This window comes from Xenopus laevis, chromosome 1L, assembly GCF_017654675.1.
Source record: "Xenopus laevis strain J_2021 chromosome 1L, Xenopus_laevis_v10.1, whole genome shotgun sequence".
Classification (NCBI taxonomy): Eukaryota; Metazoa; Chordata; class Amphibia; order Anura; family Pipidae; genus Xenopus; species Xenopus laevis.
Window position 1 is genome coordinate 118,222,539 of NC_054371.1, and position 288,358 is coordinate 118,510,896.

At 37.8% G+C, this 288,358-nt stretch overlaps 6 protein-coding genes across 18 annotated transcripts in view; 2 read left to right on the top strand and 4 right to left on the bottom strand.

Moving 5' to 3' along the window:
* The first annotated feature begins 3,782 nt into the window (after window positions 1-3,782).
* On the top strand, window positions 3,783-36,546 carry snx30.L (sorting nexin family member 30 L homeolog). The gene is made up of 9 exons (XM_018256438.2): window positions 3,783-4,739; window positions 15,608-15,796; window positions 24,583-24,693; window positions 26,096-26,254; window positions 26,480-26,675; window positions 28,716-28,915; window positions 31,975-32,061; window positions 33,118-33,270; window positions 35,703-36,546. The coding sequence occupies exons 1-9, from the start codon at window positions 4,539-4,541 to the stop codon at window positions 35,760-35,762; spliced, it is 1,356 nt and encodes a 451-aa protein (XP_018111927.1). The 5' UTR covers window positions 3,783-4,538; the 3' UTR covers window positions 35,763-36,546.
* A 1,258-nt stretch (window positions 36,547-37,804) lies between these two features.
* LOC108713383 (thymic stromal cotransporter protein) lies at window positions 37,805-44,311 on the bottom strand. Of its 2 annotated transcripts, none has more exons than XM_018256444.2 (5): window positions 43,987-44,307; window positions 42,442-43,823; window positions 41,128-41,211; window positions 38,727-38,883; window positions 37,805-38,075 (listed from the first exon to the last, which is right to left on the bottom strand). In XM_018256444.2, exons 2-5 carry the CDS (start codon window positions 43,505-43,507, stop codon window positions 38,030-38,032), a joined length of 1,353 nt encoding a protein of 450 aa, XP_018111933.1. In that variant the 5' UTR covers window positions 43,508-43,823; window positions 43,987-44,307; the 3' UTR covers window positions 37,805-38,029. The 2 variants fall into 2 exon arrangements, 1 of the variants encoding a protein (XP_018111933.1); XR_005961189.1 differs by lacking the exon at window positions 37,805-38,075 and adding an exon at window positions 38,976-39,074 and having other exon boundaries at window positions 38,792-38,883; window positions 43,987-44,311.
* A 4,021-nt stretch (window positions 44,312-48,332) lies between these two features.
* On the bottom strand, window positions 48,333-57,270 carry LOC108713384 (thymic stromal cotransporter homolog). The gene is made up of 5 exons (XM_018256450.2): window positions 56,974-57,270; window positions 54,222-55,480; window positions 52,565-52,648; window positions 50,751-50,907; window positions 48,333-48,618 (listed from the first exon to the last, which is right to left on the bottom strand). The coding sequence occupies exons 2-5, from the start codon at window positions 55,282-55,284 to the stop codon at window positions 48,531-48,533; spliced, it is 1,392 nt and encodes a 463-aa protein (XP_018111939.1). The 5' UTR covers window positions 55,285-55,480; window positions 56,974-57,270; the 3' UTR covers window positions 48,333-48,530.
* An 836-nt stretch (window positions 57,271-58,106) lies between these two features.
* slc46a2.L (solute carrier family 46 member 2 L homeolog) lies at window positions 58,107-66,531 on the bottom strand. Its single transcript, XM_018256453.2, has 5 exons — window positions 65,535-66,531; window positions 62,611-63,763; window positions 61,678-61,761; window positions 60,300-60,456; window positions 58,107-58,220 (listed from the first exon to the last, which is right to left on the bottom strand). The coding sequence occupies exons 2-5, from the start codon at window positions 63,680-63,682 to the stop codon at window positions 58,181-58,183; spliced, it is 1,353 nt and encodes a 450-aa protein (XP_018111942.1). The 5' UTR covers window positions 63,683-63,763; window positions 65,535-66,531; the 3' UTR covers window positions 58,107-58,180.
* An 871-nt stretch (window positions 66,532-67,402) lies between these two features.
* On the bottom strand, window positions 67,403-222,908 carry palm2akap2.L (PALM2 and AKAP2 fusion L homeolog). 12 transcript variants are annotated; one of them, XM_041585272.1, is made up of 12 exons: window positions 222,309-222,908; window positions 184,387-184,467; window positions 175,248-175,378; window positions 154,286-154,400; window positions 153,228-153,249; window positions 151,701-151,802; window positions 149,002-149,124; window positions 135,962-136,035; window positions 81,872-84,242; window positions 74,508-74,686; window positions 73,216-73,254; window positions 67,403-70,932 (listed from the first exon to the last, which is right to left on the bottom strand). In XM_041585272.1, the coding sequence occupies exons 1-12, from the start codon at window positions 222,351-222,353 to the stop codon at window positions 70,837-70,839; spliced, it is 3,378 nt and encodes a 1,125-aa protein (XP_041441206.1). In that variant the 5' UTR covers window positions 222,354-222,908; the 3' UTR covers window positions 67,403-70,836.
* A 62,549-nt stretch (window positions 222,909-285,457) lies between these two features.
* Window positions 285,458-288,358, top strand: part of XB22169562.L (uncharacterized CMD superfamily member L homeolog) — a 5,791-nt gene continuing 2,890 nt past the window's right edge. The window contains exons 1-3 of the mRNA XM_018256467.2: window positions 285,458-285,615; window positions 286,921-287,082; window positions 287,920-288,019. Coding sequence (XP_018111956.1) covers window positions 285,559-285,615; window positions 286,921-287,082; window positions 287,920-288,019 — 319 coding nt within the window. The 5' untranslated portion in view covers window positions 285,458-285,558. The remainder of the gene's footprint in view (window positions 285,616-286,920; window positions 287,083-287,919; window positions 288,020-288,358) is intronic.

Genomic DNA, 288,358 nt, shown 5'->3' on the forward strand with positions numbered 1-288,358 from the left:
CTAATTATTCGAATATACTTCCAGCATTTTCATCTCCGTTAGCATTAAATATTAAACCTGCCATAGTTAAAACACACTCACATACCCCTCCACTTCCTCCTACTGAAATCATCTTTCTTACAGTCCTCAACTACTGTATATAAATATAATATCTACAGCGGAGCATCCTCAGCAAATGGTCTTCCTCTATACAAACCAATCCATCTTTCTTCTTATTTTCCACTCCAACAATATTTCTTCGTAACTTTACATTGCTTCGCCAGTGGTGCTTTTTTACTTCATTTATTTAACTCCAACTCACATTTTCAAATCCCTGTATGCACTCTTATTGTTTTCTATTTTTCATATCATCATACACACACACCCATCCACATACTGCATCCTCTCTAGATCATCTTTTAATTCATAGACCCCATCTGCACCTCAAGTGGTGTGGCTTCATTATATTTTCTTCTACTCCAACAATATCTTCAAACTGACATTTTGTTTTCAAGCAGCCTCACATCACCATAGCAGATCCTCTTCAGATCCCCCTCCACAATCCCTTAGGGCAGAGACACACGTTGAGATTCGGGGAGAATAGTCACCCGGCAACAAATCGCTTCTTCTTCAGACGACTAATCTTCCTGAATTTCCCTTCCACCAGCTAGAATCTAAATCACCGGAGGGATGGCAGTAGGAGCGCTTCATTTTTCGAAGTCGCCGGAAGTTTCTTGTGAGGCAAATTCGGGGGACTTTGGAAAATAAAGCACTCTGAGTGCCATCCCAACGGAGATTTAGATTCTAGCCAGCGGGAAGGCAGTTTGGGAAGATTATTCGCCCGAAGCAGAGCCGATTTGTCGCCGAGTGACTAAATCTCCCAGAACCTCCGCGTTTGACTCTGCCCTTAAAATGCTGCACATACAACAATTTAGAGAGGGTTGCATGCCAATTTAGCAAGGGAAAAAACACATTCTGACATGAGCTTTTAGTTGAAGTTGACCCAAGGACTTGTCCGACTGCCCGTTTGGGAGTCAGGAAGGAATTCTTTCCCCCTCTGAGGCAAATTTGCTCTGGCTTCAGATGGGGTTTTTCGCCTTCCTCTGGATCAACTATTAAATAGGCAGGTTCCTTTTAAACTAAAACATGAACTCAGTGGATGTGAGTCCTTTCCAACCTCAATGAATATGAATAAATCTACAATTAAAAAACTTAGCATCTATTATACAAATAAAGCTTTTAATACATATTTTATTTGTGTTTTTGCTTTTTTATAGTACTACAGTCCTGTCAGGGAACTTTTGAGATGATGGACACCTGTTGTGCAAGGGAAAGCAGTAACTGAAAAGAGAAAGAATTAAGTGGCAGGGGTGGGAGAAACAGGTAAAAAGAGGTGTTAAAAATTAAGAGGTAAAAGGAAGGAAGGAGCCATGTCTGGGCCCGATCTTGTCGATTTTTACAGAGGCCAGAATTTTGGTCAGTGTCCAAAGCCTCGAAGGACACTTTTTCTTAATTAAAACTCACATAAACACTAAATATTGTGTATATAAACATATAACTGGGATTAGTACATAGTAAGACTGGGTTTTAGTGTTACAGACATATTAACGTATCAATATTCTTAGTACATTTTGGGCCTAGTAGGGACTATCCCATAAAGATACCAGTAGGATGTTTTGGGCCTAAGTGGGATTGACCCATAAACATATGTACACTTTGGGTTTATAAAGAACTGACCAATAAACATGTCACTGTCATTAGAAGGCTTCATTTCTGGATGGACCAGCTTATTAACATGCTATTAATTTTATTTAGGGTCTCTATGTATAGAAAGGTATTTGCCTAGTGGAAAAGCTCTGGGCCAAAGGGAGGTGTGCATAATTTTAATTTACATGAATTGATACCCCTTTGCTTGTCATTTATATATTACCCTAGTACCCTGCTCCCCATGGGTGCACAGCACATCTGCCTCTATCTGGAACAATAGATAGAGGAGGATCCCACCACACCAGGGTATCCAGGAAGGATCCTTCTGCTAAATGAGGGATGTAAACTTACCAATGATACCGCTATTGGACTTGTGAAGCTATTCAGCAGCCCTGGGTCCAAATATTAATCCATATCATTCCAGGTTTTGCTTGCCCTTTAAGGAGAGGCATGGTGAGAGAGGCAGAGCATGGGTCAAGCTTATTTATGTGCAAGGTACAGCTGTATTAGCTTCTTGGTTCTGTTTGGCCCAAACTGAAAGTTTATGTTTTTTATTCCTCCTGGCACTGAGATTTCTCTGTAGAATTAAATAGATGTTTAATAGGCGGGTCCTGGCATTTTAAATACTCAGAGGCCCACACAGAGCCACCCACGATCGCCCCAATATTAAGTCATGGTCTATGGCACGGCTCCCCAACCTTTTTTTTACCCATGAGCCACATTCAAATCTAAAACTAAGTTGGGGAGCAACACAAGCTTGCAAAATTTCCTGGGGGTGCCAAATATGGGCTGTGATTGGCTATTGGTAGCCCTTATGAGGACTTGCAGTCTACAGGAGGCTCTGTTTGGCAATACAGAAGGTTTTTATGTTACTAAAACTTGCCTTCAAGCCAGGGATACAAAAAACAAGCACGTGTTTTGAGGCCACTGGGAGCAACATCCAAGGGGTTGGAGAGCAACATATTGCTCACGAGCCACTGGTTGGGGATCACTTGTCTATGATATCCCTTCTGGGTTAGGGCAGTACTGTCACTCTGGGGTTGTGGCTCCCAAATGGTAGCTATTCTCTACTCCCTCCTGAAAGCTCAAGCTTGATTGCTTCCATAGAATCTTTATTTTGCATTCCTTGCTGCAGTCACAGTGATACTATCAATAAACTATGAGACATACACCCTAATCCAAGCCCAAGTGCAATATGCAAAGTGCAATTTTGGACACAAGTTGCCATGTACCCAGGGCCACCATCAGGGGGGGGACAGGGGGGACAAGTGTCCCTGGCCCAGGCATGAAGGGGGTCCCGGCAAGGTGGAAAGTGGTTCAAACCTCTAATTTTTGATAATCTCTGCTATATGATTAACAGACTCATGGAATGCACTTTCCATTCTATTAATAAGGAAAATAGCCGATAGTAAATTTTCAAATAGGAAATGACCAGGTATAGAAAAGTGAGTAAAGGGACTTGCGTCAGCAAATTAGGGTGTGTTTCATGTATCAGCTGGGCAACTTGTAATAAGACTGAGTGGCTGTCAGAAATGGTTGAGGTGTCACTGTTTGTAACAAAATGTTGCTACTTTGTGATGGGTGAGGGTGTTACAGTGATAGTGGGTATGTGTGTGACATGGTGGTATATATGGCTTACAAGGGGGAGGCCCAGACTTGCTGCAGGGAGGCCAGGTGCACTTTATGACTGAGATAATTCCTATTAGGTCAATTCATATTTCTTCTAATCCCCTGGCCACCAATATATTATTTTAATATTTTAGAGGCCCCTGCCACCAATGTTTTTTTTTAAAATATTTTTTGGGGCCCCAATTTTTTTAATGGGACCCTGGTGCCAATGCTTTTTTTAAAAAAAAAAACTTTTTGGGGGCCCTGGCGCCAATGTTTTTTTTTTAAAACTTATAATGGGGCCCTGACCATCAATAGCTTTTTATAACTTGTGTGTGTGGGGGGGTACTTTTTTAGCACTGATGTCTGTGTGGTCTATTAACTGTGATGTGGAATGGGCGGGATCTGGGGTGGGGTTTGGGTGCTAGGGAGGGTGGGGTTGTTGTACGGCCTGTGATTTCTAATGGCAGCCCTGGGTCTCAATCTAGTGAAGAGATGAATACTTTCAGTCAGACACTCTGGGCTCTGGCGGCGGAAGGTATTGTTAACAACAAGGAAAAAGTGTGTATTTTATTGTTCTATAGCACAAGCCACAGGCAAGTCTCAGGATATAGACTGCAGTTGGCATCCAGTTTCCATAATGCTCTGATTCACATAGACTCTTAAAATGATGCCATGTTGTCCTTTAGCTAAGAAACATCTAGCCCTCAGCCGCGTCCTACCCAAACTACCAGCAGCTCTCACGCTGCTTGAATGACCGCCGCCGATCCACTCTCTCCCCGCTCGTCACTCCCCGAAGGCGGCCGCGTGCACGTCACGACGCTTATAAACGCGTAGTCTTGACGTCACAGATGAGACTTGGAACGTCTGGATTAGTGTTCCGGCAGGAGCTGGACCTTAACGGGGTTGCGGGATGTTTAAATACTGATCCGGGACTGCGAGCTGTGTTAAGGAAATCGGGACTGTCCTGCCATAAGCGGGGCGGTATGATGTTGTAGGAGTTAATTAGTCAATAAAGGGCGCTATAGGCGACATTGTGGGGTTATTATAGCGGCTGATTTCTGGGGGTAGTGCCTGTTTACATCTCTCCGACAGAGACGTATTTCTGATATTTATCTCCTGCGTCCTGATAAACCCCGCACAGCATTTGAGAACCCTGGCTTTATGTCTTTGGCTTGTTAACAACAGGCTTGTTAACAACAGGCTCTTCTCGCCTACTGTTCTTGTTCCTCCCCACACTCAGAATGTCAGGCTCCAGTTCTCCCAAATGTACTCCCAAATCTTTACCCACTTCTGGGCAGAAGTCTCTACATGACATCAAGCACCCTCTGAGCTGTTCCCCTGGGGCGGAGGATGATGCAGCAACAGGTGAAAATGGAGCAGTTATTATTGATTCACCAAGCCCAGACCTGGCCCATACTGAACCCAGCAGCATAGCAGATAAGGTAAGGAAGGGCTTATTTGGGCAATGGGTTTAAATGGCTATGGTATGCTTTAGTGCTCATGCTATTGATGCCCCGTATTCTACCTGTTGTTAAACCAAAGTTCTTGGCACCTGGCACATCCTACACTTTACATAGATATGGGAGCTGTAGTTTGACAATGAATACCCCTGGATAACACAGTGAGAAAATGAAGCTATTTAAATTGTACAAGTGGTCACTTTTACCCCAGTTCAGTTTTATGTGTTAGATGAGCAACAACAGTATTGTCTTAAGATGGCCATAGATGAGATTTTTAAAAGATCCGATCATCATCGTGAGACCACGATTATCTCGGAATGTCTTTTATCTTTCTCAGCTACTAATCTTTCACGACTTTCACTTGTTGTGAATCCTGTTGGCTACATATATATGTGTGTTGTGTATGTGTTCAACTATAATTCGCAGAAACTCAACTGACTTGCAGAAACCATCAGGGATGCTGTGAGTTGCATCTCATAGAAGTTTTACTGGGTGCCGTCTCTTAAGGTCAGGGCAAACGCTCAGATTCAGGGAGATTGTTCGCCCGACGACAAATCTCCTCTTCTCCAGGGCGATTAATCGCCCCAACTATCTCCCACCATCTAGAATGTAAATCGCCGGCGGGATGGACACTCGGAGCGCTCCGTTTTCCGAAGCTTCCTTGTGAGACAACTGTGGGTCGACTTTAGAAAACAAAGTGTTCCCAGTGCCATCCCAGTGCGATTTTCATTCTAGCCGGCGGGAGGCAGTTTGGGGAGATTTAGTCGGCCTGAAGAAGAGCAGATTTGTCGCTGGGTGACTAATCTCCCCGAATTGCAGCAGATGTCCCTGCCTTTAGTGTGATTTTAAGCAAATTGTGGCTCACTGTTAATATTTTTAATAAATCTGGTTTTGGGTGCTAATCTATCTAACCCTTATAAAACAATTAAGTAAAACCAGCAAAGTAAGGCAAAGATCACATATGCAAAATAATTTGTCCCTTTGGTACCTAAAAAATTGTATAGATGAAATACCCATCAAGTCTAATTAAATATAGGAATTGGTCTTCTTTATACGGCCCAATGGATTCTATGCATTCAGATCAGTCACCACAATCCTCTTGCTTATGCCCCTGCATCATCTTCTGTATAACAGAGTAGCACCTCCTGGTGAAAATGCCCAGCATGCGTGTCTTACTTCATTAGACATGCATGACTTATATTGTAATTACTTTTGGGTGTAGCTTGGGAGTTCTTTCCACCCCATGTGTCTTAATATTTTAATATATGACAAGTAAAAGGAAAATCCTCCCAAAGCATGGGGGGGGGAGATGATTTACTTTTTGCATAATGAAAGAAAGTTTGATTCCAAGCCACTTTCTAATATACATTAATTTAACATTTTCTGTGTCTTATTTAAATGTAATTACCATGGCAAGCAATGTTTTAAGTAGTCCGCTCTCGTCCAGCTTAGTTTCTGTCTGTCCTTTGCTGTTCACTTAAGACTTGCCAGATGCCAGAAACAATGTAGCAGAAATCAGTTGTCCTCTAGCCAAGACTCAAATTCTTGGATGTTCTGTGATTTAAAGGAAGATGGAACACAACAGAAGCCTACAAGACATTTTTGGAACTGAAGTTGTCTTGGCTTAAGGACTGGTTACGGAACTCTGCCTGATTGTGAAGGGAACAACTAAGAACAGACAGGAACGTTTTAATTCCTAGTGATATAATGTATGTAATTGTAAGAATGAAAATGGATTTCCTGATTATACTCTACCAGCCAGGTTAGGAGGAAGCTTTTGCATGGTGAATGAAAGTGACATAAAACAATGTTTAATTTTGTAATACGGAGCTCTTCTGAATTAATTGGATTTGTAAAGACAAGTTAAAAAAACATAGTTATGCTAAGCTAAATAATATATATTTTACTTACTTAGGGGTTTACAGAACTAGGTAAAGACCAAACAGATGTGGCGCCTTTATCCTCCTAAAACTCTGCGGTGACTGATAATATAAACTTCGCCAGCACTAATAAGTCTGTGTTTCCAGTTCAGTAAACAGTTTGTTTTTGACCTTGGGCTTAATATAGGTTACATGTTTTCAATGCTACTTGTTTGTCTCTTGACCATGGTGTGTGTGAATGTAATAGGGACCTTAGAGTGCAAGCTCCACCGGGCAAGGACTGATGAGAGTGGTTTTATTATCTGTAAAGCACGTTACAAATGTGTTGTAAATATTAATACAGCTTTTATCTGCTATATTCTGTAATCGTATATCCTACATCACAAATTCAAGTTGAATGGCTGCCCTTTGGTGACACCGCAGCATATTTATTTAAACCATATTATTAGTATTTGTGAAGCAAATGTGATTTTTACCAGTGCAGTAGGGTATTATATTAAAATGCATTGAAATCACTTTCATTTTTTTGGTATAACTAGTCCTTTAAATTACCTATTCAAGTTTCCTCCATTTTTAGACTTTTACTTCTCTGGAAGAATTTCCCTTGTCTTATTAGCCACTAGTCAAGTTATTATTTTAAGTAAACAACTAGATGTTGATAAATTGTGTTTAAATCTGAAAACCAAATACAACTAGAATGGAAATGATTTTTTTTTTCCAGGTAGCAATAACGACGAGCATTGCCTCTTCCTGGGTTTCATTTGTATTTTCATATTTCGTATTTGTTTCACAAGACAAGGAGGAAGTTTACCTGTTGTGCTTAGACTCCAAGGTTTAAAGGTGTTTCACATGATGTAGGAAAAACAGAGTGTGACTGTCACACACTCTAGCAGTGTGGCATCATTATACTGTTATTCACTTGAGCTGCTACAAAATTGCACATAGCTTCAATAATGACCGAGAAATCCTAATGAAAAGTATTTCTTGCACATTAAAGCCCACCCTAAATTGAATTATCTGTATTGTATTAAATGCAGGCTTTACCAGCATACCTGTATGTGTGTGTATATATATATAATATATATATACACATACAGGTATGGGATCCATTATCCGGAAACCCATTATTCCGAAAGATCAGAATTACACAATGGCTGCATCCCATAGACTTGATTTTATCCAAATAATCCAGATTTTGAAAAATAATTTCCCTTTTCGCTGTATATTATAATAAAACCGTACTGGACTTGATCAAAACTAAGATATAATTAATCCTTATTGGAAGCAAAACCAGCCCATTTATTTAATATTTACATGATTTTCTAGTCTAACAGACTTAAGGTATGAAGATCCAATTTACGGAAAGATCCCTTATCCGGATAACCCCAGGTCCCGAACGTTCTGGGTAAAAGGACCCATACCTATATCACAAGTGGGTTTCTCAAATAATATATGTTCTATGCTGATTGTGAGAAAAGCTAGTTTGAAATGCTGCTGTCTTGGACTATGAGTATGCTTTGTGTCATTATCTGCTGAAATTCATATTTATGTGTAAATAGGCAGTCCAATTAGGTAATTTGTATAACCGTCCGTTATTTGACATGCATGTTAAAGCACCTAATGGGTATTTAATTCTCTAGAATTTGAGGAGGTGACATTTTTATAAGTAAAATCCACTACATTTGGGTGGCAAGTTTTCGAAACCAGAATCCCAGGAGGTATGTTAAGTTTGTTCTGCCTGAAAATCACTGCAAGTGGTGAATAATAAGCAGTTTTATTCAGGTGGCGTGACTGGGAGAATGTAGACTACCTAATAGCTGAGCCTCTGATTAGCATTACTTCTGCATAAAGTGCAAGTGTCTAAATACTATGAGTAGATGCTAACCGGCTGCATTGTGACTGGTCGTATTTTATGGCATTTCATTTGGGTCATTGAACTTTCGCAATGGCAGCTGACTATTTGCTGGTGCAACAAAATTGAATAGCCACTTGTGCAGCAGATAAGGGGACTTTTTTTTTTTTTTAGCCCTCTGGTAGTTGACATTTTTAAGTTATTTTCCATTCTATCTGCTGCACCTGGAATGAAAGTCTGGACTATATTCCAGAGTTTCAAGGAAAGCACTTGATTTTGGAATTCTAAATGTTTCAAAGCAGAGTAGAAGAGTAGTCTACTACTGTAAATGTTTTTGTTAGAAGTTTAACAATTTGAGGATTTTTTAACTGAAGGATTTAGATTGGATCACATGCAGTTTTAGATTAGGGCATTACCATGAAGAAGAGATGTTGGTACAGTCTCAAATTCTACACTGGAATCTGTATGGAATAGGGATGCACTTAATCCACTATTTTAGTTTTTGGCCAATTCCCGAATCCTCTGTGAAAGATTCAGCAGAATCCTGAACCAAGTCCGCTCCCTAAGTGGCATATGTAAATTTGGGAAAGAAGGAGGAGAGAGAACCTTGTACACAGTTAAAAAAAAGTTTGACTAAAGGGGGCCCATACAGTAAGATCTGCTCTTTTGATGAGAGTAGATCGGGCCTAGGACCAAACGATCAGATTATAATGATGGCAATGATGGGTTGGTTGTAGGCCCACATCAACTAGCCGATGCGGTCCTCAATAGCAGGAAAATTCAAACCTGCCCGATCGATATCTGGCTGATTTTTGGCCAGATATTGATCGGGGAGACCTGTCTGAAGCATGCATGGGCAGATAAGTCCAAAGGACTGATATTGACAGCTTTAATCTGCCCATGTATGGCCACCTTTACTTATTTGTGTGAAGAAAAGTCTTGTGAGTTTCTTAATTTTTTTTATTTGGATTTGATTCAGCCGAATCCTGCTGAAAAAGGCCAAATCCTGAAATGAATCCTGGATTCGGCCCATCCGTAGTTTGGAGCGCCAGTCATTGAACGCCGTCTGTCTCACTGGTAGTGATGCCTGGTATCTCTTCTCTACCACACTTCTTCTAAATATCTATCCTTGACTATTGCAGTGAATGAACATCTGCAAATTCTTTGTCACTCTTTAGCACCAGAAAGCATCATTCTTATAATATGTGTAGAATCTTTGGCACCATCATAAAAGTATTATTATTCTGATGCTACAATTTCAGGTTCCCTTGTTGATCAATTCTAGGCCATTTGTGTGCTAGCATTCACGTACGGAATATAACACTCCCATACAGAATACAAACATAAATGCTCTCTCAGGTTTAATAACTAATTTTTTTGAATATGGAAATCAACAAGTACATTTTATTTCTTTACACCTGCTTCATGTCAGTTCAAGCTATCATTTTTGACCAGGGTGCTTAATTAAAACTGTACCTTTTTGCTTTTTTTAGAGCCATCTGTCTTCTGCTAGCTAGAACATACATGGTGAAAGTGTTCTTTGTCAATATGTCACAAGCTTGTGCTTGGAGCAGGGATTCTTTAAATAGCCTAAACATGCTAACTGATCAAATATGGGAAGTTAAAGGCTGGACCACATCTGTAATAAACTGTATAGTCTTGTGACCTGAAAAATGTGGCCCAGTCAAATTAACTTGCCAAGATGATGATAGCAATTTGTATATTGTCATAATCGTGCTACATACTGTACGTGAGCACTAGGAATGGGTGCAAATTTTCACTGCAAAAAGCCCCCATAGACTCCCCCATACTGTGTAGTAAAAAAAAAGTCACACAGTTCTGTGAAAAAACTCCCATTGACTTCAGTACGTTTGGTGAATTTCTTTCCTTTTTGAAAAATTCTTTGAATCAAAACAGTTCAGATTTGCCCATTACTAATGTTCCCCAGCTACCCCTGCACAGGTGCCCGAAGTCCACAAGCAATAGCACCTGTCCTTGAATATTGGTGGCAGCAGGGTCAGTTTGGGAACTTCATACTGGCTAAAATATGCCAGCAGATAAATTGCCTCTTTTTTTTTTTTTTTTTGATAAAATATACACTATTGGCTAGATATTTATGAAACAAAATGTGTTCCTCTTTTCTTGCTCTACTCCAATACATTAATATGAAAGTGTTTCTTTACAAAGAGTTAATTTTCAATTTAATTATAATCACCAACATGCCTTTATCTTCAGACTGCCCTTGCTGGTATTTTGGTTTGGTGCTGTTCAGTTTTGCAGCAAAAGCAGGACAAATTTGATAATCTTTTACAAAGTTTGGCTCAACATTGCTGTTAGGATAAATATATTGAGACTTTTTTATTAACTTATCCCTAATAGGAAAATGCAACTTAAACGTATTGTGTTAACAATTAACAGTTATTTGACAGTGCATTTATTAAGCCTGGAAAAGTAACTCTCCAGCAAGTTGCACAAAGGTACTCTTGTAAATGCTTACAGGACATTCAAAAAAAGTCGCGTCCTCCTTTTCCACTTTGTGTAAATTGTTACTGTTGCCCTGAATGTCCTACTGATTCCCAAAGAGAGAGAGACCCTCCTTTTTTCCCATTTGTTAATTAGGGAACTTTGCCAACACCTTCTTCTTGACAAGAGAGTTTATTCTTGCACAGTGATGGTTCTTACTTACTGACAGTGAGATATTGTTTGGGGAAATGCAAAAATACAGACGTTTTTCCTTTAGGATGTTTTATGACATACACTGCATATTGGTGCAAAAGCTATATTAAGTTTGCACAAAGGAAAACATTTTGCAATATGTATATTTTCTTTAAGGACTTTTATTGTGGTCCCCACCCTTTGATCTAAGGTTAATGACGCACATTGCATTTGCGATTGGATGAACAGTTGCTATTTGCTTCAGTAGCAAGGGTACTTGGAATAAGTGCACCATTAGCTAAATAAATCTCTTTATTGACTTATTACATAATAGTTTAAATAGTTCAGTAGAAATTGGTATTTCAGATTGCACCAAATCAACATTGCTCAGTGGAATGTTAGGACTCTTCATCATTTCTTCATGATAAGGAATAGTGTTGAACAAAACATTCTTTATCTTGTTTGCAGTTCTGCTTTTCCCTATAATAATTAGAGTTGAGCACATGACTGCTCTGCTGAACATGAATGTGACTTATTTAGATGTCTTAACATATGAAAGTCACATTTTACTATACAAGTAGGATCATTGCTGGTTTCACACAAGGTGCATTATATATGTTACCATTAAGATAGGTGGGGTGTGTATTCTTAATTTAGAACCTAAGTTGGATATGGCAAGGTTCTATGCATCTTGTGCTGATTTTTACTTTTAAATCCTTTTTACTAGAACCTCTTTAGATACTTCAGCAAATGTTCTACTTTTAAGCATGTTTCAGCAACCTTGTGGGTTTCCGATATTGCTGAACTGTGGTTGATCTGCTGGTGGAATGTTGAGATGCACTAGAGTCTGCTTTATCTTGTCAGTTATTGTTCTATTTCTTGTTCCCATATACCTCCTTCCAGAGTGTTCTTATCGATCTAATGTTTGGAAACCTGTCAGAACTCAGAATAGAATTATTGGGTGTAGGGGGTACAGATATTTGATGTGTTGATTTTGGGGCATTGTCTGCCATCACTGGTGACACTGGTTGGGGAAAGCAGTGGGCAATATCATTGTTGGTATTCATGTGGAAAGTAGCACACATAAACACTGAAAATCACATGATATTCTTCTAGCCTTAAACAGGAGGTTCTACCTTTCCTTGTCAAGTGAGGCTACAATTTAAGGTAGCCTGCATTGTTGTGGCTTACACAGTAAGCTGAAATTCTTTACATTCATTCATTCATTCTTCCCTTTAATCTGCTTTTTTTCACCTTCACAAACATAATATTCTGCATATACCTTATAGCAGGGATCCCCAACCATGAGCAACATTCAGAAGTAAAAGGAGTTGGGGAGCAACACTAACATGAAAAATGTTCCAAATAAGTTCTGTGATTGGCCATTTTGCAGCCCCTATGTGGTGTCCACCTACATTAAGGCTCTGTTTGGCATTATACCTGTATTTTATGCAACCAGAACTTGCCTCCAAGCTTGGAATTTAAAAATAAGCACTTGCTTTGAGGCCACTGAGAGCAACCTCCAAGGGGTTGGAGAGCAACATGTTGCTCATGAGCTACTGGTTGGGGATCACTGCCTTATAGTATAAACTCCCTCAAGGTTGTCTTTTTTTTTTTTTTTTTTGTCCTTGTCTATTTTCAATTCACAACCTACGCTACACTTCTTGGCTATATATATATAAAGCGACATGTAAAATAATCATTGCAGCATGAAGATAACTGTCATGGTAACTTGTACAGAGCAACAATAAAGCAGCCGTTGTGCAGCTTTTTCTTTCCTTCCTATGCAATACAGAACCCAGCCGTGGCTGTATGAAAGCCAGAGTTCAATTGATGTTTGAAAGAATCGAGGGAACACCAGTGTTCTTATTATTATTATTTTGAAACTACAGATAAAACACAAATGCTTTATCGGGCCTTCCTTCCTGCAGCCACTTCCTATTCAAATGAATTGAAACACCCTGCTAGAGTCCTGCAGCAGGTTGGGTACCCATGGACTACCTGCAAATTGTACAGGGGGCCTAGGGTTCCTCATGTTAGTTTGCAGGCAGCTTTAAAACCTTAAAAAACTAGTTCCCCAGGGTTTGTGTCACTTTGTGATGTAACTTCTGGTCCCAAGGCTGTCCTGTCCGAAATTACTAACATCATCTCTGTGCCCCCCCCCTCAAGTCAATGATTGGTTACTGCTTGGTCACCAGGGTAACCAGTCAGTGGAAACCAAGAGAGCTTAAAAGCAGGAAGTAGTTCTATTATGTTACACATGCAGTCACTCCAGCCTTTATACATTACATTTTTGCTTACTATATTTGTAACATTTTTTATTTTGCACAGCCTATCCATTTACCAAATCTTTTTATTTTTATACTGAACAATTCCTTTAAGTGATCAATACACTTTGTGCCATAGACTGCACCAGAGTAATACCTAAATCTGCTCTATACATCCCCTCTTGGCTGCCCCATCTCTTGGCACATACACAATGCCATTTATACGCATGCACAGATTGGATATTATCACATTTTCTCCACCAGCAGAGAAAGCTACATACATGTGTGCACTGATTGAACAGCATATTAGTGGACACACGTGGATCTGAGTGGGACAATGTGTTCCCCCCTCAACATGTGACAGTAGCCTAAGGGTTAATGTAAAGATGCTACTGGCCAAGTAACCCATCACAACTATAAATCCTGATTGGTTGCCATGGGTGATGATACTTATAAATGTATTATTATTAGAAAGAGTTTCTGTTATATCCAGCTGTCTCTTTTTAAATTTATTTTGCTGAGATACTTCTGCCTTTTCCACTCATTAATGTTGCTAATACTTGTGCTGCCATACAGCTGGATCCTGTTTTAATCCCTTTGTATGGCAAATGACCCGGCTGTTAGTTTTAAGTGTAGTTTGTAGCTAAAAATGAGGTCAGTTCCTGGATACATTAGCAGCCCTACATTAGTTTTGCTGTGCAATATCCTGTATGTGTCTGTGGTAAGCCGCTTCAGCAAAAAAAGTGACTGTGTATCTGCATGGGTTTCCTCTGGGTACTCAAGTTTCCCTACACTTCATAAACATACCGGCAGGTTAATTGGCTCCTGAAAGATATTGTCCATATTGTTTGTGAAAGTAATAAGGACCTTAGACTGGGGCAGGGACTGATGTGCCAATGCTATAGTAAAGGGATACTTTTTTCAAAGCATATCCATTAATAGTGCTGCTCCAGCAGAATTCTGCACTACAGCAAACAGATTTTTTTTTTATATATATATTTAAGCTTGAAATTTGGCATGGGGCTAAACATATTGTCCGTTTCCCAGGAGCCTTCAGGCCATGTGACTTGTGCTCTGAGAAACATCAGTCACTCTTTAGGGTGGTGGCAGACTGGGAGATTAGTCGCCCAGCAACAAATCTTCTCTACTGCAGGTGACTAACCTCCCTGAAATGCCTTCCCACCAACAAGAATATGCATCGCCAGCGGAATGGCATACGAATTGTTTCAGATTTCTGATGTTGCTTCACAAGGAAACTTCGGGCGACTTTGGAAATCAGAAGCGATTCGTATATCATCCCACTGGCGATTCATATTCTTGACGGTGGGAAGGCATTTCATGGAGATTAGTTGCCCACAGTAGAGAAGATTTGTCGCTCTGAAACTAATCTCCCCGTCTACCACCACCCTTACTGCTACACTACAAGTTGAAGTCATATCACCCCCCTACCTTCCCTTCCCATGTCTACCACTATAGTAATGCAAACACGACCTAGGGTCGTGGTATGATACAATGGTAAGGGGAGAAACAACAGCTGTCTCAAAGCAGTTCCATCCTGATCTGGTTTGTACTCAAAGCTCGGAATCAGGCACAAAGTACTGAGATGGCTGCCTCCACACCAATATTACAGCTAAAAAAGATACATTTGTTGGTTCAAGAATAAAATTTTAAATGGTGGAGTGAATTATTTGCAATGTAAACAGTATAAAGATTAATTTGGTATAATGCTGTTTATAAAACTTTCACTATAATAACCTCCATATTGCATATGACATCAGTAGATCTTCTACATGATTTTTGTATGTAGACAGCACCATCCAAAGTAATTTTTCTTAAAAAGCTTTTATTTGAAGGGCTTCATCTCAGACAAGAATACAGTTCAGCAACGTTTCAGGCTTACACCAGCCTTTCCTTTCCCGCTTGAGGAAAGGCTGGTGTAAGCCTGAAACGTGGCTGAACTGTATTCTTGTCTGAGATGAAGCCCTTCAAACAAAGGCTTTTTAAGAAAAATTACTTTGGATGGTGCTGTCTATATACAAAAGTTGCAAAATTTCGGCTGGAAGTGGCTGTCTGAGACGTGCACCTGGTTGACACACTAACTCGTTGGTGAGTGCTGACTTTTTATCTACTGTGATCTTCTACATGAATCATATCACTTCTTGTTGTTTAGCTCTGCTTTTTTTTTTTTTTCCATAGGACCTGAGTTTGCCCAATGGTACTCCAGCAGACACATCCAGCCCAGCATCCTCATCGTCACTTCTCAACAGACTGCAGTTAGATGATGACTTGGATGGTGAGACAAGGGATCTTTTTGTTACAGTTGATGACCCAAAGAAACACGTGTGCACTATGGAAACCTACATAACCTACAGGGTGTCAACAAAGGTAGGCAAACATCTATTATTTATATATTTAATCTTTTCATGTTTGTTTAGAAATATAGAAAAATTAAATTTTCATTTGCATTCACTTTATTTTTAGTAATGACTCTCATCAAACATATGGCCATGCTTATTTTTTGTGCAAAGCATTTTAATCATTGTCCTCTATTATTACTCATAACTTTTTTTAATAAAAAGAAATTGCACTGAGTATTCTGCATAGGAAATAGTATTATATACTTTTGCTGAAGTAGAGAAAAGTAATCCAAAGGCTAGTCAAATGTAATTCCCATGATCTCCCCTCTGGAGCGCTATTGCTAGTGGCTTTGGCATTGCAGAGAATATTCTATGGTACACATTTATTGCATTGAGCATATGCATAATGTTTTCTTGATACATTTACTGTTGGTATGCCGCAAATCTTTTAAACATTTTGAGAACATTCAGGGAAAAATGTAAATGCAGCTTCTCTTTTTGACTCCGCCAGAAGTCGAGGACCAGTAACACAAAAACATGATGTACTGTTACCCTTCCAAAGGCTCAAATATAGTTTAAATTAAGATGATGTGCAGCCGTAGGGCAGTGATTAAAGTCGTCTGTGTCTGAGTTGACATTTATGCAATGATACTGATCATTGAATGTGGTTTACGAACTTGACATGATTATTTCATTCACTTCTAATATCTTATAGTTTAAAGCAGGCACTGTATAGGGATAGCATGGTTGAGCAGTGGTTAAAGGGCACCTGTCGGTCTACTAGAGCGCACACTCCATTGGGGGGAAACAATACTATTTGGCCATAAACCACTCCTAGTGAACATGGGTAAGCTTCCGTATGGGCAGCTGTGTTTGCTCAGACACATATTTAGCAAGCTGAGACACTTTTTATTTGCATTTATTTCTGGTAAAATGATAAATGGTACCGGTAGTTTATAATGTGCCTAGATATTCTCTTTCTGCAGCCTTCCATAAGTATGAGATGCCACATTGATTATTTCAGTAGATACATGCTACTGTGCTTCACAAGTGGTCATATGTGGGTATGCACAGATGGAATTCTATGATTAACCAATAAACGTCTAATGGACACTCTTTTTACAGTCAAACACTCTATAAGAACTTCAAATTATCTGGGAACCTAACTCTGGGTTAACAATAGGATTCAAACCATTAATTGTGGATTCAGTTAGATAATATATTGTGATAATGTAATACATCATGTCTTATTGGATGCAAACAGTAAGTAGAGATTGCATTAAATATGCATCTAGAAAGCTCTGACATAATCATATAGATGTAGAATAAATTCAGTGCTTGAAGTCTAAAAGTCTGTCTTCATGTTGGGTGATGTTGCTGGCTACTGTAAATAAGCCAAAGCATTTAAACCTAAGTTTTTGCTTATGTGGGGCCATTGCCATCCTTGAATTGCATTGTCCTTTCAACTGATATTGGCCATCAGACATTGGCTGTGCTTTGGCCATCTGCCGATCAATTAAGTATCCCTAGAATTGTTTTATACACGGCTGTATTTAATATATAGGCACTCAAGCGCCTGAGCCTAGGGAGGCAGCTTTTGGTGTTGCCCAAGGGTGCTTTTATAGTACAATGTAAATGTGCGAGTTAAAATGTGCTGGATAATTACAGACTACATAGCTCGGGTGTACCTGTATGTCTGTGATCAGCACATAGGCAGTACCCAGGCCCTTATGCACATGCATCAATAGAAGAATAAGGGGATGGCTGAGGCACAGCAGGATGGTGCAACAATGGGACTTTACTGCCTGCGGCAACAAAACACCTAATATTATGTGTCTGCAAAGTCTATGTCAAGCATTTTGTAATGTTTTAGGACTGATGTTGCGGGTGAGGCAAAAGGGTGGTCATATTTTCTGCAATTACAGAATATGTTGACTCAATTGCTAGTCCTATAATATGAGTCAATGATCATTTGATGTAAATGCTACTGAAAGTTAGAAAACCCTAAGAATTTCAGTTTGTAATTTTGTAATGACCTAGACAAGCTATGTAACAAGAGTTGTCCCTCTAAAGAACCAGTAACCCCAAAGAAAGTAAGGTTATTTGATTTCATACAGTGTTGGAGTATATAATTAATCATACAACAATAATTGTCACTTGTGGAAAGGCAACAAAATGCTGCAAAATATCCTTCCATGGAATATAATGGTAATCGCGCTGACAGGTTCTGTTTCAATAGGCAGTAAGCATTTTGATGTGATACTGGCAGTATCAGCACATTTCACTTTATAGTTTATGGTAGGGAATTTTCCAGTCTGTGTGTGCACAATAAAATGTCTCATTGCCATTAGCCTGGCCTTTAGCCACTGTCTCACTGCAGGCTGGCTTTAGCACAACCCACTGGGCTCATACTATGTTTACAATGTCATTTCCGAAGCCAGAAGGGAGCAAATACTTGGGTTTTCTTATAGCTGGTGCTGTAGGATACTATAAGACGTCAATGCTAACGTAGAAAAACTGTACTAGAATTCTGTTCTGCTGTGTGAGGGCATAGTATCCCTTTAAATGAAAATGGCATGCTTTCTAGAACTGGTGCAGATTTTTGGAAATGCAGACTATTTATGCATTATGTATAAATGCACATACAGCTTCTTTACTTCTGCTGCTGCTGTTCTTTGATTGTACAAACATCTGTTCTTTTTGTTGACGCATGCATAATTTAGCGGGAAGGCTTAAAAATCCCACACATGATTTATATTGTGTAATGATTTGGGTAAAACTTTGCATAATTAACTGCATTTCCAACCTTCAGTTGTCTCTCATCTGTTTTTAGCCAATGTCATGCCACCAGGCTGCCAGTTCAAGAGACGACCTGTAACGGCAAAGTAACAATAAATAGCTATTTCTTTTTAAAGGTTTTTTAAAGGTTACTGATTTTAACAGCAACACAAAACAGAGAAAACAATATTCTGTTGCTTGATGCGAGACAAGAAATAGCTATTAAGAGATGGAGCTAGTGCTGTTATTTTAAAGGATCGCTCATGTTGAAATACATTGACTAGTACATAATGTATATTGCACACTGCTTGCATTGTAGAAATATTTGTAATGAACCATATCCAGCAGTGGGGAACTGCCTGACCTTCCCTATTTTGAGTTTCCTGTGCTATGTTCAACAGAAACAGAACACATCCCTCTCCAGTTCTTTTTCCCAAAACAGCTGGATGGGGGTGGTGAGGTTGAAACATTTTTTTAAAAAAAATATATATATTCTGTATGTTACATTATTAAAATAAACACTTTGTTGGAGGCAAATGCTCTGCCAGTTTTTCTTTTTAAATAATTTGCTATCCATTGGCTAGTGACACTCATGATGTCCTAAAAAGGGTCAGTGTAATGGGTTAAAATAAACTGTATGCAAGGCTGCTCTATCATTACTCTACTAGTGTTCAGCTTTTGACTATGGCCAGCAATGAAAACTGATGTCTCAATTTTTCTTTAGTAGGACTCCTTTATGAACACTGGGCACCTTTACTTTACTGTAATTACCCATATCAACCTATAGGCCATTGGCATTGATACTTCTGCTGCAAGTTCTATACTGAAATCCGGTCTCTGGTTTCTATGGGTTACTGTAATGAGTGCTGTACTGTAATTACCAAGTGTTAATAAATGAACCTATCTATCTAGTGTAATGCTGTATGCATTGTTTATGAATTGAAACCTCAACCAACCCACCCAAGCTTGTTCTCAAAGTTTGCTTCTTGATGGTCACCCAACCATCCCAGCCCTTTAGACATCTACTTGACTTCAATATGAAAAAACCTTGTCCAGGTGGTTTATTTGATCACTGAGGAACCACTGGCCAGCAGCCATTCCTTAGCTTGTGCAAAACGGTGTTGCTCTTTCTATCCCTAGTCTATTTGATAGGTGTGTTACTGAATGACTCACGGTGCTTGTTTGAAACCACTTTATCTACTTCTGCAATGTAACACCACCTACATGTTATTTGTATTGTCATTCTTTGTTTAAAAGGCAAGCCTTTGAGCTTTGAAAGCTGTTTTGGTGGCTATTTTGGTGGCTAATAACTTGGTCATTCTATAAATGTGTGAGTTGTGTTAAATAGATACCGGTATATGATGAAACATTCTTTCGCTGTGTCCTGATTTTTATAATTTAGACATGGATATTGGGGAAAGTGTTGACTTTTTTTTCAGTCCAGATAAATCAAGTCTTTCAGTAAAGCAGCATTGTATTATTCAATTATGAATTGTTTTAAATTGTTTTTTTTTTTTTTGGTTGGGTTAACCCTTTCACTGCCAGCCGATAAAAAGAGAACATCTACTGCCAAGCAATATTACATTTACTTATGTTTTTTGACATGAAAACCGACATAAAAATATGGCAAATTATGTATTTGGGGTTTTTTTGCGGAATGAATTGGGCTTGAGCACTTTAACAAAATTCTGTACTTTTTCTGGAGATGTAATAAAAATTTTGAGTGAAATAGTATTTTTATTTTGTCTTTTTTTTCTATGAAACATTGCATTTACTGATTTTACTGTTTGTAAAAGCCCTGATTCTGCTGAATGCAACGATACCAAATGTGTATTGGTATCCCACCTTTCTAGTCCACAAAACACCCCCATAATAAAACAACGTTTTGTACAATTTTACATTGAAACTGATTAGTGCATCTCTGAGTTTATGTTTATGTGGTATATCTTATGATAGAAGTGAAACACCCCCCCCCCCCAAGTTAGGTATTTTTAGAAACCCTATACTTCTAGGTTTTTAGTTGTTGTATAGTTTTTGCTCCAAATGCAGTTGCCATCATACAGACCACCATAAAACTCAACAATATTTTTAAAGTTTTTTTTAAAAAAAAAAAAAAAACTGAAACACCATCAGTCACAAAGGCAAAAGTTAACTTGAGAAAAAATCTCCAATAAAAAATCTTCAATTAAGCCAAATAAGAAAGGAAAAAAGTTCTCCCTGAAAAACAATACCCCACATTGTATGGGTTCACCTAAAGACATGGCCTCCAAACACCCCAAAACAGGGGCAATATATAAGGGCAATTTCAGCTCGAAAAATTGAGGCTGAGCTTTAAGTGCACACCTTGCAGTTCTTCAGAATAAACCCCATCTTACCATTAAAAATACCCCCCGCAAACTATATATTCCTTGAAAGTGCACACCTGCAACTAATCAGTGATGCAATCCTTGAAAAAAAAAAAAAAATCAAAGTTGGATTTCTCCCCAAAATTGCCATAACTTAAAAAACCTGCTAAATATCAGTCTGGAATATGTAATTGCCGTGAACAAAATGATACTCCTCATGTATGGTTGCACCCAAACAAAACACCCCAAACCAGGGGCAATCACTAGATTTGTGGCTGTAAGTGCACGACCTTACATTTTTTTAGTCTAAACACTCCCATTACCTGTAAAATATCCATATAAACTTTATATTCATTGAAAGTGCACACCTTCAGCTAGACTTTGCAGTTTGGCCTGAAAAGGGAGGGAAAGAATCCAGTTAGATTTCTTCACAGAATTGCCATGACAACTAAAAAAAAACTTGCTAAATATCAATTTATACCAAAAAAAACCCCACATTTATGGGTGCACCTAAAGACAGGGCCATCAAACACCCTAAAACAGGGGCAATGGCTAAATTCGGGGCTGTGCACACTTTGCAGTTTTTCAGTCTAAACACCCCCCTTACCTGTAAAATACCCCCACAAACTATATATTCATTGAAAGTGCACACATGCAGAGGCATCATACTTGCTTTCCTACATGCAGAATTGTAGACGCAGGTCTTCATAAAAGTTTATGGCTTAGAATTTGGCGGCTTACCAGCTCTCTGTTTTGCAATTATTGACTCATCGTGGATTGTTGTCAGCATAAACACATTTTTTCTATATCCTCATATAAGTGGAAACCTTGGCCCAGTAGTGGAGAGATGATCTCACGTACAATTTTGCCACTGACATGGGGACAACCAGGTTGGTCTAATTGTCCTTTCCTTCGTAAATCAAAAAATAGCGGGTGTACTCCATGCTGCTTTCACACACTTTATAAAATTTGATCCCATGTTGCACGTTTGCTTGGGATGTACCGACGAAAGTGAATGCACCCTTTGAAGAGGATAAGGGTCTCGTCAATACAGATGTTTTGGTTGGGGATGTAAACTGCAGCGAAGTGCTCAGACAGGCTATATATAAGGGGCCTCAATTTATGCTGACTGTCATGGGATGGATCATTAGGGGATACAGCTGTAGCATTATTGTTGAAATGCAGAAACCAGAGCAGTGGATTCCAACGATATTCGTCTTACTGTAGCAAAAGATGAAACCACCTTCCTTCCTGTGGATCTTTTAGAAGACCAAATTTAATGAAATCTGCATTGCCTGAGCTGGAGCTAGAGGGGCGACTTTACTAACAGAAGTTAAATGCTGCAAGACAATTTTCAGAAGGGCTTAGCAGGCTTGCACTATATCTGCAGCCTCCCTAGAATTACACAAGCATGATACAAATGTTTATTCAGTTTTTGCTGCAGTCCCAGTTCCCATCGCTTGACTTTGAGCAACTCTGTAGGTTGACTGTGTACTGGGTGCAATTTATTGAACAGTGACTGGCTGTGGAAACAAGGTATCCTTGGAAATAACCAACCAGTATGCCCCTAGCATGTTGAGCATTGGTGTAGGCCGTTTTACCTAGGACTGTTAGATAGGGCTTAGGTAAGTATTCATTTTATTAATTTTTAATAAAATAATATACGATACTAGTAAATAAATTGTATTTTGTGTCAGACATTACCGATATTGCCTGACTCTTTCATCTACTTCTTTCTCCAATTGACTAAAATGCAAATAGTAAGTTCGTAGAACATGAGAATCTGCAAATGCCTACCCCCAAGCAAATAGGAAAGTGCTAGGACACTCATAAAGTTTCATTTAACAAACCAACTTCAAAAATAACCTCAGCTGCTACCATGGCAGCAGAAAAAGGCCTTAAGCTATAGGAAATAGTTTTCCAGCCTATTTCTTCAATGTGTTTTTTTTTTTTTTCATTCATTTATTCCTAGATGTGCAAGTAAATTACTCCTGCCTGTTTTCTGTTGGTTCCGTCTCATAGGCTAGCTAATCTTTTTTCCTCTCTGCATGCCAAAAAAAATCAGACTTGAGAGACGTTTATATACTTCCAGCTACGTTTTCTTCCACATGTACCATCGACCGCGAGCCAAAGTATTCCTAATGGAGATCAGATAAAAATGTTCGGTTTTCTTTTCAACTAAAGAATAAAACAAGCCACTTTGTAATATAACATGAATATCTGTTTCTGTAGGGTTTTTAAAATAAAACCAGTTTTTATCTTACCCTCACCATCCTACCTGTGAAGTAGGCAGGCATGAATGCTGGGTTCTTTTTGGCTGCCACTCTACTCACTAGAACAAGTTGCCCCCAACACTCACTAACAAGAAGACTGAATACTGTGATATTTTTAATGTGACACACAAAGTATAATTGGTGCTTGTTTTGCTGTAAACACAAGCAGCACCCTTTTCCCTTGATCACTTTTTAAACAAATGTTTTCTAAAGAAAAAAAAAAGTACTTTGTCTATTTTGAAGCTTCCAGTTTGGAATTTAAAATTTTTTGTCTGGTTGTTCCAGTACAGGTATACCAGTACCAGTACAGTTATGGGACCTGGCATCCACGATGCTTGGGACCTGGGGTTGTCCAGAAAAGGGATCCTGCCATAATTTGGCTCTTCATACCTTAAATCTGATAATAATTTAGACATTAATTAAACTCAATATTATTGTTTCCCAAATCAATAAGGATTAATTGTATGTTAGTTTGGATCAAGTTCAAGGTACTATTTTATTATTACAGAGAAAAACAAAATCATTTTTAAAAGTGAGATATGGGAACGTCTATGGGAGATGGCTTTTCTGTAATTTGGAACTTTCTGGATAACACGTTTCCAACAGACCCTGCACCAAGCTTGATCCCCTCAAGTTCTTGAAGAAAAGTAATTGCTGTGAGATGGCCCAGTGAACCTGAGCAGCTGTAAAAAGAGGAATGGTCAATTATTGACAGACCTAAGTGTGCTTATTTGCTAGAGACCTTTTTGCATCAAGTTTCCATCAAGAATGAATGTGTTAGGCCCTCCGAGCCGCTGTCGTGTACAGTATTATGTATAAAATGAGACCAAAAACCCAGGGAACTATTGCCTTGGCCAAAACACTTATTGAAGGGGATTTATACTTGTGGATTGTATTTAATCAGTTCTCATTTGCATTTAATAACTTAAAATTACAGTTATGGTATAATGTGATTTGTAGTAGAGATTAAAACAGCAGGAAATATCAGTTTGGTTGTGCCACAATCAGTCCACTGCCTCCAATAATTGTGGTGCTGAATTGTGATTTTTGTGTTCATCAGTTCTGTTCTCTCCATATGCAACCACAGAGTTTCATTAGGAGAATCACCTCCTGCAGTGTTCTCCAGGGAATGTCTCAGATTTAGCTGACACACTCCAACCTGGTTTCAGCAATAGCCAAGCACTTCAGGGTGCTTTCAGGTGATTTTCTCTGCCAGACATTTCTGCTGGTGGGGGAGAGGAATGATAGTCAACGTTAACTAATTCAGAAGCTGTTCAATGTATCTGCCTTCCATGTTTTTCTGTTACAAGGGCATGCTTTATTCAACCTAAAGGTATTCTCGTTTATTCATTGTTGTATGGATTTGATTAATAGATGCATATGTTTTCTCTCTCTCTCTTTCTCTCACTCTTGTTTAGACAACACGGACAGAATTTGATCTGCCAGAGTATTCGGTACGCCGAAGGTACCAAGATTTTGATTGGCTGAGGAATAAACTTGAAGAAACCCAACCCACCCACTTAATTCCCGTAGGTAGTATGAAAAAATGCTTGTGCTCCCCCCCGTTGGTTGCATTTCTGCTGCAGTTAAAATTTGTTTTATTTGTATCTTTCTGCACATACTCCTTATTATCAGGAAAATTCAGGTTTATCCTGATGGAACCTTGAACCTATGGATACCACTTAAATTGGTTAAAAAGATCCCTGATAGTTTCCATAAGAACACAACTGTCTATAATGAACATCAGTCTTAAAAATCTGATATTAGTTTTACTAAAAGCCACTCTATCCCTCTTTTGTAATAAAAGGAACTTTTGCCCAGGTGTGGTAGGTAACCAATAGCAACTAGTAAGATATTTGATCTTAAACATATTACCAGTACAGTTACATGGAAAAGTAGCAACTTCCTTCTAATATATAACATGTCTTATGGAAACAGTAGTATTTCAGCAGTGACATAAAGTTTATTGGATTAACAGAAAATATGCAATATGCATCATAATAAAATTAGACAGGTGCATACATTTGGGCACCCCAACAGAGTTATTACATCAATACTTGGTTTAGCCTCCTTTTGCAAATGTAACAGCCTCTAGATGCCTCCTATAGCCTTTGATTAGAGTCTGGATTCTGGATGGTGGTATTTTTACCATTTGTCCCTACAAAATCTCTCCAGTTCAGTTAAATTTGAAGGCTGTGAGCATGGACAGCCTGCTTTAAATCATCCCATAGATTTTCCATGATATTCAAATCGGGGGACTGTGACGGCCATTCCAGAATATTGTACTTCTGCCTTTGTAGATTTCGAAGTGTGTTTAGGGTCATTGTCTTGTTGGAATATCCAACCCCTGCGTAACTTCAACTTTGTGACTGATGCTTGAACATTATCCTGAAGAATTTTGTTGATATTGGGTTGAATTCATCCGACCCTCGACTTTAACAAGGGCCCCAGTTCCAGGCAACCAAAAGAGCTGCAAAGCAGGAAGTAGTGTTCTGGCTGTTATGTTAGACATCCAGTCACTCCAGCCTTAATACATTACATTTTTACCCAACTATCTATATTAGAAACATTTTTTTATTTTGCACAGCCTATCTATTTACCCAGTTTTTTATTTTTATACTGAACAATTCCTTTAAAAACAGTGCTAATTACAGGCTACACAAGAAAATAGCTTAGAAAGAATACTTGAAGATGAATAATACAACTTGCTTTCCTAGTGCAGATCTGTCGGACTCCATTCTCAAGGGCCGATTTCATCTTTCAATGCTTTTTCATAGCCTTCACCCTTCCCAAAGCCATTTTATAATAAGTATACATGGTTCTCTTGTTATAGTTTCAATTTTTGAATTTCATATTGGTCAGCGTGTTGCATCTTCTTTCTGCTGTTTTAATAATGACTTTTTCTTTTTTTCTCCCCTTTTTTGCTATCAGCCACTTCCTGAGAAATTTGTGGTGAAAGGAGTTGTTGACCGCTTTTCTGAAGAGTTTGTGGAGACCAGGAGAAAAGCTTTGGACAAATTTCTTAAGAGGATTGCGGATCATCCAGTCCTGTCTTTTAATGAACATTTTAGTGTCTTTCTCACATCCAAGGTTAGCACATGCAGAAGCAGCATCCCTGAGCAGGGAGGGGTTTAAACTGAAGAATAAGATTACCCCTCGCTACTTGACCCTGTTGTGATGATGCTTTTGATGTAACTACAAATCATATACCTAATAATATGCAGTTGCTGTTGGTCAGATTTGTTTGCAAGGTAATCAAGTACCATTTTTTTTTTTTAGAAGACCTTATGTATTGCGCTTTCTGCCCATTAACAGGACCTGAACAGCCACAAAAAACAGGGTATTACTCTGCTTTCTAAAATGGGAGAGTCTGTGCGGTATGTGACAAGTGGTTACAAACTCCGGAACCGTCCTGTGGAATTTGCCACCATAACCGATTACTTGGACACATTTGCACTGAAGCTTGGCACAATTGACAGAATAGCACAACGCATTATCAAAGAGGAAGTGGGTATGTTGAGAGGTCACCATTTGTAGATCATTTTATGGACAAACTGACACCAGTTGATCAATAACTAAATTAATGTTCCCCTTGTTTTCATGACCGTAACATAAAAATATTTACAGCTTTTTCGCCTTGAATGAGTGCCAGCGACGACAGCATCTTAGTGTATTGTAGTATTTGTATTTTTTTTTTCTTAAATTTTAATCAAAGAAAAAAATAGGAAAGAGGAGAAGACTGTATAGTTCTACTTGAAAGCAGATTAATCAAGGGTCAAATTTTTGATTTCATGGGATTTTTTTTTTAAGACTCCCATGAACTCAATCGCAATTTATTTAAAAAAAAACTCAGGTGAATGGTATCGACCCAAAAACTCGAATCGAATGTAAATCGAAGTCAATTCGAGTTTTTACAAAAAAAACAGCGTTTTGGCAGGTTTTAGGTGGCGAATAGTTGAATTCGAGTTCTTAAAGGACCAGTGTATGATAAATCTCGAAAATCAATATTGAAGTTTTTTTTAAAAAAAACTTTTTTAATAATTCCCTAGTCGAACTTGACAGTTTTGGCCATAAAAAAAAAACTCGAATTCTAAATTCGAATTTTCACTTCGACCCTTGATAAATCTGCCCATTAGTGGCTGATTATCAAAGGTCGAATGTTAGTTTTGTTTTTTTTTACCCTTGAATGACCATGAAACTCAAATAGTATCTTCCTTAATAAAAAAAACTCGAATGGCAAAAATCCAAATGTGCGTGTGCAGGTTTCAGTCCCGCAACTCGAAAACTCAAATTGATAGAGTTTTCGGCACAACAAACCTCAAATCGATCAAAATCAAAGTTCTCCATTCGAGTTTTCAGGCAAAACGTTAGAAAGAAACTCGAACATCGAGCAGGCTGTTAACCTCTTCAGATGTTTCCAGGGACCACTGCCATTGACTTCTACATAGCGTGACTTTTAGGTGGTGTGTTTTCAGATTCAGGGTATTTCCAGGGTTGGGGTGTAATAAATCTCGAAAATTATTATTTTTTTTTAAAAAACTTGAATCATTCGTTTTTTGGTTTTTTTTAACCCAAAAAACCCTCGAAAATTAATAAATCTACCCCTTAGTAATCCTCATTTCCTTTTGAAATAAAATATAAAGCATTACATAAACAATGTAACAACTGACCATTTTGAAATGTAGGTACTAAGCTCTCATGGAGGAGAACCTCCCATTCCTTGTAAGTGTGCTGGAGGGGGGTTGGCGTAATATTCAGAAGATGGCATTATAGCCGTGGGTGGAAATGGTGTTTGTAGGGTTCCCAAATGTCCAGATTTGCTCATATTTTATCTTGGATCAATGCTATCATAGCTTCTGAATGCTCAGTCCTTAAAGGGGAAGGAAACCTAGTCGACGCAAACCCCCCACCCCCCCCTCCCGTTTGTTGCCCACCCTCCTTCCTCCCCCCTGGCCTACCCGTCCCGCTGGGCAAATGCCCCTAACTTGTTACTTACCCTTCTGCGCAGGTCCAGTCCAGGGAGTTCAGACGACATCTTCTTCCACGCGATCTTCTTCCTGCTGTGAACGGCGCATGCGTAGTAGGATCATTTCGCCGGTATGATCTACTGCGCATGCGTGTGACTTTTGGCGCATGCGCAGTAGATCCGTACCGGCGAAATGCTCCTACTGCGCCTGCGCCAAAACGCCGTTCACAGCAGGAAGAAGATCGCGTGGAAGAAGACGTCGTCTGTGAACTCCCTGGACTGGACCTGCGCAGAAGGGTAAGTAACAAGTTAGGGGCATTTGCCCAGCGGGAAGGGTAGGCCAGGGGGAGGAGGGAGGGTGGGCAACAAACGGTTGGGGGGGTGGGGGGTTTGCGCCGACTAGGTTTCCTTCCCCTTTAACACTATCACAGTGTTACAACAACCCTGATTAAAAACTTTGTCAAGTATGATTAAGAAATTATAAACATGCAAACCTTAAAAAGTTAGTACAGGAAAGCAATAGCTGCAACTTTCTCAAGATTTCCTGTTTTACCTGCTAAACAACGTTGCCTTTTTTCATTGCAGAATACCTAATGGAGCTTCGAGAGTATGGACCTGTGTACTCCACATGGAGCGACCTGGAAAGGGAGTTAAATGAGCCTCTGGATGGAGTGTCAGCCTGTGTTGGTAACTGCTGTACAGCACTGGAGGAGTTCACTGAAGACATGTCAGAGGACTTTCTGCCCGTGATCAGAGAATATATGCTATACTCTGAATCTATGAAGGTGACAGAATGTTTTGTTTTTTAATTTACCAACTACTTTCTAATCTCCCCGGACTGCCTTCCCGCCGGCTAGAATGTAAATCGCCGGCAGGGTGGCACTCGGATCGCTACGGCTTTCTGATGTCGCCCGAAGTTTCCTCGTGAGGCAGCTTCGAGCGACTTTCGAAAATGAAGCGTTCCGAGTGCCATCCCGTTGGCGATTTACATTCTAGCAGACGGGAAGGCAGTTCGTGGGAGATTAGTCGCCCCAAGAATAAGTGATTTGTCGCTGGGCGATTAATCTCCCAAAATAGCAGCGTGTGTGTCTGCCCTTAGTCGGTTTACAAATTTACTAAATATGACTGTGTCTTTGCAGGTTGTTATTAGTTGTTTGAAAGGTGGCCCAGCTATGTCTAGGCTTTGCAAGCTCCATTTCCTTTAGTACATAAGCCTAGCTGTCACCCATATGTCACATCTCATGTGGAACAGCACACTCTGTAATTTAACAGTGAATCTATCTGGGAGGTTGTTTGCCAAAACAGAAAAGTAATTTTTTTGTAATTCATTTTTTTAGTCTTTTCCCCTGAACTAAATATCTTTTTTACAGGTTTACTATAATCTTCTATTTTCCGTAAGCCGCTATACTCCTGTCATGAGTCAATGTGAAAACCTTGCCTCAGGTGACATGGAGCAGCCAGTTAAAAGGGGAGACAAAAAGCCACCTCAGATGACTTTCAGTGGAATTTCCAATTTTTAAAAGGGAAATTAGACTTCTAGTGCAGACAACACAATAGTGCTAGTTATGCAGCCCCCTTGATCCGCCCCAACACTAATATTCTAAACATGAAGGTGTGGGGGCAACCAAGGCAGCGCTGCTGCCTTAGGTCCTGATAAGCGATTATTGGTATCATTTCAAGAAAGTATAGGATGAGGAATAAATTTCTGCATGTTATCGATGCGAATATTTTTCCTCCAGAATATTCGCAGAGACTACGTTTACTAAAAAGCCATGCGCTCAGAAGTCATTGTGATCACTTGCGGTAACTACGTTGACGAACCAGCTTACGTTAGCGGTAATTTTAGCCGCTAAGTTGCAAATTTTCTGGCGACAAATTACGTTTTTGCAAATATTTATGCTATAAAATAGTCTTGTTTTATGGCGTTTATTATGACATGATTCATGGCCAGATATGTATCTTCAAAACTGCTAAACTTTATAGATATTACCAACACAGTATTAACACAGTAAACAGATTTCACCCAATCAAACATGTATGCATCATATGAATCCACATTTCAATACATCCAGTCACAAGACTTACCCCCTGCCAATAGAATCATATAAATAAAATTTATTATTTAGTAAACCAGGCATTAATATGTATGTAGCGTTATTTTCAGCAAATGCGATAACTGGCAAAAACATATTGTTGCGCAAGAAAATTTGCAAATTTATATTTACCGCAGGTTAGTAAACTGGCGAAAACATATTCGCCGACAAATTTGTCTATTTTGTGCGTATATTTTTACCACGCTTTAGTAAACGGACCCCTTAGTGTTGGAATGGAGATGTATTTGCTTTGTGTACTTGCTGATAAAAATAATATTTCAGTAATAATTTAGTTATGAATGTTCTCAAAAAAGAGGCCTATCATACTTTCATTTTACTTCCATATGCAATATACAGGGTTCTATGATATTTAGCAAAGTTCTAATAAAATGCATTGACCTCAGACTTGTAGGTCTTGTATGGTTGTTTTTTCAGTCAAAAACTGCTGTGGTTTGTAGTTAGCTGTATCTCTTCAACTAAACTCCATAGTACACTAAGCCTGTAAGCTTTGGCACATGTATTTTTCCTTGCCCAAAATACATGAGTTCCAGTTAATGTGAATGGAAATATTCAAAAAAATATTTTTCCAGCAGGTGCAGCTTGACATAAAGGATAGCAAGCAAATATTGCTAGATAGTTAACAACTTAAATGTTCTAGCTAGAAAACATACCTTACAACGTGCTTAGTAGGAAGAAAGTTTGTTCTGTTTACTTTGCTAATGTTTTTTGAATTAATTTTTAATATGTTATAGAATGGCCTATCCTAGGCAGCTTTTCAATTTGTCTTCATTATTTTTTTTTTAATGTTTTTTTAAAATTATTTGCCATTTTTTTCTTCTTTCCAGCTTTCAAATGGGGGTCACTGTCCCCATCTAAACACAGATGCTCTGTAAGGCTGGACATTTATTGTAATTGCTACTTTTTTTTATTCCTCTTTCTATTCAGGCCTATCCTATTCATATTCCAGTCTCTTATTGAAATCAGTGCATGGTTGCTAGGGTCATTTGCACCTTAGCAGCCAGATGGCTGAAACTGCAAACTGGAGCTGCTGAATAAAAAGCTAAATAACTCAAAAACCGTGAATAATAAATAAAAAAAAATAGAATTAATAATAATATAAAGAATTAATAATAAAAAATTAAAACCAATTGCAAATTGTCTCGGAATATCTTCTACATCATATAGAAAGCTAACTCAAAGGTGAACAACCCCTTTAAGTGCCACAGAACAAAGAAACTACGTTCTGCAGCACTTTCAATCAGAGACGGTTTTTCAAGCTGATTGCTCCTTCCCCGATCGATCCACAGCCCCATGGTAACGAGTGGAGTGGGGGGTAAAGTGGCCCCTGGGGCCCTGTCACTGCCCCCACTTTCTACTCCACCCCTTTCCCCAGCGACGTAGGGAGAAGGTTAGTGGCTTTTCCCATTGGAGATGCCTGACAAATTTGCGCTGTCCGATGTTTTTTTAATTTCCTTGTGCTTTAATAGGTGTTTCTGGAAAAGGGTTGAATGAAACTGCTTGGGAATATTGCCTTCCTTGTTCCCAAACAATATTCTCTTTTTAAAGGATGACATTGACATTCCATAGAGCCTCACATTAATTGAAACTATCACTGATCAAGCTGTCTGAAAGGCCATTGCCATAAGAGAATTTTAGATGACTTGCCTGTACAGCATCTCATAACTGAATGCCTAAAATGAAAGATAAGTATACTTGCTAAACCAATAAGTGCATTTGCTCTTCTTCTTTAGGCGGTTTTAAAGAAAAGGGATCAAGTACAAGCAGAGTATGAGGCCAAAGCAGAGGCTGCTGCCTTGAAGAGAGAAGAGCGATCTACGGTGAGCCCACAACTGGTCATCTGATGTTAAACAATTTGTTTCTTCCTTATAGTTGTACCATTCTGATCTTAGCAAAATTTGTTCTTTTGCACTACATGGTGCACAAATGCACAGGGGCAATTTGCTTATAATGGAGCCTTCCCATAATTTGGAGCCTTCCTGTAATTTGGAGCTTTCTGGATAACAGGTCCTATACCTGTACTTCCCTAGATCCTACTTGGATCTGTGTTTATAGGTTAGTAGATACTTATGTATGGAAGCAGCAAGGAGCTGGGGACTTGTATAAGAAGATAGAGTGTTGGGCCATATAGAGCTCCTAATAAATAGAACTAAGGCTGTGGATAATCAGGCCTATACTAAACAAAACTATTAGTTTCACATATGGCCAACTTAACTGTAGTGGTGTTCATGCCTATATTTACAGATACGCATGTTTGTAAGCAACGTTTTGTGCACATAAACCCCTACATTATGTTATACCTTTGCCAAGCTTTGAACACCAAATTATATAAAAAGTAGCTATGGAAGCTATTATTCTGCAATATATTTGTTTTGCACTCCATATAAATATGCAGTGCTGGAGACAGCATACAGGGCATGTAGTCATAAGGGCTTACATACATTTAAAACCTAAAAACATTTTGCCTAATGTATGAAAATATAATTCTAAGCAATTTTCCAGTTTACATTCATTACACTTTTTTTTTAGTGATTTTTTTGCTGTTTTCTGCACTGCTGGTTCCAGACTATTGAAACAATGTAGCATAAGCCAGCTGATTAAAAGACATGTGGAAAAAGCATGCAAGGCATTGTGAGAAACGTAGTCTTAGCTAGAAGAAAGCTTGTTTCTAGAGTCTCAAAAGCAGTGTCTAAAGAGACAAATGCATTCACTTTAAAAACTATAAAAACAAAAAATATTTATTGTAAGATGAAATGTTAACTGTTACTAGAATCTCATTTTCACTAGGCAGCATTACATTTTAATTTAAACAATGGCTTCTTTATCCATGATTTAATGAAAATTACAATTAGGTTGTGCAATCTGAACCTTTGTAGGTGCCAACAGATGTAGAGAAGTGCCAGGACAATGTAGAATGTTTTAATGCAGATTTGAAAGCAGACATGGACCGGTGGCAGAATAACAAGAGGCAAGACTTCCGGCAGATGCTTATGGGAATGGCTGACAAAAACATCCAGTACTATGAGAAGGTAGGTGACAATTGGCCGTGCCTTATACAGTATAAGGCCATCAAAATATGCTGGGTTTCCCCTTTGAATTCTTTTTCTCATCAAATTGAATGGCCCAGTATGATTGGACTTCAAGAGTAAAATTATGCTTGGTTTGGTCAAGGATCAGTTGGTTTCAGTACCCTCCACCAAATTTCAGCCTTTTTTTTTTTTTTTTTTTTTTTAGCTACAACAAGGTTCAAAGCTACTAGTGTTTATATAAACTGCCTACAAATCAACTGGCAGCAGTGTATTCACAATGGCAGATGGGGGTTTTAGGCTAGCCAATATTAAGGGCAATGACACATGAGGAGATTAGTTGCCCTGGACAATTCTGCTCTTTTTCTGTGGTTGACTAATCTCTTCCAAATGCTTTCCCACTAGTAAAGTCCCTCTTCATGAAGAAAGGCAACTGAGACCCTAAAGGTGGCCATACACAGAGAGATTTGCTCGTTTGGCGATGTTGCCAAACAAGCGTATCTCTCCCAGATATGCTCACTTTGAGGTGGGTGACATTCGACTGATCCAATCTTGGGCCCTAGCCCAACGATCGGATCATAACAAAGGGTAATGGGCGGTCGGACCTCATCAACGAACAAATGCGGCCACGATCCAAAGGGATTTTTAGTCCTGTCCGACTCTTGGCCTGATATCGATCGATCGAGAAGCCCGTTGGAGGGCCCCATACACATGCCAATAAGCTGCCGACTTTTATCGCCCCGTGTATGGCCACCTTAAGGGAGGCAAGACTAAGTAAAAGCATCACCCGCTAATTTTAGCATAACTAAAACCTGTGCACTTGAATGTGAATGTATGTGAATCTGTACCCACAATCCTCAGTGAGTGGCAGCATTTCTGGCAGGCCCTGGTGCTGCTGCCCCTGTGCTGAGACTTTTGGGGACAACTCACTTTGAATGAGGCTAAAAAATAAATAAAACCTGTTAGAAACTATTCCCATTAACTTCAGTTGAACCTCAGCAGCTCTTACTTTTTCTGTCAATTTTCGTCTTTATTAATTGCAATTTATCATGGTTCTAAAGAATATTCTTGAGTATATTCACATTTTTTCCACTGCATTTCTTCCCTCTCAAATCTAGTGTGCATTTAGCCAACTCTGCGTTTTTAGCCTAACTCTGTTATTGCTCTGTGAGCACACGTGATTATATATGTGTGTCGGAATTTTTACTTGCCAATACAGAACTAGTGGAGGACGGTCCCTGGCACTTTTCAGCTAGTTCTTTAAAATAAAATGGTTGATTTTTCTCAATGATTATACCAGTTTTGCAGAATATTTTCTGGCAGCCATTATTTAAATGGTCCATGTTGGCTGCTCACAAATATTATTTTACTTCTATTATCTGATTCTTATTCACAATTAAAAATTATTGTTTGAATAATAATCACAATTTTGAAGACCACCAGAAGGTGGCAGAATTCAGCACAACATGAAATTAGAATAAACTTTTGTTAGTTTAACTGGTACAGAGTGCATTGCCACAGGTGATTTTTTCATTTCAGCAGGGGAAAGGCAGATCAGGGAAATTGTCGCCCCGAAGAAGAGGTGATTAGTCGCCAGGCGACTAAATCTCCCTGAATCTGCCCGTGTGCTAAAGCCCTTACAGAAATCCCCCACCATTTGCTTTCACACACTTTATATTACTCTTTGCCTCACTTTATCTCCACCAATTAATTACCCCTGCTGTGTATTGCTCCCAACCATACTTTCACCCTTTTTAGATTATTCCCAGACTCACAATATCCCACCTGGCCTCCAGCAGTAGTGGCAATCATAGTGCAGGTACTGGTACACTTCTGCACAGGTTGGAAAGATGAGGTTACATAATGAATAAAATATCTCCCATTGTTTTAGGAAATTGTAAATTACCAAGGCTCCCATGAGCATAGATAGATAGATAGATAGATAGATAGATAGATAGATAGATAGATAGATAGATAGATAGATAGATAGATAGATAGATAGATGGATAGATTATGATGGATAGATTATGATGGATAGATTATGATGGATAGATTATGATGGATAGATTATGATGGATAGATTATGATAGATAGATTATGATGGATAGATTATGATAGATAGATAGATTATGATGGATAGATTATGATAGATAGATAGATTATGATGGATAGATTATGATGGATAGATTATGATGGATAGATTATGATAGATAGATAGATAGATAGATAGATTATGATGGATAGATTATGATAGATAGATAGATAGATAGATAGATAGATTATGATAGATAGATAGATTATGATAGATAGATAGATTATGATAGATAGATAGATTATGATAGATTATGATAGATAGATAGATTAAGATAGATACATGACCGGATGTAAATCTTGCATGCATAAGTGAATTAATCCACTCTTTTCCATTCTAACAGTGCCTTACAGCCTGGGAGTCCATTATACCACTTTTACAAGAAAAACAGGAACCAAAGTGAACATTGCTTAATTGAAAGGACACGCCATGTTGTGTTTGAGTTACTAGGGCTGACACCAGCTGTGGAACTTGCAAACCCAATGACTGTCGACTGCATTGATTTCCTAACACAGTGCATTCTACCTAGCCCAACGATTCCCTCTGTCGTTTCTGCACTGGTTTGATCCCCAACTCCACCAGCAACAGCATTCTCCATAATCTCTAGAAGAGCCTCTACTTTATATGGCAAACAGGACCATCTGGAGAAGCCTTTCTTTTCTCTTTTACTAAACACCCCTCAACTATTGTAAAGAACCTGTTGAGTGCAATTTAAATATCTTATTATGATGCCATGTAACTCTGAGTGGATTTCCAGAAGTACCTGTTTTCTATACAGTTTATCTCCACTATCTGTGGCCAACTTTTTTCCTGTGCACATCTGACTAGGGATCCATTTTTTTCCTGTGTGTGTGCGCGCGTGTGTGTTACCTCCAAAAATGTTTATAGGAACGTTGGGTCAGCATGAACTGTATTGGTAAATGTGGCATGAAGTAATCCCTATCTGATGTTCTTTTTGCCATCCCGAAAATTGGAACGCAGTCTGTTGTATCTGCACATGGAGCCAGGTCTTGGGTATTATTTTTGTTTACACTGGGGCCTTATATGAAGTGTATCAAAGGGAACATCCGTCGGACATTTTTGTTATTTTTTTTTTCTTGCAAGTATGTGCAAAAAGGAAAAAAAGGAAATTTAAAGTACATGTTTATGTTTTTTTTTTTTTTTAAATAAAAATAATTGAAAAACTTTAAAACTGCTTTGAGTTTTTTCATGGTAGCAAGAAATAAACATTTGCTATGTGAGGGGGGTATATGTGTGTATGTATATATGTATACTAGTCACAGGCCTGTGTCTTGTGCCCTTTGGCTCTTTCTCTCTATGGTGCATAAAAGGATGCAGAAATTAGGGGGGCATTCCACCACATGCTGCCTACCACGTTCCCTCTGAATAAATGGCAGTGCCATTGGTTGCAGCACATATTTAGCTTTTTTTCTGTTTGCACTTTGCACACTTCCCCCAGATTTATAAATGAGCCCAAATATGTCTGCACATAGTTGTGATCAAGTACAAGCTACTGTTTTATTAATTCAGGTATGGGGCCTATTATCCAGAATGTTCGGGACCTGGGGTTTTCCGAATAACGGATCTTTCCTAATTTAGATCTTCCTACCTTAAGTCTACTAGAAAATCAAGTAGACATTAAATAAACCTAAAAAGCTGTTTTTTCTTCCAATAAGGATTAATTATATCTTCGTTTGGATCAAGTACAAGGTACTGTTTTATTATAACAGAAAAAAGGGAAATCTTTTTTTAAATATATGGATTATTTAACTATAATGGAGTCTATGGGAGACGGACATTCCGTAATTCTGAGCTTTCGGATAACGGGTTTCGGATAACGGATCTCATACCTGAAATTTTTAAAAAATGTGTCTTATTTGGGAGATGGCCTTCCTGTAATTCAGAGCCTTCTGGATAATTGGTTTCCGGACAACTGATCCCATACTTGTATAAATATTTCTCCCTAGGTACATTTTCACAGCAAGTAACAGTGTAACAGAACATCCTTCACATTGGAATAAAAAGTGATATGGGGACACCTGCCCTCTGTTAATAGTTTATATCCAAACAATCTCTGTATTCCAGTTTAGTTGCTATTGATAGTAATGCAGACAACAAATGGGCTGTGGGCTTCATTTATATGAAAGGTACTTAATGCAATTGCATTAAAATGGTATAGCTGGACAGAAAACTCCAACATTGAATGGTGGAGTCAGTAAGCTAACCTGGGCTGCACACTTTTTGAAAACATTTAAAATCAGCCCAGGGGCCAATCAATGTTATGGTTTCTTATGGATAAGTAGGGATGGGCGAATTTTTTCGCCTTGTTTCGACGAAAAAATTACACTCATAGACATGTATGGCGGCGTGCGTCAAAAAAAAAAAAAAAGATGTGCGTCAAAACAATTTCGCCGCGCGTCAAAAATCTTTTGACGCCCATAGACTTTAATGGGCGTTTGTGACATTTCTCCGGGGGCGAATTTTTGGCGAAGCGAAACGGGTCAAATTCGCCCATCCCTATGGATAAGTGCTTTTTTCACAGATCCATGGATGTCAATTAAAATGAATATGCCTTTTAATAAATATACCTCTCTTTCTTGCTAAAATGGAAAAAAAGAAAAAGAAATAAAATGATTTGTAAACCGTATTGCTTGTTGGTTCAGTTCCTTGTCATTGGCTTGCAGTATTTCTCTGATGTTGCTTGCAGGCTGCAATACTGAGAAATAGAACACAAAAACAATAAGAACCATAATTAATTAATATCCCATTAAAGTATTAATTTTTAATACCAACTGACTAAAATCTGTCATGCCATACAGATACGTTTCTATAATTGTCAGGATCATGTCAGTATCTTCAACCCACACCACAGCCCAACTTTTAACTTTTAAATGTTGTCACTTATGCTGTGACTGCTGCCCTCCTTCTGTGTATATTTGTACTCTGGCCTATAGAAGGACTGCAGAGTAGCCAACATGAGACTCTCTGAGCCTATGATTAAGTGTTTAAAACACGAAACGCATAAGGCTGTGGACACAATAAACATTCTTTACTTTGAACTATTGTCCTGGTGGAAGTTTGCCTTCATTGAGTGCCTGCTCCCAATTGGTTTTCAGTTTGTCCACTCCCTGTGCCGAGAGCTCCGGGTGTTGCACCTGGGCCACTTCCCCTATGGGGTGAGTAACTACTTTACTTTTGGAGACCCTATACCACAGATGTATCATTGTCTGTGCTGATAGATTAAACTCTGTTGGGCTGTGGGGTGGGTTGCAGCAGGGCATTTAAATGGCCACTATTGTATATACTTTGGCTATTGTTTTCCTTCAGCATTCTGGAAGTCTGGGAGATATCCAAGCTCGGTACTCACATGACAGGAATGATGCTGAGAAATCCCAAAGTGGAAAATAGTAGAAAGCAGAACCCGCTGTACCAGCCTAATGTGGCCTGGTACAATTTATTCAGTCCCGCTGAAGAAGTCACATACACAACTCCTATAGCCAGCTGTAGCACAGCAAAGACTTTGCCTAGAAAATGGTAGAAAAAGAATAGAAATTGGACTCTAGTTAAAAAGCAATAGAGTAAAACAGATATAAAGTGAGCCCTGCAGGTACTATACCTGATATCTGTGAGAAGTGCATCAAAGTTTAATGCCTTGATTTTCTTTTCCCTCACTGGGAAATTGGCTTTTATTGGTCAGGTAAGCTTAATGGATGGGCTATACCAATAAATAAAGATGAAAATTAAGCAATCGACCGTCACAGGTACAAGGTTTGCTTAAGTTAGACCACAGTAACCTATTAGTATTTGGCATTTACATTGCTGTTTGAAATCAACCTCTGGGATCAGACCTGCATCATATAAAATGACTTGCTGGTCTGACAGGCTGCTGTTATGAATTGCTGTGACAGAGGAGAGAGAAAATATTCTTCTACTTGCATTCAGTAGAAATAATGGTCATAGTGCGGCACAGAACACATTCTTTAGGACAATGAAGTAAAGAGCCCATGGGGGGAGTGCCAAATTGTTTCATACAGCAGTAACACAAATTGCTGACCTTCTAACATGGCCAGCACTTCTTTTCTTTGAAAATATACACAGACCCAGGCTACAGTATAATATAAGGAGGCCCTAGGTGTGGTCAGATCTGCGAAACACGTCATGCAGAAACACTCCCCGATCTGGTTTGCATGGCAAAATTCAGGTTTTCCCAGTATTATAGAATATGTTTGCTACTATATAATTGCGATTTAGAACAAGAACTGTGCGTAACTCAGTAAGCTTAGTCACAGCTTCTATTTTTGGCAGCCCCACCCTAAATCATTCATTTCTACTTTTGGTTGTTCTGTTTAAATCTCCTACACCTTGGGAGCTCTGATCCAAAATGCTGCACTGATGACCGCAAAAAAGAATGAAATAGGATGCCTGGTCTCTAGGGCAATTTGGATTCATGTTGATTTTAAGACAAAGCTTTGTCTATTGCATACGGTATGTGAATAGTGTCTCTTTAAGGAGGCTTTCACTGAGCTTAGAGTACAGTAAAGGGCTTTTTGGCTCAATTTAGCTCTGCTCAATCCTACATCTTTGGAGCCATGTTTCAGTTTCTTGTATGAATCAATAACTCCACAGTCTCTGTCAACTCTACAGTCAACTTGAATGGCTGTCCCCATGCCTTCATAAAACGTATACATGTGTGTGTATATATATATATACGTGTGTATATATAGAGAAAGGCTGTTGTATCAGCCGAAACGTCAGCGATTGTCCACAAATAAAAATCCATTTATTTCTCCTAAGACCTGCAAGTGCGATCTCTAGCATCTCCATATATTTATAAATATTGTTACTGCTCAGTTAATGTATGCAAATTTGTTATTAAATGGCCAGTTTATAATTCAAGTAACTTATATACAGTACATCAAATGTACTTGCCCTGCTCTTGCAAAAATGGTATTTGTTTCACCACTGATTCCATTTTGGGGTAAAGGCACAGGATCTATACACTATGAAGGTGGGGATAGGTTCGGTGCCTTGGCATTGCATTTTTGTACTACGTAAACACAGTTTCCCATGTTCCTTTGTCATTCTATAAATAAACTTGTTTGTTGCACAGGAGGCAGCAGGTCCGGACTGAGAATTAAAATAGGCCCTGGCATTTCAGGTACACAGAGGCCAAATCAGCCCACACAGAGGCCCAAACAGCCCCCACCAGCCAACTAAATACTGACTTTCTATGGCACCTTATAGCAGCCCCTCTGGCATTTGCCAGAACTCACAGATTGCCAGTCCGGGCCTGGGAGGCAGCCATGTAAGACTGTATGGCATAGAAGAATAAGCAATGTTGAATAGTATTATTTGTAGTAGCTGGACAGACATACTGAATAGCAGGTGATAGAGAATCTAGTTAGTATATAATGAACACTTTATCTGCAAACAAAATGATCAATAAATGTAATAATGTAATGATGTATTATAAGGTTGGTCATGTCCATTGATTAAGTAGGCAAATGCCCCCCCCCTAATCTGTGCATATGCCACACAAAAAAGATAAAGCTATAACTAGTATGGCTTTCTGTTGCACAGTTAATCAAAAAAGTATTTTGAGGTTAGTGTGCCATGCAATATCCTGTAGTACTAGCTAGTGATAAAAGATTCTACATGGAAATTGACAAATGTTAAGGTGAGCTATTGCTTTACTGCTTTTTGCTCCTATTGTTTATTCAAAATGCCAATAAATATAATTGGGAAAAAAAAGAAAAGATTCTACTTACCGTATGAGGCTTCCTGCACATGTTTAGAAATCAATGACCTTATAATCGGCGTTGGGATGAGAGAGAACAGCATCACAGCCCGGGCTACGGACAAATTGAATCATTTTGAATCATGAGACTAAAAACCACACAGTGCTGAGTTTCAAACTACTATAGAAATGTATAATTCCTGATTGCAGTCATGTTGCTGCCAGAGGAAGGAAGCGCATCAGAAAGAAGTTTATTGTAACCGTTCTCTGGTGTTTCAGTCTGGCAATTTAGTGATCCAGGTGCAGATTTTGAATGGTTACAGTTTGCTTAATTTGATACATTTTTCAGCAGCTGCCTTTAAATGCTCAGCAAGGTGAAAGATAAGCAATTTATCTACTGCCGGTGACCCCCTTCCAACAGCTACTTCAGAAAGCCACAAAAAAGCGAAAAATGAAACTTTACACTTCAATATTAGAAAAACGGTCGCAAATGCAAAAAAGAAAGCAATTTTAAAAAGTCTGAAACCAACTGAACTGAAAAAAGTGTTGGAAGATGAACAACCCCTTTAATAACTGCATTTACATGTATATTCATGTGCCACCCTATATTAGATACATTTCATAAACATCTAATGAAAGGTTGAGTTATGAGTGCTTTACATGGATAAATATGCATACTGATGCAGTATGTGGCTGTTATATGAATTTGGTTTTAAGTGGGAAGATCTGGCAAACTTTTTCATCAGGGGCCAATTAACCAAATTTTTTGGATTGTGGGAGGCAACTGGGGTACATAGAAGAGACCCGTGCAAATGCAAGGAGCGCATTCCACCCCCTGCAGATACTACAAGTAGGACGTAAGCTCTTCAGGCCTGAGCCATCTTGTATCTGTTCTTGACTGCTTTGTATGTAAACCTGAAGGTTCAATGTATATACATAGTGTATACTCATTTATTGTGCAGCACTGCTGAGTATATTGGCATTTTATAAATAAAATAATAACAAAAACCTTATAGCAAACATACATGATGGTATAAGGTTATTTGCGTGGGCGCCCTTGCTCGCACATACATGAGGCTCCAGGACTGGGGGCGCATCGGGGTGGGGGAAGCAGTCAGACCCTGAATATATGTCTTAAAAGTTGTCCAAAATTCTGCAACAGCTACTGATCTGACAGCTCCCCCCCCCCATCCAGTCAATAACTATTTTTATTTCTTAGTTTTAACTACTCCCAGGTGTCAGAATCACTTCAAAATCACGATTACAGACTCATTCACATCTATTGCAGTAATTTTGCTGTATATTTCACAAAGAACATTCTACAGCACTTATTTGTTGTACTTACCAACATAATACATGTATGTCCGCTGTACAAAAGCCATGATCAGAATCCCGCAGCTGAAGGACACCATTCCTATAATGATCAAGCCCAAATCACCAACACACTTGGAAAAAGCATAAACCCCAAGAAAACTTGTGATATAGTTTATGTAGGTCGCAGCATTGCCGTAGCCAACATCAACCGGTCCCCAGCTCAAGGGTTCTTTCAATACAAATACATTGATCACATCTTCTGCTCCACCTGCAGCTATGTTATATAAAATAACACTTATAAATATACTTATAAGGATGAACATAGTTTTCTGATGAGACTGATTACGAGTCTGTGTTGACGTATCATCCAACAGTCTGCTCCTCTCTGTATATTTAAAGTAGATGTCTTCTTTTTGTGTATCATTGATATCTCTACCTCCATTTGTTTCTATGCAGCCAGTTTCAGGACAGGGTATTTTTAAAATAAAAGTGCTATATAAGACACAAAAAACATAACAGCCTAGGCTACAGGAGACAAGGATAGCCCCTTGATGGTGGTTTACATTTATATGTACAAATATATGACCTGATGCCAAGCTTCCAGCGAAACCAGCCAGTCCATACACAAGCTCAATGATAATAAGTTTTAAAGAACGTCTGCTCTCTGTAGATCCCAGTGATGCCCAAGCCATTACTCCAGCCCAGTAGGCAGTGAACCAGCCAGTTAAACCATTTAAAGCAGCTGAGCCAAACATCACTTCTATGGGCCAATCCCACAGAATCACAAAGAGAAGAAACATCCTGGATATCAGATACCCAGTCAATGGCACACAGATAGTGACCTTCCTGCTTGTTTTATCACTAATTTTAGCCAGGATATAAGCAGACAGCAATGGTCCCAACCCCATAATGGAATTGTAGATGATGTAGAAGTTGGAGATAGCTTTCTGAAGTGCATCATCACTGGAGATATTAGAAGATATGATGGTTTGGTTATAATAGTTCTTCACTGTCATCAGAAGTCCAGTGTCATAAAAAGAGCTGGCAATCTGAGCACCAGCCACTACCGGCTCAATCCAAGTCCGTACCATAACCATGGTTTAAGATATGGCTTTACAAAATAAAAATTATGTCATTTGTATCCGTTTCCAGTTATGATCATTCCTTTTCGTTGAGTTATATAGTCATCAGGTAGAGTCTCGCAAACACAATGCAAATATTCTGTAGGTGGAGTCTGAATTTATAGCAGGTCGAAGTTGAAGATATTCAAAGCACTTTCACTTTTGTTGTTTACATTGTGTGGGTAATTTCCCAGGAGTTTTGTCTGCCCATGACGAGGATCTACACAATCTGGCTGAAAATTAACTGACTGCCGGCACGCAAAGGTGAATGGTAAACTGTCCATAAAAGCATCTGTAAAATATAGAAAACTTTTGTAAATTCACAGAGCCTAACTTTGCTAACTGTGCCCATGATAGCAGACTCTGCAGTATTAGTACTATCATTTAGCTCAGCACCAAACCTCATCTGTTTTACATTATTTCTAGCAGATAAAGGGTTAAAGCACATCACTTACCAGGATCCCACTGCCATTCGACTGCCACCTACAGTATTTATAGACAGACAGTATCTACCATTTAATTTAAGGTCTGAAAGTATGAACTGGATTCTCCATATAAGTGAATGTATTAAAAAATTAAATTCTAATGTAGATATACTCAGGCAGCAGCAGAACAAGAGTCCTTTGTTTGCCGATCACAGTACTCCCATAAGGAACTGGATACAAGGAAGGCAAATAGTGTTATCATAGTTTTTTCTTCCGCTCTTCTAGTATTGATGCAATCTTTCCAAGTTAAAAAGAAGTAAATCCCTCCCCCTTGTGGTATAACACAAAGAAAAAGCAGAGTGGATCTGCCAATGCACGCAGGGGCGACCCTGGCCCCTCCGCCGCCTGAGGCAGCAGCAGTTGCTGCTGCCCCCCCTCCCCCGGAAATTCGCTCTTAAAGTACCAGGAGCAGCATTTTTGCTGCCCCTGGTACCTAGTGGGGCGCTGCCGCCTGAGGCGACAGCCTCAACTCGCCTCATTGGCGAAGCACCCCTGAATGCACGTGCCTCATTTTTTCTTTCTAACCTTTCGTTTTATTTTCCCATAAAGGGGGCTGTTCGCCTTTCAATTACTTTTAGTATGATGTAGAGAGTGATAATCTGAGACAATTTGCAATAGCTTTTTATTTTTTTATTATTTGAGCATTTGTTTTTTAGAGGGAGTCAGTCACCCACATTTGAAAGCTGGAAAAAGTCAGAAGAAAAAGGCAAATCATTATAAAACTATAAAAAAGAAAAAATGAAGGCCATTTGAAAAGTTGCTTAGAATTAGCCATTCTATAACATACTAAAAGTTTACTTAAAGGTGAACCACCTTTTTAAACCAGTGTTTAAGGTATAGTTTTATGGCTTATTGTTTGACCAGAAAATTAACTCATACATAACTGCTGTACCTACAATATTATTTGTTCTAGCTCGGACATATTCAGACACCAAAAACAAAAGGGCATCTTTATGATTACTAGATAATTAAGGGCCAGATTTATTAAGGGTTAAATAGTAAATTCAAATTTGAATTGGAAATAATCTGAACTCAACTTGAATTCAAAATTCAAGATTAATCAAACCTTTACCCTGGGAACAATTCGAATTCAACTATTTGCCACCTAAATCCTGCCGAGTTCATGTAGAAGTCAACGGGAGATATCTGATGACCCATTTAAAAATGTTTATAGCCTTCCCGACATTCAATTTTTTTTCAGAGAAAAACCTTGATTCGAGTTTAGTCTAATTTGATTTCATGTGTAAACCAGTATTCAGACAAGGAACAGTCATACCTTCATAAATTCCTGTCTATTAAACTGAAAACATATGGCAATAAATTGTAAGGTTTTTTTAACATGATAGATAGGTTCAGGGCCGGGCCAGGCTGACTGCACACCAGACGAAGGAGAGTGACGGAGGGGAATGTGACAGAGGGTGCGTGGAGGATAATGTGAAGGAGAGGCATGGAGGGAAGGAGAATGGGACGGAAGGGAGGAGAACGCAGGGGAGAAGAACGCTACGGAGGGGAGGATAATGTGACAGGAGGGAGGGGAGTAAGGGGTACGAGCCCAGCTAGGGATAGGCAGAAGACTATTTTAGAGGTAGCTGCCCAGCATCAATTTATTATTGAGCCCTAGGCAGCTGCCTCTTCTGCCTACCCCTAGTTCCAGCCTTGGATAGTTTCAAAGAGGTCTCAAAAATAAGCTGAGTAGCCATGTATAAAAGATTAAAAGTTACTGGAGGCAGCTTACCATTGTCTATAACTTTCTTATCAAGGGAAGGTTTCTTCTGGATCCAAAAGGATGTGAGGATCTCCAAAAATAAAGAAACAAATATAAAAAGTAGAAAAATGTATTAGGACATGAAGACCTAACGCGTTTCGTGCCTGTTGGGGCACTTACTCATAGGCTAGGCTCATAGGTTTCTTCTGGGCTTTGATTTCCAACATTGGGTGGATATGAAACAGTAAGAAGCTGTAAAATACAATACTGCAGTGCTTTTGTGCTGCCTTTCGTAAATAAATGTCTAACCTCTCTGTTTAGCTCTATATCTTATAGCCCTAGGTCAGATTTTAATTACAGGCCCCCCCTGTATTGATAGTGGGGTGATGTATGGCCTTATATCTTATATATAAAAGGTAAAGGGTCTACTGCACCCCTGTATTACCCAACTAGGAGAAGGAAATCTGTTCTTCAGATTTCTTAACCCTATACCATAGTACTTGCTGGTACATGGTTATATAACACAATATAACATAAGGACTTTTGCAATTGTGGGAAGGGAATGTCATGCTAGTTGCTATTTGTTTATATAGGACAAAAGAGCAGTTAGCACAGTAACATGTACAATATAGTGTCAATAGCAGCAATTAATATATCAACATCCGTCCAGTGATCTTACCAGGGCTCATTAACTTATCAGGGATGAAAATTCTTCAGTTTTTCTAATCTCTTACTGCTCTGCCACAATTTGTACCTGATATTGAATCCAAATAAACCCAACAAGTGCACACAGAACTACAGAACAATGCATGTCATGAACAGAACAGACCGAATGCTGAGTCTGCACATCACAGATGCTTTAATATATAAACCATTGTTAATAGCAGGAAGTTGTTGACCTTTATAGTGTTTGCCTAGGATTAATATCAGGGTCGTTATCATCAAGAAGGTAATAATGGACAATGCTGAAGCTATCAATGTCCATAACTGTCTGTTTGGAAGATGTTGCTTCCTAGTTGTATGTTTCTGATTATGGTAGAAAAGTATAGACTTGGGAGAGTTGAGTAGGGAAATACAGTATATGAGTGTATATTGTTTTCTAAACATACTAAGTCAGGAGTGTCTTCTAGTTTTCTAACCCACAGAGAAGATCCTGAAATGTAACATTTAGTACATGTATTTACACACAAGGGGTTCTAAAATGTCCTTCTGGCACAGGGCATGGGGGAAAGAAGGGTCTTACATTGCAAAGCTGATTGTAGGCTGTTAGAAATTAATTCCATTATCATATTGTTTCTTAGAATACTTGTGGTTTAAATACACGATTCCATACTTTAGATATAAGAATTTGAAGTAAAATTAATGTCATAGTCTGTATTCATACAACCCCCACCTCAATATTTTACACTGTAGTGATCATGATGTATGCTGATATGTGAAATGTATCAAGATTATATTTCAATATCACAATAGAGCATCATCACCACACTCTAAGATATTGTAGTCAGTGTGGTAGGAATACAGGATATATCATTCATTTTACTTTATTACTTATCATTTTTTTGGAATTATGAGGGAGTTTTAAGCTCAATAAAAAGTCTCCTGTTTCTGACCTCATTTAATTGCATTAGGATGTTGTAGATGTTTAGGGGGATATATCATCCTCAAAACAAGAGAATAATTTGACTGGGTTGTATATTTCATGCTTGAGTGAACTTAATACTTAGGCACTGTGGTGGCAGGACACCAGGAAAAAACTTGGTGGGCATCCAGCCCTTGCGGGCCCCGCAGGCCCAGACCCGCTTTTGGTGCTGCCCCCAAACCTCCCTCCCGGTCCCCGGTTGCGTGCAGGAAAAAATGTAGGTGCGAGGCCGCAGGGGTGTTGTGTCTGGTGTGGGGGTGGGGGACTGAGGTGCCTAATATGTCTTTGCCACTTGGGTGGGGGGTCCCCAGTCTGACCCTTCTTAGTCAGTTGAAATTTTCTTGCATTTAGTTGGATAATGTGCAATGAGGCCATACAAATGGAGAACCAGATTATGCCCCTGTGAGTAAGCTTCCTTTATTTACTGATAGGTACTTTTCTGTTCTTATACTGGGGAAGTAATACAATACTATAACTTGAAATATGACTTCACTCCATCTTGCAAATCTTTGTACTGATCAGTTGAATCAGATGAATTATACGGAAGAGTATTGGAGAGACAAGTTCCCTGTTATATTTACCACTTTCAATATGCATTGAAGGTAAGAAACTTTTCCTGCATTTATGGTTTAAAAATAAGTGGTAAGTGGTGGTCATAAAAAATGTATTACATTACCATGTTTATACTACATAACAGGTCCATCTACTTAATCTAAAATGCTATTTTCTAAAAATGTATTTAGAACATCTTTACTATTATATATATGCTGTTTTCTGCACATTGCACAGTGTCTTTGAGGCTGTAAAGGAACCGTATAATGTTATTTATATTTAAAACTGTTAAGTAAGATCTTCTTAAAATACTCTCTATCTTCAGGCTTGCTATACAAAATAGGGTGACCTAATATAGAAAATACAAAGACTAATAGATACTAAATGGTTAAAAATGAGGACACAACTGTAAGAATGTTCTGCTGGATGCTGTTTCCCATGATTTATTTATATTGATGATGTGTTATTTAATGTAGATTCACATCTAACCCATCTAAGTGCTAAAATAATAAAAATCAAATAGTCCAATGACAAAACAAAATGAAGAAGCAACAAGTTTATCTTAATATACAATAAAAATAACTGTAACAACTGATACAGCCTCTGAAGGAAAAATCATGTCTGGGCAGTTGTTTTGCTGGTCCTTTCATTACTGACATTCTCTTGTGTGGTACTTGTGTGACGTTGCTTGCAGACTGTTATACTGTTTGTGAGAGAAAAAAAAGGAACCATTTAGTGGGAAGTGTAAAGTCGCTGAACTGCAGCAGAGTCATGTGCAGATCACTAGCAATGCAGAAATGGCACATAACACAAAGCAAGAGGCTTATGTGATAACCTTGGTAAGTGTCCCTGAATCCAGAAATTCTGACAAAATAAACAACAGTTAGCTTTGAATCAAAATAATTTTTCATGGAATCCAGTCTACTTCCTTGCTTTGTTAATACACAATTATTTTTGTGTTGGAAAGTTCTAGCTGCTATGCACTCAACAAAATTTGTATAGGTTTGTTTACTTTTCGTAGATAAAGTTTCCTTTTTATATAAACTCAGACTTTTAATATCAGTGCAAGTTCATATATTTACAAAAACAGAGTTTTTTTAGTAATGATCATAAAATTGGTAATCCACCATACCCCATATGGTGGTCCCTAGCTGTTTACCTATGGTCATTTTTCATAGGCTAGCACTTCCCTGCATGGTCGATGGAAAGATTGTAATTGTTACATCTATGGCCACCGTTAGTCTGTTCAGCTGCAAGGCTGAAGATGGACATTTGAACCTTCCTTCAGCCTAGCCAATTCCATAGTGGCAGGACCAGGATTTACAAAGCTGAAGTCCCTGAAATCTGTCTTCCTTTCCAATCCCTCTGTGCCTACTTCTATGAATATTTAGATGTCTCCTGGTTAAGTGTGAGAGGGCTAGCACCCTAGCCTGGGGGGTGTCAACAAAATGCAAGGTTAGCCAAAACAAAAAATACAAGGGGATAGAAGGGAAAATAGATTAGATGCATACCAGAAACAAAACAGAAAGGAAGGGGTGAAAACAAAGCTGGAATGCGTAGGTGATAGTGGAAAGCAGAATAAAAAGAAATAAGATGTCAAATAGAGTAAACAGCCACACTGTAAATAAGTGCAGGCCATGAAACAGCCCCTCTGCTCATACTGTATCTGCATTCTTCTGTGTATACACCCAGAGCCACTGCATCATAACGTATGTCCTCGTGGTACCTCAACCCAATGTCTCTCACTATATCATGTGCTTGGGGTGTCAGAACTCATTCTGTGCTTGCAGTGCCAGTATCTTGTGCTTTTGTTGAAATGCAAACGCATCACAAATTATTCAGTGGTGGGGATGCTATGTTATTACCCATTACTATTAGTATGCACTGATCCAACCCAAACCCACCATTTCAGCCGCTTTCAGGGTTCACCCTGCAGCCCCAAGCTAGTGTTCAACTACAACACTCAGCCAAATGCATTTAGTGGGCTTTGTCTGAGTAAATTGAAGAAAAAATCTGGGAAAATGAAGCTACCCCTTGTTTGGTCCTTGCAATGTAGATAGATTATGCTTACTTACGGGGGTACTAACGGAAGGTCTTCATAAAACAGAAATAATAAAAAATCTTCTTTTACTCACCGAACAAAAATATTCAAGTCTGGAGTGTTAGTTATTAGGGACCTGACTGCCAGCACAATAGTTTGATTTATGACATGTCATGTATTTACTGGACATAAACAGACTTGCAAGACCAAAAAGTCCTGGCAAGGAAGGGGTTAAATAGTATACACCCAAACACAAAAATCACTCTCTGCCCATGGAACACACCATGAATATGAGTATTAGTAGTGATGAGCGAATTTTTTGGCCGGCCATAGATTTGCGGCGAAATTCAGCATTTCACCAACTGAGACAAAAATTTGCTGCAACAAAAAGAGTCACCATGAGGAAAAAATGCCCATTGACTTTAATGCATTTGAACAAAAAAGTTGCAGAGACAAAAAAAGTTGCCACAAGAAAAAACTGAAAAATTTTGTACAAAATTGTCATGCGTAAAAAAAATTGACGCCCACTGACTTCAATGCATTTCGCTAATTTTTTGCCGTTTCGCAAATTATTTTCACAGAGTCACTCAACGCTTTGTATTAGCACTGTGCATTAGCGCTCATTTCAGTGCTTGGTATAAAAGGGTATATTTTGTATTTCAAGTTGTTTGAGCTTGTATTTCGAAGTTTTTAATCCACCCAAGACTGCTTTTGCCGATATTACTTATGTGACTGTAAATGCCAAAGGTTTATGAGAGGAAATAAATAAAGGAAAGTACACACTTGTTACTCACATGACAGGGATGATGCTGAGAAATCCCAAGGCAGAGAATACAAAGAAGCAGAATCCACTGTACCAGTCCAGTGTAGCCTGATATAGTTTATTAAATCCAGCAGAAGAACTCACAGAAATCACTTCTATGGCCATCTGAAGCACCACGAAGACTTTGCCTGCAAAAGAGATGCATCTTGTTCATTCAGCAAACCTTCAACTTTACTCAGAAACCACACTTCTTCATTGTCCTTATTAAAGGGGATGTAAAGGCTAAAAAAAATAAAATCCCATTTTTACTTTCTTTAATAAAAAATAAATCTCCAATATACTTTAATTAACTAATACCTACTGTTTTTATAAGAAACCTGACTGAATGCAAAAAAATAAATCTCCAGTATACTTTAATTAAAAAATGTCTACTGTTTTTATAAGAAACCTGACTGTAGACAGTGAAATTCCCCCTTCGTTTTACTTGCTCTGACTGCTGTGGATAGGAAAATTCAGATGGTCCCTAACTGCTCTGCAGGAAAACAATCATACTTTCAAATAGCAGGTGGAGGCCTCCCCCACCTTACTTCCCAGTATTCAAGCAGCTTTGTTTGTTTCCCTGTAGAGCAGTCGACAACTGTGTAGAGATTTGTATTGGATTTTATTTTTGCCTTTACATCTCTTTTGATGTTTCCAACTCCAGTGGAAGGGACAGAGATCATGGAGCCAGATTTGAACAGATAAACTGGGATTTTTATTAAAGGATTCTTTTGCTGCAGCAACTGGTTCTGCAGAGTTGGAGAAAGTTTGTATTAAACAATACAAAAACTATAAAAGCCATTTTAGATTACATGACAAAATAGGACCCAGTGCAGTCTGTCTATTCTGATTATTAATTAGTTTTGTTGTATCAGCTTCAGATATTATTGTGCTGTTTTGATAATTTATGATGATCCCTAAGCTTAGCCTCCCAACAGAAGCCCAGACCACACTGAGCATGTGCATGGTCTTGGCCTTGGTCAAAGATATTTAACATAGTTACAAGATGGTGACCCCCTGTAACCAAATTTGAAAGCATAAATCATTTGTTTTATTAGGCTTCTGGTGCAGTAACTTCATGTTTATGTTTAGTATACAAAAAACAGCATTTCTAGTATTATTCTATTTTAGATTTTAGTTCCACTTTAAGTACTGAAGATCAAGTAATAACCCACTTAGATCTTCTCCTTTACACAATTTAATATATTGTAACTATAGGTAATAAAATGCTGAGCAATCCGATGAACCATCTTTAAGGAAATACATTATAATACACTGTAATTGAGATTATTTAAAAAAAAAAAAATCTTACCCACATCATACCAAGCACCTGATACAGTACAGGCTTCCAAACTTGTGCAGGAGTACTGTTGGTAAAAGCTTATATATGGGAATGCAAGCAACAACCCAGCTTTTCAAAGGAGTCATTTAATGGAAAGGCTGTGTGCAAAGTGCAAAAATGCAAAATACCACATTGTCACTGGTCTCAACTCTCTGTTTCAGAGCACTGAGGCCTGCAGCTGCCCCAATAAATACAGCCTTGCCTGCGTTCAGCAGCACTGTATGCATGAAGGGCAGTTTGTATGGGTTATTTTATTTTCCATGCCATGTAGAGCACCTCTATTACCCCAAGTATTCTATGAATGACCTCTAAGGCATATACTCTTGCAATTCTGCCTGGGGGTGGGATAATAAATGCCCCTCTTAGTCTGCCCAGCAAGATTGGGCAGCTACACCAACAAAAAGAGCGTCAACCTCGATACTGGGTCCTGGAGGTGACATGGATGTCAAATTGTTAAAACTTGCCATATGATGATCCCTTAACATGTTTGGAAATCATTGACCTGATTGTTGGTGTAGTGATCAGCGAGAACAGCATCACAGCCCGTGCTACAAAAAAAAATAAAATCTTAGATTAGATGTAGACCTAATATAATCAGCTCAGAGGTCAAAGTATGAAAATACATAGTTTAATAACATCAGATAAGTCTAAAAAAATGTTGGAAGTTTAAAATGTGATAAGGTAGGCTTTAGATAATGGAAGTAAATATACCATAGTATATGAAGAGGGGTAAAAGGTTGGAGAATGATTACACATGTGACCATCTGTGCCCCTACCTATCATATTTCTAGGAATTTGCCTTGTATGCCTATACTATGGCCAGTCTCCATTTCTATATGAGAACAATGAGAATAAATGGATGGATGGATAGAGGATAATATGTAAGGAGAAGTGTATTAGAGAATAAAGTGAATGAAGAAATTAGGGAAAAAAAATTTAAAGAGTGGGCCTGCAGTCAAGGTTTTTCTGGTGGGCCCCTGCCACTGCAGTCTGCCAATGATAGTAAAAGTGGGCTGGGGGGGGATTTTTAGCAGAGTAGATCAGTGCCAGCACACTTGCAAATTGTGAATGTGATTGCAGTTTTCCTAACTGATCAAATTTCAACTTGTGATCAAACTGTTGTTGTGTTAAATCCATTGCAGTCACATTAAAATGAATCATAATCTTGCAAAAAAAAAAAGTTTGTGCTAATCCTGCATTTATTGTGAGACTATCCTACCAATGCATGCAGCAAAAATAGGAAGTTCACTGATGTGGCTTTAGTTTTATCACGAGCCTAGCATGATCTGCAGCATTTCCGTAGAGATAAACATAAACTGAAAACTTTAAATGATAAATCATGTCTTGGTATAATTACAGTTGAAGGAACTGCTGGTAACACTGGTGAAAGTAGTAAGGATGACTATATACCTTTGAATTTACCTAAATATAGGGAAGCACCTACTGTGTTTTGGCATAGCTTTATGATATCTCTCTCCCTGACAGAATCTAGGAAATCTAGGGAATTGGACAATTGAATTAAGGCCCATTTTGCATGGACCTATTTCCAGCAACACTCGGTTATAGCTGTAGTCCTCAACCTTTTTTACCCGTGAGCCACATTCAAAAATAAAAAGAGTTGGGGAGCAACACAGACATGCAAAAAGTTTCTGGGGTGTCAAATAAGGGCTGTGATTGGCTATTTTGTGGCCCCTATGTGGACTGGCAGACTACAGGAGGCTCTATATAGCATTACACCTGGTTTTTATACAACCAAAACTTGTCTCCAAGCCTGGAATTCCAAACTAAGCACCTGCTTTGAGGCCACGGGGAGCAACATCCAAGGCATGGAGAACAACATGTTGTCGTGAGCTACTGGTTGGGGATCACTGACTGTAGCCTATAACCACCTGCCTATAAAACTATCGAACTAAAATGAATATAATAACTTTTGTAAATATTTCAATTAGTCAAATACTAAGAAGGGAAAAGAAAGAAGTGAAATGATATCCATTGTAGAGATTTACTAGAAACACTAATACAGTATCAGGCCTATGTGTTACCACATGCATTGAACTTTCTTATGATGTTATTGACAGGGCTTAAACAAAAACCATTTTATACAAGTGATTTTCCACTTACCAATGTAATATAGGTAAGTCCAGCGCACAAAAGCCATGATCAGAATCCCACAGCTGAACGAGATCATTCCTATAATGATCAAGCCCAGATCTCCAAAACATTTTGAGAAAATATAAACTCCAAAAAAACTGGTGATGTAGGTCATGTAAGCTACGGCATTGCCATATCCAACTTCAACTGGGCCCCAGCTTAATGGTTCTTTCAGCACAAAGACATTAATGACATCATCAGTTGCGGTTACAGCGATATTATATACAATGGCACTCACAAACATACATTTGATGACACATTTAGAAAATGACACATCAGTTGGGTTTTTGTGTGTGTTATCTGATGGCGTGTCACCTAACAATCTACTTTGCTCTGTATAGTCAGAGTTGATGGATTCATGTAGGGCTTCGGTGGAGTTGCCTTCCGCGTTCCACTCTTCAGCATCAGGCATTTTTAAAATAAATATACTATACAAGACACAAAATGCATAGCAGCCAGTGCTACAAGAGGCAAGGATAGTGCCTTGATGTTGATTAATATTTAGATGTACAAAGATATAGCCAGATACCAAACTCCCAGCAAAACCGGCCAATCCATACACAAGCTCAATGATAAAGAGTTTCAAAGACCGCTTGCTTTCTGAAGATCCCATCGATGTCCAAGCCGTTACCCCAGCCCAATAGGTGGTGAACCAGCCAGTTAAACCATTGAAAGCAGCCGAGCCAAAAATGACTTCAATGGGCCAATCCAATAAAATCACAAAGAGGAGAAACATCCTGGATATCAAGTAACCCATCAATGGCACACAGATAGTAACCTTTATACTTGTTTTCTCACTAATTTTAGCCAGGATATAAGCAGACAGCAAAGGTGTCAACCCCATGACCACGTTATAGATGATGTAGAAGTTGGAGATCGCTTTCTGAAGTTCATCATCGCTTGAGCTGTTAGAAGGTCTGATGGTTTGGTTATAGTAATTTTTGACTGTCATCAGGAGCCCAGTGTCATAAAAAGAGCTGGCAATTTGGACACCAGCCACTACTGGCTCAATCCAAGTCCTTAGCATGACCATTTCTCTATTTATAGGCAACGAAAATAAAACAGTCCTCTCTATATTGGTTTTTAGATATATTAATTCATTTTGGAAAAAAGGCCTTAAACACACAAAACATTACCCTGCAGATGAACTGTTTAACTGTGAATTTATAGTCACCATGCGAGATACTGGGAACTCAGAGAGGCTTCCTCTTTCTTGTGTGCACAGCTTCCTAGGAGAACACGAGTCCAGACGTTAAAATTTCAACATAATTATAGCTCACGGTCACATTTTATAGCAGAATACTGGTACTGTAAAATACTGTACTGTAAAATAATATGAATGTAATTAATAGATGACCTGTCCTCTTAACCTATTAGTACTGCAGATAATGGATAGCACACCAGATTTGAAAAACCAAAATTAATTTATTGCAAAAAAGAAGAAAAATATAAACAAAGAAAATACACAAAACATAATCAAAAATCAAAAATGAGCCCAACGCGTTTCGACCTTAAGGGTCTTCATCAGGGGCACAAAATAAACAAAAAGAACGAGTCTTACTGTCTGTGTTATTTTATAATCCATGCTGAGTACATGCGATGGTAATCCGGTGTCTGACGTCACTTCCGCCCCCCAGCTCTTAGGGGATAAAGCAGCATCACCTGGGTATCCTATTGGAACGCAAATGTGTTCCATTCTAGCGTCCATCCTGCCTCTATCGTTTTCTGGATACATAATAAGCGGTCACAGATGAAGATCAGGCTCCTGACATCACTTCCGCTTGTTTAAACCTACAGGAGCAGCCCAGGTGATGCTGCTTTACCCCCTAAGAGCTGGGGGGCGGAAGTGACGTCAGACGCCGGATTACCATTGCATGTACTCAGCATGGATTATAAAATGACACAAAGACTCGTTCTGCCTTTTTTATTTTTTGTTTATTTTGTGCCCCTGATGAAGACCCTTAAGGTCGAAACGCGTTGGGCTCATTTTTGATTATGTTTTGTGTATTTTCTTTGTTTATATTTTTCTTCTTTTTTGCAATAAATACATTTTGGTTTTTCAAATCGGGTGTGCTATCCATTATCTGCAGTAGTTGTATATCATTATGGAGACCCTTATGGGGAGTCACCTATGGATTAGCACCCTGTAATTCGATTTAAAAGGGTGTGCACCTTCTCCTTCTCCTTCTATTTTTGGTACTCTTAACCTATTAGGACGGATGGCTTTCATTAAAATGTTGATATTTCCATCCTCCCTTTTAAATCTTCCCATTCTATTCAAACACTCAGATGTAAGATTTTAGAGATTTCAATATCTCATCAATTTGTAGATATTTCATTGAATGGATTTCGGGAAGCGTAATCCACTTTAGATTCTGGTGAACATGTATCATATTTACATAAAAAATGGAAAGGAATCACAAATGCTGGCAGTTTGGTATCTGGCTATATCTAAATATTAATTAACATCAAGGCACTATCCTTGACTCTTGCAGCACTGGCTGCTATGCATTTTGTGTCTTGTATAGTATATTTATTTTAAAAATGCCTGATGCTGAAGAAAGAAACCGTGAAGGAAGCACAAATATGTTTCAATGACAAATGCTGCATAACAATGAACGTACATAATATGTGTTAGGGGCCCTTTAAGGATGTTTGCCAGAGCTTCCTGTCTAAATGCCACGTCTCAGTGTTTAAACAGGATCTACACCCTTTCACGTACCTTTTAGGGAAGTAGCATCTATGTTCTCGATACTCAGAGCAATGTCACCAATGGAAGATTTTGCATTCAACTATATTGCTGCTCAGATGAGCCAAAGTCAAAAGTGGCAAACTTTGTTCAGTTTTTTTCCTGGTTTTCGCCTATTTCAGCAATCCATAATAGTAAACAGAGGGACAAATCTACCCTCTAGTGGCAGTCATGTGGAAGGGAAACAAAGTGTCATTTTGTAATTCTAGCTAGAATTTAACTTTTCATTAACTTTTCTTCAACTGTTTATTTGTACATTACTGGGGTTATTTATTAAAGGTCAAGTTTGTGAGATTTGTGAGGTTTGTTCTACCTCAAATAAACTCAAATTTAAACAAACTCGAATGTTTGCTTAGTAATGAAAAAACTTGATTGAATTCAATCAGGGAAAAGACTCAAACACCTTGAATTTATCAACTTTATAGGCTAAAAAACCTCGAATACCACAAATTTATCTAGTTTTCGAGCGCAAACCAGTATAAAACAACCGAAAATCATGAAGGCAAAAAACATCTTCAAATGGTTAAAGGGACCTCTGCCATTGACTTTTACATGAATAAAACATATTTTAGCTGGATTATTTTCTGATTAGGGACATGATAAACCTTGAAAATTCTATAGTTTTTTTTTTTAGTGAAACTGAGCTTGAAAAACTCAAAATTTTCAAGAAAACACAACTTGACCTTTAATAAATAACCCCTACATGTATGTTAAACATGATTTTCCAAATTAATTTTAACATCGCATTTTCATCTTTTTTTGTATGTGTCCTTTTCACTAGTATACAGTTCCATGAGAAATCATATGTGCTTTTATTTTTGAATTTGTTTTCTACAATGTATCATTAACCACAAGTGCAGCTGAGAACACACATAGTTACCAAGGTTTATTATAAATTTCTTGGGACACTGAACTGATGTAACCCACAGCAATCAAACAGTTTTCTATTAACAGCAGGGCTGTCAATGTCAATGTGAGGTGATTACTAGATATAAAATACATTTATTTCACTTGTTATTCTAATATTGTTCCCCCCCCCGTGAGTCAAAACTTGTAGTCTAACAATAAATATCTTGAAATGAGGCAGAGAAATTTAAAAAAAACAGTATTAGTAAGTTTTTTATTTCATTTCAAGACAAAGAAGTGCAAAGGTTTCAGCAAATTCAGTTTATTGCACGGCTCATATTGGTGGTCTTGACCGACGCATATATGCTGCAATGCTAAGGAGAAGAGAAAAAGAAGTGGGTTAATATTTATACATTAGGGGGCAGATTCACTAAGGGTCGAATTTCGAAGTCAAAAATACTTCGAAATTCGACCCTCGAATTGAAATCCTTCGACTTCGAATATCGAAGTCGAAGGATTTAGCGCTAAACGTTCGTTCGATCGATCGAAGGATTTTTCGTTCGATCGAACGATTAAATCCTTCGAATCGAACGATTCGAAGGATTTTAATCCAACGATCGAAGGAAAATCCTTCGATCAAAAAAAGTTTAGCAAACCTATGGGGACCTTCTCCATAGGCTAACATTGACTTCGGTAGGTTTTATCTGCCGAAGTAGGGGGTCGAAGTTTTTTTTAAAGGGAAAGTACTTCGACTATCGAATGGTCGAATAGTCGAACGATTTTTCGTTCGAATCGAAGGTTGTAGTCGAAGGTCGAAGTAGCCCATTCGATGGTCGAAGTACCCAAAAAATACTTCGAAATTCGAAGTATTTTTCATTCGAATCCTTCACTCGAGCTTAGTGAATCGGCCCCTTAGTTATTCTATTAGCAGGGTGAATTGTGATGTACTGCATTTACTGCTTGCACACGTACAGGATCCATTATCAAAAACCTGTTATCCAGAAAGCTCTTACTTTCAAGAAGGCCATCTCCGGTAGAGTCAATTTTAAGCCAAAAATTCTTAAATTCTTTATATAAATTCTGTAATAATAAAGCAATAAGTTGTACTTGATCCTTAGCATTGATTATTCTTATAGGGTGCGGGTGAATTCCAATTCCTCTTCTTCAGAATTGGGTGAATACTGAACTGAATCCAAATATTCCTTGTGCCTAGAAATTGACTGCGCATGCCGCAAATTTTTCACATTTTGTAGGGTTCAGATTCAGGTTTTGGCCAGCCAAAATCTGAAACCTGCTGAAAAAGGCTTAAATTCGGCTAAATCACAAATCACATCCTGGATTTGGGGCATCCCTATATTTTCCTGATTATATATAGAGTAGTTTCTATCATTTCAAAACTTTTGCCCTACCTATTTATTAGTAGTTCTCAATTGTGTTACTAAAGTGGAACATAGAGCAAAAACCCGGTGCTAATATTCTTGGATAAAGACATTGGCACAAAGACTGCAAACATCTCTAAACAATCCCTTAAATCAGATTATCTTCACAGACGTATTTAGGTCACAATCTGACCTGAAGGAGACCATGTCAGTAAAATGCAGATAAGAGAAAATGTATAAAATAAGATGATAAAGCTTGTGATGCCTCCACAACTATGCTTACAACTGAATTGCCAATGCAGTGACAAATAATACTTACTTCTTACCTGTATTATCTTAATAAGATAATACAGGTATGGGACCTGTTTTTCAGAATGCTCGGGACCTGGGGTTTTCTGGATAATGGCTCTTTTCATAATCCGGATCTTCATACCTTATGTCTACTAGAAAATCATGTAAACATTAAATAACCCCAACAAGCTGGCCTTGCCTCCAATAAGAATTAATTATATCTTAGTTTGGATCAAGTATGAGGAACTGTTTTATTATTACAGGGAAAAAGGAAATCAATTTAAAACATTTGGATTATTTGGATAAAATGGAGTCTATGGGAGACAGCCATTCCGTAATTTGGAGCTTTCTGGATAACGTGTTTCCAGATAACGGATCCCAGAACTGTACAATAATATGAAGGATAATAAAATTGCAGCAATATTTATTATGGTATGAGTTGTAACGAGATTCTCCTGACATGAGTGTCATGACTGCCAATACATATAAAGCCAAAACAATACAATAAGGACCCACTGTAATCATAGAAAGGTGTACAAATGCAGATTTTGGGATGTAAAACACTTAAAATGGGAGAAAAGTTGGTGGAGAGGAGAAGACTCCTCTTTGGTCTTTGTCCCCTCAGTGAGGTCCAAACTTGCAAGCCTTCCAGAAGTATTTTTGCATTTTACATGCAATAGGCATTGAATTCTGTACTTCATTAATCGCTAAGTTTAAGATTGCAGCTTTTTAACAGACAATTTAGCACTATTCTGAGCTCCTGGATGTTGCCTGTATACTCACCTGATAGGAATGAGGCTGAGCAGAGCAATTATGCTTGCCAGGATAAAGCAGAATCCGCGGAACCAGTCAAGTGAGGCTTGGTAAAGCTTGGTAAATGCAATTAAAGTAATCACATGTGTGAGAGATAATGAAAGCTGCAGTACAACAAAGACTTTACCTGAAAATGAAAAAGGGAAAAAACGATCAGAAGAACTTGAGCTCATTTTCATGACCAGGTGAACTAACAAAAAAGCACTCATGTCTATACCTACTGATTCCCATCCCACCACCAAGACTTGGCATGACCTGATTATTTGACTGCAGAACAATGATTGCATCAAACAAAGATCTTAGGGAGGCCCAATAGGAGATGAACACATCATTATGCAGATGATGTGGTCATCATGGGATTTTATAACCAGCCCAAAATATATCAGGGTGACTTTTAGACAGATATTAGTTGGGCAGCTGTTGAGAAGACTCAGATTGCCAACTGCAAACTGCATGCAATATTGTCTTTTATATTCCTGGCTCAAAAGCCTCTACTGTGTGTCTGATCTGATTTTAGTCGGCCTGCCCTCAATGTCTTGATTTGCTGGAACACAGAATCCCATATCACATGCACAATTCTGGTGGGTCCATTAACACAGCCCATTTTTGGAATCTTGAAACAATCTCCACGTTCAGGGATGCGGTAGCTCCATGGTTCCTCAGCTTCAATAGGTGGACTTTCACACGAACCATCAGAAGCAAGGTTATATTCAATGGTGCTCAGAGCAACCATATCGAAGGCTAGACACAAGTACCTTTTAATGAATGGCTTCAATACATGTAACATTTGTGTCTATTTTATCTTGACACGTGACTACAATGCATGTTGAAGGATATATGAAATCTATTCATTTTGATGTGATTCCTACCTGACGATGACACTGAGGTCATTCAGTGTTGGGTGCAGGGTTGCTGTATAATGAATTCATTACAAGGCATTCTGGGACCCACAAATATATCAGTGGGAGTTTTCACATTGCCAGAGATGCCAGTATTGTTGGCATAATAGCTATGTTGCTAAAGAAACTTCAGAAAGCTTAAATTCCATTCCTATTTTTCTTTGCGCAGGCATTCTTTTCTGTTCAAATACCCTCAAATACTTTAGCATTAAACACAGATAAGGATGGCAAAACCCTCAAGGGAAATGTTATGATGGTGAGAGCACAAAGTACAAAAAAATATGCTCTTTCAGGTACATGAAATTGGATTTTTTTAAGTATTTGCTCTCTTATCTCTCTGTGTTATGTCACTTTCCTTAAGAATTAAGGAGGCAATAATACTACTAGAGCAAAAGGTCTATCCAGACAAGTGTTACATATTTAAATATTTGCATATGAAATTGACTCACCATAGGATGTTCCTCGCACTTGTTTGGATATTACAGATCTAATCGTTGGTAGAGGTATCAGTGAAAACATCATTACAGCTCGAGCTTTCAAATAAACATAAATAACATTATAAACAGAAATAGTTTAAACATAATAATGTATTTTAAATACCAAATATAGTCCCATTTTGAAGCGTCTGTTGTTTTGCAACCTCTGGTAGCTATGGGAAGCCCATGGGAGGATGCTGGTATTTGTTTAGATGGTTTTAACTTTCTTATTTCTAGATAAAGGTATGGTACCTGTTGTCCAGAATGATCAGAAGCAAAAGTAGAAAAAAGTTGCACTAAATGCGGTGTACCCGGAGGTACCTCCAAATTTTATGCGGAGTACAAAAAATCGAACGTTTCAGGGGCCGCCTGCCCCCTTCGTCAGTGATGTACACAAATGTGAAACCCAACCTGCAAGTCCTCAAATACCCACGTGACTCTACCTACAGAATAATCAGGACCTGGGGTTTTCTGGATAACAGATCTTTGCGTAATTTGCATCTTCATACCTTAAGTCTACTATAAAATCATGTAAACATGAAATAAACCCAATAGGCTGGTTCTGCTTTTAATAAGGCTCAATTATATATTAGTTTGGATCAAGTACAAGGTATTGTTTTATTATTATGGAGAAAAAAGAAATCTTTTAAAAAAATTTTGATTATTTAAAAAAAAAAAAAAAATAGTCTATTGAAGATGGCCTTTCCGTAATTCAGAGCTTTCTATTTCTTTAAAAGCAAATATACTATATGTAGAGCTCTGTTTAGCAAGTAATATGGAAGGATCTGCTATAGGTATACATTAGTATCGACTGGTGCTCCCCTGGCCCTTTTGACCAACCAAATATTTACTATGAGAACATGTATATGGTTATAGCAGATTTGCAATTACTTGTTTGTAACTTACCAATATAAAACAAGAAGGTCCATTGCACAAATCCCATGATGAATATACCAAGGCTGAAGGACAAAATGCCAATTCCAATCATGATGAAATCTGGTAAACATTTAGAGAAAAAATATACTCCCAAAAAGCTTGTGACAAATATGAGGTAGCCAGCAGCGTTAGCATAACCAACTTCTACTGCACCCCAGTTTAGGGGTTTATTAATGATAAAGAAGGGAAGCACGTCCACAGCACCACTTACTGCAGCATTATACAAGATGCCACTGAAGAAGAGGAGGAAAAGGAAAAGCTTCGAAAAATAAGTCATGGTTGCACTGTTTTCTACTACTGCTGATGCTTCAGTTGGATCTTTCATGAGCAATGTGGAAGTTTCTGTTGGTACATTGGGGCTAATTTGTGTTTCACTGTTTAGTCTCTGCCTAGAGTATTCTGGTCCAGTTCCTTCAATTTTAGGGATTTTAAAAATAAATAGACAATACAATAGAGAGAAGGCATAAAAGCAAAGACTGAGGATTACCAGGACAGAACCTTTCTGATTTGCAATTTCAAAATTCTTAAATATATGGCCAGATACCAAACTGCCTACAAAACCAGCGGCTCCATAGACCAGTTCAATGATAATAAATCGAACTGATCGTTTGCTCTCAGAAGAGCCCAGGGATGCAATTGCCAGAACTCCAGCCCAGTACGTGGTAAAAAAGCCAGTCAAACCATTCAGAGCAGCAGAGCCATACATGACCTCTATGGGCCAATTAAATAGAATGACAAAGAGAAGAAACATCCGTGATACAAAGTAGCCAAGTAGTGGCACACATATTGGGACCTTTCTGTTCTTCTTATCACCAATGTTGGACAGAACGTAGGCAGAAAGAAATGGGGTCAGTGACAAGATCAGATTGTGGATCAGGTAAAAGTTTGAAATGGCATTCTGCAGTTGATCATCACTGGTGCTGTTAGAAGATAAAGATGATTGGTTGTAGTGTGTCTTCACCACTAAAAGAAGTCCTGTGTCATAAAATGAGCTGGCCATCTGGGCACCAACCACCACTGGTTCGATCCAGGTCCTCGCCATGACCTTCTATATATACGTTTGTATGCTTATTCTTTAAATCCACATGCAATGAACTGGGTTCATCCAACTTGAAAATATAAACTATAAAACCAAACACAAAAGTACATTTTTATTAAATGTTCATGAAAGCAAAAGTAACTATAATCGGGCACTTTAAGATATTATTTATTGAATATGTACCACTGCTTGTGTTTTTCAATATTGCTATGTCTGCTTCTCTATATCTTCAGTGCATGTCACCAATCCACTTTCCTTGACAATCACAGGATTCAAAACTCAAAAGCAAGAGCAATGTGAACATTTCATTGGTTTTACTTTGCTCTTTTTAAATCCTGCTAAATTGGTGATATACTTTATCTGATCTTTGTCTTTATTTTAGACATGTACATAGTGATGTGAACTGACCTACAGTACGTATAATGTACTTATATAATGTTCTTCTGGCAGGATTATGGGTTTTTTTCAGATAATTTTTAGGATTAGCTCCTGGAACTTTCCTTACTGCTTGTTCTTCTGTCTTTGTCTTTATCTTCGTTGTCTTCTCTGGACACCAGGCTGTCACTTTTGGCAAATGCTGCACAGGGTTATCAGTTTGAAAAGGTGACTTTTCAGCTTGATAAAAATGCATTGCCACCTTTATTGAACGTCAACTAGTTGCCCAATACAATAATTATCATGGGCTTAGAGGCACTAAATGATGGTAAAATGGGCCACCAAATGATGGGAACATGTTGAGTTTGCTTTCAACAAACTCCCAGATGATGTCCCTTTGTGTTAACACATGGCTTTAGTAATATGCAATATCTGCTAAGGGTCAGGGCACATGCTCAGATTTGGGAAGATTAGTGCCCGGCGACAAATCTCCTCTTCTTCAGGGCGACTAATCTCCCCGAACTGCCTCACGAGGAAACTTCGGGCGACTTCGGAAAACAAACAATACGAGTGCCATCCCGCCGGCGATTTACATTCTAGCCGGCAGTTCGGGGAGTTTAGTCGCCCTGAAGAAGAGGAGATTTGTCGCCGGGCGACTAATCTCTCGAATCTGAGCGTGTGCTCTGACCCTAACAGGTAAGGTAAGGAATCACAACAACACTGTTAGTACTCTCCTTACTTATCAATAATGTAACAAGTGCCTTAAACTAAAACATATGATAGAATTACACATTCCATGTTCCTTTCCCTAAGTCGTCTTTAAGGCATTGGTTGGAACTGTCAGTTAAGGAAAGTGTTAATAACTGTTGTGTTGTTCCCTTTTGAGCTGAGGGTGCATTACTGGAATCCAGTTCAATCCAGTGTTTTCATAAAGTAGTCACACAGGCACTTCTACATTGTTTTTTATATTGTTTCAACAGTTAGGACAAGCAGTTCGCAATAGAAACAGTAGTACAGATACTGCTTTTGATAGCAATTACACTTGCAAATAACTTGAAAATACATTTTTAATGAATGTAAATTGGAAGCTGCATGGCATGAAATCTTTTTTCATCATGTAAAGTGTTATTTTTATATATTATATATATTATTCGGGTAGAGTTGTCAGTTAGGGGCAGGGAATAAACTTAGGAAGACAACTATTCATTATCCACCTTACATTTCATTCCACTGTACTGAGAATATATTGTACACATGAAGCTGTACCTTAGCCAGTAGAATATTGTTGTGGGGGGGGGGGGGGTATCCATGCCCATACTGTCTTTCCCAGAAAGAAATGGGTGTATACAATGAACATGCAGATTGCGTAAAAAAATATATACAAGAGGTATAAAGGGCCCAGTTATACACAGCTGGAAAGGCAAATTGCAGGAATACAAAACTAATAACATTATGAATAGGACTCATTTTACCTACTGACCTGGCTTGTTTCAGAGTAATTGCTGAAACATATTTAGAACATAGATCATTTACAGCACCGTAGACCAGGAAACAGATATTCTCCACTCCATTACAGCCCAGACCCAAAAGAAAAGTTCTCATACAGGCAGGCAGTGCAGAAAGTGTAATGTAACTGACAAAGGGAAAAGTTTGTGTTGAAATTAGTGTTCATTTCCTTATTTTTGCCCAGAGAACAGCACATACCTCTGTGGAGGCGGGGCAGCATTGTTGTAGGATATATTACAGCATTTTCTACGTACAGTACAGCTGCAATGGGAAAGGCAAAATTACTGGGAACTAGCTCATATAAGAAAGCTGCAGAGGGGAAGCCTCAGCTGTTCTCTGCATGTAGCAAATCACTTCTCATACGGCAATACTTGCAAGAACAGACAATAGTCTCTACTCTAAGGGTTAACTTTATCGAAATATGAGTTTACAGCTTAGTAAATAAAAACTCACCCACATTCTATTCTTTCCTATGGGATTTATAGAACCATAACTTTCACACATTGATTCAATTCTAAAAATCCCCTAGGAATGAATAGAATGAATAGAACTTGGGTGAATTTTTATGTATTAAGCTCTAAACTCACCTTTTGATAAATCTGCCCCTAAATGGCTGAAAATAACGATACTGGACATTTCCTATAGAGAACTGGAGCTTGCGTTGCTCACTTTGTGCAGAAAACTTTGCTGTACTCAAAAGACAGCGGGGCAAATTCACTAAAGGGCGAATTTTCGCCTGCAAAGACTCCACCACACTTCGCACCACTTCGTCAGACGCAAATTCGCTACTACTACGCTAATTCACTAAAATACTAAGTTGCATCTCTGCAGCTGAACGTTGGTGAAGTTTTGCTAGTGTTACTTCATCAGCGCGAGCATCTTATAGGGAACTTTCTCTAGAGTTCATTTCTGCCTAGCAAAACTTCGTTAGTACGCTTACGCTTAGGTCAATTTGAATAGGGCAAGTACATATAAGTCATATATATGTCTTTATTATAGATGGTGCAAATGCTTGAAGTGGCCACTTGTTACAAATTTCCAAGGAAGAAAAATAAAGACTTTTAATGCCCTAGACATGAGCCCACCCTAAAACAAATGTGGCATGCCCATCAAATGGTTGAAAAAAAATTGTTAACACAAAAATCTTTAATAGTTACAACTTTTGAAGGCAACCCGTTTTAAAATATGAAAAAACGCCAGCGTTTTTTTAGAACTATTATGACTTTTCGGCACGATATGATGTCACTGACATAAGATTGAGGAGGATGTAATTTCATATTATCATTTTGTCTGGTCTAAGGTGGCTAAGGAAACTCTGGCGAAAGAGGTAACTTAGTTACCTTAGTGAATTTGCAGAGTAAAAATGGTTAAAATTGTGTGAAACTGCGCTAGCGACGGTCTCTTTCACTTGTGAATTGTCCTCTACGCCTGTTAGTAAATTGGCACTGTGCCTAGGGATTGGATTTGTGGTGATCTTTCACTAGTGACGACCACTTCACCCTTTAGTAAATCTGTTTTTTTGGGATTTCCCATTTTCAAAATTTCAGTAGAGATAATAAGCATACGGGAAAAATAAAGACCCATTTCTGAAAAAAATTTTGCACATAAATATTCAGCCAGTAAATACTACTTGCTGATTGGTTAAAGCAGGTCACTAGAGCAGCTGCAATGTTGCTATGTTTTTGGCAAATTGTGAACAACATTTCCAAGAAAAGGAGGACAGCACTCCCAATGTCCAATAAAATAAATGAAAAACACCATATAATATTATAATAATATGTCACATTTGTAGTTATAAGCGCCATTGCTGATGCCTTTAAAGAAAACTCAGAAGGACACAAGTCAAGATTGTGTTTTAATGAGAAAATAATTATATAATCGCATTGTATGCCTCACAGTCACTATAAAACAAAAGCTGGGTAACATGTAAGTGGTTAACATATACATAAAGCCAAGTAAAATGCAATTGGTTTGTATGCCATTAAAACATAGCCACCATTTGATTGCTTCTTTCTGAATTAAAGGAACACTGACGTGAGGATATACTTTTACATACTGTAAATGCCAAAGACATATATGGAAAATAGGAGTAGGCATAAACTAAAACGATAAAAGTTATTACCTTCTGTGTTTGGAGGAAAGCCATTATCTTTTGGTTTCCCTCTCACTAGATGAGACAGAAAAGGGAAGTAAGGGAACAAGTGTACGTTTTTCTTATTTCCTCTTCCACATTATGTAAAAGCAAATGCACTGATCTGTATGTTACATATAACACTCAATAATAGCATTAATGTTCCTTTAAAACAGGGATGTCAACTGTGTGACCCTACTGCATTTCAGCTTGAGAGTCCCAAGTTAGACCTCAGTGCTTTTCAGCCATCAAATAGATAACTCTTTTATTTCTTTGCAACACAAGGACAAGATATAATTGGCAGCTTGCTGCAAAACACCTTTTTTTTAATATATATATATTTATATATTTTTGCAATCAATAAGTAGCTTCAAAAACAAGAGTATCTCTTTTTTTGTTTTTTTTTGGTATCGCACACTGTTTAAGCCAGTCTTCCTGCAGGAAGTTAAAGAGAATTGCTACAGCCAGCAAGCAATTGCACTGCAGTAGTGTTTCTGGACTCCTTATGTATATATATATATATATAATATCTTCTATTAAAATAAGTGGAAACAGTTAACAAGGTATACTTTTTCTCTATGGTGTGTATGTGTTATGTATTTATGGAGCAGAAATTGTTGTCAGCCATGCCATCTATAAGTCAGAACTGCAGTTTGCACCACTGTTGATGGTTGACATAGGAGAGGATGAACAGAAATGGCCTTTAGGTTGACCAGGCTTTCAACACAGACAGGAGGAGGTATGACTACAGATGAGAAGTCTGCAATATTGAGGTCCTTTGCAATGACTGCATTTTTCGTCTGTATCCAGCTACTAAATCAGGGGCCCAACCTATGCAATTTGTAAGGGGGTGATGGGTGCTCTTTGCACATTCCTGCCCAAGATAATTGGATCTAAAGAAACAGCCTTTCCCTAATTGCAATAGCCAATAATTATTTGCCTATATAGTTAACAGTGCAAAAATAAGCAAACAGTGCATTCAATACTGAAAATGTTTAATAGACTTTAGGTGGCTTCTGGGTAATGAAACAGGGAAAGCTTTAGAATGTAGTGGGACAAGAACAAATTAAGCAAATCAAGCCCTAATATGGCATTAAGTATGTTCAAGGGTCCTCATGTACTGGCAGAAGTAATGAAACCAAACAATACTGAGGAGTCAGTCTATAACACTGTTTACAGGGTAGATTTACTGGTGCAAATAAAGGACAACATACATTTTATTTGGAGACCTGTTTCTTATGATATAAACAATTTCTGCTCCATATGCTAACTCAGTTGTATGCTATATACTATTATGATTAAAAACACAAGAATAAATATCATGTCTGTTTCCTACAATCCCTTGCTATCTTTGCATTTGTGGCTTGTGCAAGTACTTTGTTTGGGTAGCTTTAAAACACAAGAGCATGCCCTGTTAATGAAAAAGGCTTCCCTCTTTATAAAACAGTATGAGGCACCCACACGTTTTGGGAGGGTGCTAAGCAAGTGAAAGGAAAACGGCTGAGTTAGTCCTCAGCCTGAAAAAACCCATGAATGTCACTATTATGCACAGTCTTTTGCACTGCAACCACCAGCAAATCGTCCATTTATAATGGCCACTCCCAAACATTGCGGTAGGATAATCCCAGTAGATCAGATGTGGAGTCAGGATGTCAATATTCAATGTCTTGTTCTTCAGCAAATAAACATGTGAGTAAATTAGAATGGGATATGTATGGATCTGGACTCCCATAGGACAGCAGTGTGAATCAGGCCTAGTTATATCCTAAGCTCCTTGCACTGGTGGAATGCAGTCACCTTTGGTAGAAAATCTGTTTTTGTTTCTGTGCCCCTTTTTGATTAAGGTCAGAAGGAAATGGACCATGGGCAAGAGGGCCTTGTACAAAACCCCAGCTTCAGGTCAGGCAGTAGACAGGGTGTGCTGAACATTAAGTATACACATTTGGTTATTAGTTAACACTTAAAGATATATGACTGCACCCCCTTACTACTGTATTAATTAAAGGTGCATTGTATAAATTCCATAAGTATCTGTGCTTTAAAACCTTGTCACATGGGATTTTACTTAGGGCAACGTATATCGATATACAATTTCTTCGGCACACCACTTCATTTATTCAGGTGCATTCAACTCCTCAGGTTACTTCCAAATCAGTCATCATATTCGATTTCCCAAAGGGAGTAAGCACACCAATACCTCTGGCAATACCTTTAAATCATTTATTCAACATAATATGGCACACTCATTCGGGGTTCAACAGTTTCGGGGGTTGCACCTGAGGAAGGGGCTGATCCCCGAAAGCTTGTGCCTGAAGAAATGATTTAAAGGCATTGCTGAAGGTATTGGTGTGCTTCCTTCCTTTAGGAAATTCAATTTTACTTAGGACCCCAGTGCAAAAGGCTGCAAAAACTAGGCAATGCTTTTTTTTTTTTTAACCTGTTCATCTCTGAGAGCCACAGATGTGCCAGAGAATGAATACAGTTTATGATTATGGGTTTGTGCTTTCAATTACTGTATGTATATGTCAATGCCTGTTTAGATGGCTTTGGACTCCAGAATCCACATTAGCTTACCAAACCAGATAGTATCCTTTTCCCAACGTTTTGGAGTAATTTATAGAAATATATCAAAGCAATAAAGATTTTTGCAAAATAATGTAATTTAAAAGCATTTATGTCCCCCAAAGCAACCTTTAACAAAACTCAACGTAAAACTTTTGAAATGTGGGAAGACATGGCTGCATACACTTTTCTTCCCAAGGTAAAGAAAGTATATTCTGACCATCGATAAATTGCAGTCACTGAGATTAAAATCTGTGTGTTAGGGCTGTATCCTTCTAACAAAACAATCCAAGATGCATATTCTGGTAGGAAGCAATTGCACTATGTAGGTTTGGCTTTGAGCACATCCATGCTGTGCCCTGGTTAGTAGCAGGGTTGCTTCTTTTGCATATAACTTTCCATTTCCTGAGCTTCCACTTCAAGCTGAGCAAGTGGCCATCTCCAAGCCTCCAAATCTTTATCAAGCGCAGTCTGCATTAAGTCTATATGCATTGCAGAAGTTGCTCTATGTTTAATAAATATATGATTATCTGGGGTTTTTTTTTTGGTTTTGGTAATTTAAACGGCAAAACAAAATGAGTTTTTATTCATCATCATCATCTCGGTTGGCATATATTCCTGCTTCCCATTTTAGAGCAAGGGCACTCTTTCTGCGGTTCACTCTCACTGCATCAAGCACCTGAAATATCGAAGAAAAAAGAATATTTATCATAAGGCAGGTACACCTCTATAAGTTCCAACTACTCCCCACAATGGATTTCACATGCTAATTGTTTGCAATGGAAGTGACCAGAAAATACATATACATATATTCATCATCGTGGACATAATGGATTCACATTCATCCATCTCTATCAATTACTGCATAACTGTTATTTTAGAAGACAATGAATATGTGACCATGTTGTTCTTTTTTTTTTGCTAGGAAAATGTCAAACAAGGGAAAGTTATGCTCACCACTATTTTTTAAAACCATTAGGCGGGGGTGCAATGAGGCTGTGACCACAAAATACATATCGACAAATACAAGATTCCTCTGCACTCAACCCATTATCAATATATTTAAGACAGAGACATTTTGTGCATACTGCTACTAAAAAATGCCTTACCCTTTAAACAAAACAGGGATTGTTTGTCCATATATTGCAATATATTTAAGCTGACCAACTACGTCAAAGTCATCCCATATCTGGCCAGTCCTATGCTCAATTTTCATCTGATTCATTAAGAATTCAATTGCTTCATTATACATTTTACAAAGGGACTAAGTTTTACCTGCAACTTACTAGCTGCTTTCAAAGTAAAACTCCCAAACGTGGCTGCCCTTTTATTAGACACCAGTGGGATCACCTGACTATAGCTGGGAAGGGTGGGAGCTACAACATGGAGCTGGTCACTGCTGCTGTATAACTATAACAAACAAGGGAAAGTTGTGCTCACCACTCATATTTAAAAACATTAGGCGGGGGTGCAATGAGGCTGTGACCACAAAATAATAATAATAATAATAATAATAATAATAAAAGGGCAGCCAAGTTTGGGAGTTTTACTTTGAAAGCAGCTAGTAAGTTGCAGGTAAAACCTAGTCCCTTTTGTAAAATGTATAATGAAGCAATAGAATTCTTAATGAATCAGATGAAAATTGAGCATAGGACTGGCCAGATATGAGATGACTTTGATGTAGTTGGCCAGCTTAAATATATTGCAATATATGGACAAACAATCCCTGTTTTGTTTAAAGGGTAAGGCATTTTTCAGTAGCAGTATGCACAAAATGTCTCTGTCTTAAATATATTGATAATGGGTTGAGTGCAGAGGACTCTTGTAATTGTCTATATATATATATATATATATATATATATATATATATATATATATATATATATATATATATATATATATATATATATATATATATATTTTGGATTTGGCTGAACCCCCGAATCCTTCACAAAAGATTTGGCCGAATACAGAACCAAATCCGGATCCTAATTAGGGGTGGAAAATCCAAATTAGGGGTGGAAAGGGGAAAACATTTTTTACTTCCTTGTCTTGTGACAAAAAAAAAGTCACACGATTTCCCTCCCCACCACCCCTATTTTGCATATGCAAATTAAGATTTGGGTTCGGTTCGGCTGGGCAAAAGGATTCTGCCGAATCCTGCTGAAAAAGGCTAAATGCTGAAGCGAATCCTGGATTCGTTGAATACTGTGCATGCAGTGTGTGTGTGTGTGTGTGTGTGTTTACACTTATCCTGATACATCACTAATTAAAGGAGAACTAAACCCTAAAAATGAATATGGTTAAAAATGCCATATTTTATATACTAAACTTATTGCACCAGCCTTAAGCTTCAGCTTCTCAATAGCTGCAATGATCCAGGACTTCAAACTTGTCACAGGGGGTCACCATCTTGGAAAGTGTCTGCGACACACACATGCTCAGTGGGCTCTAAGCAGCTGTTGAGAAGCTAAGCTTAGGGGTTGTCACAAATGATCAAGCAGATAATTAGGTTGGCCTATAATATAAGCTGATGCTACAGGGCTGATTATTACATTATTATGCTAATTGCACTGGTTTCTGTGCTGCCATGTAGTATCTTTATTCATTACTAATCAGCCTTATATTGTGACATTTCTATTCTACGTGTACTGTATATTGTGAGTCAGTCCCTAAACTCAGTAAGTGACAGCAGCACAGAGCATGTGCAGTGAATCAGCAGAAAAGAAGATGGGGAGCTACTGGGGCATCTTTTGAGACACAGATCTTCAATGCTAAAGGGCTGTGGTTGCCTTGGGCTGGTACAGAAGTCCAAAACATAATGTACAACATTTCTAGCCAACTTCTTTAGTAACGCTTTAGTTCTCCTTTACTTCTAGCATGGGATGAATGAAAGCACAAATCAGAAGAACATGGGCAGGCTATGCATGCAGCCCAGAGGAAACACATAGTTTGCAGGTACCTCATTAGTAAGTCTGTTAGAGAGTAATTTACAGGTGTACTGGTAGCAAAGAGAAGGGAAAGAACAGAATTAGTAAACTAAGCAGACCCATGGTAGACATAAGACAGATAAAGTGAAAGAATGAAATGCAGAAATTAGAAATTTGCCATTCTTCAATGGTGCAATTAAATAGATAAAAGCCTGGCATTGCTGCTCTAGCATTGTCTTTACCAGTGAGGGATGAAGTAGTATTGGTTTGACGTTGATGTTTTAAGGCAAAATCACAACCCAATGCAATTCAAGTCCTTCTACATTGTCTCAGTTTGATTGTGCAGAAGATAGAAAGTCTTATTACAAATACTTCTTTGAGTAGCAATTATGTCTACAAATCAGTATAAAACCATTGAAACAGTTTTAAGAACATGCTTAGAATAACATTTCCTTTTATGGTGCTATAGAAATTTTTGGGGGTGGAATTTCCCTATAGGTATTCAAAATGAGTTTCATTTTCTGCCTGTATACGTTTATTAGTAACAGCCCAGTAAGCCAGCGCTAAATATTTTATCTTATGAAGATGAGATGCCTGGTTTATCCTAACAGTTTGGGTTATGTGACAGAAAGCTCATGAGCAAACTGAACTTTAACGCTCCAGTTAAAGGGAAATTCTGGTCTCTGATGTCACTTTGGAGAAACTGGTTTCATAATACAGATGATTCTCAAGTGATGTTTTTTGGATAATCTAGGGGATTTCTGGTTTGTGGCACAGTTTGTTACTAGCAAATTTCACTTTCACTTTGCTTTCATTGACAACGGTATTGAAAAAAAAGGAGAACTAACATATTTACGTTCACTTTCTATTTTAGGTGGTTTCCGAGATGTTAGCAATTTTAAACTGCTAATAGCAAGCTTGGCTTAACAGTTCTTTTTAAAGACCCAGAGTGGCAGCAACTCTGTCTATGCACTTCTTATATTCAGTTAACCCTTGGATTGCTGACTTCAATTGACCAAAACGTCTTGCGAAATTGAACCTTGCCTTTTAATTTGAAATCAGTAACACTGAAGTAAAATACCAGTTGGGTGGTAGCAGCTATTATATTCTATACTAATTGACTGGCATCTTGTTTGTACAGCATCCAGATCTACCTAAAGGCTAACGCAGCAGATAAATAGCCACTTCTTCAATCTGCTTGCAAAACAGTATCATTGTCTTGAAACAGACCTACTGATAAATATTGTGGGTGCTGGAGACCAGAGACTGATAGTTAAAAAAATCAGTAAGTCAGTGATAGAAATGGAGCTGGAAATTTACTTACAGTGGCATCATCCATTCGGTCTCGTCTTTTGGTTTTGTGACTTTCAAAATCATCCATGAGTGTCTCCATGAGATTTTTAGGACGCTGGGACCCAGTAGCTTCTTCTAATAAAAGGTCGGGTTGTATGGGAAAAGATTCTCCCCTGGGTGAGGATGGATTCCTTATTTTTTCAATTTTTCCTTAGGGAAAAACACACAAATAATTATGACTTTGGCATGTCAGTCTCGGGTAGCTTTTCTCATAATTTAAGTTATGTTATCTTAAAACATTAACAATGCATTGGATAAAACTGATAATTCAAAGTGGCTACAAAGGTGCTTAGCCTTAAGCACACGTGTAATTTTATCAAGACCGTTGAGCAGTATACAAAAATGTGGACTTTAAATAACTCACTTCACCAGAAAAACCGAGCTATATGATACTACAGTAACAGGTGGGCACATTTTGTTTCAAAGTTCACAGGCAGCCTATAAACTGAATTGAATTCATTTACAATCACAAAAATGTGACCTGGTTTGCAACGGGCGATTAGCTACAACTTTTATACACTTTAGCTTTATTGGTTGCTGAATCTATTAGTCTGTAAAGAAAGACATAGCACGCTGCTTTGTAGAATAGAAAATGAATTATCAATGCAATATAACAGGAAAAAAAACATTATGCGAGAACTCTAAAATGACCACTAGGTGCTGCTCTAAATCAACAAGAGAAGCCGTCTTGGTCATGTTGCATCTATCTATCTATCCATCTATCCATCTATCCATCTATCTATCTATATTATAGAGGGAGGGCATTTGCAAAAAAGCATTTGCACAATAAAAAGATTTTTGCATATATATAGTGATCTGCATCCAGAAACTACCCTGTTACCGAACTACAACTCACAACATCCTTACTACTCAAATATTCAAAATTAAAATATTGGTTATTATAACACTCACTATCGTGACCAGATTGTTCAGGTACTCTGCCACCACCTACAAAAATAATATTATTATCATATCTGTATACTGTAGAAACATTTTCCCCAGAACTTTATAGATTACTCATCTCAACATAACTTATAGCAAGTTTGTGACGGCATAATGATGAGCACTATGTGCAGAGACTCAAACCCTTTTGTGAAGTACATGCCTTCCCCTAGTGATATAGCAGTGACGTATTTGATGCAGGGATGCCATGACACCGAGTTACACTTCAGTCTCTTCAGCTTTGAGGAGCATAAAAGGTCCTTTGGGACATTCAGATTTGGGACAATTTTCAGAAAATGGAGGCACAGAAAAAGGTTTAGTTGTTCATTTAGTGTTATGTTTATGACATCAGGTGACCTATTTATCAAAAGTTGAATTTTAGTTGTTTTTGAAACCACAACTAAACGCACAAACTCTAAAACTATGACTGACATGAGATTTATTAAAAAAATTAAATAAAAAAATTACGCTGAGCTCTTCTCTAAAAAATCTGAATACCTCAAAAACCTCTAAAAGCTCGAGTTTTCAGACTATTCCTAGCGAATAAAAACTTGAAAAGCTTTAAATGTCCAAACTGATTAGAGCGGTCCAAAAAGATCAGAGTAGCTCCCATTGGCTTCTATAGGACCTTGACAACTTTTACCTGGCGAAGTTTTGTATTAAGCTGGCCATAAATGCAAAGATCCGATCGTTCGAATCCTTGAAGGATGGGACTTATCGGACTTCCATCTCCCGACCTGCCACTAACCTTTCAGATCAAATAAAGTAGTAAAAGAACAGATCAGCCAATGTTCTGCCCTTACAGCAATCGTATGAAAGTTATGTCCAACAAAAGCTAGTGACAGTCTCCCACTGAAAATTGTTAGATCGCCAATACATGCGGAGATATTATCGGCAGCCGACAGAAATTTTCTAACCTGTCCGATCGACTGAACGACTGATCGGCATGGCACGACAGATGTCGGGACACTCCACACACAATCCGAAAATCGTACGAATCGAGGATTCGTATGATCGGATCTTTGCATCTATGGCCAGCTTTATTATTTGTTTTTGTTGTTTTTACACTTAATAGATCTCAAATTTTTTAAATAATGAGAAAACCACAAATTTTTAGAGATGCATGGAAAAATTTGAAATTCGATTGTTAGTAAATGATCCCCTTTGTGTTATTTTGTTTATGATTTAAAGGAGAAGGAAAGGTTAAAACTAAGTAAGCCTTATTAGAAAGGTCCATCTAAATATACCAGTAAACCCCAAAAGTAGTGCTGCTCTGAGTCCCCTGTCAAAAGAAACACTGCATTTCTTTCCTTCTATTGTGTACACATGGGCTTCTGTATCAGACTTCCTTCCTTCAGCTTAAATCTCATTGCCCTGGGCAAGAGCATGCTCAGTTTGTTTCTCTTCCCCCGCCCCCCTCCCTTCTCTACTGTAATCTGAGCCCAGAGCAGAGAGAGACTCAGGCAGGAAGTGATGTCACACCATGTTAATACTGCAGCTCCTATCCTAAACAAACAGGGAGATCTAGAGCTTTTTACTCAGGTATGGTAAAAGGTTCTACAGAATAAATATAGCATTCTAGCTTGCACTATTGCAGCTAATCTATTGGCAATAAACTGCCTCCGTAGCTTTCCTTCTCCTTTAAGCAACATGAACTCAAAAATGAAAGACTTGCAAAGAGACAAAACAGCTAAGAAACTGCAGTATAAAAAAAGCTGAAATATGTTGGTAATTGATACAGGCTTTCCTGGAAAATTTCAGATTTCCAGAATGGTATGCAGGGAAGAGATTTCATTTTATTGCCTGAATCTGTAAGCTATCCAAGGTCTGAGCCAGAGCTCAGTATGCTTGTAGGGGAGGGCTTTTATTTTGGGCTACTCTTACTCTCTATACGTTATACTCCTTTCTTTCTCAGGAATGTAAAGAATGAAGACGCCTGTTAGTTTCTTTCTGGCTCAAACCAAAGTTTCAGACCAACCAGGAAAAGGGACTTGCTTTTATACTAAACACATTTTATCCTTTTGCACACTATACTTTATACGCAATATAAACTGTATACATTTTTTTCTTGCTACTGTATGCTAAACAAGAACTTGTCTTGTTTTACATAAAAGAAAAAACATATCAAACTGAGATTGTTTCAACACTCCCATGTCTGAGGAATGTTGTGGTCAAAAGTAACTGATTGGTAAAGCTTTGCACACAAATGTCTTTATAAAATGACAAAATGGCCACAAGAGGCCACTGTTTCACTGGTGTCTATTTAAGGGGTTGCTATGATGAGAAGTATGCAATATGAATAAACACAAAGGCTTTCTCTGGAGAATAACTTATTCTAATAGTTATACCATTTCTGTAGGTCCTATGTAAGCTACTGCATACTTTCCATTTAAAGCCTCCCACACAAAACTTTTAGAATGTGCAAAAGTATATATTTCAATATGTATTGTCTATTTTTACGTACAACCCTTTTAAGCACTTTTAGGATGTGTGGTGTAGCATTCCCTGCTTTGCATGATATCATTGTAATATAAATGGACCAAGGCAGTGGTGTAACTAGATGTTACAGGGCCCCACAGCAAATTATTTTTCAGGCCCCCAAAATGTCTAGAGGTTAACCTGTATTTCCAATATTTATTGAAATTGCTTCTGAATTAGGGCCTCGTGGGGCCCCTATACATCCTGGGGCCCCTGCATCCGCAGGGTCTGCTTCCTCAGTTTGGAATATGAAAGAACATATAAAATGCTGGACTGCACTACATAACCTGTTTCTCACTATAGACTTAGCAAATAGACTACCCTTAACTACTGGTGTTTTTAAATTTATTGATTATTTTCCCCAACGAAAATTAGTTTGGGTTGGATTATTCCTATAACGTTGAGTGGAAAAGCCTTGAATGAAAAAACACATTTGTGAGCTCTGTTCTAGTGATCTAATTTGCTTGTAATTTCCAACAGATGGAATGGACCCAGCTGGGAAATGAATTACTCTGGTTAGATCCAGTTACTGGCCCTGAAGATAAAAATTAGTAGCCACTATGCAGCACTGCACTTTTCAATATAGGTTAAAGACCTGTGCATAGCATATTTAATAAAAATGGATCTATCTGCTTAGCAAACATAAAGCTTTCACATTAAGGGGCAGATTTATCAATACAATTCTAAATTTTAATTTTGTATATTCGACTAGGGAGTTATTCAAATTCAATTAGTTTTTAAAAAAAATTCAAATTCGATTTTCGAGATCTATCATACTCTGGCCCTTTAAGAATTTAAATTTGACTATTCGCAACATAAAACCTGCCGAATTGCTGTTTGAGTCAATGGGAGAGGTCCAGGGATTAATTTGGAGTTGTTTGCAACCCTCCTGACATTCAAGTTATTTTTGGCGAAAAAACTCAAATCGAGTTTTTAAAATTCAAATCGAATTCGATTCAAATTCGATTTGAGTTTTCGGGTTGATTTAATTCATCCGACAGTTTTAAAAAGGCAAAGGGAACATAAAACATGGTAGCATTGGTTATCCAAATGCTGTTACAAACAATCAGCACATATCAAAGATAACTTACAATTTTATATTCTGTGCATGTAATTTGCTGAACCATTAGCTGATTTGGCTTATTCTTGTAGCCAACCAAATTTCCCTGCACAATAACATTTTAGAGTGGTATATTAAGAGCAAAGGTACATGTATTAGGTGGTATTATGATTAGGTGGTATTAGATTGGTACGTGTTAAAGGAGAACTTTAGCTTAACTAAAGACGTAGGCTAGAAATGTTGTATATTAGGTTATGAGCTTCTATACCAGCCCAAGGCAACTACAGCCCTTTAGCAGTAAAGGGCTGTGCCCCAGTAGCCAGGGCCGGAACTAGGGGTAGGCAAAGTAGGCACATGCCTAGGGCGCAAAGCTGGGGGGCACCAGGCACGTAACTTCTCTGCCGCCTGCCTACCCCTAGTCCGGTCCCTCTCTTCCCCGACTGTCGATTCTCTCCCTCCCACACCTATTAGCTCTTGTGTCAATTCGCTTGTGCATGCGAATGTCAATGTGTACGTGCACACAAGCGGCAGTTCGGGCATGCGCACAAGAGTCAGTTTTCGCACATGCACACAAGTGCCAGTTAGACTCAGATATGGCTTTTGTAGATATTTCTGGAACTTTAACATGCTACTTATACTGCAATTATTCCTATATCTGTAACCGTGTTATAGGGTAAAGGAATATACTGGTCCATGTAGGGGGATCTCAGTACAGAAAGTTTGGTGCCTAATAGGAGCACTGCTCATTTTCATTGTTTTTAAGTCAATAAACCAGCTAGGCAAAGTATGTACCATGTATTTACATACAGCATAAAGTCCACAACAAAAGTTTTTGAGTCTTTTGGGCAGTGAAGTTCCAAGTTACAGCGAGTCCTTATCAAGGGCTCTCCCAGGCCCGTAGGAAATTCAAATATAGGTAAAGGGGAATCGCTGTATTTCCTGACAAAGCAAAGGAAAAAAGGGAACAAAAACAGATATGCGTAATATGGTGCAGTATTTTCTGCTATTTTTTGTATAAATGCACCTTTAACTGTGCGTGATTAAACGTATATAAAAGTGCAAACGATGTGTGACAAAATTAAAACACTTCGATTGTGCGACTGTGTGTCTATTTTATATATATATATACACCACTGTTATTTTATATATTAGTGTGAATAATAATATAAGTGACTAGAAAAATTTTTTTACCAGTGAAAAAATAAAAATAAAATAAAAATATAAAAAAATAAAAATAAAAAATAAAACAAACACCAAAAAAATGTAAAAATATCCTTATCTCACAAACACCTCTTATAATTAATAATTAACAAATTAGTTCTAAAGACACCAAATGGTAGCAAGCATAGAGAGTTTTGGTTTAATTGTTTAATTAGTTTCTTTTAAATGAAATCTTCACCCAGTGCTGATCTGGTGGTATATTATACTCACAGACGTGAGTGAATCTGCGCTTTTGAGAGAACAAGCCGTGTCCTTCCAATAATCATCCGACAACCTTCTAGCTGGGCAGAAAATAGAGCGGCATGTGCAGTATCGTTTAAAAAAAGCTGTTTAATAAAAAATATAAAATACACTCACAAACGTCTCGTTTTAAAATCGCATATAAAATCTGTGAAGTCCGCTTTTCAAATGAAACCGTAGCGTCCTTTACTTTGCTCTGCGCATCTCAGTCTTGCGCTGCAGCTCCAAACGATCTGTCTCCGCTCGACGCGTTTCGCCAATAGGCTTCTTCCAAGAGCGAATGTGGAAGCTCTTGGAAGAAGCCTATTGGCGAAACGCGTCGAGCGGAGACAGATCGTTTGGAGCTGCAGCGCAAGACTGAGATGCGCAGAGCAAAGTAAAGGACGCTACGGTTTCATTTGAAAAGCGGACTTCACAGATTTTATATGCGATTTTAAAACGAGACGTTTGTGAGTGTATTTTATATTTTTTATTAAACAGCTTTTTTTAAACGATACTGCACATGCCGCTCTATTTTCTGCCCAGCTAGAAGGTTGTCGGATGATTATTGGAAGGACACGGCTTGTTCTCTCAAAAGCGCAGATTCACTCACGTCTGTGAGTATAATATACCACCAGATCAGCACTGGGTGAAGATTTCATTTAAAAGAAACTAATTAAACAATTAAACCAAAACTCTCTATGCTTGCTACCATTTGGTGTCTTTAGAACTAATTTGTTAATTATTAATTATAAGAGGTGTTTGTGAGATAAGGATATTTTTACATTTTTTTGGTGTTTGTTTTATTTTTTATTTTTATTTTTTATATTTTTATTTTATTTTTATTTTTTCACTGGTAAAAAATTTTTTCTAGTCACTTATATTATTATTCACACTAATATATAAAATAACAGTGGTGTATATATATATATAAAATAGACACACAGTCGCACAATCGAAGTGTTTTAATTTTGTCACACATCGTTTGCACTTTTATATACGTTTAATCACATACAGCATAAGGCTAGTACATTTCTGGAAATGGTACAGCTCTCCTGCTTAAAGTCATATCTACTTTATGTAAGACAAACTTACGATACAACTAAACATAAACTGCTGTGATGGGGCTTATTTAAATATAATACTCAAGCATACGATAACAACTGATTTCTTTTAAAATTGTTGGCCCTGATACATGACATAATCAAAAACATAGACACAAGGAAGATTAGTTAGCCAACGATCTCTGCCATTCAACCCTACTTCTAAAAAAAGGGTTTGGAAGTAAAAGCTGCTTGGAGCAGAAGTAAAAAATATTGAAAACATTTTTTTACCATTACCTTAAAATACAAGAAAATGGAAACTGAAAGGAGCTGAACCATAATAAGCTATTATACACAATTAAGAACACTTACCAGGGGCAGTTTTGTAGGAGACAGTTCGAGTTGGCAGTACAGGTGCACTCTTATTTGATGGGCTATGCTGACTTTGAATACTCTGCCTTTCTCTCTGTTTTTTCAAATCTTGCTCTCTTTCCTGAGCAGCTCGGATCTCTTCTTCAATCATTGATAATGTTTTTTGTTTCTTTGACCTTAGTTTAAAAGGGCCAACAGAAATCTCGGTTTCTTGTGTTGCCAATATTGAAGCAGTGCTTCTCAATTCAGCAGATTGGGAGTACTTACTGAAGTAGCTTTCTTGCTTATGTTCTTCAGTGCAATTTTGTTCAGTGGGTGAAAGACTTTTTGTTGATAGAGGATTGTCTTGCTTTAGCTGAAAGTTTTCACCTTCAAAGGTCTTTGGTATTGTTATAGCCTTTGTTACTTGGACTGGAGAGGAAACTTGAGGAGGCTCAAATACTTCACGTTGGTCTCTCCCTGGGCTAACTGGTGGCGAGGAACAACTCTGAATCTCACTTTTCTCTGTTAATGGCTCATTGTCATCAAAATAATTACTCTTGTCTGAATCTTCAGAATGTGTAGAGTCTTTAAACCCAGCTTTCTCTGCTAAGGCTTGCTGAATAACATTCTGAACCAAAACACCTGCATGATAATCTAACTGATCATCAATATCCTGCAGCATGGAAGATGGTGAATAAAATCCTTGATCGTATTTAGAGCCTTCTTCTAGTATGTATTCATTTAGAGTGTCATTAACTGGTGTTTGGGGCTGAGATAAGTCACCAAGGGAATAATCATGCTGAGCACTCATGGTTTCATTAGATGCTCCACTGTCACTGATATTGTCCATACTAAAGTAATTTGAAAGTGTTTCCATAACTGTAGTATCCTGAGATTTTATAGACAGGTCATCTAAACCAGAGTCCTGCTCTTCAGGTAGGAAGGATACAGAGACAGACTTGACAAAACGGTCTGATAGGTCACTATCATCATCCTTTAAAACAGTAAAGCTTGCTGTAGCACTTACAAATTCCTCTGCAGATCTTTTGGATACTTTTTCATCTTGCAAGTCTATGTCAGCTGAAGGCTCAGGAGAAGCATCTGCCATAAGCCTCTGATTCATTGTTGGTTGGTCCTCAGAAATACAGTTTACTCTCTCAGCTTTTACAAGTGGTGTTTCGCCTTGGACACTCTGAACACATGGTACTGATGGATTTGTCACTGTGATACATGAATATGATTTGCTGGCCTCACTTGATTTATAAAAAGGCCTTACAGTGAAAAGGTTTGCACTAACTGATCTTTTGGGTGGGGGTTTGTAGTTAGGCTGATTTGTATTTTCCATGTTCAAAAATTGCTTTCTTGCAGCTAAAAAGTCAATTTGCTCTGTGACAATGTCTTCCTTTTTCACAGCAGTAGTTTCTGAAAGTACAGGGGGAAGATGATTAGCTTTTACTGCAGGAGGTGACCCTCCTTGTTGCTGCAGTTTTTGTTTACGCTCTTTGTATTTCTGATGGGATTCTAACTGATCTGAATCTAACTGCTCCTCTATTGTCTTCTCTTGTGGTGGGTTCCACCACTTTGTTGTAATACCAGAATTCTTTTTCACGGCTTGACTTTTAATGAGTTCAAGTCTTTCCTTTTCCAACTCTTGTACCTCTTCTGAAGGTCTGACTTTTCTCACTCTAATGTGTTCTTTTTCATTAAAATCATCAAACAACTTTGATGGCTTTTTTTCTTCATGGAATGTGCGCAACTCAAATTTTGCCTCTTTTTTGATTATTTTTGGTAAAATGTCTCCATCCTTGGATGACCTTCTTGAACTGTTAGAGGAATTTGGACTTGCTGGATATGTATACCCTTCAAAAGGTTCATCTTTATTTCCATTTTGAGAATGCCCATTCATTTTAACAGGATCCATAACTTCACTGGCCTCTGTAATCTCTACCACAGGAGCCTGTTTAGGTTCCTCTGCTATTGTTTCTATTACAATGGAAGCAGAGGGAGCTGTAACAATAACATATGAACTGGATTCACCAACTGTACAAAGTTCAGGAGTTGGTGACCCATTCATAGTATTATCGGCAGAAGTATCACAGCAGTTTGCTTCCAAAACATCATCTAGATACTGGATCTCCTGAGCAACATCACTGTCAATTGATTCATGTCTGTTCTTAATTCCATTCTGGTTTGCAACAACAGCAAGGAAAACAGACTGATCATGAGCTGAACCATCCTGGTTTATCAGTATGATTCCTTTGTGCTCTGATACAGGAACATCGATCTCCATTGTTTCTTTGCTTATCACTAATCTTGCAGGGTCTGAAAAATTGTCACTAGTTTGATCCTTTTCCTTCAAGTTGAGATCATCCTCTGGAACTTGTGGTTTCTGAAAGACACAAAAACATAAGAATGTAAAATAAAGAACATACTGACAGAAAAAGTTAATTACTGAAACTGTGGAAACACAATTGTAGGATGATACTGGTTTCTCTTTAGCCTGTTTCTAAAAGACCTATCAATGGAAGCTTTTCATTCATTTCCAATAGTCATGACATTATTTCATATTTTTTTTTTTTTTTAAAGGTAATGTTTTATTCGTTTTAATAAACATTACAAAAAAGAAAAAATTATAGTAATATATCAATAAACATGTGTACAGTTAAAACATGCGACACTGGTCCTGAATTTTGCTCTCAAATGTTGCAGTTTAGATTGAGGTTTAATTAACATCAGAAGTCATTACGGGTACCATGTAAGCATATGTATTAACCGGTTGCAGGATCATTTCTAGGTTGCACGCCCGGGCCCATTTCCCACCAAGGACTCCATATCTTTTGAAATTTATCTGCTGTGCCTCTTGCTTCATGGGTAAGCTTTATTTTGGGTATAGTTGAATCAACTAGGTTAATCCAGGAGTCCTTTGTGGGAGGGGTAGGTCCCATCCAGTGCATAATCACACATTTCTTAGCATAGAATAATAACGCTCTAAACCTTAATCTTGCACTGACAGTGGGTACAAGGTGTTCCACCACGCCCAGAAGACACACAGTGGGGGAGAGTATATGTGGGAACTCCAGTGTGTTTGCTAGCGAAGCCATTACTTGCGACCAGTAAATATTTATAATTGGGCAAGACCAGATCATGTGTAGAAAGTTGGCTTCAGGAGTTCCACATCTGGGGCAGGAGTCATTGTCCTTCTTACCCATTGCCTTTAGTTTAAGTGGGGTGATATATAGTTGATGGAACACCTTGTACTGTATCAGTCTATCCCTTATTGCTATTAAGCTTTTATACATAGTTTCTGTTGCTTCGTCCCAGTCATCCTGGGACAGCTCTGGAATGTTTGTTTTCCATCGTACCTGAGCTGTATGGAATGGAGGGGGGACACTGGCTAGAAGATTTCTGTATAGCCTGGACACCAACTTTATCGGTTGCTCAGCTATGAGGGTCTCTTCAATTGTCATTGTGGAAAGGACAGGAGAAAGTGTACCAAACTGGGCCTTAAAAGTGTGCCGAATTTGGAAATATCTAAAAAGTGGGAGGTTCTGAGATGTACATTTGGCTCGAAGTTCAGTATGTGAAGGGAAGGTACGGTTTTGCAAAAGATCGCCCAGGTATTTGATGCCCTGCCTTGGCCAGAAGAGGAAGTCCTCCAGGTTTCGGAAGTGAGCATTATTTCATATTTTTAAACTTCAGACTCAAACTTTTTAAAACAACTGTGATACATAAGGGTTTTTTTTTTAATTACATGTTGTGACTTTACATTCTTTGTTGATTAAATGAGTCTAAGATAACATATTATTTTCATTTGTAAAAACCATGAATATGATGACATAACTGGCCAAAGGGCATCACTAACTGCTAGTTAGCGTTGTCTGGTCTAGCCAATTTCCCCCCATGCCATTAAATAATTGATCTTGTTTTCTGATTTTCATGTAAGAATTTCTAGGCCAGGATGCTGGAAAATTCTTTACATGCCTTTGGACCAATAACTTGCAACAACTTAGGACCTCCCATATGAGCATGATCTCAGAAATCACCATATAGGATCTTACCATTGTTTTGTCTACATCTTTGTCCCAACACAACTGTAGTGCTCTTACTCTTAGCTGTAATTCACAGATCTTTATGAACAGCCTGATATTTGAAATGATACCTGTACTTTAACCAGTAACCCAGAGTACAGACCATTTTACTAGTGCTAAAAGTAGCTGAATGTTAATACAAGATATTCTTATTTGCTTTTCACCATGATGTATCTATAACGTATATGTACTAACTCACATACAAGACATAAACTTTTATCAAACCTGCTGTTCTATGGCTATAATGAGCTACAGTTCCAGACAATACCAAGCGGCTGGAAATCATAGGTCACAAATTAACCAACATACAGTTTCCTGTTTTGAATTCATATAACTGAGAGATATCAAATTTTGCACTGCTTAGTGCTCTTCCATTTGTATCTGGGCTAATGGTGAATGAGTTATTTTATTTTCAGCAAAAAATATTTCAACAGAAAAATCAAAACTGTTTCTCACTTGTCAGGACTACAGTAAAACCCCCATTTTACGTGGAAAAAAAATGGTGTAAAATCCAGGAAAATGTAAAATCAGGGAAATGTATTATGCATAATATATAAGTGGCATCAAAAAACAACTATGTAAAATGAGGGAAAACTTAAAATCAGGGGATGTAAAATTCAGGTTTCACTGTATTAAGAAAACCATTGGCATGCTTTAAAAGTTATACATTTAAAAACATTTGAAAATTTTATGTCATCTCCATTACTCCTGCCTTACTGCACATGGCAAAGTCCTTTGTAATATATTTCCATAAGGACATTTGCAGATCTGGACTAATTAGAGACAACAAGGGTAAATTAAAATCATTAATGTCTCCCGGAATTAACAAAAATGATAAATGCATGTGAATGCCATTTCTATAAAAAAAAAAAATAGAGCTCTGTCATGTGATTAAAAGTATGGGTCTTCCATTTCTAGTACATACTATGGAACAGGTGTGCCTCTCAGCAAAATACAAGCAGTGAAGTGAATGCATCTTTCAACTGCAGTAGCCTAAAGGTGCCCATACACTGAGAGATCCGCTCGTTTGGCAATGTCGCCAAACGAGCGGATCTCTCTCCGATATGCCCACCTTGAGGTGGGCAATATCGGGCTGATCCGATCGTGGGCCCTAGGGCCCAACGATCAGATCCTAACGATGCCTTAACGGGCGGTTGGATCACGGGACCGCATCAACGAATAGATGCGGCCGCGATCCGACGGGATTTTCTGTCCCATCCGATCGAGATCTGGCCGACTTTCGGCCAGATCTCGATCGGTGAAGCCTGTCGGGGGGCCCCATACACGGGCCAATAAGCTGCCGACACGGTCTGTCGGCAGCTTTTATCGGCCTGTGTATGGCCACCTTTAGAATCAATACCTCCATGAAATAGCAGTGTAAAATATACATCTGACCTAAATAACTTATTTTTGCTTTTCGTCAGCTGGTTCAGTATTACAATTTATCTTTTTTTGTGGAGGGGGTGATTATCAATACTTCAGTATTTCCTTAATTATGCACTTAACTGACTGTTAATATCAGCAATTGTTTAATTGATTATTTATAAATCCAACAGTCAATGAGGTTTTAAAGAACTAGTTTAATTTTTAAAGCTGATCCATACTTTTTCCTACAATGATTGAGTAATGTCCAAAATTCTCCATAAGTTGAGATTACATCAGCCTGCTCCTTGCCATATGGAAATGTGCATGTTGGTTTAAAGGCGATGGGGACTAGTATAAATAATTAATTTTCCAGATGTCCCTATAGCACTGGGAAAAATGCAGATTGAAATACAGTCTAGTAATCTCCTTATATGCTACTGCAATTAGGTGACTATTGTTCACTCCTCTGAACAGTGCTTTACAGAGATTCACTATTTACATCAGTAAGTTTACAATTAAAAGCAGAAAAGTAAACAAACTCAACATAGAAGAAGCAGTTAGTAAAAAAAACATTTGAATCATATATGAAGATTTACTTGAAACAACTGCTGGACTTGTATTGTATTTTATGCAATGCATTTAAAGGAAAATGAAATTGAAACTAAAGACCCCACAGAACTGTAGACAAAATCTGTATAAAAATAAAAACTGAAGGACAATCATTTTTACATTGTTTTGAGAATGGATTACGCCACTCCTTGAACCCCCTCCAATTTGATTGATGGTTAGTAATCAGAGTATGAAAACAAAGTGCTATCTTGAAAATATGGTACAAATTACGCAATTAAATACTTTAATTTAGCGTAAGGATCGATAAAGGTGCATGAAAGCTGTTCTTTACTTTTGTGAACCCCACTAAGTAGGATGAGCAGGTACATAGGCAACATTGCTATTACTATTACTTATATATGGGAAACCAAGCTGGACTAAACTGGACTCCAGGGCAACTTGCTTAATGTATACCATTAAAATTACAATATTAAATGTGACTTGATGTCTCAAGATAAACATGCTCTTATTTTTTTGGATGTAGCAGGAAGCTGGAAGTTGTACTAAATAATTGATCCTGCAACTGTGACAAAATATCTATGATCATACCTACGAGACACAAAAAAGAACCAACAGTATTATCTTATGGTACAATCACTAGGAATAATATTAACTTGACTGTGATATCACTTTCAGGTAACATGTGTGCCCATTGCAGAAATTAGAGAGCATAGGTCCCAGTCACACTGCATGAGGATAAAGGTTTCAGTTTTTAGATGCAGCTATCCCATTTAAGTCTCCTACACAGTAAAAACATAATACAGGTATGGGACCTGTTATTCAGAATGCTCGGGACCTGGGGTTTTCCGGATAACAGATCTTTCTGTAATTTGGATCTACATACCTCAAGTCTAATAGAAAATCATGTAAACATTAAATAAACCCAATAGGCTGGTTTTGCTTTCAATAAGGATTACTTATATCTTTGTTTAGATCAAGTACAAGGTACTGTTCAATTATTACAGAGAAAAATGAATATTTGGATAAAATGGAGTCTATGGGACTTTCTGTAATTCAGAGTTTATTGGATTCCGGATAACGGATCCAATACCTGTATAGTATATACACTGCAAAACTGTTCCTGTTAATATATTTAATTAAATCAGAATCTCTACACTTTAGGTTACTTTAATCACCTTCTACAGTTGCTAGGGTAGATGTGTGCCTAACTGTATGGTCTTGTAAGGCTTGGGGGCAATATTGGGCACAATATTTTGTATTGATGATATATTTAGTGACTATATTGTGACTGCTTTCCCTCCATGTCCATTTCTTTCACAGGAACATCTGTTTTGCATCCTGCAACATAATTGGCGGACCTCAGAACAACACATGGCAAACATCGAGCATCTGGATATGGATCTATGTACAGTATATAATAAAACTCAAGCACTGAGCTGATGTATGCCTCAAACTGTACATCAGTTGCAAAGCAATCTATAAAGATACATACACTGATTCCTCAATGCACCCTTCTTCAGTTAGAGAAATACAGTATGTGAGAACATACAAAATTAAGGTAAAATAGATCAGATATAGATTATTTCCTATGTGGTAAACTAATGGTGTTTATGCTAAAGTACTTTGCATCTTTGTTATCTATGGAAGCCAGGTAGAGAAGAACACAGCAGTTCTGTGTGCAATACCAGTGTCCAGTCTGTCAACGGCCCAGTCTCTAAAAAGTCCCATCTTATAGTAAGCAACATATATATCTGTGACATATAAACATTCGTTTTTTGCTGCACATGTGATCCAGTGGCAGAATTACTAACATGCATTATAAACATATACATTGCAATACCAAGATGTAACTTTGTATCACTATGTGACTGGGTGTGGACAGTTGAATAGGGATGTAGCGAACGTCGGAAAAAAAGTTCGCGAACATATTCGCGAACTTGCGCAAAAATGCGAGCGGTTCGCGAACGGTTCGCGAACCCCATAGACTTCAATGGGAAGGCGAACTTTAACATCTAAAAAAGACATTTCTGGCCAGAAAAATGATTTTAAAGTTGTTTAAAGGGTGCAACGACCTGGACAGTGGCATGCCAGAGGGGGATCAAGGGCAAAAATGTATCTGAAAAATCTGCCTGTGTGTGCTTGGAAGAGATAGTGTAGGGGAGAGCTGTTAGTGATTTCAGGGACAGATGATAGTAAGTTTGCTGGCTAGTAATCTGCTTGATACTGCTCTGTATTGGAGGGACAGAAGTCTGCAGGGATTTGAGGGACATTTTAGCTTAGGTAGCTTTGCTGGCTAGTAATCTACTGTTCTCTTTAAACAACTGCCATACGTTGACCTTGTAGGCATTGTTTGCCCAGTTTTTTTGGACGCAGCCACTGAAGCACAGTTGCCAGAAAAAATATGCCATATAAATGCTGAAAATAGTCATTTTTCGCCATACGTTGACCTTGTAGACATTGTTTGCCCAGTTTTTTTGGTTGCAGCCACTGAAGCACAGTTGCCAGAAAAAATATGCCATATAAATGCTGAAAATAGTCATTTTTTGCCATACGTTGACCTTGTAGGCATTGTTTGCCCAGTTTTTTTGGTCGCAGCCACTGAAGCACAGTTGCCAGAAAAAATATGCCATATAAATGCTGAAAATAGTAATTTTTTGCCATATACGTTGAGTCAACGTATGGCAAAAAATGACTATTTTCAGCATTTATATGGCATATTTTTTCTGGCCTCTGTGCTTCAGTGGCTGCGGCCAAAAAAACTGGGCAAACAATGCCTACAAGGTCAACGTATACACTACTACAGCGGTGGATACGGATTACGTAAAATATATGAATGCTGCTTGAAAAAAAGTAACTCAAGTGGTTTTTCTAGAGACGATAATATTATCAATATTTAGACAAAATGTGAACAAGCTCACACAGCTAGATGGCGGTTTGAAGAAAACACTGTGCAAATAATGCCTACAAGGTCAACGTATACACTACTACAGCGGTGGATACGGATTACGTAAAATATATGAATGCTGCTTGAAAAAAAGTAACTCAAGTGGTTTTTCTAGAGACGATAATATTATCAATATTTAGACAAAATGTGAACAAGCTCACACAGCTAGATGGCGGTTTGAAGAAAACACTGTGCAAATACTGCCCACAAGATCAACGTATACACTACTACAGCGGTGGATACGGATTACGTAAAATATATGAATGCTGCTTGAAAAAAAGTAACTCAAGTGGTTTTTCTAGAGACGATAATATTATCAATATTTAGACAAAATGTGAACAAGCTCACACAGCTAGATGGCGGTTTGAAGAAAACACTGTGCAAATAATGCCTACAAGGTCAACGTATACACTACTACAGCGGTGGATACGGATTACGTAAAATATATGAATGCTGCTTGAAAAAAAGTAACTCAAGTGGTTTTTTCTAGAGACGATAATATTATCAATATTTAGACAAAATGTGAACAAGCTCACACAGCTAGATGGCGGTTTGAAGAAAACACTGTGCAAATACTGCCCACAAGATCAACGTATACACTACTACAGCGGTGGATACGGATTACGTAAAATATATGAATGCTGCTTGAAAAAAGTCACTCCGGTGTTTTTTCTGGAGACGGTAATATTATGGATATTTAGACAGAATGTGAACAAGGTCACACAGCTAGATGGCAGTTGGTTGAATAACACACTGGGCAAAAAATGCCTACAGGGCAAATAATGCCTAAAAGGTCAATTTATACACTAATACAGCGATGGATACGGATTACGTAAAATATATTATGGCTGCTTGAAAAAAGTCACTCCGGTGTTTTTTCTGGAGACGGTAATATTATGGATATTTAGACAGAATGTGAACAAGGTCACACAGCTAGATGGCAGTTGGTTGAATAACACACTGGGCAAAAAATGCCTACAGGGCAAATAATGCCTACAAGGTCAATTTATACACTAATACAGCGATGGATACGGATTACGTAAAATATATTATGGCTGCTTGAAAAAGTCACTCCGGTGTTTTTCTGGAGACGGTAATATTATGGATATTTAGACAGAATGTGAACAAGGTCACACAGCTAGATGGCAGTTGGTTGAATAACACACTGGGCAAAAAATGCCTACAGGGCAAATAATGCCTAAAAGGTCAACTTATACACTACTACAGCGATGGATACGGATTACGTAAAATATATTATGGCTGCTTGAAAAAGTCACTCCGGTGTTTTTTCTGGAGACGGTAATATTATGGATATTTAGACAGAATGTGAACAAGGTCACACAGCTAGATGGCAGTTGGTTGAATAACACACTGGGCAAAAAATGCCTACAGGGCAAATAATGCCTAAAGGTCAACTTATACACTACTACAGCGGTAGTAAAATAAAAAAAAGTAAAATAAAAAAAAAATGAATATTAAAAAAAAAAAATTAAAGTTGGTGCTGCTGAACTACTAGGAGCAGCAGATTAGCACACCAGTCCCACTCCCCAACACTGCTAGACTAATAGCACTGGGCTCTTATAGTAGTAGTAGTAGTAGTAGTAAAACAACAAAAAAATAAATAAAAGCAGTCCTTACAAGGACTACTGTTATTGCAGCAGTCAGCAGATGAGATCAGAAGCAGGACAGCTGCCCACTGCAGCTACATACAGAGCACTGCAGTAGAAGGTAGATTACTAGCCAGCAAAGCTACCTAAGCTTAAATGTCCCTCAAACCCCTGCAGACTTCTGTCCCTCCAATAACAGAGCAGTATCAAAACGATTACTAGCCAGCAAACTTTCAACTGTTCCTGAAATCACTAACAGGCAGCAGCTCTCTCCCTACACTATCTCTTCAGCACACACAGGCAGAGTGAAAAAACGCTGCAGGGCTTCGGTTTTTATAGGGAAGGGGAGTGGTCCAGGGGAGAGCTTCCTGATTGGCTGCCATGTACCTGCTGGTCTGGGGTGAGAGGGCAAAAAAAAGCGCCAACAATGGCGAACCCAAAATGGCGAACGTCGCGCGACGTTCGCGAACTTCCGGCGAGCGCGAACACCCGATGTTCGCGCGAACAAGTTCGCCGGCGAACAGTTCGCGCCATCTCTACAGTTGAAGGGTTGGGTCTCAGATTATAACCTTAACTAGGCCCCCATTTTCAACCAGCTCTGCATATGTCTTAACCCTGAAAACTGTGGACACACTAATTGTAAACCATTATTAAGCATGTTATTTTTTTTTTTTTTTACTTCAAAATATCAGTTGATTTGCCAGTAGTAAATTGCTCAGATTATAGCTTTACCTTTGTAGAATAAAGGTGTCAAGTGCAAGTGACAAAGCTATTTTGAATCTACAATAACTTAATGCCTGTGCCCCACAGTCATGTTTCATCCCCACTGTTAGTCATTCAAATTTATATTGCAGGTTTTTCCTAGCATATATTCTGTCGTTTCACAACACACACACACATATCTGTCTATTTATATATACCCTGAAGTACATGTTTTAGTCTTTAGAGACTGCTAATATAACCTGCTCATTAAAAACACATTTGCATTCTTTAGCTCTGAAAAATATGCCCACCCTGTACAATCTTAATTGGTTCTTAATGAGCTATTAAAGCCAGAACCCATGCGGGACAAGGATTCCATTATAGAATTACATGAAAATGATCAGACTATGGTAGTATTTCACTGCAGACCTAATGGAGGGCAAGTACAAGCAACAGAAAAACAGCTTTAAGGAAAGCTTTTTCAGTTGCAGGTTTGAAATAGACAGGATAGAAGGGCTAATAATTAAAAAAAACATACTATAAAAATTATTATTATTAACAGGGGGTATATCTCCAAACAAACAAATTACTTGTACTTATGATACACAGGGTAAAGGGCCATATTCAGCGGAGCTAGTTACAAAGCTAGAGGCCCATCTCTATAACATACTAAAAGGTTAACTTTCCCTTTTACAGCACAATAGATAATCAAATATATCTCAATCTTTCTGAAAAAAGTGGCAAAGTAAAATTAGCAATGTCCATATGTGCTAAAGTAATACATTCAGGTATAATTAGAATATGATCTATCATCTTGTACTATCCAGTCAAAGAAAATTGGCATATATAAACTGTAGAGTAGAGTTAAATTGTACAGGGATACAGTTCACACTACACATTAGAAATTTATTATTGTCCTGGACTTCATTAATTTATCCAGCTGCAGCTTCTGTGTTGCTTCCCAATATCGAAGAAGAGTTGAAAAAGTGCCTAGACTACTCTAATGCTTCCCAGTATTACAGCTCATTGACCCAAGTCACAGTTTCATCTTTTTGTTAGCTTGGAAGTTGATCAAGGAATCTGACAGCAATCTAAATCTGTTAAATTTTAACAGTAAAATATTTGAATTTGTCTCCTGGGGAAAATGCCTGTACAAACAACTGTATGCAGTTCATTATTTTGATATTAGAAATATGAATTTGTTTCACTTTCTGTTGTAATAGAGTCCTGAGTGCAGAAAGACAGAAAAATCCCCTTACACTTCAGTACTGTTTTAAAGACAGAGAGAGAGATATACAATATAAGAACAGCTCGTGTGCTCATTATGTCCCTGCCCTGAGCACAAATGGTTAGCATTACAATGCCCTTCCAGCACAGAGGGGGGTCAGTCAGACTACGGACCAGCTATGAGATAAGACAAATCTAACACATAAAGCAGAGAAGCAAAGCTTACCCAGGATTTAGAATATTCAGTTTCTGAACTGCACAGAATCTCCTTCCCGACACCAAATTCTTCTTTGCTACATTTCCCAGTCAAAATTCCATCTCTGCCTTGCAAAAGAGTGACGTCACAGGGATGGGGGGCTGGGATACACAAAAAAAAAAGGACAGCCCTGCCTTCAAGTCAGTTAATACAATGAAACTGTTCTAAAACTAAAGGGAAAAAAAAGGACTGAGTTGGGCGGAGATGGTAAAGGAAATTCAGGCCCCTTCTTAACATATCACAAGATTAGCTTGTTGACTGAGGCTGGGTGACAGTTTCTGCCTGTTTCAGACACGTTTTCGTTACAGGCAGAGAGTTAGGCAAATGTGAACTTTAGAATGGAAAGCACCGCTTTTAAATTTACATCATGGGGTGGGGGTCTGGGAGGGAGGATGTAAATGAAATTCTCCTATAGTGAGAATGAATGTAGGAAGGATATTTAGCTTCTTTAACAGGGTGACTTAAGCCATTGTATAAAATAAAATAGACGACTATGTCGTTTTTGTTTTCTTAACTGCTTTATTGCAACAGCCTAATTCAGTATTACAGAGTGTGCGAGTTAAAACATAGAACAGTTGTTTTTGTTGCATTTCTTTTTTGTTTATTGACAGGATCTTTCAGGGGAAGAATCACAGCAGTGAAACTCGAAGAAACATTTCACATCGTTGTCTATGAGAAATGTGTTTAGCACATTGAAAAGGAACACACTTACCCTTTTGTTAGTATTTTTATAGTCAGAAACCTGTGTCCCTTGCCTTAAGGCTACAGTCACATAGGGACATATTTAGATATTCACAACTCATATCCACATAATAGATGAGACTGGGCTCTGCCCTCACAGCTAGGAAATTTAGCTTGGTAACATTTTGGGAATCACTGCTGATATCCTGTCAGGATCACTGATATCGGATTTGAAACACAGATGCTAAAGTAATCACTACATCTGACAATGTGGCCTTCCCAAGCAGATGTGAAGAAGAAAAACAAATGCAAAACACTTGCAACACCCACACAAGTCATTTTTAATCCTTCTTTGATCATTTGATAAAAAAAAAACATTTAAACCTCATCTACTGTCATGTTTTCAACTTCCTTCTGCATGAGTTTTATTCTCACTGCAGTTGCTCTAAATTTTAAGAATGAAGCCAGCTGCCATATAAGCTTTCATCTTCCTATAAAGGGGATATTTTTCCCTGAAACATGCTAAAAATAATTGGTTAAAATTGTCTATTTGTACCGGCATGTTAAATGTACTGGAATTCAGCATCAGCAGTGCAACTACACAGCACTGGGCCCCCTGCACAAAAAAAAATCTGCAGAGGGGCCCGTTGCGGGCTCCAACTCCTACTGGCCCCCTCGTGTCCCACCCTCCCTATCAGGTAGGATAGTGACCAGTGTTAAGCCACTGCTTTACATACTGTAACTGATTGCTAACATTTATAATATTTAGCAAAACGTTCATTGCTTTTTCTTCAATTAGTAAAAATTTCATATTGTTTAGATGGGAAGTTGTTAATTTACACTGAAAAAGAAAATACCCCACCTTGGGCATACAGCAAACAGAAACTAATTAACATGACTGTTGACAAGAATCTTAAAATCTGACACCAAGATTATCCCCCTTTCAATGTAAAGTAGTACAACTTCCAGATGAATAAATATAACAAAGTCATTGATCACAGTTGCCCTTAGGTAATATTTGGTGGTGAAACAGAATCCTAGTTTTGTTTATGCTAACATTATTTGCCTGCTACTTTAGATTAAAGGAACAGAATAAACCTAAAAACAGCTTTGCTAAAAAAAAAAAAAAGAACACCTATAACATTTTTATGTTGAAAATGCATTAAGCTGGCCATAGACACAAATCTCCCGACCTGCCACTAACCATTCCGATCAAATAAAGTAGAAAAGAACAGATCAGCCGATGTTCTGTCCCTGACAGCAATCGTATGAAAGTTATGTCCAACCAAAGCTAGTGACAGTCTCCCTCTAAAAATCGTACAATCTGCAATACATGCAGAGATATTACCCGCAGCCAACAGAAATCTTTTAACCTGTCTGACCAAAAGACCGATCTCCACCAGACGAAAAATGTCGGGACTCTCAACACACGGTCCAAAAATTGTATGAATCCTCGATTTGTACGATCTGATCTTTGCGTCTATGGCCAGCTTTACACCTATTCTTTTAATGTAAAAAATCCATATTTTCTTACATTTTTGCCATTATTAAAAGCGCTATTTTTTTTCAGTGAACTACCACCTCACTCCCTTATAAACAGGGCAATTTGTTCAAAGCATGTTAACTAACTCTCGGTGGACAGGTAATTCGTTTTATAAGCTTCTCTTCTACCAAAACCAGGAAGTGCTAAATATATATACTGGTTTCATTTTCTTCCTTAGTGTCATACTACATTTTTACTACTTTTAACTTAAAATAAGTCCTATTCAGCAAACTCATGTATACTGTCCCTTTAAAGGGATAATTCACCTCTAAGTTAACGTTTAATATATTATAGAATGGTCTATTCTTAGCAACCTTTTGGCTGGTATAGATAATAGAAATTTAAAACAATAAAAAAAATATCTCTGGCTAAATCATACAAGTTAATTTAAAGATGAACTACCCCTTTACTATAAAGAAAATTTAACATATATGAAAGCAACATAATGCATCCTGACATTCTCATTGCTGCAGTGTGACTGATTGAGCTTATCAGTGCCATTTATATGTTTGCAATTCCAGGTATTATTATTGGTTCCAGGCCAATACCAACATCATAGCAGTAAAGGAAGGGTTGAATTTCATCCCTCCACAAACCATTCCTAAACTTCATTGCCAACTCCAAGTTGATATCATAAGGGCATGTTCCCTTGAGTATGAGGCTGAATGGTGGTGGCTCCCCAACTATTTTCATTGTCTTTAGTATTCAGAAGGCATGTAGAGCATTTTCTGAATTTGTGGGCAGGTCAAAAAGACTCAGGCCGAGCTGTTAGATGCAGCCTGCTCTGGTAATCTGCAACCCACATGTACTACTAGTAGTACTAGTAGTGCAGTGTCCGCAAACAAGCAAATACTGAAACAATTGCAAAGTACGCTTATTACAGGGCCACTGCGTCTTGAGCTTTTTTTCGTTTCTTAAGCAATGGAGAAATGACAGAATACACACAAGTCTCAGAAGTGCTTTTAATATGTGCTCAAGTTGCACTGTGTCCAAGCACTATTATTCTTCTGCATCTGCTCTTATAGCATTTGGTAGCATCTAGCAATATTGAAGTGTATTAGCTCCTATATTTATATTATGATTTCCATCCTTCATGTGAAGAATAGGCCTCTGATTAGGGACGTGTATAACGGGTGCTTGAATGCAATATGCCTGAAAGTATATAAAAGGCCACTGCTATGTGCATGTGTATATAGCCTAAATTGTATAACTATGTTATTTTGCTTTGTGCAATGTGTGAATATGCATTTCAAAGAGCAACTCTGCTCTATGCGTCTGCTCCTTGGCCAATGCAGTGGTGCCGGGTGCAGGCACAGAAGGGGCTGATACTTGGCCTGCCTGCCCTTGGCCTTAGGCACCTCTAGTGACCATTCACTTTAGACCCTGGGCTCTTGTCTGCTGAAAAGTAAACTGGTCCATGAGCCCAGCACCACTATGTTTCCCAGTGCCCCAGCAAACCTCCATTGTTTGGAACAGTACACATGTGAGGTGAAGCAAAAACTGAACTTTAAATTTGGTTTACCACTTCATTGCAAATTAGTGCAGGCTACCATGGTTTTTACATATGATGCTATGCTCTTAGCCAGCATTACACTGTAATCGTGCATACTCTGAACAAAAGTTACCTAAGATTCAACTCTAACCTGATTTATTGAGACATCAGATACAAGTTGCAGCATCATCGATGTGTAGCCATCTGCATCCCCAGAGCACCAGGGGCGAAAACAGTCAGCATAGGGCCCTTGTACAGAAATAGTTCAAGCACTCCCTGATAAATGTACCACCACCCAAAGCAGCTTTCTGCAGGTGGGGTACTGAAGCTTGCTAAGCTCAAATTTGTAGTTACAAAATAAATGTTACAAAATGAATTAAACAAAAAAAGTTTTTAATATAAATGATACATTATTTTAGACAAAATCTACTTTGGGCCTATAAAAGAATATTTTTATTCACAGAATTATTTTCAAAATAAAAAATAACCCTTGTATTCATACCATTCCTTTTGTGCTGACAAAATGTATTTGGTGACCAAAGAATTGTTCACAGGATTAAGTTTGTGTTTACAAAATACATTTTGTAACTACTAAAACTGATTTTTTTTAAAATCAAATTTGAGTTTGTTACACAATACCTGGAAACCAACTGCACCCCATATGTTAGCTCCCTAATTATGTCAACAATTGGAGCACAGGAGGTTGCCTAATAAGATTGTGTGGAGGAGAAAGGAGTGGTCATTTTATTTATTGGTTCTGATTAGCCTAAATTGTAGCACATCTGGTGACAAAACAGTGGCCAGTACCCAATGCTATAATTGCCAAAAGAAGCAAAGTCTCCCAGGGAAACTGTAAGCTTTTATACTGGTAGGAATAAAGGACAACTAAATTTAACTTAACGCATCATTGCTTTTGGCAGAAGACAGAGAACACAGCTCAAAAGCTTTACTCCTAAGGCTATATTTTTCCAAGCAAGCAAAACAAAAAATAACTATCACAGAGGAAATATAGCCAAGTGCAGGATTACCAGCAGTGTTTCTCTTGAGTTGACTTCTATACCTTAAATGAGTTTTTCTTAACAGAATGCCAGGCCATCAGGAAATAAGTATACAAATGCAATTAGAGCTAGCTTGAATGGCTGAGTGCTAATGCGTCTGCTATTGTCATCAGGGTACTGAGGGAAATACACTGAGAACAGATGACATATGACCATTAATCCCTTTGCTGGACATGGATAGGAGAAAAACAACATTTTAAAAGGCGTGAGGGCTTACTTACTAAAGTAGTGCAACATTTTGGCACAATCTGTCATGTCTTTTACTAATAATGCAGATTTTTTTTCTCCGGAATTATGGTTTTATTTATTATTCATCTTAAAATCTGTTCCATATTCAGGGTGCACAAACCTTGCAGAACAGTTAATGGTATGCAAATTGGCACAAAGAAGTACATGGGAAATTTTGATCAGATTTTGTGTGTCAGATTTTATCTGATTTTGCCATACAACACCACTCAACAGCATGAGATTTGTAGGATCCTTCAAAATCTGATCTCTCTATAGGCAGAATGTAAAGTCGGATCAGATAAAGTAGTAGCAGTTTGTTCATGCATCTACATCCAACATTCAGTGTATTTCAATGGGAAAAAAGTCAGACACCATCAAATTTCATCTTGTCAGATGAAGATTTAGCATGCAGCAGCGTCTAGCGGCGGATGGAAAAATTTCCATGTAGTTTACACATCAGATCGACACCATCCTACAAAATCTCCCGCTGAGTTTAGGGCGGCATGTGGGGCAGACATGAATTTACATGTGTGTCAATTGTATGCAAAATTTTGAGCATTCATAGAAAGCCCTTTAATTACCAGTTGGTCAAGGCAGGTGTTAAGTTACATGGCTCTGCTATTCAGCATGCTGCACTTCATACACAATACAAGGTTGATCTAGCACATTAGCATAAAGTACATCCATACATAGTCACAAGTGCTTTACATATTGTTAATAATAGGTAGAATTCTGCACCCATGCTGTGCCTCAATGGTAAATGACTCCTAGGAATTATTACAAAATTCATTAATCAAGTTGTTTGAATATACAGTATTATATAGCTGTCATTATTAGTTCAAAATCTATCAACAGAATACATAAAATATCAGCTTTGAAGGCAGTTAAAGGACCAGCAACACCATTATTTACATTTAATCTCCTTGTTTCCACAACGCATGAGCATCATTAAAGTTTATATCTATCCAACAAGCACCTACAAGTAAATGTTTTCTTTGGCAATATATGCCCTGTTTTATATGAGGATTTTCATTTTAAGGTTTTGTAGTGGTTAGTTACTGAAATCAACAGTAGACAGCTTAGGGGTAATTTCCCAGAGAGAAGAGCAAAAAATGGCACAAAAGAGCACCTCTTATTGCTTTGGCATTGGCAGTCTGGATTGTACACAAGTTAGAGGATGGCAACTTGATTCACCCCTCATGAATATAGTGCTGCCAAATACAGGCAACACTGTATTCATGGCTGCAGCTGCAGGACACTGTGTTCTAAAATGGAGCACAGAGACCTCCAGCACTTCATCTACCATGGAAGGCAGAGTGCAAAATGCAGAAATAGAGCAGATTGCATCCATTTTTGTACTTTGCCCCCTGCCTTCCACATGGTAAATGACCCCTCATCTTTTAAGGATTACATTGGCCACAGCTAAATGTTGCTAGTGACTTTTTTTTTTATAAAGAGAGTTAACATTAAACAAACGTACTGGTCAGACTAGACCAGTGGTCCCCAACCAGTAGCTCGCGAGCAACATGTTGCTCTCCAACCCCTTGGATGTTGCTCCCAGTGGCCTCAAAGCAGGTGCTTATTTTTGAATTCCAGGCTTGTTTGGTTGCATAAAAAGCAGGTGTCCTGCCAAAGAGAGTCTCCTGTGGGCTACCAGTCCATTTAGGGTCTATCAAACAGACAATAACAGCCCTTATTTGACATCCCCGTGGACTTTTTTTATGCTTATGTTGCTCCCCAACTCTTTTTTACATTTAAATGTGGCTCACGAGTAAAAAAGGTTGGGGACCCCTGGACTAGACCATGAACATGCAGTGATGCCTCATGTGTTGTGGAAACAAGGAGATTAAAGGAATGTTTGTAAATGAAGTATGTTGACACAACATAATTGGGATAATAAACAGTTTGCATCTCATCTGTGGTGTTGGCTGCAAAAATAACATCATCCCCTCCTTCACTTCTGATATTCTGTATATACAGTAATTAGGGAAGGCAAACAAAACAAAGAACTATGCAGTACACCACCGGACAGCCGAGTTAAAAAAAAAAAGCTGATGATGCACACAGGTATTTAATCAAAAAGTTAAAAAACTTACATTTTATTTAGTACTATTGAGAATTGATAGAACTTTAAAGCAGAGAGGTAAACCCCAAAAAAGGAGGGAGAGTACTACTAACTCTTTATTCCTCTCTTTATATTACCACTGCAATAGTCTTATTTAGTTTATTATTTAGTAAATAATTTCAGTTAGTCACCATTTCAGCCTGGCACTCAAAACTGAGTACCTTGTAACAGTGGAATTTCATCTGTCTTCAAGACGTAGCCTCCTAGCTTATTTTCATTCCTTTTCTCTGTGTTTGGGAACAGAGCTGCCTCTGTATCCATGTCAATCAGGGAACTAGCATTCAGACCCGTGAATATAAACACATACATTCATGCTGAATGCACAGCAAAGAATGCAGTACCAGTATGACTTGTTTATACACTGAATGCTCACAGGAACCATACATCTGAGGCATTTGAACCGTCCTTATCGTAGCAGTAGACCAGGACAACATGTGGCCACTCGATGTCTATATTTTGTAGATACTTTATAGTTTCTTACTTGAAAATAATTAAAGGGAAAAAATCTCCAAGGATATTTTCAGACCCTATACGTTTTCTGTTGTTGGTTATAATAATTAAGTCAGCATATTATAACAAGCTACAACTGATACAACTAAATTAATTCTCCAAGAGACTTACATCTGCCTCTGATGTTTGGATCTCAACTAAAGACCCTGGTTCAAACCATATGTCAACTGCTTTTGACCCTGAAGTCATGAACCCTTTGTGTGTTGGATGTGGCCCAGCACCACGTCTTTTCCATAGGGTGACACAAAACCTGGACACATCCAATCTACAACACTGACATGGTGGTGTAATCTATGACATGCAACAAATTAATCTGCTCAACCACTGCCTTTGGCTGCCCTGACTACTGTAAACCCTTGGGAGCAAAATGCTTTATGAATCATTTCCCTTTTACTTAAACAAATGAAAACATAAGTACTTACTGTTGATGTCGTTTTGACAAATATATCTGCTGTATCAGAACAGTACTTGCCACATGAGCATAAGAACAGTCAATAGCTTTGCAATAATTGTGAAATAAAAAGGTAACCAAGAGCTTTTCAAAACTCTGTTCCATGGTGCGTAATGATTCAGAGCAAATTCTGAGTCAGGTGATATGAGGCTCCTATCCTATTGTGCCCCCAGGTGTTGTTCTAGGACAACAACTGAGTATAAGTACAGCTGCAGTTGACCACTTATTCATCTGTCTTTTGAGGAGCAACAAAGTCTGCTTTCACAAGCATAACTTCACATTTTAGGAAAAAAGAGGGTCAAAGCCTAAGGATCTCAGTGCTGTTGCACATAAGTACAGCTGCAGTTGTCCCTTTTTGACCCCTTGCTCAGTTGTCTGTGGATTGCCAGATTTTGCCTTTCATAAACATAAATAGATGGTTTTTTTTTACAGAGATGATACTGATGCTTCCCCCAGAACCTCATTTTTAGTCAAACTAATCAAGGCCTTATATGAAATAAGCTTGGTTTAACAATCTGTACAGGATAATATCAATATTTTTATTAACAGTAGTCATTGGGCTCAAATATGTGTGTGAGCCCAAGTGCTTCCACAATTTAGCATAGAGAAAAACCGACGACTCGATATAACATGAAAAGAAACACACAGAATGATATACTTGAAAATAATAAAAAAGGACACAGTTACTTTCCCCTGCATGTATACTCCCTAATGCAGTTATATTGATCCATGCAAACCTGGAAGCATTTCTAGGCAAAGTTGATCTATATCAAATTATCAAATAAGGTTCCTGTTATGTTTAAAGTATTACTTTCTAGTAATTACTATACTGCTTTATGATAAACTCTGGTTAAATAAGGCAGGTCTCACACAGAAAGTTACTTTTTTGAAACATCTTTGAATGGAGATTGCAAGTCTGTAAGCCACTGAATGTTTATTTTTCACTGACCATACAGTACATCAATTATTCAGTAAGACTCGATGCTGCACACAGAATAAGGTCTCAACAGCTTAATGTTCTCCTTGAAATGGCTCAGGGCAGCCTGATGATAAAGACATTTACAAGGATTAGCACCTTTCACTATGTCGCCCGATCAGTGGGAATTACAGGGACTGACATAACCATACTCCCATAATGCACAGTAAAACTACTAAGTCCATTTTCATGAACAAGACAGATGAGGAGGGAAAACAACAGATTTTACTCTTACCCTTAAACTCTGGTCCATAGAGAGACACAGCACTTTCCAAGGTGCCGTGTATGGAAACATATTTGGCAAACTGTACTTTTGGTCCAAGTATGCTAGCTGGAGCTTACAATATCTTGAAGAAAGTCATCCCTTGAGTATTAAAAAATGCAAAATCCTCCAATTACGTTGCTTTTAGAAGTTAAAAGATATGTAAATGTCTTGTTTTAGCAGCTGTAGTGACTAGGAGTGAAATTCAAGAGAAATCCCTGCTTTCTTCTTTTGGAGTCAGAGAGGAAGACTTTGAAAGTAATGGCCTGTAATCAGCTTTCTTTCTCAGGAGGAGCTAACATCAAACTCAATTACCATAACCCCTTGAACCTGCCCACCTCCCCTACAAACTCTACCACTGACAAAGGCAGCTCACTACAGAGCCCAAGCATTTGTTTCTTTAACCCCTTTTCTGCTTTCACACATACAAAACACTTTTCTTTATGCCTTCAACAACTTTACTTAACCAGTAAGCTTTTGTTATGTATAACGTGACCCAGCAATCTAGGAGCTATTTACTTTTCCTTGCTTTTTGCTTTGAGAGGAAATATAAAGAGCATTTTAATCATTTATTCTCCAAAATTACAGTAAATATTTTTCATAGCCATAGATAAGTGAGTGTTCTTATGCCCCCACTAGTTAAAAGTAGGGGGGGGCAACTGACTTAGCAATCGAAGCAGTTTATTAAATGTCCTGCAATCCCTTTTTACAGCATTGCGAGATCAATGACTTATCCAATAGCAAGCTGTCAGATCTAATTAGGATAAATAGGTCTACATAAAAATGACAACTAGAAAAGTGGATTGTTTAAGATGATAGAAACTAATAAAAAAATATTTTAAACCACAAGTATCTTACTGTATATGGGCAAAATTCTCTTAATCCAAAACAGGTCAGAGCCATGTTAGTTATACTATAATGTGCTGTAAGAGGAAAACAAATTACAGAAACCAAAGTAAAAGTAATGCAGCATTGATGGAAATTGCTTTCTTAATATTATTTAATATGAAAACCCAATAATTTGTCAGTTCTGTCACCATTCAGGCTATGCCAACAGCATTACAAAGGTTCATTTTAAATGCAACTCCTTGGGGTCTATTCATTCCCACACAGGTACAGAACTGACATGAAAAGGGTTAAAGATCATAACAGGTTGCCCATTCTGGTCCTCATTTTTGTAATTTAGTATAAAATGATGTTACAAATAATGTTTTCTTTGTTGAAAGAGGCAAAGCTTTTCTTTGCATGTATGTTAAGTTGAAATCAATAGCCTTAAACAGCATTCCACAGTCATTGCTTTACAGAAGGAATGCCAACATTTCTATGGAAACAGCAGACGCTTCAGGAGCTTGTGTGAATTTTCCTCTCACGTGTTGGAACCAGTGAGGGAGTATCTGCTCCCTGGGAGCCTTTCTTTGTACAATAATTGGTATAAGAACAAATGCTCAACAAATTCACTACTGCAGGCATACACAAATTTAATTCCTCTTTTATCTCAGTGCTGATAAAGCTTTTGGGAAGGACAAACCGAAAGGGTACTACAGCTTGGGTGAATGGGCTGTACAAATAGGTCAATTCTTTGTATTTTTGCACAAGAAGAGGAATAATAATTTGAGAATACAAGTGCAATGTGTGTACACGATAAGCCTCCTTATATAATGTTTTGGAGGCCTTAGGTGGCCTGCAACCAGAGCTTGCTAAGAATGAAGTATGCTGTGGTGCAGACAATATCTCTGAGCCTTACAGTAGCAAAAGTAATAATTAATAAACATGGAGCTAATAGGGCTACACTGGTCAGCAGTATGGTCCTAGCCTATTTCTTACTCTTGCTACAAAGCTATGTACCCCTTCAGCATTACCATGTGTCTGGTGTGTATATTCTTTTGCCCTCAGATAATAACTGCATTCAGGCCTATTTTAGTACAACTACAACATTACAAATATCAGAAGACAATTACAGATATTGGTAGATGACCGATGCTTCACTGAAGTGATACTTAACATTCGTTACTTTAACAAACAAGTGCCCTCCTTCATATAGGCAGTTTTATTACCAGTAACAAGTGCAGAAACAATTAGAGGATTCATTAAAAGGAAGTCTTTAATTGTGAAAAATCTTCATGGAGTTGTACAAAGGACACTGATCCTCACAAGGACCATAAACATTCATGCAATATCCTTAATTCATTCTAAGTAATAGATCCTAGGTTTTATTGTTCTTGCACTTAGAAAATGCAGGTCAGTACACAATAGGCAATCAAGTTTAAACCAATTAATGTAATGTTTAGTAAAGCAGAAATGGATCCATTCATTGGTTGCTATGGGTTTCTATACAAGTAGCAAATGAAATTCCACCATTTGTTTCACAATGTTTAAATCGGATTTGGCACAACTCAATAATTCAGCGTTCCAATCATCAGAAAGTTCAGGTATGTGCAGCTAGGAAATAGACGAAGAGAGCTTGTATATATGTAAGTATGGTGTTTAAATGGCTGCAACAAACTTAGGGGGTTATTTGTTAAACACCCGAATGTCAAAAATCCGAAAAATTAGTTTTTATTTTAGTATAAAATTCAAATTTATTGTGGAAAAAAAAAATTTGGGGGGGGACTTATTATACCCTGAGGATGGAAAAATCTGAATCTGAAAATCCGGCATCTCAGACCTGCCGAGGTTGTATATAAGTCAATGGGAGAAGTACCAAAGATTTTTCGATCTGAGTTGGTTTTCGTGCAATAACATTTCAGAATTTTCAGGCAAAAATCCAAAATTTCATATGATTTGTATTTTTCACAATTTTTTAGTTTTTTTCCCCCACAAACAAAATTTTTCGGAAAAGTGTATTAATAAATAAGGCAAAAAAACCTGTGCGGATTTGGTCTGAGTTTTTTTTAAGAAAATATTAAGATAAATTTGGACTTTGATAAATAACCCCTCTAGTGTTGCATCTGATTTTTTTAAATGAACCCTTAAAATGTTTTTTTCATAATCTACATATAATCCTTGAAACAAGTTATCCAAATAAAATAAAAGGTCATTATAATCGGGCCTGGATTTGCGGCGCGGCCAAAAAGACCTGGGCCTAGGGCGGCAGAATCGTAGGGGCGGCATGCCGTCCAGCCGCTTGCTGAGGAGGGGACGCGCAGCTCCACATATGTGCTTGCCAGGAGAGGTGTTCGGGCGGCGGGCACTAGACCACGCGGCCTAGGGGCGCCCGCACTGCAAATCAGGCACTGATTATCACTAGACTCCTTGCATCTGGTTCCTAAGTGTCACCGTTTTGGGAACAAATGCTCTGAAACTGTGATCAGAAGCCTTATGAACACACATGACTTTGATAGTGGGTGACTGTGATTGTTTGCATTGTATGCTAACAGGTTTCTGTTGACAGTAAAAACAAGTGGTAATGGTGTCCAACTGAGCTGGAAGGCACATCCTTCTCATTTCAACCAAAAGAAATTAGTAAAGCAGTAAAAGTTTTTAAAAGCTTAAAAGAAAAGAGCCTCTCATTCCCTGTCATTTAAAGAAGAAGTGTAACATCTAACCCTGATGTTGCAGCGAGCCAACGGGACACCTCGCTGTGTGGTACATCTTCCTTGTAACGCACCTCCGGGTTTTATGAGATGCGTGATGTCATCACATTCGTTTGGTGCGAAATTAGAATATTTAAAGGTGCTTTGAATCCAAACTCATTGCCCGCTGTTAGGTCTAACTTGTTTAGTATCTGGGTGTGATTCCTGTCTGTTTTGATTCCAGTTTTGAGCCTTGTCTGCCTGACTATTCTGAAATCTGCTAATCCTGACCCTTGCCTGCCTGACTATTCTGAAATTTACCGGTATTGACCTTTGCCTGCCTGACTATTCCTTGAATGCTGTACCAACCCCGCCTGATTGACCCTGCTTGAACTCTGTTTGTCTATTCCCTGAACTGATGCCTGCAGTCCAAAACCTTGCAAACGCACAGGCCCCTTTGCTTGTTTAGAACATCTGCTTTGCTCCTCTCAAGGTAAGACCTGGTGGCATCTGAGTAGCTGAGGGCTCCTACCGAAGCCAAAGGCGGCTGCTACAGGCTGAAGATTGAGCCGTGACCAGGGAGCTTAGCACTTGTTCTGAATTTAGGGAGCACATTATGTGAAACATGAGAATGACATCTTGAACACAAAGCTGGAAAGTTAGCTCTCATGGTACACAGCCTAAATATCTGAGCAGTTGCAAGCAAAAAATAAAACAAATTAATGACCCCATCTTTCTCAATTTACAGAGCCAAAAGGCTTGGGTACCTGGATATTTTTTTCACTATATGCAGTCCAAATAATGCTTCATGACTCAATGTATTTACATGCATTTACTTGCATTACCCAAAGGATTGGGAACAAAGGGGACCCCTAAGGTGGCCATACACTAAGAGATACGTTCATTTGGTGATGTCACCAATCGAGAGGATCTCACCCTGATATGCCCACCTTGTGGAGGGCGATATCGGGCTGATCCGACGGGATTTTTAGTCCTGTCCGATCAACATCTGCCCGACTTTCAGACAAATATCGATCGGGGGAAGCCAATCGGAGGGCCCCATACAGGGGCCAATATGCTACCGACCCGGTCTGACGGCAGCTTTTATCTGCCCATGTATGGCTACCTTTAGTCTAAGGAAGGGAGTGATTCCCCATTTCCTGGGTCACAGTATATCCCTGGTTTGGCCATTAAGTGCACAGTGTAATAAAATATAATGACTGTGCCATGCAGTCTCAGGGTTTTTTGCCAGAGACTTGGAGTCACTTGTGGAGCCATCATTAGTCAGGACTATTAAGGGGTAGCAAGATCCTGTAATAGTCTCTCTAGGAGAACCAGCCAGGCTTAGGGCTACATATATTGAGCAGCTCTGGGCTCCACTGAGGAGTGATAGAAGGAATTAGATCCCAAGGGCATTGTGGACTAAGGGGGACCAGAGACAGACAATAGGGACTTAGATAGATCCCATCTGGGTTCCACATAAGAGATGTCCTCAGAGGAAACATTAGAAACTCTGGGTAGAATGATAATACCCTCTCAAGCACTACTAGAGGGAAGACTCTTCTATTAGCCATTATTGAGTATACATTGACTAATCTTCAATGACAAATCTTCAAATGTTGCAAGAAGAGACCCATACAATGGTAGCATTTTATGCATAGATTATAGTAAATTGTTCCAACAACTGCTTTAACTCACTCTTACCCTGGCCTGTAGGGGTTTATCACAGCCATATTTATCTGCTATGTGAGCTATACACTTGCTAGACAGAAGTGTCATGTAACTAAAGCCAAAATGACTTATGAAGAAGAACTTGTAGTCACATATAAAAGACAACAGTCAGTACAAAATTAATATGAGAATGCATACTAACATTATATGAGGGTCTAGTGCATCCCTAGCCTATAGACACATGCCCACTAAATCATATTTCATATTATTTTGAATTCAAGTTGATATGAATCCCAAAACCAGAATGAATGACCAGGTTGATGATTTCAGAATGTCAGTCAGTGTTCTGTAATGCACATGTGTGTATGTGCACAAATAAAGCAAGCTTAATATCAATGTGTCTACAGAGATAGTAAATAAGCATGGCCAGTCCAGTATACTCATATAATACAACATGACAAAACATATGTACAAATTAATGCTGGGCATAATGATAGAATGACAGAACTATTATGATCCATAAAACTTCTGAAATGGTGAAAAGGGCCAATAAATTTTACTAGTGGGATACTTTTTGAGTCCAAAGCGTGGCATGTTATGGTAATGGAGTTGAAGGATTGCTTTCACTGTGGAAAGGGGCTGTGAGTATAGGATTGTTCCCCCAGCATGAGTTGACCAAAGATGGAAGGCCCCCGCTGAGACAGAGCTCAACCATTCTTGACTACTGAAAGAACATGCAGCAAACAGAAGCCTCATTTTTGCAGCATATTTTATCCATGTTTGATTCCCTGTCAGAATACGTTGCAATGTCTGTAATTTGTAACAAACTATAACCAACCAGCAGACGCAAGGACCTTAAGGATTTTTTTTTAAGAAATGAAACATGACTGCATCTGCATTAGGCTGCCCCCTAGGTACAGGACGTGAATCCAGTCTTCCCCCTGTGTAGACTTGTGCAACTTGCCTTTCAGGCTCCTGATAGATTGACTTCTATTCCTGAACTTATTACTGCTATAACTATTGATAATATAGTGCCATTTAGATTTATTTATAAATCATATTTGTTTTCTAAAGTATAAGGAAACTACTAGGCACTACAGACAGTCACATATAAATTAGTAAACATCAAAAGATAATATACTGTACATACTATCATTAAGAAGCTTTTCCATTTTATCAAGCAATGATCAAATCTCCATTTCATTTTACATTACAGTAAAAGACTCTTCTCTGTAAGGGAAGAGAAAGTACTATTCTATGGTGCTTGGTACTGTGTCATCTTCCATAGAGATGTGCTCCTAGGTCACTATGTCAACTGGAAAATGAGCAGTCACACAATTCATTCCACAGTAAACAGAACCTTTACAAAGGCAGTTCTCATGCCTCAAAAAAAGTTTCATTTTACATGCCTAATCTGAATGTATTAACAAATACTAAACTGTACTTAAACCCTTCATATTATGTTCATCTGAATAGCTGTTACTTTGCCAAGCAATATTCACTATTCAGGTAATCTAAGTGCACCTAGGATTACAGTACATTCAATGAGATGAGCAATAGTCATAGGGGATGTCAGTTTTGGAACGGTACTCTATCTTACTCTATCTTACTCTATCACAAGCAAAGAAGTGTGAGAATGGTGCTACAAGATAAGCAGAAGTAGCAGCTGCACACAAATGGAAGCCTTTAAACCAGCATTCTTTGGATGGAATGCATTAGGTCATTAGGGCCAAATTCATTGCCTGTCATATGCTGAAGGAGTTAGAAAGCTTTCTTCACTCCCACTGGGTACATCAATAACATTTCCCTTAACAATGCAGTATATGGTATCATCTTGTGCTGTGCCATTTAAAGTAGTTGTTTCCAGTTTTACTTGAATATCAGTGTCCTCAAGATTTGCTTGTTCCTCTGAACATATTGAATATTCCCATGTCGAGGACCACTGCTATTTTGGCACTTTTTGAGTACTTTTTTTTAAAAAGCCATCATTTATACATTGTGTTTAACTCTAGCTATGCACATAACACAAGGGATCTGACTGATAAAACTGCTCATATTAGGTATTTATTTCAACCTTCTACAAAACCCTTTGCTTTCTTCCAATTTGTCAATAAAACCAGTCCAGTTTCTTATAAAATGCTACCCTTCATCCTCTAAAAGGTCCTCATTCATATCCAATACTGCAGAACACCCTTCTTCAAGAATGTCAACCATAATATTTGCAAGAATGCAGGAAAGAGGTTTTAAGAGGGAAGGGAATGAGCTGTGAATGAGGAGTTTGATGGATAATTTTCCTAAGAAGTCTGATTTTTTTACTCTGGTCCTTCAACTGTCTCTTTTTCTAATCTTCATAACTTTGTATTGGTGCACCAAAAGCAAAGGCATTGCACGCTTAATCAAAAAATCAACCATGAAATCATGCATCTCTAGATTTTTCTTTATGAGGTTTGCTCCACCCATGGGCGGCTGCTTTGAAAGACAGGAATGAGCAGCTGCATCCTGTAAAATATTCAAGTGTAGCACCACTTTTAACTGCTGAGAATATTGTTGCACTTCTAATTACTTTGTGCTCTTTGCAGACTATGGGGGATCTAAAAATGATAATAATTTAACTGGCACCCAAGGTTCTTCATTACTAAATAGCCACTTTCTTGTATTTAGAAATTAACATATTAATTGCTACACTTTGTGCTGAATGGATACTACACTGCACACCACATTGAACATACGCTCAAACTGTGCTTCTGCTGACAGTTTTGTAATATATTCTTTTTTTTTTTTGCAATGACATAACTACTACTTTTGGCTACCTATGCCCCCTTCTGTTGTATAGTAAAGTGATTATCAGATTTTTAGAGCAACAGTTGGAATTTTCAAGGAGTATGGATAGAGAAATAAACATAAAATGGCAGAATCTGTGAGTAAACTCAGAAATATCCTTAGGGTAAGGCCACACTAGGCGATAGCGCAGCGATTTGACTCGCGGCGACTTTTCGCCGCGACTTTTAATCCGCAATCGCTGTGGAAACTTTGGCGCTGGCGTCTATGGGGAATCGCGTCAAATCGCCAGCGTAAAAACACACGCGGCAATCTTTTTTCTATTGTCGCTCGAAATCGCCTAGCGAGGCGATTTCGAGCGACAATAGAAAAAAGATCGCCGCGTGTGTTTTTACGCTCGCGATTCCCCATAGACGCCAGCGCCAAAGTTTCCACAGCGATTGCGGATTAAAAGTCGCGGCGAAAAGTCGCCGCGAGTCAAATCGCTGCGCTATCGCCTAGTGTGCCCTTAGCCTTAGGTTGTAGAGTTGGCCCAGGTGCAGGAACCCATAGCAGCCAATAAAATGTTTACTTTTAAGCAGATGACCAGTAAATCCTTTGTGATGATTGGTTGCTGTGGGCAATTAGACCTGTAGCAAATGTTGTCATGCAAATGGATGCAGTCGATGCCTGCATTAATGCCATTAATTAACAGTACTTTTTTACTTTTGTTATGTGATGTTTCACTTTTGTATAATGTGTGTCTCTCTCTCCATTTCAAATTGCACCCAAGTGCACTTATTAATACAGACAAAACCCAAGCTACCTCTACCTAAAGCTGCAATTTCAAATGTGTCATGTGCAACTCCCCCTCATGGCCACAACTTCTGAGAAAAATGCTAAATTCTGAATAAAAAATATGGCAAATTGCATCTGAAATTGCACTGTGCAAACTGCACTTGCTGAGTAGATGACTCAACAGGCAAACTCTGAGCTTAACATCTCAGTTGTAGCTGTAGTCATCTGTGTATTTGTAACCATTGGGACTAATATTTATAACACTGAGGTGCAGTGACAAATTTAGCAGGGAAAAGTTGAGGTTTAAATCCAAGTGCCCATACATTAACTTTTCCCTGCAATGCAAATTATTGGTCTGGCCATTAGTTTTGCAGGTGTCATGGTGAATAATAAAGTCTCCAAATCAGATAGATATACTGTAAATGTATTGGCATCTTTAAACAACGGAAACTTTTCTGCTGTGAGACGCATTGTTGTGTTGTTAGTTGTGAATGGTTCACAACTCACGTGTCTTTCCTCTGTGCTTGCTTGTACATTTCTTTCTCATCATTCTTAATAGATAAGCTGGATTTGGCCTCTCAGGTGTTCATGTTGTGTTATGAAAAGCAGTTTTCAAGTCTGCTCTACTGATTACATCTGTACCAAATGTAGCTTGTTCACTGTTGTGTCTGACAATTGACACAGCTGCCTGTAAAGGAGAGTTCAAAACAGTAATACACACACACAGCCTGAAGCAAACCTTCTCATGCAAGTGGAGAACACTTATAACAGAACAATTTGGCTACAAAAGCCAATGTCCTTAGATTAAGCTGTTCCAGTTATACTCGCATGTCATAAGAATAACTTGGTAGCTTTCATCCTCAGCGAAGATATCTATTTTGCAAAGAGACTGTGTTTGACAGATGTGTCCCAGATATTTTCACCTGAGATTTGCTGGCACACATTCATGTCATTTACATCAGAATCCACTGTGTCATCACTATCATCTGAAGGAATAAAAATCAACTACATAGAAATGTAAAATATTGTTTAATTTCAACATACCTATACCTATATATATACTATTTTTTAATATTTAAAACTCCAATTGAGTTATTTTTATTCTGTAAATGAATCCCTTTAAGTGCTCAAAATTCTGAATCAGCTTGAAAAAGGAACTAAAATGTTCTGAAAGCTTGCTATGATTATATTAGTTAGCAAATAAAGGTATCACCTTTATACCACTTTTGTTATTTTTTATTTCAAAAGAGTTGCCCTGTAACATTTTTATTGGCTAACACAGTACAGCAACTTTACCTGCAAATACTGTTTTCAAAGTGGCTAGAATCTCAGCCCTACAGTACAATAGAAATGCTGCTTTATGAGACAGAGATGAAGAAGACTAGATCATTTGATTACTCTTTGCTACAGAAGCACAAAACTAGCTGTACAAATAAATATGTATTAAATGACAAAGAGCCAACAGATCTCCTGAAATGAGCATTAGGAGGTGTATCTCCTAAAATAAATAGGTAGCAATCCCTCCCTACACTCTCACTGACATGACCAGATTGTATATTGTGTAGTTCTTTAATCAATCCATACTACACCTTGAATAATACCTTGTGCAGTTCAGCAGCTGGATCATGCATTTAGGACTTTTATATTTCTAATACAGGTACTGACATTAAGACAGTGAGAAGGGGAAGAGTAGGTAAAAGTACTGTAATGGTGCTTTCTCTCAAACAAAAAATTGTGAGGGTTAGCTCTGTTCTTTCTAAGCTACTTGGTGTTTATAAAGTTTTTGCCATTTTATTTTTATTTTATGATACACGATTCATCAATATCGCTTCATCATTCTTTTTTTTTACCTTTGTAGGTTTTTATGGACTTTACCCAATCCATTAGAACTATAGAAGTGAATTAGTATATTGTGAGCATTGAGTTTGTCACATTTTAGTTCAGTGGCATCCACTGCCCCACTTAGAGGAGCAAATTTAAGATGTATGTCAATTCAGAGTTTTATGAACTAAAAGTTGAAAAGCTTGCTACTGGTGTAATGCCCTATAGCAGCCAATTAGCAGGAAGCATTTACTGGTCACCTGTTAAAAAATAAGCATCTTATATGTGTTCTTTTCATTAACTTATTTGGGTTAGCCTGAAATCTAACACAGCAAACTGCAAGTTTAACCTTAAGGGTAAGGCCAGACGAGGAGATTCGGGGAGATTTTGTCGCCTGGCGACTTATCGCCACGTCTTTTGCGCGACTATCTCCCTGAACTGCCTCAGCGTCTTTTCCCCATAGGCTACAGCGCAAAATCGCCTGCGCTAATGCACACGCGGCGATGCATTTTCAATAGTCGCCTAAGTTTAGGCGACTATTGAAAACGCATCGCCGCGTGTGCATTAGCGCAGGCGATTTTGCGCTGTAGCCTATGGGGAAAAGACGCTGAGGCAGTTCGGGGAGATAGTCGCGCAAAAGACGTGGCGATGAGTCGCCAGGCGACAAAATCTCCCCGAATCTCCTCGTCTGGCCTTACCCTAAACAAAAGATTGTTGCAATGCCAAGTGATTGTTCATTGAAAAGGTAGATCGGTGCGTGACTCTGACTGTTATTAATTTTAACTCTGCTACACAAATATTATCTGGATAATCAGAAGAGACATGCATATCTATAAAAGAAATTCCTGAAAAAATCCTTAAAATCTGGGTTGTGACTCTTTAAGATTAAAGCTTATATTTCTTTTAAACGTATTATAACTTTAGACATGTTGGACTTTCTGACATATTTGAGATTTTTATTGGATTACTCTGTCATACGGGGATTTGTCTGCACTTTCACATGAGCACATGGGATCTTTGAAAAATATGTCTGGTTAAAGGTTGTTCCTTCACAGTCTTAAAATAAAGTATATTGTATATTAAAAAAAAAAAAGCCCTTAATGCACTTAAAAAGCCTATAGACAAAATTTCAATGGACAGAAAAGTTATTAAGGGAAAAGTATATTATCATGATTATCATCAAGTCATTAGTACATGCATAAATAGTAAAGAAAATATATTTTGTTGTTTCACTTACTGCAGGTATAACTACACCGTTTCATGTGTGTTATGCTCCCTGCAGTATGGCAAGAACTGTAAAATCCTGCAATTTCCTAGAAGGTGTGCTGGCAAAAAATATATTTGGCCTTTACAAAAGTTTGCTAAAGCCCTAAGCAGAGTGCAGCTGATCATAATACTTTTGTTTCAGTTACAATACCATACAGGAGAGATACAGATAGACTAATAAATCAAATAAAACTAATAATCTGTACCACAAGCAAATCTCCATGCCTTCTTTTATTATAATAAAAAATTGCAGTCAATGCCATGGAAGCTGGGGATCCTCGCTTATCTAGCATGCAAGGGTTAAATGGGAGCATTCAAGTTTCAAAGGAAATGAGCTACAAGACAATATTGTTTTGTTTGACAAACTCAAACTGAGCCAAAAAGGAAGAGATTCCTGGTGTATTCAAACATGAAACCAAACAAAATGAACAGAAAACAGGAACAAGATGATACCTGGAGAGCAGACTCCTTTGCAAGCACGTAACTTGCATTTTTCCATTGCTATGGAGTGGTGGTGTTCTTCCTTTGGTATTTACTCTGCTATTAATGTCAAGGAGAGGGACCATGGCACCGGTGCATGCATTGATTTCAAGTACCAGAAGAGTAACTAGTAGTCCATTGACCCTGGTAGCCATTTTTTACTGTTCTAAAACACCCACGCATAAAACATGTATAGTTGCTCCGGTAGTTACGCCACTGGTCCAGAATATTCTGTATAACAGGCTCCATAAATGAACTGTAATTATTTAGCAGTAGCATGGGACTAAAATGGAAGGCAGGACTATCATTTATAAGTACCTTTTGTATACTAATTTGAAAAGCATTCAATATCCAACACCCAAGCAAGAGCTTCAAATAGCATTTGCGTGGGATTCCAAGAAGACATAATAAATATAACAGAAATTGTAATTATATTTGCTTTGCCAAAGTAAATAACATGAGCAATTAAAACGGAGGAGTTAGGTGTCACCATGCTATTCAGGAGCTATTTATCCCCCACTTATCTCACATGTTATTGTGTAATTGCTTAATAAACCACTACCACCAAATTCTTCTAAATCCAGCAGGAGGAGTCCAACCAATAAATTAACACTGATTGAACCCATGACTGACTACTATTTTTAGCTTCAAGTAAAGATACACTGGCACACAGGGCAATTGCAGTGCAGGGTGACCCCTTGCTGTTTATTTGTGCGGACGTGCGACGTTTCGGGGGGAACCCCTTTCTCAAGCATACAAAAGGGAGAAAGGGTTTCGCCCCGAAACGTCGCACGTCCGCACAAATAAACAGCAAGGGGTCACCCTGCACTGCAATTGCCCTGTGTGTCAGTGTTTCTTTGCTTGAAGTATCTGTTTGGGGGTTGCCGTACCCTCTACTCTGTGCAACAGGCTATCCTTTGAAAAGCTTTGAAGAGTGTGCTCTGCCTCATCCTTGTTCCAGTGACTACATTTTTAGCAACATAATACTGGCTAGTTATTGAAAAAAACAAAACAATAAAATAATAATTGTACTTGTTTTGCAGGGTAAAATAATTGCACTCTGACTAATACTTTGTTATACCTTGAAAACATGGCAAACAAGAGCAACTTTTCATAAAAATATTTAAATTAGGTAACTGCTTTAGAGAAATGATGGTTACTCCCACAGCAACATGAATAAACAGAGGACATTTAAAATTATATCTTGCCTTTCGTGTCCCTGTCTTATGCTTATGGGTGAAGCTGCATGCAAATGATTTTAGCAAGTAGAGTTACTAATACAAAGCTTTGCTAAAAGCAATGATTTATCTGTCTGCTTTGCTAAAAGGGAATATTGTTAGCTTTGTTTGCTCCAGCTCAATGCTGCTATTTCTGTAATTACAGACTAAACATCTGCTTCAAATATAAAAACTGTCTGTAAAAACTGTAATTACCTAGTATTTTGCGAGTGATGTATGGATCTCTGGGGATCACATTTGTTAGGGCCTTCCTTTCCTTTGCACCTGGGTAGAAATGTGTGAAGCAGTCACACGTGAACACATACAATAATGTTTGGGGCTCATTAACAAGGAAATTGCAATACATGGATCCAAATGGCAGGTTTTGCACCCTAAATGCAATGTTTTACACCAGAATTACAGTGTCATTCTGGGTGCCCCCTAAGTAGTGCATGCAGTGTGTTATTCACCACTGCTGATGCAAATTAGTATCCCTGCTTTGATAAAAGGAGCACAAGTTGCATCAACATGTTTTTCTGACTGCATTTGTATGTAAATAGCTGACTTTCAGAACATGCATCAATAACAGCATTATCGTCTTTTTCACGCAAGTCAGTTGCATGTGTAGATGCAACCCGCTAATGGAGATTAAAGGTGACCATAGACGTACAGATAATATTGTATGAAACAAATTTTCATATGATAATTGGTGCGTGTATGGTGGGAGACAAGCCAACTGATATCGACAGAAGGCTTGGATATCGGAAAACTATGATTGGGCGCCTTTGAAGGCACCTGAACATCAGCCACTGTTTAGTGCTGAATTGTCAGATACAGGTAGAATTCTATTGTTTCTACCTGTATTGAAACAAACTATCTTTCCTGGAAAGATCATTTCCAGGAAAGATTGTTATTGTTACGTCTATGGCCACCTTAAGGGAATTACACGAGCTCATTTGTGGCCACTTGCCCTGAAATTCATCAGAATAGGTGGAATAGGCACATTGGTGATTGCTAAGGAGCATGTATAGACACAATTATTCTAAGGGCAAGGGTAGACGGTGTAGGCTCTTGCGTCATTTTTGCAGGTTGAAAGTAGCAGATCTGTTCTGTGCCCCATCTCTATTGATCTTTATTAAGATAAAGACTCCACTGTGTGTGACTACACACAAGCAGATCTTATTTAAATAGATAAAGATAGTGAATGGAGTGGATCTGCTTCTCTCAGCCTGCAAAATCAATTCAGGCTGAGAGCAGCGGAGCCTACACTTCAGCTGTCCTTGCCTTAAGAATATGGGCCAAAGCATGGAATTTTAGCAGCTCTTATGTCTTATAGATATGATATTAATTCCTAGAAAATAATTCATCGGTAGCATATGCAGTTACTTTCATGAAGTCATCAGCTCATCCAGAGTTTATCTCTTCTGGTAAAATAAATGTTGCAATAATTATAAAACATATATATTGATTAATAAATATACTTATCATAACTATCACATTATAACTGTATGCAAAAGGGTTATCAAGATCTAAACCATATATGGGTCTTGAATACACACATGTAACGTAAACAGAAATAAATCTTGTACATCTGAGCACTTTTTTCTATTCATATTGGTTTGCAGTAAAGTTACAAGCTGTTGCCTGGCACTGAAATACAAAATATTTATGTATCTGTAAGTACCATCTGTGACAATGCACTTACTTTTAACAAAACAATAGCTAAATTTATATACAGACAAATTCCCATCCACTATGTCACTTTCAAATAGAGAGATAAAAAGTTCTGCTGTGTTTCTGGCTAAAGTTAGTCATCTAGAATGCTCAGGGCCTGGGATTTTTCAGATAAGAAAACGAAAATTTGGATTATTTGGATTATTTATATAAAATGGAGTCTATGGGAGGTGGCCTTTCCGTAATTCGGAGCTTTCTGGATGTGTTTCCGGATAATGGATCCCATACCTGTATAATGCAACCCCCTCCCACACTTGTTCCCATGAAGTGATGCATTCTAAGACTTGATTGAACTATCTCGGAGTTTATGAATGACTCATGAAAAGAAGGGGGTATATATTTCTGTTTAAGAAGGTGCAAAAAAATATAAATTCAAATCTTAAGGATGATCTGGTAGCTAAATAACTTTATAAGCACTGTATAAGGCTTTTTTTAAAGACTGTCCCATAGTACCTCACTGAAGAGGTGTAATAAATCATTCTGCTTTATAAATAAAAATGTTTTCTTGCTAATGACTATAATGTTATGCTTTTACATCTTTCCCCTACCATTTCCTTATGTTGTCCTCATTCTTAAATAATATTCTAAGCCAAACTAAATCATTTTAACCACAGAAAATAATTAAAGTTTCCTTCTCATCTTAAAAACAATTCTCATACTTGAAATACTTAAGTGAGGAAGGAAGGAACATTTTTAGTGTTTAACTGTAACACCAAACTAAACAAAGGGCCATACAATCTGAACACAGCATGGAATTCATCTTATTTAAATACCAGGAGCAACAAATGCATTGTCTTAATACCACATGAGAGTACCAAGTTCTTTTCTCTATATCTAGTAATAACTAGTAAATAATACTAAGGGGCCCATTTACTTAGCTCGAGTGAAGGAAAGACCATCGAATTGGCTACTTCAACCTTCGACTACGACTTCGAATCGTCGAATCGTCGAATAGACGAAGTACTGTCTCTTTAAAAAAAACTTCGACCCCCTACTTCGCCACCTAAAACCTTCTGAAGTGCAATGTTAGCCTATGGGGAAGGTACCCATAGGCTTTCTAATGTTTTTTAGGTCGAAGAAAAATCGTTCGATAGAAGGATTTAATCGTTCGATCGAACTATTTGCGGTAAATCCTTCGACTTAGATATTCGAAGTCGAAGGATTTACATTCAGCAGTCGAATATCGAGGGTTAATTAACCCTCGATATTCGACCCTATGTAAATCTGCCCCTAAATATCTATATATCTAAATAGTAAATAGTAAATAGTTATCTATGGTTATAGTAAATAATACTAAATATCGATATATCTAAATAGTAAATCTACTTGTAAATACAACTTCTTACAAATCATAATAAAGTAGGTTAATTATGCACAGGTCCTTCTTTAAGAAATAAGTGTAAACAGTCTGTAGCAGGCATTATTCTATGCTATTGTTTTGCAGACATTCTGTGTTTAAACATACCTTTACTTATCTGAATTGTGTCAGTCATAATTGATTGTAAGGTAACTGTAAATTACAGATGTAATAACTATTTGCTATATCAGACATCTTGCTACAATTCCTAGAATATAGTTAATTTTACCCTAATTGGCCTAGTTAGTCTTGGAATTGTATGTCTGACACAGCAAAAGTTTGATACATCTTACTGTGGTTGGGCTTCTTGCAACCCACCATCTTTAACTGGTTCACAATTGGTCTGATAGTTGACTAGAAGCAGAGAAGCCACAATGGCTTAAAACAAGTGTGTTACAGAATTAATTTCCAAATATTCTTTATTGATTTTTAGAAAGAAAAATAAAGCACGTTGGGTATACAGTATACTTTCATACATCATACATATTTCTTTACGCATTAATGGGTATACCATTGGGGAAGGGGAAGGGAGGGTTGTAAGTAAGGAAAAGGATCTGGGTACAGGGGTAGAGAGAAAAAGGGGGCAAAAAAGGCACTTCCTGTATTTATACCACAATCCTATTGCTCAAAAAAGTGTATTATATAGTACAATCAGATCAGGTTTTTGAGACCGATGACCCTTGAGTAGATAGTGTTTGCCTGCACAAGTCAAGTTTTTGTGTGCGTGTGTGTTACAGAATTAACTGGTGCTAGCCTGTGAATTATTATCATTAATTTGCACAGTCTGTGTGGTAGTATGATAATCTCATTGACTGGGTGTACACATTCATTTTGTTTAGCCATAATGTAGCAAGCAAAATATTTCTTTTCATGTATTATCAGCAATGTAACTGCATGTTTTCTTACTCTATTTTTGAGCCCAGTCCAGAATTCAAACAAGTTGTTCTGAATTGAAATAACTTGCTTAACAATGAAGATGAGAAATGAAACAGTTGCATTTTCACTTAAATAGGAAATACAAGAATGCAGTAGAGGAGTAACTGAAGACAGTGCCTTGAATCAGCATATGCAAGATATAACCAACAACATCTCTTTATCACTAAGCGCAGGCACTTTTCCTTCAGTGTTTTAAATATAATTGTCTCTTACAGTTACAAAGTGGAGTGCTGGGGAATATCTATAGTATATAATACAACAAACTGTCATGCACCCTAAAATCTAAATGGTTTCTTAGGAATAGGTCACAACAGATAAAGAGATAAGCAGGCATTGTATTTTTTCCCACCAAAGGATAATACAAGAGTCTGAATCCTTATACAACTGACCGAAGGACACTGTCTATCTATTAACTTTCAACCTAACCCACTTCAATCTGGTTTTTGCCCACTACATTCAACTGAAACTGCACTAACCAAAATCTCCAGTAACCTTCTGTCTAATAAATATCAAGGACAATTCAGTTCAACCTCTCTGTTGTTGTTGATACAGTTTATCAGCTCCTGCAACATTATCCTCTCCCTTGGCATACAAGGTATAGCAGTCTTCCTGGATCTAGTCATGCCTCTTTAATCACTCCCTTTCTTTCTGGATGAATTCTCCTTGAACTTGCACTCTCTGTCATGGTCCCTGAAGACTCTGACCAGTTGCTAGCAAAATTAAATCAACCACATCCCTTTGCTAATGTCTTGTCCATGGTAAGCTCCCTACAGGCATACCTACAGGACGTCATCTGAGCAGCTCCCTACCTGTGGAATTAATTACACCACAATACCATACATTCCCTTACCCTGTAAAATGTTAAAAATCCCCTTAAAACTCACCTCTTCTGTGAAGTTTACACATTTGCTCAATAACCTCTAACATGTTTCTATATGTCATCCCATTTTCATAACACATCAGCTTCCAAACATCACATTCTGCTGAGTCATTATCTCCTCACTAACAGTCATTACACTGACAATACTTCTGCAACATATCTTTCCCCCACGGCTACATATTTTTATAGCTTGTGTCTCGCTTATTATCAGTTATATAGAGTAGTGTAAGGGGATACAAGACACGACAGTTTATACAAACAGATAAACATTTCTCCAGAAGAGATGCACAGTTGCATAATGTGAGACATAGAGGAAGGGTAACCACCCCTATAGATTGCAGGGCCCCATTACCAAAAACGTATCAGTTTTTTTTTGTCAGTTATTATGTATCTGTACAGAATATGCTTGTGATTAAATATATATATATATATATATATATATATATATATATATATATATATATATATATATATATATATATATATATATATATATATATAATCCTCTCCAGAAGAAGCCGCACAACTCAGGACTTATTGCAAAGTAATAAATTTATTGAACACACTAACGTTTCGGCTGCAACATCAGCCTTTGTCAAAGTAATACATATTAAAAGATTTACCCTTAAATACCCCAGCTATGGCGGGAAAATATCACAGACCCTCCCCCTCTGACGTATATACATATAATTATACTAATTGAATACATCCCTCACCAGTGCAGCTCCGTGAAACTTTGGTATAAAGTTGTAGCACACTTATCATTCCCTGAAAGGTAACATATGTGTCAGATAAGGAACACAGCAATTATCACAATAGTATCCTTCCGATACAGTGTTGCTATTAAACAAGGGGAATTCCCAGTAATGATGGGCAGTATCTGTCATTAATCTATGACAGATACTGCCCATCATTACTGGGAATTCCCCTTGTTTAATAGCAACACTGTATCGGAAGGATACTATTGTGATAATTGCTGTGTTCCTTATCTGACACATATGTTACCTTTCAGGGAATGATAAGTGTGCTACAACTTTATACCAAAGTTTCACGGAGCTGCACTGGTGAGGGATGTATTCAATTAGTATAATTATATGTATATACGTCAGAGGGGGAGGGTCTGTGATATTTTCCCGCCATAGCTGGGGTATTTAAGGGTAAATCTTTTAATATGTATTACTTTGACAAAGGCTGATGTTGCAGCCGAAACGTTAGTGTGTTCAATAAATTTATTACTTTGCAATAAGTCCTGAGTTGTGCGGCTTCTTCTGGAGAGGATCGTAATTCAGACTAATATTCCCCCCTCCACTTTGATCTCAAATCAAGACTTCCCAAATTACAAACAACTGTGTGATTACCTCAATAAATTGTGATATTGTGGTTGAATCACAAAGCTTAAAAAAGTCATGTCACACATGTACAATATCCGGTACAGCTGACTGCTCCCATTTATTACAGTGATTTTTATTTTCGTACATACAGTACCAGGAAACAACACAGTTTTCTATCGGCAATAAACATCCTATTTTTACAGTAGAATGCTTTACCAACCCTGGCTAAATGTGCATCTGGGCGGTAACCCTAGGCAACAAATTACATTTTTGCTTTTATTGTTCTACCTGCATCTGACTGAAAAAAAGCTTTTTTTGTTGCTATGGTTAATTACTCCAGTAAAAAAATTAACTGCTGTTGTTAAATGAGTCCTTACTTGTGGCTCATCAGTTCTGATAGGCTTTCCAATAGATACTGTATATGTTATTTCTTGCATGAAACAGGTCAAATACTGAATTGAAAGTACATTCTACTTCCTGGTTCATACAAACACAATCAAAACAATCACTAGTCCATTGATAATGCCCCTATAAGCACCCTATACGTGTTCCCACTTTTCTCATTACAGCTTAATGATGTGTTTAGACTATAAACACAACGTAAGTGTTGTGTGGGACACAAGACTGAAAAGGCAGTAGCAATAATTTGAAAGAATTAAGAGTTATATGGCATTGCAAATGTATTAAATTTTAACGGAATGTTAATAAAATGGTATCAATATTCTAATATTGCAGAAAATAATCACCAATTCTTTAGCAATCCACAGGAGTACTATAGCTAGAAAGAATGACCCATTTCACAACATTAATGATAAACCTTTCTTGCCAGAAATTAATTGTAGTTTCATATAAAGCTCGGAGGGAAGTATTAGGTCATGGTATTTTAATGAAACACTCTTACCAAGAGCAGTAAAGGTCACTAGAGCATGCAAAAAAGAGGGCAGGTGGTTTGTACTGGGTCCTGTTGTGGCCTGCATCCACCACTGCTATCTATAACTTGCATGTCCAAATGATGTGCAAGTTAGGGGATGTGTAGAGGGCAGGAGGGGGTTGGTAGGGGGTTGCCCCCATCCAACCCTCATGATTGTAGTGCTAACAAACACAGGCAGCTCTGTATTCATGGGGATAGCCATAGATATCTTTGCACAGTACACAGATGCCAGCAGCTTTGCACTCTTTATTTACACAGTGCAAAGCATCAGGCACATTTTTAATGGCAAAACTATAAAAAGCATGCAAGGGCAATGTTGTGATAAATGTAATTTCTGGTGTCAGTCTATCTTAGAATTCAGAAACCCATATACATTATCTCTTGCTCTGGTAATTATTTACCATTATTAATGGTAATTAATAATGCTCTAACTACCAGTTATTGCTTTGTTGTTGAACGACACGGCATAGCATATTGCAAGAGAGAATTCCAAAGTGATCAATGTTGGTATGTCGCTGGGAAGTGGGAGGGAGGAATTTCCTCCAAAACTTGGAAATTTGACAGATCCTTTGCCTTGTATGTCCAGAAAGTATTTTGTACAACCACAACACATTCCCTGGAATGTGCTGGTCTAAAGACTTATTGTAGCAAGTACAATATTTTGTATGTCCACCACAGGATATTATTTTATCACTTGGGAATTAATAATTTGCTAACTGAGAACAGTTTTGGTGTGATAAACTACTTTAGTCTGGGAAGAAAGCAACATAAAATCAATGCTGATGTGAATCCTAAGGAACAGCTGATCCACGATGATTTGTTCTGACACTCCTTATTTATATACCAAAAGTATTTATCTATAGAGTATTTCATTATTATAACATTATCATAGGGCACGTTAACCCCAAAATAAAAATGTGCCTAATAAATGAAAACATAATTCTAAGCAACATTCCAATAAACAATAAAGAATAAAGAATTTTCAATGCTTTTAAAGTTATTTGCAAAAACAATTACTACTGAAAGTCCTTTTATACTTGGGGATGCCAAAAGTTAGGCACCCCCAAGTGATCCCATTTACTTACCTGTCACCCGGGCTGGTGCTCCTATCAGGATAAAACTGCACCGGTCCAAAATTCTTCCAGCAAGCACCACAGAGTGATCATCTTCTAGCTTCTTCTTTCTTATTGTGGCTGCGCATGCGCAGTAGAGCAAAATGCAAAACTTTAATGAAAAAGACGGCTATTTCGTTCTACTACTCATGCGTCTGCCCCCGGAAATTTGAAGAAAGAAGACTTACCTAACACCCCGTGCTCACTAGCACAGGGTGTCAGGTAAGTAACTGCGATCACTTAGGGGTTCCTAACCAAAAAGAATAAAAACATTGTTTTAAAAGTCTGAGCCACCAGGACCGAAAATAGAAAGGGACAGGCAAACACTGCTTTCAATAGCAATACATATACAAATAGCTTTAAAATCATAGAAAATTGTAATGAATGTATATTACAAAGTTGCTTAGAATTATGTTTTCTACTATTAGGCAAAATAGATTGAGATTCCCTTTAACACATATTTATAAAGGGCCAAAATATGCTATAGTGCTGTCATTTTAAAGGGTCCGGTTATATACCCTAAAATATTTTAAGGATAGCGATCCATATTTATCAACAATTGTGTCACTACTTACAGATGAAGAAAAAATCCAGTTAGGTATATTACAATAATTCAATGCAGACAGGGATATAGTAAAGCTGTTTAGCAAAAGCACTGCTCTGCTTTAAAATTATTTGAGGCAACCATTTGCATGGGACTGTATTTGCAACCACATTGGGGCACCGCAAACACCTGCTATACACATGCACCCTGCACTTTATGCACAGCTTATGTGTATGAGTGACTCAGGAACCGAGAAACAGTGCAGTATCCCTCACTACTTGCCTCAGCAACCAGCCTCTCTCAATTTACAGGCTAGAGAAAGTGTGTTGTTTACATCGTACTATCCTCTGGTCTGTGAATGAAGATGGGGTCAGTGCTCTGGGAAGTATAAAGAAAGAGTGCTGTCCCTCAGGACTTGCTTCACTTAGTCGGACAAGACAATTTGACAAAGTGGAGGTATAGAGGGGGCTATAGAGGGCAAAAAGTGGTTTGCTGCTGGTGCTTCCAGCTGTAATTTCTCCAATATGCCTTTCAAAAATTATACTATACTATTAATAACTAATAAAGCTGTGTATGGAAAAATGCCTGGGCACAAATTCCAACCTTTTTTGACAACTGTTCCATATTATTGCCCAGAGCATTATATAGATATTAATTGTGCCCTTATATTTATTGACAAATTGCATTTTATGTATTAAGGGAACTAAAGAAACATCTCCTTAATGTCTGTTCAGGAAATGCATATCCTTTTTACATTACTTCTTAGCTGCTGTTGTGTAGAGAAGAAGCTTCCCGTGGAATCCTATTGTAAGTTTGTTAATTTGAATGAAAAATGCAATTATCTATGAATTTCTTTTTTGAAAAACAAAACAAACAGCAACAGAAGGCTTCTTTTCAACTACATCAACAAAATGCTATTTTTTCACTATAATTAGTACTTTTTAAATATTGTTTTGCTATAATGGCTTTGTTGTTATGGATAATAATTTATAGGATATTTATCATTCTAAATACTACTAGGAAAACACATGACTTGATTGGATCACAATGAGAATTTCTGTTTCTGCCCCGTGTGGATTTATGAAATGTTTTACCAGGAATAGACACATTAAGACTATTCTTATCCTCTAATATGTTTTGAGTACCTATTATGACCATACAATGCAAATTATATACTGTCATATGAAAAGGTTTGGGAACCCTTCTTAATTCTTTGGAGTTTTGTTTATCATTGGCTGAGCTTTCAAAGTAGCAACTTCCTTTTAATATATAACATGTCTTATGGAAACAGTAGTATTTCAGCAGTGACAAAGTTTATTGGATTAACAGAAAATATGCAATATGCATCATAATAAAATTAGACAGGTGCATACATTTTGGCACCCCAACAGAGATATATTACATCAATACTTAGTTGAGCCTCCTTTTGCAAATATAACAGCCTCTAGATGCCTCCTATAGCCTTTGATGAGATTCTGGATGGCGGTATTTTTGACCATTGGTCCATACAAAATGTAGGTTTGTAGATTTCGAAGTGTATGTTTAGGGTCATTGTCTTGTTGGAATATCCAACCCCTACCCTACTCTGTGACTGATGCTTGAACATTATCCTGAAGAATTTGTTGATATTGGGTTGAATTCATCCGACCCTCGACTTTAACAAGGGCCCCAGTCCCTGAACTAGCCACACAGCCCCACAGCATGATGGAACCTCCACCAAATTTGACAGTAGGTAGCTGGTGTTTTTCTTGGAATGCGGTGTTCTTCTTCCGCCATGCAAAGCGCTTTTTGTTATGACCAAATAACTAGATTTTTGTCTCATCAGTCCAAAGCACTTTGTTCCAAAATGACTGTGACTTGTCTAAATGAGCTTTTGCATACAAGTGACTCTGTGGTGTGCAGAAAGGGCTTCTTTCTTATCACCCTGCCATACAGATGTTCTTTGTGCAAATTGTGCTGAATTGTAGAACGATGTACAGATACACCATCTGCAGCAAGATGTTCTTGCAGGACTTTGGAGGTGATCTTTTGGTTGTAGAACGATGTACAGATACACCATCTGCACAGTGGCGGAACTACTGGGGGAGCAGGGGGTGCAAGCGGGCCAGGGACCGCCCCCCCTCAGGGCCCCCCGGCAGCTCACCAGCCACTGTCAAATGCGGCACGCACCAGGGCCCGCCCCCCTCTAGTGACGCTACTGCATCTGCAGCAAGATGTTCTTGAAGGTCTTTGGAGGTGATCTTTTGGTTGTCTGTAACCATTCTCACAATCCTTCGCATATGCCGCTCCTGTATTTTTCTTGGCCTGCTAGACCTGGGGTTTACAGCAACTGTGCCTGTGGCCTTCCATTTCCTGATTACATTTCTTACAGTTGAAACTGCCAGTTTAAACCTCTGAGATAGCTTTATGTAGCATTTCCCTAAACCATGATACTGAACAATCTTTGTTTTCAGTTCTTTTGAGAGTTGCTTTGAGGATCCCATGCTGTCGCTCTTCAGAGGAGATACCTTTTCTCATGATTAGACACAACTGCCTATGACGTTCAAGGTTTAACAAGCTAATCGAACCAATTTGGTGTTGCAAGTAATCAGTATTGAGCAGTTACATGCATTCAAATTAGCAAGGGTACCCACATTTTTGCACAGCCAGTTTTCACATTTAATTTAATTTCATAAACTGAAAACTGCTTCGCTAAAAATTTTTGTTCAGAAAACACCCCAGTACTCCCAGTTCCTGGGAAATGAAAGTCATAACAATGTTATCTTTTTTGTTGAAAGTGGAATAAATTATTATGCAGGCTGACAGGGATTCCCAATTTTTTTCATATGACTGTAGAAGTTAGAATAAAACTGTTCACCATCCTATTAATGATCAGGTTGTTCACAACAGCAGTGTATTTATCAGATGAAGAATGAATTATTCAGGCGACAAACCTGAAAAAATCGAGCAATTCGGATTTTTGGTCGATTTTGTCAAGGCTTTTTCCGACCCCACTTTTTCGAGGTGATTATTTTATAAATGAGTTAAATTCGTGGATGGGAGTTAGGTCGAGTTTATTTTAATAAAAATGAAATCATTTTGAGTTTTAGTAAATGTGCCCAGAGGCAATTCTCAGAATTGTGTATGGCAGGGTATTTTTTTGGCATTTTGTTGCCTCAAAAAGTAGCGGTTACTGGTAGCTCCGGAACTACTAGTAGCAGCTACTTGTTGTGGCTACAAAATACCCTGCCATAGACAATACTGAGAATTGGCTCTGCTAAAACACACTTAGGGGCACATTTACCAAAACTCAAAATTATTGGCTTCGCTAAGTAGTGTCTTAGCGGAGCCAATTATTACTATAGTCTGTTTTGTAGCCTGACAAGTAGCTGCTTATAGTAGATCTGTTTGTCTTCACCCTAATGACCCATTTTGTTTGCAGGAGGGCTAGGGAAAGAGGTGGTCTCAAGCCCAGATTTCCTTCTGCAGCACCCCTATACCGCCAGGTCCTAGTGGCCACCCCCCCCCCCACAAGCACGCATACATGCTCCCTCGCCACAAATCCAGGCCTGGATGGTCTGGCGAGAAAGGCCCCCTGTCTCTCTTCTGCACTGATTGGTTGATATGTGTATATACATGTGTAGGGCCAAAATATGTTTTGCAAGAGAGCCAGGGAGAGCATTAGGAGAACATTTAACAAATACCCCAGCACCAAACTTTTTAAAATAATTTCTTTGTAATATTGTCACAGACACCAATAATGAATTTATATTAATCACAAAATGAATTATTTAGTACGAAGAGAAATGTTTTCTCTGGCCAAGTAACTCACAACAGCCAGATACTCACTGTACGAGACCAGTTAGACTGTTACAAGAGCAACCTGCCGATTGGTTGTTGCATGAAAAACATTGTCTTCATAACCCATTTATGCCCCATATGTTAAAAGCAAACATCTTATCAGTTGTCATAAGTTACTGCACCTGGACAAACTTAGTGGCTTTGTTTTGGAAGCAAGGAAGAAGATCTATTAAACCGATATCCTATAGCTGTACAGCCTTTACTAGATTTTACATTGTCCCCCCAATATAAACTATTATGAGAAAAGAATGTATCTATACCTGAAGTAGGAACCTGAATAGGAAAGAGCAGCGAAGTACTGTGCACTTGTCTGAAGAAGTGTACTTCCTGTTAGTCATGTGACTAATCTGTTTTCTTCCTGTGTGCTACCCTCTTGGCCTTCTCTTTGACATCAAATTGCATGAAATTCCAGCACAGGAGATTTAGACAGGGCTCTTGACAGAACACATGGTTGTCTGCTACACTTTTAAATAATTGCCCCCTGCAGCGATTTAGTAAATGTGGAAAATTTTAGGCATGGTTTAAGGAACAAACCATGAAGGATTTCAGGTATACAGTTGTTTTCAGGCTAACCACACACCACCTACAGTAACACAATCCATTTTTTGCTCAGCTTCCAGGTCTCATGTTTCATGGCATCTAACAAGAGAGATCTAGGTTAGGCTGGCGCTCATCAACATACACCCTATAAAACAATAAACCAGTACAAAAACTTTCAGGGATTGATCCAGTTGAAAAGTATTAGTGATTATTTAGATTCATTGAAGCTTTAGATTCTCACAGCTGCAAAGTAATCAGGTTGATACACCAGTAAGCAGTAAGCATATATGTATATAAGTGGATGCTCATATGCCCACTGTGCACTCCCCCGCTGTGGCAGCTACTGCATCTGTGTTTACCTATTAGTGTATATGCAGTTGCAACATCAATGGCAGCAGGAGCGCTGCGCCACTGAGGCGAGTTTAGAAATCAGCATCCCCACTGGTTACTAGGGGTCAGGATCATCTCTGAATGGTAGCCTTTGAAGTAAAATAAAATCTTTAGTACAGAATAAAGGCTGTCAGCTAGCATACACTACTAGATGTTTTAGTTACAATTTCATTCTGGTCACAAGAAAGATGGCTGCATCAGGAAAATATAGGCTCTTACAGATTGCATACAGCCTTAAATGGATACGGGTTCTGTCCAGTTGATGGCAACCATGTCAATAATCAGGTTTATAGATAACTAGTGTGGAAGAAGATCAAGTACAATGAACAAACAGAAAAAACACATCCAACACAAATTATTAGAAAAAATTCTGAACTCATTTCAGCAGTATTTTGTTTATTATAATAAGTACCACTCCAAAGCTTACCAGTCCAGCTGCCTGATAGCAACCAGACAATATTATTCGGCTAATATTAGATCAATCTATAACATATTAAAGCCTCCTCTTTAAAGGCTAAAACACACAAGGAAATGTAAGCATCTTGGAATCCATTTCTGGTATTTCAGAAGATAGTACCCATAAACCCAAAATTATCCAGCTTTGACAGCTGGATATAGCAAATGTCAATCAGAAATGCCACTTTTCCAAGCAAAAGTTGTCTGCCAATTATTTGCATCAGTACTTACCAGTAGGGATGCACCGAATCTAGTATTCAGTTCGGAATTCGGCCAGGATTCAGCCTTTTCAGCAGGATTCGGTTTTGGCTGAATCCTTCTGCCCGGCCGAACCTGAATCCTAATTTGCATATGCAAATTAGGGGTGGGGATGGAAATCATGTGACTTTTTGTCAGTAAAATTTTTTCCCCTTCCCAACCCTAATTGCATGAGCAAATTAGGATTTGGATTAGGTTCGGTATACAGCCGAATCTTTTGCAAAGGATTCGTGGGTTCGGCCGAATCTAAAATAGTGGATTTGGTGCATCCCTACTTACCGGTGATTTAGGCAGGAGTCAATAAGGGTAATTTAAGGCACAAGTTTGTGGGTAGGACACAAAGGATGGCAATATTTTAAGGGGTACTTGCCACATCTGCATAGGGGACTGGGGGGGAGATTCAAACAGCTATCTAAATCTTTTGCTCTCCCCTTTGCCCAGCGAGGTTTCATTTTGGAGAGGGTTGTAAGCTGGACAGAGGTGGTCAGTGCAATTGGCTAGTGGTTTGGTTTATCAGTTGGGGGTACTGCAGTACTGCAAGGAGACACGCAAGCAGTGGCAATGGGGGGAAGGCAGTACAACAGAGCCTGGTGCAAATTTTGCACTGGGGCTGGCAAGACAGTAGTTACGTGACTGCCCAAAAACTGTGGTTTTTGTACAATGCTAAAATGTTGTTTCAGATCCCTGGCTATCACTCAACTCACAGAAGTATTTAATGTTTCAAGAGCACCCCAAATATTTGCAAAGCAATCTCCAACAATAACCCCAAACAAACAGTCTGGATTCCAATTTGAAAATAAAAGGTTCTTAGACAGAGAAGTATAATAAGAGAAAAAGATGTCAACTACAGTGATTGTAACCACTATATTCTAAAATCCTCAGCGCATTGTTACAAACCAATTCCAAAAGCTATGATAACACCTATAGAAAGTATGTCTTTCACCGTTACAGAAGTGTTTCAATAGAATCAACAGACCAAACATAAGGGAAAAAAATTGCAATTATGCTTATTGCAGAATCCAAAACATGTCCTTCGATCAACCTCTGTGAACTTGTGATATATTTCCATCTTTTCTTTTGAAACAGCAAACCATTGCTGCGTTCTGCCACAGAACACTGTCCTTAAAATAGCTAATCACTGCAGCATGATACTGCTTTTATTTTAAGATATTAGTCATGAGAATTCTTGCTTTTACTATAAACCCAGAAATCATCATTTGATATACACGTCCTTGAATGACTAACCATATTTATCCAGTGCACAAACTCCCACCAGTGAACTTGAAATATGTCATAAATACAAAATCCATTGTTTATATGCACAAATTTACATTATATGAGTAATTTTACAATTTAGATGTATATGTTTGCTGGATTTGAATAGCTATTAAAGTTAAAAGCATGTGCAAGAAATCTAAAACAACTTTACATAGTATTACTGGCAATTACTGGCATTATTTAGTTGAAAGGTAACATGTTTGTTTTATATTACTAAGACAAGACATTATAGAAATCCTCAGCACCCCGTGTCACCGCTGAGCAGATTCCCCAGCAAATCGCACACCAGCAATATTTTTTTGGTACAAAAAGCTGCAGATGCTGCAGGATGCTTACTGCAGTCTGCTAAAAGTACAGTACCTCTGTCCTCGCTGTGCCCGCTGGCTCCGCTGTGTTGGCCCTTGCTATCTCTTCAGAGTGGATAATAATCTTCAGCTACAGTGATCAGAAAGCACCTCATGTCCTGCAGCAGCAAGCTGCCTTCCACTTAATGTTGCTCCTCCAGTCACAGAGTTATTTGGTGGCAGCCCATCATCAGTGGGTGTGGATGCTGATCTGTACTGTGTGTGGGCATATGAAGCAGCAGGCGCAGCAGCAGCCTGAATACTGTGACATTGAGCTCCCTGTCTCTGCACTGGCTCCCTGCCGTTCTGTCTGACTAATAAATAAATGAATGGGCTGGCTAGAGGATTCTCGCTTATTCTAAAGCGATCAAGCTGCATTTGTTCCAAGCTAAAGAGGTTGTCAGTACAGCAGGATAAATTCCAGGGCTGCTCAGGTTACACAAGGCTTTTTACTGTTTACTAAACTGTTCATTGGTTATATTGAAAACAGAAATATAAACAGAAGAGCAGATACAATTTTTTTAACATACCATAGGCAAGGTACATATATTGGTGCTGTTCCTAAAACTATTTCAGATCTCCAGCAACTGCAAGTATTTCTGCATGACAGAATGAGCCTGGCTCAGTGTCGGACTGGGACACCAGGGGCCCACCCAAAAACCTTTGACCAGGGGCCCACCAATTAATCTTAGACCAGTGGCCCACTCTCAGTACTATTATTCTTCCTCTCCTCACTCAACCTCTATCCTCCTAGTCTCTTTTATTTACATACTATACTCTATTACCCAATCTATTTGGCCTTTTTGTTCTCATAGAAATAGGGAATGACCATGAAATAGGCCAAATATTTAGCAGCATGAGGGGCCCACTGACACCTTGGCCCACCGGGACTTTTCCTGGTATCCCAGTGGGCAGTCCGACACTGGCCTGGCTACATTGCAACTTTATCTAGACAAACATGCTGTTATTAGACACATGATCATTACTTTTAGAAAATGCCATTTTGGGAATCCCCTAGTAGTTACCTTTCTGTATTCATAATCAAAATTCATAATCTATTAATATGGCATGACAAAGCAGCTCTAATGGCACCTCCAGTGGAACAAAGCTCACAGCACATGAGAGGAGGACCATGCTGTCTGCACTGACATGTATGTGTGTGCCACCTATTTATTTTCATAAATTTGTACCTTTTCTTCTATGGTTAACAATCAATATAGAAAGCAATTGTGTCACAACGTAACAGTACCCTCCTACAAATATGCACAAACTAATCATGCTTTATATACCTGACCCAGCATCACACGTAATGGTTTCCCATAATAGATGCGCCTCTTGCTTAAAAGTACAGTTTTGACATATAGTTAGAGTAATGTAATAACAGAAGAAAAACATTTTCCATTTTGTAGGCACAAACCATGGGGTTATATTGCCTACATCAAACTGCTGTTTCATATTAAACATGTGAAACCTCAACTTTACATGCCTTAATTTTAATTTTCCCCCATTAAATGTATTTTCCTGGATTTTTCTCTGGTTCCCTGAAAAACGCAAAATAGGGGTTCTACAGTTTTTAAACATTCTCTGACTTTGACCCTTTAGGGCTCTAATAAAATGGACCTGCATCCTTAAAGGGGAAGTAAAGTATGACTAAACAAATAGGCTAGAAATGGTGTACTATATATTTTTGGCTTCTATACCAGCCCAAGGAAAGCACAGCCCTTTTTTCTTTTCTGCTCTGTGCTGCTGTCACTTACTGATGAATATAAATGTCACAATATAAGGCTGATTAGCAATTAATAGAGAAAATTACTAATGACAGCACAAAAACCAGTGCAACTAGCGTCAGAATTTAATAATCAGCCCTGTAGCATCAGCTTATATTACAGACAAACCATTTTCTGCTTAATAATTTGCAACGACCCCTAAGCTTAGCTTCTCAACAGCTGCTCAGAGCCCACTGAGCTGTGAGAGTCATAGACACTTTCCAAGATGGTGACCCCCTGTGACAAGTTTGAAGTCCTGGATCATTGCTGCTATTGACAAGCTGAAACTTTAGGCTGGTGCAATACATGCTGTATATAAAATATGGCTTTTTTTGGCCATATTCATTTTTAGGGTTTAGTTCTCCTTTAACAATGGATATACCGCTGCTAATCTTCATGAGATTGGGGCCAACTTACCCCTGACTCTTCTCTGCCTAGCTAAAGGGTAACATAACAAGCATGTGTACCTGTTTCTTTAAAAACACAAAACTTTCTCTACTTTGGGTTTAATGTTTAAAGGTACCTTTCAATGCAAGCTTTTTATGAATAGACAAGGATAACATATAATTGGTGAAATTTGTACTTACGTTCAGCTGTAAGAGACTTTCTTCTCATGAGATTGGGGCCAACTTACCCCTGACCCTTCTCTGCCTAGCTAAAGGGTAACATAACAAGTATGTGTACCTGTTTCTTTAAAAACACAAAACTTTCTCTACTTTGGGTTTAATGTTTAAAGGTACCTTTCAATGGAAGCTTTATATGAATAGACAAGGATAGCATATAATTGGTGAAATGTGTACTTACGTTCAGCTGTAAGAGACTTTCTTCTATCTCATAGTCATCGGGGCCTTTAAACTGTACAGTTTTCTTCTTTACATCTGCACAGTGCATAAAAAGAACCATTTAAATGTGTGAAATTTTGTATACAGTGTTTTACATACCTATTTTTCCAAATACAATAAACTAGTCTCATTTGCTTTTTTCTTTAATGTTTAAATCCCCTGTTACCGTTATTTCTGCAGCATTTCTGATTAGGGACTTTTGCCACATGGCCAGAGTGTTGGTGGCAGTACACCTAAGTTGCTGCACCCTATTGTTTAGCCCACTTAGATTAAGAAAGTAGTGCCCCTGGTACTCTGGCTGCCTGGTAAAAGCACTTAACCAGAAGTGCGACAAAAAGGATCATACTAGAGCTGTGATGGGATTTAATTAAAAAAGACAAGTGAGAACACACTGAGTAAACCAAGAGCCCTATTTTGCAATATGTTTTTCTCTGCAATAACATTTGAACAATCTCTCAGAAATGACAGGTCCAACATTTTAAATTAACTGAAAGATTGTTACAACATTTCTATAATTTTTTTTAAAGTGGTAACAAAACCCACTCTGCAGATAAGTATGGGGATACAGTGAATGATGTATACCCTTTATATTTCAATTAACATATAATAAAGTGGCCATAAATAGTTGGCACTACTAGATAACCACCCACTAATGGATTCTGACACATATGGTAAAATGCCTCAGTCCATTCCTTTTTATTAAACTAAAATGTTCTATAAGCAAAGTTTCCTCTAAGCTGTATGCACTCATTAATTCTGAGGCCAATGCACATAACACATTATGTGCAGGTCTATGAAATTGGATTCAAAGGAAGGATAAACTTCAGCAAACCACTCAATTTTGCTGGTGTTCTGCTTTCCAGGGCAATGCCACACCACTCTAAATACACAACGCCAAACAGGAAAGGCACACAGATTTTTACTTTGTGGGCCATCACCTTTGATGGTTAATTAATTGCAGAAAATGTAAGCACACACTTTGGGGGGCAAGCAACTTCACCAGGTGCAATTTCATCTTACGAACCAAGCTCTCCCAAAAGCTGCAATTAGTAAACCATAGGCCCACAAAATAGGGTTTCCCTTTCTGCTTGGTGTTGTCTATGATATTAGATAGAGATGAACCAAATCCCAAAATAGCATATGCAAAATAGGGTAAGGAAGGGTGAACATTTTTTAGAATACCGTTCGACCACACACTTGGATTTGGTTGAATCCAAATCTTGCTGAAATGCATCTCTAATATCTTTTTGTCCTCGATCTGTAGTGCTCATATTGCTTCAATAAACTTATTCAGAAGTGTGTATGTCCTGTGCATCTGGATGTCTGAGCTGATGTAGTCCTAGTTGCATTTCCAAACCTGCCCAATAGATATCTGGCCTGTTCTATTGTATTCTATCAGTTAGCAGGCTGCCCCAATAGACCCATTCATGGGCCAATAAGCTGAAAACTGGGTCTGAAGGGGCTAAATTGGTAGATATCAGTCTATGTATGGCCATCTTTATTTAAATAGTAAATGTACTTGATTCTGAACAAATTAAAATTGGAAATCAGCTCATTTGGACCCAAATATAAGGGTACAGGGGGCTTAACTACAGTTGAAGCATACTCAAGAGGGCCAGGAGACATAGAGGCTCCATGAGGCCCTAATTCATATATTATTTCGATAAATACTGGTATAACAGGTCAACCTCTAGCCATTTTGGGGTCCTGAACAATAATTTGCTTCGGGCCCATTTATATCTAGTTATGTCACTACAAAGGCACATGATACTACCCAAAGCAGCCAAGCTTAACTCATGTGAAGTCTAATTGGATGCAGAGTGGCATGCTTTGAGAACTGCAGTGATCAAAATTCCCCTCTAAACATGAACTGGAAATGCAAAACCAACAGATTTTGCATCAGTACAATAATTAGGAAGTAGAGAAGAAGTAGTTGTCAAATATCTATTGAATAGGCTGTCGTATAAAACCCATACACAAGCAGATAATCTACCGACTCTGGTCAGTATCTACATGCATATGGCCAGCTTTAGCAGACGCTTCTCAGTGTTAATTAGTTACAGTACTATAAGCATGTATTTCCCATTAGAATCATCGTATTTCCCATTAGAATCATATTCATACATGTATCTGGTTTTCTATTAGCTGAAACACCCTGAATAAAATATAAATTATGGGTGGCTACATGTGGACTCACTAAAACTCTGCCAAGCTGTTTATACCTCTGTTCCTCTATTATATATCAATATTAACTTAAATACAGTCATATGAAAAAGTTTGGGAACCAGTCTTAATTCTTTGGAGTTCTGTTTTTCATTGGCTTTCAAAGTAGCAACTTCCTTTTCATATATTACATGCCTTATGGAAACAGTAGTATTTCAGCAGTGACTATTGTCATGCAATGCTCTATCATCATACAATGCTAATTATATAACCCTTTAAACCTCAAAATAAATGAAAACTGAAAAACAACAAATTAAGCAGGAAAAGCAAAGAGAATGCATGTGAATGGGCACAAACAAACACAAAATTTGTACATATTTACATATTTAAGGACTACTCTGTATTTGTGCTAGATTCCCCAAGCTCAGTCATTCAGCTGGCTGCATAATAAACCATGTCAGCATTTATAGACAAATGCTTTGGATGCACTCCTGTTTACATCTTTGTAAGACATTTTGATGACATTTTAGTTTCCATTTAACTGGTGTTTAGTTCACTGTGCAGACAATAGGTGGGCAGAGCTGAATAGTACAAAACAACATACAAACCTTTTGTTTAGCAATGTATTTCATTTGAACATTTCACTCTGGGGAAGGTGCAGGAAAACTATATGAGCAGTCTAATCAGGTCATTTTAAAAAGCAATTATTTCAAAAAGCTAAACTCTAATGATACTGCATTTATATGAATGAAAGACCTTGATAAAAATGTGACAAATACTTGGTACTTGATTGAGTTCTATTTGTTTTATGGTGTTTTTTTTAATGTTTACATGATTTTTTAGTAGACATGTTATGAAAATACAAATTATGATATCCATTATCCAGAAAACCCCAAGTCCCCAGCATTCTGGATAATAGGTGCCATACCTGTATTATTATAACTTTATTAAAATAGTGTTCGCCTACTTACTGCCACTTGGCAGTCCTTTTACAGATAACTCTCTCCCCTCCCTCTTCCTTGACATTTGCCTTAAATCAAAATATAAAGGAAAATGTGTTTTAAATGAACTAGCAAATGTACTGTCTATAGTCTGTTTATGGTGATAACCTCTTATTACCTCTACCTTTTAGCAAGATTGATTGTCAAAGGAACTGAAACTATTGAAACACCCTGGCTGTTAACAGAAGGAATTCTGGGAAAGACATCCAGTATTGCTCCTACAAAGATGCTTTTCTTGTGGAACACCGGCTGTAAATACAGTGGTGGCTTCAATGTATATATAATATCTGGTATTTAAATCTAGTTCTTCGTTAGAGCAAGCTTTGTTGTATCAAGGCTCTATCACTGGAACTAGAAAAAGCCAGCCATTTATTTGCTTTCACTCTGCTAAGCAGATCAGAGACACCAGTGTTCTCACAGTATATGTATGTATGTATGTATATATGTATATACATGAATGGATGGAATACATGAGGCCTCTCATAAAAAGTAGTATTCTGGGCTCTGTTAAACTCTAGTTATGTGTTGACCACCAGGAATTAAAACTGTAAAATAATTGAAAACAGTAATCTCCTTGCATATAGCGACATCAGGAATGAGTCAACATAGTTTAATTGATATTAATTCCAGGAAACAGAGCAGGTAATTTATCCTTTCTGATTTCTAATTTTTGAACCCTGTTTAACCTTCAGAAAAAATTGAAATAATAAAGGCAGAAGGAATAAGAACTTGAGTATTTCCTTAATAATACAAATATTTTACACACACTCTTTGACTCATTATTGATGGCAGATGGGAAAATGTAATTAGATATTGTACAGTAATAACAATAACATAATGGCCTAGATCCTTAACTTCCGAATTCAATTCTATGTTTAAAATGGAGCAGTCCTTGTAATAATATACATGTGGAAAAATTTTTTGTCTTTAGCATGTTCTTACAGTAGCAAATGCAACGAAAAGGGTTTTGCTGAATAATTGCTGCTGCTCACTTCATAATTAGATTAATGAGAAGCACTGCTAACAGAACCCAGCAAACATCACCTGCAATGGAACCAATTTGTTTATAATTGACACTTTCACAGTGCTTATTGTTGTAAATGGGAAGCCAGCAGCAATCCCCAGTATTTGAGCTCTGCTGATAAAAAACTGACACCATGTTACATAGCTATTTTGGGAACTGTGCCATGTACAAAAAAGTACACTCTTGATTGACTGCAGTAAAATTCCAACTTTTAGTTGTTCAAGAGAATGAAAGAAGAGCAAATTCCATGATCAGTTACTCAAATTAGCTAATTTAATATTAGATATAGGAAGCTTCCATGAGAGTCTCAAAAATAGGGCACTTCCTTTCACCCCATTATGTGCATGACATTCTCTCAACTATGTTTTAATTATGTAAGACTTGTGTAGACCCTGCAACTGATTACAGCTGGACACAAGATTGCTTCAGAAATATCCATAGGTGTCACTTTTGCTTAGAGTTCTTCAGTGCAGAATGTGCCTTGCATATATATATATATATATATATATATATATATATATATATATATATATATATATATATATATATATATATATATAGTTTGGATAACCGTTTGAGACCTTACTAACAGCTGTACATCAATCATTTTTGGGTAAGCAACATGTTAAAAGCATTTTATTAATAGTGCAGTAATTCCAAAGGTCTTTCATCTACCTTTATACTTACTTGATGAAGGCAGGTTAACCCTCAAAAGACTGTGCTGCTGTTTTGTACAGTATAAGGGTCTTTAAGCTATACATTGCTTACATATGTGGCATATTGGTATTCACAGAGACAGGTCCTACTGCTAAGAGTTGAGAATAAGCAGCATAATATAGAGCCTTTACAAATGAATACTGTTCTACTATAATTGACTGCATCAAGCATTTAAAAACGCCTCTGGCTTAAGATTTATCTGAAAACAGAAATTTCAGGAGCTGACTGTATCAAAAAAACTACCTATTTCCGTAATAAAAACAAAACAGATTTAATAGCTGTGTGTGCTCTCCATAGCTATGTACAGTATACTGCAAATGGCCTAAACTGCAATATTCTGCAAAAATAGAACATGACTTGAATATATTCCAAGGTGATTTAGATTGTTAGTGAATTACTTTTTTCTTGCAGATGCAAAGGATGGAACTTTGCTCACTATTTATGCAATCTCTGCTTGAATTAACTCTTATGTGAAACATGCTGCTAACCACATATGCTCATCAGCATTATATTACTGCTTCAAGTAGGTTTGGATTGTATTGGCTTATAGTGTGCCACAGAGAGCAGAACATTTAGCTAAATTTTCAAAATTTTGCTAAACATGCACTTTATTCTGTTTGAATGTTAAATTTGATCCTCGTTGATGTATGTGCAACTGAGGCTCTGGAGTGTATTTGATAGTAAATTAACATACACTGTATGTAGTATTATACATCAATACACTTAGAGAATACTTTTGACCTTTGCTTCTGTAAGATTGACTGCTTTGTTGCTTGAAAGACAGAACTGGGATACATTGCATTTATTCCCACCAGCATTGTGTGATATTGTTCTACAAACATGATGTTCACTGTGATAATAGCAATAACAGGTATGATGCATGGTAAGTGTTTAGTCAAATAGGAGCAAAGTGTCTGAGCAAGACAGCCAGAAAGAGTTGGTGGGTTAGGAAAGTCATACTGTGATTTACCAGTAGTCGGTAGATGTAAAGTGTCTTACAGCAGCCGCTTAGATTAGAAGAAACAGAAGAAGAAAAGGAACACAGAGCAATGAAAATCAAGTTTATTTTCTATTGTAATAGATACTATACAGAAAAAATAGATAGCCACAATTACAGCCTTGTGTGCTGCTGGCAGTGTCCTATATTGTTTTACATTTGACGTAAACAAAAAGAATATGCCATTTTACAATTTACATCATTTACTCATATTCAGCAGCAGAAACAACAGGTTAGACAGTTTATTTTCACTCAACTGTTTTACATACATGAAGTGACAATGAGTTTAATGTTTAAGCTTCAAGCTCACATCAATAACCTCTAGTCTATACATAGTAAGAAAGAATGTACACAACATTGTCTTTGGCCTCTTGAGTAAAGTAAAAAAGCAGGGATTGGTGGACTTTCTTTTCTCTCCCCCCCCCCAAATTAGAGACTTTTTTGTTCTGCTTTCCAGATTTTCAAATTAAAATTGATGTGATCATTCAGATGTTGGGAGGAAATCTTCAGAAATATAAATTTGATATCATTATTCATAACCAAGCCTCTTCTTTAGTGCCAATGGTTTAGCAGGTTCCCCAGTGATTATCAGCTCTGCTAAAATAGTATTTGTTTCGTGGGTTAGGCACATTTTTGCCATTTTACCGATTTTTTTAAATCTTTAGTGCAAATTCAAGCATAGAAAATCAAGTATGATCCAAGCCCCATCCTATGATTATTTAAAGGGAATGTCAACCCAAATAATATTTTTTTTGCCTAATAAAAGAAAACAATTCTTAGTAAGTTTGCAATATACATTCATTACAAATTTCCTATTGTTTTTAAGTTATTTGTATATGTATTGCTATTGGAAGCAGTGTTTGTCTGCCCCTCTCTATTCTCCGCCCTGATGGCTCAGACTGTTGAAAAAATGTAAGACAAGCTGCTAATTAACAGACAAGTCTGCAACAAGTTTGCAACATTGTTTAAAATGTAACAACCATTTTTTACAAAAACATTTAAAAGCACTGAAAATTCTTAATTAATGTATATTAAAAAGTTGCTTAGAATTAAGTTTTGTTTTATTAGGCACATATTTATTTTGGGTTGACTTGCCCCTTACATGTTAACAATGTAGTATAAAAAGGCTCAAAGGGTTCTTTCTTTTTTTTCCTGTAATAGGAAGGACCTATTCTTCCTTTAATCATTTTGAGGATTTTCCATTTACACAAAATTAATTCTAGGCTAACATTGTATTATTTATAGCAAAGAACCAGAAAAAAATGTGAGCCCAGTAAATCTATAAGTGCAAACACACCCATATAGTTGCAAGAAAGCAAGGTGGTATTGCATAGTGTTCATTTATGTTGTATGTGCACAAAAGAAAAGGGTAGGAGAGAGCAAAGCTTAGATGCAAAGTTACATGGTTAAAGAATAAATGCAGAACAAAGGAATATAGCATAGAGGAGTACAGAACATTAGTGGTAAGCAGGGGACTGCAAAGAATGCCTACTGCAAAAGGTGGCCCGCATAGTTCTGATATCAGGCTGTGTGACTAGGCCCACATTTAATTATGAAGATTAATGAAAAATAATCAGTAACAGCCATGGATTTTTGTACAATTTTGAGTATAGATGTCCAAACCAAATCTCATCAAAAAAAAGCTACATTATGTTGTCAGAAGGAACTATAATCCTTTTGGATCACATCAAATAGGGTAAAACACTGACTCCCACATCCCATGCATTTGCAAAAGTATTCACCAAACTACCATAACATATATATATTCAACCCCATAATAACCCTTCTTGATGCCAAGATTTTAATGTTTAGAGCCCAGAAAGGATCCAGTGACCTTTGTTTAAATAAACAAATACTTTATCAGCAAACATTCATTCAAAGAAAATGTTTGTACAGTAGTTTCTTTAAATATGTGAAAAAAAACTAAAATAGAGAAAAGAGCAGAAGTACAGTGGTAAGTTGTGGGATCACACATCATACCTATTCTTGTCTTTATACTTAACAACTTCACGAAAGTCAGCTAGGGAAGATTTACATTCACATACTGTACATGATATCCTCCACTGACAGCAATATATAGATAGATAACTATTCAGAGATTCAAGAGCTTTTTATAATTGTAAATAAAATGAATTTCTAATTTTAGATTTGGCATGTTGTAAACTGTAACAAAATATAAAAAATCTTCTACAATAACCTATATAAAAAGAGTGAAAAATATCAAGATGCTCACTGTACCTACATTACAAGTAAAACCCTTGGTTCAGTATATATATATATATATATATATATATATATATATATATATATATATATATATATATATACTAAGTGTCTAGAGAAATGCTCATTAATTAGGCCACTTGTCTCAAATTACGAGTTCACACTGTACTGTAAACGTGATCTCTAGTGAGTCTCATAAACCATTCAGGGCTGGCTAGCATTAACATGAATATATTCTTGTAAACCCTTGAGAGGCTGAGGAGTGATATGCTATCCTGAAGATAAAAAGAATTCAGTGAGTAAAATGCCCCTAACTCAAATGTTCTGTAGTATGTGGCAAAGGTAATACATTGGTCAAGATATCATATTGTTTTATTAAGGCTTTTGTTATTATGTTATTAAAGCATAAACTACTTTTACACACTCCCTATTTGTTATGGGTGGGTAGTAGCGATGTGCGGGTCGAGAAAAACTCGACCCACACCCGCTCGACTAGCGCCCCCTCCATTTATAGGCCTGCCCCGCCGATGACGTCACAAAAGGGGCAGGGTAGGTGTGTGCCTATAAAACTATAAGTCAGAAGCCGGCAGTCTAAGGTTGCAGGCAGGGAGAGCAGACAGAAGAGCTCAACCCGAGACCACAACCCACATAAGATGCAGCAAGGTTGGCCTGAACCAGCCCGACCCGCTGGTTTCCCTGAATTTAGCAGATTTTAAGATGTGTGTTAAACCCAAACCTTCCTGCATTGTACTCTCTTCTCTGCATCCACTGCCCAACAATTTCTTTGTTTGTACTAAACAAAATATGTAATATCTAAGCACCTAAATGTAAAATAGTTTTTTTAAATAACTGTAAAGGTATATTATATTAACAGCATTGTGCTTTTTTGTATGTGTTGCGTTAACAATATGTTTAATAATGACAATAACTATGCTTATATTACATGATTGTAAATTGATAATTATTCAACTGATAATTGACACCAGTATCTTTAAGTGAACTACAGCTGACCACATGCTTTTCCACTTGTTATCACTGACCAAACTGAATGGCCACTGGCATTTCTTTTCAGACCTGTGCTTTCATTTTCTAATTTTCAGTAGACTGTTCAAAGCTTGTTGCTGTTTGATTGCTACTGGCAACTGCACTTGTGTTATGTAGCAACTATGTTAGTAAATAAGCCCTCTCTTGCCATGTCATGTTCATCTGCAGGCCCCAGCCCAAATGTGTAGCTAAGGGTACATTCCGAAAGAATAGTCTTTAGAATCAGTAAGGCCAAAGAATATTACAGATAGCATACAGACTCTAGGCCAGATTAGATATCTTTTGTTTTTTAGTATAATGAGCGATTTTGGATAATGCACCCCACATACTGTACTTTTGTACTGTAAAAGACATGCAAAAGCGTCCAATAGATAATAATAATAAATAAAAAAAAGTAGTAGTGGGGGGTAGCAATTCTAACTTTTCTGATGGCTGCCATTTTATGTAAGATTTTTCTTATATTGATTTTTCCAATACGCTCCCCTGCATATTCATGGGTACGTGGGGGCTAAATGCAGTGGTAATGGCTATTACACTGTATATTTTGTTAAAGTTATATTTTTCAAACTGACAGAATTAAAAGGGTTGTCCCCTTTGAGTTAACTTTTAGAGCAATGTAGAGAGTGATATTCTGAGACACTTTGCAATTGGTTTTCATTTTTTTTTATAATTAGTGGATTTTGAATGATTTAGCTTTTTATTCAGCAGCTCTCCAGTTGGCAATTTCAGCAATCTGGTTGCTAGGGTCCAAATGGCCCTAGCAACTATGCACTGAGTTGAATAAGAGACTGGAATATGAATAGGAGAGGATCTAAATAAAAAGATGAGTAATAAAAAGTATCTATATCAATAAATTTGTAGCCTTACAGAGTTTTCAGAAGGGGTCAGTGACACTCATTTTAAAGCTGGTAGAGGAATGCAAATATTACAAAAACTATAAAAAAAAAAAAAAATAAGCTACATGTCTAGTTTCATCTTCAGACTAAGGGGGTTATTTATTAAAAGGATCTTAACTCCAAGAAAATGTTTATATGTCAGTTGCAGAAATTGAAAAATAAAGAACAATTGTAAAATATCTGAGAATATCACTGTCTGCAGCAAATAAAAATATAATTATAAGGTGAATATTGACTTTAATAATCAGATACCAGGCAGTTCCTATGAGTTCCTTATTCTCTCTCACTGTAAACACACTTATTAAAAGATAAAAAATACACATATTCAAAATAAGATATAAAAACTATTATGAATATTAACGAAAACACCAGCATAATAAAATGAAAAAATCACCACATACAATGAAAAAAAAAATCAGATTACTGAATAAGAGTTCCAAAGCTGCACTTGAAGACTTACAGGTATATGTAAAGTTTCTGGAGTAAAAACCTGAAAGAAGATTAGTTTCTTCCTTGCTAAATAGAAAAGCTACTGTTAGAAAAACAAGTGTGTTAGAATACACTACATTAAGGGGGTTATTTATTAAAGTCTGAATGCCAAATAAAATACTATATGACTATAAAATCTGAATTTTTAGTCCAAAAAAACTCAAATTTTTCTAGATTTATAATACCCCAAGGATGCAAAAAGTCCAAATCCGAAAATCCACCATCTCAGACCTACCGAGGTTGTATATAAGTCAATGGGAGAGGTCCCTATCCTATTTGGAAGTTTCTGTGGTCTGCGATGGAATTAGCAAAAATTAGCAAAAAATTTCAGAAAAATTCAGTCTTCATAGGAAAAAGCCCAAAAAAATGAGTGATTTAGATTTTCACTCGATTTTTTTTTGTGTTTGTTCCAGATATGATTAAATTGTGCTTTTTTTAATAATAAATAAGGTCCAATCATGGATTCTAGTTTGGTTGAACTTTTTTTTTTATTTGAAGGGTAAGAAAAATTCTGATTTTGATAATGAAGGCCCTAATATTTTCTGATTTGTGTATTATTATTTATATATACCTATCATTTTACGTTTGCAAAATGCATGTTTATTTTAAGTACCAGATTTACTGAGATTAACCAAATGTTTATTGGTGTTTACATTAAACAGAATTTAAAGATTGCAAATTACTATTTAATGAAGCTAACAATGTGTAAAAAATATAGTCAAATTAACAGCAATGTTGAGCTTCATCAAGAAAAATTGGGACATAAAAAGCTTCATATATTGCCTGCCCCACCTCTATGCCTCAAGCGCCAATGACCACTGAGTCATTTTCATTCTCTGCCTCTCAGGCAAGGGCCCTCCTTATCGCCACTCATAGTCACCCTGTAGATTTAGGCTAATGAGACACATAGCATTTCTTCACTAGCGTATCTCAAATTGTGCCTCCAATAACTGACATGAAAAAAACAGGTTTTCCTGAAATAAAGTATAAATGTGATTCCACGCAAAGAATTTTCTTAAGTATTTCTAATTTGGGTTTAAATAATTGTGTGGGTCAATTCCATTGCTATTTAGCAGAACTAGATACCTTAGCTGTTGCTGGAGATAGTTTGGTCCTGACTGCTTTCATACTCTACTCATTCCAGTATGATATGACTGGCTATAAATAAACAATACTGTGAACTGGAAGACTTAAGGCAGAATATTTCCTATTAACTTCAACCAAAAATAGCACATTTAAAAACAAAAGAATGTAGGGAACCCGAAATTCAAGCCCTTCATTGGGGACTATACTGCTCAGGCAAAACTACCACAAACTATATCTATTATCACTGAAAACCAAGCATAAATATTTTTATGCTAGAAGGCATATTGTGTATGGTTACGCAACAGAGCCCAGGAACCTCCACTCTTCTGGCTTTCACTAAATCCAGGATAGTACAGTTATTATGGGTTGTCAGATTTCAATATAGATATAAAAATCAAAATCCAGTAGATATTCAGAACAAGTATGTGACAGTAAGGTGTTGTGAACTGAAATAATATGTTAACCCCAGACCTGCTTGACAATGGGCAGGGAGTAATTGTTTTAAGCATTGTGTCATCTGTAAAAGCATCAGAAAATCTGAGGGTTTAACTAGTCTTCTATTCACCCATCACTTCAACAATATTCCTATAGGAAAAGTACAGAAAATATGTTTGTCACAAACTTTTATCAAAGACAAACGTAAGCTAACATCAAGGCAATGTGGGTGTTTGCTTCCAGTTAACAGTATTGTACAAAGTTGGCAGTGCCTGTGCTCCTTGTGCCTACACCAGACTAATGATTACATAACAACACAGCATTTACAGCGGGCTTTCTTTTCGGTACCTGCTATAGGTTCAGTAGCAAGGCTTTCTTCTTTGCCCTCTGGTGAAGAGGGCTCGGTGGTCTCTGTAAGTAGTTTCCCAGAGACCAGTTCTGCTGCATTTCCATCCATAGTAGACACATCAGTAACTGTCTTCTCCCTCAAAGACTTCTCATCATCTTCATCAATGAGAACAAGTTCTGCTTTGATGGTGTCATCATAGCCCAACACTTTTTTTGTCTCGTCTTCATCATCAATATTTTGGTAGCCCATGAAGATCATTGTTATGGGTTGGTCTAATGTTGCATCTTTACCTGTATTTTCACTGCTTCTATCATACTGTCCATGTTTTACAGGAACTCCTTTGATTGATTTGTGTACCAATTCTAATTTTGCTTCCTTAAAGTGCATTTGTTCTTTTACATGACTAGGATTTCCCTCAATTGTAACAGTCCTTTCTGGCAAACATTCTTTTTCTTGCCCTCCTATCAAGTTTGATTGTGATTTTTGTATAAGCTCATCTACATCCCTTGCACTCAATTTATGTATGCCATTCTCTACCACACCACCAGCATGGTGAACCTCATAGACTACTTTGTTACCATCATCATAGACCTTTACTCCTCTTTGTTGAACCCCCTCTGGGTCAAGGGCTGATGCAGAGACAATCTTGGTCTCGCCTGTATTTCTGTCTTTCTCCACATTAATTTCCATGGCGTATAAGGCTTGAACAGAAACAAGAGAGGAAGTGCATGTTATAACATAAAAAGCAAGTGAATTGTTAATTGGCAGACAGAAATAATTGTACACCAACCATACAAAACAATTACAGGTAAGTATATTGTATTAGAGCTTTCAAAGCAGGATTAGGAATTGTTAAAGCCATTTGCACAATAAAGTATGTGAGCAATATCCATTGAAATAGTGGCTGAAACTGACACAAATCAGATGTGTGCTGTTACACATTTATGTTGTAAAGACACTAGTGAGACACCAAGTTACAGTGCTATACTACTGTTGTAGGGGAAAGACATGTATACATCAGGGTTTATTACAGAAATGTGTACAAAAACATGTATGTATTACAGATGCCCTTATATCTCTTCTTATTTGTAATTTACAAAGCAAGCTAGCATATTTTAAGACTCTGTAGACAACTATAAATGGAGAAAGATGCAATATTTTAGGTAGTACAGGTAGGAGATCCGTGATCCAGAAACCAGTTAACCAGAAAACTCAGAATTACGGAAAGACTGTCTCTCATTGATTCCATTTTATCCAAATAATACATGTTTTTAAAAATGGTTGCCCTTATTTCTGTAATAATAAAACAGTACCTTGTACTTGATCCAAATTAAGATATAACGAATCATTATTGGAATCAAAACCAGCCTATTTGTTTTATTTAGGGGCAAATTTATCAAAGGTCAAGGTGAATTTTCGAATTAAAAAAATTCAAATTTTGAGCTATTTTTGTGTACCTCGACTAGGGAATAGTCCAAATTCGATTTGAATTTGAAAAAAATTTGAAAATTCAAATATCGAAATTTATGTTTGTGAGGTTTATGAGGTTTTTTTCTACCTTGAATAAACTTACAATTGAAACAAACTCAAATGTTTGGTTATTTATGAAAAAATCCGAATGTACAAAACTTGATTGAATGCAAATGGAAAAAAACTTGAATACTTCGAATTAATCCGGTTTATAGGCTAAAAACCTGAAATACCTCAAATGTATGGAGTTTTCGAGCGAAAACAAGTGTAAAACACCTGAAAATCATGAAGCTAAAAAAACATCTTCAAATGGTTAAAGGGACCTCCGCATTGACTTTTATATGAATTCGACAGGTTTTAACTGTAGTTTGGATTCGGACTTTTAGTGGCTTTGGGGCATAATAAATCTCAAAAAATATTCCAAAAAAAACTACTTTTAATAAATAACCCACTTAGTGTATGACGATCCAAATTACTGGATGATCCATTATCTGAGAAAGCTCCAGGTCTTGAATATTCTGGATAACAGGTCCCATACCTGTAGTATAATAAGATTCTACTCTATGGAGCTCATAATAATCCTTTGGAATGTGACATATGTTTAATGTGCTTCACGATGCAAAGACCTGGCCTAGTAAATCAAGGCAATGGAAATCTATAGATCTTCCAACAAGAGAGAAAATGGATTAATTCAGTAATTTGGTAGAACACAGTAGAAAGATGGGGAGAAAAAAAGAATGCAAGTGCCTTGCATTCCTTTTCTACAAACACAGAGCCCTTTCATGTTATAACTGGTATTGTGCTTTTCATTTGAAATGTGAAAAATAAGAACCAGGATGCCCTTATTATGAACTCTGGATATGCACTGCTCCTACTGTACCCCTTACCAGGTCACACTCACTTTGAGACAGAAAGAATAAAAGGCAAATACAGGGAAAATGTGCTGCTGCACATGTACATGTACTGGATCAGGCAGCTAAGTATTTAAAGGGGTTAACTTTTGTAGAGCTGGATAGCAGAGGACATTCCATACATATTAAATCAGTGGCCTATCACTTGATTGATTAATAATATTATTAAGAAGTTTATATTTGCAACATACAGATGATGTAATTTGGCAATACCATGATTCTTTCCGTTCAGTAATCAGCTTGTGCATTGACTGTTTTAATATGATATAATATGATCTTTTGCATAATATATCTTCTGCCTGTGTAAATACACAAAAAAGGCTACATTATACAGTACACTTATAGTTTGTAAAATGAAGGCCTCAGAGCGAAAAACAGATGATCTCTCAAAGTTAATTTTATGAAATTGTGTTAAACCACTGCAGAAAACTGATCCTTGGACAGGCAGTAACTTGTATTTACCAGTGTTTAACCAGCCTGATTCAGATATCCACCTTGACCTTAGATGGGTTACCATAAATTAGATATAGAGTGTAGGTTTTTTTTTCATTTATCCATTGGAAACCCATCAGCAATTAATGAGCAACGGTGTTGTTATGACACTACATTGCAACTTGATTTTTTGGTTTGGGTATATAGTTTTATCTCCTATATACTCTTTATTTTTTCTAAAGTGACTTAAGGGATTTCAATCACTTTTAAAGTGGAAGTGGTTAAGAAAGGTCAGTAACTTAGCATACCAGCTGCAACAACAAAAGCAAATGTAAACAACATTCCTCCTTTCTACAATAGAAATCCAGGAAACAAACATGATATTATAACACTAGCAACTTAAAAATTCCAAGTTTATCACAGAATGCAACTTTACTCTTTATGTAATAGTCTAATATACTTACCAGCTACCCTTGCCGTTCCCTCACCAGAAAGTGATGTTTCTGTATTTTGCAAGTTGAAGGATGCAAGGTCAGGGATCTGAGAGTAAATGTAGTTCACAGCATCTGGTTTTAGAAAAGAGCAGAGTGTTTGGTTAGCAGCAGCATTGTATAGTGAGAAAGCCATAGCAGTGTGTCAATTTTCCTAAACAATGGGAATTACAGCTCTCTCTGTAACTGGATGGCAACAAAATGCAGATTCATTGCCTTGTGAGCGGTGCTAAATAGACTAGCTGAGGTAGGAGGGAACGGGTCCAAATTCTCTTCAGGCTGCATTCATCATGAATTTCACACATGTCATTATTTAATAATAAGGACAAGGAACCATTAAAATGTAAAAAGTCAGTTGGTTGACAAAATATTGTTGTTTACAGGAATGAAACATTCACCCTCTGTTTCAAATGTTTAATACTTTCTAGAAAATGAAATATGAACAAGGAGGCATATTCAATTTGATGGGAACCTTTACCTCTGGGTCTATGGGCAAACTGAAATAAATTTCTTTCATCAACTATAATGTTCCCTTTCAATGAAGTTGCTAGATTATCTGCACCAAACCAGAAACATATTTGAGGGCATTTAGCTAAAGTATTATACTCTGAACCTGGATAACTCAAAGACTGTATTACTAGCAATTCTATTTCCCCCAGCTGTTTTCCTAGGCTGTTCACAAGTACAAGTACAAGCAACCAATCCTAGGCAGGCAACAGATTGACACACCTGGCACAGATCTGCACATCATCTTCCATTATGTAAAAGGGACACTCTTCTATGCTAATCAAGTAACGATTCTTTTTAGCCAAAATGTAAATCAGACACCATGTAATATTTTTTTATTGCCTACATGATGAGTCATTTTAAAAGATGCTATATGAACCCTGTAGATTCCTTCTCTACAATGTTTTGTCCTACAGACACACAAACAAATTCTAAGGGATAATTTTACTTTGCAACATGTACTGAAAGCTTTCAGTTTTCTGTTAGAGATGATAAAAAGTACCTGATTTATTAATGTTTGTTCCTCTAAACTTGAGCATTCGGTTCCTAAAACCACATGTGAGTTCCTAAATTCACACATGGTTTCTGTATCTGAAAACCTCAGCTTGCTGCTTATTGTTTTACCCCAAAAAATAACTAAAAAGCTTGGTAGCTTTTAGGTGCTAATCAATTTAGTTTTTTCAAAAAACCTGCAGCATGAACGATACATGCGTGAATTTAGAAACTCACATGGTTTCTGTATCTGAAAACCTCAGCTTGTTGCTAATTGTTTTACCCCAAAAAATAACTAAAAAGCTTGGTAGCTTTTAGGTGCTAATCAATTTCGTTTTTTCAAAAAACCTGCAGCATGAATGATACATGCGTGACTTTAGAAACTCAGGCGTGGTTTTAGGAACAGAATACTCAAGTCCAGAGGCTCAAGAATTAATAAATTAGCCCCTTAATCTTATAGCATAACATCTTAATAGTATACATATTTAAAAAAAATCCTACCTGTCTCCTGGTTTGACAAACTCTGCAAAAAGAAACAAAAAAGGTATTACTATTTTTATGCTATAGGCATGAATATCTTTGTACAAAATCCATCTAAAAATTAATCATAATGTGAGAGGGGAAAAATGCTATGCACTGTGATTTTTTAATAGTAGTACAGGTATGGGATCTGGTATCTGGAAACCTATTATCCAGAAAGCTCCAATTTACGAAAAGGATGTCTCACATAGACTTCATTTTATGTAAATATCCAAATTTCTAAAAAGTATTTCCTTTTTCTCTGTAATAATACAACCTTTTGCTTGATCCAAAGTTGGAAATAAAGCCAGCCTACTGTGTTTATTTAATGGTTACATTATTTTCTAGTAGATTTAAGGTATGAAGTTCCAAATTACAGGGCCCCAACATTCTGGACAATAGGTCCCATACCTGTAGTAGCACCCAACTGCTATGTAGGTCTTGGAGGATGGATTAGCCTAACTGGACTGATTAATTGTTCAAGAGACGAAATGCAGAGAGGTGACAGCTCTGGATATATGACTAGCAGCAAATAACTTGGACCATCATACAGGGTTTACAATAAACGTAGACACTGTTTTTAAAATGTATGCACTTTCACAGAATATAATAATATAATATATAAGGCAAGGGTGCCAGGGATTTGCATTGATACTTTCATTGTGCCTTTTTAGAGGTGGCTGCATAGTGGTAACTGTTTGTCAGGGGACAGTTGGTCAAATAACCCAGACTGGCCATATAGTTCCAAGCTTACTCATGACACATAGCAGTGATCAGCTTGTTTTCTGCCTTAGCCTATCATCATGCATGCAGTCCCATCAGAGTCTAGCCACTCATAAGTAAGTGACATTATAACTATGTAAATGACCTCATGAATGTTATTGTACATTGTGTAATGTGCAGGTCAATGGTTATAAAATGCAATTAAAAAATACATATTTTTAATTCACTTAGCGGTGGTTGTCTCTGCTTTGTATTTTCCAATACCATGGTGTTTGACTTCCAATTACCATGATTTTAACCCACAATGCCAACATTACCTTTTGCACATCTTCAAAAGATATTGCTGTTTCTTTTAGTTTTTCTCTGAGGATTTGCTCTTTAGCAGATATGAGTGATTCCTCACTCTCCAGTTGTCCAATATCCTGCTCCAGTCTGAAAGACAAAATTATATAACAATTTAGCTACAATGCCCTTTTCACCTGTTTGCCTATAAGAAGTACCAACAACATAATTATGCATTGATTAAACATGATTATTTTATTTGGCAGTATATTATACATAAGTAACATAAATACTGTTATACTCTACGGGGCCCATTTACTTAGCTCGAGTGAAGGAATAGAATAAAAAAAACTTCGAATTTCGAATGTTTTTTTTTAGATACTTAAACCATCGAATGGGCTACTTCGACCTTCAACTACGACTTCAAATCGAACGATTTGAACTAAAAATCGTTCGACTATTCGACCATTCGATAGTCGAAGTACTGTCTCTTTAAAAAAAAACTTCGACCCCCTAGTTCGCCACCTAAAACCTACCGAAGTCAATATTAGCCTATGGGGAAGGTCCCCATAGGCTTTGCAATCTTTTTTTGGTCGAAAAAAAATCGTTCGAACGATGGATTAAAATCCTTAGAATCGTTCGAACAAATAGCGCTAAATCCTTCGACTTCGATATTCGAAGTCGAAGGATTTAACTTTGACAGTCGAATATCGAGCGTTAATTAACCCTCGATATTCGACCATAAGTAAATTTGCCCCAAAATGTATCATAAAGTTGTAATCTATGCATTGTAAAAATAATTACCCCAGCTAAAATGTATAGGGTTATCCAATGGCCGGCTACGGGCAGACAGTTCCTTCTGCAGATATAATATTCCATTGGGCTGGCTGAAAATATGGTTTATTATGTGTGTAAGGCCACTGATTACATTGAAACTGTCCACACACTGATCTAAGGATGGCTAAATTGTTGCTTTCATTTGACTTTTGGGATACATATCCTGGAAAAGTCTCCCATGAATGAGCATAAAATAGTATATAATAATATATAATCTGTGATAGTGGAACAGCGCCAGTACAAGTCAAAGGTCTACGCAACTAAAGCTCAAACACAAACAAGGCAGAAAGTTTGAATGGCCGTGTTACAAACCTAGTTTGTGCTGAGCACACAACAAATATTATACAATAAATCTGCCCGGTTTTCATCTGTCCACTCACTGTACACTACCCCCAGATGAGTCAGAAATATTTACTACATGGGATTAGTGGGGACAGTTTCTTACTGCATGATTTTGCATTTTCCTGGTAGATGAAATTATTATCCTGGTAGATACAAATATTACAATTACCGGTATTATTAATATTACCATATGCTTTGTTTATATTGTACCATGCTTTGCTTGAAAATATGTTTTTTGTTCGGTGAAAATAATTTTTTTAAACTACAATGAACAGCAGTTACCTTTTCAGTTAATAATATTTATAGAGATGACATTGTTTCTAATCACCAGGTTGGAATCTTTAGAAATGCTACATTCTCTAAAGAGGTGTGTTCCAATGCAGCTAGCAGATTTATGAATGGAATAAATCCCAGCATCTGTGTTTTTGTACTGAATACCAGTTTCATGTCTGTTTGTTATAATCCTGTGTATATATACCTAATGAAATATATTACATCTACAATATAACAATAAATAATAACCATGAACTGATGAGATCTGAAGATATCTGGAATATATAAAATGACACTGGAATATTGGCTTTCCATGAAGAATTAAAAGCATTAAAAGATGCAAAGACTTTTGCAAAACAGGCCCCATTGTACTGTAACTGACACTCATAATAAATATTATTCAGCAAATTGTATTATACAGCTACCAAATTCTTAATCTAGCATCCGTGAAGCTCCATCTTCATCTGAATAATTTTAAAGCATTTTGTACTTGTTTACATGATGATGTTCTGTATTTCCTGCTTTATTATTAAAAATAAACTATGATAAGAGTGTGTAAGTCATATATAGCTAATGCTGAAGGTTTGGCCTCTTTCCTGTCAGGAAATAATTAGTGATATCATTTCATGATGTCATGTCTATAAGCTATTGGGAGTCTCCCTGTTCATCACAGGGTGTGCACTAAACATCAGCCTTACAAGTATTTCATTCAAATCATTTTATAAAGATAGCATTTGAAAATGGTTCTCTACCAAAACAGTAGTCTTATTAACGGGAGCCTCTAATTTCTCTCTCACCTTGTTATGTAACCTATCATGCAGAATACAATGGAATAGATTCAATTAGAGTAGAAAGACTTAGCTTACTGTTTATCACATGAAAACTCTACTGATACCTATAGGGAAAACTGGAACTGAATTAGGAGAAAACAAAATTCTCCTCAACCCGAATCTCGCCCATAAGTTTTCTAGGTATAAAATAAAAATTTCTTATTATTTTCTGTTCATTTAATTATTCTTTTTCAGTCTTTGGTTTATCTGTTATAATGCTGGTAGTTGTGATCCAGGTTTTCTTTCAGAAAAGGAAGTTTATTGCTAGACACCAGAGGTGCAGGGGATTGGGTGGGATTACTCTTTTAAAGATTTTGGAGCAGAGTGCTGACATGGAGTTGTCCAGGAAAGAAAAAGTGCATGAGTGAAACTGGGAATCATTCCTATGTGTTTACTGCATCATCATGCATTGTTTCAGGGCATGTCATATTCTCAAGCACAGGGAGTGTGCCAAAATTGCATGATGATGCAATAAACATGCAGGGGTGATTCCACTCTGCTGTGATTTTTTCTGATTCCAAACCTGACAAAGCACCAGGTCGTATAGTAGTGGAGAGTATGCAAGTTGGATTCTATAAATTGTCCAGAAAAGGAGAATCATGGTTAACATGATACAATTTTCTTTAATAAAATTAGTTTATAACAGGAAAGCATTGGTTGTTTAACCTCACAGAGAAAACCCAAAACACTGCAGCAAAATCACAAATATGCTGAAATTGCAGAAAGCCACAGTTAGCTGTTTTTTCTGTGATTTGGCTCAATTTACTAAGGATTTATTTTTCCTTTACCCAATCAGCTACAATCTCCTACTGCAGTCTTTTTTTTTTAGAACAGAATAAACTACTGGACTGAGAAGCATGCTTTTCTGATAATATGAATAGAAGAATTTGGACTCATTATCGTTATAATTTTATTCATATAACACGGACATATATATATGTGCATTATGGACCTCTGTATTTTATCCCCATTCAGCTTGTTTGTGTCTTTAAGTGCCTATATTAAATTGTGTGCATAGCACCAAGCCAAATAATTCACTACAGAGGGAATAACAATCAGAGATCACACACCAACTCCCCTGCTCAGAATGCAACATAACTAACACAAACTGAGAAGCTATTGAGCTCAAATTATTTTAATGATGGGATTAGACATGGTACTTTGTCAAACACTAGTCATTAACTTTGGATAATTTGATAGGGATGTGCTATTCCTGTGGGATATTTTCAAGGTTACTCTAAGTGTGTCTGGGAAAACTGAGCTAATCAGGAAGTGCAGTGCATTCTGGGATGTGTGCCGTTTATGGTTTCCACCCTCAGAGGTTTCCTGTTATTGTTGCATGCATTGTCCACCAGTGTGTGGCTACTTTCTCAGAAGTTTGACACACTTTATTATTACCCTTTGAAATATTGTCTGTCTAATTCTGCCATGGGGATAATTAGGAAGCAGAAAGGGAGAAATACATTCCATTCATTTGTTAAAGCTAGAGGGACTGATTAAGAGTTTGTTTATTCATTTAAATCTAACCAAAGGCTCATGGCTATAAAAATTAATATAGCTTAGGCAATTTAATTACCGAAAGGCACTTATTCACCTTTTGTGTGGTTTTAGCACACTGCATCCCAACACATACATTGGGTGGTTAATGGTGATACTTTTAGGGGCCCATTTACTTAGCTCAAGTGAAGGAATAGAGGAAAAATAGTTCGAATTTCAAATGTTTTTTTGGCTACTTCGACCATCGAATGGGCTACTTCGACCTTCGAATCGAACGATTCGAACTAAAAATCGTTCGACTATTCGACCATTCAATAGTCGAAGTATTGTCTCTTTAAGAAAAAACTTTGACCCCCTAGTTCGCCACCTAAAAGCTACCAAAGTCAATGTTAGCCTATGGGGAAAGTCCCCATAGGCTTTGGTAGCTTTTTTAGGTCAAAGAAAAAACTTTGATTGATGGATTAAAATCCTTCGAATCGAACGATTCTAAGGATTTAATCATTCGAACGAATAGCGATAAATCCTTCGACTTCGATACTCGAAGTCGAAGGATTTAACTTCGACTGTCGAATATCGAGGGTTAATTAACCCTCGATATTCGACCCTAAGTAAATTTGCCCTTTAATCTTATTTAATTTAATTTTGGCTTTACATGTCAAGGGTTTAATGGATCTTCATATTCCTTTAATCAAATAACATCACATAACTGGTCCACTAGGGGGAGGTTTAGCAGATCATTTGGAATCCCTAAATATCTCCTCCAAGCACAGTGATTAGTTACCAGGAGCAGCAAAAATGCAGCTTCTGGTAACTTTAAAAGCCGAATTTCTGGTTTTCAACCTGGAAATTGGGCTCTTCTAGAGCAGAGAGCGCAATTGCATCCTGGACCCCCCTGAACCCCTCTGTTAACTTCGTAAACCCTGCCTCGACACCGTCCAACACAAAAGGGTAAGCAAAATGGAAGGGGGGAGCAGCAGCGGTGGTGCCAGGATAGTCCCTGCTAATTTAGCAACAGTTCACAACTGAATTTGGCATATTAATTTAAACATACAGAACCTATTTATGTATACCCCTTAGTGTTCATTCAGGAAGCAATTACATCCATGATATACTGCACTCTGCACCTTGAGCACTTTAGTGCTTATGCAATTGCACCCAGTGCAAGTGCATATATATGATCTCTAGTATGTTGAACATTCCAGGCCTCCCTACATAAAACAAAACATATTTAGGTTTGTGGTTTAAATGCTAAAAGTATTTATACTGAGGATATTCATATTCACATGAACACAGCAAACTTCATTTAAGAACACTGATCATACTAATATTAATGATGTATAAGGCTTGCAGAAAATGCTGGTGCTTTATAAATCAGTAATAATATATAAATAATACTGATGCAGGTTGTACAGAGCACATATTAAGCAAATCAGAGAGTGCTTGTGCTCTATAAAAGGTCATGTTGAAAGAGAGCCTTTTCTGCTTCATGGAAAATTGGAACAAGGGAAAATTTTCATGTGGGAACTCACTTAAAATGTCTAAGTTGTTTCTCATCAAGTGAAATAAATGTAGGAAGAGTCACTCTAGTACTTCCTGTTGTAGCAGTCACTGCAACTGTTGCCAGAAGTATAAAAAGGAAATCTTCCCACATCTGTGGATAATATCTCTGTGCAAATATAATAAATAATCCTGTTTGTTTATATTGGATTTGTTAACAAGGTGACCTTTACTTTTACTGCGTTATAATTTTCTTTAGAAATATGCAATGTGCATTATCAACTCTTTGCTAGCAAAGGGTCATAAAATATATGATGCTTCTACAGTCTAATTCAGCAGCACTGGGGTTAAAGAGTAACCACTAAGAGAAAAATGCATTAGAATACATATATAAAGTTACACTGATAACTGTAAATTTCATATTATTTGTAAAAAAAAATTATATGTGATCACAATAATCACAAATAACATACATTATAAATAATACAGAGAATCAATCCAATCAGAAAATTATGTTACTATTAAACCATTTTTCTGCAATAATGCCAGGGCCAACAGCACCTGCCCAGATCTGTGACTGAACACGACTAGGATTCTGCTTAAAGAAACAGTAACACCAAAAATGTAAGTGTTTAAAAGTAATGATAATATCATGTACTGTTGCCCTGCACTGGTAAAACTGATCTGTTTGCTTTGCTAGTAAATATAGTTCATATAAACAAGCTGCTGTGGAGCAATGGCAGAAATTGAAAAACGGTTATATGGCACAGGTTAACTAATGGATAACAGATAACACAATTAAACAGACAGAGCTTATTTGCTATCTGTTGAGTAACCTGAGCTTTTTCTCCTTTGAATGGCTGCCACCATTGCTACACAGCAGCTTATTTATATAAACAATAGTAGTGTTTCTTAAGTAAACACAGCAGTTTTACCAGTGCAGGGCAACACTGAATTATATTTTCATTACTTTAAAACACTTTTATTTTTTGACGTTACTGTTCCTTTAACCTCATTCCTACCACACCAGTTCTACCTATTCCTTGTACCAGTTCCTTATCCCTACTACCCACTGGCCCAGACAGATACATGATGAATAATTAAATGAATCCAGTTCAGTGAAAACATATTTACTTTCTTATAGCGATAGCACACTTATTATGCAGAGCACCCTGGAGAAGTCATCATAGCTGGTGTTGAAGGACACCTAGTGGCCATAATAATAACTTTTGAGCAAAATGTATTAGCTTTCCTGAAATAGGTGCATTTAACTGGTTAATTGTTCATTATAGACAATTAGGGGGTTAGTAAGTCCAAATGCAAAAAACTCAAGCAAAAAAGTTTTTTTAAAATCTGATTTTTTTGTGAAAAAAACCTCAATTTTGTTTTCGAGATTTATCATACCTTGAGGATGGAAAAAGTCAGAATCCGAAAATCCTTCATCTCAGACCTGCGAAAATTCTGACTTTTTTGGGAAAAAGGTCTGAAAAAAATCGTATGATTCGGTTTTTCGCTTGCTTTTATCAGGTTTTTCCCCCGATAAGATTAAATTGTGGAAAATTTGGATTTTGATACATAACCCCCTTAAAGTCACACACAATATATAAAGTTTATAGCTAAATAGTTTGATTGGTCATTCACTATTTTAGTGGAGCAGTAAAAAATTAAAAAATCTGAAATCAAATGTGAACCCAAGCACCTGTGCTTTACGCCAGTAATCATTAATAAAAAACCTGTTCTGGTACTAGTCATTTACTTTAAGAGTGCCTCAGAAACTGCCCCATGGGGATTATAAAATTACTTCTAGCTATTTAGGATTGCATAGCTATATGCTTCCCAATGGGAAATACATGGTTGTTGATAAAATAATATAGTAAATATTTTTTTAAAAAAAACCTGAGCAATACTGCAGTTTAATTTTTTAAAACAAGATTTTGAGAAAAATCTGCAAAAGCTTTTTTTCTGGCCAGGTCCTGCAGCAATCCTTAAAAAAACACAGCTTAGTCCTTCCTAAGTCCAATACAGTGGCATTCATTTGAATAAGAGACTGAAATATGAATAGGAGAGGGCCTAAACAGATGAGTAATAAAAAGTAGCAATAACTATACATTTTTATATATGTATAGCCTTACAGGGCATTTGTTTTTAGGTGGGGTCAGTGACCCCCATTTGCAAGAAGAAATATAATAATTTTAAAACAATAAAAAAGTAAATAATTAAGGTCATTTGAAAAGTTGCTTAGCCATTCTCTAACATACTTATGGTTAACTAAAGCTGAACCACCCCTTTAAACAACTATCCTACTAGGCAAACCATGCAGTAAGCAACAATAGAAAAACAAAACTCTCCTAAAATCTTTAATTAATAGTATTGCTTCAAAGGCTACAGACATTATTAAAAGGAGACATCTCAGTCTTCCTTTCAGTCCCCTCTATGCAAACTAAAATACCTTGGAGCAGATTTCTTCTATAGATGTCTTCATAAGGTTTGTATCAGAAAGGAAAGAGAGGAAGATGGGGAGAAAGTCCTAACAGAAAAGAAGGATAAGTAGAGAGCGAAGAAGGTGAAACTAAAAGTTTGTACAAGAGAAAGTATGGGCTTGCGAGACAAAACTGTAGACGATAAGGAAAAGACAGCAGAGAGGAAGTAGATAACTGAAATGATAGATCCTGTTGTGCCATGTTCTCCAATCATACTTTTATGTTTCAGCTCCTCATCTCTTTTATCCCTTTGGCTTCTGTTATTCTCACGTGCTCTGCAGTGCATCTCTCTTATCATCTAAATACAGACAGAAGAGTGGCCCCTTCGGATAACAGCAAAGAATACTTCATGGTCACAAAGTATTTGCAAACCATGCTTCAGCAACAATCTTGCGACAACAAAAAAACAATTCTCACTTTATTTTTCATAATGTACCACTCATTTGCTATCACTGAAGCATTCATTAGCAAATGCTGAAACTGTTGTGAGATAAAGAATGGTATGGAGTTTATTTGCTGCAAATATTTATGGCCTTACATATGAAAGTCATTCTTAAGAGAACAGATGCAGAGGCAGATCCCTGCAACATAACAAACTAAACTGATTTCAGTTATATCCTAGCTGCAGAAAAAAAGTGATACAAAGTGTTCAACATTACAGAACAAAAGGGAAAGTTCTTTTTTAATGAGAAAGGGTGCAATATACCCTCCCCTTAGTGTTCTAACGCTTGTGTCAGAGACATTATCATATGAGGCCCATTTTCTCTCACTCTCCTATTTAGATGTGATTTCTTCCCCCCCCCCCCCGCTTACTTGTGTGGGGAAGTTCTGCTATATATGTGACTAAGGTTCAATTAACATTTATATATATATATATATATATATATATATATATATATATATATATATATATATATATATATATATAAATAAATAAAAGTTCACAAAGTACCTGCACTCCTTCCTTATTAGCCAGAGGTGGGTGCTTGGTCAGAGTATACAATGTTCAAAGTGGACTTTGAACATTATATATATATATATATATATATATATATATATATATATATAATATATATATATATATATATATATATATATATCAGCTACCTGGGTGCTGGTCAAAATCCGTGTACATACATTACCAAAAAACGCACTCCAAGGACTTGATTAGGTGAAAAATCACTTTATTTTTTTCACCTAATCAAGTCCTTGGAGTGCGTTTTTTTTAATATATATATATATATATATATATATATATATATATATATTCCCCTCTAATTTCACTTGACTCCGATCTGGTGCACGTGATTGGGCGAGTGCCTCTCCCTTCCTTTTCTTTGGTCTATTTAAAGTGTTGATTTTAAACATTCATGGTCTTGAAAAAGGTCCTAGAAGTGGACCGAAACGTCGGCCTGTTTTTAATTAACTTAAATAAAATTATGGTTTTAAAATAACCTATTTAAATGATCCCAGTGTGAACTCATTCTACCTTGGAAAACTATTGATACTGTCTATTTGAGTAGCACCTGGGTATTTTGCTTCGTTCAGCGGTGTGCGGAAATTACAAGTATTTATATATATATATATATATATATATATATATATATATATATATATATATATATATATATATATATATATATATATATATAAAACACAAAAGCCATGAATATATAAGCCATAGTATAAATTATATCCTTATAAACGGTGAGTAGTGACATCATCAGTTATAAACGGTGAGTAGTGATGTCATTTTTGTCACATGACTTACTAAAACTTGTATATTATAATACATAAAGTACCCCAGTTGGAAAATATGAGGATATTAGAAGTCACCTCAGCCTTCGGCCTTGTACTTGTATATGGTCATGGAACTCCTCAATGACTTATAATATCCTTATATTTTACAATAGGGGGTACTTTATTTAATATATATCTATATACACACACACACACACATACACACACACAGTAAATAGTGCTGCTCCTGTGAAATGATCTGAGCCCACCAAGCATGATCATTAAAGGTGGCAAGACAATGCTCAAGAGAAAAACTGCTAAAGGAATTATACAGAAGTGTTGCAGTAAATCATACAGATTTAAAATATGCATTTCAGAACAACTGATAAGTACTTCTTCATTTTAATATGGGTATTACAAAACTATGCAACATATGGTATGGTCCCATAGAATAATATGGATGTTTCATAACTGTGACCGCTAAAAATGCAACTCCCTCTGGGTACTGAGGTTTTTCCCAGTGACAGTAATTAAAAAGACTTCTTAAAGCATGGGAAAGGAGGGCAATAACTGGGATACAATTATAACAAAGTAAACCGAGAAACAGAGAGAGTGATATCTAGCCTTGAGGAAGGAAATGGAGGGGAGAGGTGGAAAAGAGGAAAGAAAAAAATTTTTTTTCATTTCCTTGGTTAGAGAAGATATCCTTTATAAAACACAGAATCTGCAAAAAAAGAATTATCAAGATAAAGCAGTCAAGAGACAGTCAACAAATTATAATAATAAAAAAAGGCTTTGTGACAACTGACATTCAATTTATAATGTGACAAACAGTTCTGTATATTAACTCTGGGCTGCTACGGGGCATAGTTTGCTAATGATCTCATCTTGAATCTGAATGGTTCCTGGCACAAAGTTTGTTCGCTATTTCCATACTGGAAAATATGCTGTCAGAGGTCTAAAGATTTGTGTGGCTGGCATGTAAACTGCCAGCCTATTAACATATTCACTACTGGTTTTCTATTCAGGAAAGTAATCCTTACCATACACTATTTGAATTATCTTATTGATATATAGAGTACTGTGCATATCCACATATTACTGCATAGCTTCTAAAGTAAAATAGGTGGCTTTGGTTGTCTGTATTTTCTGTGAACTATCTAGCACCATAAAACCTGTTACCATACATTCACATTACTATGACATAGTTAAAGACCAGTTTTAGTCTCTTATATACCAGGAAAATACATATACACCAGGGGGCACATTTACTAAGGGTCGAATATCGAGGGTTAATAAACCCTCGAATTCGACCCTCGAGTTAAAATCCTAAGAATTTGCATATCGAATTCGTAGGAATTACCGCAAATCCTACGATCAAAGGAAAAATCGAACAATTCAAATGATTTTAATCCATCGATCGAAGGATTTTCCTTCGATCAAAAAAAAACCTTAGAAAAGTAATGGGGAAGGTCCCCATAGGCTAACATTGTACCTCGGTAGGTTTAAGCTACCGAAATATGTAGTCAAAGTTTTTTTAAAAGATACAGTACTTCGACTATCGAATGGTGGAATAGTCGAACGATTTTTAGTTCGAATCTTTTGAGTCGAAGTCGTAGTCGAAGGTCATAGTAGCCTATTGGATGGTCGAAGTACCCAAAAAAAACTTAGATATTCAAAGTATTTTTTACTTCGAATCCTTCACTCAAGCTTAGTAAATGTGCCCCCAGGAGTCAGGGACAATGACCTGTGCCATGCAACACATGGCCAAACTGAACAGAATCTGATCTTGGAACAAGTGCATACTGTTAACCTTGATTTTTTTTGCTATCCTAGTAACAACCACAACAGCTGTTGCATTTATATGCAATGGAACAATGGCAAGAATAGGATTACATGAATTTTATTATTTTAATACATTTAAAATATAAAATTTGTTTTTACGTCTGCAAAAAAAAATCTGTCTAACTTATTTCTATAATACAACCCTGTTTCTGAAAACATCGGGACACTTTATAAAAAAATATACATGTATCTTTCAGTCTACACTTAACTTTAAAGGCATCAAAAATGTCCCTACTGGTCATAGATATTATGTTTTTAGGCTATTGCTATAGAAATTTTTTCCTGAAGGACAGATAGCTATATTAATACAAGGATGATAACTGAATGTCATGGAATCTGCTCCATGGTGAAGAAATTGTTATAAAGTAACATGATGAGTTGGTAAATGTTTCCCAGCATTGTCACAAGCTTTTACAATGCATATGTTATTATTTAATACTCTGTATTAGTGTATACCTTAAGTAAAGCTGTTGGGATAATATCCTGAGTGGACCTGAATGGTTCTAGTTAGGCCCAGAGGGAACTTTGGAGCTAGGCTCGAATTGTGAAACCTATTTATTCAAAAATAGTGAAAAATCGGATGGAAAATCTGAAAAATTTGTGAAAATCTGATTTTTTTTCCCGCAAAGCAAATTTTCGGGAAAATGTAATAATAAAGAAGCGTAAAAACAGAGTGATCAGAGTTTGTAGTAGAAAATAATGAGATAAATTCGGACTTTGATAAATAACCCCCATAGGTTATGAGGAATTGTTTCAGTACTATGGTGTGTAAACCACTGAGAAAGCAAAGAACACAAACAGGTCTTTGTCTACAGTTTCCTTAGGGCAGAGACACACGGGCAGATTCTGGGAGATTAGTCATCCAACGAACTGCCTTCCCTGCCTTCCGCCGGCTAGAATGAAAATGGCACTCGGAGTGCTTTGTTTTCAGAAGTCATCCAAAATTTTCCTTGTGAGATTAGTCACCCTGAAGAAGAGGAGATTTGTCGCTGGGCGACTAATCTCCCAGAATCTGCCTGTGTGTCTCTGCCCTTAAAAGAGAAGGAAAGCTAGGAAGCCATTTTATTGCCAATAGATTAGCTGCAATAGCGCAAGCTAGTATGCTATACTTATACTTCTCCTTTAATGGAATTTTTTCCCTTATCAAAAAGATGTAGGGGCACATTTACTTAGGGTCGAATATTCGACTGTCGAATTTAAATCCTTCGACTTTGAATGTCGAAGTCAAAGGATTTACCGCAATTCGATCGAAGGGAAAATCCGTCAATCGAATCCAGCGATTGAACGATTTTCCTTTGACCAAAAATTTGTTAGAAAGCCTATGGGGACCTTCCCTGTAGGCTAACATTGAGGTTCGGTAGGTTTTACTTGGCGAAGTAGGGGGTCAAAGTTTTTTTTATAGAGACAGTACTTCGACTATCGAATGGTCGAATAGTGGAACGATTTTTAGTTCGAATCGTTCGATTCAAAGTCGTAGTCGAAGGATGAAGTAGCCAATTTGATGGTCGAAGTAGCCAAAAAAATCATTCGAAATTCGAAGTTTTTTTTATTTTATTCCTTCACTCGAGCTAAGTAAATGTGCCCCACAATGTTCCATGATGCTGTTTTCCTTCAGTCTGTAGGAAGTGCTAGTTACTAGATTGCTTAAAATGCAAATTGAAGAGCTGCTGAATAAAAAGCTAAATAACTCAAAAACCTTCAATAATAAAAAATTAAAACCAATTGCAAATTTTCACAGAATATCACTCTCTACATCATTTTTTTATCTCAAAGGTGAACGACCCCTTTAAGTTTTGTAGAAGGCCAATACATTATGGCATAAAGATGGGATGGTGAATCCTAATTTGCTCATGTGTCATAAGGGTTGATAAATCCTCACTACAGCATATAATGTTTCTGCTTTTTAAGAAATTCACCAGATTTTCTCCTTATTTAAGCACGACTACATAAAAGCATAGATGCCTAGAAACTAATTTATCATGCTGTATAAAAAAAATGGCAACAACATGCACCATACATCATTTTGTAAAAAACTGATTATTTATCAAGCTGTGTATTGATTTCTAGCGATCATATACTTCTGTGTAAAAACCCGTTCTAAACAGAAGCAGCCTTTTGAAAATTCTGTGGGAAAATACAGTGTTCCTCGATTTTTTCCTGCATTTTTCTATGTTTTTTTCTGCCGGAACTTACTTGCTGCTTGACTTTTTCCTATTAACTTTAATGGATTATACAAGGTCTGAAATGGTGTGAAATATTGGTGTCAAAGCCAGTGTTCGGGCAGTGTAAAACAAAACAAGCCTTGATAAATTTGCCATTTATTTTACACATCTTTTTACACTGTTCTTCTGTTGTTAATTCTTTTACACAGTATTATAAATAGGCCCCTTAATCCACATGAATTTGTTACTGAGGAAAAGGATTTTGTCAGACACTGTCATTATACATACAGACAACTCCCATTAATTTGTGCCTAACTAAAAAATAAATTAAATACAACCCATATTTAAAACAAGGTTAACATTATATATAAACTTCCTGGCCTGTAGCCTTAGAACGTTGCACTGATTAGTCTAAAGGTAAATTTTAGTCTCAATGGATAGCTGAATCCTCACAAAGCAAATGCAACCTTTAAATGATGGCGATATCATCACAGCAACACGCCAACCTAACTCTCCCCCTAAAACCTTAATAGGCTTACCACATGAGTCAAACTCCTCCAGGGCTGTGAGGGAACATTTAATTAAAAACTTAGTCTGGTCTAATTAAATATGTTTTGAAGTACAGTATTCTAAAAATTATTACCATTTTCTATTTATATAGTACCAAAACATTACAAAGCTCTTTAGAATAACATTATAAGAGACTTAAAAGAAGTTAACACATTTTGTTTAATTCATTTGCAAATTCTGCAACACATGCTAGGAAGTAACAAGGTAAATTTAAAGGGGCACATTTACTAAAGAATGAATTGCGGATGTTTAGAGAAAAATCACCAAAAAGACAATCGCCTCGACAAGAGGACAATTCGCAAGCGAAAAACCTCAGCGCTAGAGAACTTTTGCAATCATTTTGCCAGCGAAAATTCTCTACCGAAAATCTGTTCATTTACTGAAGTGTGAATGCTACTCGTTTTGGTAAATTCAGGTTTAGGCTGGCGAACTCTCATTATAGCGATAAAAGAGCCACTTTTAAATGGCAATCAACATTGCTCTTTCCATGTTTCTTGTCTCCATGGTGAAAATTTGTCAGAAAATTCTCTAAAGAATCTTCCCTACTAATATCGTATGGGGAAATATACTGTTGAATTTTCGCAGATAATTTTCACCACAATTCCCTTGAAAAACTAAATGCTGTATGTGTTGTGAAAATACACCTGGTGAAGTGAGGTGAACTGTGGTGAAGTTAGGTGTGGAGAAAATTCACACTTTAGTAAATGTGCCCCAAAGAGTTCTTGCAGGGATACATGTATCATAAAATCGAAATAATCCATAAATTCTATAGATAAAGTTCTTTAAGAAGTTGTGGCTTGGGGATATTATTATTTTAAATAGCTATTTACAATATTTCATTCCTTTCAAAACTGTTAAATTGCCAATCTGACCTTTTATCACAAGTTCCCAGGGATACAAATGTTCATTAATTATCCTGACATAACATTTAGTTATCCTAATGAAAAAAAACATGAAGACAAAATAAAAACAATGTAAGGTCCTGGAAAAAATCTCTCTAAATTCCCCTGTTACAACATTCGGCTGGGAAAGATTCTGGGAAGTAATTACAATGGCACTAAAGATAGTTCCATTTATCTTATCAGATGTTACTAAAAAGTAAAACTTAAAGACATAGCATTCAGCTTTTAAGCTTATACATTGCAATAAATATTCCATATACTGTATATATAGTAAAATGATGCAGAACACTATGTTAATTGCCCGGCTCTTTTTCATATTAATATAATTACCATTCTTATTTATGTTTCCTTTATTGACAAAGATATTTAGTGGAGTAGCAAAAAACTCCACTCTCTCCCATGTAAGTATTTTTTATGTATAGGTATGCAATTCCTTAATCAAAAAAAACATTATCCAGGAAGCTCCAAATTATTGGAAGGCCATCTCCCATAAAGTTAATTTTAGTAAATAATTCTAAGTTTAAACATTATTTCCTTTTTCTCAGTAATAATAAAACAGTACTTGAGCCTAACAAAAATCCATATTGGTTGGTATGGTTATTCAAATTACAGAAAGATTCCCTCTCTGGAAAACTTCAGGTCCCAAGCATTCCGTCCAATAGATACTTTACGAGTATTGGTAGTTACGGGATATATATTATCAGTAATTGCTAAACAGTGGGTGCCAATATTTTGGCATGACAATGTACTTAAAACAAGACACATGGCAAAATCCAGTCATGTTATTTCTCAGAACATTGTTTAAAGGAGAAGGAAAGCTATGGAGGCATTTTATTGCCAATAGATTAGCTGCAATAGTGCAAGCTAGAATGCTATATTTATTCTGCAGAATGTTTTACCATACCTGAGTAAAAAGCTCTAGAAACTCTCTGTTTGTTTAGGATAGGAGCTGCAGTATTAACATGGTGTGAAATCACTTCCTGCCTGAGTCTCTCCCTGCTCTGGGCTCAGATTACAGTAGAGAAGGGAGGGGTGGGGGGAGAGGAGCAAACTGAGCATGCTCTTGCCCAGGGCAATGAGGTTTAAGCTGAAGGCAGGAAGTCTGATACAGAAGCACATGAGTACACAATAGAAGGAAAGAAATGCAGTATTACTTTTGACAGGGGACTCAGAGCAACACTACTTTGGGGGTTTACTGGTATATTTAGATGGACCTTTCTGATAAGGCTTACTTAGTTTTAACCTTTCCTTCTCCTTTAAGGTATAATATATAACAACACCAATTAGCTTCATCAATTAAAACCTATTTTTAATAACATTTCTAGAGCCAATTAGTCTCTCATGCATCTGGAGCTAGTAACCCAAGTATTGTTTTTTTTAACTTTTTTCACCTCTCTGAAGAGTTACAATTGCCATTGCGATTGAATAAGTGGAAGAGTTTATGGGGCAAATTTACTAAAGGGCAAAGTGACTTAACGCTGGCGAAAGTTTGCCAGCGTGATTCATTTTGGTACTTTGCCGATTTACTAACGGGTACAGGCGTAACTTCGATAGCAAAAGAGAATGACGCAAATTTAGTAAGATGCGGATTTTACTGAGCGTTACCTCTTGTGCCAGACTTGCCTTCACCCCCTCAGACCAGGCGAAGTGCAATAGAGTAGATAGGACTTCCTCAAAATTTAGTTGAAAATTTTCTTCAGTCCCAAAAAACATCGGCATCTTTTCCTTTTTTCAGGGTGATAGGTTGCAAAAGGCTTCCCCCCCTACATTTTCTAACATATGGCACATAAACTATACACTGGGCTCATGTGTAGGGTCATTTTAACAACTCTATTTTCTTTTATTAAGCTTCCATGGGCTTGTGTAATGTAATGTATTTGCTGCAACATATACGTCCATTCAACTTTAACTTCCCGCCGTATGCAAGTTAGCCAACGCTAGCGCAACTTCACTCTGGCCACTGCTCTAGACATTCTGGGGGGCAGCCCTGCACAATGGTAAGCCGTGAGGTTAGGTTAAGTAAAATAATTCAGTCCCACAATTTTTAATAAGCATAGTAATTATTGTTTCTCCTAGGTGCTGCAGTGCATATCTGAAGGAGATGAAGAGGATCAGCAGTTAGCAACCAGAGAAAATGCTTGGCTGGGTACTAGCGTGGGCACTGTCATGTAGGCATGCTGTTACATTCTCTCAGGCAACTCTGATTCTAGCAGACAGTCATATGGTGAGCATAAGCATCAGATGGCAGCAATTAATCATAGCACTGGGGTTATCTGCTGGCATGTTTTTATCTGACACTATAAAAAGTGGAAAATAATAATCAGCAAAGAGGGATGCCTATATATTTCTAGATAATAAAACATCATATACACACATATATATATATATATATATATATATATATATATATATATATATATATAATGGAAATAGTAGAGATCGCACTCGCAGGTCTTAGGTGTAGTAAGAAGGACTTTTATTGTGGACAATCGCTGACATTTCGGCTGATACAACAGCCTTTCTCAAAGTGAAAAATGTGTCAAACAAACGGAAATAAATACACTGTGTGGCGGGAACAAAATCAAGATCAAACAGGGAAACACCGGGGGCAGAGGAAATGACTTGTCAGTGACAACATAGATGAAAATAAACATATACATATATAAAGGTACAAATAAATGAATGGAAACCAGAATAGAGTAAGACAAAAATAAAAAATAAGAATAAAAATAAAAATTAATCAAAGAAGGCTGCAGTAATAAACTCAAGTGAAAATAAAAATATTTATTATAGCCTTCTTTGATTAATTTTTATTCTTATTTTTTATTTTTGTCTTACTCTATTCTGGTTTCCATCCATTCATTTCATTTGCCCCCGGTGTTTCCCTGTTTGATCTTGATTTTGTTCCCGCCACACTGTGTATTTATTTCCGTTTGTTTGACACATTTTTCACTTTGAGAAAGGCTGTTGTATCAGCCAAAACATCAGCGATTGTCCACAATAAAAATCCTTCTTACTACACCTAAAGGTGGCCATAGACTCCAAGATCCGCTCGTTTGGCGACATCGCCAAACGAGCTGATCTTTCCCCGATATGCCACTAAACTGCGTGGCTATTTTGGGGGTAATTCGAACGTTCGGCCGTATGGCCGAACGATCGAATTACGATGCTCCAAGCGGCTCCGACGGGTCGGTCGGGTAAAAATCCAACCTTCCCGATCGATATCGTGGCCAGATATCGATCAGGAAGACCTGTCGGAAGCCCCCATACACGGGCAGATAAGCTGTCAAATCGGTCCAAACGACCGATATCAGCAGCTTTATCTGCCCGTGTATGGCCACCTTAAGACCTGCGAGTGCGATCTCTACTATTTCCATTTGATGTTACAGACCGAGGACTGCACCCAGGCAACGTTGACTTCATTTTCGTGAGTGCCGGTTTCTTGCCCTCCTCTATATATATATATATATATATATATATATATATATATATATATATATATATATATATACACACACACACACACAACAGTATATAACTTTGTAGGCCTTTGAATAATTAATTCTTTGTTTGTAAAATTACACCTGTTTGATTATATTTGCTAGCTGTAATAGAGCGTACACAGATTTGTAATTTAGATTATCTTTTTTATCTAGGATTGTATTAAGATTAAGATTTAAAGAGATACTGACACCAGAAATTTAATTTGTTCTACATCTATCATACCATTGTCTTTGCATGCTATTTATAAATAAATGTATTTGCCCAATTTTTTTTCATTACCTACCTGATCCCCCATGTTCGTCTATGAGGGGGCTGCCATATTTATGCAGCAGGAGTCTATTAGCATTAGAATCTCTAACTGACTTGATGAGAAGGGTCAGTCAGGTTGGCAAAAAAAGTCAGGTTTAGGACCTTCAAGTAAAAATTACAGGTATGGGATCTGTTATCCAGAAACCAGTTATCCAGAAAGCGCAGAATTATGGAAAGGCCATCTCCCATAGGGGCAAATTCACTAAGCACCGAAGCGCCGAACGCTAGCGTTAATTCGCTAGCGTTTGGCATTTTCGTTACTGCGCAAATTCACTAACGAACGCTGGCGTCGTTTCACTAGTGTTACTTCGCACCCTTACGCCTGGGAATTTTCGCTAGCGACGTAACTACGCAAATTCACTAATGCGCGCAGTGTACTGAACGCTACCTTTTACGCTAGACTTCCTTCGCCACCTCAGACCTGGCGAAGCGCAATAGAGTAGATAGGGATTGTTTAAAAAAAAGTCAAAATTTTTTCTAAGTCCCAAAAAACGCTGGCGTGTTTTCTACATTATGGGTGATAGGCTGAAAAAGATCGAAAATTTTTTTGGGGCTCCCCTCCTTCCCCCCTACATTTCCTGACTCATGGCAACTTACCTAGACAGTGGGCACATGTGTAGGGCAAAATAAAATTTTTATTTGATGAATTGAAGGTTTTCTAGGCATTTGTAGTGCTGATACGTATTCCTCCATTGAAATTTGAATTTGGTGCCCTATGCAAATTAGCCTTCGCTAGCGTAACTTCGCTTTACTTAGCGAATCAACGCTAGTGCAACTTCGCAACCTTACGCTACCCCTGTGCGCAACTTCGGATTTTATTGAATTTGCGAAGCGCTGGCGAAACTACGCCTGGCGAAGTGTGGTGAAGTGCGGCGAAGCGCGGCGAAGTTGCGCCTGGCGAAACTACGAATGTTAGTGAATTTGCCCCATAGACTCCATTTGATCCAAATACTCGAAATTTTAGAAAATGATTTCCTTTTTCTATGTAATAATAAAAAAGTACCTTACACTAAAATACAATTAATCCTTATTGGAAGCAAAAACAGCTAATATGATTTATTTAATGTTTACATGATTTTAAAGTAGAATTAAGATATGAAGATCCAAATTACAGAAATATTCATTATCCGGAAAACCCCAGGCCCAGAGCATCCTGGTTACCAGGTCCCATACCTGTACTTACAAAAGCAGATCTATCAGTGACAAAAGATCAACATGACCTTTTAATGTGCATTAATATTTTAAAGAGTTGTTTTTTAGTATACATTTAATGAGATAATTAGGGATGCACCGAATCCAGGATTCGGTTCCGGATTCGGCCTTTCTCAGCAGGATTCGGATTCGTCCAAATCCTTCTGTCCGGCCGAACCGAATCCGAATTTGCATATGCAAATTAGGGGCGGGAGGGAGATCATGTGACTTTTTGTCACAAAACAAGGAAGTAAAAAATGTTTTCCCCTTCCCAAACCTAATTTGCATATGCAGCCTGCAAATTTCACAAGAAGTTAATCTGAGAGCAGCAACATAGTAGCTGTTTCAGAGGCAAGGTAAGGGGAAAGAAGACCTAGTAAATTTCTGCAACCAGGCCCAGATTTAGATTTTTTTTTACAGTACAAGAGATGAAAAAACATATTAAAGGGGTTTATTCAGTTCAGGTGTTTTCAGATCGTTCCCCAGAAATGAAGACATTTTTCAATTACTTTCCATTATTCATTTTTTACTGTTTTTCCAAAATCTAAGATTTAAGTTTAATGTTCCTGTCTCTGGTGTTTGAGTCTGGCAGCTCAGTAAGTCAGATGCAGATTCTGCACGGTTACAATTTTGCAACATTTAGTTGATACATTTATCAGCAGCATCTCTGGAGTATTAGCAAGTATTGTATCAATTCTAACGGCTTCCTTTAATGAAACCCAGAGATTCGGCTCAGCAGGAACAAAGATAAGAAATGTATCAAATAAATGTATCAATTTAGAACAGTTTACAGAGTCGACAACCCCTCCCCCCAGAGGGCTGCTTTAGAAGGTGAAAAATGACACTTTACACTTCAATATTAGAAAAAAGAAAGTAATTGGAAACAGTTGTTATTTCTGGTGATTTATCTGAAAAAAACTAGTTGTTTGCAGGCAAACAACCCCTTTAAGCTATAGATAGATTTTTTTTTCAGCTGTATTTTTAAAACACCTTGACATTTATAAAATTCTTATGTTACCTTTTGACATTTTCCTCCAGTATCTTTAAGGTTTGTTCATCCTCCTCACATTGCTTCTTTTTTGCCTCTTCCTCTTCTGATGATCCTGCGGGGGCTCCCTGCATTAGCCATTTCTCACGAAGAGATTTAGACTGCAAAAAAGAAACAGTAATATTAAACGCTTATAATATAATAATCATCAAAACTAGCCCTAGCATTATAGCTATTATGTCTTACTAGATGGACTATATACATCAGGGGTCCCCAACCTTTTTTACCCGTGAGCCACATTCAAATGTAAAAAGAGTTGGGGAGCAACACAAGCATAAAAAAGTCCCTTGGGGTGCAAAATAAGGGCTGTGATTGGCTATTTGGTAGCCCCTATGTGAACTGGTAGCCTACAGGAGTCTCTACTTGGCACTATACTTAGTTTTTATGCAACCAAAACTTGCTTTCAAGCTTGGAATTCAAAAATAAGCACCTGCTTTAAGGACCCTGAGAGCAACATCCAAGGGGTTGGAGAGCAACATGTTGCTCGCGAGCTACTGGTTGGGGACCACTGATATACATGAATAAATTTGCAGTAACAGAGTGCAATCTTGCTAGGTGAACACTAGTGATTATTTTTTTTGTAACATTCAATAACTTAAATGAAAACTTGCAAGGTTACTAATTCTGACTTCTGAAAAATGCAATGCTAAATCAGTGCAATTTCTCCCAAGAAGTATTCTGCAGTCTTCCTCAATGTCACCATTGCTGCATCACCACATAAAGAGCAATGTTATATTTCTACTGAACACTGCATGCATACACTGTGCCTTCAGTATTATAACTCCCACATTCTTTGAATACAGTAACCTGACTCTAGGGACATGACTTATCAGAGAACCCTAATTTTCAGAAAGCAGTAAAATACTGTTTAGTAAAGGATTGCTGATCTTTTCAGGTCTAACAGATCTGGAATTAATTAAACCAATATGTACATTATAAGGTCTGGACTCAGTGTAAGACTATGGATTAAAAAAATACTGATTAACACAACAGGAAAAAAGGTCCTCAGCAGATTTTACAAGCAAAGGCCTATGAAGTAAAGGTCAATAAAGGAAATATGGATACATGGCCAAGACACATAAGTTGAGTTTACCTTAAAGGGATACCGTCATGGGGAAAAAAATTTTTTCAAAATGAATCAGTTAATAGTGCAGCTCCAGCAGAATTCTGCACTGAAATCCATTTCTCAAAAGAGCAAACAGATTTTTTTATATTCAATTTTGAAATCTGACATGGGGCTAGACATATTGTCAATTTCCCAGCTGCCCCAAGTCATGTGACTTGTGCTCTGATAAACTTCAAACACTCTGTCTCACTGAGACACATTCAGTTACATTGAGAAGGAAAAACAGCAGCCTGCCAGAAAGCATTTCTCTCCTAAAGTGCAGGCACAAGTCACATGACTGGGGGCAGCTGGGAAATTGACAAAATGTCTAGCCCAATGTCAGATTTTAAAATTGAATATAAAAAAATCAGTTTGCTCTTTTGAGAAATGGATTTCAGTGTAGAATTCTGCTGGAGCAGCACTATTAACTGATTCATTTTGAAAAAAAATTTTTCCCATGACAGTATCCCTTTTTAATAGATTGTTTCAAAGCTGAATAATTTGGAAAAGTCTGAAAAAACATGAAATTGCTTTACATTGCATAGTAGTGAGAATGGATGGTGTGGATGGAGTGTGCAAACATTTTTTAAGTATAAGAGTGATTATTTGGGAGGGCATGATTCCAACTAAGAAGAAAAATATTAAACAGATGGGGAAGAACTTAAATTATACAGAAAAAACAACTGCAGAGGAGGAGGAAAGGAACAAGATCAAAAGGTGAGATGAATTAGAGATATTTTGCTGCTTCTTCAATTACAGAGGTGATGGAATAAAGCAGAAAACAAAGTTGGTTTACAGTGATGCTGGGGCAGAAGGATGCGGATCTCTGTTTTCTCCCCTGAGGGTAGAGCTGCCTCGCCCGACATGGCCTCACACCTGGGCATATGGGGCATTGTCTTTCCTAACATATTTACAGCTAGCTCAGAATGCCCCAAATAGCTTTTGATGCCTCCAATAAACTGTAATAAGAACTTGCCTAAAAATGCTCTTTAGCCTAAAGTTTCAAAGCATCACTATTGAATAGTATATCCATCATTTGTGTTGTGCTTTTTTTTAAGACTATATGTTGTAAACTGTGATCCCCTGTAATTACCTGTAATTATAATTAAAAATCGCAATTATATTGTTTCAACAGACAGTTTCTAGACAGTAGGCTTTCTATATACATTAAATGGACTCAAGAATTAGAGGTATCATAAAGAGATTGGAATGGTATGAATAAGACAACCCAAATCAAAGTAATACCCTATTTTTGTTTGCTGAAAAAGCATTTCAGAATATATAAATATGGTCTATTAGAGCTAGCGGCAAATCTTGTTTATTTTTTTATTTTTTGAAGGGACACAAGTACACTTTAACTAAAATTATTCCTGTCAACCAATGGGAATGATAATTTTCCTTTAGGCCTATGGAGTACCAGGCTGGTTTTGTGTAGAAATACAGGCAGAAAAAAGCAAACCAAGCTGATCTGCTCACATCCCTTTTTGCTGTAAGTGCACTGACAGCATGGTGTTGGTCTGTGTGAGAAATGTATTGAAGGGGGATTATTTTATTTTTGCAAAAGTGGTAAACTGCAGTAACTTAGAAACAAAGAATTAGATAAAATATGGGCAAAATGAAACAAAAATAGAGCAAATATATAAATTATATAAATTATTACAAAAATGCTTTTCTAGTTAGTCAGAGGTTGTGTTGTACATATTAGCAGCTGGGTAAGTCATGTGTCATTTGTGCCCAACACCTTTCAACAGTGCATGGTCACTGTTAAAGGGCTCTGCTTTCTCATGTATATTATATATGAAACCCCTTTGATCTTCATAACACTGCTTGGTGAAAGCTGATTCATCAAGAACATTAACTGAGTGTGCGTGATTGTACAGAGATGCAGAAAAGGGCGGCCTGCATGATGGAAATCTATGACAGATAAATCCATCCTATAAATAGTGCACATTTTCCCTCATTTTTCCACTTGTGCTTAACTCTCAGGAAATTCATAATTTCAAGCACTGTGTTCTCTCACCAAGATACCTACATTAAAATGTCATGACTGCACAAACAAATCAAACAGAATGGGAGCTGGACACTTCCCACACACTGTGCCTGAAATAGATATACTAAAATACCAAAGGCTCTTTCTGTGAACGTTGAGTTTCAACAGCTTCCTGCCTGCATTGTCAGGGACTTACTGTTTTTATGTTTATTTTGTGTTATCAGCTAAATCCATTAATTCCTAGCCTAATGAAGCACATTATTCTCATATCGTTTAATTATATTAAATAATACAATTTCTATCAATTACATGTGTTCTCTGTGTGCTCTAGTACAACTATTTTGGTTGAGAGTTTTTGGCCTCATGGTATCGACCATTCATGTACACTCCAGGAAGGATCATTGGAAAGCCCTATGGCTGCTTAATTGATACCTTTATTTGTATGGCAGCTTATTGCCAAATCCTGATTTACTCCTTTTCTCCCAATTTCTCAACTGGAATCCTGTATAACCAGCATAACGATTTATGAAAAACTAACTATTCTATTAACTAACAACTATTCTTTGGCAAATTTATGGGAACTGATGTGAAGCATCTGTGGAAGAAGTTAAATTTGGAGAAAATAGATCTGGATAAAACATCGACAAGGACTCAATAAATGAAAGAGAACTTATTCGCTGACCCAAAGGGATCTTACAAATTCACTTTTTTAAAGGTTCTTTTTTAGGGGTTACCAGGTTACTAAGGGGCTATTTTGTGATTTTTGTGTTTGTCACAATGGCAATTTACTTTTTCCATTAAGTTATTTTCCCTGATATCTAAAAACCTGCATATCAGCAGGATTCCAGTGGCTAGATTTTTATTATTTTACAATTTTTTAAAGAAAAGCCAGTCTACAAAAAAATAAAAAAACACAATCATGGTGAAAAACGCAATCACAGCAGAAAAAAACTCAATGGGGCATATTCACTAAAGAGCGAATTGTCGCCAGCGAATGTTTCGCACACTTCGCGCCACTTCACCAGGCGAAAATTCATTACCACTACGCTAATTCACTAAAATGCGACATTGGATCCTGTGTGCCGAACGATGGCGACCTTTCGCTAGTGTTACATTGGCAGTGATAGTGTTTCAAAGCAAATTACGTTAGCAATTGCTTCTGCCTATCGAAACTTCGTTAGTACTCTTACTCATAGGTCAATTTGAATAGGGCAGGTACATTAAAGTCGTATGGACATCATTATTAGAGATGTTGGTGCAAATGCTTGAAGTAGGCACTTTTTATTACAAATGTCCAAGGAACTTGAATAAAGACAAAAGAGATCTTATAATGCCGTACATATGAACCCACCCTAAAATAAATGTTCCATGCCCCTCAAATGTCTGGGGGAAAATGTTTACCCAAAAAAGTTTAATAGTTAGGACTTTTGCAAGTAATCCCGCCTAAAAAAAGGACAGTTGCCAGCATTTTTACAACTTTAATGCATTTCGGGTAGACAAGATATGATGTAACTGACATAAGATTAAGGAAGATCTAGCTTCAACTCTGGTGAAAAAGTTAACGTTCAGTAAAATTCGCACTTTACTGAATTTGCGGAGTAATGACCGTTCGCCAGATTGAAAAGTCGCATGGCGATAGAGTGCGAACGATCGCTAGCGACGGGCCCGTTCGCTAGCGAATTTTCACCCACACCTGTAAATTAGTGATGTCCCTGCTGATGGGATTTCTGGCGAAATGTTGCTAGCGTAAGCGACTTGGCCCTTTAGTAAATCTGCTATTTTTTTTTTTTGCTGCGATTTACATGATTTGAGACAACGTGCTCTCATCTCTCTAGAGGGCTTGATACAGTCTTGTGCAATTCCTTCCTTGAAAATTTATAGCTAGCTGCCATTGTTTGGTAACCATAGAGAAAAATGTAGCAATATAGTATCGTCCGTTATATATGAACCCAAATATATATTTACACTGAAATACAACATATGTATTTACAGAGAGTATGTATTTACTTAGATGCACATGTGTTACATGTGAAAAACATATGATATTTATTGTATTTATGTGAAACCTGCATATGGTCAAAAAGTAATATTTCATCATAAAATTCCTGTGCTGTATAGCCCTATTTATATGTAAAAAGAGGTGTTAGCATGTCTTGAATACAGATCATGGGAATAGAGAAATCCTTCCATAATTTGGATCACCATACTTTGAGGGTTATGTAATATGAGGCACTAAGTATCTCAGCAGGTAGCATTTACTGGTCACCTATTTAAAAGCAAATATCTTTGTGGTTGCTATGGGTTACTGCTCCCTGACAAACTTAATGTGTTTTTTTTTTACATATGGAGAATAAAGTCTACTAAAAAATCACTTAAACATTAAGGGGCAGATTTACATAGGGTGAATGTAAATCCTTCAACTTCGAATATCGAAGTCGAAGGATTTAGCGCACATAGTTTGATCGAACGATCGAACGAAAAAATCCTTCAAATTGTACGATTTTTCTTCGACCTAAAAATTGTTAGAAAGCCTATGGCACCTCGGTAGGTTTTAGGTGGCGAAGTAGGGGGTCGAAGTTTTTTTTTAAAGAGACAGTACTTCGACTATCAAATGGTCGAACGATTCAAAGTCGAAGTCATAGTCAAAAGTCGAAGTAGCCAATTCGATGGTCGAAGTAGCCAAAAAAACATTCGAAATTCGAAGTTATTTTTCTTCTATTCCTTCCCTCCAACTAAGTAAATGGGCCCCTACATAAACCTAATGGGATTGTTTTGCCTCTAATAAGCATGAACTCAATCTTAGTTAGTCAAGCACAAGGTACTGTTTTATCATTACATAGAAAAAGGATATAATTTAAAAAATTTTGAATTATTTGATTAAAATTCAGTTTTAGGGGCGATGGACTTCCCATAATTCAGACCTTTCTGGATAATGGGTTTCTGGATAACAGACAATGTTGTCCAACCATGCAGCTTAAGAGTTCATTAAGATTTTCTTAAATCAAACAAGCCCCAGAGAAAGAGCATTTTAAGCATAATGCTTTTTTTACAGCTCTTCAAAATACACAAGAAAATTATTACTTAAACTGAGCAAATTTACATTAGGCTATGGTTTATTATCGGGAAAAAGAAAGCATCTATTATGAAACTGATCCTCAGATAAATTATATTGTTGTGTTTACAGCTAAAGTATCCTGAGTATCCTGAGGGATAGTTCTCTGTTGAGATAACATCTTCCTCTTTTAGAATCATGTAGGATGGCCTCTCCTGCAGGAGTACTTGGTGAAAGTGTGTTTGTAAAACAGTCTAGGATATTATCGGTGCAAAGGTCTATGGGAATAAGAAATCCTAAACTGGCAGGTACAATCCATACTTAAAACCAAGAGCCTATACACAAAGCTCGTTGAGCAGCTAACATTTATATGTGCCTATAATTTTATTTATTTAAAATTATTTTGAAGAACCATTTTTACACAGCACTGACGTGTTACACCATGCTCTATAGAGACTGTTGATTTTCTTTTAACATTTCTCTTTAAAACTCGGGTACTACTTATTTATTTTTAATTTCAAAACAAGAGGAGAGCCCCTAACACCTTAAATCTACTTAGAGCTGGAAAGTTCAATTTTTTAAATATGTTTTATTGTTTTTTTCTTTCATCTTTTATCTCCAGTATCTTACCTTTTATAGTTAAAGGGGGAGATGTTCCCATAGCAACACTAGACAGTGATTTAATTTGAATGTTAATAACAACATCTCTCATTTGTACCTCCGTGTACAGTATTTTCTTGCTCCAGTTAAGTCTCTTTTCCGTTCTATCTGCCTCCAGATTTATTTCCCTCTTCCCTACATCTTTATCTTTTCTACAACTGCTGGTAACTTTGGACCCGACCCCTCAAATTTCACAGTGGTTCATAAGACAGCCATGTCTCTGTGAAGTAAATTAAGTGAATTATTAGCATAAAATCACCAAGCCCCCTCTCATGGGCAGTGAATAGGGTACCCCCTGTTTAAAATATAAGGGATATAACAAGCCACAAAGGAGTTCCATGGCTGTATAAAGGCATGAGGCCATATTTTTATTACTATGGGTGATCTAATTTTCTCATTCCTAGGGGTTATCATAATTTTACAAGTTTCAGCACTCTTAAATGACTGTAGAATATAGAAAATGTGACCTGTATTTGTTCCTAAGCACATTATATAATGTGCTTTTGCCTTTACTTATTATTTGTTTGCCACCCTGCAATTCCAGACTGTAACCTCTGTAGGACTTACCTTGGTTGTGGTTTTGCTAAAAATTACATTTATAACGTGTTGCTGACTTTAGTGTTGATAAGGGTGCAGTTTCATTGGCAGTGAAAATCCATTAGAGATTGGTGTTGTGATGTTGTAAATCAATAAAAAGCACAGTATTTTGAATAGGGATGCACTGAATCCACTATTTTGGATTCGGCCGAACCCCCTAATACTTCGTGAAAGATTCGGCCGAATACCGAACCGAATCCGAACCCTAATTTGCATATGCAAATTAGGGGTTGAAAGGGGAAAATATTTTTTACTTCCTTGTTTTGTGACAAAAAGTCACGCGATTTCCCTCCCCGCCCCTAATTTGCATATGCAAATTAGGATTCGGATTCGGTTCGGCCGGGCAGAAGGATTTGGCCGAATCCGAATCCTGCTGAAAAAGGCCGAATCCTGGCCGAATCCCGAACCGAATCCTGGATTCGGTGCATCCCTAATTTTGAACCTTAAAAATACATTAGCTGATCAACTATTTGCTATTGATCAGCTATGTATGGTAGCTACATAACAACTGTAATGCAACACAGTTTGTGTTTCTGATTATATTTAATTAGTGCTTGCACAGATGTATTGGACAAATGATTTGTTGGATTTGCTGAGCTCCAATAATGGACAACTGAATTAAAGCACATACACTACTGTGCTTTAATTCTAAGGGAATTATGACTTTTATAATTTGAGATGTGCAGGTCAACAAAAAGTTGACCCGCACTCAACCATAACCTGGCCCTGCAGCATCAAACCCTAAACCAATGCTCGTCCATTTTTATAGACCTGTGCCTGCCCCACCATTATGGAAGGGGTGGGGCACACAGGTTCGAGTGTATAAAAAGCTGAGCACAGAGGCAGAAGCGGGGCACTGTAAAGGTCATAGTCAGGGAGGGAGCAGGCTTAAGTACGGCCAGAACCAGCCCAACCCGCTGGCTTCAAGCCGGCCTGCACATCACTACTGCAAATATTTTAACTTATATGTTGTAAGGAAAACACTTTATATAACTACAAAAGTAGGTTAATGTGAGGGACCAAACCATTTAGCATTTGGTTTCCTGTAAGATGTTTGAATTATCTGTAATTATTTTCCTAAAGCTAATATACAGTGTGTAGACTTTGACCATAAACACAGCAGCAGAATGTAGCCTTCCAGAGGTCTTGGGAATTTAACAGCAATAAATGACAATTTAACAGAAATAAATGACCTCCATGGTCACATATGGGGGTCATTCGCCTAGCCAAGTGACAAAAGATTGACTCCTCAACCCACAAGAAATCTAGTTATTCAAGTCTTAATAACCACACTCACAATCCAGTCATGCAGCCGAATAGCCAAACAATCCAATCCTATGGGAGTTGGCCCATATGTAACCATCGTAATTCATCTAAGAATAACATATAATAATAATCTATTCACTTACTGCTATTCAGGTATTTAGCCTTTATGAAAGTACATCAGGAAACAAAATGTTACCAGAAACATATTTACAGCATTACAAATATATAGGCATATATCGAGCTAAGGAGAGAGAAAGAGATATTTGTAGAGCACCTTGCATTTTTTTTGTATTTGAAATAAATATCAAGTGCAGTAACATCTGATCCAAAGAAAACAACAGAAAGAAGCATCTGTCACTGGTTTAAAGCAAACATATTATTCACAGACATGATACAAATGCTGTAAGTCTTTTTGAAATGCTTTGTTCCTGTATCTTACCTTGAGATGCTGCAGTTGGAGAATTTTGTCTTCAAGCTGCCTCCTTTTGTCTTCAATAGCAGCTTGTCGTTTTCTTTTTTCCTGTAGAGAAAAAATATAAAATATGCTGAATATGCTTAGACGCCCATTGCCTTCAGTGAACGGCTTCACTCAGAGGAGCTTGTGCTAGGCTGTTTGTGTAAGAGGCGGTAGAGAGGTGTGCTGACATGTTCTCATAAGGGCTTGTTGCTGCTCACTGGCAAGGAAAAAATCTAGCAGCTCTTTGGTTAAGCTTTAATGTAGCTCACACTGTCACAATTTAAAGGTATATTTCTACTAAACTGCTAGGATCATGGTAAAAACAAATAATAAATGAAATGCTCACATTGAAATTGACATCTAACTGCAGAGGATGGATGCAATCTTTATAACTGCTTATTATTTTTTCTTATTTATTAACTTGTTTAACCTAAGGTTTTTGATTAGCTGATCAGTAGCTCTACACTGCTTGCAATGCAAGTAAATGTTTTGGGCCTCTCATAAATGATGCTTGTATAGAAGATATTTAGATGAGTTTATCAAGTGTCATTCATTAATTTCCCTTACTATTATTATTGTTTTTTTAGTGGCCTCCAGGAAATGGAAAGCAGATTGCTAGGCTAGATTGGTGTTATTATCATTTCATATTACTGTATTGGGTCTTCTCCTATTGACCCTACAAACTGAGCAAAAAATAAAAAACACAACCAGTTGACAATTCTCTTAGAATACTACTTTCTACAGAGATATACTGGGGATGGACAACGTGTGTCCTTCCAGATGTTGTTGGACCACATGCCCAGGATCCCAATGATAACCTTGAGAGTTGAGAGCTTATAAAACAATCAGTCACAGGTTGCCTACCCCAGTTCCACAGCATGCTAAAACTTCATTTTCAGGTGAAGATGTGCAATATGTTTTTTTCAACTGTACCCAATGTGCTGTTTAAAACATTATTATGAACTGTAATGCTCTAGATAAAATGAATTATTACAGGTATGGACTCCCTTATCCAGAAACCAAATAGCCAGACAGCTCAGAATTATGGAAAGGCCATCTCCTATAGACTAATTTAATTAATTTCCCTGTAATAAACAGTACCTTGCATCATAATTAAGCTGCATGAATCCATCATGGTGGCAAACAATCATATTAAATGTATTTAATGTTGAAATCACTTTTAGCAGACTAATGATCCAAAGTAGTGAAAGATCCTTTATCCATAAAAACCTCAGGTCCAAATCATTCTATATGATTACTGCTTTATCCTCTGTTTTCTTAGAATCAATTCACAGCCACAGAATACATTACTTAAGAAATTTCTTTCTTGGGTGAGCATCACCTTTTGAAATTCTTACAAGACCGTGAACTTTTTCCCACTTTGTTGTTTTAAGCTGCCAGACTTGCACTTCCTTACGCACAAACTGCACTTTGAAAAGAAATATACAAGATACACTTGGCTTCCTGTATTCTGTACTTTGCCCCATGTGTTGTGCACTAAGATGCAGCTCTTTGCAGACTGGTCAAGTTAGGATGGTTTACATTGGGCAAAATGTACTTAAGAAGGGAATATGTTATTACAATGTGTAAATATATAAAGGCTATACAATTAACTTTGTACTGGTGCCTTCTTAAGGTAAGAAAAAATGTTCACCATTATGTTTACTATTGAAATGTTAAGTCATGTAGACATGAAGTTGTGAAATTCTCTCCCTTGAAGTGACTGTACTGGCAAATAGATTACATAGTTTTCAGAATGGGTTACTGGCATTTATATCAAATGTGAAAAAACACAGCTAATAATAAAACACTTACAACTATGTTAATCCATGTTCCTTTCGAAGTCCATAAGGACTGAATTATTTGGAATTTTCCCTCCTTTTGCGCACATTTGAGACAGGTTCTATTTTTAACCTTCCTCTGGATTAACTAGAAAGTACAATCAATGTGAAAAAGATTGAGCTTGATGGATGTGTTCCTTTTCACCTTCAGTTATGTAATTGTTGATCCAGGAACAAGACACTGTGCCTCATCAATGAACAAAGTACTAGACAATTTACCTCTATTTCAGGATCTGTTTAAAGAACAGATGTTATTGTTGCAATTTGGCATCCAAAACCTAGAAAAGACTATTCATTTCAATGAGGAAAAGGTGTGGTGTAGTTACTGTACATCTGCTTCATGTGTATAGCGTGTGTCATATTTCCCTGTCATTCTGGGCAACAGCAATAATGATTGAAAAGTATAAGCATTAGTTACACTGTTGAAATGCAGCTATAGGATCCATTATCCAGAACAAGGTTATCTAGAAAGCTCCAAATTATGGGAAGGCCATCTCCTACAGACTCAATTTAAATAAAAAAAATTAAATTGTTTAAAAATGATGTTCTTTTTCCCATACTGGTGTACAGGTATTAAATGATATTATTCTAATTAATTAAATCCAGGTAATTATAGTAAAATATAAATAATTAACTGCAAGGAAAACTGCATTTAAATAATTACTTTTTATAAAACCGTGCCTATTTTATTGCCAGTGTTTTATCATTTTTCTAACATTATGCTTGTCATCAATAGTTCCCCTAAAGAGGTTTATCTACATTTCTAAAATAACCATTATCCAGTACACATTTAGGATTTAATCGTAAAGACAGAAATAAAACTCAGTTACAGGAAAAAAAATCTGTACGAGCTATAGCATGCAGGGTGCTTGACCACGTCTGTAATCAGAGAAAAAACATTGGCAATCAAAATGCACCCAGAGGGGTCAAATTGTCATTGCTATTTATTATCTACTTTAGTCATAGATGCACCTATACGCACAACACATAGGAAGCCCTGTACTTGCAGAATAACCAAGGGCACCTTTGCTCTCAAGGGTGCTGTCCTTTGCATGTCATGCAATAAAACTGGAAACTAGAACACAGTACTAGTATACATGAGTTAAAGTAGGTGGTAGTACAGGTATGGGATCCGTAAACTCGTTATCCAGAAAGCTCCGAATTACGGAAAGGCCATCTCCCATAGAGTCCATTATAATCAAATAATCCTTTTTCTCTGTAATAATAAAACAGTAACTTGTACTTGATCCCAACTAAGATATAATTAATCCTTATTGGAAGCGGAACCAGCCTATTTGGTTTATTTAATGTCTACATGATTTTCTAGTAGACTTAAGGTATAAAGATCCAAATTATGGAAAGATCCCTTATCCAGAAAACCCAAGGCACCAAACATTCTGGTTAACAAGTCCCATACCTGTAGTACTTTCTGTATGCTGTTTTTTTAATGAAAGGCCACAAAAAGAAAGTAATTGAAAAAAGTTATTTCTGGTACACTGAAAACAACTGAATTCAAAATGTGCTAAACAACTTTGTTAACATTTCCCTGATTTTACAGTTTTCTGGATTTTCTCCTGCCCACCCCCCATAAAATGAAGGTTCTACTGTATCTTAGTTCCCTATAGTATATCAAAAGATAACCTTTTTTTAAATCTTTGACTTTTAATGGAAATTGTAAATATGTAAAAATGTAGTCAGGACTTAATAAAGAGCATGACAATATCCCTCCTCTGTCACTGGGTTTTCCAGTGTGTATCTGACCAATTATGTCCTTGGTGATCTGCCAAATGCTCTGTAAGCCACAGGATATTTCCCACTGCTTATTTAATAGCTTGAGAAAGACAGCGCTTTCACTGTCCAATAAAGTAAAAACTAGTAGGAAAGAAGTGCAATATAATAACGACTTTCAACACTCTATAACAAGTAGCATCAAGGGAGAAAAGTGAGTGTCACTAAAGTATTTCTCTTTTAAGCACATCCCTAGATAGCATATTTTTTAAGGTAATGACAGTACAGAGAATTCTTGCAAATAAGATAGATGTCATTTACAATGTCAATTAGCCATTTTTTTGTACTTTGCACACTGCATGTGCTGTATTTCTGAAGGTCTCTGTGATCCTTCGTGGAGTGCAGACACCTGTGCTTTCCCCTTGAATAGAGTGCTGTCTGCATTAAGCAGCATACTATCCAAGAGGGGCCCTCTTGGATAGAGCATTGCCTAATGTCTTATTCGTTCAGATGTGCATGTAAGGGAAGCATCAACAGTTGCAGCATGCACTGGGGCCCTTTCCTTAAAGCCTTCCTCTGCTGCACCTCCAGACACTGATATCTGCTCTGACTGCCAAAGTTTTCATCTGGTGCTTAATACGAAGAGTCACAAACCCTGGACGCAAGTGCTAAGTAAATAAGTATTAGCACTCCAGTACTTGCATCCCGGGGAATAATAAATGACATCTCATGACAGATTCCATGGACATGGACTTGATGCAGGATCACTGGTAACTGTTCCTGGTAGAGATGAAGCTCGTGGGTATTCTTTAGTTGAATAAACGTGACCAGGAAACATCTAAAATCACATTTTTCACAAGTGGGAACTGAATATAAATAACAACATTGGTGATTAATATGATTCTAACCTGAAAGAAGACCTTGAGCACTTTAGGTGACATTGCATAAAAATATGCATTAAAATTCCCTATCTAGTTTCCATATGAAGCAATTTCAATGCATCATTACATAACTTTACAATCTAGGGGGGTAATGTAGTAAAAGGCACAACGTTTGCTGCTGATCTGATAACACATGGCAGCAGGTTTTTGGAAACCCGGACTTTGCTACTTGCAATTTCATCTATAGCCAGCACTGCAGACATGGATAATGCTTTCCATGTAACAAGAGCAAATTCTGTACAACAAAAGTTCAGGGAAACATACTGTAGCTACGTGGCCTTACCATCACTCCTAGTGATGGGTGTGGGCCTGGCCAAAGCCCGCAAGACCCCCGGGTCAGGCAGCTTTGGGCCTCACGCAAACTATTTGGGCTGCGGGCAGGTTTGGGCCAAGCTCTTTCTGCTGCCCTTGCCAGCCTTTCTACCTGCGATCTAACTGTGCCCCACTTCCGCCTCAGGCAATGTCTATTTATAGATACCCAGATATATAAGGGCACACAGAGTGGCAGGCCAGGTCAGGTGTGAGTAGTACAGGGTTGGGTTAGTTAATGAGTCATACTTGACAAATTCATTTGCTCTCTTTCTTTCCATAAAGAATACAATTTTAAATTTGTATAAAGGGAGTGACCTCCATTAATTGTTGTTTTTATAAAGAAAGAATACAATTCCCTGCTCACAGCAATCTATCCCATTTTAAAGAATCTATAATTGTAAGGATAGTTTTCACTATCCGCTACAGATATTAATGCTGGACTTTTACTGTGAAGGCTTTTGGATGATGTTCTTTTATGGTTCACATTTTTATTAAGTGCTGGGAGAAAAGAATAGAAACAGCGGACTGTGCCAGTTGGCGCAACCATACATAAGTAGAAAGGCAGCATTCCTGAAACTGATCTATGTTCCTACTGAAGCTGTCTTTAGCATCTGACTGAAATGCAGATGGCTTTTAGCAGTTTTATTGGTTATCCTTGATTTTTTGTAGGCTGTGTGGGGGCTTTAAATGTAAGTTTACTTTTCATATTTCTGTAATGCTATTATATCCTTTTCTTTGAACTTTATAACTCATTCATTTACTTAAGCAGGAACAGAACAGGCTGTAGTCATATTTGTTTGCATTCTTAAAGGGGACCGACCTATCACCCAGACATAAAAAGTTACAACATCCATATCTCTTGTGGCAAGCTGGCGGCTTGACCACGTAACTTTTTAGGGGGATTAGTCAATGGTGAGCAGGCAGCATAGGAAAAAGGAGCATGAAGACAGGGACACACAGCTTCTTCAAGGAAAACACACGTTTATTTTCCTACTTTTCACAAACACAGTGTATTGTCCACAGACACAGGGGTGACCATTTTATCATTCAAACAAATAATAAAAATAAAAACCTAGCCCATTGGGCACTACCTTCACACCTTGAAGCAGTCCCTGACTAGGCTGGGCCCCTTGTGGACTACCAGCAAACAAAACAATTGTTATGGCTCACCCCTGTACTCACAGTCTTTGAGTGAACCTTTTAGCCTCCTGGCTTTTCTCCAATGTCCCACACAGACAACAACTCTGGCTCTTAGTCACAGCCACGGGCTCCCTCTGCTTCATGCAGGATCAGGCGGCACTTCCAGCTCCTCTGGGAGTTCCTAACACAGCCAGGTCTCCTACCTGCTGTGCCCTGTTGAGAGACACACTCTCCCATTCTAATTACGTTTAAATAGCCTTTCCACAGGACAGCTTTCCTGTGGAAGGTGAACTCCAATCTCTGGACTGGATCTGCGGAATGGAGTCCCTGACTACTAAAGTCTTTAAACAGATCACTGATGCTCTGTTTCATAACTCTCTCCCTGGAGCCTATCTCAGTCCCTGGGGAGAAATTAAAGGCTAGACGCTAGAGTGACCTTTTTCCACCTTTTCCTAGTCACTCTACCACACTGTTATAATCTAATTTAAAGTCTCACCTGTCAGTCATTTATTACCAGGCAATTATTTTCACTTTCCAATCTGCACTTTCTAGATTTACTGCACTCCCCACATTCTCACTCCCTCCTCACCATCTAATTGTGTAGTCAGTGCATGGGAATGGGTATCAAGTCCCCCATTCTGGCACATAAATTCAATATATTGGCATGATGCAAACCTTGCCTTAATAACAGTGTCCACAAAATGGCACGAGACTGCTGTAATTGTGAATTCCAAGATAATAATTTTTATAGTGTAAGTAAAATTAATTTTGCTTGACTAACATCACTTAGCCAAGAAAGCCCAACAGCTCCACTACTTCCTGAGCAAGCTGAGGAAATCCCATCTCCCACCATCCATACTCAAAATCTTCTACAGAGGGACTATCGAGAGCATTCTGAGCAGCTGTATCACTGTCTGGGCTGGGAACTGCACTGTCATGGAGTGCAAAACCCTACAGAGAATAGTGAAGACAGCAGGGAAGATCATAGGTGTCTCTCTTCCTTCCATCACGGACATTTATACCACTCGCTGCATCCGTAAAGCCATCAGCATTGTGGCTGATCCAACACACCCTTCACACTCACTGTTCACACTCCTGCCATCTGGAAAAAGGTACCGAAGCATTAGGGCCCTCACTACCAGACTGTGTAACAGTTTCTTCCCCCAAGCCATAAGGCTCCTGAATACTCAGGGACGGGACAGATCTCTCTCTCACACACACACGCCATCTGAGCATACTATACATCAAAACGTTACACAGCTACTGTACACCATTGTATAAATAAATAGCCATTGGATACAATTGTTCTCTATGAGTACATCTGCACTTTATCATGTTCTTTATCATGTTCTTACTACTATCATATCACAATGATACACCCATCATGTCTGATGTTTAGCATTATTTACTTAACATATTACATCTGCTGAGTGTGCACTGTCTTGTCCTGTCCCTGCATATTTTTGCACTTGCACTTTTTGTCTATTTCCGGTACATCTATATTGTGTGTAGCACCATGGTCCTAGAGGAACATTGTTTAGTTTCACTGTGTACTGTACAAATGTATATGGATGAAATGACAATAAACTCACTCTTGACTCTCTTGACTCGAAATAGAATTTAGAATTATTTCTCAAGATGACAGGTCCCCTTTAATAATATTGATTTTATAGTTTTTACCATTAATTCTGTAAATGCTAACAGTGTTGAACTGGCCCACAGGGATACCAGGAAAACTCCCGGTGGGCCCAGGTGTCATTGGGCACTCATGCTGCTAAACATTGGCCTATTTCACAGTCATTCCCTATTTCTATGAGAACATAGAGGCTAAATAGACAGAATAATAGACTATAGTATGTAAAGAAAAGAGACTAGGAAAATAGAGGTTGATTGAGAAGAAAACTAATACTGTAGTACTGAGAGTGGGCCCCTGGTCTAAGATTTTTAGGTGGGCCCTTGATCTAAGGTTTTTTGGTGGGCCCCTGGTGTGCCAGTCCCACACTGAAGGTTAAGATGCAACTGGTGCCAAAAGAGTGGATTTTCCCTGATATGCCCACCTAGGCCAAAAGGATCAGATCACAGTCAGGGGAATGCAGGTTGTTGGGCAAGGACCACATCACTGCACCAAATCGGTCCTCGCCCAGACCAGACATTTAAATCTGAATCTGCCTGATTTTCTGCAAGATATCGGTTGGGGAAGCCTGTAAACTGCCAACTTGGTCTGGATGGGCTGAATTGGCAGATTAAATCTGCCTGTGTATGGCCACCTTAAAGTGAAAATAGAGTTCACCACAGTTCCCAGGCAGCATCTCCTCCTTACTTTCTTTAGGATTTGAGAGGTGTTTAACAAAAGTGAATATAGAGTTTGCTCAATCTTTAACCTTTGACAGATATTCCCCTAAAATCACATACAAGTGAATAGAGAACTGTGAAATATCCCTCTGGTGAACTGTGTTGAGATCTTCAAATATACCTCCTAAGATGTTATGTTGATCAAGGATGCCAGCCTGTGGCCTTCCGATTGATTAATGACTAGTTTCAACATCTGACAGACAGCATGATATGGTAACATGACTTCAGTCGACAGAAGGGAAATTGGGTATACAGAGTACAGTAATACGCGGGATAAGGTGGTGTGTTTTCTCCTTAGTAACAACATTTCCATGATTTTAGTCCCTAGATAACTTTGCCTACTGAAAATTTCTACTATCACCACAAGTTTATTTTTTCCCAATAAGATAATGCTTCTAGAAATGCAGACAGGCGTTTATGAAACCATGCAAATGCAACGCGAAAACTCTCGCAGTATATTCTACATATAGTAAGTACCAATTGTATTTCATTATCAGCACTACTTCCTTGCACCAAACACTCAGCCCTTCCACACCCATCATGCAATGTTATCCTTTTTGTATTGGTCATATTGTACATTTGATCACTGCTGCCTCCTGTCAGTTACAAAGTAGTATCACAGACATTGTATAAAATTGGAATCTGCAATCAGAGCCTCTTTGCAAGTAGTGTTTTACATAGTCTGGGTGTACTTTTCTTGGGGGGAGCATTTCTAACATCTCTAGTGTTTACAATATAATTACCATAACAAAATAACCTTGTTTCCAGTGTTATAATTTTTGCTTATGTAGTCTTTCCTCTTACCCCCTGTTACAATTAAGCATGCATACATATTTTTTCCAAGGGACCAATACGCGCATTGTATAAAAAAAGAACCAGTCCAGCTGTTGCCACTACTCAAAGCCACATAGTTCAAATTGTGCAACCATGACAAGTGAATACTTTCCTTCATACTGTAAATGATGCCAAAATAACAAAAGCATTTTTCAAATCCAAGTCTATCCCATTTAATCTTTAAAAACTAACATGAGGTGTAGATGAATAATACAGATTCTCAGAGGGAGTGACTGCTGCTTAGGCTTGATAAAGAGCCTAAACAACCCGAAATGTTGCCTTACTTATATGAAACATTTCAGCTTTTGCAGTGTGCTGCTGGTGAAGTATAGGCTCCTGAATTGTTGCTTTGGGATCTGTGAGAGGCAATACAGTTTAAAAATAAATCAGTGTTGCAAGCAGCTAAAATCAGAATTAAATTATAATTTAAAGTATAATTCAAAGTGCATGTGAAGTGAAAGTATGACTAAGCAACTTGTATTAATTCCCTTGCAAAACCTAAACTTGTAAACAATACAATTACTTAACAGTGCAGCAACATCCCTCATACATAGTTCATGATAACATCCTTCACAAAAAATAAAAGCATATGTCTTCTGACATACAACTAATAATTCATAAATTTATGAGGAAATGTATGTAGCAGTGCTGTGGGAATTTTTCCTCAATGTCTAATATTATCCCTTATTTATAGCTCTCTCTTCACAGAGAATGTTTAACCATTTACAAAATTCCCAGCACCAGTTGAGCTTACAATTCAGCATGACTTTGGACTGTAAAAGGAAAATTAGCACCTAGCCCAAACACAAACTCCATGGGGCAAATTCACTAAAGGGTGAATTTTCACCTGCGAAGGCTCTGCCACACTTTCCGCCACTTTGCCAGGCACAAATTTGCTAATTCACTAAAATGTGAAGTTGCGTCTCGGCAGCTGAATGCTGGCAAAGTTTTGTTAGCATTAATTTGTCAGCACGAACATTCCATAGTGAACTTTTGCTAATGTTCGTTTCTGCCTAGCAAAACTTCATTAGTACACTTGCGCTTAGGACAGTTTGAATAGGGCAGGTACATATAGGTCGTATATATATATACCTTTATTAGAGATGTTGGTGTAAATGCTTGAAGTGGCCACTTATTAATAGAAATGTCCAAGGAAGAAAAATAAAGAGATTCTCTAATGCCCTAGACATGAGCCCATCCTAAAACAAATGTGGCATGCCCCTCAAATGGAAAAAAAAGGTTAACAAAAATTGTAACAGTTACAACTTTTAAAGACAGTGGTTTTATCATTTTAATAAGCCTTCGGCATTCAGGATATGATGTCACTGACATAAGCTGGCGAAGTAAACTCTTGCGAAAGAGGTAAAAATCACACTTTAGTGAATTTACGCAGTAACGATTGTTCGCCTGAGAGAAAATTTGCCTGGTGATGCGAAACTGCGCTACCGACGGTCTCTTTCGCTAGCGAATATTCTTCTACACCAGTTAGTAAATTGGTGATGTCCATGTAGATGGGATTTCTGCCGAATTTTCACTAGTGACGGCCACTTCGCCCTTTAGTAAATCTGTCCTCAAGTGAATAGTACCTGGAGTATCTGAAAAACCCATGATACCTCAGCAGACATGTACCACCATCAGTGGCGTAACTAGATATTACTGGGCCCCACAGCAAATTATTTTTCAGGCCCCCAAATGTCTAGAGTTTGACCTGTTTTACCAATATTTATTGAAATTGTATATGAATTAGGGCCTCATGGGGCCCCTATACCTCCTGGGCCCCCTGCAGCTGCAGGGTCTGCTTCCTCTGTAGTTACGCCCCTGACCACCATGCTTCCCAGGATATGCAAAGGCCATACTAGGGTAAGCACATTGTCACGAACTTTGGACTTTGTGTGTGGGTGAATTTCATATTATTGAGAATTCTAAATGAATGTGTTGCATTGCAGCCACCTCTGACTTGCCATTCTTAGCAATTCCTTCATAGCAATTTGCAAATTGCCATACATATATAGCCCTTACATTTGGACAGTTATACAAAGCAAATCATTTTCAATTTTTCAATGGTTTGGAAAGTGGGAGACTTTAATAAAAAGTAACTTTTCATTATGTACCAGAACTGACTGCTTGGGTTTCTTAATTCATAAATCGTATCACTGTACTGGAAATATGAATGCACTATACAAATAGTAATAGTAGCAAACCATGGATATGGTTGTGAGGCACTGATTCAAGATTGGCAGCTAAATACACATTATTGAGATGCAGAATAGAGATGGACTTGCTCTGATGAAAAGAGCAGAACAGGTTTTTTCACACGGCATTAATGAGAGAAATGGTGGAACAAAATGTTTAATATTGAAAAAGTTCAACACGACATTTATCTGAAGGTGCCAATGCATTTGCATGAGAAGAGCTAATATGAATTTATTAGGCTTGTTTTGTAGCACACACAGGAAGCATTACGATGATTTGTGGTGTTACAGTGTGGCTTCAGTTTGCACACACAGCTTGATATGCTTCTTATATGGGTTGCTAATAAGTTTATTTTTTGCAACTATGCATCTTCCTAACCAAAAATAACATGTTAAATTGAATCAAGCATGGGCTTAGTATTTAGCCAGCAGCTTGTTTTAAAGGAGAACAAACCCCCTAAAGTAAAAGCCCCCATCCACCACCCTCCACTTGCCCTCCTCCCTGCTTCCTCCCCGCATAGTCTTCTACTAGAAAAAGTGTCCCTGGCAGCAACGCTGATATATCTATGCAGAATAGCGCACCGGAGCTCATGGGTGCCATCTTTGCATGGCTTCAGTTTCAGATTTCTTTGTGAAGTGACCGCAGACACTTGAACTTTTGATGCATGCACAGTTGGAGCCGAATGTTCTGTAAATTACTGAGGAGAAAAAAGAGCATCCGAAGATACATAAGATGGCTTCAATGAGCCCCGCTTTGCCACTCTACATAGGTAGGTCAGTGTTGCTGCTAATTCACTAAAATGCAAAGTTTCGTCCTGGCCATCAAACGCTTTGGCTGTGCAAGCATTTCATAGCAAAGATGCACTAGCATTATTTGTGCCTAGCGAAAATTCGCTAGTGTTCTTGCACTTAGGTCAATTTGCATACGGTGGGTAATTTAAGTTTAGTTGTATGGAGGTCCTTATTATAAATGTTGGTGCAAATGCTTGAAGTTACCACTTTTTCAAATACATGTCCAGGGAACCTTTATAAAGACAAGAGAATTAATATAATGCCATACACAGGAGCCCACTGTAAAATGAATGTTCCATATGTTATGTCTGGAGAAAATTGTTTACCCAAAAAAAGTTTGTCAGGCTTCAAAAAAGAAAAAGTGGCCAGCGTTTTTGGAACTTTAATGCATTTTCGGCACACACGACAGAAGATTGAGGAAGATCTAGCTTCTTTTAAGCACTTTGCCTGGTCTGAGGTGGCAAAGGAAACTCTGGCAAAAGAGTTAACGTTCAGTAAAAACCGCACTTTAGTGAATTTAGAGAGTAACGATCGCTCGCCAGAGCGAAAAGTCGCCTGGCGATAGAGTGCGAATGAATGCTAACGATGGTCCTGTTTGCTAGTGAATTGGCAAAGTCGATATCATTAGCCACTTGCTCTTTAGTAAATCTGCCCCTATGTGGGGCAGAAGCAGGGAAGGGGGCAAGTGGAGGGTGGTGAATGTGGGCTTTTAACTTTAGGGGGGTTTAGTTCTCCAGTTAACATTGTATTAACAAAATTTGACAAAAAAACATGGAGTCTACTAATATTGTTAAAACTGTCTTGCTGACCCAAAATAGGTGAATCAAGATGTATTTTAAGTAAGGACTACCTACCATTGGTCCATCAGTCATCTTGCTGGTAGGGAGACTACTATGCAATCTTGGCTTGTCAGTACAACGCTTTATGAAAAGTTAGTGGAACAGAAAAAGTACAGTTTAGATGCATGATGCTAGAAAATTTGAAAAAAAACCAGTTGGTGCGCACAAGCAGCCTGGATTCTTGCTGGATTGCAGAACTCATGCAAGGTTTAAACACCCTAAAACATAAATAACACTACTAACATAGCATTAGTACTTGGACCAGGAGGATTGGTGCTGGGTAGATATCAATAAAGCATTTTGCTGTAGTTTGATAACCTGTGAAGGAGATTAACTTGGGCATTTCATTTTCACACTGTTTAACAAAAATGAGAACACAAAAAAGAAACAGTTAGCCTTATCAGGATTGTTTCTTATCTAATTTGTGCTGAATGAGCTCTAACGCCCACCTCTCATTCTTGGGAAAACACAATGACATTTTGCTCAACTGTCGCAGTATTTATTTTTAGCCCTTACAGTAGCAAGCTCCTGTATCATGGAAGAATTGCTCAGTCACAAGATAAACTGCCACAGACAGACTGCGTACAAAAGGAAATGTAAATCCAGGCCTGTCTGGAACAGATATGGCATTAGTGATTGTAAACTATCAATAGAAACTATGTAATCTAATTTATTTTGATAAGAATATTTTTTCTTGTATATACATAGCAGCATTTCAAACAATTAGGCTTTATGTCAGGGAGGAATATAGCAATTCAACTGCCATACAAAAGCATTATTTTTTCATAGAGACACATAATTTGTAATTGTGCTTGAGTTTGCCTCTTTCCTCCCCTGGAACAAAGCCCCTGCCAAGGTTCACCCTTATACCAGCATCCAAATTCCCAAATGTTTATGTTATTTATGTCTGCAAGTTGGCATCACTGCTACATCTGCATTAGTGGCATGTGCCACTAATGTTTCCCTAACACAGGAAACATAAAGTATGTGTTCAATGATATCTGACCCCAGCAGTCAATCCAACTACTTTTGAGGTACAAGAGGGATTGAGATCCTACAGACAACAGAGATACAGTATCACACCAATAGTCTCCTGTCAATATTAATGCATTGATAGGTTGGAATGTTGCACAGTTGAAAGAGAAAGTAGAGTAGAAAGTTGTGTGATTTCAGACTGATGACCACAATGCTGATGGTCCAGTTTGGCCAATCAACTTTGGAACTCTCATTTTTGAAGTACAATAAAAAGTGCCACAGGGAGCAAGGCTCATTGGTAGCCCTGTATTTACCTAGCCCTACAATTAAGTGATATCACTCAGTGCAAAGAAGCTAACTATGAAAATGATTATATCTGATGACATGGAAAGCCATTAAAGCAGATCCCTGTCTATTTATTTTGCTCAACATCTGATAAATATTCCATTTGACCTTGTCAAAGACCTCCATGATCTATTTGACATTTGCTACTAATCTGATGGTGATTTTTCTGTAAAAATAACTCATGGGAAAACAGCTTTACAAGTAAGACTGCAACTAAAGTAATCATTAAAATTAAGAAAAGCATACATACATACTACAGATACATATGTGTCGGACACTGGTAAGCACTTTTTCTAACATTAGTGTGGAAGCCTGCCATAGGGAAATTAAATTGTAAGCTTCCTTCGGGAAGGGGCCACTGTGATTGACTTTCTGCAGACCACCGTGTAAATTGTCAGACCTATATAAATAAAGGCTAATAATTTGAAGATGTTGCCATTACTCAGAATAGCTTGATTCTGATTCAATTATACCTTCAATGGACTTCAGTGAAATAGAGTTCAGCAAGACCACAGTATACTATAATAGTAAGAATATTTGCTTGGATTTACCATCAATTTACCATCAATAATCATAAAATGTACATCTCTCCCACATGGAAGTAGGGCTGTTGTAGTAAACATATAAAATCATAAAAGATATCAGTAACTATAATGAACCTTTAGAAGATATGACTAATATTGCATCGTTCTTTTTAATCATAGATTATGATATCCCAGGATTAGTGTTATTTAGGTTCAGTAGAGCGCAGTAATAGTAGGAAATATCTTGCAGTTGTAACACTCTACAAAGGTTGCACTTGGTTGCAACTTGCTGAAACATAGACTTAGTTGGAATGTACAGATTACAGAGAAAATAATAAGTTATCTTTAGTTAAATAAGCATAGTAAATTCACTAGTATGATTTAGGTTCGGTATAGACTAGTAATAATAGGAAACATCTTGCAGTCGTAGCACTCTACAAAGGTTGCACTTGGTTGTAATCTGCTAAAACATAGACTTAGTTGGAATGTACAGCATTACAGAGAAAACATGTCATTAGAGTTATCTTTAGTTACATAAGCATAGTAATTTCACTAGTATGATTGACCCTCAATATCAATATATAAGTAAGAGATCCCTGTTCTTGTTCAGGGATATTTACTTATATATGGTCATGGTGTATATTTGTAAGGACAAGAAACTACTCTGTGACTTCTGAAATTGATATCTAATATAAATTTATCCTGACGTATGCATACAGCTCCACTGCTGCAACAATTGTTGCAGAAGTAAATATCCTGTTTGTTGCTAACATATTTTTAGCACACAGTTTCTCTGTATAGCCAGACGACAATTACAGGAGAGTGATGTAAACTTGTAGACAAAGAGGCCCCTGTTCCTATGCTTAAATGAAACACAGCTGGATTACAGCTGCTCTATATCCATCCGAAGTACTGCCCCAGACAGAATGAAATTTAATAATGCTTTCAAATGCACTGCTATGAAGTGTAGGAATTCCGAGCAACCCTGTGGATTTCCAAATCTGATGGAAACTGCCAAACGTCTCTCAATTAGAGGAAAGGCATTCCATGCCTAGACGGAGGTGATTTAATTGGCACTGATCACAGAACTAAAACTCTGTAGTACAAGGGTTATCCATTCACATTAGGTTTTGAACTTTGTAACAAAACCTTGTACTGAAAAATGTTTGTAGTCCGGTTGATTCGATTTCTGTTATTTATTTAATATTTAGTAAATGTCCCAATGGATACTGAACCCCCAGCACACTTGCTGCTAGAATAGCAGTCTAATCAGAAAACAATTCTACTCATATGTTTTGTGCCCAGTGATTCCTGAACTTGGCTAAAGGTGAAAAATATGTCACCATGCTTCATTTATTTCTTTCAAATTTTATTTTCTATTACAGAAGAATAATTTTACATTTAAAATATAACATGTTTTAAGAATACTGTTCCCCAAACAGTGCTAGCATAAAGTGGCATGGACAAGTATTTAGCACTAAAAACAGCAGGAATGCATCTTTCAATGTCATATTTTTGTGCTTTAGTGAACATTTCCCCAAGTCCTAAAGTATTCCCAGCTCCATATTTTTCAAATATATTACAAATTTTGCTGACTTTCAGAAACATTTTCCTGGAAAGAAATGAATGAACTGGCACATTTATTAAACCGAATAACTGCGGCAGTATATCAGAATGTGTTTGACTGATTTATGCAACTGGACACCTGCTAAATGGAGTAACAGTGCTCAATGCTGCTGTTCAGCCTGTCCAAATCCATGTACCCCAACCAGTATTACATGGGGAGAAAGGACAATTACTTATCTTTCTATGGACTGGTAAAGCAACAGGAAAACAACATACCCAATAAGGGAGCAGATTCAATTCAGTGAGAAAAAGGTTTAGCAATTTGAGATGCAATGCAATTCAAAAAGTTATCTCAATGTTTATAACGTGAAAACTCTTTTGAAGTCTATGGGAAAAACCTATAACTGAATTAGGAGAAAAGTTCTTTCCAAATTTAATCTCACCCATGAATTGAATCTGGTTTAATATCATTGATGTGCTCACGTATCCTGTTCTTTAGACTTCTAATCGTGTAGCCTACATACTGTTTGTAGCATTTTAGACAAGTTATTAGGTATACTACTGATTTGGTATTACAGTTGATATAACTCCTAATTCGATACGTTTCTTTCGTTACATTACAAATGAAAGATTCGGATACCTGAACCACCTCACAAGTGACACATCTCTTTGCTCCACATCTGTACATTCCAACACTATCCAGCCATGTATTAGATCTAGTTTCTGTATTGTACAAGCTAGGTGCTAATTTCATACCTAGTGTAGGAGCCCTCCTTGCCACTACCTGGATACCTGGCTCTAAAAGTTGCTTAAATGTTGGGTCCCCATATAATATGGGTAGATGTCTATTTAATATATGTTTGATCCTATTGAATTGCATACTGTATCTTGTACTCATTACTATTTTTCTCTCCCTTTCATCTTTCTTTTTCTGTATATCTTTTCTCACAATTTTTCCATCTTTTCCAAACTGATCTTCTGTCCCCCATTGATTTGTTCCATCCTTACTTTTAATTAGATTCTTCCTATCAAGTTCCAATGCAAAAAGGAAAGCCTTCTGTAGGCTTTCAAATTTATATCCTTTGCATAGAAACTTATCCCTTAGTAGGCAAGACTCCTCAATGTACTTATCCACTGTACTACAGTTTCTGCGTAATCGCAGAAACTGTCCCCTAGGTATACCATCATTGAAATGTCGTGGATGACAGGAGTCTGCCCTCAATAGGGAGTTCCCTGCAGAGGGCTTTACATAAACCGTTGTCAGAATCCCACCATTTTCCTCACTGATCAAGAGATCTAGAAAGGCAATCTCCTTCTTATTGTAATTGTAGGTGAATTGTAAATTTAAAGTTTCATCATTAAAGCTATTGATGAACTCCCCAAAAAGGGCTCCGCCTTCTGCCCAAACAAACAGGAGGTCGTCAATATAACGACGATAAGTGACAACATGCTGGAGGAGTTGCTAGATCTGTTACTCCAGCCTCTGGTGAGACGGCTGCATTCCTATCTTAAGGATACGAAAGATGTACTTACACTATTGGAAAATTTGGAATGGGATCATTCCTATGGCTGGGGCACAGCGGATGTTACGTCCCTATACTCCAGCATCCCCCATGAAAAAGGTATGTTAGCAATAGAATACCATCTTAACAGATACAGCAGCTACTCGGAGGATATTAAACATTTTATCCTGGAGGCCTTATGGTACCTTCTCACACATAATTTTTTCATGTTTGGGGGTGTGTTTTACCTCCAGAGGCGTGGGACGGCCATGGGGGCACGCTTCGCACCAACCTATGCTAATTTATACATGGGTTGGTGGGAGGAGACCCACGTCCTTGGAGGGGACCACCCACTCCTCCAGCATGTTGTCACTTATCGTCGTTATATTGACGACCTCCTGTTTGTTTGGGCAGAAGGCGGAGCCCTTTTTGGGGAGTTCATCAATAGCTTTAATGATGAAACTTTAAATTTACAATTCACCTACAATTACAATAAGAAGGAGATTGCCTTTCTAGATCTCTTGATCAGTGAGGAAAATGGTGGGATTCTGACAACGGTTTATGTAAAGCCCTCTGCAGGGAACTCCCTATTGAGGGCAGACTCCTGTCATCCACGACATTTCAATGATGGTATACCTAGGGGACAGTTTCTGCGATTACGCAGAAACTGTAGTACAGTGGATAAGTACATTGAGGAGTCTTGCCTACTAAGGGATAAGTTTCTATGCAAAGGATATAAATTTGAAAGCCTACAGAAGGCTTTCCTTTTTGCATTGGAACTTGATAGGAAGAATCTAATTAAAAGTAAGGATGGAACAAATCAATGGGGGACAGAAGATCAGTTTGGAAAAGATGGAAAAATTGTGAGAAAAGATATACAGAAAAAGAAAGATGAAAGGGAGAGAAAAATAGTAATGAGTACAAGATACAGTATGCAATTCAATAGGATCAAACATATATTAAATAGACATCTACCCATATTATATGGGGACCCAACATTTAAGCAACTTTTAGAGCCAGGTATCCAGGTAGTGGCAAGGAGGGCTCCTACACTAGGTATGAAATTAGCACCTAGCTTGTACAATACAGAAACTAGATCTAATACATGGCTGGATAGTGTTGGAATGTACAGATGTGGAGCAAAGAGATGTGTCACTTGTGAGGTGGTTCAGGTATCCGAATCTTTCATTTGTAATGTAACGAAAGAAACATATCGAATTAGGAGTTATATCAACTGTAATACCAAATCAGTAGTATACCTAATAACTTGTCTAAAATGCTACAAACAGTATGTAGGCTGCACGATTAGAAGTCTAAAGAACAGGATACGTGAGCACATCAATGATATTAAATCAGAAAAAGCAAATACTCCCGTGGCAAGACATTTTAGGGAGTGCAATGGTGGAAATATTAAATGGATGTCAGTGCAGGGAATAGAAAGAGTGAATTTGGGCCCTAGAGGTGGTGATTTACAAGCCAAAGTTTTAAAAACGGAAATTAAATGGATTTTTCAATTACACACCAGACAACCTGAAGGGCTAAATTCAGTCTTTGACATCAGTTGTTACTTTTAATGTTAATTACTTGTCTTATATAGTAACACTGTGTATGTCTAGTGATATTATATTTATACATTGTTGCATGATCGCTTTGTGAACAAGTAAAGATAAAATGGTTATAAGACTTTTTACCTATACGTCTCCAAATAGCAGTTATTATATCAAATTACATTTCTTAATTATGGATTCGAATGTCACATTAATGAAGTACTGTAATTATCTAAGATATGAAATATATATTATATGGTCTATGTTTATATATTATATCAATCAAAGAACTTATTTATAGGATTATCCCTATTTCCAATATTTGTCTTATATACAACTAACGCGACTTTTTAGTGAGTAAAAGAAAGAATGTTTTAATTTCTTAATTAATGTTCAGGTGTGTGGGGGGGATTTAAACTTGGTGTAATGTGACAGGAAATGAGGTCTCTGAGGAAGTGCTTTGTCACGAAACGCGTCAGACCTCAGACGCCATAGTTATTTGATTGTATGTCTTAAATAAAGTATTTACCTTTTAAACAATCTGGAGACGAGCGATCTGTGTTCATACCCAGGAGTGCACGGCCTGCACATCGATTGTTGGACTTTTGGCGTTCCTTCCTAGTGACGGACTCGGGGCTGGCTGCACCCGGGTCACCTATCGTGCAGGGTAAGATTCCAAAGATTTACTTACAACATTTGTTTAGCGGACGGGAAGAGCCCGGTGTTAAGATTGAAGAGTAGGGTCCGGGGCAGGTGCACCCGGACCAACTGTTGTTCACGGTGAGCGGGGCTAAGTCTGCATTAAGCTTTTCAGTATTGAATCGATACCCGCACCTTGTCGTGTTTATGATTATTAAGCACACACTCAGAGCCGGATTTGTCTATTTTTGTATAATCATGAATTGAATCTGGCCCTAGGTTCGAAAATGTTATTAAATGCTAATAAACACACAAAACTTGCAGCTAGTCCTGCGTGAGTGAGCATTACATATTTTTAAAAATTATTTTACCTCTCCATTCCATTTTTTACCTTGACATTGCTTTAATATGTGCTGCAAGAAGAATCTATTCAGAAAACTGTATGACTTTAGGTTTATTGCTGGGTTCCTGGATATAAACAAATGAAAAATGTCATCCTCACAGACATACATGAGTTATAATTCATGAGTTATAATTCATGGATAATAGGAAGACCATGACAGAAATTTCAGGAAATTTGAAATCTGGTTCTCCCTCAGAAAATCATGAATATCAAATTTCTTTTTGCCACTGGCTGTCAAAACTTTTTCAGTTCAGACCTTTGGTCAGGGCCCCCCTTGGTCAGGTCTCACCTTAGCTCATAAAAAAAAATATAAATATAAGAAAACATTGGTGTATAATTCATTCAGTCATTGCTAGGACAGCAAATATATCTACCGCAACATTCATCATAAGAGTATCTAGGAAATCAAATGACCATTCTCTACTATGATTGCTCTGACTGCTCTGGTTTGTTAACCACTACTCTATATGCTAGAACAGGTGTGCCCAAAAAGTAGACCGGGATCTACCAGTAGACCTTTAGCTGGTGATTAGTGGATCTCAAAACACTGTCAACTAAATGACCAGCCTGTTTCAGTTTTTTGATTCAGATATTTATTACGTTTTATTTATTAAGGTTAGATAATAAATAGTTCTTTGTTAAATATAGCAATATACATTTGCTCATAAATCAAGATAATATTTAAGTAATATTTTCAATAGAACAGAATGCCAACTATACTTTTATGGATGTAGATCATAATGGGCAACATCACAAAAAGTAGACATTAGTAAAGTATGGGCACTCCTGTGCTAGAACCATGTTTGCTCCACTGCTATCTAGAGAAGCTTGTTACAGAGAGAAAAGAATTAATTAAAAAAAGATTAACTAAATTCTACATTTTAAAATTCAGAAAAAAAATTGGACTAATGTAAGGGATACTACTGATAATCAATTATATTTTGCAAATGTTTCATACAATATAGAAAGAGCATCTATTTAAAATTTGTAAGACCTGGTACCTATTTAAGTTATGTAAAATTGCCATTATTGTACTTATAGGAATAGGCAGATTCTCACTCACCTTTTATTTTCCTGTTAGGAGGATGTTGGTTAATAATGGCTTAATGTTTTCAGGTTTATCAAAACATGTCACAAAGTGCAAAGGTCATAACTTGATCTATTAAATTAGAGCAAAATACACATTGCAGCCTTCTGTGTCACTAAGAGGGCATGCAGAAAGGGCACTGGTTTTTTAAGGTATTTTGATATAAAAAGTCCATCATATATTTGAGCCAGAAATTGGTTTATTAACAAGATTTTACATGCCTCCAAATGAAACATCAGTATAGCGAGACATTCAGGGATGACTACAGCAGAAGACTTGATATAGTTCAATGGTAGCTTTAATGTGGGGTGCTTTTGTTTTTTTTGTTTTTTGCAGGAAGAAATTGACTTGAAAATATATCAAGAGAATTTGTTGAAGCACGCTTTTAAAAAATGTTATATAATTGTATGTTGTTTCCAACTACATTATAAGCTTGTTTTGTCTAGAGTCAGCTTGTATTTATTGGAAAGTTTAAAACTTTTGGCTCAGCAAAACATCACAGTGATGATAAAAAAAATAAATTGCTGAAGCCAATGCAGCAAAACAGTGATGAATTAATATGTAAATCATAATGCTGATGTGCAGTTGTTTACATTACATTTTGTAAAGCTTCTGCTCATGTTTTCATTGCAGTCTGCCTGGTGCCTGCTGACATTTAACCATTGCCCAAATAATCCCCTATCTGATTTATTGTGCTCAGAGAAGTTTATATCATTTCTAATAACTTGAATACAAAGCTTTACTGAATTAGCAGTAACTCAGACACTCTCCTATAACTATGTAAATAGTAACAAATAGCTGCTTTTGGTAAATAATATACAATATCTGTTGCCCATTGACTCTACCATCTATTTGTCCTTTACAAACAAAACAATATTACATTACAGTTTGTTACATTTTATTTGTTTTAAATGTTCACTTCAAAAACTTAGAGCAAACTTTATTGATGCATCTGGTACATACAAGGAACATACAAGTAAAGCAACTAATTATTCCCTTAAGTGGCAAAAAGGTTATGTGTGTCTAGATGTTCATTATACTTGCAAGTCCTTCTAGCAAACTGATTGATGACAGACTCTTCACACAAGTGCACAAAACGTGTTACATGACTGGTGTCACTATCTAAATCTGCCCCATAAACAGAAATATCCACTCATTTAGTCAGGTCACAAAGTGATTGGATCTGGGCCTGATTTTGCCAACCAGGCAGTGGGGCAAATCGTCTTGTTCCAGCAGTTTGGCTCGGAGGCCATCAACCAGATCATATAGCTCTGGAGCAACCTCGCAGGAGATAACTGCATCAATGGTTAGATGTGTCATTGCCGACCCAATTGGACAATCTTCCCAATCAATATCTGACCAAGCCTTAGGGAAGGTCAATGTTTGAAACCTGTACATTAGCCAATAAGCTACCATCTTGGGGGGGGGGGCTACTAAATTTGCAAGCCCATCCTATTATAGGGTAGCATTATGGCTTGCAAGTCGATAAAAATGTAAATATTGTTGACGATTTACAGACAGACAGACATGAGTTACCATGGAGGTATAGTTACAATTACTGTCTGATCATGATCAATGGTGCTCATTGGGTAAGCAACTTATTGAATGCAGCTTTGTTAACTTACTCGGAAGGTGAACTAAGTGAGAGCATGTATATTAATTAGTATGAATATGTTGAATATGTAAATGAATATGTTTATAATGCATTTATTGAAAACTGAATTGTAATATTATCTCCAGATTTTAGGATGAGAAATTAATTTATACTCATTAGAATAGAACTTCTTTGTAATGTAAGAATAATACCTGACTTTTAATAGAACCTTTCCTGAGAGACATGTTTTTTTTTAATAAAGTGATGGTGGGAAACTTAGTAAGGTAAAACTTGGCAGGGTGGACTCTGCATTTGTAATAAGACCCACTGGCATGAAATGTTAAGTCACGCATGCTCTGGATAACTTCTACATATCTGAAATACATTTCACAAGGCATGTGCAGTACTTCAACTGCAGGTGTTAAAATGCCAGCCACGTCTATGTAAATAAGCAAAGACAGCTGTAACCTCCAAATAACAGCAAGCAACACTTGGATATGCCGGTAAAGGTATCGGGTTTTACTTCATGGTTGTTAATGAAGTGGCTTACAATCCCTTGGGTGCTAAAAAAAAAATATCTTAGTGCTAGGCTGTAATGCAACAAACTTAACACTGTCTGGCATCCAGTTTTTTAACCATATGATCAGGAGAGTCTAGAATGCAAAATTGATTTTGTGTTTATATTTCATGCTTTTACCACTATGTTCTGGGCTAGGTCTTCGTAAACAGTTTTCATTAAAGGAGAGCAGTAAAATAAATAATACATTTGGATTCTTCACACAGGTGATAAGGTCACAACAGTTTCACTGGGGACAGATTTATTAAGGTTCAAATAGTAAATTCAAATTCACATTTTCAATTTTTTTTTTGGTGTCAAAATTCACACATTCAAATTTTAATCCCCCTACAGTTAGGTCCATAAATATTTGAACAGAGACAACTTTTTTTCTAATTTTGGTTCTGTACATAAATGTACCACAATGAATTTAAATGAAACAACTCATGTAGTTGAACTGCAGACTTTTAGCTTTAATTCAGTGGGTTGAACAAAAAGTTTGCATAGGAACTAAGACTTTTTTTTAAAACAATCACTTCATTTCAGGGGCTCAAAAGTAATTGGACAAATTAAAAAACTGAAAATCAAATGTTTATTTCTAACCCTTTGCTGGCAATGACAGCTTGAAGTCTTGAACTCATGAACATCACCAGATTCTGGGTTTCCTCCTGCTTTGCCAGGCCTTTACTGCTTTCAGTTTCTGTTTGTTTGTGGGCCTTTCTTACCAAAGTTTAGTATTCAACAAGTGAAACGCATGCTCAATTGGGTTCAGATCAGGTGACTGACTTGGCCATTCAAAAATATTGCACTTCTTTGCTTTAACTCCTGGGTTGCTTTGGCTGTATGTTTCGTGGCATTGTCCATCTGTATTATGAAACGCCTCCCAAAAAATTTGACTGCATTTAGGATTTGAGCAGACAGCATGTCTCTGAACACCTCAGAATTCATTCGGCTGCTTCTGTCCTGTGTCACATCATCAATAAACACTAGTGTCCCAGTGCCACTGGCAGCTATGCACACCCAAGCCATCACACTGCCTCCGCCATGTTTTATAGATGATGTGGTATGCTTTGGATCATGAGCTGTTCCATGCCTTCTCCATACTTTTTTCTTGCCATCATTCTGGTAGAGGTTGATCTTGGTTTTATCTGTCCAAAGAATGTTTTTCCAGAACTGTGCTGGCTTTTTTAGATGTTTTTTTAGCAAGTCCAATCTAGCCTTCTTGAGGCTCATGAGTGGCTTGCACCTTGCAGTGCACCCTCTGTATTTACTTTCATGCAGCCTTCTTTTTATGGTATACTTGGATACCGATAAGCCTACCTCCTGGTGAGTGTTGTTCACTGTTGTGAAGGGGTTTCTCTTCACCATGGAAATGATCATCCACCACTGTTACCTTCACTGGAAGTCTAGGTCTTTTTGGGTTGCTGAGTTCACCAGTGCTTTCTTTCTTTCTCAAGATGTACCAAACTGTAGATTTTGCCACTCCTAATATTGTAACAATTTCTCGGATGGGTTTTTTCTGTTTTTGCAGCTTAAGGGTAAGGGCACACGGGCAGATTCCATAAGCCACATAAAGATGACAAGTCAATGAATTGTTACCCAGTCTCAGAGTGGGCTTAACAAGGTACAATACTTTGTCTGAGTTGTTTCAACTTTACACTTTTACAATTTATTATCCAGAATGTTTGAGACCTAGGGTTATTTCAAAAGAGTCTTTTGTTAATTTGAATCAACAAACCAAACATGTTCATGAAGCACAGGTATGGGATCCATTGGGACCTAGGGATATTCAGATAAGGGATATTTCCGTAATTTGGATTACCATACCTTAAATCTACTAAAAAAAATCATTTAAGCATTAAAGAAACCTAAATAGGATTGTTTTGATACCAATATGGTTTAGTGCTATCTTAGCATATGCTTAGATTAGTTATTGCATTATCCATTCTAAAATATGTGTTGCAACACTATTTTGGAATTATTTGGTGAGAAATTTCCTTCAAAATTGTTTTAATGTTATTGCTTTGTTATCATCCCATAAAAACAGATTTTCTTTAGTATTAACCAGTACACCCAGATTGTTTTAATCAATGTTGAAAAGCAAATGATTCACCATGAGTGCGTAGACAAAGTGAATGGCTTTCACAAGCCAATGATTTGATTCCCAAACACTACCCTTGCTGAATGACAAGAAAAAAATATGTAACACAAATTAGTATGGCAATTATCACCACCCTTTTCTTTTTATGGTGTCCAGACATACACAGAAAATGGATTATAGCAAAACTAAGATTAGTGATATGGATTGTTGTCAAGCAGAATGACGTGCTGCAAAATCGCTGGAAAAAATGCTGTAAAATAATCCAAAAACTTGTTGGCGCTATCTAAATAAAAGATGATAATAATGAATATAGACACAGTAGAGTGCTTTATTTAAGATGCATCAGCATCCCATTCATACCCCATGAGTGAATAACACTAAGCTGAACTTTAATGCACATATATGGATACATTCAATTTCTTGTATTAAATTAGGAACTTAATGGTGGATCTGCATGGATTAAGGAGTCACATGCACAGATAATTCATCCTGCATTAGATATGTTTTCTCAATTTACAATGCTAATCTGGTTGTCTTATTCGAAAGTAATATTTTTTTTCTTTTTTCAGGTCTATAAATATTCTAACAAGTGGGATGACATTTTAATTGTACAAGAATATTGTTTCCTGAATATGTTTAGGAAACTCATACAGGTTTACATTTGGTTCAGGTTTAGATTTGTATCACAGATTTGGCAGACTAAGAATCAGAGATTCAGCCAAATACCAAAGTGAATAGTAGAAGCAGTGCAACACTGCAAGAGACCCATATTTTCTATAAAGGTATGAAATTTAATAGCTACTATAGGTTGTTATGGTTTCTTGATATATAACTCAATTGCATTGCAATAAAATGAGGCTATGACTATAAGAGGCACATTTATCAAGGGTCGAATTTCGAATTCATGTGAGTTTTTTTAAAACTCCCATGAACTCGAAATTTGACCAATTAAAATGTATTATAAAAAAATTTTAAACTCATGGGAATGGGATTGTCCTGAAAACTCGAATCAAATTCAAATCAAATTCAATTCGAATTTTAGAAACTCGATTCGAGTTTTTTCTCCAAAAAATGTCAGGAAGGCTGCAAACAACTCTAAATTGATCCCTGGACTTCTCCCATTGACTTAAACAGCAATTCGGCAGGTTTTTGGTGGCAAATAGTCGAATTGAAGTTCTTAAAGGGCCAGAGTATGATAAATCTCGAAAATCGAATTAAATTTTTTTGAAAAACTCTAATCGAATTGAATAACTCCCTAGTCAAATTTGACAGTTTTGACCATAAAAAATAGAAAATGTGAATTTTCAATTCGACCCTTGATAAATCTGCACCTAAGGGTTTATCACTGTTCAAATTACACGTTTAAAATTCTAATTTAAAATTCTAGTTTATTTGCTATCAATATATGAAAAAGTTCACTGCATGTGTTCATTTTAGAAAGACCTTTGCAGGAAGCAACAACAATTACTACATTGTTAGTGCCCTTTTCATTTATTATTTGGAAGGCAAAATATTATAATGTTCCTCTTAGCTTGATTTGAAAAGAAATAAATGTATTATATTGGATGCTTTTGCCATTGCTCCATGAAAAATATTTGCAGAGTTTAACACCAGTCTTGCTGTGGAAACCTGCACACTGCCAATTAGTTTCTCCTTAGGCTTCAGTGACAGTGACCAAGAAAATATTTTGGGTTCCCATAGCGACATACAACGCTCAAGCAGTAGAGGATAAAAGATGGAAATATGTACTGAAACTACCCAACCACTAAAGCATAATTTGTGATTAAGTGTTTTTGCTCCCGTAGATACATACAGCGACAAAGAAAAGTGTTTAGCTGGATATTGAGTTTGCCTAAAAGCACTGAAGAGAGTTTTGGACAAATTATCGATACAGTCAGTGTTCTGAAGTATAGCAATTTCAGAACAAGAAATATATCTCTGTAACCTGTACTTATAAACTATACACTATAAATATATGAAATCTACAGGGCAGATTGATAGAGCTTGAAATGAGGGAATACGGAGAGTTAGGAAATCATTTAATAAACTGACAAGCAGATCAATGTATACATTTGTTACAATGTGCTAATGGATTTGAATATAATATACGTCACTGCCGCTCTTGCCAACTTTTTGCCAACAACAGAGATTCTACATCTTTTGCATTGAAAGGGTTAAAGCGCAGAGAAGGCTGACTTAAGAAGCCTTTAGTGTGCAATAAAAGATACACATAATTAAGCATGCATAGATCTGTTTATCACATACAAGTTGAGTCCATGTGCTTTTACAACAGCTATACAAAAGAAAGCAACGCAAGTTCCTCTTTAAACATAGGCCTTGCAGATAACCTACTAGGAATAAAATCCTACGGGCATTAATCAAAAGGTTTTGAAGTGTTATTCATTCTTTACAGGTACTAACTAGCTCTATTCAGTGTATCTGTATTTTTAATGGTCTGTGACACACTGAGAGATTCCTCATACTCTTTAATCAGTAAATTCCAGTTGTGTGACACTCCTTATAAATAAGGATCCGTGTCAAATACTGGGAATGGGTGTTTGCTTTATGACAATACCTGAAGAATGCATTCTTTGCCTCCTGTATGTTTTTTTATTTGCAGGCTCACAAAAGGGTTGACACAAGAATCTAATTAACATCCTTTGTGCTGTATACATTCTGAACAGATAGCTTTTTATAATTACATATGTTGCCACTAGCTTATATGTATGCTTCTCCTATACAAAAAAAATATTTAACTCGTCAGAGTAAGTATCAGAATAGAGTGAGACTTTCACATTCTTCCCCATCATCACATGGATAATCATCCCTAGATCAGGCACCTATTCCTGGAGTTTGAGGAGGAAATAAAACATTTTAATATTACTAGTGATGGTGAAAATACTGTTTTATTCATTGCCAGACCAAGATTATTTGACATCCAAGGCACAGGGTGCCCTTCTCTTCTCTCTCTCTCTCTGACCCCATCTGCTACAATCATAAGTCCCCCTTTGCCTCCCTTCCCACTTTTGCACCCATGTGAATCATCTACATGCTGATGGGCTCAAATGCAGTGCTATATAGGAAGAATTACTCCTGCACTAAACTATATAAGAATTTTCCTTGTATTTCCTTGATTTTGAGGCGTGTATTGTCTGCTACTGCAAGTCCTGGCCCTGGGGTTTTCATTATTTGTGGATAATATTGGACATTCCAAGAACATATATTTTTCGCTGTACTGTAGTCATCCTTTTTTCTTTTGCTTACATACAGAATATATCCAGTGGAAGCATATTTTCAAAATTGTTCTTAGTTTTTTTGTTTCTTAGATAGTGAAAAGCTGGTTAAAATTGTCACATGCCAGCAGAATGGGACATGGACCAATCATATTTGTGTATGTAGAAAAGAAAGGAAAACAATAAAAGAGAATCCCTCTTTGCTCATGTGCAAGCACCCTAATACTTTTACTACTCTACAGCTCAGCAGTTTCTACTCTAGTTCTATTTTCTGCAGTTCATTGTTTCTTCAGTCTTTACAACTGTGCAGGAGGGGAGGTTTTAATTAGAGGAAAATTCTTCATGGATGTGGAGGCGTGAAATTTAACCCAGAATTTCTATAAAGTGAGCAGGTTTATTTAACATGGAATTAAGAGGCTGGAAACATGAATTGCCCCTTTGTGGAAAGAACGTCAGTGCATTGCTATGCATACAATAGGAGAGTGTTTTCATTAGTGGCATTATAGAATGACATTGGTGACATAATACAGCCACACTTGTGATTAGATATTCTGACAACACATGGGGAAATGATTTAATAGTCTACCATTTATTTGCATTTTACCATTAACATAATTATGGTGTATATACAAAATAATGATGTTATTGGCATTAAGACTAAACATTAGTCTGAGTTTTAAATCTTGAGCCAAGCAAAGATATCAGACTCATAGCCCTTTTGTTAGTGATTGATACTACTGCTTGCTAGCATATGATGTATGGCACTATAGCTGCTAAAATCTGAAGTATGACGTCCCTGAAATGCAACATAAAATTTTGAAATGATGGGTGACCAGCTTTTTACATTGGAGTATAGTGGGGACTAAACAATCAAGGCACAAACTGCAACATTGTAATACTTTAGTATGGTCCTATCTCTAATTCTTATGTAATATGTCTCCACTAGTGTCCGTGCAATGGCACATGGGTTATTTCTGGCATAGTAAAGGCATATTTTTTATTTAGATCTATGCTGTGCTCTGTTGTTCATCATTCACATTAGTCGCTGCCCCAGTGGATCTTGCAGCCTAATGTCCCTATCACATATCAGAGCAGTTTCATGTAGAAAAAAATGTAAAGTGTCAAAAGTGTTCAGGAGAGCCTTTTCTGCATACTAAAGGCAGCCATACATGATTTGTTGTGTTTACTACTTTATATTAATCTGAATGGTTAGCTGCAGGTCGGAAGACTGGAACGGACGTAGGCATTAACAGAGCAAGATATTAAAAGAGAGCAGGATGCTAGACACAATTTCTGAAGAAAGAACACCAAAAAATTAAATCTGGAGTTTATGCAGCATGTGGAACATTCCATACTCTCTTGGTCCTTTTTTGGATGCAAGGCATGCCATCATAACAGCCTGCGAACACCAAAGCAGTAGGTCTGCCAGAGGCAAAGTGTTCACCATAAATCTCTATTAGAAAGCAGCAACACGTGGATACCATATGAGCATAGCAGTGCTCCAAATGCAGACCATATTTGCAATACTTTACTACCACTGAATAGATGACATTCAGAGTGATCTTATTATTAAGTATATATCACCCCTTGGTGGTCCTACTATGTGAAAAAGAAACCACTAGCAGCAAATGGCATTTTAAAATAAGAATAACACATATCAATTTTTTGCATCTGAAAAAATGTCCAACCCATTTTGAGGAAAGTGAGTCTAACGTAGGTAAATGGAGATGCGCGGGCTGATACAAAATACATGACTACAGCAATAAGAGTCTCAGCAGACAGCCTCTACCTCTACAAATGCTACAAACAAGTAACTTGAGAGCTTCTATGGGATTTCAATGCAGCTTGGAGCTCCACCTTTCTCTCTGCTTGGCATTCTCTACAAACTGGCAGATGCAGTTATTTTTAGGATTTCTTGGACATGCTTTGCTCCCCACCCACCTAACAGATCTTTCTGGACCACAATAAATAACTTTTGCACACAACAGAAGGGCTAAAATTAAAGTCATCTGTGTAAACACATGCATAGCACTCCCCAGACTCACAATCCCTTCTAAACTGTCCCTACAAGCTGAATTCAAGATGTTTCACTATTAAACGTTGTCATCTAGCCACAGCTCTTTTTTATTATATAATAAAATGATTTTTTTGATTTCATAATCACTCAGAGGAAACATTATTACGTGAAATCAAGTTCCTTGTCTTTACCATTACCTTTTTGCTTTAAATGATTTTTGAACAACGGTCACAAATGTAGTTAAAATCACTCATTGTTATAAAGTTGTGTAACAATAAAACATTTACATTAGGTTTAGGGTAGGTATGTCAATGTGTCCTCTAATTGCTCAGCTATCCACCTGTCCACCTGTCCCTAAATCAATTCTTAAAATGAATTATTTTCTGATTTGTTTCCATATTTCCTGCATTTTTTCATGCTATGCTAACTTCACTTCAACTTCCATTCTTGTCATTTCATGGTCTTCTTTTCTATCTATGTTACTTTTCTACATTTACTCTTTCCTTTCTCATCTTTTTTGCAACATTTTTTGGAAACTAATGTATGTCTTCCTCTCTTCCTCCTTCCTTTAATTTGTCTACCATTTTCCTCATTGTTTGCACTCTATCTCTTTTTTTACTCATAATTGCTAAATGTATCATCCACTACCACTATGGCTGCACTGTATATTCTTTTAGTGTTCAAAAATAAGTTCATAACACCAGATCCAATACTAATGATAAGCTATGTGATTTATAGATAACAACAATTCCACCATTATTATGAGGTTCAAGAAGCAATCAGGATCATGAAATTCAATCTGACAATTTCCATTTTCTACAGGGATTTGAGGCTGCTAGAGTGTCTAGCAATGAACAGATTCTATGTGATAGAGGTCAAAACCTGTTTGGAAAACATTTATGACATATTCCTATTTTGAATGGGTGTCAATTAAAATAACTGAAACTGATATCTGTTATATATGAGTTCTAGCTAAGCTACTTTTAATACTTAGCATCTTGAAACATACTGTAATCAGTATTTTGCATATGAAAAGGTACAAGTGAACTTACTTGAACAATAGCTAGTATCTCTAGAGACAAACATTAGAAAGACAGCAAAGCAGTGACCCACCATACACCAACATACTAGGGCCTTTACTCTTGACTACCCATACACTTTACCTGATGTTACAGTTTAGAATGTAATATTTCAGGCTAGTATTGTTGCATAAAGAATAGTTAAATGTGGCAAAACATAAAACCCGTGTAGATTACAACTTTCTGTGTAAAAAAAAAATCAGCTTGCTACCAAAAAACCCAAGAAACAACAAAGCAATCTTACAAACCCTTCAGAAGCCTCTTACCAGGGGTTGCTATTACTGTATGCCTTCAATGTCTACTTGTGCTTTTTAAAGCTCTTCTGTCAACATCTTCAGTCTGGCAAGGTTAAATAAATATTCAGTCTTCCACTATACTAGATGATCTGATACCAGCTACTATTGAGTATGCAAATCTTTGTGGAATCCCCAAGTAAAATATGCAATCTCACTGTATATGCTTACATGATTCACTAATAACAACCTGGTTACTAGCAAGGAGTGTGTAGTAATTGGTCTGTGCTTTGATGAGACCATAAGAGGAGCAAAGTTCCTGTACCTTCTCCCTCTCTTACTAAGATAGTGGATACTTAGCCCAGAGAATCATGCTCACACTTCATTAAGATGTTGGTGCAGTTCTATTGCACAGGTGACTTGAGTGTTCTTGGATGGAACTTATTTTTGTATGCCCAGTGACCATTACACTGTATTAAAACCCTTTTCAGTTTCTTACAATTTGTCTGTGAATGGTTGTGAGTAGGATTTCTATTGCTGAACACTGACAGGACAGATTCATATTGATAACTCTGGATACAAGTCCTACAATTAGCAGGTTCCTGTGCAATGCATAAACATTCAGGTGTTTCATAGGATGCAAACAAACACAGCAAGCTAGTGATGCTTTCTGGCAAGGCATGCTGGGGCATTGCTGGATTACAAAAATATGAGCAATATCTGTCCATATAAAATTAAGATATTTACTTGATGTAGCATTTACACAACCCACGCTATGAATAGGAATCCAAGCAATGATGATGTTTATTAAGTTTACATTAACATCTGATGGTTACAAACAGTCCTGATTTAGGTTATTTTAAGGTAGACATTCTGCTTAGTGTCAGCTGTCCACCTGAGAACAGAGTGTTTTAACAGATTAGTAGCTCCTAAGCTCTGATGGAAGATGATATTTAACGGCTATCGAGGTGCTGCAGACATGCTTGCTGTTCATTGCAACCTCAGACCCCAAAGTGTAATGCTAATATGCAACACCTAAATATAAAGTCCTAGGATTTATCGATACTAAAAATAAAAACAATATAAATCTTTTGCACTTCTAGTCACCCATCACATATAAACCAGTATAAATATGCACTTACAGTATATGAAACATAGCACTATAAAACAGTACTAATGTCTCCATAAATGCTCTTTAGTGTTATTCTTAAAGAGCATGCAGCATTGGATTATAGGGATGTAGTGCAACAGGAATCCTTACCTCGAATATATTACCTATTTTAAGGTTAAGTACCTTGAAGTGTTTTATGGGGTTAGAGTGTAACCCACAAGGGGCATTTTATGCCAAAATAGTGTTACAGTCTAGGGATAACTCTGATTAACCTCTTAACCTCAAAAATCTAAGTATATACACGTCAACAAAATTAAAATTATCTTGAAATCTTTCCAATCATCTGACTTACAAACTGTTTCATACTACAGTGTCTAAACATTCAACACAAATGCAAATCTAATTAGCTTTTAAACTATCCCCCTTTCAATCACCGTATTTAGTGTCCAGCCCCATAGTTTTGAGTTGAAACCTCTGCACTGTGCCTGCTATGGTCAAACTATAGTAACAGATTAGAAAAACAAATCCTAATGTATCAGATAAAATTTGACAGAAATAACCAAGTTCTATATTTTACTCACTGGAAACAGCACTTAAAGGAATTGTTCAGTGTAAAAATAAAAACTGGGTAAATAGATAGGCTGTGCAATATAAAAAATGTTTCTAATATAGTTAGTTAGCCAAAAATGTAATGTATAAAGGCTGGAGTGATTTCATGTATAACAAGTCAGTCAGATCACTACTTCCTGCTTTTCAGCTCTCTTGGTTTACACTGACTGGTTGCCCTGGCTACCAGACCGTAACCAATCAGAGACTTAAGGGGGGGCCACATGGGTCATTTCTGTTGCTTTTGAATCTGAGCTGAATGCTGAGGGTCAATTACAAACTCACTGAACAGAAATGTCCCATGTGGCCCCCCTTCAAGTCGCTGACTAACTCAGAGTTATAGAGCTGAAAAGCAGGAAGTTGGATTCTGGTTGTTTTATTAGACATCCAGTCACTCCAGCCTTTATACATTACACTTTTGGCTAACTAACTATATTAGAAACATTTTTTATTTTGCACAGCCTATCTATTTACACAGTTTTTATTTTCACACTGAACTATTCCTTTAAAGGGGTTGTTCAGTTCAGTTGTTTTCAGAGTGTTCTCGAGAAATAAAGATTTTTTCCATTTGAACTTTTTTACCATTTTTCCAAAATCTAACTTTAAAGTTTAATGTTCCTGTCTGGCAGTTTAGTAATTCAGGTGCAGAATCTAAACAGTTATCATTTTGCAACAATTGCTGATACATTTTTCAGCAGGCTCTCTGGAGTATTAGCAACTATTGTATCAATTCTAACAGCTGCCTTTAATGAAACGCAGAGTTTCTGCTCAGCAGGGACATATATAAGAAATGTATCAACATAGGGAGTTATTTATCAAAGATCGAATGTACTCACGACTCGAATGGGAAATTATTTATGAACTCGACCGTCTAATATTTGATTGAATAGTCCCGACCTGAAAATTCTAATCGAATTTCCTCCGAAAAGAAACTTGATTGTCAGGAAGGCAATTAATATATTCAAATGGTTCGACGGGCCTCTGCCATTTACTTCTAATTGAACTCGGAAGGTTTTATGTGGCGAAGATTCGAATTTGTTAGTTTTGACACAAAAACTAACATTTGAATTTACCATTCGAACTTTAATAAATCTGCCTCTAAATGTATCAATTTAGAACAGTTACAGAATCGATGACCCCCCTTGCCAGAGCTGTTTAGAGAGCTATAAGAAGGTGAAAAAAGGAAACTTTACACTTCAAAATTAGAAAAACCTTCAACATAGAAAATAGAAAGTAATCGGAAAAACTCTTTAATTCTGGTGAACTATCTAAAACCAACTGAACTGAAACAAGTGTTGGAAGGTGAACAACCCCTTTAATATTGTGATTTCACCTCCCCTGGTATTTGTAGGATAGTAGGTAGAAAATATTGAGCCTAACTTCCTTCATGTACTTAACGATATCTATATCTATAAATATGAGACATTGTTGGTGCACATGATGTCACTCAAAATCTATCAAGTCTTTAAAAAGCCTGAACTCTATAAAAATCCCTTGGTGTATCACCTCCTTTTAGGCTCCTACTCCTGTGCCTTTATATGAAAATACCTGCTGCATAATCAAAAGTTGCTTCCATTAGACAACTAAATGCACTTGAATAGCAATATAAAAAAACACTTAACTGTATGAAAAATATGCATTCAACTAATGCCTTACTAGACTTTTAGACTTTTTAAACTGCATCTAGCATTGGTTGGGTAGATAACATAATCAGTAATGATGCAAAATACCCCATGATTTCTCGTTACAAAATATATGAAATAGTGGTTTGCAAAGAAATCCCACCCTATTAAATCACAAGGATCATGACTTATTAAACCAACACTGACAGTAATTAAACATACTCAAATCATAAAATAATGAGCAGGCAATTACTAAAGCAGAAACAAATCATGTGCTCATCTCACATGACATGACCCCTTCCGACACACATGAAAGGAATTGTAATAGAAGATTAGAAAATGCATCATACATAATATTCCTGAAACATGTGTTTAGGAATGTAACAGTTGCAAAGACTTCCAAGTCTAATAACCGACGGCAGCCATTCAACAGATAGCATTTACCACTCTGGTACTTGAAAGGAATTGTGATAAGTTGCTTTGAGTTACTAGACCTGCGGCAAACGGTACCCCTGTTATTTGTCTCATTTGTTATCATTTTCAAAAAACTTTTGTAGATACACCCCCGAAAATACGGGACTGTTTTTGTAGGAAACACAGAAAATTGGTATCTATCTAAAGACCACAGGACACATGTAGTAGCTCAAAAGAGCAAAAGGCATGAGCTACCCAACTAAAGACAATCTGAATATGGTTCTGTCATAGCAGTGTTCCATTCTTATGGAAGCAACTTATATCATTTCATGAAGTAAAGATGCACGTGCAAAAAATTATTTTCTTAGGCCATGAATGTTGGTGCACAAATGTCTGCTGATGCTTGTTATGGGCCTGCTTTGCAAGAAACAAGTAATAGTGTTGTAAACAATGGCTCTTTCTGTCAGCATTTTATGACGTATCATCTTTCTACAAGACTGTAATTGTTTTTTCCTTTTTTCCTCTTTGTTTGCAGAAATTTGGCTGTACATTATTAATGTTGAGTTTGACACTTAACTGAAAGCATCGTGTGCAGTTTCAACCTAGTCCCTCATCTGAATAAATGACATTAACAAGGGTGTCGCTTCATAACTTTTCATTTTTTTCCATGAAAAGGTTCCGGCCTTTGTTTTTCTTATGTTGATACTGATGTTGTTTTTTTTCTAAACCAATAAGTAAAAATGTCAAGAATATTGCTGCTGTTATGGCTGCAGGCGGTGGAATGCATTTTTCGAGTTGAATATATTTATCACATATCCATAATTCCTGTTCTGTATTTTAGCTAAATTGACTTTGGTATAAAAAAAACAATCCCAGCATATTTACTAAACCAGGTGTCAAAGGAGGTAGAAGGTTACACAATAATTGTATACAGACAGAGCTAATAAATCACACACTATAGTGGTCGGAGAGTTAAAGGAGGACTGAAAAATTCTTCATGCCGCAGTGCTGTATGGGGATACAGTCAGAATGGCACCCAGCACAATGGGAATTTCAGCATCACTATTCTCTTGACCTTTTTAGTGTGCCTTGTCTAAAAGAAGTCCACTCGCGTAAGGGGCTTCTGAACCTAAGGACCTTCAGAAGCAGAAGGCCTTGCTCACAGCAAAGACAGGGATTTCAGTCAGGAAAAAGTTGCAATTCTTAACACTATCAATACTGGGCGGAACTGCTGTCACAATATCACCTGTGCAATCAGGCACTTGCATGTTTGGCTTTATACAGTAATACGGAAGTCTTATTAAAGTTAGAATTCTCTATATTTTATTTAAATCATGAAAACTATATTTAGCAGAGTTGCATCAAACTAATTCAAGTAGTGCAAGTAGCTGAGTGTCTACCCAGACACAAAGAAGAGCAGTATAGTCTGTCATATGCATGGTACTATATATATATATATATATATATATATATATATATATATATATATATATATATATATATATATATATATATATATATATATAAATGTATATATACAGCTCTGCTTCCCAAGAGATTCTGCAGCAGCTGCCATGCCCTCTGTACAGAGTAAGCAGACATGATATTTTGCCTTGCATGCCCTAGATATGTATGGATTATATGAATGGAACATGGAAATGGCAAGGGAGGTGTCTAGTGCAGCAGATGGGGTAGCGCTTCCTATGTGGAGATGCCCCAAGCAGCCCCTCGTAGAATGGACACCCGAGGCCACGTGCCCGCCTAGATATTATCACTTACCGCTATGGCTTGCAAACGCTCCCGGTGTAAGTCTACCTCCGCCATCCTAGACAGGGATAAGAGTCTGCTGCTGCCAGAGCGAAGCTTTAGGCTGTTCCAATGAACTGCTAATAGGAAAGGCGCTCTCCTGAATAGCGCGAGTACTATAGCGAGGCGTACAGCTCCTTCACTGGCAGATCGTGATAAGTAGTAGCAGCGTCCAATCCCCCCGCTGTGGCACTAGCAGCATATTACACTGCAGCTCCTGTTGCTGTCACACAAGCCATGTATGTGCAGCTCCGCGCTAGCCTGCCTCGCTCTTGCTTTTTTTTCCCCTCTCTCCTGTGTCTGGGCTGCTTTGCTCCGCCTATGTGGTGTCAAGTCTCTGTAGGACCTCGGCATCAGTAGCAGTGAAATCCAACAGATGCCGTAAGCGTGTCTTCCTGAGGCAAACCGTGATGGTTACTAAGCTAACTATGGTGACTAAGCTAAAGGCAGCAGTAGACAGACAGTACTTAGGCTTGGCTTCTTGTCTGCCACAAACGTGCTGACAGAAATGAAGCTCTGACTGACACATACAGTTAAAGCTATGCTGCCTCTGTTACCTCTGTGACACTAGCAGCATATTACACTATTATTATTACACCCCTATTGCTGTCACACTCACACCATAAGCCAGACTGCCTCTCTTCATAACTACAGAGGAAGCAGACCCTGAGGCCCAGGAGCCGGTATAAGCCCTAAATGATCAGCAATTTCAAGAAATATTGGTAAAAAATTGACAACCTCTAGTTATGTTGGGGGCCCTAAAATTAATTTGCTGTGGGGCCCAGTAAAATCTAGTTACACCACTGCCTCTCCTTTTATAGAATTATTATGTTATAGAATGAATGGTCAATTCTAAGCAACTTTTCAATTGGTTTTCATTATTTATTTGTTTATATTTGTCTTTTTTGACTCTTTCGAGCTTTCAAATTGGGTTCACTCACTCCATATAAAAAAAAATGTTTTGTAAGGCTACAAATGTATTGTTATTGCTACTTTTTATTAACTATCTTTCTATTCAGACCCTCTCCTAGTCATATCCCAATCTTTTATTCAAATCAATGCATGGTTGAGTCCATGCAAATGGAGTCATTTGCAAATTGACTCAAATAATCATTTTCTACATCATAACGGCTCATTCTAAGCAACTTTACAATTAGTCTTCATTTTTCTTTCTTATAGTTTTTGAATTACTTGCATTCTTATTCTGATTCTCTTCAGCTTTTAAATGGGGGTCACTGACCCCAGGGCCAGGCTGAGCACCCTAGGCAACCCGGTCGGCCCAGGCACCCCCCACCCCCTGCGTGTGTGATGAAGAAGAGATCGACGGAGGGGAGCAGAACACCACTGAGGGTAACAGAATGCGATGGAGGGGAGGAGAATGCGACGGAGGGGAGGAAGTAGAACATGATTGAGGGTAGGAGAGGGTGACAGGAGGGAGGGTAGAGCAATGGAGGGGTGGGTGACAGAGAGAAGGAAGGGGAGTAAGGGGTGCAAACCCAGCTAGGGGTAGGCAGAAAACTTTTAGATTTTAGAAGTAGCTGCCCAGCGCCACCTTATCATTGCACCCTAGGCAGCTGCCTCTTCTGCCTACCCCTATTTCCGGCCTTGACTGACCCCAGCATCTAAAAAAAACCACATACTGTATAAATATACAATTCCATTGTTATTTTTTATTACTCATCTTTATATTAAAGCCCTTCTCTGTTTATATTCTAGCCACTCATTTAAATCAATAGTCATTTAGACCCTAGCAACCAGATAGGAGCTGTAATTCCAAAGGTAAATTCAAAAATGAACAACCCTTTTAGGGCATTACCTGAAAGACTGAAAAAAAGATGGTTGTGCGGCAACCAACAGACAGTACCCTTGGTGCACTGGTGTGTGTTTTTTAAAGAAGAAGAGAGCCAGCACAGGATAGCAGGTAAATGACTAGAATCACCAGGAGGGTGCCTAACAACTTGGCACCCCAGAGATTATACTATTCCTTTAATAACAGTGTTGTTCTTTACTCTGTTTACTCTTTACTCTGTTTAATAACGAAAATCTAGAGTCCATGCAACTTTTTCTCTGGTGACCATTTCACATTTTAGGTTAGTGCAAGGGAAGCAACAAAAGTTACTCATAACCTTATTATGAAAATATGTCTGAGCTGCTTTGTGGTATCATATCTCTGCAGGACCCTGGAATCAATAACAGTGAAAACCAGCAGATGCAGTGAGCATGCCTTCCTGAGGGAAACCACAATGATAACTTTTTGACTAACCTAAAGACAGGCAGTGCTTGTGTTTCCTATCTTAACAGCCACAAATGCATTGCTAGTAGCTACAGTCCTAATAGGCTATGCTGCATGCCACTTACTTACCCAAAGGAGCTGAAGCAGAAGGCCTAGAAACTCACCCTAGAATTTACAGTATATAACACGTATGCCATGGTTATTTTATTAGTTATTTACAAACCTTGTGACAATCAAAAATGAGTAAAGGAAGAAATACAAACAGGATGTTTCAGGGTACAAAAAGGCAGAATGCTATTTAGGTTTATAACATCCCCAAATAATAGAAATCACATTTTCTCTAATTTGGAATCAGCTAAGGTTCACTACCAGCATCTTCAATCCAGCTCTTTCCAGACAGTTCCTATAAAGAATAAGCTCATCCTTTCTCCCTCGGTACATATTTGATCTCCTGAAATGCATCAGTACAGCTTCCCCAGAAGCCCCTTCAAAGGGGTAGTTCACCTGCAGGTTAATGTTCAGTATGTTATAGAGTGGCCAACCTTTCAGTTGGTCTGCATTATTTTTTTTTATATAGTTTTTTTATTTTAATTTTTCTTATGATTCTTTCCAGCTTTCAAATGGGGGTCATTGACCCCATCTAAAAACATATGCTCTGTAAGGCTACAAATGTATCGCTACATTTTATCACTCATCTTTCTATTCAGGCCCTCTCATTTTCATATTCCAGTCTCTTATTCAAATCAATGCAATCCACTGGCAGCAGCATTGCTTCCGTCAAACCAGATTCTTTAATTAATTAACATAGCCTCTCTATACCAGCTTTTTACCATAATAAATAGGAGCAAAAACTATGAGTATATAGGGGTGATGAACTCGAAGGCCAATTATTTTAATTGAAGTTCATTCTGTAAGCAATCTGGAGTTAAATTTGTGGTGAACACTGATCAATTGTCCTGGGTATTGCCTAAATATAGCAAATAATATACAATAAGGTTGCAACAATGCTGCTTAGATGCTGTTGGTAGAAAAAGGCACTGACCACTGTGCTTACCCAACAGGGAAAGTACTACAAATTTGTGCATACAAAGATATTTGGATAACAATGCATTTATCCATTTGGTGTTGCAAAATGCATGTAAGGGCTATAATAAAAGCTTGTGTGAATATATCCTGTGAATTATGCACATAAATAAGCCAACTTGCAAAACAAACAAATAATAAAGTTTACGAGACTATATGAATGGAAAGAAGTACTGGCTGAATGCACCAGAGAATTATTAGAGATAAGCTACCAGTTTGCATAATTAATGATGCTCCGAAGAATATTTAACACCCTTGAGAGACTTTATAGGGCTTATTTACAAATGCCACCGTAGTGTGCAAATTAAAATTTTGGATGCAAGCTGCAATTGTGAGCAGACATCATTAGAGTGAAATTTCAACACCCGATATACAGGAGTAAGAACTTTGCTTAAAGCAGCATTGTACCATGGTCATCAAAACGTCCCATGTAATAGTATGCAGTATGAGCACTAGAAACATCACTGCTGATATTAATCTCTACACGGTATGGAAATGTTGGACAATTTCTTAAAATAAATTAATGCATTTTTTGCTTTGTTTTAATTTAGTAATTCAATTAAATTCTTGGTATAGTGCTTTTTATTTTAGAAGTAAACAGTCTACTTAATAAAGAATCAGTATTCGGTAGGTATGCCAAGAGCCATATATACAGTAACATGACATCCTGTGTTCATTGCATCTTACAGATGTCAGCTCAATTTACCTTAGACAGAGGATGCAGGTTCAACACTTAGTCAGACCACATACACAATGAGACATGCTTCACTTGTCTTGCAGCTGTTATGTTGAAGAGCTGATACGAAAAGTCGTACTTAATAAATATCTTCAGTTGAGAATCCTTGTGTTGAAAACACATAAGCAGGTATAACATGTGGAAGCCTATTGATGGAAGTGTTAAACCATGTAAGCAGAGCTCCTTACATCAAGTCTTGTTTTAATATATATGAAAGTTACATTTTAAAAAAATATTTAAAATATAATTTTGCTGTTTTTGCAGACCAAATTAGAATATTGTACTGTACCTCCTGATTGGTACTATTTTTTAATGTGACAACTTGTTCTAAAATGTGCATTTACCAATATTTTTTTTATACAAATTTTCTTTGCTGTAATTTTCTTTGATATTTCTCCTCCCCTGGAAACTAAAATATCAATATAGTTATTGAGCTATTTTAAAGCCACTCTTCCTCCTAGTGCTTAAAGAAAGCATACTTTCCCTCTGAATGAATGACTAAAATTTTCTTCTTTAGCTGGTCCAGGAGAAGGCAGTAAGTGTTAAAAAGAACCAATTCTCCACTGCACTTAAAAAAAAAATCAGTTATCAGTTTAATAAAATAACTTTTCTTGAATAAGAGCAGTAGGCAGAACACATTTGAAACACAAGTGCAGGAAAGCATTATCCTTTCATCATGATAATGACATGTTCCAGGTTTCTAGTATTACTCTAATTTGTTTTGTTTTTTCTAAAGATGCAGTAATTTTCTCAGAGATATTACCTGTGCCACGAGCAACGCTAAGAAGACAGTGGGAGCTTAGGGAGATTAATGCTTGGCTGAGAGATCGGTGTAGGGAGGAGGGTTTGGGGTCTTTTGGAGAACTGGGCTGATTTCTCAGTTGGCTACAGGCTCTTTGCTAGGGATGGGCTGCACCTCAATAATGATGGTGCAGCTGTTTTGGGGGAGAAGATGGCTAGAAGATTGGAGGAGATTTTAAGTTGTGGGGGGAGGGTTCATTAAAAGATTCAGTGGAAGACAGGTCAGATGAGATAGTTGGCAAAGGAAGGAAAATGGGGGAAGAGATTTGGTTGGGGGTACTGTTGAGGATAGGGTGGACCACATGTCATTTGTTCAATATGGGACCAGTATTAAATGTATTTTTGCAAATGCAAGGAGTGTGACTGGTAAAATGGGAGAGCTGGAGGTGCTGGAGGGAAAATATGATGTGATTGGTGTGGCCGAAACATGGCTGAATGAGTCGCATGACTGGGCAGTTAATATCAGCGGCTATACTTTGTTTCGGAGGGACTGAGACAATAGAAAAGGAGGAGGGGAATGTCTGTTTGTTAGGCAGGATTTAAAAGCTTATATAAAGGAGAATGCGATGTTAGAAAATGAGGGGGCAGAAGTCTTATGGGTGGAGTTATTTACCAATTTTAAAGAATCCAGTAAATTAATTGTAGGGATATGTTATAGACAGGGCCGCTCCGGCCATGAGGCAAGGTGAGAATCTTGCCTCAGGCGGCACGGAGCGGCCAGTTACCAGGGGCGGCAAAAAGCCGCCTCTGGTAACTTTAAGAGCCGAATTTCCGTTTTTTAAAACGGAAATTCGGCTTTTCTAGCGCAGCGAGCGCAATAGCGCTCACTGTACTAGCGATGCGGCCCCTCCTCCACCCGCTCCGACGCTGGTAGTTAGAAGAGCGGAGCAGGAGGAGGGGCAGGATTGGGGCTGCTGCCTCAGGCGGCAGCAGCCCCTGAAAAGTGCCTGGTTATAGACCCCCTAATGTAAATGAGGAGGAGATGGCTAAGCTCTTGATGCAAATAGAAAAGGCTGCTAGTTTGGGTAAAGTAATGATAATGGGGGATTTTAATTACCCAGATATTGACTGGAGCAACAGTACTGCCAGATCAGTTAATTGGAACAAGTTTATAAACTTGTTGCATGACAATTTTATGGCACAGGTTGTTGAGGAGCCAACCAGAAAAAAAAGCTATTCTGGATGTAGTGATCTCTAATGACCCAGAACTTATAGCAAATGTGCAAGTCATTGAACCCCTGGGTAATAGTGACCATAATGTTATATCATTCAATGTCTGGTGCAAAAAACAAATATACATTGGGGCAACAAAAACCATGAATTTCAGAAAGCAAATTTTAGTGCCTTGAGGGCTACCCTTCAGAGCATTGATTGGGGCATTATACTTGCAGCTAAAAACACAGAACAGAAATGGTTGTCATTTAGAATAATATTAAATCATTACTGCTCTCAATTTATTCCCACAAGGAGTAAATGTAGAAGCACTAAGAATCACCCTATGTGGCTTAATATAAAAGTAAAGAAGTTAATCGGAAAGAAGAGAATAGTAAAAAGATGTGTTAAGAGTGTTGCTCCCTTAAATAATGGTACCAGTATGGTTATACCAGATAAAGAAAAGGTAAATGTGCTAAATCAGTTCTTTTCTTCAGTGTATACAATAGAAGAGCCTGAGTTCCCAGACTCACTTCATAGCTGCACTGATGGCTCAACTCAATCTATTCTAATCTATGTAAACAAGGCTCCAGGGCCTGATGGCATACACCCACGGGTTCTAAGAGAGCTTAGTTCAGTTTTAGACCAGCCTCTATTTCTGATTTTCTCAGATTCACTTTCATCTGGTATGGTACCTATGCATTGGAGAAAAGCTGAAGTCATTCCAATATTTAAAAAGGGATTATAGGCCAGAATGTTTGACATATGTGGTGGGCAAATTATTTGAAGGCTTGTTAAGGGATCACATTCAAAATTTTGTCCAAGTGAATGGCATTATGAGCAGCAATCAGCATGGCTTTATGAAGAATAGGCAGTGTCGGACTGGCCCGGCGGGACATCGGGAAAAAACCCGGTGGGCCCCGACCCTCGTGGGCCCCCGTCGGGCCAGAATTGCAAAAAAAAAAAAATGAACAGCTCACTCACTGAGCCGACACGTCTTAGTAGTGGGGCGGGGGGCCGGAGGGGGGCCCTGGACAGCAGTCCCGATGGGCCCCGGGCCCCCCAGTCTGACCCTGAGAATAGGTCATATCAGACAAATTTGATTGCTTTTTATGATGAGGTAAGTAAGATGCTGGACAGTTGGGGGCAGTAGATGTGATCTATTTGGATTTTGCCGTGCCCCACAAATGACTACTTTCTAAACTGAGGTCTGTTGGGTTTTTTGCACATGGATAGGAAACTGGCTGCAGGATAGGGTACAGAGGGTGGTTGTTAATGGTACATTCTCTACTTGGAGTAAGGTCCTTAGTGGGGTCCTTTAGGGCTCGGTATTGGGTCCACGTTTATTTAACTTCATTCATTAATGACTACGGGGAGGATATTGTAAGTAATGTATCAGTGTTTGCAGAAGACACAAAAGTATTAAAAGGGGCATAGATTCAAGAGAGGAGGGGGTCATTCTTCCATTTTATAGAACACTGGTAAGGACCCATCTAGAATATGCCATACAGTTTCGGTCTCCAGTGCTCAAACAGGACATTATTGTATTAGAGAGGGTACAGAGAAGGGCAACTAAGCTGGTAAAAGTTATGGAAAATTTTAGCTATGAGGAAAGATTGCCTAAATTGGGGATCTTCACGCTGGAGAAGAGGTGCTTAAGGGATGATATGATAACTATGTATAAATATATAAGGGGATCATATAATAATCCCTCTAATGCTTTATTTACCAGTAGGTCTTTCCAGCTGACACAAGGTCACCTATTCCGATTAGAAGAAAAGAGATTCCGCCTAAATATTCGGAAGGGGTTTTTTACAGTGAGAGCTTTGAAGATGTGGAATTCTCTCCCTGAATCAGTTGTACAGGCTGATACATTAGATAGCTTTAAAAGGGGATTGGATGGCTTTTTAGCAAGTGAGGGAATACAGGGTTAAGGAAGATAGCTCATAATACAAGTTAATCCAGGGACTCCATTTTGGAGTCAGGAAGGAATTTTTTCCCCTCTGAGGCAAATTGGAGAGGCTTCAGATGGGTTTTTTTTTTGCCTTCCTCTGGATCAACTAGCAGTTAGGCAGGTTAAAAAAAGTTAAAAGACTGAACTTGATGGACGTGTGTCTTTTTTTCAACCTAACTTATATGTTACTATGTAGTAACAAGATTTTGTTCAGCATGAGAAAAATAAGTAAATTGTGATAATGAGTTGTTTTTTTACCCCTAATACCCCGCTTGGGGTATAATGAGATGAGATTTGTATAATATAAGGGGGAGTTTATCTGTATACTGGTATTTTATAATTATATTTCCCTCCCACAAGGACTAGGGCACTAAAAATGCATTGTTTAGTGCAAGAAATACCAAAACCCATACCTTTTTAGGTTGTGAATTAACTTGGACAGGGCCCTCTTTCCCTCCTGTGTCAGTTATTGTTTGGGTTTTTTTGCATGTAATCTGTATGTTCAGTGTTTACATCTATGTATTGTACAGCACTGCAGAGCATGTTGGTGCTTTAGAAATATATGTTATTAATAATAATTATAATAGTATTTCTTCATTAATAGGCAACTTGAAGCCCACCTGTTTAATGAACAGATATTAAATAAAGTACTATAATGCTCATTTTAAAAATAAACCCTAGCCCAAGTTATATACTTGACCTCTTTTTTTACAGTATTTGTTGCAACTGTGACGCTGGACTTTGAATAAGACAAAGATGTTGTATATGTTTGTTGCCACTCCAATCCGCTGGGTCTTTATACTGGCTCCAGAATTAAATAAAAGAGATGGTACATTTTCAAGAATTATATAATGTTTCAATATTTAACTGCATTGGCATTTAACTGCAATATAGGTCAATAGTTTCATGAGTCTCTCAGATTAAGCAGTGTAGTCAAGACCTTGCAATGAGATATAGTCTGGATTTCTGTTCTAACTTTTATATTTACTCTCTATTGTTGGTGTAAAAGGAACCTTTTTGAACAGTTGATGTTCTGGATATACAGTAATTAGACTTTGCAGCCAACGTATTTTTTGTTTTTGTAGCCATGCCAATGTAGTGCACTTAATTTCTGAGATTTTATTGCTGCTGCTGCTGCTAGCCTGTGATCTGTTTGTGATCTGTGCTCACAAGCATCTTTGTCTAGCTATCCAAGAACAGCTGAAGTGCATCTGACGCCAGGCTGGCAGAAAAAACAAGGAAAAGATTGCAAGGCAAGGAAAAAGTGTTGACAGAATACAGATCACTCCTAGCATTTGTGGATACTTTAATCACAAAGCAAGAAAGAAAAATTTAATTAGGTTAGACTTAGAAATAATGATTTTAAATTACAAAGAACAGGGAGGATTTACAAGATGAAATGGAACGTGTGGGGTTAAAGTGCAGTTAAGATTATAACTACATAAATATAGTTAATATAATAACATTTCCATTTTGGGTAAAAGTAATTAGATAATTGTCATACAATCTTTTGTTCTGAAAATCACCAGGTGTTTGTAAGATTGCAAGCTTGTTAGCGAGGTACATTCTGCACAATAATGTAATTACTGTATTTAAGCAAGAAATTAAATTAACTGGAAAAAGAAATAAATGGGTATTTACCTTGGAAACCTATATAATGTAAAGCACTATGCAATTTACTGGTGCTATATAAATAAAAGATGATGAATTGATGATGATATAAGTGGAGGATAAATATTTTTAGTTACATCCTCTTGGGTCACCTTGTACAGGACATTCTAGAAATCCATTCAATAATTATAGGTCTACCAAGGGATTTAATATGTATTTACTACTCCTATTTGCATGCTTCCAGAATAAAATACCTTTCCTAAAATTTTTGTATCAGGGCACATGAAGGGCAGATTACCCAGTAGGGGGCATCTGTACTTTTTGTTATACCTGTCCTGGCAGTTTGCTATGCAGTTCATTTGTGCTTCCATGTGGCACTAGAAATGTGCATTGTGCCTAATTCTAAGTGAATGTTATATATGTATATCTTTTTTTCCAAAATTTTAAAGCCAGAAAAGATTTCTTATAAAAGGTGTAATAACTAAATGGATGGAAAGTGACTCTATGGGGCGAATTTACTAAAGTGACTAACACTGGCAAAAATTTGCCATCGTAACGTCATTTCGGTACTTCGCTGATTTACTAATGGGCGCAGGCTTAACTTCTATTGAAAGAGACTGACGCTGTCGCTCATTCGCACTCAATCGACAGACGAAGTTGCGCTCTGGCGAAGGGACGTAACTGCGCAAATTCACTAAGGTGTGGATTTTACTGACACCTGGGCCCACCGGGAATTTTCCTGGTGTCCCGTTGGGCCAGTCCAACACTGGCTGCAACATATACGTCCATTGAACTTTAACTTCCCGCCGTATTTAAATTAGACAACGCTAGCACAACTTCGCTCTGCTTGCCGAATTAACACGAGCGCAACTTCGAATGCTAGTGAATTAGTGTTGTCTGAGCGAATTTTTGCCTGGCAAAGTGTTGCACTGCCTGCGAAGCCTAAACTGGTGAATTTGTTATTAAGTAAATTTGCCCCTAACTGTGTCTTTAACAGCAATGCCACATTTATGAATTCTTAGGAAACGTCAAACCACGTCTCTATTGACTGAACCGCAATCATCTGGAATGGCTCAGGCAACAAGATGCCAAAAATCACAATGGCTTTGACAGTGGTCCCTAATAGTGATGAGTTTCTCACAAAAAAAAGTTTTTCACTAGGCATGAATTCTTTGTGCAATTTCACCATCTGCGAATTTTTCAGCGACAAAAGAGTCGGCGAGACAAATGCCGAGACTTTAATGCGTTTGGACAAAAAGTCTCCAAGACAAAAATCGCCAAGACAAAGTCAGCGCAAAAAACGCATTAACTTTAATGCATTTGGAATGAGAAAAAAAGTTACGCATGTAAAGATTTGTCAAAAATGCATCATGCAGAGGTTGATAGTTATAATATCATACCTTTAATTATTAAAATAACATTTTCCCAGTTGTGTTTAAACCTTTGTTGCTCTGCATTATTTATATTGAATCCCTATTAGCATACTAATTGAAGGTGTGAGTTGCCAATATTGTGTGGCTATTGCTTGCGTGGCTGTATCTAAACCACTACAGTCTTCAGCACATCTAAATGGATTGCTAATTAGTCATGTATTTGGAATTAATGTGAATCTGCTCCATGCACAGGTATCTTAATGTACATGCAGCCACTGATTAGGGATTTCTCAAAATCTCTATTTAAGCAGACTGTTGGCTTGATTATGTTATGTGAATATTTCAATGATCTGTTTAATTTTACAGATATAAAAAGAGAAGGGCAGCTTTATCAAAGTTTCCCTATTTATTAACACTGTCCAGACACTGAAAGCCATCAGGAATGTATGTAACAAATGGACACATTTATCAAAGCAGAGGAATATGTTATCACTGCTCATGAACACTACTAGAGAAAAAAATAAACAATGATCATCAAATCAACGCACAAAGGAAAATATACAAGGAGAGAGATTGTATGTCACCTAGCTGTATCAATCAATTCTCACTTATAGAAAGGCAGTAGCTAGAAATGACTAGGTCCTACAGCAAAATAATTTTAGGAATAAGACATTTTTTATAAATACATAAAATTGCTCATGAGTCACTGCCCCACTGGGCCATATACTGCCATCAATTATTAATCGTTTTTTTATCAATAACATTGCCTTTGAATGCTATTTATAATTTTGCCATAAAAGTATTTGCCTGATGCTTTTACATTACCTTTCTTACCAGGGTCAGACTGGGTCTACGGGGCACCAAGAAAAAACCCAGTGGGCCCCCGCCGGCCCAGACCCCCTCTCCCGATCTCCTGGCCCTAAAAAAAAACAACGATGTGCGGCTCCATTCGCGCATGTGCTCGGGGCCCTGGGATTTGTAAACCAGTGGGTGTCACGCACGGCGACAAAGTAGAGGGGTCTGGAGGGGGCCTTGGACAGCAGTCCTGGTGTGCCCCGGACCCCCCTTACCCCCATGTTCCTGTATGAGGGAGCTGCCAAATTTGTGCAGCAACAGTCCGTTAGCATTAGAAACTCTAACTGACAGGTTAAAAGAGAACTAAACCCTAAAAATAAATATGGCTAAAAATGCCATATTTTTTTTATTCTAATTTATTGCACCAGTCTAAGGTTTCAGGTTGTCAATAGCAGCAATGATCCAGAACTTCAAACTTGTCACAGGGGGTCACCATTTTGCTTTCACATGCTCAGTGGGCTCTTAGCAGCTGTTGAGAAGCTAAGCTTAGGCGTCGTTACAAATTATCAAGCAGAAAATGAGGTTTGTCTGTAATATAAGCTGATGCTACAAGGCTGATTATTAAATTCTAAATGCTAGTTGCACTGGTTTCTGTGCTGCCATGCTGTAATTATCTGTAATAATCACTAATCAGCCTTATATTGTGACATTTGTATTCTATGTGTACTGTATATTGTGAGTGGGTCCCTAAGCTCAGTAAGTGACAGCAGCACAGAGCATGTGCAGTGAATCAGCAGAAAAGAAGATGGGGAGCTACAGGGGCATCTTTGGAGACACAGAGCTTTACTGCTAAAGGGCTGTGGTTGCCTTGGGCTGGTACAGAGGCCCAAAACACAATGTACAACATTTCTAGCTACTTCTTTAGTTAGGCTTTAGTTCTCCTTTAGGAAGAGACAGTCAGGTTGGCGAAACAGTCAGGTTTATGAACTTCAAGTAACAATTACTTACAAAAGGAGAACTATCAGTGAAATATGATCAGCATGACCTATAGGTAACTTTTAATGTAGATTAATATTTTGAAAATGCATTTTAATGTCAGTATCACTTTAAGCAGTCAATTATAACAAGTGCACAAAACAAACATAAGAAACAATCATAAATATCAACAATACTAAAAGGACAATATGTCAGTGCCCCATGAACCTGTCCCTCCTAACATGTTTCACATCACTAGATGCTTCATCAAAGGATGTTTGATATATTTTGGGTACATTTATGATTGTTTTGTGCACCAAATAAAGGTTTAATGTGTGATTTAAAGACCCTCTATACTTTATTGTTGTTTTATAAATACCCACAGTTTGTATTATTATAGCCCCTAAGCAGTCTTAGGGCCTGTTTGCTTCACAGTTACACCCCTGTAGAGATGGTAAAAATTATCAGTAATCAGATACATTCAGTGTAGTCTGATATCTGCATTAAAGGCCAACATGATCAAGTGACCCAAATGTCTAAAAGAAGAGAGTGGTTCATACCTGTAGGAGTTTGTATTACTATTCAGGCAGTACATTAATGTGTGGGAGAATGAATGTAGACTTTGTATAGAATCATCTCTGCAGACTTGTATTTACTCTGCTACAGCAGTGGTTTACTTGGCTTTCATACAAAAGCATAAAGGTGATATTTGCACAGTTTCTAAGTGTAGGATAAAGTCCCATATTCTCTCTCTTTCTGCAGAAATGCCACGTTTTAACTGATCTCATTGTGGATACAACTTCTTGTTTTCTTGTTTTAACACCATCGTGACCAGGATGTAATGGGTAGTTGCGTGCAAACTGCATTCAGTTTTGCACAAGTCACTAGACACAAAGTGATGTGCAAATATTGGAGCAAATGTTGTGGCTCTATAAGTTACATGCAAAATGCATTTGTGTCTTCAGTATGCAATGCGCTAGTGTATCAATAGAACAATGTTCTGGTGTAAAAGTTCTATAGATGGAAATAAAGCAAAGAAAATCCCTTTTATGTAGAATGCAAAATGTAATGAGGACTGCTTGGCATTTATTCATTTTAGGTAATTTCATATGTATTGTATTTTTAGTTTATGTGAAGCGGTTGTTTCTTGGAGGAAATTTTGCTCTCAGCTTTATACTTATGTCATTAACAAGCTCAAAATAATGTTTAAATATCTGTTGCCATTCCTATATTTAAGGGGTAATTAATTAAACTCTGTAGAGGATGTTTATGCAATTATTGGGTAGAAACCTCAAGTGACTTCATTTACAAGATCCCAAAAGATTTTGGGCCTGTAGGGTAACACTTTGATGAAATGCTATTTAAATTATAAAAGATGCTAAAACAGAAAACCATTAAAGGATTTTCTGACAAACAAATGTTTTTCACAGCACAATTTCTGGTCCATGCCTTTCTATGAAAATGTTCAGATTTATTCTTTGTAATTGAAAACACTCATTAACATATGTGGTTCTCTCATATGGATGCAAACATAGTCCTTTGATACAGGGCAGGAAATAAGCCAATTAATGCAAAATGTTTCTATGTTCACAGGGGCCCCATGCTAGGGTTGGCAACTCCTGCTTTATTTTAAAAACTCTTTACAGAAGAGGATTGAGGTGGGGGAAGGTAGTAGTGAGCAGTTAATTGCACAATCGCCTTAACACAATTATGTCAACAACAAAAAAAAGTTGACAAGAAAGTTTGTTGCAACCTGCCTTGACACACCCAAATCTTCTTTATCTCCTCACATTTGATGCCACAAAGACCAGATGATCCCACCAAAATGTTCTAAACTGGAACCCCTAATTGATGAGGTCAGCTTCTCTCTTCTTGTTGATTCTCAACCAGGAGCCGTTTTAGGCTTAACTTTCCTGCACTGGGGAGGGGGAAGGGTGTTCTGAGAAGAGGCAGCATTACTGGTACAGAGAGGACAATATTGATCTCTGCAGCAATTTGCCTCCCCTGGGAACTTGTTCAGCTCTGCCACCTGAGGTGAGTTCCCCAACTCACCTTATTGGTGCAGTGCCCCTGGCTAGATCAGTTTTTGATGGTGGGCAGAGTACAGAGGATCAATAGGAAATCACACAAAAACATCAGTAACCTATACAAGAGGTAAAGAGGGCCCTGCCCAAAAGAGTCTAGTAAAAGGGATACTGTCATGGGGAAAAAAACATTTTTTTGTAAAATGCATCAGTTAATAGTGCTGCTCCAGCAGAATTCTGCGCTGAAATCTGTTCCTCAAAAGACCAAATTAATTTTTTATATTTAATTTTTAAATCTGACATGGGGCTAGACATATTATAAGTTTCCCAGCAGCCCCAAGTCATGTGAATTATGCTCTGATAAACCTGTCACTCTTTACTGCTGTACTGCAAGTTGGAGTGATATCACCCCCTCCCTTCCCTCCTCCCAGCAGCCCAACAGCAGAACAATGGGAAGGTAATCAGATAACAGCGCCCTAACACAAGATGACAGCTGCCTGGTAGATCTAAAGACAGCACTCAATAGAAAAATCCAGGTCCCACTGAGACACATTCAGTTACATTGAGTAGGAGAAACAGCAGCCTACCAAAAAGCAGTTCCATCCTAAAGTGCTGGCTCTTTCTGAAAGCACATAACCAGGCAAAATGACCTGAGATGGCTGCCTTCACACCAATATTACAACTAAAAAAATACACTTGCTGGTTAAGGAATTCAATTTTATATCGTAGAGTGAATTACTGTATTAGCAGTGTAAGCAGTGTAATTTAAAAATAAAAACGACATCATAAAAATCATGACAGAGTCCCTTTAAAGTTCAGGCTTGTAAAAAATGTAATATAACTATTTAAATGGTGCTCAAGGTAGAATTAAAACTGCTGTAAGGAAAAGTTGCATGTTGCAGCATCAAGGCATACTTTTTTTTTCTGGCAGTCCAGAGAAATAATTTTATCCCCTTGTTTTGTCATGAAAAGATGCTTGACTATTTCTAACTCACATTGCAGAATCCAGTTGAAGTAAGTCACTGCAGAATAAAATCCATTTGGCAGATGGTTCCCATTAACTAATGTTTGAGGTCATCAGCTGACAGGAAGTGACTGGAATGGAACACACACAGAGTAAATTGGTCCATGGGCAAAACTGGCAACCTTTGATATTAGTCCTGCTGTGATGCTTATAGAATATTCTATCTTTGTTACCCACACTGAAAAAAGACTGTTTAGCCCAACATTGTTCTTGTTTTTCAAAAATTAAAAGCTTTAAGATATCAACTTTACAATTTACCAAGATAGCATCCCATCCTTTAAGTGTAATGGCTCGATTCAGCATTGTTTTTTTGTGTCTATATATAGATTTGCTAGTATAGTTGCTGTGGGAGCAGAGCAGCTGCCTAGAAGCATCTGGAAAATATCTCCTAACATACTCTGAATAGGTTGATCTAGGCTAAAACAAACCTAAAGAAGGGAAACATTTGTTTATGCAACTTTCCACAGATGCCAGCCAGTCAGTGGTATTTCTTCCTTATATGGAAAATGCCTTGTTTCTCCTATGTCATTGATTTATAAGTATAAGCTATTTATAAAATCTTTATAAAAAAAAAGTAATTTAACAGTTTCAGATATTACAGGCTGTGCCTGGACTAGTATTGGGATCAGGAAAATGAATCTATAATTCAGTTGTTTTCAGTTCACCAGAGTTTTTTTTCAATTGCTTTCTATTTGTGAATGTTTTTCTAATATTGAAGTTTAAAGTTGCATTTTCACCTTCTTATGCCCTTCTGATTCAGCCCTAGGAGCGAGGTTGCATACTCTGTAAACTGTTCTTGGAACATTTTTTATCTTTGGCCCTGCTAAGCCGAATACCTGAGGTTGATTAAAGGCAGCTTTTCAAATTGATACAATAGTTGCTAACATCTCACAGATGCTGCTGAAAATCTCCAAGTAATGTAGCAAATTACTTGGAAGCAAGTTATCATTGTGTAATGGGATTTTAACTCATGCATTCTACTTACAGCTGTAAAGAAACAGTAGTGAGGGCTAGCATAATACTGGCTTTTATTAAAATGGGTATAGTTTGATGGCAATATGTGTGTGTAATTCTAAACCACTAGTAAGGCCCCATTGAGAGCACAGTTCTTGTTTCTAGAAGACATTACAGAAAAAAAAGAGTGATTAATCTATTAATGAACTGGGAGAATTATAGCTATCAAGATTGTTTGCGCATGTATAAATATATAAGGGGAATATGCATGGATTCCAAATAGATATTTTCATGGTACATGAAAGTATTGAATGTCTGAGATTAAAATAAATTAGGTTAACAATTAAGGTTAAAAATTTGCTTTTAACAATGCTATAAAGTTGGTGAATTCTCTCAGAGAATTAATTCAACAGATTCTTTCAGTAAAACGTATGTCTTTCGAACAAATGAGAACAAATTTTCTAGTATTGATACCCAAAAAGTGTTGATTTAGAGACTCAGTAAGATGGTTGTTTGTTTCTCCAAATTGCCAAATTGTAGGCGGCTTCAGGAAGTATAAGCTTGGTAGAAATTAAGCAGTGAAATGAGATGCAGCATCTCTTTTAATACACACACCATAATACATCTATAACTATTCATTCTATTCATCATGTTTCCTAGAGGGGCAGCAGTAGTAAACATTTCCACTGTTATTACTCATTTCATGTAACTTCCCATATATACTCTACTGTATATATACGAACTAACTAGCAGTTCTTAAGTGACTGGCCAGTTTAGCCAGTTATTATTTTATTTGTATCTATACTATCCATAATGTTATGGCTCTGGTTGGAATTAATGCGGGATCCCACTGCTGTGGCGATGTGGTTCTAATAAATTCATGAAAAAGGAGCATATCCTATGGATAATAGGATAAATATTCAGGTGTCCAGTTTCATGAAAACAGTCTTACTTAAAGTTATAGCATATACGTTGATTTTTACTTCTAATATTTTTGACTCTTTGTGCAAAGCCTTATTTGTAAAGCTTCCTCCATTTCTATCACCTACAATAAGTTCAAGTACATGATTTAATTTAAGACGCTTATTTAATTCCACATTTTTTAATCCGACTTGACCTATTGCACCCTTTTATTATTTCACTGGTCCTACTGTATATAAAATATATACAGTAGTTGTGCCATCATTCAGAGCAGCAAAAACCAAATCAATAAATAGATGTTTTGTGAACAATTTACCAACTGGCAAAAATGTACCTTGTAAATGGAAAACGGTTTGACAATTGCAGGATAATTGCAATGTGTTTCATAATAAACCAATTCATCAGATATTCGAAGTCGAAGGATTTAACTTCGATGGTTGAATATCGAGGGTTAATTAACCCTCGATATTTGACCCATAGTAAATGTGCCCCTTGATATTACATAACAATGTAACAAATAGTACAACACATAGTTGTATTTGTGTTCATTAAGAGTGATTAGATATGAACTAACAAACCTAGAAAAGTGTCACTTTCTCAAAGGAGAGGTATAGCTTATTTTGTCACACACATATATAAACCTACATTCATGGTATGGCAGGTGCCAGCCTTAATATTTTAGTTCTTCAAGAATCTGAGTATGCCATAAAAAATATTTTGGAATAATCCCTTGAAAGAGCAATATCTTATATATCATAATATTTAGTGAATAAAGTACCCCCTCTTGTAAATTATAAGGATATTATGAGTTACCGAGGAGTTTCATGACCATATAAAAACACGAGGCCGAACGCGGAGTGTTTTTATACAGGTCATGGTCATGGAACTCCGATATTATGATATATAAGATATATTGCTCTTTCAAGGAATTATTCCAAAATATTTTTTATGGTATACTCAAATTCTTGAAGTTTTAGTGAGTCGTGACAGAAATGACATCACTACTCACCATTTATAACTGACGACATCACTACTCAATGTTTATAAGGATATTTTATATAATTTTATAATAAGATATCCATGGCTCTTGTGTATTATATATATATATATATATATATATATATATACACTCAGATTCTTGAATATATATATATATATATATATTTGCAAGAAGAGCGACACTCACAGGTTTTTCTTTGCAGATATAAATGTATTTATTCCACTCAACGTTTCGATCCCCCACAGGGATCTTCGTCAGGAGATTACAACGAAGATCCCTGTGGGGGATCGAAACGTTGAGTGGAATAAATACATTTATATCTGCAAAGAAAAACCTGTGAGTGTCGCTCTTCTTGCAAATATCTATAATTTTTTTGCTGGCACCCAGGCTGATACGAAGTTAACGAAGTGCACCTTTGGATTTGGAATATATATATATATATATATATATATATATATATATATATATACACACACACACAGTATGGAGTGGTAAAGTGATCAGAAGAGTTTGGAATTTTCTAAGAGGAACAAGTACGCCGGTTACTTTATTCCATAAGTCCAGCTCATATACTGGAGCTCACTTTCCACAGGAAGGCTGTCTGTTGAAATGATATTTAATTGTAATTAGGGATGCACCAAATCCACTATTTTGGATTCGGCTGAACCCCCGAATCATTCGTGAAAATACAGAACCAAATCCGAATCCTAATTTGCATATGCAAATTAGGGTGGGAAGGGGAAACATTTTTACTTCCTTGTTTTTTGACAAAAAGTCACGCAATTTCCCTCCCGCCCCTGATTTGCATATGTAAATTAAGATTAGGTTCGGCCAGGCAGAAGGATTCAACCAAATCTGAATTCTGCTGAAAAAGGCCGTATCCTGGCCGAATCCCGAACCGAATCCTGGATTCAGTGCGTCCCCAATTATAATGGAAATGTTAGGAAAGTCTCTCAAAGCAGGACACAGAGCAGGAATTCTATCTTCTTGTGTAAGGGGCTGGGGGTGCTGTCTGCAACTGCAAAGAGCAGAGAGGTTGTTTGACAGAAAGACTGATTGTGCAACTGAGAGGAAAGCAGGAGGCTTAGCAATGCCCCAAAGAAGTACAGGGGTGGCCCCCAAACGTGTGTTTTTACTGGTAGTCCACAAGGTTCCCAGTGTAGTGAGTATCAGTGAGTATTAGTATCATCAGCCAGTGGCATAACTAGATGGTATTGAGCCCAACAGAAACTTAAAGGAGAAGGAAAGCCCCAGGGCGCAAAACCCCTCCCCCCCTCCCGTGTATTGCCCCCCTCCCTCCTCCCCCCTGGCCTACCCCTCCCGCTGGGCAAATGCCCCTAACTTTTTACTCACCCCTCTGCGCAGGTCCTGTCCACGGAGTTCGCAGTCGCCATCTTCTCCCACGCGCGTCTTCTTCCTGCTCTGATCGGCGTTTTCTGGCGCATGCGCAGTAGGAACAGGTACCGGTACGGCTCTACTGCGCATGCGCCGAATGTCACGAAGTGAAATCGGAAAACTTCGTGACATTCGGCGCATGCGCAGTAGAGCCGTACCGGTACCTGTTCCTACTGCGCATGCGCCAGAAAACGCCGATCAGAGCAGGAAGAAGACGCGCGTGGGAGAAGATGGCGACTGCGAACTCCGTGGACAGGACCTGCGCAGAGGGGTGAGTAAAAAGTTAGGGGCATTTGCCCAGCGGGAGGGGTAGGCCAGGGGGGAGGAGGGAGGGGGGGCAATACACGGGAGGGGGGGAGGGGTTTTGCGCCCTGGGGCTTTCCTTCTCCTTTAAATGTAGGGCCTCAATACATTGTAAGCATACCTATTTCACCAAGGTAGAGCCTTTCAGGATCCTCTGTGATCCTGGGACCTCCTGCCACTGCCAGGTCTGTTTCTTCTGTTCTTAAACACCCCTGGTTTCTGCCTTACACATATCAATAAAACATACTTTATTTAATATCCATAATTATTAACAGTATTCTATGCAAACAAGGACTTGGATAAAAATCGTAGCTTAAGATATTTCCTGCCACAGAAAGACCCTGAAGCATTATTGATTGCTGAAAAACTACTTCAACCATATTTTCTGTTAATCATGTTTTTCTTTTATGTAAAATGTATTTTTCAGTTATATAGGTGAAAAATATGCTCATTTTCATATGTTTATGTATACCCTGTTCCCCGTGAAAATGACTTGACTGCAGATATTACTTCCCTGTTGGCTTTTCTCCAGGAATAAAATAAAATTATGTATAATGGCAGGTAACTTTAAATTAGCATTTTTTTATTTTTAAATAAGGCTCTCACTGGGAGATTGTTGGAATGTTTCAGTGACTTAATATAGATAAGTGTCCTTTGCATGCAAGTCAAAAATACACTGATGCAAATGCCCAGTGTATTGCATGCTCAGAAAAGCTTTAGATGCTTGCAATTTGCCTTGCATACTTTATCTGGAGAAGAATAAATAGATCACATAATGCTGGAGCTTTTCTAAAGTTAAGATAGCAGAGATTTTTGTGCACCATGTTGGACTTAACATACTATCTCAGAAGAATATGACAGAAACTGATAGAGGGTTTCATTCTCCAGAGCCAGAGATTCCTGTCATCTGTTCCTAGCAGGCATGCCACTTGAAATGGTTGTCATTCTTGGCTGCATAAAATCAAATACCTTTTAAGGGAAAGTTTGAGGAGACTGCTAAGTGTCCCAAAGTGTACCTCCTTTGTGAAGAAAAGCCTCTTGGGAATGCACAACATGACCCTGGCAAAGATCAGAGAATATTTCCAGCCAACTCCACAAAGCCATGTAATAACAAAGAACACATTGTAACTTTGAATTACATCCTCAGGAACAGAAGTTAATAATAATGTATACAAACAACTGAAATCTCTTCGTTTAATGTTCTGAGGTTACTGGTTTAAGGCTCTTAAATCAGGAAAGATTTAGTTAACGGGCAGGAACAGAATATACCCAAGACCCACAATCAGGGGGGCCACCATCAACCATTTTACCTGCAATAACTTTTGAGTAATGCCACCCCTTAAACTACAGACCTCTCATTTTAATCTGACTAAAGGCTCTACCATGATAAAATTGTATTTAACCAAACTTTATTTAGTAGGCAGGTAGGTGTTGTAGGCCAAGTCTTTCTTAGGGGCAGATTCATTAAAGAGCGAATTATCGCCAGTGACCGCTTCACACACATCGCACCACTTTGCCAGGCACAAGTTCACTACCACTACGCTAATTCACTAATATGCGAAGTTGCGTCCTGGGCGCTGAAGGCTGGTGACTTTCCCTAGCGTTACTTCGGCAGTGCGAGCATTTCATAGCAAAGATGCGCCAGCGTTCGTTTGTGCCTAGCGAAAATTCGCTAGTGATCTTGTGCTTAGGTCAGTTTGCATGCGGTGGTAATTTAAAGTTGTATGGAGGTCTTTATTATAAATGTTGGTGCAAATGCTTGAAGTTACACATATCCAGGGAACCTTAATAAAGACAAGATTCTTAATATAATGCCCTACACATAAACCCACTGTAAAATTAATGTGTGGAGAAAATCGATTACCCAAAAAAATAAGTTAGGACTTTTGCAGCCAATCCCGCTTAAAAAAAGGAAAAGTGGCCAGTGTTTTTTTTGAACTTTAATGCATTTTCGGCACACAGGATATGATGTAAGTGACAGAAGATTGAGGAAGATCTAGCTTCTTTTTAGCGCTTCGTCTGGTCTGAGGTGGCGAAGTCAACTCTGGAGAAAGAGGCAACATTCAGTAATATCTACACCTTAGTGAATTTGTTGCTCGGAAAGTTGCCTGGCGATAGAGTGCAAATGAACGCTAGCGACGGCCCCGTTTGCTAGTGAATTGGCATCTGCGCCTGTTAGTGAATTGTCCCTGTGGGTGAAAACTCGCTAGCGTTAGCCACTTCTCCCTTTAGTAAATCTGCCCCTTAGTGTTAGAAAATGCTCACTCAAGGCACAGCATGGATGCAATTAAATATGACATTTTATTTCTTTTATTTTATGTCTTTATGAAGGATTTAATTTGTTTACCACCACAAATACATTTTTTGCTGCGGTGTTTGGGGTCTATTAATAATAATAACAAAAGTACTTAAAATGTGCTGATTCTGCAAGGAATATTGGATTGCGCTTAGTCAAGTGAGGGATTTTCTAGCGGACAGCCCAATATAAAAATAGTGAATTGTATTAACTGGTATCAGTAAAAGTAAGTTATTTTACAAACATATACAAATAATAGTTAATACATGACTAAAAACCCAGTCATTTTATGATGCTGTGTTGATAATATATACAAGTAAAGGTTATACAAAAACACTTTATTATAGGACTATTTACTTTTAAAATGATGCGGGCACTATTGTTCTAAACAAACGGCATTTATGATAAATATTGCTTTCATATTCTGCAGCCTAAAATTAATAATGCTTTTTATTTGCTAGAGTCAACAAAGCTTGAGAACCAGAAAGAAGATTCTGTCTAAAGCTGGATATTTATCACTATTATATCCTCTTACTCTAATGGGTAGTTATACCTTCTCTTATTAATCTGCCAGGTTGCAATTTAAATCACTGCCTGGTTGCTAGGATATGTGGCTCTCTAGTAAATAGAAGGTATTCTTTTTATTATCACCTGCTGTAAAATAGAAAGAACTTGCATAAAAGTATAATAATGCCAACACGGTTTCAGGTTTTTCATTGATCTACTTATCACACATTTTGTGTTCGGCAAAGAGATGAAATGGTTTCAAGCAAAATACATTATGGATCAATTTAGATTCGTTAAATATTGGAATTTTTGATAATGCTACAGGAAAAGTGAAAGTAGGCTAAGAAAAGATTGGGGAATCTGAATAAGGTTAAAAGTGTAGTGCAATGATAGGTTCTCAACAAAGGTAAAAAAGTATAAAGGTGAAGCAGGCAGATATGTAGACCTGACCATGCTTTGAAGAGAAATGTTCTGCAATTAATAAAAGCAGAAGAAAAGGGGAGAGGATTTGAAATGACTGCCATTCGGCATTTTGGAAGTAACTGAAAGGGAAAAGTGTTTAGAATATTGTATAGTGTAAAGGTGGCCATACACGTCCTGCTCAGTGGCGCTCCAATGGGCCTGTAAGACTGATATCTGCCCAAATTTTGACCTAGCAGGTTTAAAGGATAAATATGTTTTTTTATTGTATAATCCCTAAAAAGATAGCTCTCCCAAGGGCCCATGAATGGACCAATGAACTGCTGACTTGGTATGGAGGGGCTGAGTCGGCAGCTTTTATCAGCCTGTGTATGGCCAATTTTCTATTTGAACATTTATTTGAACATTTCTAAATTTAGAAAGGGCAACTTTAATTCTCAGTGTTTATTTTCCAAGGTAGCATTGTGGAGCAGGCAGCTTCTAACTGCAAGGGCAATAGATCTTACAAGGTACTTAATTGCTCTATTTATTCTGATGAGTCTGAATGAGATACTAGTGGCTCTCCATTTGGCTCACTTACAGAATCACGTAAGAATGAATGAATCACCCACAGCAAATGATCGACCCTTAGAATATATAAATATATATGGGAGTAAAGCTGCACAATGCTGCATACAAGACTGGGGAAATGATTATGTGACACTTGGTGCTACTTAAATACATATCACAGCTAAAACAGTTTAATTAACAGAGTAATATTTACCATTACATATTGATTATATTTGTCATATTACTTGCAAGGATGTTAGCAAGGATTGCTGCCTTGTAGACAGCCTGTAATTCCGCTCATTGAATTACAGATCAATTTTATTTTGTATCCTGTACTTCAGAGGAAATATGATTAAATAATACATAAACAAATAAAGCATTCACTTTGTATAGGCTATTATTTAAGCTACATTGAGTACTTTAGTAGAGTACAGACTGACCAAAAAGAAACAGCAACCAGCAGGGGGCCAACTCTTGACAGAATTCTTACAGAGCAGCTGTAAAAACTGTAAACCAATCAAGCCATGTCACGTCTGTTGAATGAGGGCACAATTACTTTGGCAAGCACAGACCATTTTTTTTATTGCCTAACTTATTATATGTTCACATGTTTGGGGATAACTGCTACATATTTCTCCCGTGGGACTCAGATCTATGCTTTAAGACCACTGGTACCTTATAGTGGCCCTGGCCAAAAGTTGTAGTGTAGCCACAGCCAAGGGCAAGAGCTCAGTGCTGCCCTGATGTGGATTAGATTACCACATAGCTACTGTATAGTCAGCAGGAGAAGGACTGGAACACAAACCATAGCTACATAGTTACATCAGGTTGAAAAAGACAAAGTCCATCAAGTTCAACCCCTCCAAATGAAAACCCAGCATCCATACACACACCCTTCTCTACTTTCACATAAATGATATATACCCATGTCTATACTTACTTTAGAGTTTAGTATCACAATAGCATTTGATATTTTGTCTGTCCAAAAAATCATCCAAGCCACTCTTAAAAGCATTAACAGAATCAGCCATCACAACATCACCCGGCAGTGCATTCCACAACCTCACTGACCTCACTGTGAAGAACCCCCTACGTTGCTTCAAATGAAAGTTCTTTTCTTCTAGTCTAAAAGGGTGGCCTCTGGTACGGTGATCCTCTTTATGGTAAAAAGGTCCCCTGCTATTTGTCTATAATGTCCTCTAATATACTTGTACAGTGTAATCATGTTCCCTCGCAAGCGCCTTTTTTCCAGAGAAAACAACCCCAACCTTGACAGTCTACCCTCATAATTTAAGTCTTCCATCCCCCTAACCAGTTTAGTTGCACGTCTCTGCACTCTCTCCAGCTCTATGTAACTCTTTTTGCTTTAAAGGAGAAGGAAACCCCCTGGGCGCAAAAATCCCTCCCCTGTGTTGCCCCCCCTTCCTCCTCCACCCTGGCCTACCTGTCCCCCCGGGCAAATGCCCCTAACTTGTTACTCACCTCTCTGCGCAGGTCCTGTCCACGGAGCTCACAGGCGCCATCTTCTCCCAAGCGGTCTTCTTCCTGCTTTGTTCGCCATTTTTGTCGCATGCACAGTAGGAGCATTTACCGGGTACGGATCTACTGCGCATGCGCCGAATGTCACAAAGTTTTCAGATTTCACTTCGTGACATTCGGCGCATGCGCAGTAGATCCGTACCCGGTAAATGCTCCTACTGTGCATGCGCCAAAAACGCTGGTCAAAGCAGGAAGAAGACCGCTTGGGAGAAGATGGCGCCTGTGAGCTCCGTGGACAGGACCTGTGCAGAGAGGTGAGTAACAAGTTAGGGGCATTTGCCCAGCGGGACAGGTAGGCCAGGGGGAGGAGGGAGGGGTGGGGCAACACAGGGGAGGGGGGAGGGTTTTTGCACCCAGGGAATTTACTTCTCCTTTAAGAAAGTTTAGTCTATTTTATAATGTTGGGGGGTATAGGAGATCATATTTAGATTTCCATTTTAATCTTAGTAGCTATGTCTGGACAGGTGGTGCTGCACTAATTAGATATAATAAGATGAAAACTATTTAACTATTCAATTTTCTGCAAGTCATCTGTGTATATTCTATGGATGCACCGAATCCCGGATTCATTTCGGGAATAGGTTGAATCTAAGCCTTTTTAGCAGGATTCATACGAAGAAAAGAGCCTGGCTGGATCCAAACTCCATATAAAGCAAAAAAAATGGGTTTGGTTCAGATTCAGAACAGTATTCGGGGATTTGGATGAATCCTAATCTAATACTAATCAAATACTAATATAGACCAATTGCATTGGATGTGTATCTAATTTAAAGCAGGTGTCAGTTACATGTCTATATTTTGAGGGAATGAGTGCTGATTGCTAAAGGGACATGAATACATTCATATTTTAAGAAACATCTTTCTGCGGATGCAAGCCAGGAATCCTTAATTTTCTGAATGTTTGAAAAAAAGGCTATGGTTGAGATGATTTCTATAAATAGTGTTATAGCTTACCATCTGCTGTAAAGACTCAAATACCAGGGGCAGAATAAAAACTTCCCCATGCTAATTGGCCTTCCCAAGGTGAACACAAATTACAGAAAAGGTATTCATTGATATAGTGCAGTTAGAATATAGATAGCAAGGAAAAGCTTTGTCATCAAGTCACTAGACTGAGATTCAGTTGTCCTGGATATAATTATTTGTAACAACTTCTGAGGCTCTAAGCTTTATATGGGTTGATAAAGGCAGTGGGATTCACTGAGGATGTATGTTTGTGAACGATGATAATTATACACTAGGGAACACGATCATCTAGGCAAGCTCTTGAGATTCTCTTCAACTACAGGCAGTTTACATATACGCCATATTGTATTTCTGCATAAATTCTGCCTGCCTGTAAATGCTGTCTCACTTTCTCCAACATATACATTTTTAGATTTTATATAGTAAAAGTAATACATATATATGAAATATTCTGTTAGATATTCCTAGCAACGGGGATTATTTACATTTAAAACAACTTTACCTTACACCAGTGTAACAAAGTCATTCATTCATCCTTTTATTGCTTTGATTTGGTGATTATGTGAGATGCAAACTTGCCAAAAGGCTGCTCATTAAATCAACTAGTAAATTATACCTTACTTAAACTCCATCCAAAGGAAATTATTCCGATTTTCCATTTCATTATAGCACATAAGGTATGTATATTCCAAGTAACTGTTATAGTTGTACTTTTTTTTTGGTTATGTACAAGATTTTAGTTTTGTTCGGAAAATAATTCTATTAACTATTTAGAAAATGTCTATATAAGGAAGGATTATTGTTTTAATAATGTTTCACAGAAATCTTTGACGTCAAAATGCCAGAACACGAGGATGTAATCAGAAATAGAAGCTTTCTGTAAAGTTTTCAGTGGATTCGAAGTGCCTCTAAATTTGGAGGATATTTTCTTTATTAGATGGAAATGGTAAAACAGATATTTCCAAATCATTGGAGTCTTTATGTGGCCAAGAATAACTAAGAATACCTTAAGGGAATACTCTGCACTGAGAGATTGACAGTGTTTTACATTATTGTATTGCACTCGAAGTTGAACCGAAGTGTGTGTGACGTCACGCATGCGCCAAACAGGAATGAGGTGCAGACTAATTGGACTATTTACAGACAGAACCATGGAAAAATATGCATCTAGTTAGTATTTAGTAATGAGTCACAACCCTTGCCATGGACAGCCTTAATTTTCGATGGAATCCTCTTTAAAATGCATCACTGGACACCTACTGAATGTTACAAAGACACCATATATATATATATATATATATATATATATATATATATATTAGCTGTCATTCAGTACATACAAGAAATTATTTTAATAATGTCTATCTTACTGTAAAAAGATCTGTTTAAAACAAGCAGGCATTTGAATGCATTTAGACCAACCGGAAACTGTCTTTATTAGTACAACTAGAACATTCATGCAGTAGGAACAAGCCCAAGCAGCAATTATTGCAAAGTGCATTTATTTACACAACATGTTTTGGGTGTCAAACCCTTTATCAAGTGTAAGTGTTACAATTTAAAAGTGAGAATAAATAATCCAACACCACCATTGCACCCTCCTCCAATTCCGTTAACACTGTTAAGTTTACTTTTAGTATGTTATAGAATGACCAATTCTAAGCAACTTTTCAATTGGTCTTCATGATTTATCTTTTATACTTTTTTAAATATTTTCCTTCCTCTTCCGACTCTTTCCAGCTTTCAAATGGGGGTCACTGACCCCATCTAAAACAAATGCTCTGTTAGGCTACACATTTATCGTTATTGCTACTTTTGATTACAACTCTTTCTATTTGGGTCCTATTCATATCCCAGTCTCCTATTCAAATCAGTGCATGGTTGCTAAGTTAATTTGGACCCTAGCAACTAGATTGTTGAAATTGCAAACTGGAGAGCTGCTGAATAAAAAGCTAAATACGTCAAAAAACACAAATAATAAAAAGAAAAAATCAAAACCAATTGCAAATTGTCTCAAAAATCAGAATCACTCTCAACATCATACTAAAAGTTAACTCAAAGATGAACAACCCCTTTAATAAATTCAAGGGGAATTATTGACAAGGTGGAACGTGTCCTTATTTATGATTATCACACATGGATCAAACAGATTGCTGCTGCTTGTATTGGTCATCAACACCCAGTACTCACAGTTGGTCACGTCTTGGCATTTAAGGCAAGTACCATGGGTATCATCTATTAATTGTCACCCAAAGCAATCATGACACATCCCGTTGATGTTTATGAGGAATATAATAACAACGGAAAGCGACACACAGGAAGCAAGAAAAGATTTATTTGTCAAATTGGAATTGAAGATGAACTTTTTGTAGCCATGACCACTGCTTCAGGCAACTGTGCTTCACTTGTAGCATTTATATAACTCATATAACTCCAAAAATAGCAACGGTTATATGTTATAGCTTAATTTGTGCTATAAAAAAACAGAAAAACGTAATTTCCCTTGTTTCATGGAGGTTTTCCTACAAATTATTTATCAATATTCACTACATTATGGTACATTTGTTATTGAAATGACCTTCCCCTTTGGGGGATTGTTTAAAGAATATAACCATATTTTTCAAAGCATTATGCAAAATGCTTAAAAAATGTAGGCATTTAATTTCACTCAAACACAAAACACAGCTGGCATTAAAATGTATTGTAAATATTACATTTACCTGTCATTGTCAGTAACTTTACCTGCCCCTTGTATCCTCATAATTATAATGCACAGTATATAAATAACCTACAAGCAGAATTTGATAAATAAACATATTTATCAAAACCAGACAGAGAGTGTTATACAGCGCAAGCTTACCACTGGATATAATTAAAACAGTTCATGCTTCCTGGGTTACATAATAAAACCATAGCCCATTCAGAAGCCCCAGCTTTAAGAAAACATTTTCTGGATCAAAAATAACTTATATGCTAAATCAAATCAGTATTTATTTTTTGGAGTTGTCTCTACTTTTCTAATTTCTATTTTTGTTGACAAAAGCATCTTTATTATTACTATGGGTTTCAACATCCTTTCTAAACATAGAAAAATCTTCATTTGTTATGACCTTTTCACAAATATAATGAGGTACACATGCGGATGTGGAGTTGAGCCATAATAATGAAAATGTTTAAGCATGCTCTGTCTAAGGCCTGTTATTCTCTCGCTGATGTCATATTATACATAATTACTACGATTACAGAATACTGCTTAGCGTGAACTTTAGTTTTCTATCTGCAGCTGTGAGTCCAGTATAGTGCTTAGACTATTACAGCTAAATTTGTGCATGGGCAGATATGTCAAAATTTGACATAAAGAACTCAGAATGAACTCTCTAATGCCACGCTGGAAAAACAGAAAAACATTGATGAACCAAATCATTGTAGTATGGCTTCTTAACTATACATTATAGCAAAAAACAATGATGCATAACAGCAGTCTTAATATAATGTTAACCAGACTTGAATGGCAGGTGCTATGATAATGTAACAGCATACCATGTTCATTTCATTTTTTTAAATTTTGGGCTTTCATAAAACGTTCTTTAAAACTGTTGATTAAACAATCTGCTCATGATGTGCTGACAATCAGGAAGCTGATGTATATACAGTATTACTGTATTAGTATAGTGTCACCATGGAGCCCATAGCAAAACCTCCATAAAAATACTTTCCCTTTTTTCATTTAATGACTCCCTTTCATTTAATAACATTCCTTATTCCCAAAAAAAACTTATGTTGTAATCTTGGCTGTCATCTTAAAATATAATACTGTTATAATATAAATGTTTAATGGTACTTTTTTCTATGAAAATATATAAATACAAGAGATTTTAAAAAAATACAGGCAAGGGACTATACTTGCTGCAATTAACAGTAAGAAGTGGTGGTTAGTCACAATAAAAGTGGCAGGCACCCTGAGAACAAATGAAGGTCATTCCTGCTACAAAGTGCTGAACTAGACTAAATAGCAGCACTGCGCAGGATTCTTTTGCTGGCAATGTCTCACTCAATGTTGAAATTACTGAAATGGACTGTAAAGATCCACATATGAAAATGTTTTTAATAATTATACATTTCAAAGAAAGGACGTCTGGTGGAGAAATAGCACTTCTCTACCTTGCCAAATATTTCATACAAGTGTTTAAAGGAGAACTAAACCCTAAAAATTAATATGGTTAAAAATGCCATATTTGACATACTTTACTGACTGCATCAGCCTAAAGTTTCAGCATGTTAATAGCAGCAATGATCCAGAACTTCAAACTTTTCACAGGGGGTCACCATCTTGGAAAGTGTCTGCAACACCTACATGCTCAGTGGGCTCTGAGCACTGCAGGTATTGAGAAGCTAAGCTTAGGGGCCATCGCAAATTTACAAGCAGAAAATAAGGTTTGTCTGTAATATAAGCTGATACTTCAAGGCTGATTATTAAATTCTGAAGCTAATTGCACTGGTTTCTGAGCTGACACACTAAGGGGCCGATTCACTATGGGTCGAATATCGAGAGTTAATTAACCCTCGATATTCGACTAGAAATTAAAATCCTTCGACTTCGAATATAGAAGTTGAAGGATTTAGCGCAGATAGTTCGATCGAACGATCGAAGGATAATTCCTTCGATTGAACGATAAAATCCTTCGAATCGAACGAAGTTAGCCAAGCCTATGGGGACCTTCCCCATAGGCTAACATTGACTTCGGTAGCTTTTAGATGGCGAACTAGGGGGTCGAAGTTTTTTTTAAAGAGACAGTACTTCGACTATCGAATGGTCGAATAGTCGAATGATTTTTACTTTGAATAGTTCCATTCGAAGTCGTAGTCATAGTCGAAGGTCGAAGTAGCCCATTCGAAGTTTTTTACCTTCGAATCCTTCACTCGAAGTTAGTGAATCGGCCCCTAAATATTAGTAATATTGGTAATTTCTAGCCTTCTTCTTTAAGCTTTAGTTCTCCTTTAAAACCTTTATGGAAACATTTTTGCGTGGCTGTCCCTCTGGTCCTCTTGGGGGGGACGCACACACAAATTGTGGTGCACACAAAGACTTTGCGCACACAGTTTTTAAAAATGCATACACAAGTTTAAAATGTGCCCACAAAAGAATATTTTGCGCACATAGCCGAGAAGGAATTAGAGGTAACATTGCTTGGGACCAGTACGTTTTTCGGCAAGACTGTAGGGTGAAAAAAATGTTACATTATTACATATCTCCCAGTTCAGACACTAATCTATTTGCCCTTTGAATTTACAATCTAAGGTTCATACCCTATTCTTTTCTGCTTTTTTGGCTTTGAATAATTGCAGCTAGAGGAGCTCTGCATGAAGTTGGGCACTCTGACTCCTCTGCAGTCCGTTTAGACTTTCAGTGAAAAGAGAGGGGTGAACGATTTCCAGTTCTCCCAGGGGACTGCAACAGTTAGAGAATTCTTTGATCAAGAAAAAAACAAGCTACTCAGATCCATTAAACATTTTATATAGGTACTCACACACACCCCTCCAATTGAGTATTAGCGTATCAGACTCACTCTTTCCACTCAAAATACTCTCCTGATCTCTTCTATGACAAACTCACTATAAATTTTAGAAGCGGTGAAGCTCCCAGTAGTGTAAAACACTGCTATTGGACATCATCAGAGGCGCTTGGAGGAAATATACAACCTCCTTACAGATTGTGTACTGACTGGAATCGAACCCAGGACCCTAGTTTGATAAGGCATCACTACTAACCATAACGAGACTCTGCTGTATGATACTTGGGGTGAAATTTACAATGTATTTTCCAATTGGTTTTACATCTGACTAAGGGGGTATTGAAAGCATCTGAAAAGAGATAGAGAGACAAATCTATATTTACATCACAATTATGCATTATCCTGTACTTTTTAAAGCTGCCTATGCTTCCTTAGTCATCCTTTTGTTCCTGCACTAACCTGTTGTTATGGCTACTGATGCTTTGAAAGTGTGATGGGCTACAGTTTCCATAACAGCTGGAGTTCCTTGGCTGCCTTTCTCTGGATTATTATACAGTAAAAAGTGATGCTTCTCTGCACAGAAAAGTGACTTTACAGAACTATAAATTATGCTTTCACTTTTATAACAGTAACAGTATAGACTACTAACACTTCAACAAAAAAATGTACTCAGTACACTGTGCGGAGATGAAATAGTTTGTAGTAGCTGTTTTATATAAGCTGTCAAACTCCTAAACATATTGTTGCCAACAAGCATAGTAGACTGTATAGTTGGATGACTATGATGGAAAAATAGCTGTTGAATTATTTCCCATCTTTTTCCTGTTATTTCTTTCTATATGATTAATGGCTCCTCCTAGCTACTGTTGCTATATGTTATACCTTTAATGGTTTCATACATTTGGTTTCAGGTACCCAATCCACATACAGCCGTATCACACATACATACCTGAGCTGAAAAGAGATAAAATGAACTTGACTACAATGCAGGTGACCAGTGACCAGAATATTTGCTGATTCCATAGAAATCTGCAGATTTAAAGTGTGTGGCTTATGAAATGGCAGCACTAAATCCTCACTCGTGTTATGATGCCTGGGCAAGACTATCTCAAATCTTGTTAAGCTAACTTCAGCAAAGTCTAGAAAGAATCATGGGAAACTGCACAAATCAAAACCGTGCTGACAAATCAAAATCTGCAGCTAAGTGAAAAACTAATCAACCATGTAGCTTGGGGTTTATATTCATATGAAGAGGGAAAACACATAGCATTTGTATTACTGGACTCCAGATGCAGCTTGTAAATGTAGTACAGGTAAGGTGTGTCCAGGGGATCCCTAAATTCTTACCCTTTTTGTACTGGACTAAGAGGAACAGTGGGCTTAACAAGGTACTTTGCCTGAGTTGTTTCAATGTTACACCTTGATGTTCCCTTCACAAATGAGCCCTGGAGTGTGCAAACAATGTACTGTTGGAACAGGTACAGGATCTATTATCCAGAATGCTTGGGACCTATGGTTATTCCAAAGAAGCGTCTCTCTAATTTAAATCACATCAAATATGTTCATCAAGTACAGAATGGGACCCATTTCCAGGAATGCTTGAGATCTGGGGTTTTCTGTAAAAGGGATCTCCACACCATGTCTTTTAAAAAAAATAATTTAAAAATTAATTAAACTCAATAGGATTTTTTTGACTACAAAAGCGATTATTTATATGTTAGCTGGGATCAAGTACATGGTACTGTCTTATTGTTACAGAGAAAAGGGAAATCATTCTTACAAAGCCCAAGGTTATGGTACACTACACACTTTATTCTGCACTAAGATTAGTTTTTAGTGTGATGAAGACCACATCACTTTTATAACCACTCCATAACACTCCATTTGTGTGAAGCTCAAATTTGAAGGGTCCTTTACAAATGCTGGGCAATGGCTTAAGCGCAATTTTCTGATGCAAATCCTTGCTTTTCCCCCTACAATGCAGCATTTCTCTCCCAGAATTAACACATAGGAAGTTGAGCCAACCACAAGTCTGCTGTGCCTATTAACACAACTGTTTAGTGTTGTGGTAGCTTCAGAATTCTCCAACATAATTAGGCTCCCCTGCCTATAATTCTAGGCAAGATGCAGGATGGATGAAATGACACCTGGATGCCAATGGACGAGTACCTTTAATCAATAAATGCACATTGTAGCACTGCAGTGGCGTTGATAAATGGCCCATACAGACTGATGTAAGGGTAGAGACATTATTCTGTTAGTACCCACTAATGCTTTCAGCTAAAAAAAACTGCTACCTAAAAACAAAGTGATTGGTTTATATTATATATGCATTTTACGTTTCAAAATATATAAATTCTGTTATCTTAATTTGGTTGATAATTAAATATGAAAACAAAGCATCTGCTTCTTGCAACACTGAATTTATTGACTAAAAATTAATACTCTAGTTTCCATGGAAACCATCTTTTAAGAGTAGAAAATGTTTCAGTTATGTTCCAAAAAAAAGAAACAATGTTCACTAAAATTGCATTATGACTTTGTCTACAAAATATAACATCAAATAATAGTTTTGAAGAATAATAGAGCAGAAATAGATAAAATAGAATGAGAATAGAACACAAAGAGATAAAATGTGAAAAAGATCTATAAACCAGGGACAATTTAACAGATGTTAGTAATGAATATATTATTTGACTATTCCTTTGTCCTCTCTGTAATGAATGAACTCTATTATACCTATAAATTAGCCATTAAGATTAAGTTAAAAAGAATCAAAGGTTATGTTTATCCAAACCCTTTGTCACGGTCGGCACCCTACACCAGAACAGATGCCAAGCACCCTGGTCTCGGCTCGACTTCACCAGTTAAGTGACCGCCTTTGGCCTCGGGAGGAGCCCTCGGCGTACTCAGATGCCACCTGGACTTAACGAGAGGTGCAAGGCATATGTTCTGGCAGGCAATGGGGCACGACTGTTTTACAAGGATGCTGGAAGATAGGAAGCCACAGAAACAGGCAGGCCGGGCTAGCACAAGCAGTAGAATAGTCAGACAGGCCAAAATCAGGATAGAGAAAGCGTAGAATGGTCAATGGACAGGCAGACGTCAGGATTGGAGATGTCAGAATAGTCACAGACTAGCAGGATCAGGATTGGAGAGTTCGGAGTTAACAGACAGGCAAAAGGTCAGGATTAGAGAGATCAGCGTAGTAAATCAGGCAGGCAAGGGTCAAACACGGTAGATATATCAGGAATCACAAGTAATAGCACCCAGGAACAAGCTAATTTGAACCTAACAACGGGCAGGTTTTTGGCGCCATTGCGCGCTGACGTCACACGCCAGCGTCACTGCGCCTTTAAGAACCGAGCGTGCGCGGCACGCGCGCCTTAGGGGAAACCGGCACCAGGAAGTGAGCCGGAGCCGCAGGAGCTGCGCAGCGGGCGTCCACGCCGAAGGAGCGGCGGTGGACCCCGCTGCCCACTAGACCACCGGGGTAAGTCCTGACACCCTTATTTAGTTGTACAGGTAGGGTCTGTTATCTGGAATGCTTGAGACCTTGGGTTTTATGTACTGTATAAGGAATCTTTCTATAATTTGGATCACCATACCTTAAGGGTAAGTCCACATGCGGCGATTAGTTTTCCGAAGTCGCCCGAAGTTTCCTCGTGAGGGGACTTCAGGCGACTTCGGAAAACGAACTGCCGCATGTGATTAGCGCCGGCGTTTTTTTCATTTTAGCCAGTGCAGATTCAGGGAAGGCGTTTGGGGAGATTGGTCGCCGCAAAAACGAGGCGATTAGTCGCCAGGCGACCAAACCTCCCCAAAACTCCCTGTGTGGCCTGACCCTAAGTCTACAAAAAATCATGTAAACATTGAATAAACCCAGTAGGATTGTTTTGCAACCAATATAGTTTAATGCAACTTACTTAGTATCAAGTACAAGGAACAGTTTTTTTATTACAGAGAAAAAGGAAATCATGTTTAAAATTGTTTAAATTATTTCCTTAAAATGGAATTCCTGGAATTCGAAGCTTTCTGGAGTTATACTGTATGTTTTTTCCGAGCTACTGACTGGGTTTTACTTTGTCCTATAACAGTGGCATTTTCAGAATATCAGGTCAGAATACTGAATGAAGATGCAAGTGATTTCTGTTACCAATGTGTCAAATGGCCACAGCTCAAATCTATTGCGGTGTTTCTTCATTGCAATTGCAGGGTACATTCTATAAGGAATATTTGTCATTTTGGTGCATAGCCCCTTTAAGGCTAGGGCCTGACGATGTTAGCAATGCGGATTCCTGCTGCTCTCCTTGCCTCTTCAACAGGTGCCGATTTTGGCGCGAAACGCAAAATGTCATGTTTCGGTGCCAAAATCCGATGTGTCTGCCTGCAACCGAGCAAAAACAATGCTTCCGGGTGTAGGCAGACCAGGAGCAGAAGAGGAAAACAGCCTTGTGAATGGTGAACATGTCAATATATGATTCTGAGGGAACATGGTATGTATAAGAAAAATATTCCTGCATAAGTGCCTTTGCCTTATGGTGCCACATATTTGAAGGATTGTTAAATTCAGACACACACAGTATAAAAAAATATTTGCTCAAAGGTTAATTCAGAGAAAGAAAAATAACTGCTCAGATTTTACTCTTTGTAGCTGGTCTTTAAATAAATATTAAGGCCCTTTTTTTAGAGTATGCCAGAAAAAACAATAACATATATCACGCTGTTTTAATTAGCTCTGGTATGAAACAGAGTTTGCATAACTGAAATATATAGTATTAGTCCAGATGGGATTATTATACTTACAATGATTTAGTCTCTGCTGCAATTTCACGAAAGTATTTTTATAAAGTGACATCATTTATTGGTTTTAACAAAGTATGGAAGTTTGATCACACATGTTCTATAGATTCATATAACATGTTATGTAGTTTCTGTCTGCTGTACATGCCTGGGTGCTTTTTTATGGGACTTTTTCAGGGAATATGTTTTTTTAAGTCTCTTAAAAAACAGACATGGGTGATGGAATTGGAAGGTAAATATTAGACCAGAGGAGGGTGGGTGGCAGTGGAGATAACAGATGGGATAAAAGATAAAAGAATGTTGTGTAGCTGAAGAAAGGTATTGAGTGCTTAGGGAAAATGCGTGAAGATGAGAAGACAAAATGTGTGGTGGAGAGGAAGAAAGCAGTGCATTTGTCTTGTAGTCAGATTATGTGTATGCAGCAGAACCTAACTTTGTTTTTCTTATTGCCATCACTTTGACAAAGCATCCTTCTATAATCAAATGCATAAAACACTGGTGTCTTGTTATGTATGTTTATACAGTGTTAATACACAATAGGGTAATGTAATATGTTTCACTAGCGCAAAAAACCTGTGCAAAGATAGCTAGTGACCATGTTTGCGTCCTTTTTGACTGATTAAAGACCTCAACGACTTCACCATCAAGTTTGTAAACAAATAGATTTTGAGAACGTTCGCAGTGGATGTAATAAAATTTCGCAATTGCAAAACTTTTTTTTTGCGGCAGGATATTTAACAAAACTAAAGATCAGGTGTTAACGCTAAACCTTTGCTTAGCGAAAATGCACAATGTAATATACACCAGCTACTGATTTTACATTGCGAGCAGTGCTAAATATTCGTAAAGACGCCAAGAGTCCAGTGTAGCCATTTAAATATTTTGGTGCATTAAACATATGGCATGTAGCCTGTTCATGGCAGTATAATAATTGACTATGCACATCCCTTGCAGTTTGAAAAAATTACCTGTATGAATTAATTGAAGCAGTGCACCCATTCCCTCTATGGTGCAGTGCTTGCATTATACATATATCAAAGGAGTTGTTCAGCTTTAAAGGAGAACTAAACCTTAAACATGAATATGGCTAGAAATGCCATATTTTATATAATGAACTAACCAAAAGATTCAGCATCTCTACAGTAGTAATGATCCATGCCTTCAAAGTTATCACAGGAGTTTCCCATCTTGAATTTTGTTAGGAGTGTCTGTGACACCCACATGCTCAGTGGGCTCTGAGCTGCTGTTCTGAAGCTAAGCTTAGGGGTTGTCGCAAATTATCAAGCAGAAAATGAGGTTCATCTGTCATACAAGCTGATGATACAGGGCTGATTATTATTTTCCGATGCTAATTGTGCTGTTTTCTGAGCTGCCATGTACCAATAATCTGAATGATTTACTAATCAACCTTATACAGTAACATTTATATTATATATTAAGTATCTTGTGCATCGGCCCCTAAAATAAGTAAGTGACAGCAGCACATAGCATGTGCTGTGAATCAGCAGAGAAGAAGATGGAGAGCTACTGGGGCATCTTTGGAGACACATATCTTTACTGTTAAAGGGTTGTGGTTGCCTTGGGCTGGTACAGAAGCCCAAAACATAATGTACAACATGTCTGCCCTACATCTTTAGTTAAGCTTTAGTTATCCTTTAAATTAACTTTAAGTGCAGTAGAGAGTGATATTCTAAGACAATCTGCAATGGTTTTAGTTTTTAATTACTTGTGGTTATTGAGTTATTTAGCCTTTTTTTCAGAAGCTATCCAGTTTGCATTTTAAGCAAATTGGTTGTTAGGGTCCAAATTACTGTAGCAACCATGCAATGGCTTGAATAAGAAACTGGAATTTGAATAAAATTAGCCATTTTATAATATACTAAAAGTTAAATTAAAGGTGAACCACCCCTTTAATACACCTTACAAAGCATTACATTATGGTTGCATCCTTTACTATAAATTAGATCTGTGGACATCTGGGATTCCTTCTATAGGACAAATATAAACATGAAATTACCACAAGGAACAAGCATATGTATGATTTAAGTATTATGGGGTAATAGGAAAAGAATGAAAGAAGAAAGAATGGAGAAAAACGTAGAGCAGAAATGGGAGGGTAGAAGTAAGAATTGAGGCAAAAGAGGTGGGTAAAGAAAAACAGAAGAAACATAAATGGGTAACAGAAGAAAAAGGCATAGTAGGGGAAGGATAAAAGACAGATGCACAGTAGAACAAATAAAGTATACAAAAGTCTTCATTCAGATAGCCTTGCTGAGGTATTATGCTACTTGCACTGCATTATTGGTTTATATATAATATATAATATAATATAATATGCATGACCAATGCACTGTATCACTGATCTGTCTGGACTGGGTAAAATGCATAAACTACTTTCGACTCCATCCTTGGCCGTACAAGATAACAAGCTTAATACATGATATTTGAACTATAACAATAAATTGTGGCATCTGTCACATACAGGCAAATAGCAGAGTTTTGCATTTTTCCAGTGCTAAAACCACAATGATTTCACCATGAAATTGTACCGCAAGAAAAAGTTTGTTTATCCCTAGCCCTTGTGGTAAAGAACTATTTGCATTCCTTCAGCTGAACATGGCTTTACTCCAGTCTAAAGAGATTGTTTCGTGGGTTGGCATGTTTACTAGGCTTGCGTCAATTTCTATGGATTTTTTTAAACCTAGCTTTGCAACCACATTTAAGTTTTTAAATTCACTGCAGTTTATTCAGTGCTATGTAGTGCAGTAAAGTATGTTTCTGCACTACAAAACACTTACCTCCACCTGTCACCAATCCTTACTACTTGTTATACTATTAGAGTTGGACCTCGGCATCAAAATACATAAGAACCCATGTAACACGGGACATGGCCACTGCCTTTAGGAAGAGAACAGTCACAGATAAAACAACCATTTCTGCCAGTCACCACTCCTTACTGTCCGGACTGGCAATCTGTGGGTTCTAGCAAATGCCAGAGGGGCTGCTGTAAGTTGATAAAAACAATAACTATTTATTGTGTTGGTGGTGTGGTGGTGGTGGCTGTTTGGGCCTATGTGTACCTCTTACTATTCCTCCTCTCCTAACTCAACCTCTTTATTCTCCTAGTTTTTATCTCTACATACTATACTCAATTCTTCCATGATTAAGCCTCTTAAAGAAATAGGGACTGGCCATGAAATATGACAAATGATTAGAAGCAAGAGGGCCCACTGACACCTCGGCCCACGGGGAGTTTTCCTGGTATCCCGGTGGGCCAGTCGGACACATTTCAGGCAGCTAAAGAACCTACTAGATTTGGGATTTTTGATGATAAAAATCTGAAAAAGACACAAAAAAACCCTGTGACTTTTCCGGGATTTATTATGCAAAAAAACGGTGACAATTCCTCATCCCCAAATACTCCGGCTAAAACCTGTCTAAATCATGTATAAGTCAATAGCAGATGTCACTTTTACAAATGGAAGTCATGGTTTCAAAATCCACTAAAATGAGATTATTGATAAATAGGCTTGCACAAGTGAGTAATTAAAACACAAAATTTTAGACATGCAAACTTTACCAGTATAAGGGCATCTCTGCAGGGTTAAACACAATAGGAAAATGGATGTCTGTTGCTTAATAAATATATATATGTCAGTATATTCCCCTTCTAAGCAAGGAGAGACATCACAAAGCAAAACATTTATCGTATGAGAAAAGGGTTGGTATTGAGGCAGGTAAGAAAAAATCTGGGACAGCTGAAACTTTCATCAGGTACAGTACAAGGAGGCCATTCAAAGGGGGTGCAGGCCAGGGTGCAATTGTGCCCCCCCACCCCCGCAATTACACCTAGGGTTGCCAACTTTTCCGGATAAAAATACCGGCCTTCTTATATATATATTTTTTTTTTTTACCCTATTAATTCATTACCCATATGAATATGAGTAATGGAATCTATCATACCAAAGACCCTTGACCAATATTTTTGCACTAATGACCATTGTCACCATATGTGAGTCATGGTATCTTCCCCTCTACAATTTCTAAAACAAATCGAAGATTGAGTTGAAAATATTTTACGTAAACGTGTGGGGGGTCAAATACCAACGGGTTAACTTTTTGTAAGAGGTTTCTACTTTACTTAGATTGATGGAACATTTGTTTGTTCATTTCCATATGCTCTCCCAGGTCTTTGGGTCTAGTGTTTGATGTAATTCTTGCTCCCATGCTTTCATATTGGTTAGTGAAATTAAAGCCTGGTAAAGTAAGGAGATTAGGCCTTTGGGGGATGTAGTGCACATAATGTCTCGAATGCTGAGCAAGAAGACTGGGTAGAATGTTTATGTATAGAATATAAATTATGCTGAACCTGTAAAAAGCTAAACTTTTCAGTATGGGGAGGATGAAATTTACGTTCAAAGCTTTGCCATGTCATTCAGCCTGTGGGTTGATAACATATCTTTAATATACTGAATGTGGTTGGAGTGCCACCATTTGAAGGGGACTCTGGGTTACTCCAAAGTGGGGTGGCAGGCTTGTGGGAGGCAACCAAATTAGCTGACTGTTTGGTAGAGTGCCAAATGATCAGAATGTATCGCATTAAATCTGATATCATATTTGGGTGGGATTAAATTTTAATCCAAAAGAGGGCTGCAGGAGTGGTGCAGGAAAGTAGTGCTTTTTCAATCTGAACCCAAATCGGAGGAGGTGAAAAGTACATCTGTGTGATAGGGGCCAATTGGGCTACTTGATAATATTTTTCTAAATTAGGGATGGCAAGGCCTCCATGTCTTTTAACTTTTTTGTAATGTTGCCTTTGCTATCCTAAAAAAGCCGAAGGCCAAAATTAAATTGTTTAAATAAGTAAACAGTAAAAAAATGAAGCAGGAAGGGGTGGGACCCTTAATATCAGAGGTAGTCAGTATTGAAGTATTGATGGATGGGTCACTCAGGAGGAAATTCAAAAAAGATTTGAACATGCAAAGGTAAACAAAGGTAATTCTGAAGGTAAATGAGTTTAGCTCTTTGATTGACAAACCATTTGCTTAATTTTTCAGGATTAATTGAGGTCTGGCACAGTGGAATTGTAAATGTGGTGCAGCTATTCAAAAAGGGAGCCTGTTCTCAACCTGAAAACTATAGGCCTGTTAGTCTGACCTCAGTGGTAGGAAAGCTTTTGGAGGGTGTAATAAGAGATAAGATATCTGAATAAATTGCAAATCACAATACTGAGGGAAAAAAAAGCTGAGTATACAGTAACATAACTAATGAGGGTCTGGCCCAGGTGCAGGCCCCACCCCCCTCCGGAAGCAGTTTTCTGTGAGCATCGGCACGAGTGTTCCAAAGGGCCTTCAAAGGGGGTGCATGCCTGTGTGCAATCGTGCCCCGCCCCGCGCAGTTACACCTAGGGTTGCCAAATTTTCTGGATAAAAATACCGGCCTTCCTATATATTTATCTTTTTTCCCTATAAATAACATTGGGATCAAGCATCATGTTTACCGGCCCTAGTTACACCCCTGTAACACCCCGAAATGTTGCACCGCACTCCGAAATAAACACTTAAGGTCCTGTGTGCCATTGGATTTTTTTTTTGAGTTACCATTGGGAGGTGGTCGGACCTCCACCTGTGTGCACCAGGCATCTCTGTTTAGCCAAGTGGGTAGGGTGTGCGAGGACCAAAACCATTTGTATAAATTGTACCTCCCATCAGCCACCACAGGGGAGCAGCAACAGCAAGCAGTTGCACACTAACATAATCCAGCACATGTATAGGCTGCACAGTATTGGCCCACAGGGTATGGCAGTCTCTCCTTAAGATTTACCAAGCACAATGTGAGGTCAATGTCACAGACTGGGCATAGTCACTGGCACATATGGTGCTGGTAGCACAAATGCCAGAGGGTGATATGGAGAAAAAAGCAGGGGGTCTGCAGCACATTGCCCTTATTATGCTCTCATACTGGGATTATCTGTGGGCTTTATGGATCAGATAGGGTTGCCACCTGCCCGGTTTTGACCCAGACAGCCCGTTTTTTTTAAGTGACGACTGGTTCAAAACTACCTGCCCTGTTTTACAAATTAGGAAAACCGGGCAGGATTTCCTATAAATGACTTGGCGACAGGCCAATCGGCAATTGCACAATGCTATAAGACTCTGTGCAGCGCTGGACCTAGCCACCAGTTCCACTGAGTCTCCCTCAGTCTCTCTTGACCAACACACCACCCACTTCCTCTCTCTGGAAGATGTCACTTCCTGGTTGTCTTTCCCCCACCCTCAGGGTGTTGCTTCTCATTAGGATTAGCCAGTTGGGCAGGGATGACAGTCCCAACAGGAAATGATACAAGCTATTTTGTCGGAGTGGTTTTGTTTGAGTTTAGCAATAAGGTGATGTGACTCAAATAAACATCACACATAGTAAGGCCTCTTCTGGAGTATGCAGTGCAGTTTTGGACTCCAGTCCTTAAGAGGGATATAAATGCTCTGGAGAGAGAGCAGAGACATGCAACTAAATTGGTTAGAGGTGTGGAAGACTTAAATTATGAGGGGAGACTGTCAAGGTTGGGGTTGTTTTCTCTGGAAAAAAGGCGCTTGCGAGGGGACATGATTACACTTTACAAGTACATTAGAGGGCATTATAGACAAATAGCAGGGGACCTTTTTACCCAGCCCTTTAGACTAGAAGAAAAGAACTTTCATTTGAAGCAGCGTAGGTGAGGGCAGTGATGTTGTAAAATGCCATGCCCTGCCAGATTCTATGAATGCAAATTAAATAGCCAGTAATAACTTGTTTATGTTATTCACTTAAAAACATTGAATTCAACAACTACAGTGCCCTGTACATGAATAGATTTCTTAAAACAGAAAATATTTTGACATGTATACTGCATTTGACCAGCTGGAGAAAGAGAGATTCTAATAATACACAGCTGTATACCCCTGCTTTCAGTAGGTTTCATTGTCAAATACGCCTATATAAAAATATGCATGCACTATATTATATTAATGCTGCCATTGTAAATTCCAGCTGTGATATCCCTAGAAGCTAAATCAATTACTTCTCATGGTTATTTGGAATGAGCTGTGTCTTTCTTGCCTTCATTGAAAAATACAGGGCATGCCTACACAGAATCTAACCCACAATTATAAACCTACTTTCTTTTATTAGGATTTTTTCATCACAGAACAGTTTTGTGAGAGGGAATAGATGTGCAGCTGGGCGAGCATAATAAAGTGAGTGCCATGGAAAAATTGACCATACTTAACTGTTCAATCATCAAAGTAGAAAACATTCTTTTCAGAACAAAAGTAATACTTTCAGAATGTTTATATTATCAAACCGATAGTAGGGTCATCTTTGATCTTTCATTTAAAAAAATCACAAACAAAATTACTTTTTTAACCCTAAGGCTTCCCACGAGAACAAAAGTACTGCAGCAACCACTCAGTAAGGGAGCTTTTAAAACACAGTAACAGTACCAGAAAAAAAAATTCAATTAGTTAAATTTGATTGTGACTCCTCTGATTAAGGGCAGAGTTTACAGATTGGCATGGAATAATGTCATGTGTTTTTGTAATTCCTACAAATGAAAAGTCTGAAACTCCACAAAGGCTTTTTTTTTAGCAAAAATTCCAGAAAGCAACACAAAAGCAAATTATATATTGTGGAACAAAATGTAGGATGTAAATATAAAATGTCTCCAAAGGGTGTGCAAGGAACGTCAGAATTTATATGATACTGGTATGGGACCTGTTATCCAGAATGCTCAGGACCTGGGGTTTTTCTATGTTAGCACTGCAAAATACATATGAAGGGGAGAGTACTGCTATTTTGAGTTCACTATCTATATTGGTTAATATGTCTACATACACTGTAGCTAGCCAGTTAACAGTCAACATTTTGCTGCCGAGGTATCACATTTACCCAATAATAGACAAAATCTTTGCAAGGATACAAAAGCCAAGTTTTTCAAACACACAACCATCCACAAAACCACAGTTCATTTTCCAGCAAGCTACCACTATGGCTTAAATCAAAACAAATACAAAAGATTGAATAGCCATAAGCATTCTGGGCTATGTGGGCTGGAGATGGATTTTTGTCCAGCAAGCTGACACACAGAGGAGTGAATGAAGAAATAAGTAAGAATTCATGCCAAGTAACACTAAGGGCTGGTTATGGTTCTGGGTCTGGAATCTCCTCAGCGAGTTCCTAAGGAAATTTTTTTAAATACATTTTTTGGCAAATAATAACATAAACTGTGGAAAGACTACAGCAAGCTTTCTAGCATGCTATAAAAATTGAATCTTTAAGACATTTCAGAGCTGCATTTGTATATAACATTTCATTTCTGACATGAGACAGAACACCAGCCTTCCTGTATTCCTGTAAAAGTGTTTCCTGACATCATTTTCCCCAAAAGCTTATTCTCCGAATAGCTTCTTACCTCTTTAATCCCTATGTATGGATTATTTGGTACTAATAGGTTTCATACAGGTTATTGCTCATATAGCAGAAAAAAAATTATCCTTTTAAACCAATGTCTTTGTCCTATTCTAGCAAGGAATTGAATTTATATTTGTCTGCCTGTTCATTTCTGAAAAAGTAAATTTTAATTACATGTATAACTTATATAGGTAAACGTTTTAGGGCTCTTACACATGAGCGTTCTGACCTGCGCTCCCCTGCGTTCCGTTTTTTGGCGTTCAGCCGCAGGGGAGCGCAGGAATAGACGCAAGTCATTATTTGAAATGGGGCTGTACTCACTCAGGCGCGTGTAGGCGCCGAACGCAGGAAAAATGCAACATGTTGCGTCTGAACCTGCGTTCGGCGCCTACACTCGCCTGAGTGAGTACAGCCCCATTTCAAATAATGACTTGCGTCTATTCCTGCGCTCCCCTGCGGCTGAACGCCAAAAAACGGAACGCAGGGGAGCGCAGGTCAGAACGCTCATGTGTAAGAGCCATTATAGCTATATGTACTGTATAAACGGCGAAGACTTTCTGTTCTTGTTTCTCTCATTTATCATATATATAAAGTTTTATAGCTATATATGCACTGTATATACGTCAAAGACGTATTGCTTGCTACAGCTTGGCTGTAGCAAGCAATGCCAGTCCACAGCATCAAGGGCAAATAAGGTCTTGAGCTGTACTATAGGGGCTTCAAGAGCTGTGAGTTGTACTGGCTGATATACGTATTAGATAGCTTTAAGAAGTGGTTGGATGGCTTTTTAGCAAGTGAGGGAATACAGGGTTATGGGAGATAGCTCATAGTACAAGTTGATCAAGGGACTAGTCCAATTGCCATTTTGGTGTCAGGAAGGAATTTTTTCCCCCTCTGAGGCAAATTGGAGAGGCCTCAGATGGTTTTTTTTTGTCTTCCTCTGGATCAACTGGCAGTTAAGCAGGTTAATATATATATATATATATATATATATATATATATATATATATATATATATACTGTAATTTTTCCAGAAAACGATTCTCTCTCAAGTAGTGTCTGGCAGACACTGTCTGCTCGAAGGTAACGCTAGTTCTTCTTACTCTCTGCTGCTATGTTCTTTAAAGTGACGTTGACAAGATGCAGCTGGCAAACGAAATGCGTATGCGCCAAGAATATTCCTCCCCCTGGACATAAGCACTTCTAAAAAGCTTCTCTTGAAATCAAAGGCGCACTCCTGAATACTGCCAATGCGCATGCCCCGTCTATTACTTAAACGGACTGCACATGACCAACAGTCTTGGTCTTGGTGAAATCAAGATGAATCATGGGACTTTTTTTAAATGTTCATAGCAGTTTTGCGTACACTGCAGGGAGAGAACTGACACACAGCTTATTGCAGAGAGGAATGACAAGGATGGATGGCATCCTTATGGTAAGCCTTTTTAACAGAACTTAAAGGAACAGTAACTGAAGAAAATAAAAAAGTTTTAAAGTAATGAAAATATCATGTAGTGTTGCCCTGCACTGGTAAAACTGATCTGTTTGCTTCAGAAACACTACTATAGTTAATATAAACAAGCTGCTGTGAGGCAATGGCGGAAATTGAAAAAAGGCTATATGCCACAGGCAGGGGCGTAACTACAGAGGAAGCAGACCCTGCAGCTGCAGGGGGCCCAGGAGGTATAGGGGGCCCCATGAGGCTCAAATTCATATACAATTTCAATACATTTTGGTAAAACAGAACAACCTCTGTATATGTTTGGGGCCCTAAAATTAATTTGCTGTGGGGCCCAGAAACATCTAGTTACGCCACTGGCCACAGGTTAAATAGTAGATAACACCATTATGTTCTACAGAGCTTATCTGCTATGTGCTGTGTAACTTGAGCTTTTTCTCCTTTGAATAGCTGCCCCCATGGCTACAAAGCAGCTTATTTATATAAACAATAGTAGTGTTTCTGAAGCAAACACAGCAGTTTTACCAGTGCAGGGCAACACTGCATTATATTTTTATTACTTGAAAATATTTCATTTTTTGATGATACTGAAGATACTTTAACTTGGTAATGCCCTTTCCTTGTCATTTAAATTATGTACAGGTATGGATATCTTATCTAGTTATCAGAAAGCTCTGAATTACAGGAAGGCTACCTCCCACAGAGTCAATTTTAAACATATGATTCTAAAAATTTGAATCTAAAAATGAATGGCTTTTTCGCTATAATGATAAATCAGTAACTTACACTTGATTGTAACTAAGCTGTATGAATCCATATTGGTGATAACACTATTGTTTCCTGTAGGAGGTGGGAGGGAGGAAACCTAAATGCCTCCATCCCCCTTCCCCTGCCAAGGCAGTTTTACATTTGGCATCACAATTAGCACCATGGTACTCACATTTGCAATAGAAAGATTACTGTACATTGTAAATAGATCAGTGTTGCAAATCAAAAAGAAGGAAGAAAAAGGAAGAAAGGCCATGGCAAGCTTGCCAACATCACAAGTAGGATTTATGTTCCATTCACAGACTTTCATGGCTTGAATCATGAGCAACCATACACTCTGACAAGGTATTGTTTCTTTTACTAGAGTATGGCTCTAGTCCCACTATCCATTTGCTTTAGTTTCCATTTCCTTTTCCTTAGCTAGTGGTTTGAATCACATAGACACATGGTCCAGTATTTTGCTGCCATGAAGCGTTGCTAGTTATATTTACCTATTCAAGTATCCAACTAATGTATGTGGTTTTTTCAGGGGGGAACTGCAGCCAAGCACAGCACAGGGAATTTTAACCATGTTTTTAGCCTTCCATAATATATATATATATATATACAATATCAAAACAGGGGGGTTGTGGGAGCACTCTAAAGGCTTTAAAGTATATATATATAAGTATAATAAATGCTATTGCATATGTACCCAAAACAGGGGTTATTTTGTTACAAAGTTATGATCATAAAATTGATAAGCCACCATACCACGTCAAGGTAAACCCCGAATGGCGGTCCCTAACTTGTTTTATATTTTATGTGCATTTTAGCATTACCTGTAATCAATGTCCGTTGAACGCTGTTTTTTCACTGAGGGCTAAATCCTCCCCAGCCAGCAATCAGGCTTTTAAAGGAGAGATATTCCCAAAACAAACGCCCAATTTTAAAAGCATAGGATCACCACTAGTTTAAAGGGGGGGTATGGGGTGCTACGACCACTGAAGCTATGCCACAGCTCCTGGCTAAATATACAATATCAAAACAGGGGGGTTGTGGGAGCACTCTAAAGGCTTTAAAGTATATATATATAAGTATAATAAATGCTATTGCATATGTACCCAAAACAGGGGTTATTTTGTTACAAAGTTATGATCATAAAATTGATAAGCCACCATACCACGTCAAGGTAAACCCCGAATGGCGGTCCCTAACTTGTTTTATATTTTATGTGCATTTTAGCATTACCTGTAATCAATGTCCGTTGAACGCTGTTTTTTCACTGAGGGCTAAATATATATATATATATATATATAAAATTCTCCAATGAGTATCCGCACTCCAAGGCAATATAGGATAAGGAGGGGTGCACGGTAATTTTTGCATACACCAATAGTTTCCAAACCAGCACTCCCTTTAGTGAAAAAATGTAATCTTTATTGTTACATGGTATCTTTTTCCAACGTTTCGATCCCTATTGGGATCTTTTTCAAGGAAGATCCACAGTGTTATATATGCTTTTTAAAAAAAGATGTTTTGCACATATACAAAGTTGTTTAAATGCTGTTACCAATTCAAGTTTTAACCAATCAATCAATTAAGAGATACCTGAGCACGGATTGGCTTGCTGTGAAGCACTAGGGTATTTAAGATTTTGTTTTATAACACTGTGGATCTTCCTTGAAAAAGATCCCAATAGGGATCGAAACGTTGGAAAAAGATACCATGTAACAATAAAGATTACATTTTTTCACTAAAGGGAGTGCTGGTTTGGAAACTATTGGTGTATATATATATATATATATATATATATATATATATATATATATATATAATATATATATATATATATATATAAATATATTGATTGCTACATTATAGAAACAAATGGCTCTTCTTGTCACCCAGACACAAAAAAGCTGTATAATAAAAGTCCTTTTCAAATTAAACATGAAATCCAATTTCTATTTTTTTTAAGCATTCATAGCTGTTGTAAGATCATTTAAAAATCAAATATTGTCTGCCCCTCCTCTATGCCTTAGGCATAGAGACGGGGCAGACAATTACTTTCACTTTCCATTCAGCACTTACTAGATTTCACTGCTCTCCAGACATTCCCCCGTTCTCTTCACAGTTTAATTGTGTAGCCAGGGCATGGGGATGGACATAGGGTCACCCGTCCTGGTGCACAAACAAGGTTTTGAGATGATGCAAGGTGTCATGATACAGGCCTGTAATAGTTAATAAAACAGGCCAAGGTATCATGAGAAATATTTCTGCCAACATCTAAATCAGACACATAACAGGCCTCTTTTCACTATGGTCAGAGGGGTCAGAGCTGTAATGCCCTTCTGTAAGCCCTGGCTGATAAGAGCCATTCCAAGGGGAGGGGGAAGCCCAAGCAGTGAGAACTTAAAGTTCCCAACAAGACCCTCAAAGGTGAAGTGAAGGTCACATATAATGTATACTCAAATATATTTATCCTAACAGAACCCATACCTGTTGTACCAACAGTATAAAAAACTGGTGATGGGTTCAAGGCAATTTCAGCTTTCAAACGAGTCCAAACATGACTGGGTTTGGTATTCTGTATATCAGATGTGAATATCTGGGCAGGGGCAGGTCACACAATATTAATGTTTAGTATCTATGGAATCCCTGGGAGAATTAATAATCAATTAATATAATATCATCTCTCTCCTATGTTCCAATAAGGAGTTATGGTCATTATATTCTTGGTCCTGTTCCTGTGAGAATTTAATAAGATTGTCTTTGATGCTCTAAACGAACCTAGCCTGAAAGAGTGTAACTGTGAGCCTTAACCCTCTGCATGCTGAAGTACTTGTTGAATCAGTAGGAACTAACTGACTATAGTGAGAGAGTGTTTAATGCATTGGTGTATTGTGAATTATTACCTTTAGAGAGAACGGGGAAATAGTCAAATTAGGTTTCTGTCGCCTGTGAATGATAGATGGTGGCAGCGAATGAGTTTTGAGGGTGTTTGGGGTGCTTTGTGTTAGTCTAACTTGTGTGCAAGGTGGATGAGAGACTGAGTGAATGACCCCTGATAGCCACACCTAAAGTCACGTGCGGCTGGAAGTACCGTATACGTGACACAAGGCTCCTGTCTGCTTGCTATAATTTTGAGTTCCCAGACTGAAGGAAACAAGATTCACATAATTTATATAGTGTAATTAAAGTTCAGCTTGACTAATGTGATAAAATTGGATTTTGAATATTTTTTTGGGTGACTTTAAACTGTGCTGAATTTGTGGGTTGGGGTGGATAGCTGTGGCACTTGTACCCAGAGTACAATGTTCAGTGCCAGTGTAAACAAAGAATTATGTGTGCATTTTGTTTACTTGTGTAGGGGACTGAAGCATTAGACATATAATAAAGTGTTTTTTCTTCTATAGTTGCTTATTACCTATTGCATTGCCTACATGCTGTACAGATGATGACTGATTACTGACACACCGTTTAAGAAAACACATATAAGTGAAAGGGGTAGATATTGCAGGAGCAGAATATTACCAAATCAAGTGAGCAATATAAAGTCCCCTCAAATATTGTAAGGAACCCTGCTTAAAATGCATTTTATTATTCATATGGGGTTATACATATTGGGTTAAACATGCACACCTCTGGAGGCAAGACAGTATATTAAAGACCTGTAGCTCCACCTTCCCTTCTACATGACTTTCTCCTCCTACAGAAAGTTCCTTGTAACAAAGACTTGACTAAGGATATATAGTGGAGTACAAAAAAAAATAAACAAATAAAGATCTTAATACAATAACAGAACTCCCCACAAAGGTACAGAGCAGTGATGTGCAGGAGGGCGGGTCGGGATGTGCGGGTCGGGCAGGTTCGGGCGAAATCCGCACGATGGCTAGGGATGTAGCGAACTGTTCGCCCGCGAACTAGTTCGCGCGAACTTCGACCGTTCGCGTCCGCCGAATGTTCGCGAACGTTTGGGAATGTTCGCATTTTGAGTTCGCGTTCGATCTTTCGACCATTCGACCATTCGAATTCCTTCGACCGCTAAAAATCTAACGATTTCCATTCGTTCGAACGATTGTAAGCATTCGATTCAATGAAAAGCATTCGATCGAATGGCTTCGATCGTTCGATTCGAATGAAAATCCTTCGATCGAACGATTAAAATCCTTCGATCGTTCGAATCGAACGATTTTAGCGGTGTTCGAAGTTCGCGAACACCAAATCGGCAGTTCGCTACATCCCTAACGATGGCCTTCGTCTGTCCCACTTCAGCCTCTGCGTGCCACTTGACATCATGACATCACAGCAGGGCAGGTGCGGGTATATAAAAAGGGGAACACACTGGGTTAGCTTCAGGGGCGGGTGGAGGAGCAGCGAGTTCTCGACCCGCACAGCACTAGTACAGGCAGTATCAGCAAGCTTCCCAAAAGGACTCTTGGCAAATACCAACATCTCGATTAAAAAGGAGAGTAACTTAAAGGGATTCTGTCATGATTTTTATGGTGTCGTTTTTTTTCTAAATTACACTGTTTACACCACAAATAATTCACTCTACCATATAAAATTTAATTCCTGAACCAATAAGTGTATATTTTTTTATTTGTAATATTGGTGTTTATTCAGCCTTCTTAGGTCATTTTGCCTGGTCAAGTGCTTTCAGAAAAAGCTAGCACTTTAGGATGGAACTGCTTTCAGACAGTCTATTGTTTATCCTACACAATGTAACTGAAGGTGTCACAGTGGGACCAAGATTATTACTATTGCTGTTCTTATATCTACCAGCTGTTATCTTGTGTTACCATTGTTCTGTTGTTAAGATGCTGCTGAGGGAGTGATATCACTCAAATTTGCAGTATAGCAGTAAAAAGTGACTGAACTTTATCAGAGCACAATTCACAAGAATGGGGACTCCTGGGAAACTGACAATATGTCTAGCCCCATGTCAGATTTCAAAATTAAATATAAAAAAATCAGTTGTTGAAAAATGGATTTCAGTGCTGGCCCAGCACTATTAACTGATGCATTTTATAAAAAAAACATTTTTTCCCATGACAGTATCCCTTTAATGTATTGACAATATGAGACAAGGAGAAAAGGATTTACCAGTAAGAAACTTCTTTTTTTCAGAGACAACCTGTTGTGTCATTGCTAATGTCTAAGGATGTTCAAAAGTTGGTCTGTGCCCAGACACAGAGGGCAATGAGGTTTAAGCAATAACTACTGACCTAATGAATGTAATTGATGGATTCTTCAATATTGTGTAGAGTCAGAACATTAAAAGAAATATATATAATATTGCAGATCTCCCCAATATTTAAGGCTTTCTTGAGATAAAAGCAATAACATAATCACAGACCTCTAGGCATTACAGTTTATCCTAGATAAACCAGTAGAAAAAAAATTCTGCTTTCAGATCATTTGGTTTCAAGCATTTCATTAGTCTATTTAGTCTGTTCCATAGCTGTTTTCATAATATTGATCCATTGTATCAACAGCTGCTGTGGCATTCATATACTGTATTGTTGGTCTTCGAAGCAGTTTTAGTCATTTATCAAAAATACCTATAACAGCATTAATCTGGTTTACTCTGAAATTCTTATACAAGTGAATCAAAAAGCACTGGAGTTCTCTAGTGAATTCTGGGAAATTGTGCCCTTTAATCCTTTCAAAAACATGTCCCTCAGACTTAATGTTATTATTTATACATAGAAAGTAAGCAAATGATCTAGAAATAAACATAAAGGATATTAGAATCACAGAGGGATTTTTGCAGACCTGAGCCTGAGGCAGCAGACTGAAAGCGACTGAAGAGAACAATTGTTTAGACAAAAGATTCTGCATAAGATGAAGCATCTTGCAGAGGTTTATTAATCCTTTGTACAAAGTGCCAGCTGGCTGAGAACATTTGGCATGAAATATTTGAGCATTTATGGAGTAAGGAGGTTACAGAAATTGCTCCATGTTCACTGTTTAAAATGCCTCTAATTTGGTCAGTTATTTCCCTTATAGGAGTAAGGAAGAATGGAATTATTCTAGTTCAAGTTAGGGTTGCCACCTGGCCGGTATTTTACCGGCCTTGCCGGTAAATATGATGGTTGATCCCAATGTTATTAATAGGGAAAAAAGATAAATATATAGGAAGGCCGGTATTTTTTTTCCAGAAAAGGTGGCAACTCTAGTTCAAGTCCAAATTCAGTCTGCACATGCCCCTTCAGTGCTCCCAAAAGTTTAAAAATTATTTCCCTTTTCTCTGCAATAATAAAACAGTACCTTGTAATTGATCCAAACTAAAATATAATTAATCCTTATTGGAAGCAAAACCAGCCTATTGGGTTTAGTTAATGTTTGGTTCTAACTGTCAATGAATATCTGACACCCAACTCCTGCATGAAGAGAGAATGAAGAGAAACAGATGCTGAGAGAGGGATAGTGAAGATAAACTTGATTATTTAAGAAACCATACAGAATTTTTATTGATTGTATTTATAAACCTTCTTATTTCAGTATGCTGAAGCTTAAATGTTCATTTTTATGATAGTTCCACCTTTAAATTGAGAAAATAAGATTATTGTGAACAGATAACCCACTGCATAACACAAAGGGGTAGAGGGGGTTGTTTATAGGTATCTCATTGCTAATTCAACTAAAGGTGGCCATACACATAGAGATCCATTTGTTTGGCGATCTGATCATGGGCCCTAGGGCCCAAAGACTGGATCATATGGATGGGCGGATCGCGGGACCGCATCTAAAAGGTAGTTGCTCCCATATAAGGGGCATGAAAAACACCTGTTCTCACACAGAAGATGATACTCTAGGGCCTTACAATAAAGCCACAAATGCTAGCGGCTGGGGAGGCTTTGGCCTTTTTATTACCAACGCCTGTGAGACACCCATTATATTTGCTGCACTTATCATTAGGTAACACTTGCACAGACCCACACACATTACACCTATTACACTCCACATTTAGCTTTTCCTTTTTCATCTCCCTCTAAATCTATACTCACACCTGTACTTATACTCACACACATACACACACAAGTGTGCACTTATATATACAACTTTACTTTTCCTTCATTAAAGTCTCTTCACATTCACATTTTTTTTATTTATTTTTTTAAATGGGCGTTGGTCTGGGCAGTCTCCCCTTCAAAAGCCGCATATGCAGGTGGCGGGGGAGGATCTAGTCCAGATTGAAACCAAGGTTTTAAATTTTGATCGCAGGTAAACAGGTTAGGGACCGCCGTATGGGGTTTACCTTGACGTGGTATGGCGGCTTACCAATTTTATGATCATAACTTTGTAACAAAAAACCCTGTTTTTCTTTTTTTAGACAGGGGATTATTGTATTTATATATTTTTTTATATGGCCTTAGGAGTGCACCCACAACCCCCCTCTTGTACCTTACAATAACCTCCCTCAGACAGATCACTCAGCGGGGAATCGCACGCTTGCAAAGGCAAGCACCTATACAGAAATCTCTCTTTATATGGCCGAGCTCCAAGCTTTCAAGCTGAGAACACAAAGCCAGATCACCAGGCAGATCCTTTCTCTGCTGCCTCTCTGTCTACTTTCTTTGGGCTCCAAACCTATCCCTAGCCAAGCTCCAATCCTCTGGGTCCCTGTATACCCAAGTTTACCAAGGGCCTCACCACCCTTGGGGCCTAAGTCACAGGCTCCCAGAAACATCAACTCTGTCCCGGAGTGGAAGGCAATAGAGAGATAGAGAGAGAGAGAACACATGGTGCCTCTCCTTTATAAAGACTTATGTACCAGTGACACCTACTGCCAAATCTAGAACTGCCAGGGGCACACTAAAACTGGAAATATGAAACATCCCCCCTCCCATTTAGGCTCAACTCTTAGCTGGTCAAACCAGGAGATTTCCAACATTAGTAGACGTACAGAACATAGCAGAAGTAAACCCTGTGGACCCCTACATTGCTTTTTTAGGTTTCTGTCCTTTTCTGGGTCAAAAGAGGTGTTAAAGAAGCCATATATGTAAAAACTGAAAAACCAAATTTGAATAGAGGCTGGGGAGGTTCGACATCTATTGTCTGCCACATACAATGCTGTTTTTGCACCTCTCCCTGGAAGGTTTTAATAACATATCAAAGCTCCAATCTTGCTAATACAATCAACACCTAACTTAATTACATCATTGTGGATTATGCTGATTGGAGCAACATTCCAGAGGATATATAGCGAAGCAAGATCCTATGTACAAGTTATTCTGAATTGAGAAAGCCAGTTGGTGACTGGTGAAACATCTTCAAGAAAAACACAGCAAGTCCAGTTGATTTGACTTATTTCTATAGATATACCATGACCTGGATGAATGAGAATCTTTACATACGTAACAGGGTAGTGTTTGAGGAGCACTGTGGGCTTGGGCATCATCTTTAGCAATGATGGCACATGCTCAGTACAGAATTTTCCCCAATATTTCTGTTTGTGCACGTCAATGAAGAGGACCCCTAGGAGAAAAAAGGCGGCTTTAAGCAAGCAGTACCCGGCTGGAGCTTTTTGTAGAAGCAGAGGAGCACTAGCCAAGTCTCTGGACACCGACCATAATCACTAGTTGGTGTCTAACAAGTTGGCGCCCCCCAGTGATTTAAAGCAACAGTAACACCAAAAAAATGAAAAAGTGTTTTAAAGTAATGAAAATACCATGTACTTTTGCCCTGCACTGATAAAACTGATCTGTTTGCTTCACAAACACTACTATAGTTCATATTAACAAGCTGCTGTATAGCAATGGCGGGAATTGAAAAAAGGCGATATGGCACATGTTAAATTTACTGGATAACGATAACAGATAACACCAATATGTTCTACAGAGCTTATCTGCTATCTGCTGTGTAACCTGAGCCTTTTCTCCTTTGAATGGCTGCCCCCATTGCTACACAGCAGCTTATTTATATAAACAATATATAAAGCTTCTCGTGAGTATAGCTGTGTGAATCATGTTAAAACATGGCATACTGTTGCCATCTAGTGGCCAAAACAGCATAAAGCAGAGAAAGCCTACATAGACTAAATTATACTACAGTATTTATATATTAAAAAACAAATTATAGTATAATAGTTATAGTATAATAAAATATAATGTACTAATAAAGTGGGAGGGTTGTTGGGCCAAGTAGTATTGTATGAATTGCCAATATGACTTGTCCTGGCTTTGCGGACAGTTGAGTGAGCATTGTCAGGCTTCTGTAGCCAAAAAAACACTGTACTTTGAAATACCATCAGTGGCATATCAAGTCCTGCGGATGAAACATGCATTCATTAAAAAGGGGTAAAACTAAATGACAAGGTCAAATTGATCAAACTTTGCCTTGGATAATAAATTGTTTCAACACTGCCTCTGCTACCTAGCATATTGAATCTGCCTGCTATTTGCACAGTACAGAGCGTCACATTTCATTCATTAAAAAGGGGTAAAACTAAATGACAAGGTCAAATTGATCAAACTTTGCCTTGGATAATAAATTGTTTCAACACTGCCTCTGCTACCTAGCATATTGAATCTGCCTGCTATTTGCACAGTACAGAGCGTCACATTTGGGAGGGTTGTTGGGCCAAGTAGTATTGTATGAATTGCCAATATGACTTGTCCTGGCTTTGCGGACAGTTGAGTGAGCATTGTCAGGCTTCTGTAGCCAAAAAAACACTGTACTTTGAAATACCATCAGTGGCATATCAAGTCCTGCGGATGAAACATGCATTCATTAAAAAGGGGTAAAACTAAATGACAAGGTCAAATTGATCAAACTTTGCCTTGGATAATAAATTGTTTCAACACTGCCTCTGCTACCTAGCATATTGAATCTGCCTGCTATTTGCACAGTACAGAGCGTCACATTTATATAAGTGCCCCTACTGAACTGTTCAGCCAAAGTGACTCTATGAGGGATGTAAAAATGTTAAAATTTGCTTTTTAGTTTCCACTCATTCCATTCAGCGATACTGAAGCTACTCCTTGTTCGATCCTTTCAACAGGGCCGGACTGTACTCAGGGCCACCATTAGAAATCAGGATGCCCTGTACAACAAAATTTTTGGGCCCCCCTGGGCCCTGTCCACCCCAGATCCCACCCACTCCACACCACAGTTAAAAGACCACACAGACATCAGCGCTAAAAACAGTAGACCCCCACACACAAGTTATAAAAAGCCATTGATGGTCAGGGCTCTCTTATAAGTTATAAAAAATTGTGGCACCAGGGCCCCCCATAAAAGTTTTTTATGTCATTGGTGCTGAGGGCCCCCTATACGCAAAAAAAAAAATGTTGATGCCAGGGCCTGCCATAAAAGTTCTTTAAAAAACATTGGCGCCAGGGCCCCCTTACAAGTTAAAAAGAAACATTCAGGCCCCAGAGAATATATATTTTTTAAATTTGGTGGCAGGGGCCTATAAATTATTAAAATAATACATTGGTGGCCAGGGGTTAAATAAAAAAACACACATTGGTGTTCAGTGGAACTGAACTCGTGGCTTCAGGACTTCAACTTCGGCTACTTTCGTGGCTTCAGGTCTTTTCGCGGCTTCATGACTTTCGGGTCTGTAAGCGGCTTCAGGACTTTAATTTTAGCTCCTTTCGTGACTTCGGGTCTTTTCGCGGCTTCGGGACTTTAACTTCGGCTGTTCGGAACTTCGGCTCTTCAACAGTTCTTGACTAATGAAGATGCGGCACGGAATCGGAGCTGTCAAAGGCCCGGTACAGTAGTACCTCCTGTGCCCCCCTGATGGCGGCCCTGCTGCCTACCCCTAGTTCTGGCCCTTGTCTATGGCATCTTACCACAGCCCCTCTGACATGTGCAGGAATCTACAGACCAAGTGACAATCTCCTGACAAGTGCATTGGTGAGTGCTGTCAATTGGCACAGAGGCAAGTAGTTCTTGGCAATTTTCGGCTCTTCGGGACTTTGACGGTTCAGGACTTCGGAAGAGGCAGCACGGCTTTGGTGTTGTCAAAGGGGCTCGGCTATTTTGAAAAGCGCAGCACAGCCAGGCCCAGTTCAGGAGTACCCCTTGTGCCCCCCTGATGGTGGACCTGAATGTACTCTTCCATCCACTGGAGTACTTCACCCCTCACGTGTATGCCACATCAGCCATGTAGTGGTTACAGTATTTTACTTATGGAAGTGTTAGGGTGGTTGCTAGCAAGGAGTGGATATGGGTTGATGGGGCCCACCAGGTTTTTTCCCTGTGTCCCACTGGCCCAGTCTGACCATGCTCAGATAACTTTTCTCATGTCTTTCGCTGGCCATCCCTAGTCAGTGTTTACTCTCCCTTCCTCCTACAGACATGTCCCCTACCAATGTTTAAAACCGTCTCACACTTTCTTTTTTTCTATAAACTCCTTCAGTGTCTCCTTGCAGGAGATAAGCCTTATTATTTTGCAGCTCACACGGTCCTTTGTATGGCTGGAATCTGGAAAGTTCCTGCCTCTCTCTACCCAAAAGTCCAGTGTAGGTATTTGCCCAAGAGCATTCACTAGCGGAGGTCCTTCTTAGTGGCCAGGGACATTGGTGTCATCAGTGACCAATTCTTGAGCGTCAGTTTGTGGTTGTTTATACTGTGCCCATTCTCCGCAGCAGATAAGTGGCTCCCCAGAGTTGTGCCACCCCTTAGGTGCATGGTGAGTCATTGTATAGGTACCTCCCTTACTAGAAAAAGAGGCACAACTGTTCCTGACACAGTTTTACTGTAGCGGTAGATAGAGGTGTGGAGGTAGGGTAGCCATATTAATTATCGGATATTCTTGGCTCTTGTGCATTATATACTATTTATATGTCCTGTAAATTGTATAGTGAATAAAGTACCCCCTCTTGTAAAATATAAGGATATTATAAGTTACCGAGGAGTTTCATGACCATATAAAAACACGAGGCCGAAGGCCGAGTGTTTTTATACAGGTCATGGAACTCCGAGGTAACTTCTAATATCCTCATATTTTACAACTGGGGGTACTTTATTTATTATAATACACAAATTTTAGTGAGTCATGTGACAGAAATTACATCACTACTCACCGTTTATAACTGATGACATCACTACTCACCGTTTATAAGGATATAATTTACAAGATATTCATGGCTTTTGTGTATTATATAGCGAATAAAGAACCCCCTATTAAAATCATGTGCAATTTGGTAACCACAAAATGTTTTATTTTCTAAAATATATCAGTGTACCACATTGCTCTTAACATCCACATCCAACATCAAACGGCTTTGTCATGTCCCTCCCATATCTTGACATATGACATTGATGCAGCTCATGTCTCATTGTCGTAGCAACTCCCACCAATGCTCCATTACACTAGTGTTGGAGCGGAACAGTAGATCACATTCCATTCAGTGTACGGGGATTCAATATGTCATCTTAGTGATAAGCACAGAGCAATATTGATGGGTCACTGACATCATCTACATCTACATCGACAATTGACTATATCAATTAACATTCCATTTTATTTAACCACAGTAACCTCACGTGCCTGTAATGTCTGGCTAAAAGTCACTATATACCGAATTGATTGAGTTAACTATTCTGAGAAAATTTGCATTTTTTTTTATTTATGGGTTTTGAGTTATTTACCTTTTTATTCGGCATCTCTCCATTTTGCAATTCCAGCAATCCGGTTGCTAGGGTCCAAATTGCCCTAGCAACCATGCATTGATTTGAATGAGAGATTGGAATATGAATAGGAGACAGGACCGGAACTAGGGGTAGGCAGAAGAGGCACCTGCCTAAGGTGCAATGGTAAGGGGGCGCTTAGCAGGTATTTATTAAGCGTCTTCTGCCTACCGCTTGTCTGTGTTCCCTGTCCTCTCTAACTCTCCCCTCCCTCACTTAAGCTCTGTTACTGCGCATGTGTGTAGTCTTGGTCAGGTGCGCACATGTGTTAGGGTGCACGCACAGTGGATGCTCGGCTGGCTTGGCCCCGGTCCTTATAGGAGAGGCCCTGAATTGAAAGAGGAGTAATAAAAAGAAACAATAACAATAAACAACAAATGATCTTACAGAGCATTTGTTTTTCTTTAGATGGGTCAGTGACCCCCATCTTAAAGCTGGAAAGAGTCAGGAGAAAAAGGTAAATAATTCAAAAACTATAGGGAAAAAAAAGTAGCAATAACAATACATTTGTAGCCTTACAGAGCATTTGTTTTTAAAATGGTGTCAGTGACCCCCATTTAAAGGAAAAATATGCCCCTCAAACAATGTAGGTCTCTATAAAAAGATATTGCATAAAACAGTATGTAAAACCCTGCTTCATGTAAATAAACCATTTTCATAATAATATACTTATGCCATTGGGTAATCATAAAAAAAATAAGGACAGCCCCCTGGGATCGTATGAGTCACGGTGCACACAAACATACATGAGCCAATTAACAGACAGTGTCAGACTGGCCTACCGGGATACCAGGAAAACTTCCGGTGGGCCCAGGTGTCAGTGGGCCCTTGTGCTGCTAAACATTTGGCCTATTTCATGGCCATTCCCTGTTTCTATGAGAACAAAGAGGCTAAATAGATGGAATAATAGGTTATAGTCAGGGCCGGATTTACATAGCGGGCGCCCCTAGGCCCACTGCCGTTTGTCCCCCCTGTCCCCTACCCTTTATCCATGCAAATTTTCATGGAGATTGTATCTCCTGCGCATCCCCAGTGTTTTTGAACCAATGTGGGTGTGGTTGGGCAGCATGCCGCCCCCCTAAAATCCTGCCACCCTAGGCCCGGGCCCGGGCCTTTCCACAAATCCGGGCCTGGTTATAGTATGTATAACTAAAAGAGACTAGAAGAATAGAGGTTGAGTGAGGAGAGGAAGAATAATAGAGAGTGGGCCCCCGGTCTAAATTTTCTTGGTGGACCCTGGTGTCCCAGTTAGGGTTGCCACCTTTTAAAAAAAAAATTACCGGCCAGTGGTGGGGGCGGAAAATAAAGGGGAGGGACATGAGGCAAAAAAGGGCAGAGCCGATGAGGGGCGCCGCAAAAGGGGCAGAGTCACGAGAGTGTAGCGTCACAAAAGGGGCAGGCCACCGCCTGAAGCCAAAGAAATTGTAAGTTTTCATCGTCGTGCAAGGGATTTTGTAAATGGTATTACAAATTACCGGCAGCTACATTGCCGGTAAATTTGTAATCCCGGCCCTGGCAGGTGTTTTACCGGCTAGGCCGGTAAAATACCGGCCGGGTGGCAACCCTAGTCCCAGTCCAACACTGGGCGCAAAGGTAGACGGGTGCCAGGCAAGTAGCTCTTCTCACGCCTTCCCTTAGTTCGGACCGTGGTGGCCAGAAGCCGCGGCAGCTAACTTCGTCTGCAAGTGAGTCAGTGCACTGGCGTTTCGTCTGCGCGAGCGGTTGGGGGCGACGTAATCTGCTGGGTTGCCTAGGGCGTTCAGCTGACTTGGCCCTGCACTGCTCTGAGGCAGCACAGAGACCATCACAAAATGGTGGTTCAAGGCAAGAGATGTAAAAGGACAGTATTTACTTAAATATATATTCCAGTTTGGTCAGATTCTTTAATATGCCACTTAATTTGATATAAACTATCTGTTGTTCAAGTATTCATTTTGGGGGTCACAGTTTTCCTTTAAAGGCTGGAAAGAGTCAGAAGAAAAAAAGTAAATAATAAAAAAAACTTTTAAAACAGTGAAGACCAATTGAAAAGATTTCTATTAGATACTAAAAGTTAACTTAAAGGTTTCAGGCACTTTGACAGTTTATTACACAACAGAGTAAACAGTGTAGCTGATTTGCGGGGGAATGTAATAAAAATCGCTAACGGAAAAACTATTCGCAATGCGAAAAGTTATGCCTTTGCGCGAACAAATTTTGCTTTGTGCGAATTTAATATAGCTTTTGCGAGCCCGGAAACTGTTTAGCGACCACTTCCGACAGTGAAAGACCGTTTGCGAATTTTATAGTTTGCGCCAATGCGCAGTCAATGTAATTAAACTTCTTACTGAAAAAGTCGTTATGTTTGCTCCAAAAGATTACGACACCTTCAAGCACTTCTTATGAGTGCGCAATTAAAATTCGCAATGCGCAATTAAAAGTCGCAATGCGCAATTAAAATTCGCAATGCAATAACAGTTTAAGGAACAATATTACATTGCGAGATGTGGATTTTTAGTCTTATTGGTGCGAATTGTTTTGCTCTTTGCGATTTTTATTACATTCCCCTGTTAGTGTTTTGAGGGGACAAACTGTCCCTTTATAAGGGATTAAGTAATTGCAAATGCAAATACATTCGGATTAGTTTTTTTTTTTTTTTACAAGACATTAACATTTCTGTTTTGCAGATTTCTTTTGGCGCCTGTTTGATCGGTAGAGGATCATGGGACTTGTAATTCTGACTGAAGAGGACGTGTTTTCGACTATGTTTTCGGTGTTCGACGGTGTTTCTGTATTACGTTAGTCCTATGGCGATATATATGCGCAACATAACATTATACGTACAACATTCCTATTGCAACAATTGCCCAAAGCAGAGCCAATCAGAGAGCAGCTCTAGTGGGCGTTTCTAAGGGAGTAAGACCGATGTAGGGGGCGGGCTCCTGACTTGGAAACTAGGGGAATCTATACAGCTGCTTGTCTCATTACTGTTGGGACCAGGGAGGCGCCATAATGAGAGCCATAACCCGACTGCTGAATCTGCGCGCACTTTGTGTATGGCCAACTGCGGTGAGTGCAACATGAGAGGACAGGAGCAGTGTTAGGAGGCGGCTGGTGCTATAGCAAGCCTATAGTTCCACCTGCAGTCAGACAGCTGAGCTGCATTCTCATGCACTCCCCCAACTCTGTTTGCAGTGTGTATTAGATTCCTGCCCTCTATTTAGTTACTGTGTCTTTGCCATGCAAAGCTTTCCAGCCTTGCTCTGTGGAGATTAATACATATCTATACGTGTGTACTTTACTAAAGGCATCAGAGAAGACCAAACAGTTGGTTCACAAAGATATAACACTTATTTCCAATTATGCAAAGACTGTATTTTGTTTATGTATATAGTATGGTATGTGTCAAAACACAATATGATTGATAAAAGACCCAGAGGGGTCCGAAACGTTGCCCTTTTGTGATGTATATTTTGGGCCACAAATAAATCACTATTTTTGGACACCACTGCAATCTTAGGTGTGCATCCGAATTTCTTCTGCTATTGACTCTATGACCCTTATGCGAGGGAAGGGTCTTCCGGATCAGCACCCTACACTTACAACAAGTGTGTAAGGGATCAGGTAGAGCTCTTCATATTCGTGCATTAAAACACAATATGATTGTCATCAAATCATACAATTTTGTACTAGTGCTCGAAGGAAATATGTAAAGTGGATCTAAAAGTTTTGTGTTGAAAATATTTGGTTTTGACTACCAAAGTCTGGGGCCAAGTGACTGCAATATTAACACTTTTTACAAATGGAGAGCTGCCACAACAAAAGAACTGTCTGCTGCTGTAGTAACAGAGAAGAAGGGGTACTTATGCTGGCAGAAAACTGCTTTAAAGGGGTAGCTCATCTTATAGACATCCTCGCAGTTGGTTTGTAATTATTATTTTAATCATTTTATCTTGCAGACCAGTTTGGGATTAATTTGGCTGTGTTGTTGCTAGGGTTCCTGAGACCCTAGCAACCGCATAGCCCAAGAAATGCCAAACTGGAGGTCTGTAGTGGATTGGAACAAAAATAAAGGATGAACAGGAGAGGACAGTGAGCAGGTGAAAAGCTCACACTCAACTAGCCTCATGGGTGGAGCACCCCTGGTATGGAAGTTCAGATGAGCTGTAATGGCTGAAACTAGAGTTGCCGTGTGAATATAAGTCGTCATGGCTGCTTTATGCAGGCTTAGAAAGCAATATATGGAGCATTGTGTGTATATTCCTTTACCCTATGTGCACATTTTTCTAGTCAACTATACTATACTATACTATAATTTGTTAAATACACAAGGAAACTGACTCCCTTTATCTCTGTTTTCTTTTTGTCTGCCAGTCAAAAAGGATTTTACAACTGCCCATTGCCCTTGGTGGAGGAAGTTATGGGTACTGTACAAAGTCTGAAGACTCCTCAAGGCCAATCAGCCGCTATCCCGTACCTTATAAAAAAGACTTGCCCTATGATATAGTGGAACTTATGGAAGAAGTGGAGCAAAAGGTGGGAAGTATAGCATCTTCAATATACATGTTACCATATGATACAGTTACATGTACATGTGTTCCAATATTTTCAGTTATATAAGGTATGGATTCGTTAGGCCAGGCTCATGTATTCAGCCAAATCCTGATAAAAATAGCTCAGACTTGGCCAAATCCTGAACCATATCCCGGATTTTGTGCATTCCTAATAACTTCTGATGATGCAGACCCCCCATGACTGAAGGGGGCCTGCAAATATGGTTGCCACCTGGCTGGTATCTGACTGGCCCAGCTGGTAAATCACCAGCTAGGGCCAGTAACAGAATTACAGATATACCAGCAATGTTGTTGCTGGTAAATCAATAATATTTTATAAATGCTGTTGATGATCTTCTAACCCTAGATCTGCCTCTGTCCTGCCAATTTTTCCATGTATTTCCTGGCCCCATCCATCCTTTCTTGCCCAATCCACTCATTTTGCGCCCTATACATTACAGCCCCACCATCAAGTGACATCACATCCACCCTTCCCTATCCAAAGGCCAGTATTAAGGGAAAAAGGTGGCAAACCTACCGCTTGACAGTGAATTATGTTTAAACAAATTGTTGTGACTAATGTCCATTGCTTCATTAGCTTCTTGATTTAGCAATCCACAGAGTCAATGGTAACAACTACTAGCTGGTGCCTGCTACAACTTGCCTGTGCTGCGGGTTTGGGTGCATCACAATAATCACATCATTTCTTGTTCAGTAGCAAGTGTAGTGTGCTTTGGTCAAAGCTTAGCTTGTCCAAAATACTGGCTTTTAGGTCCTTTGCGTGGTAAGGCATTAAAACCTTGACTTGCTTTTCTTACAGGGTGGATTTGTGCCAAACGTTTTTAAGGCATTGGCACACAGACCAGATGAATTCAGAGCATTTTTTGCATATTACGATGTCCTTCTGAACAAAGAATCAGGTATATTGGACATAATTATCAAATACTGAGACTGATGCAGTTGTGGTTGTGTGCACTCCTTTTTTAAATATTAAGTGATACTTATGTGTTCATATAACTGATGGTGTTTGTGTCTTTATTGGTATTGGTTTTTATATCTCAACCAATTAACATCCTAATGTTATTTTCACTCTGATATGGCATACCTTAGCCAGTATATAGTACAGGTATGGGATCCGTTATCTGGAAACCCGTTATCCAGAAAGCTCCGAATTATGGAATGCCCTTCTCCCATAGACTCTATTTTATCCAAATAATTCACATTTTTAAAAATGATTTCCTTTTTTGTGTAATAATAAA

What these genes read in the sequence shown, in the direction of transcription:
- LOC108713383 (XM_018256444.2), bottom strand. Translation starts at nt 43,507, where the DNA reads ATGGTTATGGTACGGACTTGGATTGAGCCGGTAGTGGCTGGTGCTCAG. An exon ending in GACATACATGTATTATGTTG is followed by an intron (nt 41,212 to 42,441) that starts GTAAGTACAACA and finishes ATTTGTCCGTAG; the next exon opens with CCCGGGCTGTGATGCTGTTC. An exon ending in TGTGCAGGAAGCCTCATACG is followed by an intron (nt 38,884 to 41,127) that starts GTAAGTAGAATC and finishes ACCATTTTCTAG; the next exon opens with GCAAAGTCTTTGCTGTGCTA.
- snx30.L (XM_018256438.2), top strand. Translation starts at nt 4,539, where the DNA reads ATGTCAGGCTCCAGTTCTCCCAAATGTACTCCCAAATCTTTACCCACT. An exon ending in AACCCACCCACTTAATTCCC is followed by an intron (nt 24,694 to 26,095) that starts GTAGGTAGTATG and finishes TTTTGCTATCAG; the next exon opens with CCACTTCCTGAGAAATTTGT. An exon ending in CATTATCAAAGAGGAAGTGG is followed by an intron (nt 26,676 to 28,715) that starts GTATGTTGAGAG and finishes TTTTCATTGCAG; the next exon opens with AATACCTAATGGAGCTTCGA.
- palm2akap2.L (XM_041585211.1), bottom strand. Translation starts at nt 222,353, where the DNA reads ATGGCGGAGGTAGACTTACACCGGGAGCGTTTGCAAGCCATAGCG. An exon ending in TCCAACTGCAGCATCTCAAG is followed by an intron (nt 175,379 to 184,386) that starts GTAAGATACAGG and finishes TCTTTTTTGCAG; the next exon opens with TCTAAATCTCTTCGTGAGAA. An exon ending in CTTTTGAAGATGTGCAAAAG is followed by an intron (nt 153,250 to 154,285) that starts GTAATGTTGGCA and finishes TTCTTTTTGCAG; the next exon opens with AGTTTGTCAAACCAGGAGAC.
- slc46a2.L (XM_018256453.2), bottom strand. Translation starts at nt 63,682, where the DNA reads ATGGCGAGGACCTGGATCGAACCAGTGGTGGTTGGTGCCCAGATGGCC. An exon ending in AGTGCGAGGAACATCCTATG is followed by an intron (nt 60,457 to 61,677) that starts GTGAGTCAATTT and finishes TTTCATTTTCAG; the next exon opens with GTAAAGTCTTTGTTGTACTG. An exon ending in CTCAGCCTCATTCCTATCAG is followed by an intron (nt 58,221 to 60,299) that starts GTGAGTATACAG and finishes TCTTCTCCTTAG; the next exon opens with CATTGCAGCATATATGCGTC.
- LOC108713384 (XM_018256450.2), bottom strand. Translation starts at nt 55,284, where the DNA reads ATGGTCATGCTAAGGACTTGGATTGAGCCAGTAGTGGCTGGTGTCCAA. An exon ending in GACTTACCTATATTACATTG is followed by an intron (nt 52,649 to 54,221) that starts GTAAGTGGAAAA and finishes TTTTTTTTGTAG; the next exon opens with CACGGGCTGTGATGCTGTTC. An exon ending in TGTTAAGGGATCATCATATG is followed by an intron (nt 50,908 to 52,564) that starts GCAAGTTTTAAC and finishes TCTCTTTTGCAG; the next exon opens with GCAAAGTCTTCGTGGTGCTT.